Raw genomic sequence first — 256,762 nt, 5'->3', positions numbered from 1 at the left:
TGAATCTATGTCTCAAGTATTATATGAATACTTAAATCTACCTGTAATTACTTTTTTATGTCAATTTAAGTAATACAAAAAGCACAATACAAAGCACAATACATCTGATATGTTTTGTTTGTTTCTAAATTCTATGCCATTGTCACGGCTGGGTGCAGCTGGGGCCGCAGCCTGCACCAAGCAGCCTGACATGAGGGCTCTAATCAGGGATTAGACATCCATGGTCAGGGCCCTGTTAAAATGAACTTTTTGGCAACATACGCTGTGCATTAACGTGCACCAAGTGACTTGTAATCAACTGGTGTTAATAAATGAGAAACTTTTCATCCTTTTAACCTCTATTGTGCCATGCCCCTTTCTGCCAGCTAACATCAGATTGGAGTGGTTTTAATACAGTGCTTTTGTGTAGAGACAGAGTTGTTATATTAAACTCCACAGTTTTACCTTAATAAATCCCTTGGCTGCAGTAAGATCCAGTGGTGGTGCAGGCACAGCACTGGACCCTCACAGGGGAGAATGTGGTGGCGGACCACCTCACGCAGGATTACATTGTCCATCTGGATGGCCGTGGGCAGGCCGAGCGGGTCAACAAACCAGGGCAGCATTCACAAACCGATCAATGAGGACCAGGACCAACGTTGGAAAGACCCTTTGGTTGTAATGTTTTTGCTGTTTGGTCTCACGTTTGGCAGTGGGTGTGTTGGTGTAGGCGCTGCTTTTGGGTGGAGGCTTTGTTTATATTTCCCTCACTTCTCTTTTCTTATATTTGGCATGACCCTACAATTACACAAGACCTTGATTTGCCTTCTCTCTCCATTGTGGGAAGGAGATACTTGTGAGGGGGTGGGGAGTGTGGGTTATAAATTCCTGGAGATAATTATATCCCTCACATTCTATAATGACTGTGCTCATAAAACAATTCAGACATAAAGGGAATTTTCTCTTAAAAAAATATCAATTGATCAATGGTTATGTGTCACAAATTTTATAAAGTAAAATGTACATAACTCCTTTTTCTTTATTGCATTTATCAGACATCCTTTTCCAGAGAGACTTACAAGGACTGTCCCCCTGGAGACACTCAAGGGTTACGTGTATTTCTCAGATGATAGTAAATGGGTTTGAACCTGTGACTTTGGGGTCTTCTGGTTCATAGGCAAGTGATTTAACACACTAGGCTACTTTCACTCAGATGCCCTTACCTAGAACAACTGGACAGACTGGACAGTGACAGATTACCTGGAGCAAGGGTCTTGCTCAGGGACAAAAAGTGGAGTGTGAACCTGTGACTTTGGTGTCTTCTGGTTGGCTGCTACCACCCCAACTCTGCATTAGCAAAAGTTTCTACAATGCCTTTGTTTATTTTGAATCACAATTGGATATTCATGTATTCAAATCTTAACAAAAATGTACTGTAAGAAAAATATATTTCTGTTCATCTAAGGCTTCATGCTTCAATACAAAAAAGACCTATATATTGTAACTAAACATTAAGCAGAGGTTACCTTGAGTAACATATTATATCTTTTCCAAAACCATAGGGGGATGTCAGAAAGGAAAATGTGACACTGTTGATCCTGCCCAATGTTACCTAGAAATATGACTTTTCATTTTAATCTGTCTCTCCCTCATACATACATACATACACATGTTGAAACAACATTGTTTTCACTGCATAAGCTCACTGCATAATCTACACCTTTGTTGCTGAGTATTTCATCTCATTTGACAAAATTTGTGGTTCCATTAGACAGGGCTGATATGCCATTTTGTTTGCTACATAACATATAACTCCCTCGGCTTCTTGTTAAACCAAACAATTAGTTTATCATTTCTGGGTTTTTTTTTTAAAAGGCACAAAAATGTATCAACATTATTTTTTCACTATACAGCCACCACATCACTTTCAAGTCACATATTACTTCTAACAAAACACAAAAGAAAAAAATAACTTAGCACTCAAAATATATTTTTACATTTTGTAACCATGCCAACTATGTGCGGTATTTTATACAAATTTAACATATACATGTGAAGCATCTGCATAAATTCAGTGCTACAGTACGCATAAATAAAGTCAGCTACAGTAGATCACATGCACATTATTAAGCTTTAAACAAGTAGACCCAGTTATAATGTGATTCTGGACAGTGATTACCTTTGTTGCGGATTGAATACTCACAAGATTTCACATGTTATAGTGGTCAGTACTGCTCAATGCAATACGATGCATTGAAAGATTTCAGTGGGTTGCTGGCAATCATAAGAGGACACTTATGTCCTCTAATAGAAAATTTGAATTTTAGCTAAAGCACATTTCATATTATGTTAAAAACCTGAATCCTGTGCATTTTTAGGGCTATGGGCAGATTGTCACTTGAACTGCTACACTTCATTTCTCTCCTCATCTTTGGTGCCCTCTGCCTTTGTTTCTATCTTCATTGTCTCTTTCTCCGGCCTGTTTTTCTGAATGTCCCGTGTCTTCCTGTCCACCGGTCTGCGCCCCGACGCGTTCAGAGAGCTCCTCCTTAGCAGCCGGTTCATCATGTCACGACAGGTCTTCCTGTACTGGTGCCGAAGCAGCGAGTAGACGAACGGGTCACAGGCGGCTTTGCTGTAGGCCAGACACTTGCACAGAACTCCCCAGTGGGGGCTTATGGAGCCTCCCACAAAGACCTGCACCACCCTGGTGGGACAGAAGCACACGTAAGCACAGGTCACAGGGAATAAAACTAACAGTGAGAAGCTTCTTTGCTCTCTGCATCGCGATCCTTCACCTGGTCACGACGTACGGTGTGAAACAGACAACAAAGGTCCCGATGAAGGTGCTGATCTTTCGTGTTGCCCTCTGCCTGCGTCTCCTCTGCTCATCCAGGCAGCGCTGCCTCACACTAAGGAACCACAGAAGACAAACCGGTCATGCAATCGTCCTTGTAAATATTGATATTTTAGATATTACAGGGATAATACAGAAGGATAAGATACTGCTCAATTTCTAAGTAACATCATCAGTTATATTTAGTTCTATGTGATATAACACAAGTTTACCTTTTAACTCCCTACAGGCAAATTCACTTGCAAAATGAAAGCAAACCAGTTATGGATCCATGAAAGGTTTCACAACGGATAGAGAAGATTTGTGCCCCCCCCCCAACCCCGTGCTCCTAACCCTGAAGGGCATCTGCAGGACATACCACACACCAACCATCTTGCTCTCATTTATTAGATCACAGGATTCTCTACCTCCTTTATGCTTGTGCCTCACCGGCAGGTTCCAGTCTCAAAAGTAAAAAAAGAAGTAAAAAAAAAAGTAAACTCATTTTCAGGGCTTCGGGTTTGAGGTTTTCTACCGCAACTTTTGCAATTAAACTCTTCAACTCTAAATACTCCAGACCAGACTCCTGTGTGCCTGTACTGACCACTTTTTTCAGATGTATTCTGCTAATGAACACATCTGATGAAACCAAAATCTATACCGTGCAGTATTCTGTAATTTTACAGAATTTCTACTGTCATGCTTCGTCTTGGCCACAGCACCATTTACACTAATCACAGCACCATTTACTCATTTCACGCTGAGGGCAACTTCTGGCACTGGGCTAGAGTTCGAATTGATCAGTTGTAAAAGTGGCACAAAGTGCAATGGCTAAAATTCACAATTTATAGTAAACAGTGCATTGCATAGGTTAAGGAAGCGGCCCCATAATCAGAAGGTTGCCGGTACGAATCCCGATCTGCCGAGGTGCCACTGAGCAAGGCACCGTCCCCACACACTGCTCACCGGGCGCATGTCATGGCTGCCCACTGCTCACCAAGGGTGATGGTTTAAAGCGGAGGACACATTTCATTGTATGTTGTGCTGCAGTCTTCACAATCACTTCACTTTCATTTATTTTTATCACACCATTCAGATTGATACCCAGCATTCTTAGAGGGGAAGTCTATGAAATAAGGTGCCTTTAAATTAGTCCGATTTGTTCAACAGGAAAAAGGTGCAGTCACGCTTTCAAGCTTTTAAAAACCATCCATATGAAATAATAATAATAAAGCATGTAACTAACGCTACTGACCACCACGCAGAATCAGTGAGATCTGGTCAATAAAAATCAGACTCCACAGGAATAAGCACATGAGTGGATTGTGATTCATTTAGAATGATCCAAATTAAGGATCCAGAGGATATGCAACACAGAAAGGAACTCTGCTGTCTTGTTTTTCTCCATCTAGAACAGCAGATCTCTCTCTCTCCACAGTTCTTGTAAAAAAAACCTAATAAAGCTGATGCCACTTGTTGCCATTTGAAGGATTATTGCTCCTATTATTTGTTACCTCGGGTGAATGTCCACCAGCAGCACCAGCGTCTGCATGGTGATCACGTCGATGCGTCTGCAGTGGGACCGCGCCACCTTCAGCACCTTCAGGTACGTGGCGCACAGCACCAGCAGCGACAGCAGGAAGGTGAGGCCGTGCAGCAGCAGCGTGTAGACCGCGTACCGCGACCGGACGCCGCGCAGCGTGCACGACGCGTACGCCGGCTGGTACCCGATCCACGCGTAGCACGACGCCACGGCGGGGAACGCCAGCGAGTGGATCCAGGCGTAGCCCAGCGCGGCCGCCGCGTCCCGGCGCCGGAGCCGGGAGTGGTAGCTCAGCGGGAAGACCACCGCGACCCACCGGTCCACGCTGAGCGCGGCCACGCTCAGCATGGAGTTGGCGGTGAGGAAGGTGTCCAGGAAGCCCGCGACGTGGCAGAAGGCGTGGCCGCCCGGGCGGCCGCGGGTGACGATGCCCGCCAGGGTGAGGGGCATGTTGGCCACGGTGAGCAGCAGGTTGCAGCAGGTGAGGTTGAGGACGAACAAGCCGGGCACCTGGCGGCGGATCTCCGCGCTGTACAGGAAGCACGTCAGCACCAGCACGTTGGACGGCAGCGACACCGCGATGGTCGCGGCCACCGAGAGCGCGGCGACCGTCTCCAGCGCCTGCATGACGCACCATGGCGCGTCCCGGAGCGCGCGTCCCGGCGGTATATAAGGTCCCCGCCGTGTCCCGTCCGCGCTTCCGTACAGTCTCGGCGTAATTCCATTACCATGACAACCAGTTGTCATAAATAGCTAATAGGGGAGAAAAAAAGTTTGATTGATCATTCGCTCGATGACCAACTACAGTATATTTACGACAGTCCGAAATGACGCGTTACTCCTGTCATCTATCCATCTATAAAATCTGCATCAGAAGAGTTTAGTAATGCACAGATGTTGGAGGTGATGGAGATGAAGCTCACAGACCTCGGTTCAGCAATTCATTTGATGACACACTGTGTTCTTTACATGAAATACATGGAAAAAATGCAGAAGTAAATGTAGCATTTGTAGCAAATGTAAATTTCCAGGAGCCATTTGAGTCCATTTTTGGAGCCATTTCAGTCTTATTTGCAATAAATGCAAGAATCAGGGTATGTTTAACCGTTCAGCAGTTAACAACTGTAATAAAACAATAATGAACTTTTTCTTTCACAATCTTTTACTATAAATTTTAGTTTAACCCATGAGCCGTTAACGGTATTCCTTTCAAGACAAAAATGTAAAAATCACTGTTACGTGATAATGTATTAGTAAAATAATGTATTCGTTTTTGCAGTGCAGTGTTTTCCTTGATATCAGTAGTAAGTGGGGTTTGAACCTGTGACTTTGTGGTCTTCTGGTTCAGAATGTTCCTTGCAGTCCACGTTGGCAGAGAATCTCTCATGGACACTCAACACCAGCTCATTGCCAAGACAACGGAATGGAGACTGAGAAGAGCCCACCTGCCCCATCCCGTCCTCACGATGTTCAGAGTAAATACAGCAGCCTGGGTTGGGAACTGCCCTCCTTCGAATGTCCCCCAAATCATTTCCTGCTGCATCATCTCTCCCTCCTGCCTTCCAGATAAAGGCTCAGTTGTATTTCCCTGTACACCGCCTGGACAGTTTAACTCACTAACCATCATTAACCCCATGTTCACCATCATTACTCCTCTTGGGACACTGGACACAAGGTGGGGACTCGCCCAGGGCGGGCGAATAGCATGTAAACTTAGGTCAAAGCCAGAACTTTGGAGGTGTGACGCCACGTCGCTGACCTCCATGCCACCGTGTGACCCTAGACAGTTTAAATGATGATGACAACTTAATTGATCTGACTGGTTGTAAACATACCTTTCAAAATTCACAACATTCTTGGTAATGAAGTCATATTTTCACCGAGATGTCCATGTCTACTTTACTCCCGTGTATAGACGTAATACGGGCTGGACAGAAATACTACCTGCTCAGCAGGCATGTGCACGACCTGTCACTGCACGGTATTTTACTACAGTACACTATCTATGGAGAATGGAAACAAAATGGAAATTGTGCAGGGAGGAGGAATTGTCTTGGCGTTTTAATTTAAGGAGGTTGGAACGAGGGCCGTACATCATGTGACCGCATGCCATTGTGCAAGGCCCTTTCGAGTTTTCGGTACAATTGAGATTTTTAATTAGCACAACTAAATGGATGGGTTCAATGGGAATGATGCAATTTTAATCACCTCATTTGAACAAAGTCATTCATTTTAAGCTATTTGCAGATAAGACTGGAAAATCTTGATGTCTCATTAATTACAAATTGATTTTCAGTATACTTTGGTCAAAAGAAGACTGCACCCTTTTGAAATGACATTTACATTTACAGCATTTATCAGACGTCCTTATGCAGAGCGACTTACAACCAGTAGTTACAGGGACAGTCCCCCCCTGGAGACACTCAGCAGGGTTCAGTGTTTTGCTCAGGGACACAATGATAGCAAGTGGGGTTTGAACCTGTGACTTTGTGGTCTTCTGGTTCATAGGAAGGTGTGTTTCCCACTAGGCTGCTAGGCTGCACTCTGTAACAGGCACACTGACAGGAAGAGGATTTATGGAATTTTGGATTTTGTGCATTTCACCATGATACTGAGTTATTAAGATCATGTCATATCATATGAATTCTGCCTGTTTTGCTCTGCTGCACTTGCCTTGGTGTAGATAATCTGTATACTTAAAATTAGTCCAAACACTAACTTAATGTGCAAAGTTAGTCTGCAGCAAACATGGTTGAGCTGAGATGACAGACCAGACTTATGGAAGACATTTTCAAACTTGATGAATAATGAAAATATCAGCACCATAGACAGCTCCCTGTAAATTACGTGGAATGAAATATGAAGAAAAAAGTGAAGTGATTGTCACATGTGATACACAGCAGCACAGCACACAGTGAAATTTGTCCTCTGCATTTATCCCATCACTCTTGGTGAGCAGTGGGCAGCCATGACAGGTGCCCGGGGAGCAGTGTGTGGGGACGGTGCTTTGCTCAGTGGCACCTCAGTGGCATCTTGGCGGATCAGGATTCGAACCAGCAACCTTCTGATTACGGGGCCGCTTCCTTAACCGCTAGCCAGCACTGCTGCCGTTGTTTAAAATGCTTTAAGACTATTTTTATAAGGTTTTCATTAATCATGTAAGCATCAAATACCACAAACAGTTATATGCAGCACATCTTAAACTCTATTTGTTACCTATGATATAATAATAAGAATAAAAATTTGTTACATTTTTGCTTCTTGCACCATTTCACATTCTGTCACTGTCAGTGACATCATGTCACTGTGTGTATCTACTTTGGGTGCAGGCCACAGTTTCCTTGGAAGGTCTCACAGAGGTGATGGCAGTAGAGAATGGGCTCAATGGTTAACCCATAGACTACACTAATGATCTTATAATATTACAGTCAGTCCACGAAATGCTACCAAATCAAACACAATTGTTGGTTTTAGATTTTTATATTTTCACAAATTAATTCTTAATGTGTATGAAGCCTTAACAGTTGTTCAAATGGTATTTTTTTACGCTTTCCCTCATTTCCACCTGCTATTTGGGATGCATTATGATCCGAAAATCATAAGCACCATAAGCGCCATTTAATGTTTTCTTAATGATGTAAAAACTGTGAGAGAACAGAGTAAAAAACTCAATTTCGACACACAAAAGCACTGTATTCAAACCACTCTCACTTGATGTTACCTGGCAGAAAGAGGCATGGCACAATTGGGGTTAAAAGGATGAACAGTTTCTAATTTATTAACACCAGTGAATTATTATTGCAATTACATATGAATATTGTAAGTAAAAGGGGTACGAATGTTACGGAGAAAACCAAGATGAAAAGAGAGAGAGAGGGAGAGAGCAGACTCGAAAACCGGAAAAGCAGGGAAAGAAAGTGACCCTTCCCCACATGTGAACAGATCTTTATACCCCTGGCCTACAGGAAGCTGTCACAGACCAATCAGAACCTGTTGTTTCTGACGTCACGCCCCTGGTGCCTCCCGTCTGGGGAAGACAAAGAGAGTAGGCGGTCCCGACGGCCGACACCTCACACGTTTGGCTCGGGGGAGGGCCGGCAATTTTTGCAATGCCGTTCGACAAAGGGCATGCGAAACGGAGGTGGTGAATCTCCATGCACAACAAAGGCACAGAAATGTCATGGCTCCGCGACGTCCCATCTCACAATGAAATTGATGTTTGGCCAAATTCTTTGAGACCAAAGGGGCCGGCTATTGTCTGTACGTTTCTTTAAGCATCTCAGTTAAGTACAGAAAATGCTGTTGCCTTTATTGAGTGGGAAGTTGGTGTTTTATAGACGTCTAGCGGAACACCAAGCAGATCACTTCATTCTGCTGCGCAGCTTTAAATATGTCTCCATGCACTTGCCGGTGATCAGAAGAGTGGCCATCCCGCTCTCCGCTGCAAGCTTGTTACGATAATCAGATTTTGTCCGTCTGCTTTGATGTACAGGCTACAGTAATGAGTGCACTACTGCAGACTGAGCAGAACAGATCTGTGTTTGAAGGTCCAGCTTTGAGAAGGCAGCGCGTGTTTGTGTGTCTGTTTGCATGTGCATCACAAGTTCATGGTTTCTGCTGTGCATGTGTGTCTTGCTTATGTTTATGTATGTTTGGGGGGGGGGGGTGGTGAAATGTAATGTTTAAATAATCCACAGTACGAAAGTATGTTGTGTGAGGTCTTCACCGTTGGCTCCTGTCATTAAAAAGATGTAAAATGTATTTAATGTTCATTTTCTGGGGTTCTTCAGCAAAAAGGGCAGAGTGCATCTTGCCAAAGATATGATTTTCTGCTCGGGAATCTGATGGTCTGTCTTTTGTTTCAGTGACTCACGCTTCTTGTGGCTCCGTCCCTGGATGAATTGTTCTCACTCGCTGCTATACAATATGTTCTACGGTCCATTTTCATCTGCCTCAGTTCTCACCCGCCAGGCTCATCCACACTGCCACGATCCATTTTACTGCCTGTCTGAGAGCAGTCCCTGTGGTGTAGAGGAAATAGAGAAAAAGTTGCACTCTCTGTTTAATCCAATGCTAATGAGCCTGGACGTCCATTATCTTCTGGCTTCTAACAAGCCAGCCAATTAAATGCCATTACAGAGCAGCAAATAACAAGCTGCACCCAGCAGCCTTGAATCTTCATGTTGTATTCCCCTTTGTTCTAGTACCTATTTTCACTTGTAAAATATTATATATCAAAAATAACATCAAAAAGTTATATAAAAAAAAATCAGAAAATGTAATTGAAAATTATTGACTTTATTGTTAACAACTGTCCATTGCATTGGACAGTCGTTACATAAATCAGATGCTGTGTAAAACCATGACAGTAAAATGCAACCATCCAGTGAGTCTTACCATTGATTTCATCATAATTTTCTTTAAATGTGTTAAATGTGCTATGAACTGGAGGGGGACATAAAATCACACAACAACACCCACTGCTGTGGTTTTTCAATTATCACCTTTAAAATCTAGAACATGGAAGTTAATAGTAGCTCAAACCCAGGTGCGTGTCACGACCGCGAGCTGACGGGGGAGAGAAGCGTAGAGGTGGGCCATGCTGGGAAAGGGGTTTGGCAGTGGCCAAAAACGGGAAATAAAGGGGAATCAACTTAAACAAACCCACAGGCATGTGGCGATTGGCAGAACTCAAAAATACACATTAAACATAAACAGGTCAAGTTCGTGCACAGAGTTCATGAAAATATCGGAGCTCCAGAAGGGGCGGAGTTCCACTCTTTTATCGGCTGTCTGGATTGGGCACAGGTGATAAGACCAGGTGCCGTCAATCCTGACAGTGCGGCTAACCTGAGCTCCTCTACCATAGGAATAGATGGAGCCACACCAGCCACATTTTACATATATTGAAACACGAGTTTCCCTGGTAACTAGTTATTTTTATAATGCTGTAATTAAGTAAAAACTATTTTTTAAGAATATTGATTAATAATTTACAAAAGAAATCAAATGTTTGATCTGAACCATGAAACTATTTTAAAATAGGATAAGTTGTCAATTAGAGAATTAAATTTGAAAGCAATGTTCCCAATACTGGTCCTTGTGGACTAAATCAAATCTAAATATTTGTTGGACAGAAGACAAAATTTTTCATTTCAGTCCTTCACTCATTTTGTCATGTTTTATGCATGCATGTCCATGCAGCATTTGTAGAAAATTCGGCAATCCACACAGTTTTCATTAATGATGCAATAGAGCAATCTGCACTAGACACTGGAGCTGCTGTTGAGTTTCATCATATTTTCAAAAGCCTGTCCGGTCCAACAAGATGTGTTACTCACTGATAAAGAAACGTATCGCGTACATGCTTTTTAACATTGAAAGTGACGTATGTGTGTGTGTATATGTGTGTATGTACATTTGAATTAACCTATTAATAGACCTTAGTGAGTCATTAGTGTGCACGGTGTATTTATTACTGTATGTCAGGTTTGATATAATGCCATTATATTGTAATGTAATGAAACAGAAAATAAAAAGTGTAAAAACTTTGTTAGCTGTCATTCTGCTCGCAGTGAAGTACAAGGAAGAACAATAAGTCTTTGTTCAATAGAAACAAGCCAAATTCACAGTTTTGACAGATTTTTAGGCTGGTTTTAATGACATTCCAGCACACCCACCTTTTTCCTTGCAGGGAAGACCATAAGCACGGCGCCACTTCAATAGGGCAACATCCCCCACCATGCCAAGCAGGACTGGAACGTGGGACATTCTCTGACATGCCTGTCCACCTACTGAAGGACATGGACCTTGGAGGCAAATAGTTCAGCAGGTAGTTACAAGTGATTTCTGGAGTTTGGATGAACATTCATCATTATGAGAATATGGCTCATTGCAATAATTGTTTGCAATATAAGTTTATTCTGTTACAGAATGGAAAAGGATAAAAAAAATGAAGTTCAGGAAAACAGCAATAATCTGCTCATGTTTACTGAGGAAGAAGAAATCTTTTTAGCAGAGGATGATAGAGAGCTGAAGTGTTTAGCATTTCATAATTATCAAGTATTCAAAAGAGGGAGTGAAAATCCTGTAGTTGGAATGTCGGGTTTCATAGTTCTGATAAAAATGCTTCTAAAGCTGACACAGAGTGAGAGACCAGTCAGTTCATCCGGAAACAATTCAACTCCTTGCTTGAACCCTTTTTATTCGCTCATGTTAATAAATCATCTAATAAAATGCTGCTTATGACAATAGTGGGCAAAGCAGTCATGAAGGTTAAGAGGAAATTGATTCATGAAGCATACTTTTCTCTTAAATGTTTTCTTTATTAGAGTTTTTCTTGTAGAAGTTAACAAAGTTTACACTGGTTTGCAGAACCGAACATTTGATGAAAAAGCCGTGTCCTTAGTTTGTAGCATCACCTAGTGGTTACAGAGTGAAGAGGGAATAAGAGAGAAGAATTGAACCCCCCTCTGATTTATCTACAGGTCTGCTGAGTTGAATTAAAAATTGTGAGTGAATACGTTGTGCACGTAATATCTATAAACACAGTATTCTCCTGCAAAATTGAATGGACTTATCCCCTTGGTGCTCAAAAGCCCGTAATGCATATAGCACAACCTGCCACACAACGTGTGCATGTTCTCCTATTCCCCAAGTATCTCATTTTTCTGTGAACCAGTCTCTGTCCCGTGATGAAGTTCTAGGGGCAGTGGTGGCCTAGTGGTTAAGGAAGCAGAAAGTTGCCGGTTCGAATCCCAAGGTGCCACTGAGCAAAGCACCGTCCCCACACACTGCTCCCCGGGTGTCTGTCATGGCTGCCCACTGCTCACCAAGGGTGATGGTTAAAAGCAGAGGACATATTTCATTGTGTCACCGTGTGCTCTGCTGCAGTGTCTCACAATGACAATCACTTCACTTTTGTATGTGGTGTCAGTACATCTGCACAATTATTCACTGTTAAGGGGAGGATTTTAAAGGCCCTTTTCCCGGTTAAATATAGATATTTAAAGATCTTTTTACATCTAGTCAAAAAACTGTTCAGTAAGAATACCTGGCAATCACGTGTCAGCCCCTCTTGCTGGCCGTACGGAATTTTATGTGTTTTATCCGATTTTTAAAAAGCCTTTAGAAAGTGTGAACCCACTGCCATTGTTCTTAAGCAGGTTGTGGCGACTGACAGTGAAACTCCATTCATGCACCTTCGTCAGGGGCAAAGACGACTTTCAAAAAAGGTGAAACCGGATGCTGCAATGCTAATCTGACCACCAGGGGGCGCAGCACGGGTGTGTCTCTCATCAGATTTCAGTAGCCCAGTCCCTCAGCACACATCCATTATGGGAGGCCAGATCACTGCTCTCTATCCCCTGAGAACCAAGTGGCTCTGGCAGCTGCCTTTTGTTCTCCGTGTCAGATTTAAGTTCAGCTTGTGCGCTGTGTCTTCATCATCTGGATCCGACATTAGAGCTGCAGGCGCTGCACAGGGGCCATCCTGGTTTGTTCTTTCCACAGAACCGGTGCTGCCACCCACAACGTGTTCCGCTCATTTAAACTAAAAGGGAAGGGTGGTAGTAGCCTAGTGGGTAACACACTCACCAGAAGACCCAGGTTTACATTTACATTTACAGCATTTATCAGACGACCTTATCCAGAGCGACTTACAGGGACAGTCCCCCCCCCGGAGCAATTTAGGGTTAAGTGTCTTGCTCAGGGACACAAAGGTAGTAAGTGGGATTTGAACCTGGGTCTTCTGGTTCATAGGTGATTGTTTTACCCACTAGGCTACTACAACCCTGGTTCAAACCTCACTTACTACCATTGTGTCCCTGAGCAAGACACTTAACCTTGAGTGTCTCCAGGGGGGACTGTCCCTGTAACTACTGATTGTAAATCGTTCTAGCTAAGGGGCATGGATGGTGGCCTAGAGGTTAAGGAAGCTGCCTTATAATCAAAAGGTTGCCGGTTCGAATCACAATCCACTGAGCAAAGCTCCGTCCCCACACACACGCCTGTCGTGGCTGCCCACTGCTCACTCAGGGTGCTGGGTTAAATGCAGAGGACAAATTTCACTGTGTGCACCGTGTGCTGTGCTGCTGTGTATTACATGTGACAATCTCTTTTCTTCACCAACACCAGCCGCCATCCTGCAACGTGCTCCTGCCCCCTTGTGGCCAAACCCTGCTACCACACGCGAATGATCCATGTTCCATGTTCATTATTTATGGATAATTGTAGAATTTTGTATAATTCTTCCTCTGTCCGGGACGAGGATAATCTACCACTGAAGCACTATTTTTTTGTCGGTTCGAGAGGCATGATGGGGAAGAGAGGACTGTAAATACAGCGTTTGCACGGCGCCACGGCTCCCAGCTGCGGGGTCTGCCACGCGGGGTCTGCGTGGGCGTGTTTACTGCCCGGCCCGGCGTGGCGTGACGTGGAGCGGCGCTGAGTAAGAACCGACAGACGGCTCCGCAGGTTCGAAGGCGCGACATGACCCCGGAGGAACGCAACATGGGAGCGTCAAGGACACCCACTGTGTTCTTCCCACGGAGGAGCTTCGCAAAAGTCTGCAGAAAACGAAGCGAGGGGTCCATTCAGTAAGTGGCGTGTCGTGGAATTCAGCATTTGGGGCGTTTTTTCCCTTTAAAGGGTCTCAGATTATTGATTTCATTAGACAAATAATATTACTGAATATTAGTCCAACTCTTTATGAGAGAGTTGTGACAGAGTTCTGGAGCAAAATTAGCCTGTTACAGAGAAAATGTCCACTTCACATATTTATTAGATCATCTCGAAATTATAGTGAAAGGGACATGAAGGTCTGACTTTTAACCCCCTTAACACTCCATGAATCTAAAAATCCATACCTAATCCATATTCCATACCTTAAATGTACTCAGAATACATTTAGAATACATTAAGTAGTTGTCTGAAGTTGCATACATTAGAATACATTAAGTAGTTGTCTGAAATGCATGTGTAAAAAAGCTGTGTCGCATCATTTGTTTCCTGGTTTCCTTATGCAGTTATTCTGGTTGATGACTTTCTTAATTATTAGTACATATGCATCATTATATGCGCTTGAAAATGGCATCTTGTAAAATATAACACTGACGAAATACTGAATGCTTAGTTTTTGTTGTATTGCGAATTGCATTCTGATAATGAATTCTGTTCAGCAAACAAGCCTACTGGCCAGTGGATCTTAACTGGGCCCAATTTTTAACCTGGCCTAAATCTAACAGAGCTGGCATTTCACATGCCGAGGAAAAGAGGCCCCCTCCGTTCTCCCCCCAAAAAAGGTCAGCACTTTGGACATACATTCCTGGTCACCTCATGTTTGCGAATGTCACGAAGAGCGTTTTCAGATCAACTCTAAACCATTTTGGAATTTCTGTTGCTGGTGATACGGCAACAGTGTCAACAGATATGTTGCAGACTAAGAGGTAACATCTACATTTACGGCGTGTTCGTTAGTGCTTTGTATTCCGTACCTGATCTTCATACCTGTGTGGCTAGACTTAAATTGACATCTGCTGTTCAACAGTGTCACCTAAAAGTGTAAAGCCCAAAATGCAATGTATGGCTCCTGGTATGCCATAGTCTTTGTGTGTATTATTGTGTACAATTTGAAAATTAAAACTATGTTTGCAGTATGTGTTAATAGAAATAGTGCTTTGGGGAGTTAGGTAGGTTATTGTCTCGTTGGGCAATAATCTGCAGAATATTTGAGAGCGCACCATAAAACAAAAGAAAAACAAAGCATTTTTTAAAATAGTCACAGAAGAGATGAAGTTTCAGGGAAATCGAACGCGTGCGGATGTAAAGCCGTTCCAAAGCGATTAGGAGGTGAGCTCTCAACCCCTCCTCCCTGCAGCTCAGGCTCCAGCGGCGGGTCCGTCGAGACTGCGGCTCTCAGACAGGCAGCCCGGCTTCGAGCGTCCAGCGCCCGCTTGGCCCACTTCAGGCGGAGCCCCAGAGACATGGCCGCTTCCACCGAGGGCGGCCTGGCAGCGGAGAACCCTTCCGAGCTGTCCAGTCATATCACAGCGCCCGGCATTCTGAAGATATTCGGCAATGAAATCTGCGAGGGAGCCAACTACAAGAGTGTTCTGGCCACGACCTACTCCTGTGCCAAGGCGCTTCTGAAAGAGGCCCTGGAGAGGTGAGCTCTGCCAGTAACATAATGACCGAAGTCTAAAATGAAGAGCACATGATGCCATTTTTTCATCATTGTAACAATGGAGGTAAACAGTTAGCTTTGCCTCTGCGTTCACTTGAAGCCATGCAAGAATTATGGTATTGGCTAAGATTTTATTAAACAACTAACGAGGATATTTACCCATCAGATGATCTCAGGTTTGAACTCCACTGACTACCTCTGAGCAAGGCACTGAACATTCCAGGAATCATACAATCAGTGAAATATTCCATACCTATAAATGTACTCAGAATACATATTAAGTAGTTGTCTGAAATGCATGTGTAAAAAAGCTGCCTCGTATCATTAGTTTCCTGCTTTCCTGTGCAGTTATTCTGGTTGATGACTTTCTTAATTATGTACATATGCATCATTATATGTGCATGAAAATGCCTTTTTATAAACTACGGACAAAATACTGAATGCAGTTTGAACCCCACTGACTACCTCTGAGCAAGGCACTGAACCTATGTAAATATAATATTAAAAATATATAATATACAGTACTGGCCAAAAGTTTGGACACACCTTCTCATTCAATGAGATTTCTTTATTTTCATGACCATTTACATTGGTAGATTCTCACTGAAGGCATCAAAACTATGAATGAACACATGTGGAGTTATGTAGTTAACAAAAAGTGGAGACCTGGCCTCCACAGTCACCGAACCTGAACCCAATCCAGATGGTTTGGGGTGAGCTGGACCGCAGAGTGAAGGCAAAGGGACCAACAAGTGCTAAACACCTCTGGGAACTCCTTCAAGACTGTTGGAAAACCATTTCAGGTGACGACCTCTTGAAGCTCATCGAGAGAATGCCAAGAGTGTGCAAAGCAGTAATCAGAGCAAAGAAACTAGAATATAAAACATGTTTTCAGTTATTTCACCTTTTTTGTTAAGTACATAACTCCACATGTGTTCATTCATAGTTTTGATGCCTTCAGTGAGAATCTACCAACGTAAATGGTCATGAAAATAAAGAAAACACATTGAATGAGAAGGTGTCTCCAAACGTTTGGTCTGTACTGTATATGTATGTATATATTTATATACATGTATGTGTGTGTGTGTGTGTGTGTGTGTGTGTGTGTGTGTGTGTATTTATTTATTTATTTATTCACTTAGGTACTCCCTCAGCAAGACTGAAGCTGATGATTACGTCCTCTGTGATGTCATTGGCTGTGTTGGGGAGAGCCAGTGGAAGACTGAGTGCCTTCGGGTGGTAGGTGACAATGAGAAACCCCTCCTGCTCCAGTCTCTCTGGAAACCCAAGGAAGGCTATGCCAGGCGCTTTGAGATCCATAGGCGGGCCAGTGTGGAGGAGAAGATCTCCAGAGAGAAGGACACTGTCACTGCAGGTAGAAAGTTCGAGCAAAATGTCACCTCATTTAAAGTTACAGTATGATCTCAGACCAGCATTCATCACATTCATCACATTTTGGGGGGAATAAAATGTGAATGTTAAGGCTGCTGTATCAATTCAATATTGACACAAAATTCCTCTATGGATTATATACAACTATTAATAATATGTACAATAATGATTTTCCTACCATAAAATCTACATATAGTCTTCCACGGATACATGTTATTGCATGATGTTGGTATGTAATTACTGAAAGCCATTTGTTATTGCATTTGAAATGTCAAATTCTGTCACAGGCCTCAACGCCCAGGCACGGAAGCTGCAGAAGACACGTTCGCGAGGCAAGTCGGTGCTGCTGGAGATTGCTACGAGGGAGAGAGGGAGGGCGGATGTGGGGTCTGCCCTTTGGAGGAGCCGCAGCGAGGCAGATGTCACCTCCGATGGACCTGGAGAGAGGGGGAAGGCATGGGGGTCCCATTTGGGAGAGGGGCTAGGAGAAGGGATGGAGAACAAAGCCAGACCCTGTCTCAGCAGCAGGGGGCCGAAGAAATCTTCCACGCAGTTCTCCATTCACCCACCCACAGACTTCCCCTACCTTCTGCTCCTGCTGGGCTATAGCCACAGCCAGGTAGATGAAATCGTACCTTCCTCACATCCCCCTTTTACCTTCAGCTTTCTGTGTCTCTCTCTCAACTGTGCAGACTGGTAACAGCTCTGTGCAATTGATGGTTTTAATCATATAAAAAAAATATATATATATATATAGTGATGTGAAAAAATGTTTGCCAACCTCTCTGATTTCTTACTTTTTCCATGTTAGTCACATTAAATGTTTCAGATCATCAAATAAAATATAATATTATTCAAAGACAAAAAAGGATTTTATTATTATGGGAGGAAAGAAATTCCAAACCTACACGTGACAAAGTGATTGCCCCCTAAGCCTAATAACTGTTTGGCCCACCCTTATTAGCAACAACTGCAATCAAGCGTTTGCAATAAGTAATCTTTGCAGAATTGTTGTATTTAAGCCACATTGGCTGAATTGTAAGGTTTTCAAGGTCATGCCACAGCATCTCGATAGGATTCAGGTCAGGACTTTGACTAGGTCACACCAAAGTCTTCATTCTGTTTTTCTTCAGCCAATCAGAGGTGGACTTGCTGGTGTGTTTTGGATCATTGTCCTGCTGCAGAACCCAAGTCCGTTTCAACTGTAGGTCATAAACAGATGGCCAGATATTCTCCTTCAGGATTTTTTGGTAGTCAGCTGAATTCAAAGTCTTCCAGGACCTGAAGCAGCAGAACAGCCCCAGACCATCACACTACCTCCACCATATTTTACTGTTCATACGATGTTCTTTTTCTGAAATGCGATGTTAATTTTGCACCAGATGTAATGGGGATCATCAATATGTTTTTTGGCAAAATTGAGACAAGCCTTAATGTTCATTTTGCTCAGCAAAATTTTTTGCCTTGGCCATTTTTGTACAGTCTCATTCTTATGGTGGAGTCATGAATCCTGACTTTAACTGAGGCTTTTAAATGTGACGTGTGTATAGACACACACACAATATACACTGCATTAATTGTGTATGTGTTGCACATGTCAGTGACTCGCCTCTTTATTGGATGAGACGATTTTCCTGTATTGTTTTTGTAACAATGGAAAGAGAAAGTTGCAAACTCCCTGTGAAACAACTGTGCCGCGTGCCAAACTATGCAGATGAAAACAGCAGCAGGAAGTGTTGTGTCCAGACTCACGGCCCAACGGGGTGGGCTCACTTCCTGACAGCTTCAGTCTCGCTTTCACACACGGGCACATACATAGTACGTCCGTTTTCCATAGACACAACGCCAAACGTTAATCCTACTGATGTCTGCATTGAGGGACTGCAACTCCTTAGAACACTAATCCTATTCAGTTGAGCCCCAAATTCCTTCGGGCTCTTAGCGTGGCAATAAAAAGAGCCATTGTGCCCAGCAGTCCCGGCACCAACTCAGATCACTGGCAATATCTCACAATTTCTCAGCTCTACACAAATAACCTTCTGAATAACCCAATGTATAATTAATCATATGTTATTAATATTCTCCACTTTTCTTGTTTTAGGACTTTATTATATATCCCATTCATGAAGGACAACATGTGTTTGGATGCCCCACTAGTGCCTTTGACCATGAGGAAGAGGAGAACTTCTTGGTTGACTTCAGCCTCTGGGCTCCAGACATTCTGCCCCAGCACTGTGTGCTGCGTCGCGTGGAGAGCAGCCCAGATCAGGGAATGGAGACTGTGGTCCTGCTGGGACCCTTAGGAAGCGCCCATGTCAAGAGGAATGGAGTCCGCTTGAGCGAGGAGGCCCAGCTGTGGCCTGGAGACCTTGTAGGCCTGGGGGAGCACTACCTGCTCATGTATAAAGACCCCATGGCTTCAGAGGCCCTTTGGCCCTCCAGTCTGGCTCCGCCCCTCTGTAACCTGCGCATACCTGGGTCCAGTGACTGGAAGCTCAGGGCTCCTGGAAAGGTGGCGCCGAGCCTGAGAGACACTGAAGGCAGAGAACTCACCTTGGTCTTCAGTCCTGAGGAGGAGCAGGGTGTCCTCAAGGAGATTTTCTCAGCAGCAGAGCAGAATGGCACAGTCCACAGTCTCACTACCAGCCTCGCGCTGGGCTTGTGCCTCCAGCAGTACAGTCGCCAATCAAACCCCGACAACCTCCGCCGACTCCTGCTGCTTATTGCCCAGGAGGTGCAGACAGCCACATGGGTAAACTTCTGTACCGTGCTTTCATTATACGACTGTTCCTGTTGTTCCTTCCGATTTCTGTATAACTCGTACTATCACAGGTTTTCTGCTTTTCCACAGGAAAGTGCCAAGAATCTCACCGCAGTTCAGCCTGAGATGTGAGAGTTGTCGTTTCTCCAAATCGTTGTCTGTGACATTGCGCTGTGACATTGCGCTGTGACCTGACTCAGGGTTGACGTGTGTGACTTTACTGTCCCAGTGTCAGTCAAGATGATGGAGAGGAGCGTCCAGAGAAGAGGCAGCCCATGGCCATAGACGAGCTGATTGTGCTTCTGCGTCCACTGGCGATCTGGATGGCCAACGCACTGGAGCTCCTTCACTTCATCCAGCTGGAGCTGCCACTGCTTCTGCAAGAGAGTCCGCCACAGGGCGAAGAAGAGGATGACCACGAAGAACAAATAGGTCATTTTTTTTCATGTCCCCTTGTATTATGACAGATTAGCATGTGGTATCTTTCTTCTGCTCAGTACTTGTGACAGGCACGGCTCTAATGTTCCTTCTGACCACAGCCCAGCTCGAAATGCACTTAGATGCAGTACGTTCAGCCAGTGAGAAGGCCATGACCGTCCTGGAAGAGGTCATTATGTTTACATTCCAGCAGTGTGTATTCTACCTCACCAAGGTCAGTGTTTTTTACACACCTGCTACACATGGCACCCGTATGCACTAGAGATCACACAGTTCGAGCTTGAAAGGTCCCACTTTTAAAGCGAATGCAAAAGGAGAACCATTTCAGACAGCTATGAATACGAAAGAAGTATAAAAAAAAAAACAAGCAGCTTCAGCATAACAGTAGCACTGTGTCTTTTCATGCTGATAAAAACGGTCAGGCCTTGACGGATGGAAACGCTGATTCTCCATGACAGAATCTCTGGTGGAGATAGGCCACAGGTTATGTAGATTGTGTGATGGTTTGGCATCTGTTTCCTGCAGAGGAAGGAAGTGGTGTGGTCAGAGATGGAGTGAGACATTTCCAATGGAAACATTCACAGCCACTGCTAACTGGGGTCCGCATCAGTGGACAGTAGCTGGTTTGATTCCTGTTGACCATGTAATGACTGCAGTAAAAAAGGTCTTTTGTGCAAGTGTAGTGTTATGACAGTGGTCCCTAGGGGTCCTACATGCAATAGGACATGTGATGGCAATAAAAATGTGCTTTTTAACATGTAAAAACCAGGAGCCCTACAAATAAAACATTGAAAGGCATTGTTTTCATGCCATCGTATCTGGCAGTGACGGATGCATCTGCTGGGAAAAATTATGGTGTTTGGTTGGTTCTTGATTCCCAGTGGAGGCAATGTACACACAGACACTGATCACCCAGATGGGTCTCTGCACTACAATAATAAAAGAGCTGAAAGTGCTGAAAGATATCCTGGAACTGTGTTACAGTAACTTACAGCATTACTGCGAGTGTGGGTAACACACTGACCTATGAACCAGAAGACCACAAAGTCACAGGTTCAAACACCACTTACTACTATTGTGTCCCTGAGCAAGACACTTAACCCTGATTGTCTCTAGGGGGACTGTCCCTGTAACTACTGATTGTAAGGCGCTCTGGATAAGGGCATCAGCTTAATGCCATAAATGTAAATGTAATTATATTAAAGCCTTTTTCAGTGCATGTGGGAGCTGCAGGCACGGATTGGGGGTGTAAGCAGCTGTCAGTGATCTCAACAAAGTTGTCATTGTGCTGACCTGGCATGGCAAACATAGAGGCCTTCTAGATGTAGAAGGACATGGGAGTGAGTTAACCAAGTCCGTGCATATGGGGCAAAGGGGGTCATTCTCTGACCCCCCCCCCAACATCTCCTGGGGAAAATATCATGTTTCATTTGTCTGTTAAAGTAGATCCATAACATTGTCAACCTGCACTCACATTCGCGCTGTCCAAGAAGATTTCAGTGGAGGTAAATGGCTGGATCTTTTCTGGATGTTACAGTCATGGGTTCTTCAGGTCATTTAGATGGTCTGGTGAGATGGTCTGAAAGTGAAGACACTCCGGAGTATCTAACAAAGATTTCCTTGCCACGTTCAGTGTGATAGGAGCTCTGACCTCAAAATCCATGCACTATTTGATGTTGGCAACCACAGCACACCAATGGCAAAAATGCAACAACAACGATTATACAGAATAAGGCCGCTCAACTACCACAGATCTTTTCCGGACACCCGATGTCCCCGAACAGCAGCATGCGTAACATCCTCAGAGGTGTCAAAGGTGCCAGCGACTCCAGACTCCTCTGCATTCCATGATGCCAACTCTGTTCAGAGCAAATTTCAAATGATCTGTGCCTGCATTCTCTTAAGACTCATTTTATGGCACAGAATGTTGCCCTGAAATTCATTGTAGGTCTGTCTGTCTCTTCTAGACTCTGTACCATCTGCTCTCTGGCATGTTGGACAGTCACCCATTCTGTGAAAATGGCCACCTGCAGGTTCCAGAAGAGGTGAACCGCCTCCTCACTGTTTTCAAGAGGACCATGGAATTCCTTGGGGACTCCCAAGTGCACTGGGAATTCACCTCTCAGCTGTTTTCCTACCTATTTTTCTTTGTAAATGCCCTGCTGTTCAACATGCTTATGGAAAAAGGTATGTAAAACGCGGGGAAATTGCTTCTGTCTGTGAAGGTCATCTCTTAATAATGACCTTTTTCTCTGTATCTCTACAAGGTTCTGGGGGTGGCTATTACCAGTGGTCTCATGGAGTTCAGATCAGAGCTAATCTAGACACGTTGATGGACTGGATTCATGAAGCTGGTCTGGGAGAGCTGGCATTGGAGTGCCTGAGCAAACTGTCCACGGCAGTCAATTTAATTGCCACACCAAAAGATCATCTGCTGCAGGTCGGCTTCTACTCATAATCTTCATTTGCACTACAAATCAAGAGGTTGTACACACCAACTAAGTTATGGCTCTTGCATTTTTAACATTATGGTACAAAACTGAAGACACAGGACTATGAAATAACATGTGTGGGGTTATGTAATAAAAAAACAGCAAACAAGGCAACATTTGGACATGTGCATCTCTCCAAATCAGGGAGCCTTTGCTGTGATTGCAGCATTTCATACTCTTGGCTGCTCTTGGTTTCTGACAACGGGGATGGTTTCCAACAGTCCTGAAGGTTTATGTTGAACACTTTCTTATCATTCATTCATGTTAATGAGCATCTCATGTAGAATTCTATCTAATCTTTATATGAGATGGGTGATGCTGTATATACTGATGGTGTATCCCTGTTTCATAGTTAATAACCAGCTGTTTTCTTGCATTGAATTAATAATACCAAATTAGAAAGGTATTCAAGGCAATAAAGGTGACTGGGTCAAGCTTTACTCCATTTACACCTTCTTGATTAGAAGCACTCCCAATAGATTTTTTGTTGTGTTATCAGAGAGAAGGTCGTGACCTCATGAAAAAAAACTATAAAAAAATTGTATACTTCTGCTTCCATTGTACATTGCGTAATTCTTAAAGAGTCTGTCTGTATTGTTTACATCAACCTTTGCATGGCTGCTTATGATGATGACCTTACCTAAGTATGTTACATGGGGCCGTGGTGGCCTAGCGGTTAAGGAAGCGGCCCCGTAATCATAAGGTTGCCACTGAGCAAAGCACCGTCCCCACACACTGCTCCCCGGGCGCCTGTCATGGCTGCCCACTGCTCACCAAGGGTGATGGTTAAAAGCAGAGGACTCCTTTTGTTGTGTCACCGTGTGCAGCGCTGCAGTGTTTCACAATGACGATCACTTCACTTTCAATATTCCTAATTTTTTCCAGTAAATTCCACATGTTGTATACTTCCTCGGGTTATATTAGGTTTTTTATTCACTTTTGCACTGTCTTTAGGAGTGAACAGGGTTACATTTCACAATTCATGTTATATGTGTATGAATGGTCATAGAATTGGTGACTTTACACATGCTCATGTATTTCTCATTCTGTGTCCTTTATGTTGCTGAGCCCCCCGTGTTATATTTGCACGTATGTGTTGCTTGTTCTCACAGGACAGCTGGAGCTCTTTGCGGAAGAGATTCCCCCAGCTGAACCCGGCCCAGTTGCACCATATACTACGTGGGTACAGCCTCAGCAGGACCTGCCCTCCAGCCTGGACTCCTACAGCTGAAGACACCAGCGCTGCCCTCAGGACTGGTCAGGCGTTTAATCCTGTCAGTATTTCATTGGATATATTCGACGGTTCTCATGATGTTCATTCATTTCTCTCCAGTTGACATCCTGGAAAGCTTAGATCACCATCCTCCGCTAATTCTGCCCAGCACTGGTTTTGTTCTGGAGCTGAGGAGGCCTGTTTGCGACCCCATCCTTCTCGCGCAGGTCCAGCTGCTTCAGGAGGTTCTAAACCACCCCACCCCTGTGAACCAGCAGGTGATGCCTCCACCTTCCTTTCTAAAATCCCAGTGTAAAGTGCATCTGTACTGAATTCAACCCAATTTCTGCCAAGCCATGCGCCGCAGTTCCCGTGGAGGCCAAGGTCACCAAGAGAACCCCTCTCCCAATGGCCCAGCTAGAGCTTGGACCAGAACTGGTCTGGCCCTGTCTCACTGACCCTCAAGATGAAACCACTGCGAGTGCTGAGATGAGCTCTGGCGAGAAGGAACATCTTCTCAGCCTACCAGACAGCAGAGGGTACAACGAGCAGACTGACCAACAGACTGAGCGGCATCATGACTACACTTGTACGTGCAGTGATGGTCAGGGGGGCTTTTTTTCACATGAACTGTACACACACTACCAGTCAAAGGTTTGGACGCACCTACTCTGTGGCGGTTATGGAGACTACAATGGAGCCATTTTGAAGAATCTAAAGCATGAAACATATTGAGTCGCCTCTTTTTACATTCATGGCTGCTTTGTTCCCCTGTTGTCATCATTGATGAGATGCTAATTAACATGAGTGAATGATAAGAAAGGGTTCAGCATGAACCTTCAGGACTGGTGGAACCCATCTCCTGCCATCACAGCACAAAGCTCCCTGCTTTGGAGAGACCTAAATGTTCGAGTTTTTTATTACATAACCTCGCATGTGACCTCACATTTCATTTTCAAAAAATGCAAGACTTATAAATGAGAAGGTGCGTCCAGACCTGTGACTGGTGGTGTATTCGGTCAGAATTTCATACTCTGCACTGCAGCCTTTTTACGGATGCTGTACTGCAGGAGGATCGGAAGGAGAATGTGTGTGTTTTTGCACTTCCAGGTAACAACACACCGCCTGAGGAAGAGGAGGGAAGAGATGTTACAGAGCACTTTTCAGTAGATCTGGAGAGGGGACCATGTGGGTTTGGCTTATCGCTTATGGATGGCTCAGTGAGTTCTTAAATACCGAACATCACAGACCATAAACACAATTTGATTTAATGAACAGAATCATCAAAATTGTCCATGCGATTTCCATGCGAGGGTGCCCGTATGGCTCCACACCTCCAAGGTTGTAGGTTCAAACTTGGGCTTAGAATTTTGCATGTGTGGCGTTGGCATGCTCTGCCATGGGCACGGGTTGGCTCTGGGTTCTCTGGTTTCCTGTTGTCACCTACAGTCACACACACTAGGTGAATTGGTGACTATAAATTTGTCCATAGGTGTGAGTGAGTGGTGGATGAACGCTGTGTGTGAGCATGCCCCACACCTGGTGATGTTCTGGTGTGTGTTCTGGAAGTGAGCAGGTGGGTGTCAGATGCCAGAGCATCATGAAGCAGCATTCAGTAATCAGTAATGAATAAAAGTGAAAGTGATTGTGTCAAAATGCAGAACAGCATTTAACCATCACCCTTGGTGAGCAGTGGGCAGCCATGACAGGTGACCAGGGAGCTTTGCTCAGTGGCACCGTGGCAGATCGGCATTCGAACCGGCAACCTTCTGATTACGGGGCCGCTTCCTTAACCGGCAGATTAATTTTATGTGAATTATTAGCTACAATTTTCTCTGCTGTGTTTAGTTGCGATTTTACTGAAAACAAAACAAACAGGAGATAGATGATGCTTGTGCCTTTTTTTTTCTTTAAGGGGAATCAAACACAAATGACTGGAATCTACATAAAGTCCGTCCTCCCAGAATCCCCTGCTGCACAGAGCAGGGGTCTTTTTCCAGGTGACCACATCCTGGAAGTGAATGGGGTCAGTCTGGCAGGGATGGACTGCCACATGTGAGTACAGCCATACAGGTCAAACAGAAGACGGACCCGTGCAAATAATCCAGGCTCTCGTGTGTTTTTTTTTTTTATATATCTTTAATCCACTAATCAGTCGACATTAATGTCTGTCACCATCTAGAATGTGACTCCTCCGATCAGTGGCATATTCCTACTTTAGGGTTATTTGTATCTGTCGGCAGAATAAAGTGAAATCTTTTTTTTTGTCTTAGAGGGAAAGAGGTCATCCAGGGGTCAGGAGACAGGGTGAAGCTGCTTGTCACCAGGACAACATGGGGGCAAATTACTGAAGATAGCAGCTTGTGACAAACTCCAAAATGACTACAGTGATTGCCTGCACTTATTTTATATGTATGCATAATTTGTTTTACTTCAAAATCTGAATTGTGTTTTCAAATGCATTGCTCCCCGGATGTCAGTATTACTTTTTGGACTCAAGGTTTAAAAATCTGAATCCTCTTTGGGAGAGGAGTTTTGCATATGTGTTTATGTACAATTCATTAAAATAAAGTCTGATTTGTGTTTAAAATGAATCTGATCTTTTTTTTAGTATGACTTAAACATAACACCTCATAGGGCAGTGTTGTGGTCATTCAATATCAAATGAAATGTGCCCAATTATATTTGAAATTAATTTCCTGATGGGATTTTTTTAAGTGGCCAATATTGATTTGTTAGTGCACGTGCCCTCCACAATCTTGTCTGAGTAAAAAGCTGAGTAATTGGATCATGCTTCCATACTTATAATAATACATTATTAGGCAAATGCATGTATATAGAAAATAAATTGATTACAGTAGATTAATTATATCATCAAATATGGAGTCCTTCTGGGTGAGCCAGTCAACCCGTATATTCGACACAATGCGGATTTTTTATTTCTAATCTGGAAATGGCAATTATTGGTTGGTCCTGCTTTCAAAACCTTTGAGCAACACTGACCTTTTTATTCACTCTTTGCTAAAAATGGAGAAAAAAATATATTTAGTAGAGCCTTCTTCAAACCGAAGCAGACAAACCACTGAAGATGCTACAGTGACGGCAACAACACAGTCCGGCGGAGGGAGCAAAATAAAAAAAAACCTCCCGGTCCAGCAGGTGGCGGTAACGCGTCTCCAGGCCTCGACTCACGCGAGAACAAATCCACGAAGGAGAACGCCGGACCAAAACAACAAAGCGGGCGGCTTCGGGTCCGACGGCGCGGTACTACGCGGCGTTAGTAGCGGAGGGCGTGTCGGGTTCGTCCTCCACTGGATGCCGCTCCGGTGCGATAATCGATAGGTGGTCCAATATGACGCCGGATAGCCGCGCGTCGCGGTCGCTTTAAAGTCCCCCACTTGTCCCGTCCTCGCCATGCCAGGAATAGTCGCGTTCGGGCGACGCTGGGGCATCGCCAGCGACGACCTCGTGTTCCCTGGAGCCTTCGAGCTGCTCATCCGCGTGCTGTGGTGCGTATGGGGAGGAAGCCGGTCCCGTTTGTTCGTGAGTCCGTGCGACGGTGACACATTTTTTTTTCCTGGTTTTAGGTGGATTGGGACCCTGGCGCTGTACATCATCCACAAGGGTCACTTCGAGTGTCCCGGCGGGGCAGTGCTGCACCGGTACCTGGTGGTTCTGTTGGTCCTGCTGGGCGTCATCATATTGTCGCTGTGCGCCATCGTTTATGTCAGTGCTCAGGGTAAGTGCTGCCCCTCGCCACCCAGACGCAGGGCATCCGCTGGCATCAGTCGCTTCAGTGTGTTGCTCTTGTGCGTAAGGGACCATCATGAACTCCGGGCCACGCCGCTCGGTGCCTGCTCTGGTGTACCTCCGGGCCCTGCTCTACGTGCCGGAGTTCGTGTTGGCCTGCCTCGGCGCCGTGTGGGTTAATGAAGAGAGCGGGGGCTGTGACAGGGCGGCCGTTGCCGCCGTCCTCGGAGCCGTCATTTCCAGGTCAGTGGGAATTTTGTGTCATTTATGGAACACCGTTGCCGGTTTATATCATTTTTAATTTATTATTATTTTTTTTAAATCTCTCCTTTGCAGCTGGATCATCTTCATCTCCATGGCCATAGGGGTGGTGGTCGTGTTCGACCCGCTTGGCAGCCAGCGTCAAGGTGCGACTGTGGGGACCGGGCGTGTCCTGCGTGACATGGAGAGCAGCGAGTCTGAGCAGTTCCTGCAGAGGGCACGCTCCCTGGCAGCGCGGGTGTGGGAGTGTCGGCTCCGCCTCCTCTGCTGCTGCCTGCCGCCCGATGACAACCACCGAGCCGCCTTCAGCAACATCGGCCAGCTCTTCAGCAGTTTCTTCTCGGTCTGCACCAATGCAGCAGCAGCCATGTCATTTACTCATAACTTATAACAAAGTAACAGGAACTATACGAACATGGGGGCTTTGTGTGTGGTGGCTTTTAGGACACTGATCTGGTGGTTAGTGACATTGCGGCGGGACTCGCCCTACTCCACCAGGAGCAGGACAAGATGGAGCAAACCCGCACCCCAGAGGAGGTCCAAACCGACATCAACTATTCTACAGTGAGTAGAGGACACATGTTAACATCACATTTTTAGATGGCCCCATTGCTCACCCTGACTGATAACCGTGGTCTGCTGTTTACATTGATAGAAGCTAGAATGACAGGAATTTGAAGTACAAACGGATCTATTGTAAATTAATGTACATTTGCAGAAATGCAGTGTCATTTAATAATTCCATCTAGTGTGGCTTCTGGGTCTTTTGTCCCTTTCTCCTTAAACTACATCTCAGTATACGTTTGTAATATAAATGTATGTGTGTGTATGTATGTACAGTACAGGCCAAACGTTTGGACACCTTCTCATTCAGTGTGTTTATTTTAATGACCATTTTCATTGGTAGATTCTCACTGAAGGCATCAAAACTATGAATGAACACATGTAGATTTATGTACTTAATAAAAAGTGGAGACCTGGCCTGCACAGTCACCAGTACTGTGGGTAAGCTGGACCGCAGAGTGAAGGCAAAGGGGCCAACAAGTGCTAAACATCTCTGGGAACTCCTTCAAGACTGTTGGAAAACCATTTCAGGTGACGACCTCTTGAAGCTCATCGAGAGAATGCCAAGAGTGTGCAAAGCAGTAATCAGAGCAAAGGGTGGATATTTTGAAGAAACTAGAATATAAAACATGTTTTCAGTTATTTCACCACTTTTTGTTAAGAACGTAACTCCACTTGTGTTCATTCATAGTTTTGATGCCTTCAGTGAGAATCTACCAATGAAAATGGTCATGAAAATAAAGAAAACACATTGAATGAGAAGATATCCAAACATTTAGCCTGTACTGTGTGTGTATATATTTATATACACACACATATATGTATGTGTGTATAAAACACATCTGTGCTTTAATACATGCTACTGCTTTCTGTGTAACAGCTGCTGGGCATTTGTCTTTAATGTACCCCAGCTTTACTGTGCTCTGGGTAAAACCTGCTTGTGTGTTATTGTTGTGAACAGGACGATCTGGATGTGGCGCTGGAGAGTGCCACCCACTGGATGCGGTTTGCTGAAGCGGCTTATGGGTGGCCCTTGTACGTGTACTCCCACCCATTCACTGGGCCGTGCCGACTCACTGCTGACTGGTATGTGCAACACCACACCCACTGTCTTAGGATGCAGTAAGCACAGGATGTACCCAATCTGCTGCAGGGAGACATTTACACCAACCAGCCACAAAACCCAGTCACAGTGCAGTGATCTTTACATGCGGTGGATATAAAAATGGCTCAGGAAGCACAGCTGGTAATGGGGCTCCGAGGTTTTACTGCACAGGGCTGCACAAGCATAGAAATATCTTTCTTTTAAGATATTTCCAGAAACGTCTCAGTGAGATGAAGCAATAATATCCATGCCTTGTATGACATCAGTCAACCTTTGGACTGAGTGAGCTGATCTGCTGTTCCAGCTGTGGCAGCCGGGGGGAGCAGTATGATATGGTGGGAGGGGAGAACATGGGTTGCCACTTCACCTCCATCCTCCAGACCACTGGCCTGCAGTACAGAGACTTCATCCACATCAGCTATCACAACCAGGTAACAATGTTTTCATTCACACACATTCATTTAACCTCTGCTACTCATTATTTTATATAGATAAACCATACTACCATTGTGTCCCTGAGCAAGACACTTAACCCATGTCTCTAAAATTACTGATTGGGTTCACATTGTAAGTCGCTCTGGATAAGGGCATCTGCCAAATGCCTTAAATGTAAATTTAACCAAAAACTTATTTCACTTAAAATTTTTTTTTTTTTTTTAAGATATATGAGATCCCATTTTATATTGCTCTGGATCATAAGAAGGAGGCCGTGCTGGTGGCTGTGAGAGGCACCCTGTCACTGAAGGTAATCCTTTAGGCTCTAACAAGGGTCAGAAATGCCCACACATAAATCGTATTCATCTTATGTTGTTCAACTGACTGTATGTGCACAGGATGTGTTAACAGACCTGTCTGCTGAGTGTGAGAATCTTCCCATTGAGGGGGTGTCAGGTGCCTGCTACGCCCACAAGGTGTGTCTCTTTTGTTGTTGATTCAAACATGTGGAAAGTGTGGCCTTCACTGTATCACTACTATTACTTCATCACCAAAAACCTGACAAACTCAAGAACAATACACTTCCAACCTTATGCACCTGATAACATACTGACCATTTTGCATCCTACATGTTTTACTCTTCTCTTATAGAGATCTCTGCAGTATTTTAGTTTTAGTTAGTATGGTTAAGTTTAGTGTGTGTGTGTGTGTGTGTATGTATGTATGTATATATATATATATATATATATATATATATATATTATTTTATGAATGTGTCAAACATTATTTCAATACACTGTATACTGTGTATATGTCCTTTAACCAGCATCCTCTGTCCCCCAGGGCATGTGTCAGGCTGCTGGCTACCTCTACAGAAGGCTGGTTAATGATGGGATTTTGAGTCAGGCCTTCTCCATCGCACCTGTAAGGTTGATGTTCTGCTGTTTGTGTCTGGTTATCTGTCCCGTGATGGTGTTTTCTGAACCTTCGTCTGTTTCTGTACACTGTGAGAGGTTTAGTTTGGGTTCTGTGTGTTCTTCTGCAGGAGTATAGGCTGGTGATCGTCGGGCACAGTCTGGGTGCCGGCACTGCGTCGCTGCTGGCCGCCCTGCTGCGCAGCACCTACCCGACGCTGCAGTGCTATGCGTTCTCACCACCAGGGGGCCTTATGAGGTAAAGGAATGATCGTCTTCCTGCTAAGCGTCTCTCCGCCGGTCGCCGCTCATGATGACCTGTTTTCATGTGTCTGCAGTAAAGCACTGGCGGAGTACTCCAGGCAGTTTGTGGTGTCTGTGGTGCTGGGGAAGGACCTGGTTCCCAGGTGAGGGGGGGGCTTGGTTTTCCTTAATTGAAATATGCTTCATTATGTTGTGCCGTATGACTCAGTTACAGTATAGTGATAATGGGGATCATTTATTAATAGATGTAAATTTTGTTTGAAGAAAAGAGCTGTAAACATTAATAACAGCAGTAAAAATTTTACCTACAGTTACTGGGGTACATTTTAAAATGTGTCTATCACAGGTGTGTTGTAATGTGTGCATGAGTTAGATTTCATCCCAGATTTATGTTAATTATGTAAATGTGCATTTAATGTTATACAATAAAAGTGTAGAATGCTGATATAATTTATGAATTAATGTTTATGAATTAACTAATAAATTGAATTTGATTATTTCCCTCTGTTGATAGACTAAGTATACCAAACATGGAAGACCTGAAACGGAGGATACTAAAGATAGTTTCAAACTGCAATAAACCCAAGGTAACGGACATCATAGAAGAATGCTAGCGCATCTGAGAATGTGTTTCATATCCCATGATAGACCAAGGAGCTCTGGATTCTCTGATTGAGTTAAAAATGAAGACAGAACTATTTAAATGCCAGAAAAAGTTATTAGAACCGGAACGCCTGTTAATTAATAAGAATTTAATAGAGCTGTGCTGTATTCTGAAATGGAAGTTCTAAAATCAGACTCCACAAAGAAATGAAAATGCTTGTAATGCTTTTTTTAAAAAAAATATCTATTAACGTTATTTCTTTTCCTGTCTCGACTGGTGCTTCCAGTACCGGATCTTGCTGCAGGGCTGCTGGTATGAGATGTTTGGGGGTGTGCCAGATGACTCTCCAACTGAGCTGGATATCCCGCGTGAGGAAGAGCTGAGCCGGCCGCTGCTCGGCGGGGACAGCCTGCTACATCATTCCCCCTCCTATCACAGTCTGACCTCTGACCCTGACTTTTCACCATCACCCACACATCAGACACATTTGCCACTTTACCTGCCTGGCAGGATCATCTACATCACAGAGGACGGACCACCTCGGAGGTGAGCTACAGACACGTTCACATGACATGGATAAAGGCTGAGAATGGTAGGAGCCTAGTGCTTAACACACTCGCTTATGAACCAGACAACCCCACTTACTAATATTGTGTCCCTGAGCAAGACACTTTAACCCTGAGTGTTTCCACGGGGACTGTCCCTGTCATTACGGATTGTAAGTCTGTCTACATAAATGTAAAAGACACCTTCCCTTGTTTGAACAGGTCCTGTTGGTCCCAGGCGAGCTACCGCTCGGAGTGGGCTAATGAGATGGCGTTCCGAAGTGTTCTGATCAGCCCACGGATGCTGGCGGACCACATGCCAGATGTGGTGCATAGGGCACTGCAGGGCCTGGAAAGAGAGACACAGAACCCCCTCTGCCCAAGTGCTCAGAGCAACAGTCACCTCAATGTCATCTGATAACAATGAGTCTTAATGAACTCTGACCTGTCAGCGGCTTCCATGTCACCTGTGTGTAAATGTTCTGTCACTTCGGCAGCAACAGACTGGAAAAAAAACGACACAACAAATATTTTTTGTAAGAATTTGTAATCATGTTATGCTCCATTATTACCATTCAGTCCTTTTTTTTTAAGGTTTGCGTGTTATAATGGACCATAGGGGTCATGGTTGGTCTAGTCTGTGTGGTATATATGTGTGTGTGTGTGTGTGTGTATATATGAATATGAGAATCAGGGCCTTCATTTTCCTGTGTTTTCATTCTGGATGGTTGAGTGTGCAGTAAGATGCATGGCTTTTTTCAGGAGCAAAGTAATTTATCAACTAATTTAACCACAGCATGCAGTTTACAGATGAAGACGTGTCACCATTGATTTTTTGCCACAGCCATTAAATTTACATTATAACCGTGGTGTGCATGTGTACTGTGCATCTGTGTAGTGTGTGTTCATGAGTATACACAAACCATTCAAGCTCATTAAAAATTCCTACCTATTATAGAGTAGGTTTCTTAATTAGGATCAGGTATTCATAAACAGGCATGTGGAATAGAAATATCAGGTGAATCTCCAGGATTGGGAATTCAGCCCCTGACTTTACATGTGATCTAAAAGAAATTCCGGTTCAGTAGAGCTGGTCACCTTCTTTCATCACACCTTGGTCCAGTTCTGATGATGATATCTCCATTTACTCACCACTTCCAGTGGTGGACGGTAACTCATATAAACATTACACAAAAGTTCCCTTTCTGCTTATAAATTGATTAAAAAAAAAAAAACATAACTGTAATTCTTCTGAATTGAAAGTGAAATGATTGTCATTGTGAAACCCACCACCTTGGTGGGCAGCCAGACAGGCGCCCGGGGAGCATTGAGTGGGGACGGTGCTTTGCTCAGTGGCACCTCGGTGGCTCTGGATTCGGGGATCTTCTGATTATGGGTCCGCTTCCTTACCTGCGGGGCCACCACTGCCCCTTTATTTAAAAAAAAATTTATAGTCACTGGACTGGCTAGTTCGTGTTTATTTATGGTTCCTTTTCACTTTTACCTTCAGAGTCTCTATTTTCAACTCGTCAACATTTCTTCTATGGAAGAATATATTGATCATTTTAGTCTTAATTTAGTCTTGTTTGATTACGTAGATACGTAGTGAATTTTGTACCAGCGGTATTTGAGGTGAGGTGCCCAAATAACAGCTGACAATAAGAATAAAAGGCCTTCCAAACAATCCGTGAATACACCATTAGAAACCAACCGCTGAATAGACACCTGGAATGAATAAGTGAAGACATTATAATCTCCGCGTGACATTTGATATAATCTCGGATTACGCCCCGCCCCCTCCCTTCCTCTTGGCGACGTGACGTCACGACGTGACGCCCGCCCGCAGCTCTACGCGGGGCGTAGAAGACGCGGAGAGAAACTCCAGTGGGGAAGGAAGTGGTGCGAAGCGCCGCGCCGCGCAGGGTCCCCGGACACTTGTGGCGCCGCAACTTTCTTTCTGTCCGCGGAACTCGCCGTCCGGCGGGAGGTGGGCGTCCGACTGACGGAGCCGCAGCTCTCGCTCCCCGAGGGAGAGGACGAAAGTGGAGACATGGAGCTGGAGGACGGAGTTCTTTACCAGGACGACCCGGGCAGCTCGGCGATGATGTCGGAGCGGGTCTCCGGCCTGGCCAGCTCCATCTACCGCGAGTTCGAGCGGCTCATCGGGAAGTACGACCAGGACGTGGTGAAGGAGCTGATGCCGCTGGTGGTGGCGGTGCTGGAGAACCTGGACGCGGTGTACGCCGAGAAGCAGGAGCAGGAGGTGGAGCTGGAGCTGCTGAAGGAGGACAACGAGCAGCTGGTCACCCAGTACGAGCGGGAGAAGGCGCTGAGGAAGGGCGTCGAGGAGGTGCGTCCTGCCCCCGCCGCGCTAGGCCACTCGCCCCACTTTCCCCGCACTTCGCCGCGCTCCGGAGACCCGATAAACCCCGGCGCGCTAGCGGGACTATTTTTAGTCCCCGTGTTAGTACAGGAGCGGCGCTCCGGTCTAATCCCGTTATCTGCTGTCGCCTCGCGTTACTGTGTGAACAAAAAGTGACCAAAAGTGTGAACCGAAGTGACCAAAAGTCGCCTGAGATCCAAGTGAAAGTCCGAACAGGCGCTTAGACGCACGTCGCTGCAGGTGAAGACTGGGAGCGGCCCTCTGCTAATCACTGCTCCTACTACACGTCCCGAAACATTACTCAACTTTTACGTCTTGCATAGGCTGGGGTTTTGTTAACACAGCAGGTTGTGACCGTAGTGTTTTGGACGCTGGAAAGTGGCTAAAAATAAGTGTGCTGGTCACCGTCACCGACCTTCAACATGATGGTACTAGTTACTGTTCACATGGACATGATGGTACTAGTTATTGTTGACATGTACATGATGGTCCCAGTTGCCTTTGGCAATGATTGTACTAGTTACTGTTCACATGGACATTATGGTCCCTGTTGCCATTGACATGATGCTACCGGCTATTGTTGACATGTACATGATTGTACCAGTTGCTGTTGACATGACTGTACTAGTTACTGGTGAGATGGACATGATGGTACCGGTTGCCATTGACATGTACATGATGGTACTAGTTACTGTTGACATGGACATGATGGTACCGGTTGCCGTCGACATGATGGTACTAGTTAATGGTGAGATGGACATGATGGTACCGGTTGCCATTGACATGTACATGATTGTACCGGTTGCCGTTGACATGGACATGATTGCCGTTGACATGGACATGATGGTACCGGTTGCCGTTGACATGGACATGATGGTACCGGTTGCCGTTGACATGGACATGATGGTACTAGTTACTGTTGACATGGACATGATGGTACCGGTTGCCGTTGACATGGACATGATGGTACTAGTTACTGTTGACATGGACATGATGGTACCGGTTGCCGTTGACATGGACATGATGGTACTAGTTACTGTTGACATGGACATGATGGTACCGGTTGCCATTGACATGTACATGATGGTACTAGTTACTGTTGACATGGACATGAGGGTACCGGTTGCCGTCGACATGATGGTACTAGTTACTGGTGAGATGGACATGATGGTACCGGTTGCCATTGACATGTACATGATGGTACTAGTTACTGGTGAGATGGACATGATGGTACTCGTTACTGGTGAGATGGACATGATGGTACTAGTTACTGTTGACATGGACATGATGGTACCGGTTGCCGTCGACATGATTGTACTCGTTACTGGTGACATGGACATGATGGTACTACTTACTGTTGACATGGACATGATGGTACCGGTTGCCGTTGACATGGACATGATGGTACTAGTTACTGTTGACATGGACATGATGGTACCGGTTGCCGTTGACATGGACATGATGGTACTAGTTACTGTTGACATGGACATGATGGTACCGGTTGCCATTGACATGTACATGATGGTACTAGTTACTGTTGACATGGACATGAGGGTACCGGTTGCCGTCGACATGATGGTACTAGTTACTGGTGAGATGGACATGATGGTACCGGTTGCCATTGACATGTACATGATGGTACTAGTTACTGGTGAGATGGACATGATGGTACTCGTTACTGGTGAGATGGACATGATGGTACTAGTTACTGTTGACATGGACATGATGGTACCGGTTGCCGTCGACATGATTGTACTCGTTACTGGTGACATGGACATGATGGTACTACTTACTGTTGACATGGACATGATGGTACCGGTTGCCGTTGACATGGACATGATGGTACTAGTTACTGTTGACATGGACATGATGGTACCGGTTGCCGTTGACATGGACATGATGGTACTAGTTACTGTTGACATGGACATGATGGTACCGGTTGCCATTGACATGTACATGATGGTACTAGTTACTGTTGACATGGACATGAGGGTACCGGTTGCCGTCGACATGATGGTACTAGTTACTGGTGAGATGGACATGATGGTACCGGTTGCCATTGACATGTACATGATGGTACTAGTTACTGGTGAGATGGACATGATGGTACTCGTTACTGGTGAGATGGACATGATGGTACTAGTTACTGTTGACATGTGCATGATGGTACCGGTTGCCGTCGACGTGACTGTACTAGTTATTGCTGACGTGATTGCATCTAGGTTGGCATTTCTGAAGGATAAATCTGTTGTGTTTTACTTTGTCTTCTACGTTTGGATATAAAAATCGATGGAATGTTTAATTGTCAACACACAGTGTACAATTCATGTGGTGTGATCCGTTTTCACACTTCTCATCATCTGGCTGTCAAGGGCTTTGTCCTTAAAATGGTCTGGATGTTGAGATGTTTTAGGATGATAATCCTGACGAGAGGCATCCAAAGATGTGTTGTTGATGTTTTATACACTATATTGAATAATGTTTTAAAAAATCGTTTCTGCCACAGGTAAATATATAAAAGTGCATGAAAAATCCTCCATCCTTATGATGGATTGGAAAAGGCAGAGAATCCAGCAGCAGTTTAAATATTGTGTTTCTGTGTGTCTGCAGTAGCACAGATGTACAAAGCTGCCTGATACTTTACAGGAGGTTTGTCAATGATGGAATCTTATATCCATAATCCAAACAGAAAAGAGGATAATTCAATCCTCAGTTCTTGTCACAACAAGTAAAATATTTAAGCACAGAATTTGACCACAGATGAGCCCGCTGTGGGCAGTGCACACACACACATACACACACACACACACACACACACACATATACCCATATACACACACACACACACTCATACACACCCATACACACACACACCGCTGGATGTGTTCACATGTTCACAGGCAGCACGAGTACTTTACAGACTAAAATGCAGGAAGAGGAACACTGCGGCTGTCACGTGAACACCGCGTCACGGTGACTCATTGCGAATCGGTGATTTATTGAATGATATGGGCCGCTGTCTGCATCGGCATCCTGCTCTTCCACGATTCATAAAGCACCACCGGTTTTCCTTCTTACCGACCGGATGCTTGACCCAATCGCGCTCTCTCTCTCTCTCTCTCTCTCTCTGTGTGTGTCTCGCTCACCTGCTACGTGTGGAATGTGATGCAGCAGGTTGTCACTGCTCTGGGATTATTTCATTTAATGGCCATCACCCTCATGCCTTGTCCCTACTTTTTTTTTTCTTTGTAATTCCATTGTCGTTCTTAACGTACCATTAAATAATAAATATGGGCATTACATTGGCAGTACAGTGCAGCATCAAACCTACAGACTGGGACGGGGAACACATTTTTTTACTGGGTGGTAGTAGCCTTGTGAGTAACACACTCGCCTATGAACCAGTAGACCACAAAGTCACAGCTTAAAGCCCACTTACTACCATTGTGTCCTACCCGAGTTACTTCCTGAGTGTCTCCAGAGGGGACTGTCCCTGTAACTACTGATTGTAAGTCGCTCTGCATAAGGACGTCTGATAAATGCTGTTAAATGTAAATGGACAGCCCAATAAATTGCTATCAAACTAGACTAGTTATTTATTCAGTCATTAGTTTTGGTGATGTTGCACCTTTTTTGCTATGCGAGAGTTAGAGAAGAGTCAAAGTGCACAGTTCATGGAATGGAGAGCTGATATGCAGACAGTATGTGAGCGAGATGGAGAAGGCACACTGTGTTAAATGACTGTGTGATACTCTGCAGACAGCAGTTTCATGTGTATTGAATGCAACCGCGGCAGAACTTTGTACTTGTAGTAGGTGTCACTGCAGAGTGACTGTTAGTGCAGGGTGTTGGTGGTTGAGTCTCATGACACTCATGCCTGTCCCGGGGCGAACAATTTAACCCTCTAAGAGCTTTTTTCTCCATTTAAGTCTTAATTTGCTCAAGCTAATTAATGTCCAAGTGACGATGTACAACATCAGTATCGCACCTTGTTCTTACCTGTCCTCCTGGACAACCTGGACAACTGTGAAGTCTTATAAAGTTGTTTCTGTATTGTACATCCAAACTAGCCAAGAACAAATAATACAGAGGTCCTCATCCGGATTTGGTTGTGGTTCGTCTTGAAGGATTTTAATTAGTTTGGACTAAAGCTGGACAGAACAGTGAAGGCAAGGCAAGACTGCATGGTTTGGCAGTCGTGAGAGAAAACTGATCATCCGGTCATGTTGGTGGAAGAACACCCAGTCTGTTGTTCCCTGAATAACCCTGACCCTGATTTTTATCAGGCCCCGTATAGACATATAGTGTGAGCTGTGACTGGACATATGTGACCGCTAGTGCCGACCAGCTTGTAGCCGCCTTTTCTCAGTTTGTTACATGCACATAGGAAGGGGCAGGACAGGAAGTAGCTGGAAAGAAAAGTGCTTCCTGTCTTTCTGTCTGGGAGATTTTCTTAATCATAAGATCAGGAAAAAGTAGAAATGTCTTACCCTGTGGTTTTTATTTAGCCCATACATCACTTATGGCTACCTGCAGTAGATGTGTCACCTTCTGGTCACGTTCCACCTTCAGTTGTGGCCACTGCCTGCAAAGGGGAAGGACCACCAACAATCTTTTATGGCAGAGGAAGCTCCATATCGCCATCCCTGTATAGCGAGACTTTAATCAACAAGTGCTGTTCAACAGAGGCCATCAGCTGAGTTACATTCCACAACAAGCTTTATTAAGGTGCAAAGAACCTTTCATTTAAAAAAACAAAAGTAAAAAAAATTGGAGAAGTTGTAGATTTAGTCCAGTAGACATGGTTTTATTTTTATTTTTTTCTTACCCACGGCCACCTGGAACCAGACATGTTGCGTGTGAAGTACATTTACATTTACGGCATTTGACAGACGCCCTTATCCAGAGCAACTTACAACGTGCTTTCAAGTTACCATCGATGAAGAGATCAATTCCGGTTCACTAGGACCCCAACTATGAATACATCTATTTTATTCACTAGTAAAATGTCGGGCTGGACATCACACTCACAACTCCCTGGTTCAAAGTATGCGAATACAGCAGGAACATTCCCAGTGAGTTGATGACGTCTTGTGATTTCTGATGACTTGATCAGCAGTTCGGCTGTGAAATTGGCCAGCGGTTGCTTGCTGTACATTGCGTTCACGTGGGGCGATGCCCAGCTATCGCTGCTCCAGCTCTGCTTTAGCGCTGCAGGCTGCATCATGGGTGAATCTGGGCCCTGCGGGCTGCAGTGTGTTGAGTGCGGAGTGCATGAAGCGCTGGCGTTGGCTGCTGGAGGTGCAGGCGAGAGCTCATCAGTGCAGCACTACAGAGGCTTCTGTGTCTGGCGCACAATGAGCCGATTATTGGAGGACCCGTTAGCGTTGCCTCTCAGACTCGATAGAGCGCAGTCATATGAGATCTGGGGTCTGGGCCATGTGACACACACACACACACACACACACACACACACACAATGCATACATGCACACAGATTAATACTCCTGTGTATTTGCCTTTTGTGAATAATAAAATGTGTTCGTAATTGCATGTTAAAAAATACAGTTTTTTGGTGTTCTCTACCCCCCCCCCCCCCCCCCACCTCCCATTACTTTATATGTTTTAACATTTACACATATATAACAAATAAAAAACTAATGAAATCATATTAGTAAATCATATAAGTAAAAATAGGAGCTGCTAGACAACTATATATAAGAAAAATATTCTTACAATTCTATTTATCTATTCTTTCTTCTCATCAGATTCACTCAAATAAAACTTCAGAACTAATTTATTTTCCCTTTCATTTTGACTACATTGTCCTGAAAAGGACATCCAGGAACTGGTAGTGGAAATATCTGTGTCAAGCAGAGACACTTTGTCATCGTGGCCTGATTTGCAGCTTTTTCTTCCAGCAGCAACACATTTGTCTATTTAAACAGAATAATAGAACAGTAGTGGAGTGGCCAGCACAATTGACCTGACTTGACCTGGACGGTCTGTGGACAGAACTGAAGCAACCTGTCAGAGAAAGAAGCTCCAGAAACCGGACATCACTTCTGTTAGGAGGACTGGGCACTACAGTTGCACTTTTAGTTGTTTTTTTTTTTTGCCGGCCTGTCTTAATTTTAGTTTTAGTCATTTTAGTCTAGTCAAGTTTCAGTCGACTAAATGTCTCAGCATTCTAGTCAGAATTATCTATGAATATTTTAGTCTAGTTTTTGTCAACAAGAACTGATTCAAAGAAATGTTATTTGAATGTATTTTTTTAGTAATGCATTTCTGTTTAATCCAGACAATATAGTTCAAGTTGAGCTTTTGTTATTTTAGCTTCATACAAGTTATAAAGTGCACATGTTCACTACAAGTACCATTGTATCTGCTAGGTACAAGTACCTAGTAGAACAGACAAGAACAACATTTTCTTTCAGTCAAACCCATCTCATTGTTAAAATCAAGGTTATATTATTTTACCTTATATAGACTCAAGAATTCCAGACACAGACGACGCTCTGATGTTTTTTTAAGCACGCAATCAGTTTCTTTTCCACTTCATTGTAAAGAAAGTGTGTCAAAAGATCGTTTCAACATTTTCTCCCAGCCACATGCTCATCCATCATGTGTATCCTGAAATCAAATTAAAGCTGCAATTGCGGAAGTGACGTCATCAGTGTGACTGGGTGGGAGATACAGATTTAACAATGTCTCATCTCGTTTTCATCAACGAAAATGAAGAGACATCTTAGTATCAACAATATTACATGATGTATTTCGTTATAGTCATTCTTACATGACCAACATTTACATCTTGTCTTATCCTCATCAAGTTAAAAAGGTTCTTTGACGTAGATAATTCATTGATAAAAACAACACTAGTTGCAATTATTTTTCTTTTGTCCCAGAAAGTGCTAAGATCTAAAATCATAGGATTTGGCCAAGGATACTGAACATCCTCTAGAGTTTTATTCTTTTCTATGTTTTTTTTTTTTTTTTAAGCAATTTGTCTTTTTTTTTATTTGGCCTTATGGCCTCTGGGTTTGTTTTCTGGGTGCGGCCCTTCAGTTCAGTTAGATGAACTGGTGATCCCAGGTGTGGTGGGCCTGCTGCCCTATCCTGGGGTCATTTTTATTTCCTGTACTGAAGACTCATTTACAGTCTCTTCAGATGGGCTATTTATCACAAAGCACTTTTATTTTTATTTTTTTACTGCAATACACACTTATTCTGTTCAAATAATTTTATTGATGTTTATTGTGTGTGTGTGTGTGTGTGGTCGGGGCAACCCAGGGCACAATCCAAGTTTAGACCAGGGCTGCGAGGCTGATTTTGCCACATTAAAGCCATCACTGTACCCAAGTACGGGTTCAGGTGGCCTGCAAGAGTGCTGCAGGGCTTAAGCGTCACACTGAAGATCTGCTGATAAAACACATCTCTTGTGATAATGATTGTGTTTAATGACACTTCAAAGTAACCAAGTTTGGATTGACTGTGTTTGGATTGACTGTGTATTAAGAGAATTGCCGGTTTCATTGTGCGTGTGTGTGAGCACGCACTTATTTGTCTCTCTGTTTAGTGTTTAAAGAATAATGCCTATGACAGAGCCCTGGTACTCATGCAGATGTGTAGTTAGTGGGTTATTGTGTGTCATCAGAGATATATTGAATATGAAGACTCCCAGGACCAGGAGCGGAAGGACCTGCAGAGTCGGGTGTTGCTGTTGGAGGCCCAGAGTCGACAGACAGAGATGAAGACCAAGAACTATGTTGACCAGAGTGAGTATTGACCAATAAGCAATGCTCAACAACCAGAAATAGTCACTGTATATAACCTTTTTATTTTATTTTATTTGTCACGTACACAGACATACACAGAATGATATGCAGTGAAATGCTTGTGCGACTGCTATTGACCTCAATATTGCAAATATTGCAAAAAAGCCAGTCCATGAGCCAGTTATGGAATCTGTGGAATCACAAGACAATAGAGGTTGACTGCACCACTTTTAATTGTCATTTACGTGGTGGAGCAAGGTGTTCACAACCCATGTCTGTGGGAACTAAAGTGGGTTATAAAAATGTTGTTCTTGCAGAGGAAAAATAGAGATCATTTCTAATGATTCATCTTCTCCCCAAAGCACTAAAAATAAAACTAAAGTGAATCTGAAACTGTGACCCATAAAGCACAATACCGACCGAATTGTGGGTTTGTTTAATCAATGCACCCCTAGTTAGGCAGTTTTTTTTTTTTTTTTTATATTGTTTTTGCACTTCACAACATCATCAATGTATGAAAGCACACTGAACTGGCAGATGATTACTGGTGCAGAAGTCTTTACTGGGTCAGATTGCCTATTTACCTATCAAATTGGAGCTTTTGTTCCAATTGAAATTGATTCAGACTATTAATGGATTATTAGCATCCATGTAAATATGCCTAATCACAATAAGACTCAATTTCTATGTAATGAGTCTTTTTCAGACTAGCACCCAGCTATTGGGAGGATTTAGACTTGGTAGTACGGTACTGATCCTGTATTATGGTCTGTACGGAGTATTCAGTCGACCCGACTGTGTCTACTTTAACTCGACATGGACATTATCTTAATATTTCCTTAGCAGGTAGAATTGATCAGGTGGGGTGTCTCTGTAGTTCGTCAACATAACAGAGAACCAATTATAGTCAACATAATAGGGAATCAGTGAAAATGTCATTTACAAATGCTTGTTTCCTCCATTTTTACCTCCAAATACTCTGTTTTTGCTGTACTGAGGACACCTTGTGGTCTTGCTTTGTAACTACATAAATAATCATACTTTCCACTCAGCCCATGTGTTTCCATCATATTTTATTATTTACTTTGAATCTTTGGACATGAAGTAAGTCCCTTTGGCTTTTGACTCAATAAATATGGTACAAAAAGGTATGCTGGAAATTGTTTCTGGTGGCCAGAATGTGGTGGTGTTGTAGCCTTCACCAACTTCACCAACTTTTTTTTTCTCATCAGTTGGGCGGCTGGAGGAGCGGGAGGCAGAACTCCGGAAGGAGTACAATGCTCTGCACCAGAGGCACACAGAGGTGGGCACAGAAAAAAGGGTTCAGGACTGAGCGTTTGTTCATTTTCATTTCATAATTCATCAGCTAATGCTAACATGACAGCGTTTTTAGTATTACTAGTGGTAGCTCACTCATCTATGAAGCAGAAGGCCACAAAGTGACAAGTTCGAACCACACTTACTACCATTGTGTCCCTGAGCAAGACACTGGAACCTTGAGTGTCTCCAGGGGCACTGTCCCTGTCACTACTGATTGTAAGTTGCTGTGGATAAATGCCTTAAATGTTAATATAAGCAAATAAGCAAACCAATGTGACAGTTCCATTATTAAGATTTTCCATTTTCATCAGTAGGGTCACCATTATTATTAAATAAATTGTATTGCCATCCCTTCTGGTGATCGGTGTTCAGCACAACAGAACTGGTATCTGAGAGTAGAGCAGAACCTGGAGTGAGTTCTGTTTTTATAACAATTGCATGGAGTTTGTGTGGGTGTAGAATTGTAATTGACCTGGTCATATGGTGTTAAGATGTGGATAGGGCGTTGACATCCCAGCTGGCCATTTCTAGTGGTCCATTGTTTTACTGGCACTGCAGTGTCACTGTTCTGAGTGTAGCTCAGACGTCATTGTTCGGTTCTGCTTCCAGATGATTCACAGCTACATGGAGCACCTGGAGCGAACCAAACTGCAACAGCATGGGGGTGCTGAGCCGACAGAGTCCACCCCGCTGTCTAAAGTACGGTGAGTCCCCATGCACTTTCACATTATATTCACATTATTCACATTTTAATGTGAATGAGCAATCAGCAAGCGATGAGAACAGAAAAACTGGAAACGTTTGTGGGGAGAGACTGTTTATATCCAGTTTATATGGGGGGAGAGACTGAGGAGCAGGAGGTGTACAGAAAACAGGAGAAGAAGAAAGTAATGCGCGAACATTACATAATCCTCTCCATTCTTTGCTGCTGAGGCTTACAGTTACCTGCAGCTGGGTTGGTCAACAGGTAAATGCTCTTTGTCGTTTTTCTCTGAAGTCCTTAAAGAGCTGTTTTAGCTCCATACATGTCAATAACAATGAAGATTGATATCTTAGATTAAAGGATTTGAAGGTGTGATGCAATAGACTATCTCATTTTTTAATACACACCTTTCAAAGAAGCTTAATTCAAATGTAATTAATATTTGCAGAGTTAATATGCTTGATTGTTCTATTTGGCTGTGTTTGACACACGGTTGTGGTATTAAGGGAATTAGTCACAGGCAGAGAAACTGGGTCAGGCAGAGAGATGAGGATGTGGTGGTGTAGAGATGAAAGACTGAGGATGAGGAATGGAAGTGGAGTCCGTCACTGTTCAGCTGAAGAAAATCTGCTCTCAGCTCTGATGAACTTCAGCTCTGCCCTACTGCAGCACAGATATCCAGATTTGTGTGTGTGTGTGTGTGTATACACTAGAGAGAAAGAGCAGGGGATTGCATCAGTTGGCTAAGAGGATTATTCTGAAGTAGTAAAAAAAAAGACTGATTAGTCCCCACTCCTTTCAAAATATTTCTTTTCTTTCTTAGTATATTTCACTCTACCTTGGTTTGTATGCGGTGGTCAGTATCTACTGAAATAGGACAAACCGGAGGGCAGGTTCTTGCATCCAAAGCTCACAAAAAGTCATGGGGAAGTAAGCCTAACCTATCTGATTTACAGTAATTATTTAATGGGACTGAAACCATCAGACATGGCTGTGTGCAGCTCTATAAGGTTGTGTAGTGTACAGCTCTGGACATCTACACTGTGGCGTAGCGGTTAAGGAAGCGGCCCCGTAATCAGAAGGTTGCCGGTTCGAATCGCGATCTGCCAAGGTGCCATTGAGGTGCCACTGAGCAAAGCTCCGTCCCCACACACTGCTCCCCTGGCGCCTCCCATGGCTGCCCACTGCTCACCAAGGGAGATGGGATAAATGCAGAGGACAAATTTCACTGTGTGCACCACTGTGTATCACATGTGACAATCACTACACACTTTAATCTGGTTTTAAACAAAATATGGTTCTTAATGTATGTTTTGTGAATGCTACAGTTTGAAACAGAACACTTACATCCCTTCACTGTTATTCAGGAGGATTAACAGAACAAGCTTTTTTTAGTACCATACCAACTTGATTTATAAAGCACTTTATTAATCTGAGAGTGAAAAACATATCTAAAATAAAATCGGTTGTAGAAAAAACAAGATAAAAACACAATCACATAAAAACATTAAGTCAACATCTTACAGTGTGTCGAAAGCCAAAGAGAATAGATGGGTTTTTATTGATTTTATTATTATTTTTGATCGAGAGTGAGGATCCCTGTCATGTTTTCATGTGCTGGTTAAAAGAGGCACAACAGCATTTTGCACCCTTTGAAGCTGGGCAGTGAAGTGAAGTGATTTGTCATTGTGAAACACTGCAGCACAGCACACGGTGAAACAACGAAATGTGTCCTCTGCTTTTAACCATCACCCTTGGTGAACAGTGGGCAGCCATGACCGGCGCCCGGGGAGCAGTGTGTGGGGACCGTGGGATTCGAACCGGCAACCTTACTGATTACGGGGCCAATTCCGTAACCGCTAGGCCACCACTGCACCACTTTCAATTCATAACAATTAAAAATCCCCAAATAGATTTCCATTCAACCTACATTTTATATTTTATAATAAAAGTTTTCCATTAAAACCTTTCGAGCTAGAGCACCTTACTGTCTGATATCTGCATGTTCACTGGTTAATTGATTGCTTGGTTAATTGATCTTGTCTATCCTCCATGGCTTTCTATATTAACCACTGAAGCGTTATTTTGAATGCCACTGAAAGCGAGAGAGAGAGAGAGAGAGAGAGGTGAAAAGGGCCAGCAACGAGAGGGAGGGCTGGAGCGAATGAGGGAGAGAGACACTGCTCCACCACCCCACCCCCCACCCCCCCATCCCTGTGCTACTGCGTGTTGATGAGCGCCCACGTCACGGCTCCGCTCGGCTGTGGCGGCGCACACTCACACGCTGCCCCGCTCGCCTCCGGTGCCGATGGGAGCATCGTAGCGCTGCTACTGCGGCCATGAGCCCAGGTTGCATGCTGCTGTTTGTGTTCGGCTTTGTTGGGGGAGCGGTGGTCATAAATTCGGCCGTGCTGGTGTCCCTGTCCGTCCTGCTGCTGGTGCACTACTCTGTCTCGTCTGGCCTGCCTGCCATCACACTGCCCCGGACCAGCAGGTACGACCGCGGTTTCCTCTCCTCTCTCTCTTTTTTTTTTTTATTTAGCTTGTCGTCTGTATTTTGTGTCCTGCTTGCTCCATCTCTCTGTTTTCTCTTCCAGTTTCCTGTGGCTTCTTGTCTTCTGGTTTGTAGAGGCTGTGCCTGACTGTGGGTTTGGTAGCAATGGTGGAAGTGAAATTGTGTGTGTGTGTGTGTGTGTGTGTGTGTGTGTGTGTGTGTGTGTGTGTGTGTGTGTGTGTGTGTGTGTGTGTGTGTGTGTGTGTGTGTGCACGGGCAGCAGGGGGTGGTTGTAGCCATGGTGCCAGCGTGTCTATAGGGACGTGTTCTCTATTGTTGTTGGGCTTATTTTGTCTGTCTAATGCAGCCCTTTTTACTGCCGCACACCCGTCTGTGCAGCACGGGCTTCAGTAGAATATAACATTTGTCCGCAGACAAATTTGGGAAGTTGTCGGACATCTCGTGGTGGGCGTGTCTATGTGCATCGCAGAATACCCAGAGTTTTTCTATATCAAATAAATGTGCAAACTGTAATGACAAACAACAGAGTACAGGTGGCGTTTCAGAGGACATGTCACAGTAATGAGAAGTGTTTTGCTTTGGTTTGTATAAAATGTCTGTGATTCCTACGAAGAGGTTTGCTAACCTCGTCTGGCTGATGTCAACTGGGTTGAAGAATAATTTAGAATAAAGCATTAATATCCTTTATTATCATATTCGAACACATTGAATATTAGTCTATAAAAATTGTATTGTTATAAAAAGTAGAAATTCTGTTAATTTAATTTTTGTGGCTGTAAGCTGCACATTATTGTGATATTTTGGACTGCTATGTGACCTGCACTGTGTTTACTTACACCTGTTTGTCATGACCAGCATTAATATGAATTTTTTTAAATAGTTCTATGATGTCAGTGTAGAACGCACGCCTGTGACTTTTGTGCCCTAGAACAACGTTTTTTTTTTATTTCCGTTGTTTGTTATGTATTGTTTCTGAGGTCTGCTCTGATTGGTTGGTTAGTAGCCCATACAGTACGTGCAGCAGGCTGGACTCCTCATCTGCTCGTTCCAGTTAGTGAAACATGGTGTGATTTTCATTGATTTTTATATAATTCTGTGGTTTACCTTTTTATACTACATTTGGTAGGTAGGTCAAATAAATATTATTTATGGCTAAAAGGGTTAACATTTGCATTACAAACGTATGTTTTAAAAACACAAGGGGTCTGGGGATCTCATCTTGGTACCTAATGGCAGTGAGGCTACCTGTGGCAGGCACATGGAGGGCTGTGTGGCACCCCAAAGAAATGCCACCCCACACCCTTACTGTCCCACTGCCAAACCGAGAATGTTGCAGACAGCAGAATGTTCTCCAGGATGTCTCCAGACTCTGTCATGTCTGTCCAATGTGCTCAGTGAGAACATGCTTTCATCTGTGAAGAGCACAGGGCACCAGTGGCGAATTTGCCAATCTCGATGTTCTCTGGCAAATGTAAGCACAGCTCCCACCTTCTTGCCACAGCTCGCATTGATGTGCCATCCTGGATGAGCTGCACTACCTGAGCCACTTGTGTGGGTTGTGAGACTAGAGTGAAAGCACTGCCAGCATTCACAAGTGACCAAAACATCAGCCAGAAGCATAGGAAGTGAGAAGTGGTCTGTGGTCACCACCTGCAGAACTACGCCTTTATTGGGGACGTCTTGCTAATTACCTATAATTTCCACTTGTTGTCTATTCCATTAGCAGATATAAGATTTGTAGATATAATTAATGTATAAGATATTATATTGAATATTGTTGTACATTATTTGATTTTATTGTAAATTGTGGTCATAGTTTGACTGTCTTCTGTTGCTTGACATGAAGGCCATTTAATCCTTTTTTTTTTTTATTATGGCAAAGAATATCCAGATTGTAATAGTATGGTATCTGCAGTCACAATCATTGATTTAGGTTCTGTGGGATCTTGATGAGGTCATCAGCAGGGGTATGGTTCCTTCCTGGAGCTGCTTATTCACCAGATATGAAGGTCACACGGTCGTGTGCAGGATTGCTGGATAGCTGCTCTCAGCATGAAGCAGCAGGACTTCTGTCATTGATTAAATTGATTTGATTTTGTTAAGGATGAGCGTCTCTCTGCTGCTAGAAGATCTGTTGCCGGCCTTTTATTGCCACTTATTTACTTGCCTTGTTACCGTCTTGTTTATCCTCACAGGAAGGAGCGCCCGGGTTCTTTTGGGATTTTTCCCCTGCCAGAGGCTGAGGCCCATGATGTTCAGAGAGAATTGGAGGAAACTCCGGGAGCAGAAGCCTGGAGATACAACAACCTGAGCCATCCTCGCTCAAACACCAGCCTCAAGGTAAGGTGAACCTAAACTGCTTCTCATAATCGAACCTTGGGGGAAAGCTGGCCTCAGCAGGGGATGGCAGTAGCACATGGGAAGACTGCAAGATGGTTCCTTTGTGGAACACAGTGTGTTAAAGGCCCTAAACAGGGCCGGGGGACCCTGGCTCTTATGTGCCCAGCATTTCTAAACAGGCCTGGCGTTTAATAGCGCTAATCTGGATTCAAGCTGTACCTTGAACTAAGAGGCCATAGAAACTGTGGCACTGATCTAGGATCTATGTGTGTACAGCACCCCTTTCCTGTCAGCGTCACCCTTGGAAACAGTTCCAGAAAGCAGCGTCATGAATATTCATGATGATTTAAGCATTCATTTGTTACCAACACTCACAGAGGCCTCAGCTGAATAATGCTAATGGGAATATTTTTCAGGTAAATAATACATGGTTTTTAAATAGTGGGCCAATAATGCTACAGTTTTACCAAATTACTACCAGTATTGCAATAATGCGTTATTAATATGCAAGCTGACCTTTTCTTTAAAAAAAAAAGAGAGAGCGTACACCAGTTATTATTCACATGTCCCAGTATTGATCTGCTGTACCCCAATAAAATGTGAAATTGTAATATTGATTTGTTTCTTTACTGTTTAAGTAAACGGAGGTAGCATTCATGCTCTCCTCTGCAGGTTTGTACTTACATAGTGGGCTTCGTGCTGCGGACTGAGTTGTGATGCATTTAATCAGAAGCTGGATTTCTCATCCTCTGTCAGTTTGACCTACATGCGCATGGCCAGAGGACGATGCTATTTTTAGCTCTTCGTAGATTCATAGATCACCGTCCATGTAAAATGCATACGATTTGAGCCGTTTTCTATTATTTGGGAGAGGGAGGATATACTGCATGGGATCTGTAACCCACATACAGCCAACGGGAAAGATGAGAACCTCTGCATGGTCAGGGGGTGGGATGCTGCAGACCAGTTGGTTATACTCTGCTTTTGTTATTGTCAACTCCCGGCCCACAGCAGAGGAACAGGCGCTCAGTGTCTGTTCTGACTCAGCGTTTCTGTGTTAGTCAGATGGCGTATTCTCCCTTCTCCTTTTACACTTTCTGGATGGGGTTCTACTGTTTCTACAATAGTTAAATTGCGTGAAGCAATGTTGTGCTACATAATAATAATAATAATAATAATAAAGATTAAAATAGTATTTTAATTTTTTTAATTACCGTTTTCTTGGGACCTCTTGAGAGCAGGTTATCAACAGTCGACAGTAACAGTTGTCCTAGCAACACCAGTCTTTGTGCGTATGTTTCTGTCATGATCGTTATTTAAGGCCTGAGGATTACCACAGCATCGCCTTTATTTTGACGTTGAAAACTAAAAAATAACACGCAGTTGTAATGTCCACCAGTTTCATTTGCATGAAATTTTCAATTGGAGATAATTGACACCAAAACCTTCCCATGTTTCCTATATCCTAAAGCAAAAAGTGGGTTGTAACACCAAACTCACGCCACAGTAAATAGAGCATATTTGTTTCATTGAAGCAGGTGTCTCCCAAAAGCGCCATCATTGTGGGTAAAATAATCTATTTACATTTGAGCAAAAAGTGTCATGTCCAAATGATTCCTACCCTTCACAAACTCTAATAGTCTCTGGGAAAGTCCAAGGGTAGCAGACAAAAACATTAATGCTTTGAAGTGGTGGCCTAGTGGGTGCTGGTTCTAATCCCGAACTGCCAAAGCACCGTCCCCACACACTGCTCCCCGGGAGCCTTTCATGTCTTCCCACTGCTCACTAAGGGTGATTGGTTGAAAGGACGTGTGCTTCAAAATCCCTTCACTTTCACTTTTTTCCTTACCTGAATGGTCCTGATAGAGTCCTGAATGAACTGAGTCCTGATCTTAGGATGCTAGATACTAAAGATCAGGGTGTCTGCAAGGAGACCCTCCAACCTGAAAGAGTTGTGAAGACAAGCAAAAAGCTGATTGCTGTAATAGCAATAAAGGGTTTTCTATTGATTATTGAGAGGAGTATGAATAATTTTGGACATGACACTTTTTGCTGTACAAGTTTTTTGCCCCACAATAATGCCTCTTACATCATCTTATTATCCTCTGGGAGATGCCTGTGTTATTTAGGGTCAAAAAACTTTTGCTTTCAGGATGAGCTCGCTGATTCAAGTCAAGATGGATCCAAATCAGCCACTCCTGTGTCCACCTCTGCCTCGGACGTTGTCATGGCATCGGTGGACACACCCCAAACAGAGGAGGGGGACGGCCTGAACAAGAACCTGGATAGCAGCAGCAGCAAGAAGCCAGACAACAGGAAGAACATTGGCATGGCGGAGACTCCTTTCTCAGAGACGCCCCCTTCTGGTGAGTCTGGGCATGTACCATGTTTCCCCACTCTACATATTCACCTCTTTATATTTTAGGTTTGACACAAAGCTAAAGTGTAATCTCTGGCCAGTCATTGCCCCTATTCAGTAAAACCGTCAGCAGAAAATACATAACAGTTCACTACAGTTCAACATTTGAAATGTTGCAATAGCTCTGTGTAGTGAATTAGAGCTCATGGTATCACGTCATGCAATTACCTAGATCCGAGAACAACCGTTGATTTGATGTAAAGCTTGGAACTGTTTGTCACAGTACATTTGAGTAAAATTAGTCCATGTTTCAGCTGAGTCGGGTGTAAATGTGGAAAAATCTGAAGTACAGGCCATCATCGAGTCCACACCTGAACTGGACATGGACCTGAGTGACTGCAATCGAGAAAGGTATTCAGAAGCGAGCGGTTTCTGATGTGTACAAACCAGGCCTGACTCAGAAACAGGCGACCTAGTTGTTTCGTAAATCGTTCCTGGTCTTTCCAGCAGCACTCCGACCAAAGGAATAGAGAACCTTGCATTCGACCGCAACACCGAGTCGCTTTTTGAGGAGCTGTCCTCCGCTGGCACCGACCTCATAGGGGATGTGGATGAAGGGGCGGACTTGCTGGGTAAGAACACGGATTACAGAATCGCTCTCTGTGTGTGACGACCTAATAGCATTACCCCACACACTAGTCATCAACACCATCGCTTGAAATTAATTTCCCATTATGTGTAGCAGGGGTTGTGGGAAATTAGGATGGTCCATCCTCTCAGCGATGGACCATCGAAGTTATGTGGCATGGACTGGTGAAAGTGACACACTCTTTATCTCAAGCCAGGGGGGAATAGTTGCGAAGTGATGAGAGATGGAGCTGCCGGTCCTTCAAATCATCAAAACGTCACATCTGCGTATTATGTTTGTTCCCAAGGTGCATAATTGACTGTTTTTGGTTTGCACTTGTTCAGCACCTTTATGTGAAAGTGATGACCCTGCACCAGTCCCAGTGTTGCCAGCATTACTCCACTCTATACTTCAGTCCCCCCTCTACTTCCCAATTAACGCTCATCCGTTGAATCTGACCAGCTTTTTTTCTACCTGTTCCCTCATTCTTGTTCTGGATATTGTTCCCACCTCAGAGGAGTATTCTGGTGGGTATAGTACATGTCTTATGGTCTCCTTCTCTCTCTAGATGGCAGATTATTTCTGTTACTGTGAATATTGCATAGAGTGATCCTCTTAAAAAAGGAAAGTTTCCCCTCGGTTTTCCAGACAAGGATTCTTGTGTGTCAGTATTTTTTGTGTTTTTATGATTAGGATCCTTAAGTAGAGACAATCACATAAATATGGTAACTCACGGTTCTAAGATCTTATAAGGGTCATATGTAAATGACACCCAAATATCATTTACATATTTACATTTTCATTATGATTTTCATTTAGCAAATGGTTTATGCCTGTTTTTGTGGGTGTTTTCATTTCTTTCCAAATCTTCTCTCTGCCCTTGCTTGCATGGCTTTTTACAGACCTTAATTTTTTCGGTAAGCCATTATAACGCATTATTCCTTGTAATTACTCATTTTATTGGAAGTGCAAACGTAATAATTTTTTTTTATATTTACATGTACAGTTTTTCCTGTGCAATAAAGCAAACACGATTTATAACATTTTAATGGCCTCAACAGCAAACCACTGGTGAAATGCATCCATGTATTTTTCACAGTGAAGTGGCTCAGCAGTAGCAGTGGAAATGACAGTGAAATCAAATTGTGTTACAGGAATGGGCCGTGAAGTGGAACATCTGATCCAAGAGAATACGCATCTGCTGGAGACAAAGTAAGACGTTGTTCACTACTACACCTCCAAGAAATGAGTACATCTCTTTCACGAAGCCTGTTTTCTGTTGACCTGAAGTATATTTTAATACCAGGGTTCCCACAGGTCAGGGCATTTCCAGATAGGGATAGGGAATTTGATAATTACCTGACTTTGCACCCAAATTATTAGGGAATCCATTTTGTTAATTTCATATAGTGTAGCAGCCAAAACCTGATGTGTATTTACGCATCTTTGAGTGTTTGTTATTTTTGCTCAAAACCACTTCTGCTCTAAAAATATGCAACATTCTACAATATGAGGATTTTGTATGTTTCCTTCAACACACCAAGCTGCCTATAGTCTCCCTTTCATCCGAAGTATGGGATGACCATGCCTCTGTGTGCCCAGCTGCATGCCCACAGGGGGAGGGTCCACACCCCAATAAAACCACCCGTTACAGCCATCTCTCCTTCAGTTCTTACACTCTTCACCTCGCTAAGGACACCTTTTACGCCTATAAAAATTTAGTTTAGCTATTGCTAACTGTTTTGGATCTGACTAGGTTCTGAACAGGTTTTACAAAATGTTTGACAGACAACAGCTTCTGTTTTTCCATGGAGTGCTAATTTTGGAGAAATTCCTCAGCAATGTCCGCTGATGTGGCCTTCTGCTCTCCGACTCTACTGCGCCTTTCCAGGCTGAGTATGAAGGAGGTGCTGCTCCAGAGGGACGCACCTGGAGGAGGACCCACTTAAACTGGACTTCGACAAGCTCGAGTCTTCTGATGTGGAGGGCATGCAGGCTGCTCCGCCAACCCCTGGTGCAGCAGGGGTTTGTCAGGATGATGAGGAGACATCCTTCATCGCCCTGTTTCGATCCCTCCCCTCCAAGCTCTGTCATTTCTCCTCTGCAGAGCTGGAGGAGATTTATCGTTCTCAGTTTGGTGACTCTGCTGCAGACCTGCCAGGTGATGAGCTTATCTCACTCGGGCAGCACGCTGCCTCCAGAGAGGCATCAGCGAGGTCAGAATCGCATCAGATTATATTCTCTGAGCCTTCTGCTGCTCAGCGGTCTTGCTTGGACTGGGCACGGCTATCTGCCAAAGTGCTTGAGTTCTTTGGCTTTTGAGCTGATCTCCCTTTCTCTGCCATCTTTTGCGACAGATGTTGAGAGACGTCTTCATCTGCTCTGCCCAGTGTGAGCATTGAAAGTGAAGTGATTGTCATTGTGATACGCAGCACAGCACACGGTGACATGGTGATTACAGGGCCACTTCCTTAACCGGTAGGCCACCACTGCCCCCGTGTGTCCTTGTGTTGTCATTGCAGGCATATGTGCTCCATACTCCGGCTTTGCGCTCATGTGAGCAGCGGCGGTTTGTCTGCTTTGCGAAGCCAGCTCGAGTACAGCCTCTGTCAAAGCAGCATCTGCCGCATTGGACTGTGGAGACCATCTCCTTAGCTTATAATTGCAGGGGAATGCTCCCACCAGAGGGGCATGGCCACATACTTTCCTGCGTTTTTATCGCCTGGAGATGGTGGGGAGATGGTGACAACAGGTGGTTTTAATGGGTGTTCTCCTGCATATAGGTGTGAATAAAGGTGTCTTCAGCTGGGCACTCAGAGGCATGGTTATCCCATACTTCTTGTGTTGTACCTCGTTCCTCTTCCTCAGGGAACAGTGGTTGTATGTATAACCTGATGTTTTGAATTCTACAACTGTATTCCACTTTAAATGGCCTTTTCTGCCTAGCACCCAAACGTTATATTGGACAGTTCTATATACAGGAGGTCATGGAAATTCTGCCTTTTGGTCAGGGACATGTCAGGGAATTTTAGATCCAACTTAGTGGGAACCCTGTAATATGTAGATCTAAACTGAGTCACCGGATCTTTTGTGCTAATTTCAGTGTAAATCATATGCATCCATTGTCATTTTTGCTGTTCTGGTGATGAGACGTGTTGTGTGGCACAGAAATGCATTGAACGTGGTGAAAAACGACCTAATTGCCCGTGTGGATGAGCTGGTGTGTGAACGCGAGGCTCTGCAGGGGGAGCTGGAGCTGATGAAGCAGGGCAGAGAAAAGCTGGAGGAACGCAACCGGGAACTGGAGGAAGAGCTCAGAAAGTGAGTCAGCACTCGTACAACTTTACTTTACTTTACTTTATTTGGCAGACGCTTTTATCCAAAGCGACTTACAAAATACTCCTATTACTACATGCACACACACACATATATATTACACACACACACACACACACACACACACACACATACATACATACATACATACATACATGTATATACACACACACACACACACACACACAAAAAAAAATATCACACCAAATTGTTATCTGTCGCTGGCCTGTTTGCTTGTGTAGCATCATAAACATATGCCTGAATTTCACAAGTTAAATTTGAGTAATAAGAAATAATATTATTTAAAATTTTGGTGCTTAATTTTTTTCCACTATGAATTTATTGGATTTGGCAATTATACACTGGAAATTATATTTAGATGCAAAATATTCAGATTCAAAGAAAGTTGAGGGGGTGCGATAATAGGAAGGGGCAAATGGCTTAAAACGGCAGTGAAAGCTGCTATCATTTTCTATGTAATCGTTCATTATGGGAAAGTATTTTTGGATGAGTTTTTTGTCATATTGCCCAGCCCTACGTTTAGGTAATTTTAACCAAAACTGGCAGAAACCTGGTACGGTGAAAATGACTTTAATGATCTGCACCCAAATTGTTTGCTTTTGTGTCTCTGGTACTTTGATCATTTTGCAAATTGTTGTCTGTCCCTCTCTCACACATTTCTTTGCAGAGCACGCACTGAGGCAGACGAGTCAAAGCAAAATGTGAAGGAAGAGGAAGATGTGAGATCACCACCCCCCTTTAAATGCGCTAATAATTTGAAATACTGAAAATTGTTTGTATTATAGTTCCGTATAACATTTATAGTTGCATTATGTACCTTATACATGATTGTGTGTGTGTGTGTGTGTGTGTGTGTGTGTGTGATTTGGACAGAGTGATGTCCCCACAGCTCAGAGGAAGCGATTTACTCGTGTGGAGATGGCTCGTGTGCTGATGGAGCGCAACCAGTACAAAGAGAGGCTGATGGAGCTGCAAGAGGCTGTCAGGTGGACGGAAATGATCAGGTTGGTGGTCGTATCCAGTGTTCTCAGGATTTCATATTCACACAGACCATGCATACGTTGTTAATTCGCTGAGACTATATGTTTATGGTCTATGAACAATTTAATATGTGGCTGATAAAATTTTTCAATAAAAGGAGAGGGTTTACCTTCATGGGTGTTTTGTTCACTTTTGTCATCATCAAAAGCCACTTGATGAGATGCTCATTAACATGAGTTTATTACATAACCTCATGTGTTGTGTGTTCAGTTTTATTTTATAATGTAAAAAATGAGTAGGTGCATCTGGTTGTGTACATATATTTGTGAGTCATTATGATTTTCTCCAGTAAAATGAGAAAAAAATTATGCCAGACTTATCAAAAAATGTCCCCCTTCATATAGAGCATCAAGGGAGAACCCAACATTGAATGAAAAAAAGAAGTCCAGCATATGGCAGTTGTAAGTACCACATTGAAAACTAGAAATAATTTTTAGGGGTGCCAACATTTTATATTAACTTTTACTTTACTTTTTTTTTAATCTCCAGGATGTAAGTAAAACTTTGTTTTGAAATGCGTTATTGGAATAATAATGTTTAAAAAAAACAGCTATCTTGGGAATGATCTTTGTTTTAAAATACTATTTTACAGATTTTATTTTTTTTCGCAACTCTAAATGACTAAATTATCCCATTATAAGGGTAGTCTGAAAAATAATGAAATTAACTCAATAGTTGTTTGTTGTGGAGTTTTAGCTTTGCTCATAATCTTGCCAATTGTGTCCAGATATCACTTTTGACCAGAATGTCCCTGTTAGAGTGCGTTAGTCTGAGATTAGTGTTCATTTGTATAAAATGAAGCTCAGTCCCAGCCCAGCTGATCTCTGGAGGGAACCTTGTGGTGTGGTTGATGTGCATCTGGGAACATTTGTTGAGGTTGATTCTCTCTCCTGTTGTGTGTTCTCCTGTGTCCACTCCTTACCTGGCCTTATGTTACCCTGTGCATTTACAGAAGGTGTGTTGAGGGAGGGGGGGTTGATATGGCTGTTTTGGTGATTGTCAGTAATATGTTAAATTTAGCTTATTTCACAGTTTTATGTGACTATAACCTGTCATACTAACCAATAGGATATAAAATTTAAGTTTAGGAGTGGCCTAGTGATCAACCAGCAATGACTGCAATGTCGTAAGAACCCTTTGTCACTCTATGGGGACTGCCTAGAGGTTTTTCTCAAGTTAATGAACATAAATTGAAATGTTGATTTATATAAAATATCTTGGTAATTTTTCAATGAAGTATTATTGCGCATGATTAAACTCAGATGGTGTTAGGTGAAGACCCTTTTGTCAAATAAGACAATGGTGCTAATTCTGACACTTTGTCTCAGAAATCAGCATGTGCTAATGTGAGTTGCCTCATTCTGAGCACCTTCTGCTTAATTTGATATTTTTTTAAAGATACATATTCATTCCTCCTACTTTTAAATGACTTGTAAGTTAGTTTCCTAAAGGTGGTTTAAACCACTGTGCCTAAGCAGCTGATGGTCATCTGTCATCAAGGCTATATAAAAATGTCACACAGCCTGTAAACCTCCAGCAAAAAAACATATGTATTGTTGTTATGATGATGAGAATATTAATAAAAGGGTTGATTGTCGCAGGGCTGAAGCATGTAGGGGATTTTGAAGCTCTGTATTAGGGAAGTGGTGTGGTTATTAATGAGGTGCTGCATGGGGAGTGGCATGTCCTGTTTCGGGGAGGATCCTCTGTGTTTCTTTTGACCCCTAACATTTGACCTTTGACCACTAATCTGATCCTGCTGCTTACGTCTGCATCCCTAGCGTTCTGTCTTGTGTTTGTCTGTTTTCTCCTTCCTTCCCTCGTCTCCAGTTTCAGCCGCCTCTTCAGTTCATCCTCGGGTGCTGCCGCCAAGAAGCCAGAGGCTCCAGTCAACGTGAAGTACAATGCACCCACCTCGCATATCGTGCCCTCAGTCAAAAAGAGGAGCAGCACCCTGTCACAGCTGCCCAGTGACAAGTCTAAGGCGTTTGACTTCCTCAATGAGGAGTGAGTTTTTTTTTTTATTATTATTATTATTTTAAATAAATATGCATCTTAGAGACGAGTAGTACAGCCGACACATCTTCCGTTCTGTCCATGTTCATCTGGTCCAAGAACAACTGTTCTCTGTTGGTTTGTTTGAATGTTTAATTTAAGGTAAATTGTAAAGTAATCAACTGTGTCTACAAATTTTTACAGACTTTAAAGCTTAACATTTTCATCAATATATAAATATATTTCAGGGCAGAACCTGCGTCAATCATGTCCCGTCGGGAGCAAAAGAGGGCGCACTACCAGCAGGTGAAAGCCCATGTGCAGAAGGAGGATGGCAGGGTGCAGGCATACGGCTGGAGCCTTCCACAAAAACACAAGGTACAACCTACACAACACATTTTTCCTTTTGATTTAAACTGATTTAATCACGTTAGCGCAGTGGTTCATGGGAGTTATGAATCCGCCTTACCATTTTTCAGTTCATCTCCTGCAGATCTACTGAACTAAGATGGTTGTAAGGTGGTTAGTCCTCCGGTGTAGTATTTTATAGTGCTGCACGATTAATCTAATCGCAATCGTAATCGCGATGTCAGTCTGTGCGATTACATGAACGCAAAAAGATGCGATTTAAATTATTAGTACATGGATTGGATCGGATATGTTGCCGATCCATTCTCATTCTCTCAAAGTTGGCGAGCTGACTGAAGTCTCACGTCTCACATCTCAGTCGGATGTGACGTGTTTGGTCACATGACTTTCGATTCGGAGACATAAGGGTAGACGGCGCATGACGAGCTGCATCGTACGTCAACGTCGCCGCCATATTGCGAGAGGCTCTGCAGTGGCGTGAAGCATATACATGTCTATGGAGAGAAGTGCAAAAAATGCCTCACTCTTGTGCTGCTTGGGGCTGTACAAACCGCTGTACGCTCCAAACCAGATCCCGGTGGATTACATTTCATAGGTAAAGCGGAACAATTGTTTTGAATATATTTGGCCATTATAAAATCCCGTTTTATAAGTCTTAACCTTAGCTAAGCTAGGCTAAGCTAGCGAAGCTATGCATTCCTGTGTTCAAGTCAGCCTCCAAACAACGTTTTGGCTAAACGTAGGCATTACCTATTTAGACTGTTCTTAGCTGTTTAGTTAACTTTTTTCAAACTTTGAAGGTTTCCTAAAGAAATTCATCTCAGTTTACAAATCTTAACCTTAGCTAAGCTAGCAAAGCTATGCATCCCTGTGTTCAAGTCAGCCTCCAAACAATGTTTTGGTTAAACGTAAGAACTATAATACGGGATTTTATAAAGGCCAAATATAATCAAAACAGTTGTTTAGCCTTACCAGGGTTTGTCGTTCGACAGTAATGTAAAGAGTTTTTTGTGTTTTTTTTTTTTGTTTGTTTTTTTTTGTGATTATTTTATATTTGTAGAATATTGTATTTTGAAAGCACTGGGCATTTCAGGTTGTTATAAGTAGTTTGTATGTTTCACTTTGAAATTAAACATTTCACTATTAGTTTGCGACTTTTCATTGATATACAAGCAAGTGTCCTTTATCATATTGCAATCGCATATCGCAATATTGATCTCAATAATCGCAGTATGTCTTTTTCATCAAATGATCCACAGCCCTAGCATTTTATTTTAATAGATTTTATTATTTAATGTATACATTGGCTATTTTTTTACATCACCATAAGAAGCCTTGAAGCCTTATAATATCAGAGTCAGAGTTAAATGTCATGCATGCATGACAGTGGAAAGCATTAATTTTCAGGTGGCCAGTGGTGGGCAGACTGACGGCAAAATGAAGAATTTACCTGTGCCCGTCTACCTCAGACCCCTGGATGAGAAAGATACTTCAACGAAGGTAGGAAGTGTGGTGAATGAGTTTCTGGGGAAAAATAAATATTATGAAGTAAATCCACCGTGTGTGTGTGTGTGTGTGTGTGTGTGTGTGTGTGTGTGTGTGTGTGTGTGTAGCTTTGGTGCGCTGCAGGAGTAAACCTCTCCGGTGGCAGAACACGTGATGGGGGCTGTATTGTGGGAGCGAGTGTGTTCTACAAAGACTCGGCACAGAGTGGAGCTACCAGCCCCCAACACCACACCGGCTCTCAGAGCAGCCTGGAGCGGCTGGAGCAGGAGCTGAAGGTACTGCATTGTAAAATTATAATGTAATAATTATAGAAAAATGTATTATTATATGTACATTTAACCATTGATTTTTTTTGTTAAATTTGAACCTTTTATGACAATCTAAAGATTACTATTCATCACATTTACCTTGACATGCATCCTATGCAGATATCGATCGAATAATGAATTGTTATCGGTAACAGTGTGTCAAAGAAACCGATCTATGTAGATAAATTGTAAGTTATTAAACATCTCCCAGTTAAAGTGCGCTGTGCTCTGAAACCCGTTATTGCGTTCCTTCACTAATTGTCATTTTACATGATGTAATGTAGTTTATTGCATATTTTGTAATGTCCTTTGTTAGATCATTCAAATGTGGTTGTTACATGTAGGACCAGGAGAAGGAGCTGCAACAGCAGGACGAACTCTCCAGTTTAGTGTGGATCTGCACCAGCACCCAGTCCTCCACCAAGGTCATTGTCATTGATGCCAACCAGCCTGGGAATATTCTGGAAAATTTCTTGGTCTGCAACTCCCATGTTCTCTGCATTGCCAGTGTGCCAGGTGAGAGTGCAAGAGAAGCATAACCTAAGCCCAACACTCTCCTTATTCCACAGTTCATCTTTTCTAGAAACCAGTCAGGGCTTGTGTGTAGTGACTTTAATGAGCTGTTACTTCATCTCAGTTTGAAGTGAGTGACTAAACATCTGAACAGGTGCAAGAGAGACAGACTATCCTGCAGGAGATGAGCCACACCAAGAGGCAGGACCAGGAGAGGCAACATCTCAAGTGGGAGCAGGAGAAAATGGTCGAAAGGCTGGGACCTCAAGGAATGCTCTGGACGACATCACCGTGGTGAGCTGCTCGGCTGAAGGAGCCGTTGCCATCCCCCAAACTGCTGTGCAGGCCAGACCTGACAAAGGTATTGCACTTTATGTCTGTACGTGTGATAGAGATTCAAAGGAGACTAAACTTTATGCTTAGAAACGTTTTACTACATACAGGTTGAGTTCTGAAATGGAAATTTGATTTAGTGGAGAACTGCATCAGAACTCACTCTCTGGTTGTGTCTGCAGAAAGGGGCGTGTCTGCAGAGGAGGCCATGGAAGCCACAGAAAACAGCATGTCTGCTGACGGAGCCGAGTTCCCCCAGCCTGGTGTTTACACAGAGCACGAGTTCACCGACCCCCTGGGTGTGCAGCACACAGCAGAGACGCCGTCCAGCTACACACAGAGGTGCTCTAACGTTTCTCTTAATTCTTCGTGCACTTGCCCCTTGTGTGAAATCTCCCACAGACAAAATGTAATAAAGAGTAATACAGTTCTAAAAATACAAAATATATATTTAAAAAAGCAATCTACATATCTACAGATGATAGAAAGAAAGGTTTATAAGGTGCTCCTGTATACAGGTGTCTGTAAATAAAAAGTCAAATTGATGTGATCAGTTAGAGAAGAGCTTTAAAACTACAGAGCCATATTATGTATAATTTGAGTGAAATTGTGCGACTACATGAGAAGAGGCTGTTGATATTCTGCTTACACTGATCTGGTTTAACTTGCGTGTGTTTGTGTGAGTTTGTCTTGCATTTATTGCTTTATGTGTGTGGTCACCCTTCTTTACAGGGAGAGTGATTTGGTGAAGGACGGAGTCTGTCCTGCCCCTCAGGAGCAGGACCTCATGAGGGAGGAGGCAAATAAGATGAACAGCGTCCTGCCCACCATGTGGCTGGGAGCCCAGAATGGCTGGTGAGTGGTACTCCCCTGCTTGATTTAAAGAGTTCTGCTCATCAGTGCTGTGGAGTTGAGCAGCATGCTTGTGTTCCAGTGTTTATGTCCACTCCTCAGTCGCTCAGTGGAGGAGGTGTCTTCACTCCATCAGTCTGAAGGACTCTGTACTGGGCATTGTGTGAGTAATATTTATTTTGTTCTGGTGTTTAGTGGTGGATCATATCACAGATATTCTGTCATCATTTGTTTATTAAAAACACATTCTGAAAACTGACAGTATCTTAATATCTCACCATATACAGCAATTATTTTAAGTTGTGTTTACATGCATCTTTCTGATTTCTCATGCAGTCATGTAAAGGGTCGTGTCCTTGTTGCGCTGGCTGATGGAACTCTAGCCATCTTTCACAGAGGAGAAGGTATAGAACAATTCACTGAGCTTAAGCTTTATCCTATAAAGGTGACACAAACCTATAAGAACCAACCAACCTAGTAGCCTAGTGGGTAACACACTCGCCTATGAACCAAAGACCCAGGTTCAAATCCCGCTTACTACCATTTTGTCCCTGAGCAAGACACTTAACCCTAAGTTGCTCCCGGGGGACTGTCCCTGTAAATACTGATTGTAAGTCGCTCTGGATAAGGGCGTCTGATAAATGCCGTAAATGTAAAACCAAAGACCCCATGTGTCTTCTTCTCCAGATGGCCAGTGGGATCTGACTAACTACCATCTGCTGGACTTGGGTCGACCACACCACTCCATCCGCTGCATGACTGTTGTTCACGACAAGGTGTGGTGTGGCTACAGGAACAAGATCTATGTGGTGTTACCAAAGGCCATGAGGGTGGAGGTGCGTTGTTATCATTGTGTAAATGTGAAGTAATGAAAACTGATTAGTGTACAGTCGTAGGAGTACAGTCAATGAGACAAATACCGGTTCTCTGTTTCAGTGTTTTTAGATCTTTTTGTCAGTGGTTTCTGTGGTGTATTAAAGTTTAATTACAGGCATATTTAATGGCATTTATTGAAAATTACATCAAGTTTATGCAAAAAGTCAATATTTGCAGTGCTATGATCAGTGCTTGTAGTTTGTCAGAATTTGTGGGTTTTTGTTTGTCCACCCGCATCTTGAAGATTGACCAAGTTCTCAGTTGGGTTAAGGTCCATGGAGTTTCCTGGCCATGGACCCATAATTTCACTATTTTGTCCCCCGAGCCACTTAGTTCTCACTTTGAACTTATGGCACGGTACCATTCTTTATTCATGGCTGTGTTCTTTGGCTTGATGAGAAACAGCTCCCACACATGAATGTTCTCAGGATGGTAGCGCTCACTTTTTCTTTTCCGGACAATCATTTTCCACCCCCAAACAATTGGACGTGGGCTTCATCAGAGGAAACTACTTTACCCCGGTCCTCAGCAGTCCAATCCCTGTACTTTTTGTGGAATATCAGCATGTCCTTGATGATTTTCTTGGAGAGACGTGGCTTCTTTGCTGCCCTTCTTGACACCAGGTCATCCTGGTAAGTCGGCACTAAGCAGGCTCTGCACTGGTGGCACCCTGATCCCACAGTGGTCCTGCCGCTTGCTGGACTTTCTTGGGCGCCCTGAAGCCTTCTTCACGGCACTTGAACATCTCTCCTTGAAGTTTTTGATTATCTGATAAACGGTTGATTTTGGTGCAATCCCTGCCAGTGAAGCCCTTTTATGCAACGCAATGATGACCTCACAAGTTTCCTTGCAGGTAACCATGGTTAACAGAGGAAGAACAATGATTTCAAGCATCACCCTCCTTTTAAAGCATCCAGTCTGCTATTCTAACTCAATCAGCATGACAGAATGATCTCCAGCCTTGTTCTCCTCAACACTCTCACTTGTGTAAACAAGAGGATCACTGAAATGATCTCAGCAGGTGGCAGGGCTGAAATCCCGTGTTTTCATGCCAAAGAGGGACTTTGCAGTACATCTGATTACTCTTCATAACATTCTGGAGTACATGCAAATTGCCATAATACCAGTATTTGTGTCTCTCTCAAAACGTTTGGCCACGACTGTAGCTGTAGGGTAGAGCATGATCATGCTGTTTTTGTTGTAATTTTTTTCAACACCACCCTCTGCAGCGGTCTTTTGATGCACACCCACGGAAGGAGAGCCAGGTGCGCCAGCTGGCCTGGGAGGGAGATGGCATCTGGGTTTCCATTCGACTGGACTCCACCCTCCGGCTTTTCCATGCCCACACCTACCAGCACCTGCAAGACGTGGACATCGAGCCCTATGTCAGCAAGATGCTTGGTACATACTGGGATTCATTTGATTATTTATTTAAATCTTCAAGCCAATCAGAATCAGAAGTGACCGTGTGTGTGTGTGTGTGTGTGTGTGTGTGTGTGTGTGTGTGTGTGTGTGTGTGCGCACAGGCACTGGTAAATTGGGCTTCTCCTTCGTGAGGATCACAGCTCTGATGGTTTCCTGCAATCGTCTTTGGGTCGGCACTGGGAATGGGGTCGTCATCTCCATCCCCTTGACTGAGAGTAAGCTGCCTGCCTCTCAAGATCGAGACCTTTACGATGTGCCCTGCATAAATTATAAAAAAAAAACTGATCACAATTCATTGATTCATTGCTGAAATAGTTTGAAGATATGAGTTGTTCTTTATTATCTCTGGGCCAGTACATTAATTCATAATAATGATTCAACTTAACAGAAATCAGTTTACCTCACACCTCACAGATAGGGTTTTATTATGGCCTAGTGATTCTTCCTTGTGTTGTGGAATGCACTGAAATATTTTCTTCCCATCTGAAACTTGAAGCAAGGAACGTCACCTCTGGTGCAGGAACGCGACCAGGCAACACGATCCGTGTCTACGGAGATGAAAACAGTGAGAAGGTTACAGCCGGAACCTTCATTCCCTTCTGCTCCATGGCCCATGCCCAGCTCAGTTTCCATGGACACAGGGACGCTGTGAAGTTTTTCGCAGCTGTTCCAGGTAAAGGCTTTCTCTCCCATTTCCGCAGTTTATGCTGAAGATTTTAATTGAAGATTAACAAAAGTTCGAATCCCAAACCTCCAAGGTGGCACTGAGCAAAATACTGTCCCCACACACTGCTCCCCGGGCGCCTTTCAGAACTACAGTGGGGCAGGGGTGGCCTAGCGGGTAAGGAAGTGGACCCGTAATCAAAAGGTTGCCAGTTCAGATCTCGAACCGCCAAGGTGCCACTGAGCAAAGCACCGTCCCCACACACTGCTCCCCGGGCACTTTGTGTCACTGTGTGCTGGCTGTGTATCACAATGACAATCACTTCAATTCACTTAGACACTTGACATGGTCAAGGATATTTTCTTGTCTGTCTCTAAAATATGATTTGCACTGGCAGGTCATATGGTCCCCACATCAGTGGCTGCAGGGGAGCTAGGAAGCGATAAGGCTCCATCCACAGAAGGCCCAATACAGGAGCTAGGGCGGTCCAACCTGGTTATTAGTGGGGGAGAGGGCTATATCGACTTCAGGATTGGTGAGTTTGTGTTTGGCAATACAAAAATCACTGAATTTTTTTCCTTTAAATGATGAACTAAAAATTTCCCTCGAAGTGCAGAAGGCTAAGATTTCAAATGTTTTCTGGTCTTCAATAAATCTGTTCTCTAAAAATCATGTTTTTTTGGTAAATTTTTTTTGTTTACCGTTCAACGTATTGAGATCCTTTGACCTCTCTTACCCTCAGTTTTTGACTGTTTGCTATTAGCAGATTTACTGGCTATGATTTTTCCTCTCCGCTGCATTAAGGGGTGTGATTTGAGTCAGATTAAAATAGAAGCAGTCAAAACTAATTCAGAGTAATAAAAAATTAAAATTTCCCTTATTAACTTATCAGTTTCATCTGGATTTATTCTGATTCGGTGTATTCTGATTCTATTTATACATACCAAATGTGATATAAATAAACCAACTTAATACTTTCTCTCTCTGAAGGTGATGAAGGTGGTGAAGTGGAGGGTGAACATGCGCTGCAGCTGCAGCCTTTACTGGCCAAAGCTGAACGCAGTCACCTTATCGTGTGGCAGGTCATGATGACTGAAGAGTGACCTGAGTGTTGACCCCCTCCCCTAACACACAAGCCTCATTACCACAGGATGCAAACCTCACAGGAAACCAGTCCACCCAGTCCGCATGATTTCCTTTCTTCTTATTTTAGGAGTTTTAAATATTTTAAGCATTAACAGAGCTGCATCTAAAAACCTTGATATTTTGTTTTCTGCATTTGTGACCTTTTGTGTTCTGATATGTTTTAAGAAAGAGGTCATTTCCGGTGGCGTCACAGCTATAAAAACACATAGCCTGACATGCTCAGGACTGTCTGTAGAGCCGTCTGTTATCAGCCATCTGTTAATGGCAGGACAATCATCATCATCATCATCATCATCATCATTTTCGCCTCCCCGCCCTCACACGTGTTTCTCGGATTACAGCTGATCAGAGAGGACGACCATCCTGTGTGTTTCTCCAGACAGGGAATGTATGGGGTTTTTTTTTGTTTTGTTTTGAACTTTCTCTCTCTCTCTCTCTCTCTCTTTTTTTTTTTTTTTTTAAAAACACACAGCCCAAGCACTTTAAAATGTGAGCTGTTGGACTGACAGACTGAAGCTCTGAGTGCCTCTTGGCCAAACCTGCACTGGTGTCTGGCTTCAGTCTTCCTCCTCCTCAAGACACTTCATACGAAAATGAAAAAAAGCCTTAGTTGTAAATGAACAATGCTTAAAACTCTTCACGAATACTAAATGATGAATGGCGAAAGTATTTATTTTTTATATGAAAGTGCTACACTTACCAAAGCAGATAGTGATATTTAGCAATGTAAAATCTTTCAAATAAATAAATAATGCAGCCAGGATTGTTAAGGCTCCTGGTCACATATGTTTTGATATGATGATCATAATGTCTTTATTTCAGTTCTGTGGAGGAATGAGTAGTTGCTCTTTACTATTTTGTCCTGTATTTGTACTTGCTAACCTATTCTGCGGCGTTGACCTTCATGCTCCTGGAACGGTAACTTGTTGTAATGACCGATTGATTATGTGTCACACTGACCGGCCTGTTATGTAGTGCTGCGACTGGGTGCAGATTTTCTTCACGTCTGCCCCAGCACTGTCGACTCGTCCTTCATATCACAATTTAGCCTACTCAGTATTTATTTCAATGAACGAATTTCAGAATGTAACTTTGTACACTTGTGTGTGTTTGTGTGGGTGTGCGAGCGATTGAGTGTGTTGGATTGTTTTTATTGTTCTGAACAATTGATAACAGGCTGACACTTGTCAGTAGGACTTTCAGCGGTCGACTGGAAGGATGTACTTCTCTTCAGCTATGCACTATTTTATAGGTTGAGCAGATGGACAGGACGGCTCTGTCTGGTAGTGGTCGTCCCAGAAACATGTACACTTGCACCCCTGCAGCGCCTTACAGTTTTTAGGAAATAATAAATTTGTGCTCTGGGCACTTGTGTTTGTGTGTCTTTTGAATTATTATTTGATATGCATATGAACACGAGGCAAAATGTTTTGAAATGGATTGACATAAATTTATGACATTCCACTAAACCAGGAATTAGTGTCCGGATGGAGAGTCCTCCCGTCAACCAGTTGTTAAAATAAATACCAGCCAGAGCTGATTAAAAAGACAGGCTTTTACTGCTACGTCCGGGGTATGTGTGTTTCATTTATCTGGGGACAAGACTCAGCAGGATGCATGGTGGAGTCAGCATGTTCTTCCATGTTGGCTACTGTTTGTACAGTATAACATAACATCTGAATAACATCCAAATACGATAACGATAAAAATACGATTGCTGATAAAATAAAGCACAGCAAGACAATAGTAGCATAAAAAGTTGGTGGGGTTCACACCAGTAAATAAATTCTGATCCTGCCTGTATTAATACAAGACAAATTAATTAGAATGAATTTAGCTCCTTGCATGCATCCTATAGAAACGCAAGGCGAGATTATTTATAAAGCACATCCATGCGAAATTTCCTCTTCTTTGCGAACCAAACTGTGCACATATCCTTGTCGCAACTAATCAGGAGCCAAACTAAATTCAATTATTTACGTGGGTCGTAGGGTCAACGACGTGTGCCATGGGACCCTGTGACGTCACAAGTAGTATTGCCGCAATAAAATCGTAGGGTACTTATGGGTCGGTCAAGTTCAAAATTGTCTTATTGTTAAGTTTATTTAAACGTTTCCTTCAGCGTTATTGAGCATAAAGCCTCGTTCGTTTGATTGTGAGACATATCACACACAAAGAAAATCACATTGTCTTTGAGGTATGTCACTGCTGCGAGAATTGTTCCGATTTAAACTTTTAGAGCCTCTATTTCCAGCTCTCCATCTTTTCGGCTCCGGTAGTTATCTGGCTGTTAATTAAGTTAGCTAGTTAAGTTTGTTGTTTAATCGTACGATAGACCGATTTTTACATTCCGATTTGTCACCAAACTCCAGTCCGGTAGATGGCGCCCACATCTCGAAAACTACGGAGGACGAGGAGAAGGAAGAGAGGAACGGAGCGCTGGCCGGTGAGAAGTAGACGGGGTCAATGTGGACCAGGTCGTATGATCGTGTTCGTCTCTTTTCACTTCGACAGTCGACTCTTTAGCGTGAGGACGGTGGGCCTCTCCCACGTCCGCGCCCGGTGTGCAGCGCCACCCCGCGTCACCGATGTCGCCCTGCGGGGACTAACGGAGTTCCGCTCCTGCTTTAGCTCTGCTCTGCCTGACGTGTGGGAAGGGTTCTTAAATTTAACAACGTTTCTCATTAACACTGTTCTGCGGTATATGGCGGGAGTACAAATCCCATTGCAGGTTGGAATGAGAAGTGCTCTATGAGAGTAGTGTTTAGTTTTATTAAATATATTTTATGTGTATATATACAGTACTGACCAAAAGTCTGGACACACCTTCTCATTCAATGTGTTTTCTTTATTTTCGTGACTATTTACGTTGGTAGATTCTCACTGAAGGCATCAAAACTGAATGAACACATGTGGAGTTAAGTATTTCAGTGAAATAACTGAAAAGATGTTTTATATTCTAGTTTCTTCAAAATAGAAATTGCTTTGCACACTCTTGGCATTCTCTCGATGAGCTTCAAGAGGTCGTCACCTGAAATGCTTTTCCAACAGTCTTGAAGGAGTTCCCAGAGGTGTTTAGCACTTGTTGGCCACTTTGCCTTCACTCCAGCTCACCCCAAACCATCTGGATTGGGTTCAGGTCTGGTGACTCCACTTTTGTTAAGTACATAACTCCACATGTGTTCATTCATACGTTTGATTATTTTTGTTGCCTTCAGTGAGAATCTACCAATGGTCGTGAAAATAAAGAAACACATTGAATGAGAAGGTGTGTCCAAACTTTTGGCCTGTGCTGTGTGTGTGTGTGTGTGTGTGTGTGTGTTTAAACATCACTTATTTACAACCATCTCTCCAATGCAGGTGGGTAAGCTAGGAGTTAAAGAGAATGAGTGGAAGGAGGAGAGGGAAGCCCAACCGCGGAGGTGGAAGATTCAACAAGCCAAGAGGAGGTGGAGGTGGTGGTGGAGGTAGGAAAGGAGCGATAAGTGACTGGGGAGATGGAGACGATTTCAGTCTAAATCTGGGCCCTACTCGGCCCCATGGACCACCACCCTCAAGGAGTCGAGGACGGGGGTCGAGGGGGACTAGCAGAGGTGGCAGCCAAGGGACACGTGGACGAAGAAGTCCCCGACAGGATGAGAAAGGGCCGGAACGGGGCAGGCCTAGCCACACTTTCCTGCCCCTGCAGAAAATCCACATGACTTCTAAGAACCAGCTTCAGGTCACAGAATTACTGAGAGAACTGCAGACCCAAGAGTTCAACGACCCTGACAGGTATGTGTGTGTGTATGTTAATTATAATATATAATAATAATACTCCAATGACCCTCTACTTTGCCATCTTCATCAAAAACACTCAAACTAGTCCATCGTGAATTCTGCACTGCTGCAATACACCTGAGTCCAGGCTGGCGGGTTGGATGCATGTTAGGAGCGTTACTGGAAAATGGAGTCTCTCGCTATTCTGTTGTGTGTCTTCACTTCGACTTTTAAGCTATGCTGGCTTTTGTGTACTGAGAGTCTATCAATAATCGTTTTATGTATCAGTGGTCAGTATTGAAGATTCCATTTATTTATTTATTTTCAGTGAGACAGGCTCTGATTGTGATGAGGAAGAAGAGGAGTTCGATGAACTGGATCCCCGCGAGGAAGGTCAGTTCTGGAGTACGCGTGACGATGGTGTGGAGTTTGCTGAGACGGGAGCATGTGAGGAGGAGCCCCGGAGACGCTCTCCAGAGCCTGTGGCCACCCTCTTTGCCTTGGGGACGCTCTGCAGGTACCTGCTGATGACAGTACAGGCCAGAGGTTTTACTGTTGAAATGAAAATGCTGCTCTACAAGTAAACATTATAAATATTTTCAACAAATGTATGTGGCTGAATGCTGAACTGTATGTCTAATTTAATGCATGTGAACATTTAAACAAAACAACTTTTTTTTGGCCCATATCATTCACATTCATTAATTCTGCCCATATAATTAATATGATATATATATGTGTGTGTGTGTGTGGGCATACCTAATATATGATTTACATTTAAGGCATTTATCAGACACCCTTATCCAGGGTGACTTATAGTAGTTACAGGGACAGTCCCCCTGGAGACACTCAAGGTTAAGTGTCTTGCTCAGGGACACAATGGTAGTAAGTGGGATTTGAACCTGTGACTTTGTGGTCTTCTGGTTCATTGGCGAGTGTGTTACCCACTAGGCCACTCCCACCCCTGGTGGAATAATAACCAATAGTTTGAGACTTGAGGCTAAATAGTACAGACTGTAAAGTATGCGTGTTTTCCTTGGCAGGTACGGCTTTGACCGCGAGCGCAGCCATCTTGTGTTGGAGACGGGTTCAGGTGATGTTGGAGAAACCTTGGAGCTCCTCCTCTACCAGTTGTTTTCAGAGCGTTACGGAGACAAGGCACTGGCCCCCACAGTGGTCCCGTCCCCCGTCCCAGGCGACTGCGCATCACTCCGCCAGGAGGAAGCACTGGCCCTCACCGCCATTTATGGTGAGCGCTTCTGCCAGCGAATCACAGACCGCGTATGGACCATAGATCTCCAGCTGGACTGGCTGCTTTCAGCGGGTAAGAGGACGAACTCCAAGCCCAAGCAGACGTCCTCAGCCACACAGGTGTGTAAGTTTTACCTGAAAGGCTCAGGGTGCAAATTTGGGTCTCGGTGCCGGTTTAAGCATCAGCTGCCAGGGGAAGACAAAGTTCCCCCTGACCTTCAAGGGCCAAGTCAGCCAGGCTTCAGCAGCACCGAGGCGCTCGTCTACCAGCTCGAGGTTCGCTTCCCATCTGGCAGCCTTTACCCTTTCCAGCCCCCACTGGTGGCCTTCAGCACCAATGACCCATCCCTTCCAGGGGCGGGGCGTCTCACCCTGACCGAATTCCTCTTTGGATTATCACTAAGTGCCGCACAGGAAGGCGAGCCAGTAATTTATACCTTACTCTCCGCGCTGGAAGAGGAGCATCAATCCAGAGAGCTTCTTGCTGCCACCCATCACAAGTACAGCGTCCCGCCTTGTGTCACCACGATGAGCAGGAGCAGGAATGGCCGAAGCACCTCAGAATCAACTTTGCCGAATGCACCTAAGGCAACAAACACCTCAGCCACCAACTGCAACGTCAGGGAGAAGCGAAATGAAGGTAGAGATCAGAATTCAGGCCTAGACACTGCATCAAACTCCTCCATTTTTCTCTGTCCCCCCGACCCTCTTAATATGCGTTGTACATGTACATGGCTATCAGTGGACATCACGAAAGTGGTCTTTGTCCCCTACTACCAACCTAAACAACATTATCAAACATTCTGGTGATAAACATTCTGGTGATAAGGGCCCGGTGGCCCTTTTGTCATTGATGTGGAAACTGCTCCTGTACAGATTGAGGTGCAGAGTAAAGATCATGTTCGGCAAGGCAACTGATGGGATCTGTAGTTTGTGTGTTACCAGTGCTTCATTTACATTTAAGGCATTTGGCAGACACCCTTATCCAGAGCGACTTACAACGTGCTTTCAAGTTACCATCGATGAAGTGAACAGACCCCCAACTATGAATACAACCTTTTTATTCACTCCGTTGTAGATTCTGTACACAAGTTCGACAATATGAATGTTACAACTATTATCTAAATATTCTCTAAAGAGGAAGGTCTTGAGCTGCCGTTTGAAGGTGCTCAGTGACTGAGCTGTTCTGACCTCGAGGGGAAGTTCATTCCACCACCGAGGGGCCAAGACGGAGAAGAGTCTAGATGAATGTTTTCCTTTTACCTTCAGAGATGGAGGGACCAGGCGAGCAGTACTGGAGGCTCGGAGTATACGAGGTGCAGTGCGAGGTGTTATAAGGGCTGTGAGGTAGGATGGTGCTACTCCATGTTTGGCTTTGTAGGCCAGCATCAGTATTTTGAATCTGATGCGTGCAGCTACTGGGAGCCAGTGGAGGGAACGTAGCAGAGGGGTGGTGTGGGAGAATTTGGGAAGGTTGAAAATCAGTCGTGCTGCTGCATTTTGTATGAGTTCGGATGTAAAGGTCGGATGGTACTTCGAGGTAGACCAGCTAGAAGGGAGTTGAAGTTATCCACTCGTCATATCCAGTCATAACGCCGGGCCATAATAATAGATCCATATAAAGTGACCTCACAGGATGTGAGACCTCACAGGATGTGACCTACGTGCATTTGTCTGTCTCAGCTGCCACAGCGTTTCAGGAGGATCTGGAGGAAGATGATCAGGAGGAGGAGGAACTAAAGGATGTGGGAGGAGAGGAGGCTTTTCAAGTGGAAACTGAGAGTTATGTGACCCAGAGAAAAAAAATGGTTAGAAACGAGGTGAAGACTGAAGAGGTTCAACAGGCAAACAAGAAGTTGCGCAAAGAGTTCAGGAGCAAGCTGGTAAACACAGATCTGTACACACATACACACACATTTTATATCATCCAGATAATAAACATATTTTCTGCCTCAGTCTTCTAGGCATTATGTATCTATGCAGCACCAGAGGCAGAAACTACCAGTTTGGGAAGAGAAGCAGAACATACTGCAGAGTCTGCAGGAGAACCAGGTTCTTGTGGTGAGCGGCATGACTGGGTGAGTGCCTCTCTCTCTCTCTCTCTCTCTCTCTTTCTCTCGACGCACACACACATGCTCATATACATGGTCTGATGAGATATAAAAGTACTTGAATAAACGTTTTTTGTGTGTGTGTGTGTGTTTGTTTCTGCAGCTGTGGTAAAACCACTCAGATTCCACAGTTCATTCTGGATGAATCTTTGACTAACCAGTCATTTGGGGGCGTGGCCAACATAATCTGCACGCAGCCACGGCGCATCTCAGCCATCTCTGTCGCCACACGCGTTGCACAGGAGCGTGCAGAACGCCTGGGCCATTCCACAGGCTACCAGATCCGGCTGGAAATGGTCCGGGTGAGCCGGAAAGCCTGATGACAGTTCCCAGAATGCAGTGCACTGGCTCTGAATTCCATGGTTCTTATATGAACATGCATTTTGTGTGTGTTTTGTCTTTTCAGTCACTTAGTACCCGTTTAATGTTCTGTACTACTGGGGTTCTGCTAAGGCGTCTGGAAGGTGACACAGAACTCAAGGGTGTCACACACGTCATTGTGGACGAAGTGCATGAACGCACTCAGGAGAGGTGATCTCAGATCCCACACAGTCACTCTGCTCATCTTGTAAACTTTGCACACGTAACACACATTGTCCATAGGCTCCTACTGCAAAGCAAGTCATCACAGCTATCCGATGCAGCATGTTGGAGTCACTTATGTGCACATGATTATCAATTATCTGGCTAGTTTTTCATGGAAAATGGTTTCATTTTGAGAAATCTGCATGGAGTGTATTAATTTGCACCTATCTTCCCACTCTGATCCACCTCTAAGCTTTTCTTCAAATACTTGTGTTACTTTTCATCACTGACACTCGAGTTTTGAATGGAGGCGTCATGATTCTGTGATCTCGCGGATCTCCAGGATCGTGCATCATTGTGAGATCACTTTCTCCCCCTCTGTTTTTCCTCAGTGACTTCCTGTTACTGGTTCTGCGGGATCTCATCGCACAGCGGCCTGATCTGAAAGTCATCCTGATGAGTGCCACGCTCAATGCTGAGCTTTTCTCCCAGTACTATTACAACTGCCCCACCATCCACATACCAGGTGAACTGCCCCAGCTTAATGCCATCTTAACCAGCCTGTTATGATGTTCCACACAGTGCATGAATGGTATTGATAGTGTACCATTTTCATGCTCAAGCTGTACTACATCGGCTCTTCTTTGTTTAGGGAGAACATTCCCTGTAGACCAGTTTTTTCTTGAGGACGCTATTGCAAAAACAAGGTGAGAACTGATATACCCACTCAGTTGAGGTGTGTGTGTGTGTGCTTGCTTATGTTATGTGTGTACTCAGGTATGTTTTGGAAGACTGCAGTCCTTACCGCCGTTCAGTGAAATCAAACGAACAGCCCAGCAGCAAAGGACAACCACAAAAGAGACAGGACCTTGCTGAAGACGTGACTGATTACGGCTGGTCCTTCAGCTCTTTCGTGAGAAAAGATTCTGTCAGCGACTCTGTGACGGACCAGAAACTGAGCTTCCAGGACCTCACTGTCCGTTACAGCGGTAAAAAAAAATGTCCAAGTTTCTTGTTACATTGTACTCTGGATCTGGTCCTGTCCTTGTTGACTTTCCATAATGCTTTGCTGCACCACTTTTTTATTTTTTGCAAATTTCAGAATGCTTAAGGCCTGCGTTGTTAAAATCTGAGAATGTTCTTCACCAGATTATTCGAAGTCAGTTGTGAAGACCCTATCTGCTCTTGATTTCGAGAAGATCAATTTTGACCTGCTGGAGAATGTTTTGGAGTGGATTTTAGAGGGAGACCACAACTACCCTCCAGGTGCTTCTACAAATATGTAATATTAGCTACCTTTTAATTCTGTTAGGAGATGTGTACTCCCCTTCATTATAACTATGCGTGTCATATTTATTTTGTGTTTGTGTATGCTCAGGTGCTGTGCTGGTCTTCTTGCCTGGCCTGGCGGAGATTAAGCAGCTGTATGAACAACTTCAGTCCAACAGGATGTTCAACAACAGAACAGCAAAAAGGTACAGACCTGCACATGTGTGTGGTTGATTTTGGGTTTGGTTATGTACGTTTGGTTTCTGTGTGTGTGTTGTAGGTGTGCGGTTTATCCGCTACATTCATCTCTGTCCAATGAGGACCAGCAGGCTGTCTTTACCCGCCCACCAGAAGGTGTTACTAAGATCATCATCTCCACAAACATTGCTGAGACCTCGGTTACCATTGACGATGTGGTTTATGTCATCGACTCGGGCAGAATGAAGGAGAAGAGGTGACATGCTTTTGTGTGTGATGTATTTTCATTGCAAAAATAGCAAATAAGTTCAATAAATGTTTTAAAGTGTTATTCATCAAAAATAAAGATGTAGACAGTTTATGCATTTATGTTGTAGGTATGATGCCAGCCGTAGTATGGAGAGTTTGGAGGACGTGTGGGTGTCTCGGGCAAACGCCCTGCAGAGGAAGGGACGAGCGGGACGCGTGGCTTCAGGGGTTTGCTTCCACTTGTTCACCAGCCATTGCTTCACACACCATCTCGCTCAGCAGCAGCTGCCGGAGATCCTGCGAGCCCCACTGGAGCAGCTCTGCCTCAGGTACCCAGTCATGGCTTTACAGCCAATCACATACTACTCAGATAATTAATCTCATCATGATGGAATTTATGATTTGCCTGGTGGGGCACTGGCCCATCACTTGCTCTCCTTTATTTTTGGTCACTTCAGTGCATTTATCTAAATATATTTATTACCCATGAAACCCACATACATCTTGGCTTTGAAAAAATTTGCGGAAAACAAAACAGGCCATACTTTTTCGGGTGACCAGCTTGACCTCTCACTATCAGACACACCCCTTCCATGGCTGTCTGCAGAACCCCTATTCAGTCACGCCATCTGACAACTGCGGCTTTACTCTCACCGCATCCTGTGTGCCTCGGATACTTGCACACTAAGCAGCTGCTTGACCAAGTCCCGGTGGCATTCGAGCACTGCAGCAGATTTTCTTTTTGTGGTCTCCTTCAGTGGGGGACCTTCTTGACCATCCCCCTCCCTGTGGTGCAATCTCCACCTGAGCTAACCAAGCGGTGGACAGGGCTGGAGTAGCCTGGACCGCAGCTACGCCCACAGACAAATGCTGCTGATTTAGATGGGGAAAAGGTCATCTCTGCTATATAATGTACAGGTATACAGTGAGACAAGAGGATGTGGCTCCACACAGAAGAAATAGGAAGTATATTAATAGAATATAATACAAACACTATTTAGAATGTCAATGTATCTTTACTTGATTGAGTTTTTCTGCTTGCCCCATAGGTGTAGGGGTGGGCTCTCATCCCCTCGTTTTACTATAAAGTGAAGTGATTGTCACATGTGATAAACGGTGCACCCAGTGAAATTTGTCCTCTGCATTTAACCCATAACCCTTTTGTGAGCAGTGGGCAGCCATGACAGGTGTCCGGGGAGCAGTGTGTGGGGACGGTGCTTTGCTCAGTGGCACCTTGGCAGATCATGATTCGAACCAGCAACCTTCTGATTAGGGGGCCGCTTCCTTAACTGCTAGTCCACCACTGCCACTTGACTCTCCAATCCATCATTTGTCCCAAAGTTTCCATTGTTCTTCAGTAGATCTGCAGGCTTTTTACCCGCCTCCCATCATCAACATGCTCTGCCCTGTACATGCCCCGTGGGTTTACATGAACAGGACTGGACCTTTTTAGGAGAAGCGGCCATCTCTTTTGATTGCTTTGCTAACCCCTCAATGGGTAAAGCTGTATCCAAGCAGAGGTCGTCCCACTGGCTTATACAGTCAATTTCAATGGCTTATGTGGGCAGGAAGCATCAGCCCCCTTTCCCTGAGAGGGTGCAGGGATGGTGGTGTCCTGGCTGCTGTTTAGGGGAGTGTCTGTGACTGATGTTCTACCGCCTGGATGTGACAGCTCCTACTGTGGCACGCAGTCCTGGGCATGTCTCATTGATAGTGTGTTTTCTTATGCTCTGTTTATCCATACTGAGATGTCGAGTGAGTTGTCCAAAAGAGAACGAAACGTTACGGTTGTAAGCCCAGTTTTCTGAGGAAGATGAGAGAGACATTTCAGCAGAATGCCCTGCTAGCTTTCAACGAGGAAGAGCTGAGATCTCCATACAATACAACCGTATTCATCATATACATGGTTCACAGCTTCATCTGAATTGATTAATATTAATGCCTAGTTTGGTTACATTTACATTTACAGCATTTATCAGACGCCCTTATCCAGAGCAACTTACAATCAGTAGTTACAGGGACAGTCTCCCTGGAGCAAGTGGTTAAGTGTCTTGCTCAGGGACACAATGGTAGTAAGTGGGATTCGAACCCGGGTCTTCTGGTTCATAGGCGAGTGTGTTACCCACTAGGCTACTACCACCCAAATCAGGTTGACCTGATTTGGTGGAGTCTGTCCTGGGTTTTCCAACCTAGACATTGCAAAACCTCAAATAGTTTTTTAGTTCATCATTAATTCACAAAACATTATCAGAACAAGACTTTTATATTGGTCAGACTTGGCATTCATGGTGTCTTTATCTCATTATCTCTGTCTCAGATTCCTTTTTTAGTAAAATGGATCTTGACTCCGATGTTCATGGTCATGAACAACACGTTGTTTTCTCAGAGTGAAGGTGCTGGATACTTTCGCAGAGCGTCCGCTGGACTCTGTTTTCTTGCGTCTGATCGAACCACCATCTGAGGTCAGCCTGACTGCAGCGCGGGACCGTTTATGCGCCCTGGGTGCTCTCACCAGCGATGAGATCCTGACGCCCCTGGGCTGGCATCTGGCCTGCCTGCCAGTGGATGTTCGCATTGGCAAACTCATGCTGTTGGGTGCCATCTTCCGCTGTCTGGACCCTGCACTCACCATTGCGGCCAGCCTTGCCTTCAAATCCCCATTTGTAAGAAATTACATGTAATAAATAAATGAAACTTGTAGTTGGACCTCCTGAATATGTTGTCCATCACATGTTCTCCTGTCTATAAGGTTTCTCCATGGGATAAAAGGCAGGAGGCCAACGAGAGCAAGCTGAGATTCTCTGTGGCCAACAGTGACCATCTGGCCCTCATGCAGGCCTATAAGGTACTGATAATCATGCTTAGGTCATCATGTGAAATTCCTGTCACCCAGAGCAATGGAGGAAATAAATTTTGTTGAGTCACTCATGTTACACATTTTCATTGATTTTGCACATTGATCCAACATTACACCTTGTGTAGGGCTGGTGCACTGCTGCAAAGAATGGAGCCAAGGCTGGATATCATTACTGCAGGGAGAATTTTCTGTCCTCAAGGGGCCTTCAGGTAACCATTACTTTCTCTCTCCTGACTTGCTCGTCTCAAAATGCGTGCCCGTCTGAAGTGTATGTATGTGTGTGTTTGTGTACAACAGGAAATTGCCTGTCTGAAGAGGCAGTTTGCAGAGCTCTTGTCTGATATTGGTTTTGTCAAAGAGGGCCTGAAGTCCAGAGTCATAGAGAGGATGAGCTCTAAAGGAACTGATGGGGTTCAAGAGGCCACAGGACATGAGGTATCCAAATAATGCAGTTTTATTGTGACAACATATTATACATTTCTTTAATCTGCTCTTTTCTGGTTTCCAGGCGAACTTGAATGCTGATAACATAAAGCTGATGTCAGCCTTGCTGTGTGCTGCTCTCTATCCCAACGTTGTGCAGGTTAGTCTGACCAGCCTTGATCTTAAAGTTTCCTTCCACTGTCCCTAGCTCTAACAGTTTTCATGACCATTTACATTGGTAGATTCTCACTGAAGGCATCAAAACTATGAATGAACACATGTGGAGTTATGTACTTAACAAAAAAAAGGTGAAATAACTGAAAACATGTTTTATATTCTAGTTTCTTCAAAATAGCCGCCCTTTACTCTGATTACTGCTTTGCACACTCTTGGCATTCTCTCGATGAGCTTCAAGAGGTCTGAAATGGTTTTCCAACAGTCTTGAAGGAGTTCCCAGAGGTGTTTAGCACTTGTTGGCCCCTTTGCCTTCACTCTGCGGTCCAGCTCGATTGGGTTCAGGTCCGGTGTCTCCACTTTTTGTTAAGTACATAACTCCACATGTGTTTATTCATAGTTTTGATGCCTTCAGTGAGAATATACCAATGTAAATGGTGATGAAAATGAAGAAAACACATTGAATTAGAAGGTGTGTCCAAACTTTTGGCCTGTACTGTATGTGTGTGTGTGTGTGTGTGTGTGTGTGTGTGTGTGTGTGTGAGGGTGAGGCTGATGGGGAAGTTTTGTCCCTCTAGTTCATAAACATTAACCATCCAGATCATCAAAGTTACAGACAAATGGACGTGCTTTGCAACAGCAAGTATATTGAAGCCCTGAAATTTACAGTGGATGTTAAAAAGCCCCCAGACATCTTGAAATGGCAGCTTTTGTAATGTGCAGGGAGAATTTGTGGAACGAATATTGCCATTTACTGCAGCATTAACGGCTTACTGTTGCTAAAGTCAGACTGATCATCTTTCATCTTCAAATATGAACTAATAGGTCCTATTCATTCCCCAGAGATTTTATATACTTTCCTATGCGATTGAGGTCTGGATTTGTGCATGTACAATGTACATTTGATTGTACATTAGAGTGTGTGTGTGTGTGTGTGTGTGTGTGTGTGTGTGTGTGTAGGTCAGATCTCCACAGAGTAAATATAAACACACAAGTAAAGGAGCCATGAAGATGCAGCCCAAAGCTTCAGAGCTCCACTTCATCACCAAGAACGACGGGGCAGTCCACATCCACCCATCATCGGTCAATTTCACGGTAAAGAAAACACATTAACTTTCACCATGAAACACCTGAGGTGGTGCTACACACCTTATCTCCTGTACGAGACTGAAGTTCACTAGATCATTTAGTTTAGAGTTTATTATTGTGTTTTTACTGAAGTTCATCTGTTTCCTGTGATCCAGCTGTTGGCATAATCATTCAGGCAGACCTTGAATACGGTTAAAGGTCAAATGATCATTATCTCATAGTTCTGCAGATCCCATGGTCATGGCTGCCCACTGCTCACCAAGGGTGATGGTTACATGCACATTTCACTGTGTGCACCGTGTGCTGTGCTGCTGTGTATCACAATGACAATCACTTCACTTTACGTTACATGTGAGGGTGACTAAATGAGACTCTTACAAACTCTTACAATAAATAAAACTAACAAGAACAACGCAAAGAATTCCAGGATGCCTTTTCATTGGTTGTTGTGCTGCATTTTACCCAGATACAATACTGCTATTTTCTGATTGGCTATTGTGTAGGTCCTTTCTTGTTTTTGATTGGCTGGTAAGATAACGGCACTAGGACCCAGAGGCGAGGCGCTACTGTGCCACGGTCTGAGAAATTTTGAGCGCTGCAGCATATAAGCCTACAATAAAATAGTGGGAATGCCCACGCCATTTCCTTTCAGTTCAGACAGATTTTTTTCCATGTTTTTTTTCCAGTAACAGGTGAGATTTTGCAGCGAAGAAAAATACTTGGGTAATAATGTACTCGAGAAAGTAAAAATTACCTATTTAAAAGACAAATTACTCACAAAAGTGTAATTCGTTACTTTCCACCTCTGGTTTTGACAGGTACGCCATTATGACAGTCCATACCTGGTTTACCATGAGAAGGTCCGCACAAGTCGCATATTCATCCGAGACTGCAGCATGGTGTCTGTGTATCCCATGGTACTTTTTGGAGGCGGACAGGTCAACGTGAAACTGCAGCGTGGGGAGTTCATAGTTTCCCTTGATGATGGGTGGATACGGTTCGCTGCAGCTTCACACCAGGTCTGCATTTTGGGCCATATGAATATTTACATATGACTGTAACGGTTGTTTGATAAATATTTGTCATTCAAACAATTAAAAAAAGATTACATTTCATGTGTGTAGGTGGCAGAGTTGGTTAAAGAGCTGCGATGGGAGCTGGACCAACTTCTAGAGGAGAAAATCAAAAGCCCCAGCATGGACCTGATCTCTTGCCCAAGGGGCTCCCGCATTATAGACACTATAGTATCACTGATATCTACCCAGTGATACAGCACACAAAGCAATAAAAGCAGCGTTCACCCGATCACTCTCTCTCTCTCTCTCTCTCTCATGCACACTTCACATTCATGTCTTAAGGAAAATCTCTGAAAGCTTATTGAAAAGTTCTGATTTTCTAGAAATTCGGTGACTGACTTATGTACCTGTAGACAGTGATTTGGTGATGTGTGTGTGTGTGTGTGTATATATATTTTTTATTATAATGCTAATAGCACTCAACCCTAGCATGAACAACTACACTGCAGCTACATTAGACAGAGACACAATTTTTTTATAATCCCTTTAAAATGGGTGCAGGAGAATTCATTTGTACCAGGTGCAGGTTGCCTACACCTCAGATAATGAAATGTTAATCTACATTTTCCAACTTTGTGGTAGTGTATGCTTGGTTGTTTTCTCCACCTTGAGGAGAAAAATGGTTGTTTTCAAATTTCCTTGTGAATATGCACAAGTTCTATAACAAGAGTCCATAATGGATCTTGTGTTGATTATTGCTGAAAATGAAACATTAAATCGTTTTGCCCTAATATGAAGGGCTCATTTCAATGCAGTTGTACAAGTCACAGCTGTGACGTTTGGTTCATAATCATATAATAATAAACTCCCCCCTCAGAAAAGCTTCTTGTACTTTGAATTATTTTATTGTACTACATCATATGATTAGCAAATTTGTCCATGTCAGCAGTCACATGATTGATGTACAAAGTGGAAGTGTGTTCTGTGTGAGGTCATCCTGTTCACTGTGTTTGAAATTTTGGGAGTGGCAGGACCACTAAAGCCTTTGCTGATGGTTCATTGGCTGAGAAACAGGATGTGTCAGGTATGTGTGTATGATCTTAGATGACGGTGAAGGTAAATCGAGTGGTGTGTGAGTAATCATCTTCAGGCTTCAGCAGAACTGGAGGAAAATGGGCCTGCAAAGAAAGAGAAATTTCAGAGTTTGGAAAATATTTTTTTGCACGACTGTGGTGCAAAAAAATATTAATTTGTTAAAATATTATATTATTGCTAAAAATAATACAAATTGATCATGCAAGCATTTGGAGCAGCTAGCCACACTCCTACACAGAGCTGGCTCAATGCTTGTGAATCACAGACTTGTCATAGGACAAATGATTTAAGAAAATACCAAAATACTGTGCATAATCATCAAAAATAACCACATATAAATAACGTCTAAATATGACATGCCGTGATGCCAAAAGTAAATTAATTTTCTATATTCAATCTGAAAACAGGTGCAAAGATAATTAGTGGAGAGAATAGAAACATGATTATAAAGATAATACACATAATAAGCATCAAGGCATGTGTGCTAATTATCTGAAAGAATCTAACAGGAGGTTTGGAAAAGTGTGGGCACCCTGTGTCTTCCCTCAGCTATTTTTTACTGCTACTCACCTGGTTGACAGCATCTGGCCAGTTCTGGGTCTCCAGGCAAAAGGCACTGTGTTTGGGGTATGAAGCTCCACCCTTTCCACGCAGGCTTCCGTCCAGAAAATTTGATGTGTAGAACTGAACACCAGGTTGGGTGGTGCTGACCTCCAGAACACGCCCACTCAAGGGGTGCACGACTCTATGGACAGAGTTGAGGGTAAATTTGTCTCGCAGAAACCTGGAGGAAGACATCATCATCCCATTTGACTCACCTGGCACAGAGTTGCTCCTGGGGTGGACGTCCTCGTTCCCACAAGCAAAAATTGTGGTCAAAACCTGGTCCTGCAATGTCTTTCAGCCGAGGACCAATCACAACAGGTGCTCTGAGGTCAAAGGGCGTGTTTTCCACGGACCTGACCTCACCTGCAGAAAGAAAAGAAAAGAAAAAGGTGTGAATGCTGATATGCTTAATTCAGGGCTCCAGATTACTTTACCTGTAGGGATCATCGTGTCATCCACTGGCAGGTACGCCTGTGCTGGAATGGTCACTTCATGATCGTAAATGTCTGGTTTTCCCTGGAGTCAAAGTAGGAATATTTGATTTGAATCAATTTGTGTGAGTTTGTATAAGTGTGCGCAGCATTTTTAAGGCTTGTACCTGTCCTCCAAGGTTAAAGTATGAATGGTTGGTGAGGTTGACAGGTGTAGTTTGGTCAGTCTGGGCTCTGTAATGGACACTCAGTGTATTTTTGCTCAGAGTGTATGTGACAGTTGTCCGTAGGTTTCCAGGGTAACCTTCCTCCCCATCTGGACTGTAGTAACTAAATCTGACTCCATTCTCCACACTCTCACCTGTCCACAGAGCCTACAATGCATGCACACACACACACATAAACATCAGATACATGTGCACTGGTTTGGGATCTTCATTTATGGTGTAGTAGTTACAGTGTACCTTACTAAAGCCTCTTATTCCACCATGCAGAGCATTAGGCCCATTATTCACAGCGAGCTGATACTGCTGCCCGCCGATCACAAATCGGCCCCTAGCTATCCGGTTAGCTACCCGACCCACCACAGCACCAAAATAACGAGGGTTTGTCAAGTAACCTGCAGAAAGCAGAGGATATGAAACACTAAAAAAACATGCAAAAAACAGCAGGTTGTAGCAAAATATGGATTTTTCCAGAAAAACTAAGCAAAACATGTATTTATTTTAATGGAAAATCTTGATGCTGGCCGAGCTCATGCTTCATTGCATATTTTTTATGTGACCACCCTTTATGGGACATTAATAGTTGCCACATTTAATGGTGTCTTTTCTACCAATTACTAAAAATGTGCATTCAAGATTAGTCTCAGTAGTTTAATTGAATACTAAATTTTCACAAACACAAGACTTAGTTTTTCCTTAGAAAATTTCCTTTTCTAAGATGTGAGAGTGTGTAGTACTCCTTGCGTTCAGTTCATTGTGCTGCTGTATTTTGAACAGTCATATTTAATCTTGAACTCTCAAATAAATATATTACAATTAATAGTAGATGGGGTATAATGAGGTTGTTTTGGCGTCATATTTGATCGGGGGGAAATCTGCACTTCGACCCAGTTCTAAAGTTTGACCAAAGTGTACTTTGCCCATCTTTGCATGCTGGTTGTGGAGTTTAAACTGCCTTTTACTATCAGCAATTAAACTGAATATGCTGGAGAACTGTTACCATTATAAAAAGGTTTATTTTCTTTTATAAGAACATTATTTAATAATATGCAATGAAATATCATTGGCCAAAATGTATTTTTGTTTACCCACCGTCGCTGGGTTGTGACCTGGATCAGAACCTGTACGCACCTACACAAGAAAACACGACTCATATAACTTACTCTCTAAGTCATCAAAGCCGAGAACGATGTCTGCATACTGGCCATGGTGATCTGGAGCTTTAATGGCGGTTATGATGCAGCCAAGGGAGATGATCTCCACCCGGACAACGGCGCTGCTCAGAGTCCATTTCTCCACCGGGCACCTCTCGGGCACAAGCCCGAACTCCTCCCGTGTGACTTCGGTCATAGTGCCACCCTCGCTAAACGCAGGACCGTTCCGACGAGTCGCTTCCCCTCCGCCTACCACGTGATGTGTGTTTGGGTGTTGCGTCATCAAAACGCGACGGACTAGTTTTGAAGTCCTGAGCGCGGGCAGAGTAAACAGTCGTCACATCTGTCTTAAATGGGTCATACGGTTCAACTGTATAATTATCATATATCATGAACTGCTTAAAACACATATGCAGATAGATAGATAGATAGATAGATAGATAGATAGATAGATAGATAGATAGATTTATATACATATACATTATGTGTTTGACTGTAGCCTATGTGGGTTACTGTATGTGTGAAGCAGAGTATAAATAGCTCAGCTCCAGATTAGCTGGGCCTCTGAGGGTCTTTCGTTGCACCGCAGCCTTGTTTTTATTTTTAGTAACTGGGTTTTCCTCCCTGCGCCGCTCATCCCAGTGGATTAAGCACTGGGTCACTCTACAGAAACGGACTTGTAAAGTGCATCGCTGCAGCTCGCACTGCAGAGAAACGTGCGACAATTATAATGTGGGGGGGGGGCATTACGTCCAGCAACACTTCAGATGTTAACCTAGGCAGCTACAAAAAAGTACGAAGTAATTTAATTAAGACGTACTGTCGGTAATTTGTCTTTACATCCCTGATCAAAGCAGTGCCGCTTTCAGCACTGGTGTTGTTGCCATGTCCTTTAGAATTCCTTAAATGTAAATCTAATATGTCGCCTTGTTTCCCCCTCTAAAGTCACATATAGTTTCGTTTATATAACTTATACAAGCAAATGTAATAGTAGTATGTAGTTACATATTTGGGTATATGCAAAACCCACTTGTGGTGTTCGTGTGCGTGGTAGCCTTGATTTGGCTTTGCATCATTCGCTCGTTAAATAAATCCTAGGGCGTTAGGACCCCGCGGAAGTAGCGGCTCCGCGGACTGCCGCCCACCCACGGGCCGGTGTGGAGGGGAGCAGCAGTGCCCCGCGCGGCGTCGCGCTGGAGAGCTGAAGCGGAGCAAGATGGCGGAAGACAGCGGTCCGAGGAGCCGGAGTCACCCGGGCAAGGGCTTCGCTCGCCCGCTCCCGGAGGAAGGTGAGCGTCGCCGGGCTGCGGACGCCCGCGTTAGCTCGCCTCCTCCCGCCGTTTCTTCTTCTTCTTCTTCTTCTTCTTCTTCTTCTTCTTCTTCTGGCGAACTTAGCGAGCGCGCGCACTTCACGCCGAGTCGCGTCAAACTTACCGGCGGGAGCGCGCACCGCTACGACCTCCTTGCTAGGATTGTTTGTCACTATTGGCCTCCGTTGAAAATGTTTCAGGGGGGAAACGTCACTTTCCCGTCCGTCGCCCGCACCGTTACACCGCTCGGCCCGTTCCGCGGCGCTGACGCGGCTTTAATTGTATTTTTAAAAACGCTATTATTAGCCAGGTAACCGGTTAAGCGGGCGCGCTCGTGCCGTCCGCCGCCTGGCCGCCGGTGAAAAGTGTGCTCGGGTTTGCGCGGTTGCGTAACGCGAGAAAAGTTCCACTCGACCCCCGGACCGCGGGTTCAGGCCACGGTTCGGGGTCAAGACGCATGTGTTCGCGTTCAGAAACACTCGGAGGAGGAAAATCTTCCGACAAATTCCGCAAGTGCCGGAGGCGTCTCTTTAAAATGCCGTCTGACGGGATAAAGAGAATCTGTTCCGACCAAATGCACCCTTCTGATCCTCCTGATTGGGATCTGGATTTCCCAGTCCAGTCCAGCCCGGATTTGAGTTCAGGGTTAAATGGTTGGACAGAAAGCGGCGTAAGAAGTGTTTGTTGAAATCAGACCGAACAATCTTCAAATAACACACATCCATATTGTTCATATGCAAAATAAATTTAAAAAGATCTCTATGCAAGTGCATAGCTGTAGGGAAAGTGTTTCAGATGCCAATTCAGCAATGTTGTCTCCTCAAAGTCAAAGTAAACTTCAAGATTCAAGAGATTTTTTCAGTACAGTACAACTGTATACAGTGTATTGAAATACTGTTTTACACAGACCCCCCCCCATTGTGCAATTCTGAGTGTGTGTGTGTGTGTGTATATGTGTGTGTGTGTGAATATACTTAAATATCTATACAGACTATAAAATACTAAACTTTCTGTAAGTGAAGTGATTGTCATTGTGAAACACTGCAGCACAGCACACGGTGACACAATGAATTGTGTCCTCTGCTTTTAACATCACCCTTGGTGAGCAGTGGGCAGCCATGACAGGCGCCCGGGGAGCAGTGTGTGGGGACGGTGCTTTGCTTCGTGGCACCAGTCGCCGGCTCGGGTTTCAAACCGGCAACCTTCTGAGCCGCTTCCTTAACCACTAGGCCACCACTGCACACTTAACAACATTGTGTAAGATGCAGTGGACTGGTTCAGGTATATGTGGAATATTTCAAACAAGACACCCGTGCAGAATGAGCAGAGTGTTGGAAAGTGCTTGAGGTGTATTGTGTTGAGTTTATCAGTCTTTTGGTGATGGCAGCGAGATGAGAGCGCTGACTTTGTCATCTCTGCTATAGACTGTGCACAAGAACAAACAAACAAGCACACAGAATATATACTTTATACAAACTTTAAACTACAGTACAAAATATAACTTTCCAAAAAAGAAAGTCAGGTTATGTGTTGTATTATGTCTTTTCCTTCCTCCCCATAGAGTTAGTTGGGCTGTTCTAATTGGCCGAGGGTGATGATGTCTCTGACGCTGCATCTCCATTACCGTGATTTCATTGTTTAGTCACAAGGTGACATGACCTGTTGCTGCTGAATGACATTCCTTTGGTTTTCTCCGGACGAGTTAAATATAAAGAGATCATCTGTGGTATCTTCACAGTACTACATTTAAGGTTGCGCTGTTCTGTGAGAATGTTGCCGCTGGTACGGTACGACCTCTGATGTGTTTTGGTGTCCTTGACTTGTGAAGCTGTGCAAATAGAGAATCTTGGCTTCTTTAATGAACTTTTGTACAAGAGGGAGGAATTATTTTCTTCTGTAGATCAAGGGAAAAAAATCCACAACATTGTGACGGACAAAGTGAATTTAATGGCACTTGGCAGTGGGCTCATCAGGATGATGACCATGACCAAGTCATGACCATGGTGCAATGGAAGACGGTTTCTGATGAATCACACCCTCCTTTACTTCGAAGAAATGTCTGTGTGTCTGCTTCACTTCACTTAAGAGCCAAATGGCACAAGAATTCACTATGGCAGGAAGGTGATTTTTCTGGAGGCAGTGTTCTTCTGGGAAATCTTGGGACCTTTGACATGTACCTCCATCTTCATGGAGTCTAGCGGGTAAGGAAACAGACCCGTTATTGGAAGGTTGCCGGTTCGAATCCAGAACTGCCAAGGTGCCACTGAGCCAAGCACCGTCCCCACACACTGCTCTTCGTGTGCCTGTCATGGCTGCCCACTGCTCACCAAGGGTGATGGTTAAAAGCAGAGGACACATTTCATTGTCATGTGTGCTGTGCTGCAGTGTTTCACAATGACAATCACTTCACTTTCACTAATGCGCCCTGTCACAATGGAAAAAATGGTTCAAGAAGAGTTGACTTCGCCACCAAATTCTTTAGATTTCAATCTAATCAAACATCTGTGTGTTGGAAAAAACACCTCCTCGCAATGTACAGGACTTAATGGATCTTCTGCTGGTATCAGATACCACAGAAGATACCTTCAGAACTCTAGTGACCTAACCAGTGATATGTAGTTGGTAATAACACTATAAGAAAATAAGACATTTTCACAAATCACGTATAGGTGTACGCTTGTGTATAGCTGGTTCTCTACATGACCACAATGTCACATGTATCATGGCCTTTCAAAGGGTAAAATGCCCCTTCTTCAGATGAGGTGCTTATCGCGGCTTGTGGGTAAAGTGCAGGGGTTAGGAAGGAGGTAATGGTGTGCCGGGAATAGAAAGTGACTGCATTAAAAGCCTATTGAAGACTTTAGAAAGTTTGAGCGTACATATGTGCACATGTTGCCGTGGCAACACATGATGACCTTTGGGCTGTCACACACAATTCCTCTGTCTGTACAGATGTTCGGGGTGTAGAAGATGTGCCCATGTTAAGACCAGTTCATGTCCGCAAGACCCTTCTGGATGGGGAAGCGCCTATAGCTGAAGAGGAGGTGTTGGACGAGGGGGAGGAGCTCAAGCGGGCGGAGGAGGCGCCTCAGCCTGAGATGGCGCGGCCGGTGCAGATTGTTGTAGCTAAAGAGGATGACCATGCCTTTGAGCTCGACGCTGCGGCACTCGAGGGGATTCTGATGCAGGAACACGTTCGGGACCTCAACGTTGTCGTGCTCTCCGTGGCTGGAGCCTTCCGGAAGGGAAAGTCGTTTTTGCTGGACTTCATGCTGCGTTACATGCACAACCAGGTCAGCCATCAACTCTTCACAAACCACCCTCATGCGTCCTGAGACTCCTCCTCCCTGTGCTCATCTCTGTCTGTCTCCCTCTTCCTCGTCCTCTAGTCCCCTAGCTCCTGGATGGGGGGCGATGACGACCCTTTGACTGGGTTTACGTGGAGGGGAGGTTGTGAGAGGGAGACCACGGGCATTCAGGTGTGGAGTGAAGTGTTTGTGGTGGAGAAGAAAGATGGCAGTAAGGTATGTTCAGCTGCATCCCTACCCTGCTTGTATTTGTCTTGCTAACTTCTTTGAAGGCCATTTGAATAACCAAATGTGTGTGTGTGTGTGTGTGTGTTTGTGTGTGTGTGTGTGTGTGTTGTAGGTGGCTGTTCTGCTGGTGGACACCCAGGGAGCCTTTGACAGTCAGTCTACTATAAAAGATTGTGCGACTGTGTTTGCCCTCAGCACAATGACCAGCTCTGTACAGGTGTGTGTATAACAGATATACAGAGTTTCGTATTTCCATTTTACTTTTCTATTCATGTAAGTTACTTTTTAATACTCCTGAATCGAGGCAGCATGATTCCTCATCACCGCCCTCTACAATTGCAGCCGTTTCTTCCGGGAGCGATTGCCTGAGAAGGAAGAACTTGTAGTCATAATCACAATTATATTGCCCACAATAACTGAAAAAAAACTTGCATAGTTGTCAGACAATAATGTAAAACGGAGTTGATTTAAACCCTGTCAGCCATGAGTGTGTTAATTATGTGCCCGTTATGAGTAATCTGCACCTCGCTTGGGATTTATTGTCATTTTGCTGGTATGAAAGGTGACATGGGCCTTCCCACGGGTGCTGACTGGTTAGAACCTGTCGCTGGGCGTGTACGAGATGGCAGCGCTATTAATCACCCTCATATAATCTCATTGAACAGGCTACGTTGATTCTGTTTCAGGTCTATAATCTCTCCCAGAATATTCAGGAGGATGACCTGCAGCATCTTCAGGTAAAAGCTTCATGCTCACATGCTACCTTGGTGCAGTGTGCAGCCATGTAAGCCCATTCCTGTGGTTTTTACACATCGTTGTACTCTCTTGCCTGTAGCTCTTTACTGAATATGGCCGTCTAGCCATGGAGCAGATCTTTGAGAAGCCCTTTCAGGTACACGGACACAGACATCCTTACAGTTCCACAGTCCAGCATCGTTGTGTTGAAATATTCATGTTCTCTTTCCCCTCTTTTCAAACAGAAACTAGTGTTCTTGATCAGAGACTGGTGCTATCCATATGAACATGTTTATGGGCTGCAGGGAGGGAACCGTTTCCTGGAGAAGCGCTTACAGGTGAGTTCCGTTCAGAGCTCTCGTAAATGTCAACATTAAGAGAACTTTACATACCTGTGGAATTTATTTTCGCAAGAGAGATGGATGGTCAGTTTTTTGGATTTGGCATCCTCTTGGTGTTGAGTAATGAATGAAAAAAAAAAAAAAAAGCCTCCCAGAGTTGTTAAATCGGCAATCACAGAGGACCTGATGTCCATGCCCACACGTCAATGTCTGTTATCTCTGATAATCTGCAGGTTTTCTTTTCCAAAATAGAACAGTCTGGGTTCGTTACGTTCTTTAGTGTTTGGTGATGATTTCAGGTTTTGTGGGTTTGTAGGTGAAGCAGAATCAGCATGAAGAGCTGCAGAATGTGAGGAAGCACATACACTCCTGCTTCTCTTCCATTGGCTGCTTCCTTCTGCCCCACCCTGGTTTGAAGGTGGCTACCAACCCAAACTTTGATGGCCGACTGAAAGGTCAGACCTGACAACAAACACATGCATTTATTCATGCAGTTATTGTCTTCAGAAAATGCATTGACTGGTTATTAATGTTCCTGCAAAAGCCTAATTTTACGTAGACAAGAAAACCTTTTTCGGTAAATCGGCTGCTTAATAACTCTGGATATTGGAGTTGTATAAGTTATATATGCAAAAGATGCCAGGAAGGCAAGGAATGGCTTTGAATTGCTGAATGAGAACATGACACAACAGCTTGAATGGAATTGTTGCCGATGATAACCTCTGCCGTGTGCCTGCGGTCTCTGATGTGCAGACATTGATAACGAGTTCAAACGAGAGCTGCAGAATCTGGTGCCTCTGCTCCTGGCTCCAGAGAACCTGGTGGAGAAGGAGATAAATGGGGCCAAAGTCACGTGCCGAGACCTGCTGGAGTATTTCAAGGTAACGCTTCCATCAAAGTTCTCCTAGCTGACACAAGACATGAGCATGATAATGCGGTGACCACTGGGTTATGTGGATAATTATATATATATATTATGTTACTTTGGCTAATGTTTTTCAAATGTGGAACAGATGATTGTTTTGTCTATTTAATAATAAGGCTATATTGTTCTCTTGAAAAAGCTTTAAAAGTCTACACATCTTTTTGTTTACATATGAACCATTTTCAGTTTTCACTTTTCAAAGTGTGAAAAGAATTACATTAATATCATAATTATCAGCGTTCACTGAAATACATCCATGGAGGAGTCAGTACACTATTTTATGGTAGATGGTAGAGATGCTTGATTTAAAATATAACCATATTTAGGAGATGGGGGGAAAAAAACATTATAATCTGACCTTACCTGACCTTTTTTTTTTTTTTTTAATCTTTATGGGACGCACAGTGGCATGGGGGTTAGTGTTGTGTCCTCATCCCTCCAAGGTTGTGTGTTGTAATTTGATCTCTGGCATTGTGTGTGTGTGTGTGTGTGTGTGTGTGTGTGTGTGTGTGTGTGTGTGTGTGTGGAGTTTTGCATGCTGTCCGTGTGTTGTGGTGGGTTTCCTCCAGGTTTTATTTTTCTGCTGCCATCTAAAGGAATACACATTAAGTGGATGGGTGACTCTAATTTGCCCATAGGTGTGTGTGCACCCTGTCCTGGATGGGGGATTTGAAATAGGTTTAATATTCTTGATATTTTTCATGTTGGGAGGTGTGAATCGGTGCTGGTACATCATTAACACTATCCGTATGATCAAGCTGTGTTTCGGCTGTACTCAAAGAATCATCGCATGACTGAAAAATTGTCTCAAAAATCACAGTGTATGCACAACTTTTTTTTTTCTTTATTGTACCAAGTTCTGTTGCTTAATATTTCTGCAGAAAGTAAATTTGTTTTTGAGGCTAACTCTATATTACAATAAAAACCAACTAAAACTGGACTTTCTCATCTTCAGGCTTACATCAAGATATACCAGGGGGAAGAGCTGCCCCATCCTAAATCCATGCTGCAGGTGTGACCTACACATGCGCACACACACACACACACACACACACACACACACACACACACACACACATACATATGTATGCATGTGCTTATCTTCGTGTTTTGCACAGGCAACTGCTGAAGCAAACAACCTCACAGCTGTGGCTGGAGCAAAAGACTCGTATGGTAAAGCCATGGAGCAGGTGAGGAGCACAGCCAGGGCTTCAGGGTATGACCTGGGAGGAAATGATTGAGCCTGCTATTGATATTGTAAAGTTTATAGTAGAAAGTAGTCTGTGGCTCTGGAGAGGGTTTTGCAATTAGTCCAGTTCAGGGAGACGTAGCCTAGATACTGAAAATAACTGGAGGCCACAGTTTTGAGTGAAATAAAATATGCTGCGTTCACTGCTATATATTATGAATTTTTAATGACTACTGTAGCTATGCTCAAATGAATCACACTGTAAAACTAGTTTATTTTTTATAGTCATTGCCATTTTTGTTTTATCTGTTTAATTCATTATTTAAGATGTTGTTTGTGTGGCAGGTCTGTGGAGGGGACAAGCCCTACATAGCTCCCATGGACCTTCAGCGTCAGCATGAGCAGCTGAAGGAAACATCAATTCAACAGTTTCGTTCTGTAAAGAAGATGGGAGGGACTGAGTTCAGTCAGCGCTACCAAGAGCAACTGGAGGCAGAGCTTGATGAACTTCATGCAAACTTCCTCAAGCACAATGACAGCAAGAACATTTTCTATGCAGCTCGAACCCCAGCCACGTTGTTTGCAGTCATGTTTGTCGCTTACATGGTCTCAACAATCACTGGATTCATTGGCATATCCATAATCGCTGCCCTGGCCAACCTGGTGATGGGCGTGTCTCTGATGTCGCTGTGTGTCTGGGCTTATGTCAGATATTCCGGTGAATACAGAGAAGTGGGTGTAGCCATTGACCTTACTGCTGAAGCATTGTGGGAACAGGTAATCTGCTAATAGTGCACTTCACAGGAACCCTCTGTTGATGTACAGGTTTTAGACACACATTTTGGGAATTAATAATCAAGTGTAATGTTCAGTTGCTCAACGCACCCCGGGCACCTGTCATGGCTGCCCACTGCTCACTAATGTGATGGGTTAAATGGAGATGACACACTACAACACAAAATGAAATGTATCACAATCACTTCACCTTCACTTTATAAGGTGGAATGATATTCAGTGTGGATATCATGAGCTCAGTTTGTTTTTTCTTCAGGCTCTGTCTCTATGGTCATTTGTAGTGTTTGGTTTTTCCCTGGACTCATGCTTGCTTCTTTCTCCGTCTCTCGCTGTAGGTGCTGAAGCCGCTGACCGAGCAGTACATGGAAGATAACATCAGACAGACTGTAGTGAACTCAATCAGAGCCAGTCTCACTGACCCAGCCACATCGAAGTCAACCAAATTAAAAAAGAACTGATGTCCAACCCAAGCACAACCCACAAAACCTGTCCTCTCACCAGTCCGTGTTGTCATGGAAAGAGAATTGCTGGCACACAGAACCTTTTTTTTTTTTTTTTTTTTTCTCCATTTTGTTCAAATGTGTTCATCCTTTAGTTGAACTAAAACCAAAGTTTTCACCTGATTGCTGGAAATTTGCTATCTGGACTTCCATTTCTCAACTGTCTGAGATGTTTCTGAGAGTAACAACATTTACGGATCTGTTAAGACTGTTTTGAGGGCTGGCGTCTCTTGTACTTTTTTGCCTTCATCCATAAAGCTGCCTTTGTGTCCGAAGATGTGATGAGAAGAAGAAAAATCCATCCCGAATGCCATTGTTTTGATGCCATATATTCTGCACACTCGTACTTCTAAAGTCAATCTCCATCCAGATGTGTTCCGAGTTGATTTGTATCTCTGCTTCTCAGTCTTGTTCATGGAGTCTTCACTCTAACCTGCTACATTCATTATTACCATGATTGAGCCCGAGTAGAGTTGGAATGATAAGCTGCTGCAGATGGTCCTCTAGAAATAAGACTGAGAAGCACTCCGAGGACAAGGCGTGTATACGAATGAAAGAATTAGTTTTTGCAACGCCTGGTAATTTGGGAGGTTAGGTTGAACTGTTGTGATTTGCCTTTTCTGTAGTTCTTTCTCGGCACCCATCAGAACCCCATTAAAGTGTCAGCGTGTCGGTGACCAGGTTCATCTGTCTGCCTTTTAAGGTTACGTCCAGTAATTTATAAAAAAAAAAACAATTAAAGGTTGATATTTAAGTAATAAACTTTGTTTAATGCATTAAGAATGCATAATAGAATGGATATACAGAACAGCACTTAATGAACTATTGTTAATTATAGAAGTATTTTATAAATTTGTCTTGGTTTGTACAGTCACAGAATCTCAGGAGGCTTTTTTTTTTTTTTTTTTTTTTTTTTTTTTGCTTTATCCCTTTGTCTGGTTTAATAAAAATAAATACTGGAACTCAATTGAAATGTAGAACTGGCCTTGTCGGGCATACACTTCATTTTGTCTAAAGGTTGTGAAATGTTATTTTTTTTCCAGCCAACTTAACAAGCACTTGTTTGATGGGAAATGCCCACCTTGTGGGGGATTTGCAATCACTTTTATAGAGAAAAGGGGTGGGGGTCCAGATTAGGGTGTGTCTGAATGCCAAGTGTGTATTTCACCACTCCCAGGCCTGGAGTTGTTAGGGAGACCGCCTTTTAAAACATTTACAACAATAGAGAGCCGCTTGCCGTTACAGGCTACACGGTTATTCCGCCAGACGCTCTGAATGAAACAAGGTAAGATCATGAGATGTTTTTTTTTTCTTTCTTTCTGATATCTGATGTGAATGCAGTACAGTGTGTTTAAAATAAACAGATCTCTCTGCACATCGTGCTTGTCTGTGCAGCTGTGATTTCTTTTAATGTCAGAGGTTCACCGTGACAAGTCATGACCTCCCCACCTTACTTCAGGCTGCCCAGCAGCTTCCATCTATGGCTTGAAGATCTTCTCAACACACATATATCAACCAGTGACCCTCGTCTACAAGCAAATCATCCCCAAAGACAGGAGTATGGTGTCCATCGAGATGGAAAATCTTGTGTCAACTCAAGTAAACCTGAAAGAAATTCACGTATTGTTTCTGGTAAGTACAGTATGGAGGAACTTCAGGACGTTCTGGCTGACTTGGAGATGTTCAGGATGGAAGCACGGTGCAGTCAGAGAGCAGGGGATGAGCTGGGATGCCACCTAATCAAAGGTTCTGCACAACAAACTGACACGAGGCCATCAGATGCAACCGGCCAGCCTCTGTCAAGAGAACCAGTTGACCTGCTTGCCTCAGTGGCCCATCCACAAGTCTTACAGTCAGACAAGTGTGCATTTCTTGATGAGCTTCTGGCCTCTGAGAGAAACTACAAGGACTTCTGCAAACTATTGGAAAAAAAGGAGCAGCAGAAAAGGCTGAAAAATCATCAGATCATTGAACTGATGCTGAAACAACAGGAAGCAGAGGGGGTTGAACATCTGCTAAAACTAAGAGAAATGCAAAATCAAATGTTGGTAGATCATCTCAAAGTTAAAGAGCAAAAAGAGAAACTCCTTATGAGATCTGCCTGGGGCTCTGAGGCAACTGTGGTAAAGGTTCTTCCCCCCAGGAACAGTGATCTTGCCAGCCAGCTTCGAGCCCTGGTCGCGAAATATGAAAGGATGAAGAAACGTGCTGCCGAAGCCAAGAAACAACTGCAGCTGGAGCTCGGGGAGAAGGAGCAGATTCAGGGAAGGCTGAAGAACATCATGGCCGAGAACAAGGAGATAAGGAACAAACAAGAACTTTTGAAAGAACAAAATGAAAATGTGCAAAGAGAGCTTGCAACATGTAGGACAAAATTACAGACCATGGAGGAAGATCTCAGCAAGGTGAGTGTGGTGAAACAGACTTTAGAAGACCAAGTGGCAGAGATGACTGGTGAGATGAGATGTGTGACTGGGCTGCTCCGTACCACCCAGAGAGAGAGGAAGAGGATTGTGGCTCAGTCTGCACCTTCTCAAGAACAGGAAAAGAAAACCTATGCAGAGGTTATCAAAGAGCTGCAGAACACAGTGGCCAGGGTGCTAGAAGAATGTGAGGAACGTGATGTGAAGAAGCAGTCCTTGCTAGATGCCATGGACATAATGAAGAAGAGACTGAAATGCTTCTACAGCCTGGAACAGGAGCACAAGGCTTGTGCTGAGAGGGAGCTGGTGTTACATAAAGAGTCGGAGGCTCTCATCAAATTGGTCTCTGACCTGAGAAATGAGAAACGTGCACTTGAGGAGAACCTGGAGGTCACACAGCGGGAGCAGGCAGGGGTCAAGACACGCTGCCAGAAGGAGAAGAAGAAGCTCATGGCAGCGCTGACTGTGCTGGAGAGAGAAAGACACGTGTTGCTGGCTGAGGCGGAACATCTACGCGAGGACTACCTCACCCTCAGCGATCGCATCGCTCAGAGGATGACCCTCCATGGGCGCACCGTCAGAGATGAGCCAATGAACATCTCAGACATTACAGCGTATCCCGGGTCAGGGGCCAGATCCACCCAGGAGGAGCTCAGCTCACGCCACACACCGAGTGAGGATGGTAAGCGTGAGCTGACGTCAGTTATTAGAACAAAATGGGCATTTAGCGTTTGGCCAAGTAAGAAATGTATTTTGTGTTCTTCTCTGTGCAGTGATCATGCAGATAAGGAAGAAACTACAACAAGAAGAAGATGAACTGAATTCCAGAAGACTTTGATTGTGTTGTGCTCAGTCCTTTGGAAGCTCAGACTTCTGAAAGGGTTTTCTGAATTAGTCAGTTGAGAAGTTTTGTCTAAAAATAAAAGCATGTTTTTTTTTTTTAATCTAAGAATAAAAGTATGATGGATTCCCATGCTTGACAAAGTTTTCCATCAAACTATTGTTTTATTAGGTTCAGGGGGTCATTAACAACCTAATGGGGCAGTGGTGGCCTAGTGGTTAAGGAAGCGGCCCCGTAATCAGAAGGTTCCTGGTTCGAATCCAGATCTGCCAAGGTACCACTGAGGTGCCACTGAGCAAAGCACCGTCCCCTGTCATGGCTGCCCACTGCTCACTCAGGGTGATGGGTTAAATGCAGAGGACAAATTTCACTGTGTGCACTGTGTGCTGTGCTGCTGTGTATCACGTGTGACAATCACTTCACTTTCACTAATGATGCAAGTGGCACAGAAGATTGGCTGATAACATTCCATTCGATTCGGGCAGCTCAAGGAACATGGCGAACTCTTGAATTAAAAGGACGCCTTCTATATTGCACAATAAACGCTGTTACCCACCCACCACATCCATTAACTACATTTAAACATTCCTGGGGTTTTCTACATTTTTCACATTTGCCACCATTTGTCTACAGCAGGGGGTGCTGTTGCATGTCATATCTTCTCAGGCATTTAAATGAATAAAGTGAAGTGATTGTGATACACTGCAGCACAGCACACGGTGACACAACAAAATGTGTCCTCTGCTTTTATTTTAACCATCACCCTTGGTGAGCAGTGTGGTACTTTCCTCAGCGGCACCTTGGGATTGGAACCGGCGACCTTCTCATTACAGGGCCGCTTCCTTAACCGCTAGGTCGCCACTGCCCAATAGATGTGCTCATATACCAGTCATGTCATATTCCTTTATAAAAGCTGATTAGACAAGTAAACTTCAGGTTGTATCTAGTCACACCTCCTCCACAAGTGATATGAATTCAATCAGATGTCACCATGTGTACTCAGAATACAGGGCTTCAGATTTCAGAAGATCCCACCTTTCTTTCAGTATTTATTAGTAACAAATATTATTTGTTTTCTTTATTTTTATACCTACTTATTTTTTCATTTTCAACATTCCCCCCTGAAATTAAGTTGCATATAAAAAACCCTCAAATATAACATGATATTGTGCAAATTCACAAATTATTGACTCTAACTCCAGATATTTTATTTTCAAGAAATAAAAAAATAAGTAAAAAAAAGGATAAAATGACAAAACAGCAAGGACGAGGACTGCAGTTCCCAATGACTTCTGCCATGAAACAATTAATGTAAAAACAGAATTATCAGGATATAAAATTAATTCATACTAGGCTCTTTGCTACAATATACAGCATGTTGTTGTCATTATTTGTCATTATTTGTCATTGGAATTCAACGTGAGACACTTGTTCTGTCGAGGCTTGTGCCTGACACGCCAAAGGTCAAAGGGCGTCACTGCCCACAGGTCACACTTCCACAATAGCCTGTTCCCAGCCACTGAGAGAGCTGAGGACATTAAGGCGAGATGGAAATACCACATCCACCCTTTTCCTCAGGCACCCCCCTCCCCCCACTGGGTAAATGAGGGGTGAGATTTATCTTCCACGAGGCTTCAGAAAACCTGAACAAAAGCCAAGTGACGCTGACCACCAGCCGTTGTCCGCAGAGGATTGGCTCATCCTGCTTTGAACGCTGTGGTGTTAAAATAACTGGAGGACTCTACACTAACTGTAGAGTTTCCTATTAGCCTGCTTAACACGTGTATTAAAATAACAAAAGAACAGAGCTTCCTGAGGTAAGTAAAGCAGTAGGGTTACATTTTGAATTGGAAAGATCTTATTACACACTAAGCATACTGGGTCCTCCCTATCATATAAATAAAAACGTTTGTGTATGTGTGTGAATATGGGGATGCTACAGTCCTGGTACATTTTGTACATTTTTCCTTTGTTTGTGAACCTGATACTGGTTTAAACATTACTTTTTAAGACACCACAGTTGTTTGCGAGCGTAACGCGATAGTCTTTGAATTAAATCTTTTCTTCTACATTCTGCACAGTGCCCTGGTTTAAAAACGCCCTGCGGTGTTGTGGCCGTGCTGTGAAGCTCAGTTGTCGTCTGGCTGTTCGCTATGTTGCTTAGTCTGAAATTGCAACACATGAAAGCCAGCATGAGCTGACTTGTCTGTGACACATGCAGGTCCCATCTCATGATCACACACACACCTTCTCCAACGTCTCATTCTAGAGTTAATATAGAGCTGCATTGCTACCTGTACTTACTGAATCCTTCAATAAAACAACTGGTTATGGTTGTTCTCAAGATATTAGATTTTGATTTCTATTATCACATATTTTAAATAATGATAAGATCAATTGTCCTAGTCTTCCATGGCATTCTGATTTGCTGAGAGTAATTTCATTGGGTGGTTCATAATGGAAGATAAATGTAAATGTAATGTAATCAAGATTTAAAATTAAAATTAAAAAAGTTGTGGCCAAAGGTTTTGACAATGACACAAATACTGTTTTTCACAAAGTTTTGAAAAGCTTTTATTGACAATGACATCAAGGATTGTGGATAGAGTCAATATTTGCAGTGTTGACCCCTCTGCAATTCGCCCGGTATGCTGTCAATCAACTTCTGGGTCAAATCCTGAATGATGGTGTCCCCGGGCACCTTTCATGGCTGCCCACTGCACACCAAGGGTGATGGGTTAAATGCAGAGGGCACATTTTTTCAGAAAAACAACCACTCTACTTTCACTTCACTTAAGTTCTCTCGGATCGGGATTCGAACCGGCAACCTTCTGATTACAGGGCCGCTTTTTTAACCACTAGTCCACCACTGCCCCGAAAATATGAAAATTGGCATAATAAAAACAGAAAACTGGAAAACGTTTGGCCACGACTGTGCACATTCTGAAGTCTTTTCAGAGTGCCTCCCTCTCCTCGGCCTGACGTAGCCTCAGTTCCCGTGCGTTCCGTGCAAATGGCAGCTGTAAATAACGTCCACGCCTCTGAGATGGTGAGGGAGCCGGCAGGGTAATCAAAAGTCCCGTCTGTAAAATGTAAATAATCCTGCCTGCTGATGTCCAGGCCGCAGACATCACTAATGATCACCCACTGCAATCTCTCATCTGCCGGCTGCAAATTGCCCCTAATTGGACTATTCTTGGTTGAGTCAGCATCCCACCTCCTTTAAAGTCCACCCTGACTAATTGTTTGAAAGCCCTCCCAGGGAAACGATACTGATCCCAGTTCAGATAAACTGCAGGATGAGAGAGAAGGAAAAACTAAAAAAAAAATTCACAATCATTTTGCAACTCCTTCCGCTGCGCAGTGTACACAATGAAGACCAGGCTGTTGGCATGGAGAGGCAACATTTCCTCTGTCGTTTCCTGAACTTTAGAAAAAGGGGGTCAGAAGAAAATGATGCATGATGGTTTCTACAGCAAACAAAATACAGAAATGTTCTCAGGAACGCCATTCTGCAGATGGAGGGGACGGTGTTTTCACCCTTTTAAATCCACAGGCAATATAACACTAAGTCTGTATAAAGGCAAACACCTGATGATGACCAGATGACCTGTGCGGATCCCATCGCCTTCACTCATCGAAGCCACACTGAAAGAAAAGCAACCGCTGCCTTCCTCCCAGAAGTATTTTACTCTTCCTCTCTTCTCACACAGACACAGCCAACACCACATGGATGGAGGGTAGAGACGCGCCCTTTGGGATGATCATCCTTTCATCCGGGACAGATGGACCACTAACATTTTATCAGCACAAGTAAAAACGAACCGGGTTGCGCCAAGCTCGGCTGGAAGGCCAGATGGTTTCGTTTACCTACGCCTCTGTTCCTGCGACTCTGTAATTGGATTAATAAGCCAAGAAATACAGCGGCCGAGTCCTTCCCAAACATCGGCCCGTCCGCCGAGATTCTTTACAGATTCTTACTCATGACCCTTAGAGCATCATTGCGACCTCTGCAGTTCCCACGGAACAGTCCAGAATGTACATGAGGAAGTAGAAGCGAGGTCCGAGTGCCACTGAGCTGCTGATTTAACCTGCAGGAAAGGGTGATAAAATGAATGGAAAAAACAGAAAGAGAGGGAAAAACAGAAAGAGAGGGAAAAACATCACGTGAGGGCGAGAGAAGCTGAGAAAAATGACAATGAAAATAATGGGGCCTTATGAAGGTCCTGTTTTCTCTTTTCTCACTGCTTAGTGTCAGCGAGTGGGAAAATTGCCTGTCCAGAACCCCCAGCTCACATACACTTTTACAAATTCATAAACGAGTGACTACTTTACAAACCATTGTAATTACATTCAATTTATTTTAATGAAGTGTAGACGGGCAAAACAGCGAACTAGCCCCACTTTCACTGAATGATCATGTTCTTGTGAAATTTCATTTGTTTCCCATCGGATATAAACACAAGGACTAGGCACAGACTGAAACAATAATTGAGGGCAGGAATCCGACTCCATCCTGGGCCACCCTGTTCACACAGACCACCAGGCTAACCATGGGCGTCATTTTTAATTTGAAAAGTGCTGGAGACCCAAGAAGACTGCATGTGACCCTTCTGTCATTAGGACAGCACATAGAAAAGCACAAGCATCCTGCAGGTCTCTCTTTTTTTTTTAAATTCTCTCCTTCTATGGGTGCTCATCTTTATCTTCTGACCACTCATTTTGCTGAAGAAATATATTATCACTGTTCGGCAGATTGATGGTTGGCAGTCGCAAGTCGAAGAATCTTGAATTCCAAGGCATCCCAAGAAATAATTTACAATAATTTACACTGACATCCAAGTATGTTTTCTGCTGGTGAATGGCTCTGAATATGACGACATGATACAACTGGCCATGAACGAAGGCACTCGCAGATTTGCAACCTGCTTAAAAAAATGACAACACAGTACACAGTTTAAAACAAGCTCCGACAAGTTTAGGTTAGAGCTGATATCATCTTTCTCCAGTTTCAGTGACCCACTTCTGCTTGTTTGCGCTGTCCTACATTAAGTTCAACAGGTTTTACTTTCTGAAACACCTGTTGAGGACGGGCTGTTTGTACAGAAAACAGAAGCTGTAATAAAACAAGGGGGCTGACAGCCTCATCCGCAGGCCTGTAATCTGAATGCTGAGGCCTGTCCTGCTCATTTCATCATTACTCATATGAAGGACACGAGCTCAACTGCTTCAGCAAAATCAAAAAAGTGCCATCCTGGCTCGAAAATAGAATGGGCGAGATTCTTTCCTCAATATACATCTGAAAAAGTGTCCAGACATGAGAGGGAATACCAGTAAATTTTTTACCAGTAAACGTTTTTTTAATGTGCAGACAGGTTATACACATGTATGTAAGTTACCCACCTTAAATGTGAAAAATTAATCAAAAGGAGGAGACCTCATCAATGACTTAATTGAAATGATAATAATAGCTGTATCAAAAAGTGCCCTTGAAAAAGGCGATTTTCTTACATTTATATCAATACTGTAATACTGATGCTGAATCTGATGCTGAAAATGAACTCAAAAATGAACTGCTGTGCCTCACCCAGTACCAGCTTGGGACAAGACATACTAGATTTGCAAAGCAATTGATTTCAGACTGGCCTTCATGTCCATCTCAGTGCGAATGTCCTGCATACCTCATCGCACCATTAAACTCTTACCCCGTCACCCTTTAACACTGTTACCTAACCCCTTCCTAACATCCCACCATGATCCTAAGACATGCAAAAGCTGAGAAACGATGGATGGGGTGGAAGAATGTGATTTAGTGATATTATATAACAGAAGTGAAATGGTGAGTGTCGGACCTGCAGTGCTGGAGACCTTCACCGTCCAAGAGCAACAAAACACTTCGGAGGAAAACAGAAGAAAAAAAATCATCAGTATTCCGACGTCCTGTCTTCCTGTGACTCTTGGAGAAGGCGCTGCAAGTGTTCAGTCCAACCCTTGATCTCAGTCGCAACGTGGGACCTTTTTTTTCCCTCTTCTGCCCCCTTCGCCATGTTGAACACCACACAGAGATGGGAACGCGTTGTGTTGTTTCCTGCCTGTGTTGTTTTTTTTTAACTCAGCGAGAAGCCAGACATCTGCATGATATAACATCACACGGTTCCTGACCCCGCTCGAGTTCACCCCTCGCTCAGGTGTAATATGGAGATACTGATCCAGGGGGCTTTTACCTGAATCTTCACGTCCTGTTTGGCTCTTTGACTGTTCATTTTGGGGGGAGGGTTGTGGTTTGCTGAACAACAGGACGTGACTGCAGTGCTTCTTGACATCTTTGTCCAGACTTGTGGGGCTTTGATGGAGACTTAGTCATCCAAAGGCCTGCTCATGCCCTGAGGTAATACCCCCCGCCTGCCCCCAGCACCTGTCTGTGCCGCCACCATCTCACCTGTCTCTTACCCAAACAAAAACGGGGCTCGGAGCCATCTACAGCAATGCCTTCAAATCCCACAGACAACAACAAGACAAAAGCCTCATCTGTGCGTGGAGGAACCGGATATATTCACACACCGGGCCACAGTGCCTCTTAAAACCACTTCTCCGTCAGCAGAACAATACAGCGATGGCAGCACCTCCCACGTACAGAGGGATCGGGACAAGGCTGTGTGTGTGTGTGTGTGTGTGTGTGTGTGTGCGCGTTTGGGGGGGCTAGAGCGCCTTTTTGTGGCCTCAGCTGACTGCCGTGTGTGGGTGTGTCTGGAATTCCATTACACTGTTTTCCTTTCCACTGAAGGTGGAAAAAAATGGCGGTTATGAATCTGTTTTGGATACAGCCGCTTTAATTACTCTGCAAAAACACGGCCAAACAAAGAAAGTCCAAAGATGAACAACGATTTGTGTTGTGATGAGACCGCCCTTTCGCTTGATCAATATTTGTTCAGTTTTACTACACTTCTACTGTATGAAATATATTATCATAATGACTGATCAGAGGTAAGATATTGATTCATGTTAATATAAAACAGAAAAGCACACCCCCTCAGTGATTAGAAAAAGGACAAAACATTCATCTGAGAGAAAATGTGTACGCAGTCTATATTGTACTGTGCAAAAGTTTTAAGCCTCACCCTCACTTCTTCATATTCACTTCTTATTTGTAACGCAGGCTAACAGCCTGTAAGATGTCAGTAATGAACTGACATCTTGGTCTTTCGAAGTGATTTTTTAGTTTGAATTTACGTACGGAGCAGGAGACACAGGGTATGAAAAAACATGGAACAGCTGTAAAATGCAATATATTTGTAGAATTTTTTTTTTTACAATAAATTGATGTGTACAATAACAACTGTAATCTGTTTTTAAGATTCTTACAAATAACTTTTTTTTATTATGACTAAATTATGGAAGATATAACTCATTACGTTGGCTTTTAAGTTGCCTTTGTTCTCACCCACCTGTCTTGCTTCAACCCATGTATGCTGTGTGTGCATTTTCATGTATTAAAACCCTCACATTTACATCATGTTGAGCGTCGCTCCTCACCCATTACATCGAGAACCTAAACAATAACATATTCTTTGACTGAACAGCTCACAGTAACTACATTGTCAGTCTTATCCATAAAAAAATACAGGGCAGGAAGAATTTCCCTTGTGCAATAAATTTATTTTTGAAAAACACATTGCAAAAAAAACCCCACTTGCCCCTACACTCTCTGTAAATGATTAGATTACATATTTAATATATAATGTAATCATATATAAAGAAGAAAATGAAAAGATTTTTGCAACGTTTGTTTAACATGTGTTTAATATTAAATTATCATGACCCTTAATGTAATCCATGGATGCACTGAAATTCATGTCTATAAAATGTAATATATCAAAGTAAGGCTTTAATTATTAATCTCCACCAAAAAATACTGCCTCTGTTGGGGTCATCAGTTTCTTCACCCTCCCTTCTTTCCCCAGCCTCCTCCCTCTTCTTTCTCTCTCCCTCCCCTTCACTGTCTGCTGCTCCTCCCAGCAGCTGTGGAGCAGCGCCGGCCTCCTCACTCCTGGACAAGCCTCCACTCACACACACAGAACATACAGACAGACAGACAGACACACACACAGACAGGCACACAAACGGAGCGATGCACTGCGGGACTAACAGGGCCAGCGTCTGAATTCACACCTCCACGCGCCAGCCGGGAGATGCCCGGCGCCTCTCTGCTGCTCTGCTGGTGATCCCTCTCCCGCGCTGGACAGCACCATGAGTCAGAAGAGGAGGAGGTCCAGCACGTTGTTCAGCTGGCAGAGGTCCCTGGCCATCCTGGCCCCGTGGAGGAGAGGTAAGGTCCCTCTCCACCGACTGTCATTAGTCTGGCTGTTCTCCTCCCCGCCTTGTCCTCCTGCTGCTCTGCTTGCAAGGGTGTAATCTTAAAGGCTTTGAAGATGCAGGGTGTTCGTATGTTTTTCTGGATGGGCTCATATCACTGCACTTCTGCCCGGGAACTGTAATTATCCTGAGCTCCAAACCTCATCTGAAAACACACACACACACACACACACTCACAGCTTTGAGCAGGATGCTTAACTGGGAAGAGATTTATGAAGTGGTAAGCCACTGATATATGAAGTCATTTAACACTATCATATCCTTTTAAAACATGGTATGTCTCAGAAATTTTAAAATGTTTTTTTATTTTGGAGGCAGAGCTCACAAACGATGCTAGCGGAGCTGTTCTCAATTAAAACAAAAAAGCTTAATTAAATTCTCTGCGTTCATATGGGTGTGTGCTTTTTTTTACTTGCCATGTGTTTGGTGAGTGATAAAAAGCCAACAAATGGCCTTTTTTGGTGTGGTCTCATTGTAAAATATCTGCACACAACCACAAACCCATTTTGGGTAAAAGGCTTCAGAGGTCCTGTCACGTTTTATTTGACACATTTAAACAGAAATCATCTTTTTATGATATGGAATGACATACAATGACATACAATTATTTTTGATTGACAGTCAATAATGTCAGTTATTTGCTAGTAGATATAAATAAGCCGAAGTCAATTGTGGCTGCACAACACTGAAAACTATTTTGAATGAGAAACATTCATTTGCTGGCATGGGTGTGTGCATCAGACGTGCTTGGGTGGCTTCTGTTGTAAAATGCACCATGGTTGTAGTTCACATTGGCAGTTCTCACAAACTTTATTTTGTACATGACGTTACATTATGGTAATTTAGAAAACACTTTCATTCATGCTTGAGGACAATGGAAGTTAAAAGCTTTTCCAAATGTGTCAAATTTTACATTTTGTGAAGTTTGAAAGGAGCATGTATAAGCCATTTAGTTTGGATCCCTTGCTCAACCGATCTTAAACGAACTCTTCACGACAGACAATTAATTGCCGTTTGCCCTCAAGGAACAGACGAATAGCGAGAAGAAGCACAGTATGTGTCAGTGGGTGTGTAATCAGATCTGGAGGCTTGACAGTTAGTAGAATACATCAGTGAGTACAGCATTGAGGACATGTCGCACGTTTTCCTGGAACACTGGAAACGGCTGGAGGCAGAGAGAACCATCCCTGCCCTGGAATGACTCATCCCTGGCAGAACGTGGAGCAGCGGCCCGATATGAAGAATCTGATTTACGGCCAGATTTACACATGCACGCCTCCATCTCTGAGTCATAAGATGAAACAGGTGGAGTGGCGAAGGGTGGAATTCTTCACAGGTAGCATCAGGGCTTTCAGCCAGCAGCTCAGCTCAGACATCAACTTTTTCATGGGCTTTTCCAGAAGACGTTCTGGTCAAATATCATCTGTGAAAGTCAGTCAAGAGCTTTCTGAAAGTGTAGTGATTGTGACACGCTGCAGCACAGCATGCGGTCCACACAGTGAAATGTGTCCTCTGCATTTAAACCATCACCCTTGGTGAGCAGTGGGCAGCCATAACAGGCGCCCGGGGAGCAGTGTGTGGGGACGGTGCTTTGCACAGTGGCACAACCTATTGATTCCTTACCCGATAGGTCACCACTGCCACTCTCAAACTGCAGTACATGCTTAATTACCAGTTCAAGAAAAACTGTACAATTCTTAGATAATTGGCCTTAATGATTTACTTAAAAATACCTTTAAATGTACTTTTCATTGAATGTCTGAGCATATTCCCTTTAGACGAGAAGTGGAATCGGGTTCTGCCATTTCCAGTTGAAGTCCCTCTGATAAGCATGGTGGGGGTGGGTGTAAGCAGAAGCGCCTTGAGGAGATGGGGCCAGAGTTAGCGCTCCTTCGCATTCTTCTCTTATCCTAATGGCGTCAGATAGGACAGAGCCAGGGCCCCCGTCAGCCTCCGCTGATAAAGAGGTTCTGGTAATTCTCCTTAGAACACGGCGAGAGAAATCGAGAGAAGGTAGTCCAGAGCCTGGTGTGTGTATATGTGCACGCGTGGGTTGGGACGGAGGGGGGGTGTATAATGGACGTGCTAGGGGATGTTTTAGAGAGGTGCAAGGCTACGATTCACACCTCATCAGAAGCAACGTCTGGAATACGTCACGTTGGCTGGAGATCAGCTTCCTCTCAGGTTTCCTTTCATCACGCGTCTGTGGAGTGATGAAAACCCCAGCAAATGTTTCCTGTCCCAGAGGTGAATGTGTATCTGCCCCAGGGTATTAAGCCAGTGCCTTGCATCTTTTTCCTTGATTGGTTGTCACTTTAAGTGCTTTGCAGTCTGCTGCAGACATTGATGAAAAATTTGGGACCATTAGCATTAACCTTATCTGGGATGCTGTGACATCACAAGTCTGGCTTCCCTAAGCCCCCTGAATGTCTCTAAGGTCTCATCTTTTCCACATTATATATGTATATATATTATTAAGTATTCTTAAATAAGGCGTAGATTTGTCAACAGCTTATCATAAATTGTTGACCAGGACGTTCTCCATTGTGGGCTGTTAGACCAGGGCCATTAATATAAAAGACACCCTGGCAGTCCGTTTTGATAGGACAGAGATTACTGGCTCAGAGCACTTGGCCCCGTGGTCGGTCGGGCCACCCAAAGAGTCAGACGTTCTCGCTGACTTCCCCGCCGTTCAAACAGCACGTCTGCAGCGACCTGTTTACGACCCTTCCACCCGGGGTCCTCCGGCCAGCTGAGAAGACAGAGCAGCCAGACTCCTTAGGCTTTGACCCGAGCACCCCGCCTATATGAACAGTAGAGGGGTCATCCATAAATCCGACCTGGTTTTGCGGTTATGAAAACTGTGGGTTTGTGGGTGAAAAAAAGTTCTCTCTCTCCCCCATACTGCCTCTCATTCCATGATTACACTGGTGAAAATGATGTAATGCTGACCGTGGCGGCGTCTGTTTTCCAGGGATGACACCGGCTGGTGTGTGATAGCACTCATTACAGGGCTGCGAGAGAAACAGACGTCAGCGTGTGATTAGTGTCCAAGACCAATTACTAGCATTTGCTCGTACCGATGACTCTTTGCAGGAGCCGCGGTAAACAAGCTTGCTTCCATCAAACGCAGCATTCCTTACTCTCCGGCCTTATGGTTTTCATTAATTTCGTGTTTTAATGGCCCCCACATTTGTCATTGAAAAAGAATGGCAGACATGTTCAGTCACAGAGTTCAAGACTGCGTGGCAGACATCAAACCCATTCATTTCAAACTCATTTTAACAATGCCAGATGGAAGGGAACAAACAATTGTTCTTTCTTTACAATAGCGAGAGACAATAATAACAACTCCATCATCTTTTTTGACCCAGTATAATCCATAAACTGAAGTAGTGATAATAATGTAATACATTAACAGAATCTAAAAAAAATCCTAGCCTGATTAAGCAGCTCTGTGTGTAAAGAGGAAGTTGGAGGAGTAAAAGCCGAAGGTAGGCTGGATCAAAGGGCAGGAGATGCTGTCTGCATGGCTGCTGACCTGCTTATTGCTTTGTTTGTGTATTCAGCACATACCTCCAATGTCTTTATACCCCTGGCTCCTGGGCACTTGGGTCCTGAGCATGATTCACATTCCAGCTTTCTGGGGCGCTGGCCCAAGGCTCTGTTGATGCACCACACTGAGAGCCGAGTCTCTGGGCTGTTAATTGAAAATCAGAAGGGGGTGCAAAATTCATTCTCTGTGGTGATTGGTGGTAAGAATGCCCTGGCATCAGCAATTCTGTGCTCTCTAACACTGGATGTTGATTGTAATAGTTTCAGAGGAAAGGTCAAAAAGACCTCTGACAAGCTGACATTGCACAATGTCACAGAGCAATGGAATCTGCTAGTGTGCCCATACGCAACAAAAATATATTTCTCAATATACTATGTGACAATATATTTTGTGTATATTCATATATTGTGAATTGTACATAGTAATATATGTTGATATATTCTATAATAATATATTTTATATGTTAGCAATATATAAATATATGAAATAGGATATATGACAATATATGAAAAAACTGCAATTATTGTGGTTTTCATATATTGAATAAATACATTTTTATACTATTTAATACATTATTATATATACTGAAAATGTCCTACATTAAATGAGATTATATATTGATTATAGTTTCTCATATATTGAAATATATTTACTAATGTATTGCAACATAAATTCTAGTATGCAACAATATATGTTTGTTTCGTAAGGGTGATATTCTGCAGCACTCACCTTTTTAGCAGATAAACGCTCAGTGGTGAGTGGCCTTGACATGATTAGTCTAATTAGAGGATTATCAGGCTTATTTTAGCATCACACAAGAGCATTCACTTGCATTGTCTTCTCAATGTATCGCTGATTACAGAAGTTTTCATGAACATTTCCTTCACATTTCTTCGTGTATACATTAAAATTTTTGGTCTTTGTCATTTACATTTAGGTCAGTGTCCCACTTTTCTGCTTTAAATTAATTTGAGTGGAATCCTGATTTTGCGTCATTGTGACTGTTTTAATGTGACGTGTGATGTTTAATGTGACGTAGGGATGGTAGTAGCCTAGTGGGTAACACACTCACCTATGACCCAGAAGACCCAGGTTTAAATCCCACTTACTACCAATTACTTGGAGACACTTGCTCCAGGGGGACTGCCCCTGTCACTACTGATTGTAAGTTGCTCTGGATAAGGGCGTCTGATAAATGCTGTAAATGTGTTTAGGCCTAAAATTATCACAACAAATTGTAGAGGCAATGGCAAATTGAAAATTTTTGTCCATGTTAACCCTGAATACATTCATCACCCGTTAAATGAAGTTTATGGTCCTTTGCAGTTGTATTAATCATCATGTGTCATTGCGCAAAATTATAGTTTTGTTCTTTGCAGGACTAATTTTTGCCATGAGCCCAGATTTTTTCACTTTGGCCTGAACCTGACTATTTTTTAACACAAGTGTCTGCTCTTCCACTTGAGTGAAGAATGTGTGTACTTTTGTCACCTCTGGGATCTTCCTGCATCCTGCTGATCTATTCAACCATTTTACTTGAACATGTCACCTGAGTGTGTAAAACATATGGGGTATTAGACTATTGAATGACAAGTTTCTCTTCACTTGAGAGACAATGTGAATTTTGTAGTGTCTCCTGGCAAGTATGAACACAGCACTGAGGGAGTGGGACATACTAACTGCTGCCGGTTTCCAGTTTTCTGCCTGATAACAGGAAATGCATTCCATGACACAGTGTTTCATGAGGTGCTGTTTTCGGGTGCGTTTGGAACATTTTTACACAATGACACACAGAAGAATGTTGCGAAATGTGGTTTCCATTAGAACAGGTACATACCAAAAGGGCCAGTCATCAAAGATTTCATCAGTGCATTTATCAAATTACATTAAATCAAACGTTTATATGTTATGTTTCATATAGACATTATAGACAAATCAGGTTATGTTTCAATATGTGTCAAATAAAGGCAAAAGACAAACGCCCAGTCACATTGCTTATTCCAGCAAGGAAGTGTCAGCTATGTCAGCTGCACTCTATACAATAGGGCAGACATATCTGCAGCGTAGTTCTCACTGACATTCCACAGACTGTAGTAAGGAGCTATGAGAAAGGACTTAGGAAACACTTCCATTGTTTTGAATGGGAAGAGGGCTCAGAGCCAAAAGGCCATTTTCATGACCTGCAATGCTATCATTGTTTTCCCAGAGCCAATTCCAAACACAGCTATCACGTTTTTTACTTTTAGGAAAAGATACGGGTGGATAATTAATACAATTATTACAACATTAAAACAATTAACAATTATTCATATACAATGTACATTAAGTATCTAATCAATTAATGAAACGTACTGATGTAATGTTACAGGTGGCACTGAACCCTCTTTTTCCAGTTTTTGTTTTACAAAACCAACAATATGTGCTACATGGCTTTTACAATACTGGGAGCACAATACCATATATTCTATTTATGTTCTTTTTCAAGAAGCATGTTAAAGAGTATTTTAGTCTCAGAATGACAATTTTGTTGACAGGCAGGTTGTATCAGTGAGCTTCAGAGTCAGAAAGATGAGACGTCACATATGACTGCACCTTATTATAAGCATTAACCAGACCCACAGATCAAAGACAGCGGCTCAGAGAAGGACAGGGCAGCAGAAGGTGTTCCATCCAGTCAAAAGTTTGGATAGACCCAATCTATGGCAGTTATGGAGACTAAGATGGAGCCATTATGAAGAATCCAATGAAAGAAGTTGTAGCAGGAGAAGATGAAGCATGTTTGATGAATCTGTTTTTCAGACTATCCTCTTTTTACCGTGGTAGTAGCCTAGTGGGTAACACACTCGCCTATGCTGAACCAGAAGACCCAGGTTCAAGTCCCACTTACTACCATTGTGTCCCTGAGCAAGACACTTAACCCTAAATTGCTCCAGGGGGACTGTCCCTGTAACTACTGATTGTAAGTCGCTCTGGATAAGGCGTCTGATAAATGCCGTAAATGTAAATGTTTTACCGCTTCATGAGATGCTCATTAACATGAGTGAATAATAAGTAAGTGTTCCACGGTGTTCTTGACTGTTGCCATCACAGTAAAAGCTCCCTGCTTTGAAGAGACTGAAATGTTCAACTGAAATGTTTGCCTTGTTTGCTATTTTTCATGACTCCTGTGTCTTCAATTTTGTTCTATAATGTAAAAAAATTCAAGACCCAAAAATTAGTAGGTGTGTCCAAACTTTTGACTGGTGGTGAATATATGTGCAGCATTGTATAGTATAAAAATATTCTGATCTATAATAAATGGCCTACAGTGTAGAATTAAATTACATTCAGTTTGAGGTGTCATTTAGACAACCACACATACAGATGTTTGTGAATGCAATTGCAGTAGGTTTAACTTGAACATCTTCATGTGCTTTCTTTTCTTTTGCTTTTGAAGGGAAAGGAGACATGGTGCTGGAAAATGACGTTGTGCTTACAAAGATGAAGCTCTTTAACAACTACCATGAGAAACTTCTAAATCCTGAAGACTCCATCTCCACCATCTCCTTGTCTGTATCAGAACAGGAGGCACCAGAGCCTTCCAAAGCTGGAGAAGTGCACTCCATAAGCAGTGCTACACCCTCAGCAGAACCACGGGCCTTGACAGAGTCCAAATCTGACTACCTGTGTAACATATTCTCAGACTCTCAGCTCCCCAGGCTTTACAAGTTTGAGTCAGAGGACTCGGGAGTTGAACTGCCCAGTGGGGCAAACTCACCCTCCACCCCAACAGGATCAGAGCAGAGCTTTGTTGTTCACAGTCGGGAGTCTTCCTGTGACTCTGGAAACCTCAGTTCATCTATTGCTGCGTCAGACCCTCTCCTACGACTTGGCAAAGAGTGCCAAAGTGTGAAAACAGAAGAACTAGTGTCTGACGATGTACCAGATCACTGTGCCACCGCAACTGAGAATGAAGCTGAGAGGGCAAATTGGAATTCAATAGAAGAGAGTTCAGATTTGAGAAAGGCTGAAGATGGTTCCTTGAAGAACTCCTCTGATGACATTAAGAGTGAGTCAGAGCATCCAGTAGAGAACGCGCAGGATACAAGAGAAGCAAATGAATCACTACCGAGCAGTCATGGTCCAGAGGAATCGCACGAAGACACAACGCAACCCCTGCGGAAGAGCACAACAAGCGACAGCTTGGATGAGTACATGGAGCAGTGCTGCAGGTTAAGCGAGGTAAGGACAGTTTTACTGGAGTTTCCCACCCACTCATGAATCCACTGAGCTAGAGCCAGGGGTGTAGCACAAAAGTCTGATCCTTGTACATAAGCACTCTCAGTTGAACCCATTCCTTTCAATCCGAGATTTATTTTAGGCTTTGATGGCCCCCCATCCACTTGGCCCCTGGCTAATCATCCCCCTTTGTCCCCTACCTACAATGCCCATGGCTAGAGCCTTTCCCAGCAATGTAGAGCCTTTCCCAGCAGGAACAACTCCAGTTTGAAAAACTGCACCATTAGTCACCACTTCACCTTACAGCAGCATGTCTTTGTCAGGCTAGCATTGGAGATTACACAATGACAATGTTTCACGCAGCTTTGCAACTGAACTACATGAAGAGACATCATACAATTCAAGAGTTAATTGCATCTTGGCAAAAAACAGTTTAAAGTCATATATTTCAAGCCCATATATGTGTTTAACGTAAAGTCATTAATTTCTCGGTTTTTAAGTAGATAACATCTGTCTTTAAATTAACTCAATTCTTTTCAAGATACAGGAAATCCCCACACGATGTTTCTCATATAATAACAGGTCCCCTCACTGTTTTATGGCGAGATGAGAACCATCATAAAAAGCCACCACACACTTTCACAATGAAAGCGTGTGTCTTTCCCTTTTAAGAAGGACAAAAAGAGCTCTCTGCTCTCTCAGTGGCTCTGATGAAAAGATGGGGTTGACTCCAGCAAAGGCGCACCTGACAGCTGCTCCTGCTGCCAGGCTGAAGGCTGTGCAGGAGATCTCACCGTCCCAGCCCTCGCTCTGCTGATTTTCATAAGACAGCCACCGCATCAGGAGAAATGGACCTGTTTGACGGTGTCTTGTCTTTGGCTCTCCTGTTTTAATTGGTGATAGTAATCAAAGACAAACTGTGTTTAAGACGTGAGGTCATACTGTCTGTATTATGTTCAGACTCTTTTCTGTGTCATGTAAATGGTAAGGCGATTATGATGAATTTGTGGCAGGCAGGCACGACAAATGAAATGGGGGGACTAATTAAAACAGAAATTCCCTGTTAGCTTTATTACCATAATGCACACATTTTTTATTACGATAATGCACACCTTTTATGTTACAACAATTGAGGGCAGCATTAGGCAAGATTTTAGCTCCTGAGCTCCCCTTATGGTTGATAGGAGTATTTCAATGTTGGTCAATTATAAATCAAGCATTGAGCACCTTTTCATGAACAGCACTTTTTGTTGACAATTTGAGATGAGACTGAGGCAGGATTGCTTTTGGCGTCGGGATGAAAGCAGTGATATTTGTAAGGTATCGTTTCAGTACAGGAAGAAGTGGCCTATGAGGAAGCAGTGGTGGGTACTGGATGTTAATGAAAAGCATTCGCATTTTTCTGCCAACTGAATGTCACCATTGGGGGGTAGGCAGTGAGAGTTGTGCATCCTTGGAAAGGTTCAAATGTGATGATCGGCATTTTTATTAGCCTTCAGTTGGCATTTGATGAATATGGTTATGATTATGAAAACAACTCTTGGAAACTGTGGAACACCAAATACTGTGCTAAACAGTTTTCATGTGAGGCTTGGCCTGGTTCTTTAAAGTTTCTTAATTTGAAGCTGTTATTTCGAGGTTAAATCTCAAACAGTGCTACCTTTCAGTGTTTTAATTGTGTAAAGCAGTTTAATTCCGTAGAGTAGCTCAAAGTGGACCATGAATGTCATGATTGGAAGGCTGTGTTTGCCATATAGTAAATGAAAGAGTATTGTATTGTTTCTAGATGTCTCATGGCACATGTTCTTCTTCATAAGGAGCACGTGTGAGAATGTGTGTGTGTAGATGGCAGGAATGACCGTGTGCAGAGAACATCTTGGCTGCAGATCTCTCTCCTCTGGAACCCGGACAGGGCGGCCTACCTGTACCCATCAGGCAGGTGTCAGATAGCCCACATTATTCACATACTTATTCAGATAAAGCCCCTTTGATAGCAGCGGACCTCTTACGGGCACCGAAGGGGGGCGTTTTTTCTTCTGGAGAGGGGTGGGGGGCTCAGGCTCTCCACAGCCTGGTGCTGACAGGCGGAGGGGCGGTAAACCTCTGCCTCATCATCACTTATCACCAGAGCTAATAAGCTAAGCTAATTCGCCTGGCTACTAAAGGGAGTACTGTGGTCAGAGGAAGGGGACGCTGGAAGAGGCTATGAAGATTTTTTTTCTTCCCCCATCTGTCCACTTCAAAAATGAAAACATCAAAGGCCGGCGCTCCGTCCTTCCCTCCCTCTCCCCATCTCACTCGGCTTTCCTTCCCCTCGCCTCTATGTTAATCTGATTTTGAAGGCTTTTGCAGCTGTGCAGTAAATGCAGAGCGCGGCCTGATACATATTTACGTGCTCTTATGAGAGTGTGTGTGTGTGTGTGTGTGTGTGTGTGTGTGTGTGTGTGCGTGCGTGTTCGTGAGGATTTTTATGCATGCTTTTATAAGTACTGTAACAGCATAATTTGTTTGTTCACTGTGTTAAAATCTAAACTTTTCACAAACAGAAACAATCCAAAATACTTTATGATGTTTATACTGCGTGATCTCACTCCCTAACAAGAAGACACACACACACACACCGAGTTCACTCCCAACCACAGGACATTCAAAGCATATTTGTGTGCCAGATGATAGATGTGAAATGTGGTGCCAGAACAGAATGAATCCGGGGGAGGGCACACAGTAACACAGAACCCCCCCCTTCTTAATCACCCAGGTTCGTCAAATTCCAGTTTAGGGGCAAGAACATTCATGTCAGGGGCTGAGAAATTAGTGCTGTTTTTTCCAAAAATAAAACTCCCTTAACACACACAAACCCACACCTTTTCTGCCCGAATAGGTCATAGACTGATGCATCGTCCCACCTAAAGCTCACTGAGGTCCCCCATGCCTCAGAATACATGATCCCTAACAAGTAAACCCAGCATCAGAGGTCAACATGAGCTACATATTACTCCGCCCTGCACAGTTACAAGGGAGTTTTACTATTATTTCTGCATTAGGGCCTCTGTTGGGTTTTAATGGTGTGTGTGTGATGTATGAACATCTCAGAGGTTGGACCAGCCTGACCTACAGAGTATAAAATCTCTGAGTCTAACACCCTTTCTTCCATGTGTATCTGTTCATCATGCTCTATTCATCAGATGCGTTGGATTTGCACCTCACATATGGTCTTGATTCCACACAAATACCATCATTTCAAGCAAAGTATTCCCACAACCTCTACAGAGTAGGGTATTGATGAACTTTAGAAATGTATTATCACACTTTGATTCACTTTGTGTTGTGCATTTAAAATTGAGAAAATAAACAAATTGTCATTAGAAAAAGGACACCGCAGGATTATCAGGAGAAGCTGTGTGTGAATCTGGTTAGAGCATGAGAGAGGAGGAAGGAAGGCTTTTTCAGACCTCTCTTCCTGTCATAGAAGCCAATTGGGAATCCAGGAGGGCAAAACCCTAGATTTAAAAGGTACACTCTGCACAGGGCAAACCTTTAATGAACATTTTACATTCAATTGCATTGGAAAACTGCAGTACATTTTAATAAATGTGTTGTTGACATGTCAGGGGTTCCTGAACATTAATTGGAATAGGAATAATGTGCTGGAATACACTTTTCACCGTGGTAACTCTGCTGTACTTTGTTTCTATGTGGAGTCTGTATGTTTCAGTATCAGTTTACCTCCAACCATCCAATGGCACCAATAAAGTGAATGTTATACTGTCATACCGTTGGAAGACTTTTCGGATGCAGTTGTGCAGTTGTCAGGGTACTTCTCCTTATCTCTCCTTATCTTTACGATGTGCGGTAGAAAGGGGCTGCATGAAAGGCAAAGCTGATGGTGGCGTTATCAGCGGCGCAGCTAACCACCAAGGACAAGCGTGAGAATAAAGCAGCACCAGCAACGCCGAGGGCACCAGTTGACCGTGCTCTTCACACGTTCCTCACACTTGAACGGCGTCGGCTTTATTCAGGCCCTGTAGAATGTAAGTTGAGTCAAGAATGTGCTCAAGGCCAGAGAACCCTGCGAGAAACCTTGGAAGGGTCCCATTTGCAGCCAGAGGAAACAAGTGATGTCAGTGTGCGGTGTTCTGTGCTCTGTTATGATTTTATCCTCCATTGTTTTGTTCCGAGCTTCCATTAGAAAAAAATCTCAGATCTCTAGCCGATTTCGGATGTGAGTGACGCAGAGAAAGGAACAGCCCCCTCCACCTGCGCTCACTTCCTGCCTTTGTTCGCAGCTGTAAAGGAATGTTGAGGATTGTGTCAATATTTAGGCGGCGGTTCCCGAAGCGTCTTTCTGACAATGCGAACATCTGGACTTTCAGAGGCTGCGGCCGAGGGATAAATGAATTCAACTAACAGACAAATAAACCACCGGACACCTGAGCTCGCAGGCTTAAATAACTTCAGCTGTCAATCATTACCATGCAGGACGTGCAGAAGATCCACCTGGACGTTAGTGGACATCACAGTGGATCTGAGCTCCTGTGGGTAACTTCTGCATGCTTTTTTTGTGCCAGGAGAAGCAGAGCCAGGCAAACCCCATGGGCTCAGGGCTGGGTTACCTGGAGCACATCTGCCAGCTGATCGAGAAGATCGGCCAACTGCAGGAGCACAACCTGAAACTCCAGAGACAGATCTGCAGCCTGCACAAAGAAAGCAGGACCGCCAAAACTATGAAGGTAGGATGAGCTGGACCAGACATCTTTATTCTTATTGTAACACCAATAATGATTCGGACACCTCAATCGATCATCTATTCGTTTCTATGCGGATTAGTCTTCCAAATGATCTGAAATCATGAATTATTTTCATCCAGCTGGCAGGTTGTTACCCCCTGCTGCAGGTTCAGGGTTCAGAGTTCAGAGTTCAGACCAGGTCGGTCAGGCCAAATGGCGGGTGTTTTATAAACACCTCCACCCGAGAGATGCTCCCCGACCCCCATCGAAGTCCAAACTCACCCGAGAAGCTCAGGCCCACCACATTTGTTTTCATTTGTGTGCTTGTAGGCGTCCGCAGGAACACGGGGTTTTTGCACCGAGGAACGTGACTGAGCGGATATAAAGTGTAAATATAAAGGTTTCCTCTACTACAGTCCATAAAACACGAGAAAAACATTCCACCCAAAATCCAAATCCCACGTTACGGGGTTAATCTTAGAACGGAATGAAAAGGCTGTTTGTGTGGCTCCATTTTTCCTCCTGAAATTGTTCACATTCTACTGAGTTAACAACGTGTGACCTCTAAAAGCAGGGCTGAAACGATGTATCCTGATGTGTCCTGATGTCCCCATTCCGCTCAGGAAGAATAACTTGCCTGTGAATGTTATCTAGAGAACCCAGCGAGAACTGCGTCATGCGTTCTTTACAGCTCCTTTCCCTCTCGGTTAAGGTCCCAGGTCCTAAAATGTCAAATGGGACCTGTCCTTAGCTTCTTTTTCCTCGGTGCTTGCAATTGGTGAAGTGTCACTGTGGTTCTTTTTTTACTCCAAGGGTTGAATGTCTTTAACTTTAAAAAAATAAAACAATTTTAAAAAGTGGCCTTGTCAGATCAGGGGCCAGAAAATCTTTCCAGGACATAGTCAGTGAGCCCAGCAGGACACAGCATTTGAAACTTCAAAGGACAGAGGGGGAATAGAGAAAGAGGGGGACAAGAAGAGGGACAAGAATGTCCCCATGGGCATTTGCCAAACACAAACTGCTAACACTTTCACAGTTTTAAATTGCTGGTCAGAAATTGGAGAGGGGGAACTACCCACCGCGCCCTTTTTGCTGAGTCTTGTTATTTCTTTAATGATGTTTTTATAAACCTATAAACAAAGTTTAAAATGGGGGCGGGGTGGTATTGATGATCGGCAGCTCTCACACACACTCTAATTCCTCATTCTGAACACCACATGTGCAAAGGCTTCAGCCCACAGTCATCCAAAAATGGACCAAAACTACCCAAACTGTCACCACTACTTAAAGGTCCCCTATCACAAAAATGTCACTTAGTGAGATTATTTATCATTAATACAAGTTCCCCTGGCCTGTCTATGGTCCTGCAGAGCTAGAAATGGTGTGTGTATACAGTTTTTCCACGAAAGCAAGAACATTTACACTTACACTGGGTGGTAGTAGCCTAGTGGGTAACACACTCGCCTATGAACCAGAAGACCCAGGTTCAAATCCCACTTACTACCATTGTGTCCCTGAGCAAGACACTTAACCCTAAGTTGCTCCAGGGGGGACTGTCTTTGTAACTACTGATTGTAAGTTGCTCTGGATAAGGGTGTCTGATAAATGCTCTAAATCTAAATGTAAATGTAGATTAGAGAGCTACACAAAAACAGCATACAAACCAATGACATTTGAAATGTCTATTTGATTATCTGATAATGTACCATGTGCACCCAACATTATAGCCAGTGCAACTCAAACACCATATACTCCTAGTTAGAGAAAATTAATACCCCCGAACCAGACCTTCAAGGACTCCTCCACTTGCAACTTATTTAGAAAGGTCAGATTCCAATGAAGACTGGATTCTGGGAAAATCAAACCAAAATGTACCTTGACAGATAGGTGCAGCAATATATGTTTTATAACAGAAGTTTCCGATTAGGTGGTGTACATATGTGTGTGTGTGTGTGTGTGTGTGTGTGTGTGTGTGTGTGTGTGTGTGTGTGAAAAAGTGATATATACACATCTGCCTAATCGTACCAACATTTCATGGCCTAATTACAGATTGATGAAAATGCTGATTCTAAGAACCAATTGCACATTTCTGCTTAATAATTTCAACATTATCCTCTTCACTTGATCTTAATATTATGAATTTTTGGGCCGTGTGTGTGTGCGTGCATGTGTGTGTATGTGTGTGCGCTGTACTACTCTGGGGCAGTCTTGCAGAATAGACTCATATTTCAGTGAAAGTGGGCTGTTGCCACATCTTCGCCCCCCACAGCTGTAACGCCCGAGGATGATGACACAGATCATCATCTGTGTTTCGACAGGTGTTTATCCCTCCATCTATGAAATGTTGTCTTAAATTCCCAGAGTTCTTCTGGGTTACTAAGAAAAACAGTGAGAAACAGCAGAAGAAGTCCACTGAGTGTAAAACTATAGTTCCTTTAATGCTAATTCTCTGATAAAAGCTACAAATCTGTCTCTTTGTGGGTGGGGAGGGGGGCACCTTGTAAATGTGGAACAGATGGATTGTTACGCTGACAAATATGTGCTGTTTGGAGGACAATTTATGACCTAGGTCATGATGGCAAAAGTAACATAGTATAATATAATTTTTACTTAAAAAGTTAACAGTAACGTTTTCTTGTACAATATATATATAAAAAAAGTATTTTAATTAAAAAAAAATCCATATGGCCATCATTCATTTATGGTAAGACATCTGCAGTTTTAAATAGTTGTCTCTGAATTTTGGAGAGGAGGAACTACCCACTACGCTCCCTTTGTGTTGAGTGTTATTTTTTGTCAACCAGAACTTAAGTGATGTTTTTATTAAAAAAATGGGAAGAGCCCATAGTTATGATTGACACCTGTCAATGCATAATATGCACAAGGTTGTTTTAACCCACAATCATCCAAAATTGTGCCGAAACAAAAACAAAATTACTGATACTGCCACCACTACTTAATTTAATTCTTCAATATCTGTTTTTCCCATCTTCTACATTAACATTGAACATTAACATTGTTTTTGTTTAAATGTGTTATATGCAATATAATCTATTGCTGAATGCAAAAAGTTGTTCATACAACAGCTTTTCAATCCATCCATCGCTCTCGCTCCTTTTCAGGACTTCTTCCTTCAGCACTGCAGCTGCGGAGCGTCTGGTGCAGCATTTCAGGAGCTCAAGAGACATTCCCGCAGTGACTACCCCAGCATGACCGTGTCCAGCGGCACCCTGTCTGACCTGGGCACAATCCCCGAGGCCAACCCTGTCAGGGGAGGCAGGAGAGGTCAGTCAGGTAACCTTCTTCCAGATGAAATGAAGTTGTTGGTGCAGATTTTGGTCAGAATGATGATGTGTTAATGCTCCAGGGTTTACAGGCCTGTCCGCCCTGACTTCTACATTAGCAGAACCCACAGAACCTCAGAACCCCATTAGTGATGCAACAGCCCAGACAGATGTGCTTAACTCTCTTTAAGATACATTTTTTTAATATTCTAAAAAATTGTACCTGTTTGTGCGGTTAAATAGCACATCTGCTGCTCTGACGAGAGCCTCGTAAATGGAAGCCTTTTCAGGCACGTTGGCCGTAGGTTTTCGTTCTTGCAGTAATGAGTATTTTCATGTGGGACTCATTAAGTGGGTTTAACTAAATGTTTCTCTAGCGTCCATCCGCAGGCGCAGATTAATACGGCAGAATGTGGCGAGTTTTCCTGTCATTTGACCTCCGAAATTTCGTCACCCAACTCCGCAGTCTCATATTGAAACACATGCGGGAACACCCTGGTGACCTGCGCACCACACACACACACACACACACACACACACATTTATATAAAGAGAGGCCACTGAGCACCCGTGACCTGGGTCATCGCTGCTCTGTTGTTTTTGGATTGGCTCGTGTTGCAGCAGGTGATTGGATGACAGAGGGATATTCCTCAGGCCGGGGGTGGCCGGGGGTCAGCTGAATTATTCAGAGACGGGAATTTCTGGCGCAGGAAATTCATAGCATCGTTCAGGAATTTTCAGCCCCTCCCGTGACTAAGAAACTGGAGGAGTGAAAAAGGCGCGCACACTGGCACACACACACACACACACACAGAGAGAGGGAGTGCTGTAGTGTAGCTGTGTGTGCGGCATTTGCAATATCTCTTTTAGTGGGTGGATGGGAATGCCGTGTGTGTAGCCTGTGTGGGAATTGTTCCTGGTATAAGTTGGCAGTGTGGCGCAGTAATTAAGCACCATGGAGAGGTGTAAGCTGGCCAGGATGGAAATACACGCGTTGGGCCGGTGCGGCTGAGAAAGTGTTGTTGTCATTGTGATGCACAGCAAGCACAGCACGTGGTGCACACAACAAAATGCAAAATGTGTCCTCTGCATTTAACCCATCATCTTGTGAGCAGTGAGAGTGTGACCGGAGCTCATGTGTTTTGGCGCAGATGGAGAGACAGCCTGGCAACCCACGGCCCCAGTTTTGAGGCGGGGCCTGAACAGGCAGAGCTACACAGAAGGGGAGGCACGTTACCTGAGCGGCAGCACGGAAGTCCTCTGTGCCCCACACAGAAGGGTGAGTCCATGGGGAAATTTTCTCATTACCTTAATAAAAAAAAAAAACTGTAAATAACCATGCTGGACTGTACTGGACATTCACACCAGTGCTCATTTCTTATGATTACGGTGATGACACAGAGTCGACCTGGTTGAAATTTTTACATTCTAGATTTATGGCAGAAAGTAGACGACATTATCCAGAGGGATGTATAGTCAGTAGTTACAGGGACAGTCCCCCTGGAGACACTCAGGTTTAAGTGTCTTGCTCAGGGACACAATGGTAGTAAGTGGGGTTTGAACCTGTGAATTTGTCACTACCACTACCACTTTTATTACATTTGCTTTCCACCATCCGGCAGCAGTTGGTCATGTGATGTAAACAACATGGTTCATATCAGACTGCTGCATTGGCATAAAGTGCTGATAAAGCCTTTTTGTCCTGTTAGTTTGGCGAGAGTCAGACATGGGGCCGAGTGAAGGATCTGGTGAAGAAGACCAAGCTGAGGAACCAGACCAGGCTGGGTTTAATGTCAAGCTCCCTCAAGAATTCCTGCCCTCAGCTTTATCGGTAAGTTCAGATCCACAGTCATTTCATTGCCAAGCTGTGATGTCACAATGTGTGAGACTGTTTTAGGCTTGGATGAAAATGTTGGATGCAAATTTTGAGTACTTTACCAGTAGTTTTCATTTTAACATCGTCATCCTCATTTACTCCATATGAATGTTACTGCTATTATTCAGCTCACACCTTCTAAACCATCACAGCTTTCATGGAGATATTGTTCTTTAGTATACAAACCTTTCTGATGCATAATACCAATCGTGATTAAAAGTTTGAGCCAAACCATCAGTCTACTATATCTACTAGTATGACCAGGAGAATGTTTTCCTCTTTATACAGCAGAGCTGTTTTTTCCCTTTGGCTGTGATCAGAGGAAGAATTGGCCTCTTTCTTTGCAGAGTTTGGAATTTAGTGGGAGATGCTGGACTTATGGTAGAACAGCTATTTATCATCCCACTCAACCTGCTGTACTGGAGAAGTTCATGCTATCTCTAACACACACAGCCTGGCACAAAGTCAGATGAAAAGTGAGGGATTGTGTGTCAGGTTTGAGGCATGCTGGGATGCTAGGAGGAGTAAGGGAATCTGATTAAGTTTGGCAGCTGAATGAGCCAAAAAAAAAAGCCTTGGGGGTCAACCAACAGTCAGGAGAGGTCGTCTCATTCCTGAAGTTTACCTCATCTGTGCGGCATGAAAAACAAATATCTTGCTGTCTTCAGGCCTGACCTGGGGCCAGTGGACCTGCCCAGAAGAGACAGGAATTCCATGATTGCGATTGGCCATCGGACTAAGATGGACTTCTGGACACACTGACCACTAAACAGGTGATGGTCGCTCATTCTTTACTCCTTACTGATGAAAAAAATACACTATTTGATGGATTTTTTTAAATACTTAATTAATACTATAGCCTACTGAGTACTGTCAAGGGCCACCATGTTCTATGGATGCAAGCAAGTGCTTCCTCCTTAAACAAGAAAAAGTTAAATCCTCATATTATACATAAACATCTTCCTGAAGTTCACTGCATAGTCTATATGTTTTTGGATGCTTGACAATGTCTTAAGGAATCTGCAAAAAAAAAGACCATTGAAGAGTTTGCTCGGCATACTGACGTGTAGCATCACAGCTGCTCTGTCAGATCATGTTTCCTGTCATACCTCTGCATGCAGTGGTGCAACTGGACTGACAGTTCTGCCGGCTTTCTGTTTCAGACTGGACATTGCGCAGATGCCCCGGATGTTGAAACCGTTCCTGGAAAAGGAGGAGTATTGTGAGGTTGTACAGAGCCTGGCGGATGAAAACGAGGAGCGTAAAAGGAGGAATGAATAATGTGATGAATAAGAGGACAGGGCGAAAACAAAATAAATAATTAGCAAGATATTTTCAGTATCAGCATGTTGATGTAAACTTTATTTCATAAGCATTAAAATACCATATTTATGAATTTGGTAGATTTCATATTAATCTACATGCATAAAGTTTAATCCGGTGTTTTTAAATAATGGCAGAACATTTCTCAGTCATAAAACACAAATGTGAATCATACACACATTTTATTATTATTAATATGGTTATTATTATTGTGTGTGCATATATATATATATATATATGCGCACACACAAAATATTTCTGCTAACTCTATGCATGCATGAGCATGTAAATGTGTGTGTATGTGCATGTGTGTGTGTTTAAATATGTACATGTGGGCCGATTTAGAAATCAACTTTTGACTGTACAGTACTGCCATGGTCTTCGAGCCGGATGGGGCGGTTAAACTGATATGTATGCTATGGGAGCAAGGAGGAATTGTTAAATAAACAAACTGAAAGACAGCCTAAAAGACAAATCAAATGCCTTGGGAACAAATTTTATGGTGTTTACACAAATGGCAAAATGGTGTCTTCGAAAAGTACATGACTTGTACTGTAGCAATGTCTGTACTCTACCGATACCTGTGTATGATCTGTTGTGTTTATTAGTGTCTACAAGAACAATAACAAATTGGGGGGGAAAACACCCACTGAATTGCTGTGTGTGTAAGAGAGCTTGTATTCCTGTGTGTGTTTGTGTGTTGGATATGTGGTTATCCTGTGTATTTTAATATACAAATCATGGGCTATTATGCATATTGCATTTTTATTCAAGAATGTTATTTTTCGAAAATAAATATCATATTTCTAAAAATGTTGCTCTGGCTGTATTATCTTGACATATGATTTAGTGTTTTCAGTCGCACAAGGCCAACAAAATCCCAACTAATATAACTAAATTTCACAATATTTGAAATATTTCAGAAAGCAAGTCGAAAAACTTCTTGTAAATGTTTCAGCTCCTCACAATACTGTACTCCTCACACTTACTTACACACATTGTTAAATTCTAAGCAATTCAGTGTAATTTAATTTGCTAGAATATAATGGTGGTAGGTGGTAGTAGCCTAGTAGGTAACTAGCCTACTACCAGAAGACCCAGGTTCAAACCTCACTTACTACCATTGTGTTGCTGAGCAAGACACTTAACCCTGAGTGTCTCCAGGGGGGGGCTGTCCCTGTAACTACTGATCGTAAGTAGCTCTGGATAAGGGCGTCTGATAAATGCTGTAAATGTAAATGTTATGGTAACATCTGTCATACATCCTAGAAGCTACATACTAGTAAATGGTGACAAATATGAAAATATGATATTTGATATTGAGTCCTACACCAGCTTTAGCAAATATGTAGAAATAACTTACTTGTCTCTTGGTAGCATCGCCATGCTCTGGACACTATGCTGGCAGACACAGCAAACCTTCTGGTTACAGCTTTCATTGATGTGCCGTACCGGATGAGCTGCACTACCTGAGCCACTTGCATGGGTTGTAGACTCCGTCGCATGCTACCATTAGAATGAAAGCACCGCCAGCATTCAAAAGTGACCAAAACATCAGCCAGAAAGCATAGGAACTGAGAAGTGGTCTGTGGTCACCACTAGAGGGGTGAACCTTCACTGGTCTCACGATTCGACTATGATTATCAGTGTCTCCATCCCGACACATGCCATAAATTTTCTACATGGTCACATGATGTTTTCAAATACTAGAGTTAAGGTCTTATTCACTTGTGTTGACAATTTTTATTTTTTGTTGTTAATTAGCATAACTTAAATATACATTCATTTATTTATGTTGTTTAATGTAAATGTGACAAATGTATCTAAAAGATACATTGACTTGAGGATTTCATTTCAATTATGTTAAAACCAGTCAACCTACTGCTAATATTGTCAAATATAAAACCACAATGAAAAAGGGGTGGTTTTATACTCTTGTCAACGTGGTAAAAAAATTTTAATTCATACATATTCTTATATATAACACCACCAGCATGGCAGGAGTCTTGACACGCACTCACACATGTAGTAAAAACTATTAATATGAACATATTTAAAACTGTAAGAAAATCCCCATTTTTACAATCACACCCTGGCACACACCCATACACTTATTCAGTTTCAGAAAGTACACTTGTATATAGCAGCAGCGCCTCTTCCTGGTTATATGTGGTAATGTTCACTGCATGCTCAGATGCCCATGAGGCCTTCAGGTTGTGTGGTCTGTTCAGAACCAGTTGAGCAGTATGAGTATAAAAATACACACACCATGACTTATTATAGTAATATCTAGATCCAAACCCCATGTTGTCATTTTATGGTCTTTTTTCCTTTTTTTATTATTATGCGGGCAACAAAGGACAGTATATAGAATTTATAAAGTGTGTTAATTTTCCACTTCAGCATCCTCTGCTTGACTGACCCTTGTAAAAGCCCATTGAGACATACTGTATGTGATTTTGGGCTATATAAGAAATAAATGTTGTTGTTGTTGTTGTTGTAAAATTGTGAGGATAAAAGCATGCACTCTACTTAAGAGTATTTCAATGGAACATTGGAACCTAAAGAATGAGATATTTCAGGATTGCAGTAGAGAAGCTTGATTAAACTCCGGTGCTCTGAACTCATTTTCCAGACTGGTATAAAACAAGCCCTGTGACCCAGATTCTCCAATCCCAGTTTTCAACAACCTTAATGAATATAGCGAAAGTGAAGTCATTGTGAAACACTGCAGCACAGCACACGGTGACACAACAAAGTGTGTCCTCTGCTTTTAACCATCACCCTTGGTGAGCAGCGGGCAGCCATGACAGGCGCCCGGGGAGCAGTGTGTGGGGACGGTGCTTTGCTCAGTGGCACCTTGGCAGTTTGGGATTCAAACCGACAACCTTATGGGTCTGTTTCCTTACCCACTAGGCCAAGAAAACCCAACAATCAGAATTCTATCAATCACTGATCACTACAGATTTGGATAAAGAAGTGGTCTACAAGAACTGTACCCATTGCAGGATCTTCATGTATCTAGCAGACACTATTAGCTTAATGGCTCAGCTGGACAACACCTGGATAATAATTCTCTTGTCTATGACTAAAGAAAATATTTCTTCTTGGAATCTGGGTCAAACATATTTTTGCTTTACAACCCTCCCGGGACCGTGGACCTGAAGTAGAAGCAGTAAATCAGTAGATTTCTGTTCCCTGATATCTTTTGAATAAAAAACACTGTTTTATAATGTATTTTATGAGACTTTTGCCTCCAAGCTGTTGGAATCCACAGATTATGCCAACACTTTTGATTTAACATAAAACGGTTACAAAATCATGCCTGGACCAACATGCTCAAACCCTCACAAACTCTTTTTTTTAAATGAGTCAACGTTTCTAATGAGTCCAGTATTTCTGATGAGGATGTTCCATGCTCGGATGGAGCTGCTGGAACAGTGCATGGAGGCGCCCGGGGAGCAGTGAGTGTGGTGCCTTGCTAAAGGCTACCACAGTGGCAACAGGTTCGAGTTCTAATTTGTTATTTGCATTACAGCACTACACCAGACCCCAGAGGTCACTAATAACACTAATAATAACACTAATGACTGTGAAAGTGCATCATTACAGTGTTTGCCTTTGCCCTCATCAGTACCCTGTCCTGACTGTAGTCTGACCTTAGTTTGGTGTGTTTGTACCTTTGTGTGCCTGCTTTTTGTGCAACGTGCACTCAGCATCTTAGCCTCTAGTCTGTCGTTTGCCATTGTTAAGGGCTACATCCCCACTTCCAAGTTCTGCTGAACTTCATGCAGCGTGACAATCAGGACATTTCCATGCATGGATGAATCCAAGACCAAGGCAACCTCAAACAACCACAAAAATTAACAATCTGTGTAAAAACACATCTTTTTATATTTTATTTAAAATATTTTCAAAATACAAAAGATTAACTTCACAGCCTGAGTCACTGTCATGGGAACTACTGAGCCACACGTCTTATCAGTACAAACTGAATAAGGCTTCTGGAAATGTAAGGCATTTGATGAGAAATGCAGATCTGTCTGATTGTGACATCACAATGAGAATAATCCTCATAAGAAACAGACAAATCCAACATCCTTTAATGAAGAAAAAAGAAAGGGTTCTGAGTGGAATCTTATGACAGCATTTTATAAAACAAAAAACATCTCTTTACATTTTCCCCCTTTTTTCACCTCTTATCACTTAACTGTCCTGCTCGCAATAACTTGCAAATACTGTAAGGACTCCCTGGTGATTCATGCTAATTTGCCATGGTTGAGAGAGAGATAAATGTCTGTATCTCAGAAGTCCCTGTCCCACCCTGACAGCTCATCTGGAGGTTCCTCCAGCTCAGGAGGGAAAGTGTCAAAGTAGCTGTGATCCAGAGGACCTGTCAGCTGGAATAAAATTCACATTACTCCTTGAGACATTTATTATCATCCACACTCATACAACTCAGACCATAGTGTACAACTGAGGTTATGGAGTACCTTTATAACTATAGCGGTCTGAAACACACACCCACCTCTCTTCTCAGGGGGGAATCCAGCTTGCGCTGTCTTAGGCCTTCCCAGTTAAAGCCTTGGAACCACCTCATAAATTACCACAAGGGAGAAAAAAGTCAATACACATGCTGCATGACTGGGCCTGTTTCATGAAATAAAGTGAAAAAATTGACGAGGATTTTCTTTGGTGGAGTGACAATGGGACATGACTTTTTGTCCCTACTGACAGCCATGGTGTATAAAGACTTATCAGTGGGTGTAGATACAGAGGGCTTCAACATTATGATGCCAACAGCATTATTAAAACTGACATCAAAAGGGAAGAACTGTAGAGTTTTGGGGCACAAATGACTTGTTTTTATATGGAAATAACAGATGCAATTTGCATACATGCCTATTAGGTGGCATCATAAACACTGTTGAGAGAGACAGAGTGTTACACTTACTTGTGCTTCTTTATGTCTATGATTCCATTCTTCTTGTTGCCCAGTCTCTCAGCAGGATTCAACCTGGTGTAATAATACCATCAGGGGGGCTGATACACACACACACACACACACACACACATATGTTCCTTTATTTAAAAAAAAACAGAATGACACGATGACTTAACACTACAGCAACACTCGGCTGCCTGGTTGACACTTTCACAGACCTCATGCACTTTCTGCAGCTGTGTGAAACAAACGTGTCTCACTGTTCTCCAGATTTGGGATTCACCATAATAATAAAAACACACCTTCCAAGCAGAAGCACAACTAATGATCATATTTGTCAAAAAGATTTGTTTAAAATGTATGGATACGTGGGAGCAGTGAGTGGTAGGACTGCTTAAAAGTGGTGAAGACAGATAAGGACATACTTGCAAAGTCTCCTGATCAGGTTCTCTGGATGTTTGCTAATCCTCTTGGGAATGTCCACCTTCTCAATGCCATGGAGCACCATGGTATAAATCTTTATAGGGTCAGACCCAGTAAATGGTGGGCTGGTAAAGAGACAGTTAGCTGAGTTGCGTTTGGCGAAGAGAACCCTGTGTGGAGACGGGCCTCAGACAGATACAGCTGGAATTTGCAATGTTTGGAAGTCTGTTGCACAATAACTTGTTGTGGTGATGCCAACTTTTTGCTTTAGAACTAAATTTGTGGTGAAATTGTTCTGGTTAATTTAATTAACTCCACACAGGGACTGACGGTATACAGTAAAAAACAAAAAAGGCATACGGCATCATGTTAGCATGTACGTCAGTACCTGCCAGTGAGAAGCTCAAAGACGAGGATGCCCAGAGACCAGCAGTCAGCACCGAAGTCGTGACCTTTGTTCATGATAACTTCAGGGGCCACATACTCAGGCGTGCCGCAGAACGTCCAGGTCTTCTTTCCTAGTCCAATCTTCTTAGCAAATCCAAAGTCTGCCTAGATGAGACGGATTGACATTCGGTATGTGATAAATGCGATGGAAAGACCAGTGTGATTTCACCATCTTACCATCTTCACATAACCCTCTGCATCCAGCAGCAGATTCTCTGGCTTCAGGTCTCTGTACACAATGCCCTTTCCGTGCAAGTAATCAAAGGCTTCAAGAACACAACCGATACAGAAGCGGGCGGTGGATTCCTCAAAGAAACTCCTAGAACACAGCATCAATCATCATCGTTTCAAAATGATTGACCCTTAATAATATATAATTTCAGGTTTATTCATCGTTATATGGTTTAAAGATTATCTAATTAAAAACTGTCAACTGTACTGTAATAGGTTCATACAATATACACTACCAGTATAAAGTTTGGATTTTGCCTTGTTTGCATTGTTTGTGTATTTATTACAAAACCTTATGTGTGTTCCTGTTCCATAGTTCTGTGCCTTCAGTTTTGTTTCATAGTTTAAAAAATGCAAGACCAATTAATGAGTTGGCGCGTCCAAACTTTTGACTGGTAGTGTAGGTCCACGAAGGGTCAGAGAGTCAATCTCTGCATAAATATTGTATAAACTGTATAAACGCTGCTTAAATATAAAGAAGCTGGTTAAGACACAGAGCAATTTAAGAGGCATCATGTACTGTGAATTGTAGTGTGGAGGGAAATGGACGTACACTCACATGTCCCTCAGCACGCTCCACAGCTCTCCTCCAAGACAGACTTCCAGTAGCATGTACACAAACTTAGCATCCCGGTACGTTCGATACAGTCTATAATGCACAGAGAAAAGAACATCTGAACACATGCAGCAATTAAGTGACCCTAAAAAACCTGATATGAAGAACTGATGTGAAAGGCAATGGGAGGTTTCAACGAAGAGCCATAGTTTGTAATGTAATAATAAAAGAAGAAAGCCTTGTTTGCTAATATCAGAACAAGAAAATTCACTTGCTAGTTATCTGAATCTTTATTAATACATAACATACTTAAATAATAATTTGGTTCTAAAAGAAATTTAATATCAAGACCACCCAACCTAGCAACACTGCAGGGTTTGACAGAATGGCCTTTTATGGGAGTTGTGTTGTTACTGTTTTTTTTTTATACATCCAATTCTTAAGGCCTGGTTGATCACGCTGAATCTGGTCTCTTTGTCCTTTAATGTCACACAGTCAACAGAAGTGCAGCGATATGCTAACATTTCTGCAGGCATCGCCTTGGTAACCAGCAAGGGAGAAGGTCAACTCAGCAGCACCCAGTTTCTCACAGTCTCTCAAGTTTCACCCAGGTTTCACCCATTAAGCATGACATTTGTCTCACCAACTCTGCTAATTGTGGGAATCCCACGATTTTATATTAAACGACTACTCAATATATTTTAGGACAGCTCCTGCCTCTGACCTGATGATGAATCTGCAGTTACTCTGCTGAAGAATGTCCTTTTCTGAGTATATGTGCTCCTGTTGCCTGGTGTCCACAATATGCTTCTTTTTGATGCACTTCAGAGCAAAAGTCATGTCCTCGTCCCTAAACTTAACCTATAATAGAGCAAAGAGCAAGAACCAGAAACTGTCTTTGTTCCACCAACACACTGACACACTGAGCAATTCAATTAAACAATCTCTGTTGAGCTCTTAACCTCCTTAAACACATGCATGCACTGAAAGTGAGTGATTGTGATAACTACCACCCTTAGTAAGCAGTGGGCAGCCATGAAATCCACCCAGAGAGCACTGTGTACAGGCACAGTCACTCTGTTGACCTGTCGACCTGAATGGCACTGAATGCTGTGGGCATCGCTCACCAGCTCTACCCGACCAAACCCGCCCATGCCCAGGGTAGCGATTATCTGCAGGTGCTGGAAAGGGGCGTCGATCCGCAGGTGTGAAAGTTTCTCCCTCAGGCGCCTCTCCTCCACAGCAGCCGGGCTGGAATCGAAGAGAGGAGACTGGGGCCTGGTAAGAACAAGGGGAGGATGCGCTGTGCTTAATAACAGCAGTTTTGGGTAGATTACTTAAGAAATGTAATGCAATGCTGGTTGTAAATCACATGACTGAAACACAACAATTTTACAAAATAGTAATCTTTTATAATCTAAATTATCATGTAATCTGATTATATGTTAGAATATGTACCATACTGTCCCAAATATAAGACAAACATAAGATTAATGAAGACAAAATCAAGATCAATTTAAACACTCATCGCAAAATCTAATATAGGCCACCATATACTAATATTGCTTTTTCAGATTTTTTAAAAAACCCTGAAATCATATTAGTCCCAAAGCCCGTCCTCTATCCAGAACGTGCTGTGCAGGTATTTAAAAAAATGCAGTCATAATGGAATACAAGGTGGTATATAAAAGAACTTTGTAGGATGTACAAATACAGAACCCGTGGACACAGTGCTTGGTCCTGTGAATGTTCTCAGTGTCCTGGGTGTCGGGACTCACGCTGCGTTCCTCCTCTTGTCGCACAGAGACAGCTGCTCCACATACTCCTGCAGGTAGGCCTGCAGCTCCTCGTATGTTCCCACCATCTGGTTAAAGTTACTGGGGAGGACCAGGAAGAGAGCAAAACCCAGTCAAGGACAGCATGGACCACCATCAGCCTACCTTCATGATAATTGCAAGTGTGTGTGTGTGTGTGTGTGTACAATTCTCACTCTCTATCCACCACAAGGCACTGTGTGTCGTTTTCATTAGCGATGATGTTAGCCGAGCGGACGTCCTCGCTGTAGAGGGAAACGGGCAGCATTCAGTGGCGGCTGCATCGCCTCATTGTTTGTCTGACAGCTGAGCTCTGTTCTGCTCAGAAAACTGGCATTCCAGCAGCCACCCCCACCCACAGATGTATGGAGAGCAGACTGTGGCATATTTTCCACACTGTATTTGTACTCAGCACATGTGATTGTCAGTAAGTCTCTACCTTATCAGTGCTTTCTCCCCAAAATAATCACCCACTCCAAGGGTCTTAATTTCTTGGGGGTCCGCAAATCCTTCTAGAGTCTGAGTCACAGAGACCTAAAGAGAAAACGCATCAAACACTACTTTACTACAGAAAAAAATCAGCCCGTGAACATGTTAACACACACCGCACTACAGAGGATTAAAAACACCACCCATTTACATTTACAGCATTTATCAGACGCCCTTATCCAGAGCGACTTACAATCAGTAGTTAAGTTAAGTGTCTTGCTCTGGGACACAATGGTAGTAAGTGGGATTTGAACCTGGGTCTTCTGGTTCATAGGCGAGTGTGTTACCCACTAGGCTACTACCACCCAAGCTCCATGACCCACACATGTCCACCACATTCAGTCAAAAGGAACACAAATGGATGAACGTACCTCTCCTTTAGCTATAATGAAAAACGTGTTGCCCTCTTCTCCCTCGCGAATGATGTAATCTCCTTTATCAAAATAATCCTTGAATAGACACAAGAGAATCTGCTTAATAATAAGTAAGGTCAATGGCTTCCTCGGGATTTACATGAATAAAGCAAGATAAAACAAGACAGAAACACAATATGAGTCCAAAAAGCTGGTTAGTTTCATATAACTACCATGAGTATCTATTTATGCAAATCCTGAGTATGCCCTTGACCTGATACTAGAGAACAAGTCCCATGATTGTTACATTATATAATACAGGGTGGGCCATTTATATGGATACACCTTAATAAAATGGAATGGTTGGTGATATTAACGTCCTGTTTGTGGCACATTAGTATATGTGAGGGGGCAAACTTTTCAAGATGGGTGGTGACCATAGTGGCCATTTTGAAGTCGGTCATCTTGGATCCAATAGGAAGAGGGTCATGTGACACATCAAATTTATTGGTAATTTCACAAGAAAAAAATGGTTTTAACATAACTTTATTCTTTCATGAGTTATTTACAAGTTTCTGACCACTTATAAAATGTGTTCAATGTCACCAACCATTCCCATTTTATTAAGGTGTATCCATATAAATGGCCCACCCTGTAGTTCCACTGCAAAGGTGATTTATTAATTTATTTTTCAGTTTAGTAAGAATTACCACGTCCAGACAGTCCACAATTTTTGCCAATTTCTCCTCTGGCAGATTCTTCAGGAGAGACACACTAGAGGACAGGAACAGTAGAACACAACAGTAGAAAGGAACAACTTGAACACAGACGTCCATGTGAATGCAGTAGATGTGATTTTCACTGTTAGTTCACGTTCATTCAGAACAGGATTTTTTTATGCATTGCCTACAAGTAGTCACTTGTGTTTCATTAATCAAAATACGATTTTATTTACTGTGAAGTTCAGTCTGGCAATGCGTGTGCACTTACCTGCGGAGAAAGCTGAAATACTCTTCCTGCCGGGCCTGTGTAGACCTCATCATGATGCTTTGGAAGGTCTGCCGGTCCAGAGCCCAGATCACTGACTGGGTCACAGCTGGATAAAGAAACACAGAAACATCATACAAGTCGTACAATGACAGGACAGGCCACGCCAGGACAGGCTACTAGAGTTTCTGCCGTTATCTCTACAAAGTTCAGGTTGGGTTTCCAATGCTGACCTTCAACGCTTCACTCACTGAGACCATGCATCACAGTCGCAAGCTCCAATTTGGCTCTTTTCATATGAAGTTCACCAATTAAACAAATAGAATTATAACGGGGACATCTTAAAGGCACTCTTTTGCTCGTTCATCAGAATGCTTACATAAACACACTGAAAATCTGCATGTTGGTTCAGGTAGCAGATGTGGTCCGGAGATGATTATAATAGTCAATGTCATTTGTAATTTCTGCTGACCTTAGTAGGTACATTACATACTGGGAAAAGTAAAGAAACCAAGAAGGAAGTTCGGAGATGGTGGGACCTTGTGCTGCATTCAAACTTATTGACGTATTGAGAGGAAGGGGTTTAAATAGCCCAGAATGAGAAAGCTCCTCAATGGGTTCCTCCTATTGGCTCCTATTATTTGTACAGACCAGTTACGCACATAAATGCCAAATAACTGGCTGTGGTCAGGGTGGTAGTAGCCTAGTGGGTAACACACTCACCTATGAACCAGAAGACCTGGGTTCGAATCCCACTTACTACCATTGTGTCCCTGAGCAAGACACTTAACCCTAAGTTGCTCCAGGGAGACTGTCCCTGAAACTACTGATTGTAAGTCGCTCTGGATAAGGGCGTCTGATAAATGCTGTAAATGTAAATGTAAATGGTCATGACCATAATACCATACTAGGTCATAAACACACTGAAAATCTGCATGTTGGTTCAGGTAGCAGATGTGGTCCGGAGATGATTATAATAGTCAATGTCATTTGTAATTTCTGCTGACCTTAGTAGGTACATTACATACTGGGAAAAGTAAAGAAACCAAGAAGGAAGTTCGGAGATGGTGGGACCTTGTGCTGCATTCAAACTTATTGACGTATTGAGAGGAAGGGGTTTAAATAGCCCAGAATGAGAAAGCTCCTCAATGGGTTCCTCCTATTGGCTCCTATTATTTGTACAGACCAGTTACGCACATAAATGCCAAATAACTGGCTGTGGTCAGGGTGGTAGTAGCCTAGTGGGTAACACACTCACCTATGAACCAGAAGACCTGGGTTCGAATCCCACTTACTACCATTGTGTCCCTGAGCAAGACACTTAACCCTAAGTTGCTCCAGGGAGACTGTCCCTGAAACTACTGATTGTAAGTCGCTCTGGATAAGGGCGTCTGATAAATGCTGTAAATGTAAATGTAAATGGTCATGACCATAATACCATACTAGGTCATAAACACACTGAAAATCTGCATGTTGGTTCAGGTAGCAGATGTGGTCCGGAGATGATTATAATAGTCAATGTCATTTGTAATTTCTGCTGACCTTAGTAGGTACATTACATACTGGGAAAAGTAAAGAAACCAAGAAGGAAGTTCGGAGATGGTGGGACCTTGTGCTGCATTCAAACTTATTGACGTATTGAGAGGAAGGGGTTTAAATAGCCCAGAATGAGAAAGCTCCTCAATGGGTTCCTCCTATTGGCTCCTACCATGTTCATAGAAACATCATAAAAGTTCCTCTTTTGGTAAACCTAAAAGCTGAACTAATGGAACAACCCCACACAGGTTATACATGCTGCACAAAAAGCCACACAATCCCTTACCCACACATCCAAACTCACTCTCTCACCCTTAACTGTGGCGGTCCTCCTGCAGTTGTAGAGGATGGCCAACTCCCCAAAGGCTGTCCCAGGACGCATCTGTCCTAGGAGCTTTGCATTTTGAATGACCTCCAGGAGGCCATCTACAGAAACATGCACAAGTAGCCATGAAAACAATCACACATTCAGCATGGACACTCATACAAGAGGAGGGCTGTTGGCTTGCGTGTTCAAATCCCGTAACATCAAGGTGCCACTGAGGTCCCTTTGAGCAGGGAACCATCCTACACATCACCTCCCCGGGCGTCTTGCATGGCTGCCCACTGTTCACTAAGGGCCATTGGTTAAGTGCAGAGGAAACCTTTTGTTGTGTGTCACCGTGTGCTGTGCTGTGTATCACAGTGTCAAAACAAAACAATGACTTTCAAGGTTTGGGTTCACTTAGAATCCCTGAGTCCCTAATCTTACATAATCTTACACAAATACCCTTTTAATATTTCAGTGCAGTTAAAAACTGGAAACTGCACATTTCAGTACTGTAAGAAGGGAATGATGCTGCAATGTCCATCTCTGTTTAGAAATGTGGTTTGGGGTATTTGACTGGCCAGAAGACCACAAAGTCACAGGTTCAAACCTCACTTACTACCATTGTGTCCCTGAGCAAGACACTTAACCCTGAGCTGTTCTGGGAGGACTGGAAGTCTGATTACGTGTCAGTCACTCTAAATCAGAGGATTGTCGAAAATATCACCTTGTGTGTAAGGTGCTTCAGACATCTGCTGATGGCATTTGGTGCCATTGTTAAATATTTCTCGAAGACACGTTGGACACTGTAAGGTTCTTACAGGTGAGTGTGTGGGGTTCTGAAGCAGTGTTGAGGGTTTTGGGGACAGCGGGAACCAGGTCTCAGCTGTAAGGAGGTGTGATGGAGAAAAGGAAGCGAGGACCTGCTAAGACATAGAGGAAGTTCCCAGGCTCCCCCTCCTGAATGACCAGCTGCTCGGCCGCGTAGACACGCTCGTACATGCAGTCCACCATCTCCCGCAGGTGCTGCGCCTCCAGCCTCTTCAGGAAGTCGTTGTTCATCAGCGCTTCGTTAATCAGCTTCTTGGTGCTGCGAGACAGAGTGACACGAGGCTTGAGACGTGAGGACGCTGCGGTGATGTGTGTGTAACTCCACTGGTTGCATTTCAGACAGCATATGTATGTGTGTGTGTGTGTGTGTGTGTGTGTGTGTATGTCAGTAATCAGAAGCCCGTCGCATGTGTGTGTACACGCTGGCCCAGCCCACGTCCAGTCACATCCGCCCTCTTAGGCCCTTAAACCGGAGCGGCCTGATTAGCACATCACACGGCATCACGTCTTGCGCATGCATTACCGGCCGGATCATGTGGTCTGCCTCTGAATGGCTAATTCATGAAAATCCGTAACGATCCACCTATACAGATGAGATCAGCGCGGTGTGTTATGCTAATGTTATGCCACTTTTAAGCCCCATCACCATGGGAGATGCTACGAAACATCAGGTCACAGCAACGTCTTCCTGCCTCCTTTCTCTGGAAGAGTCACTTTTCCAAACATCATGGTGTTTCTTCTTCTTCTTCTTCTCCCTGACTGAGCATGTCTCCTTATTATTCCTTCTGAATTCCACATCCTATTGTCCCTCTGACCCGCACCGGCTACCTGGATTTTACTCAATATTCCGTCCATTGTTTTTAAATCAACATGAACAGTCAGTTAACATTTGACCACCCACAAGCTAAAGATGATGTCACTACCACCAGATGACATCACACATTCCCACAGCATTACTGGATCCTAAGTACACCTATATGGCAACAGCTGACAAAGTACTGTTCAGAGATTTTTCTGTTCCATGCAAATATTACCTCATTTTTTATGCATACAAAGATGGAGTGGACAACAGTATTATTTGTACAGACCAGTTACGCACATAAATGCCAAATAACTGGCTGTGGTCAGGGTGGTAGTAGCCTAGTGGGTAACACACTCACCTATGAACCAGAAGACCTGGGTTCGAATCCCACTTACTACCATTGTGTCCCTGAGCAAGACACTTAACCCTAAGTTGCTCCAGGGGGGGACTGTCCCTGAAACTACTGATTGTAAGTCGCTCTGGATAAGGGCGTCTGATAAATGCTGTAAATGTAAATGTAAATGTATATGGTCATGACCATAATACCATACTAGGTTATAAACTCTGGTTATTTGGGAATATGTCTCTCCATATTGGGCCCATGATACCTAGTACATTCCTGGTTGTGGGGCAGTGGTGGCCTAGCGGTTAAGGAAGTGGCCACACTGCTCCCCGGGCGTCTGTCATGGCAGCCCTCTGCTTACCAAGGGTGATGGTTAAAAGCAGAGGACACATTTCGTTGTGTCACCGTGTGCTGTGCTGCAGTGTTTCACAATCACTTCACTTTTAAGTGTGTTTTTAAAGATGAGAGAAGCCATTTATCCTCTGCCCCATCTCAGCACACGTACAAGACACAAGTCTTATTTATTAAAGTAACTCCCACACAGTAACTATAGGGGGAGGGAGCAAGATGTTATGTAGTGCTACTTTGAACGTAAATTTGATAAATAGATTGTAACGCTGCGTAGAATGAAGATCCAGATGCCTGACTGTTTACCTTGATTCTTTACGAATGCGCACTCTCTCTATAGACCCACGCCATGCCCTCTGCTGGTTGGAGCAAAAGTGTCTGGATGTGGGCTCGGCGGACACCCCTTCTTTGGCCTTAAGGCGCCGATGCACCATCACAGCGACTTGCTGGAAGCGGGTGGAGCCCTGGTTGATGACACTGAGGAGACGACGGCTGTGGTGGGAAGAAAGTTTGAGTGGCGGGGGGCGGCCCAGGCCATTGTAGCCAATGGCGTCCTGCAGTTTGTCTATCTGGGAGACCTTGGCCTCCAGCTCCCTCTGAAGCAGCTGCAGCTGTTGCCGTTGGTCCCGCAGCTCCTGCTCACGCTGCGCCAGTTCCTTCTCCAGGTAAGCGATGCGCTGCTTCAGTTGCTGAGGCTCCGCCTCCTGGCCCGGATGCCACATCTCGGGGGGCTCCTTTGGGGCCACAGGGCCAAGACCGCTCACTTCCAACCGGGAGCCTTTGATCAAACCATTGCCCATGGCCTCAGGGCGACCGGGCACCATAGGAACAGCAACTCCTCAACCAATCTGCATAGAGCAGACATTGCATACATACAGTAAACCCCATACTGCAGACATCGGTACATCAATCTATTTATTCATATTGTTTTGCACAAGAATGGACGAAGGGCATCGTTTATATTATGTACATTAAAAGTTCTCTTCATTATACATTTAATATTCACATTTGAAAAAGAACGTTGCACCTGCAAATTGATTCATTATTTTATAAGTGAATGAACTTTTGTGATGTGATGTGTGCAAACTGAAACATGTTGTAATTAAATGCAGCACAGAACAGAGAGATGAATGTTTAATACGCTGATTTGTGGAGAATAAGCGAGACAGCATACAGCTGGGAAAGACAAGTCTTCTGCATTTCCACGCCCCGAACTCAGGAAGGATCAAGCAGACAAACAAGCAAAAAAACAAGCCGCGAAACTTACCGTATCCGAGCTTCCTGCAAACCTTCCCTTCAGCGCGGAAAACCGCACCTGCTGCGCGTCCATCGGCGGAATCACACGAACGCTGCCGCTCCGCTGCAGGACCGGCTGCCGGTGACGCGCCGCCGCTGGCGCCCTCTAGCGGCCAAGACGGGAATCGCGCATAATCAGCGACGGGAATGGGAAAAAAACAGTAACCAGTGCAAAAATAAATCCTCCGTCGAAGAACGCTTTCAGTGGCCGTTTTATATATATACACACACACACACACACACACACACACAACCAGTTTGTTTAATGTGTTTCTTCTCATTACAGTGCTACTTTAAACTTAGCTGTCTAATTTATGTTTATGAGTAAATTGAGTAAAAATCTTATTATAATGCTACTGACAGCAGGTTTGTTTGGTTTATGCACATTACGACAACGCTAAAACATTGGGTGTTGCAGATTACGTCAATATTTGTGAGGCAGAGATTTATTTGGTTTTTTTTTTCGTGTAACAATTTTTTTAATTACACAAATATTATAATTTTTGTAGAAAAAGGTAAATATAACAAGAAGACAAATTTAGAACTCAGTTTAATTTTGAAAAAAGTATGTAACATTGACTCCTAAGAAATGAACTTTTACATCTCAGACCAGTGCTCTTTTACACTGTAATCATTTCAAAATATTAACATTGTTACAACCAGAGGAGAACACAGAAACAAAAGATTGTGAAAAGACAAAAAAACACTACAATGATATTGGTAATAGATTTCAGTCCCAGGAAACTATATAGAGAAAATGACTGTCTGTTGAAAGTGAATGAATATTGAAAATTTACAATGTCATGCAAATTAAATATTAATTAAACATTCAATAACTTTGCTGTAATAAATGCCCTTGTCAGTGTTCTCTGGTCTGCAAAAAATACAAAATATCACAATAAAATACATCTTTATCTCCACCCAACATCATACAGATCAACTGATCACTAATGATAGACTCCACTATGCTGGATTACATAGGTTGCCCAAACATGAATATATTTACAAATCAAGATAATGAAATTATCATAATGAATTTTCAGAATGCATAATGCGTACTGGCATCAAAGTTCTGTGCAGAGAAAATGTCGATCGCCTTTAAATCTACTGCTCTCATCATGACTTCTGAACAGTTAAACATTTAGGAATCATGATTCAAGAATTTAAAATACCCTAGACCAATCAGAAGACCGCATGAAATTTTGCACCTAAAAAGTCTATTTACATTTATTTCTTGTTGCAAATTGTATCGAAAAAGTCCAGCCCATGTTCAGCATGAAATTGACTCATACACAGTTTTTCTTTTTTCCCTGCATTCCAGGGAAATGCATATCAAAATGTACAAACATCTCACAAAAAGGATAAAACACTGTTACCAATGTGCAAAGTCAGTCAAAATTCAGCAATGCAACGCACCCTAAAGTTGAAGTGAATGCCATGCCATGAGGTGAACCACAATAAATAAATAAATACATTTCATAAATAAAAATCTCTCTCTCTGAAGATGCGCTGTGTTTAGGGTTGGACTCAACTCGAGTATGAGGCTTTATTGTCATCTGTGATTTTTCTTTATGTATGAATGTAGTGTGTATTCACCTACCAATGGCTAAATGAGAAGAATTTAGATTGTTTGTTGCTTAAAATAATGTTTTAAGCTGCATAAACTAACATATTTCAAGCCTTTTGAGGTCATTAAAAACCAAGTCAACTCCTGGGTCATAGAGAGCATGCAAAAAAAAAAGTTTTTTAAAGGACAGTTACAATACTGTCATTGGCAATTAATTAAACATGCAATGATCATAATAAGCATGATGCATACTGCTTTGTAAGAATTACAAAACATATTTGTTAATAATCAGTGATGATGTTTTATGAAAGTAGCCTAATATGCAGTGATTATTCAGCTGCTTTGACCCCCTTGATATATTTTGACGACCTTATTAAAATGAGCAGGTCCACATGTAGGATCTGGATGACCTGAAATGATGATGATGATGATGATGATGATGCTGTAACCTGTCATAAGTGAACTTTCTTTCTATGCAGCTCTTATTTTCAGGGCATCAGAAATGCTCATCATGCTTTATAGAGAGCACCTGTAGGATTCTAGACTGAAAAACTTGTACACGATTATGTTTATAATGTGCTTGACTGTGAAGTTGGTTCGAAAACAGGAGTCACGAGGACATCAGGAATGCATTATGCTTTCAGGTTAAAAAAAGAAAGAAAAAGAAAGAAAGGAACATCAGATTAAAGGTATCAAATCAAAAATTGTGAGATAACATATAGCTGCTGACAGGCCTGGTGATGCTACATATGGCTTTGGATATTTTTGAAATGTATTAACCCCCACCGAGGTCAGCATCAACAAATAACACTCTGGATAACCATATACTGGGGTTTCCAGATGTTTCCACACTTAGGAGCAGCACGCAGTTTTAAATGCCTCAGTAATAAGTCAACCTCATCTTCAAATAAAAACAGTGAACAGTACATACAATATATAAATATATCTATATATATATAAGAACATTTGATTGAAAAAGTCCAGTATGCTGGACTCGTATGACTGGTATAGTGTTGCAATGGCTGTATGATTGCATTAGAAATTAGCTGCCCACCATGACCATGCTGTAATAAAGTAGAACTTTGAAGTAAGGATTTTCAGCACAACTTGCTATTTTACAGTTGGGTTGTAAATGTTTAACCTACCGATAAAATCACACACTGATAAAGGAAGATTATGTGTGTGTGTGTGTGTGTGTGTGTGTGTGTGTGTATATATATATATATATATATATATATGTGGTATTGGGAAGTGGTTGCGTGAAATCTAATGTCAGGAATCATTATAAACCAAAAAACTTGGAGCTTCTGTCTGATGCCGACGGAGACACCCCCCCAGACAGTCGGCTAGTTCTGTGAGCTGCTCTGAATTAAAGGATCACAGTTATTGGTGTCTCATAAAAATGCAGTTACATACAGTTCTTCACATAGTGAATAAAATTAAAAAGAAGAATTAAATATTAAACTCAGTAAAGCGCATCTCTGTCTTCGTGGCTTTGACAGGGTTTGATAAAGTGGTAAAGGTGTTGGAAAACCTTTTCTACATCTTTATCTTTCGTGCAGCCTGCTCAGTCTCGTCCCCTGGTGGAGCTGACCTGCACTCTCTCTCTCTCACTCTCTCTCTCTCTTTCTGCTCGGCCTGCTGGGAAATCCACGGAATAGAGACCACAGGAGCGAATCACAAACTCAAAGATTATTTCCAAAATTCTTCAAGTTTCCTCCGGCAGTTGTACTTCAAATATGAACCAAGGACCAAACTTGTCTCTGGGAGTCTTACTTCTTCGCCAGCTGGAAAGGATTCTGACCCTTTCATTGACAAAAAGGAGGGAAAAGCAATGTTTAGCTGACCTGGGAACACATTGTCCAGCTATCAGCAAATAGCCATGATTATGTTGCCTGACCATCTAAAAGCCAATTACAAGGCTGCAGCAAAAGAAAAATAAAACGTATTAATTTAATAGTGCCATATTTCTTGTGTATTCAGTTATGAAATCAGATGGGTCAAAAGAACATCATAACTGTTAATACACTTAATATACATTTAATGTGCTAAATATGAAATATGCTTGAAGCCGAGTTAAATAAATAAATACTAAATGTATACTATAATGAGAACTTTATGTTTGTACATAGGGGTTGACCTGTCAGCATTTTAAACCACTATAGTATACAAAGAGGTCAGTGGAGACTGAAAAATATTTTCACACTGACATGAAGACCTCATCAGCTAAATTTGGCTTTTGACGTGTGCCTAATAACATGAGTAAACACCTAATAAATGTAACACCTCACAGGAAAGTCTATTAAAGTAATAATTAGTATAAAGTATATTACAGAAAAATAGCACTTCCTGTGAAAGCTAGATTTTCCCCTCAAAAATTGAGGTACAAGCAACTAATAATGGCTTGATTGCTTTAATGATCATTGTAGTTAATACTGATTTCAGGTCAGTGAGACAGACACACATTAATTGATGAGGTACTGAAGCCTGGTGCGGGTTTTATTATGTCTTTACAGGCCGAGTGTAGCGATAGACAGAGCGTCTGAACAACAAGCAGCAACACCGGAAACACACTCCAGTCAAGTGACATTGTAAAACACTGGTTTAGCTTAATTAAAAAAAACAAGAAAGATAAGAACACAACACAAAACCAAGTATAAAAACAATGAGCAATGGCAGTCCAATGTACTGTATCTCTGCTACACATACTTCAGATTAAATACAGATGCTGAATGGTGGATGGAGCAGCTTGACTGAACATGAGCAGCAGTAATTTAAAAAGTAACAAAAATTGTCTGCTGTTTAAGAAAGAATAAAAATGCTGAATATTAATTAATATGTAGAGTCTAGCAAAAATATGTACACTTTAAAAAGAGGAAAAAGTGGGCAATGCAGCAAGTGAACAGACACAATGGAAGAAATAATATTCCACTAATATTCTTCATGTTAAAATGAGTAAAACAAACTTAATTTACAAAGCTTTAAGAAGATGTTTTCTGAGATACAGTACATTTTTAAAGTTAGCCTTGGAACGAAGACTTTTTATGGAATAACTCCCCAAACACACATTTCAGACATAAGTCATAAAAGCTGCCTTAGTGCAAGTGGTGAAAAACGTTTCTGATATTAGTTAGCTGGGCTGCTTATAGGAAAGGCTGACTGAATTGTTAGGCCATGTACATCAGTGGCTCAGAGTCCCGGTCCTGAGGACCCCATCAAGAATGGTTTTGCCCCTTACAAGCCTGACCCCTTCTGACAGGGTGTCCTCCAGAAACAGGACAGAAAACCACTGGTTTAAGTCCAGTGGCCAGAACATTTTAATGACTGATTCTGGGTCAGTGCTTTCTGGTTGAGTTTGAAATTAATACATTAATTTGAATCTCCTGACTGATTCTCCTTACACTTCATTCCAGCCCCACAATTCAGTGCAGCATGGTCTCATATACATAACAACACAACGTCCTGATACAATAAGTTAATAAGGCAATATCAGTTCTCATTATGCACAAATATCATGCATATGCAGCAACAGTATATATATAAAAAAAAGAAATAATTCACTGGTATAGAATCCATTACATAAACAATATAGCCATAATAAAAATAAACAATCTGTACAAAAAATGCCTATATTTTTCTTCTTTTTTTGCATTAATTTGAATCAGTAAGAGAGCAATTACAAAAGTACAAAAATAAATATTCTATGTACAATCCACACAAAGCATTCCAGAGTTAATGTCACTGCAAAACAAAAAGTCAAACAAAAATAGGTTAATTGTAGCAGAACAAATTGGGCTTGTTTCAGTCTGAGCTGGCATGCAGTCCAGTGTTTTTAATGGGGGAGGTAAAAATACACATTTCTCAAAGAATGTTGAATATTTTGCGGTGTCTTTACTTACTTTATTCCAACAGCCTGATACTGGAAGACCATCGTCACCCTAAAAAGAAGCAAGAAGATGGTTCAAGAATGATTTATTTAATAAAATTTTATTAATTCATCTCAACGTAAGTTGGTATGTATATAAAGCACATATTCATTCACTGATATGTTCCAAATTAATCTCTGAAAAAGGAGCCACTCACGGAGCAGAGTGCAATGTATCTTGAGTTAATGAGTTAATGTTTGCAAAAAGCTATATAAGCATACAAAGCATCTGCCACAATATTTTTTTGGATCACAAAGCTAAGTGTTAGTTATGTAATATCCTTAATATCCTCAATGCAGTACTGTTATTATCCTCATTTACAGTGGATGGCACTCAATAATAAATAATCTTCATATTAGAGTTACAATAGACTCCTGTGCAAACTAGTTAAATAGGCAGACTCTACTTAATCTTAATGCCAGTCTAGAATTGGCTCTAGAATTAATAAACAAAATATACAAATATGCACTAATTAATCTATGCAATATATGCATCCAGGGGAATTAACAGGGAAATTAATGTTCTCAGAGTTGAACATGCATCTGCCTGTAATCCAGAGCGCACACACATAATGAAAAAGTAAAATGTGAGGGTTAGTAGTAGGGATGTAACGGCAATAACAGGTCAAGGGCATGGTATTGAAAATGTAATATTTTTTTAAATATAAACTTTTATTTTTCATAGGTTCAGCAATTAAATGCATTTGATATTGAATATGTTTGATATTTGCATTCAATCTTTTAATGATCAGTGCTGATGATCAGGTAAAAGAATTGGGGCATATATAAGAAGAATATGTATTTAAAGGCTTTTAATGGGATTTTTGTGGAAAAATGTTTTGAGGTGGTGTTGAGTACTCTGTAGTAATTTCATTTGTAGTGTAATTTACTTGGCTGTGAATTTGGGGACCCTTCACTTGGGGGACCTTTTCACTTTCTTCCCAGCTCTGTGGCAGCCTGGACATGTGTCTAGTCCCTACTGTTCAAATAATACAGTACAATGTTCTCCAAAAAGAGATTCTAGAACAATACTGAAATAAAATTGTAATAATCAATGCACATACTGACAACATTGAAATCAATTTTTAATGTGACATTGAGCACTTCAATATATTGTTACATCCCTAGTTAGTTTTATATTATGCTCACATGCCTCTAGACCAATCATCTGTGAGATGTGAGGATAACAGAACAACAAGTGCAGCACAGGACTGATCTGGACTGATCTGGTCATATGTTTTGCCTGATGGTGGTCAGGCTTGTTGCCAGGTTAGACATGCCAGCAGCCTGAGAAGCAGAGAGAGGGGCATCATACCACAGGACAAGGGGCATCCAGCCCGTCCAGGCCTGGCAAGCCTGGTTCACCTTTTTCCCCTTTAAATCCGCGGAAACCCTGTTCATGAGATCAACCATGTATGTCAACGTCCGACTGTAGGAGGAACAGCAGACTTTCTTCAAGCCTGCAGTCACCTGCCCGGAGGGCCATGCAGGACAGCTGAATGGGGACAGACTGGCACTAGGTCATGCCGGTCTCCTTGGGAATTACGAAACTGAGGGACACGTTTACACGCCGCTACCTGACTAGCCTGATGGAGACAGCAGTTCCTTGTGCCAGCCAGTCTACTTCCTGTAGAAAAAATCTCCCGTTGGTCGTTCTGGCCTCTGGTCTGAGGTGACACAGGCCCTTAAACCAGAACAACCTAAACAGAATCATTAGTGAGAATAGAACCCGAGACAAGAGGAAGTAAGCATCGTAGCATGTGGCATTTCCACTAAACCTGTGGCTTTCTGAATAATAGGATATTGGCTAATAGGGGTGTGTATTGCAAGGATCTCACGATACGATATATTTCATGGTCCGCAGGTCACAATACAATTATATCACGATATATTGTGATACTGTACATACTATGATATTTTACAGTTCACTGAAAATGTAAAAACAGAGCTGAAATACAAGATGCTGTGATCGATCTGTCATGCTTTGCGATTTCCCTCTGCCTGAAATGTCAAGCAGTAATTCAAAGCACCCAGCTGTACAGCGCCATCTAGAGCTGCAGTTGAGAATCAGCATGCAACTACAACCTGCTGGAGTGGAGATTGTAACTGCATGCTGATTCACAACTGCTGATCTCTGATCTCTGTATCTCTGTTTTCTCTCGAGAAAACGCTCGACAGCACCACATGGTACACATTTGTTAACAAAATAGCAATATTTGATGCGCCTGTATCAATACAATATCACCACGTAAAATATCGTGATATATTGCTGTGTCAATATTTTCGAACACCCCTATTGGCTAATGCTACATTTCAGCCCACCGCAGACTTTCCTTCCTTTTGCCTCAAAGCTGCACGTTGAATGAGGACATACCAATGGACACGGGGCATCTAATCCCGGGGCTCCTTGGTCTCCCTTATCCCCTTTGGCCCCCCTGTTGCCTCTCTTGCCCCTCTCCCCCTGCAAATAACAGTGCATTAAAACACAGGCTTTAGACCTCCTGATTCACCAGCACAAAACACAAATATATAAGTGTATTTAATGGGAATTTGACCTAAGATTTAAATGGAAACAGCAGGAATGGAATTGTTTGATGCTACTGGAAAATAGACCATCAGCAGATGTTATTAGGAATATGGGAATAAGGGAAGGAGGAAAAATAGCCAATGGTATTGGTGTGCGGATTCTAATTGACTCTTTTTTTCCTTTTTAAGTCTATTTTAAGTTTAAATGACATATGACAATTCTTTTCGTTTCAGGTTATGTTAATTGATTTTTATGTTTAGGCAGCATTTCAGCAGTATTTAGATGCATTTTCAGATTTACATTTACATTTACAGCATTTACATTCAGGGACACAATGGTAGTAAGTGGGATTTGAACCTGGGTCTTCTGGTTCATAGGTGAGTGTGTTACCCACTAGGCTACTACCACCCACCTGATTTATTTCTGAATAAACTGAATAATTTCACTTTTCCTGCCTTGTGGTGTATTTACATTTTTGCCATTTATCCGATACCTTTATCCAGAGGAAAACCAGTAGTTACAAGGTCAGTCCTCCTAGAGTCACTCAGGGTTAAGTGTCTTATTCAGGGACACAATGGTTCCTGCATTTTGAAGGTGTGAATTTGTGGTCATCTGCTTCATAAGCGAGTGTCTAACACACTAGGCTATTACCTTAGTTTCATCTTAATGTATCCATTCTGTTACTGACTAAATTCAAGAATTCCTTATATGTTGGGCAATGAAATTACAGTTTAATTAATGCTGATCAAGATCAAGACCAGTGCTGATATGTGGTGGTACAGCAGCACTTGGATATTTGTGCATGTTTCTAATTATGTCATATTTAAATTAGTTTATAACTGAGAATTATTGTCCATGATGAAAAAAAAAAAATAAATAATAAAAAAAATATATATATATATATATATATATATATATATATATATATATATATATATATATATATATATATATATATATATATATATATATAATTTTTTTTTTACATTTAAATACTCCATTCACCAAGTCCAGAGGCTTTGAAGGGATTAATGAACGTTTAACTGGAGGGAACTAATTTAAATTAAACAGACCTTTGGTAATGTTCAATATTCTCACAGTGTCCCAAATCAACCCTCAATGAATAAACCAGAAAAGGTTCTCGTTCCAACAAAACAGTGAGACTGAGCAGAAACAGTGGGGGTTCTCTCTTGTTAAGGGGCTTCAAGAACAAACTATTAAACTCAAATATTACACTACAAATATTGTACTACACACTGGTTAATGTTACATACCACAGTAAATACATTTTTACTCATTTCTTACATGAAAAGACAGAGAAGAGGTCATAGTCATATTTTTCGACAGCTTCATATCTTATCATGCTAAAAAATTCTGTACTCATCTGTAATAAAGTTCATGTAAATGTAATGAAGACCATAATGCAATGCCTGCTCATGATCAGTACCACTGTTTTGTAGGACGTCACTGTGAGAACAGAGGCCGAGGAGATTAAAGGGAATCTGAGGAGGTGGGAGCGAGTCAGTGGAGGAGAAGAGGAGCGGTGCAGGAGAGGAGGAGGATGAGGAGGAGGAGGAGGTTTATTAACCCGGGCTACAACATTAGAGTGCAGGAGGACCATGAGGAGGCCAAAGGGTGTGTGAGAGAGGGACAGAGAGGGCAACCCAGAACAAACGAGCCACGGGAAACAGTGCAGGGTGGAGGGGAGGAAAAGGGGACAGGAAGACCTGTGGAAAAAAAAGAGAAAGAGAGAAGGAGACAAGAGGACGACAAGAGTAAACACAGCACCGTGTCCTGGTGTTCCTCTCAGCACCCTCAAATGGAGTGTTACCTTTGTAAAGGAATAAACTGTGTCTAAATTTCATTAGTCCATCATCTACTGCATGTAGATGATTATCTGTTCAGAGAAATATTTACCCAAGTTAAAAATGCTACAACCATGAGGTGAAGGATGTACTGTGGCCCAGTTGAAGGTGCTGAGGCAGAACGATGACATGTCCTGACTTTCAAGGTGGGACTCAGTCAGAGCATTAAGTGGTTAATAGGTAGTTAAAGAAAGGAAGGGGGAAACGAACTTCAGACCATCCGAATAAAGGAGTAATAAAGAAGCCTACAATATATATTTATTATTAAAGCATTATTTTGCAGGACCTCTACAACCAGTATAAATCAGAAAGAACACTAGTTTGGCAAAATACATTTGAATGAAACAGTACAACAAAACACTGAAGTATTAAAAGCCCTTTTATGTAGCTATGCCATTTAGTGATTGGTTTAATATTTAATGCTGAATAAAGTGCAGAATATTAACATCACAAATGGGTAGGTTCATTTCATCTGATCAGCAGAACTGCCGTGTCTAGAATTCAAGTGGTGCTCAATGACATGGGCTTCACCAGGCTTCAAAGAAAACACTTCCTGCCCATCAAAGTGATTTGAATGCATCTTTTGAGAGGAAGGAAGGCACTCAGGCCTGTTGGGTTGCCGCTTCATTCAAATTACTTACCAAATAGGTGGTAAAAAGCCACTGCAAAACAGAGACTAGCAAAAACGTTGAAGCTACACAACTCTCTTGGCTTCTAGAACCCTTGGAAGACTTTTAGAAGACACACGGGACAGAAAAAGATGCAGCTGCACATTTATAATGAAACATTAAATCTATATCAATGTCTCACAGTAAATCTACACCAGAGAGCATTAATAGGCACGTGTAATCAAAATATTTCAAAATGATACAGGAATGACTTAAACAGGCACAAAGGATGAAGCATTGCCACTTGGTCCACCAAGTGCCAACATGTCTACTAGATTGTTCTCCTTATATTTACCACAGTACTTCACCTCATTTTGAAATGTGACAGAAGGTCACACCTGCTACTCATAGGCAACTAATGCCATACAGACACGTTTTTTACCTGACTCTTAAATTTAAAAGTCAAATTTCAAGTGCTGCGGTTAAGGGAAAAGCCTGAAAACCCAGATTTCCTTGGTGGACCAAGCTAGGCATTTTCCAGCATGTTGCAGCACTTTGATCACAACACTTGATCTCCATGAAATCATCTTACCCGATTGCCTTTTAAGCCTGGTGGTCCTACCATTCCCTTTTGAACAGAAATGAGAAAAAGTAAATGACATCAGCCGGAGCTTTATGAGTTACAACACAGCAAAAGAACAACATCATCCAGGTATGCAATAGAGGTGTGAACCTTCACTCGTCTCACCATTCGATTACAATTATCAATGCCTCGATATCGATCACGATGCATCCCATATATTTTCTATGTGGTCTGTACTCAGTATGCACTCCTTTGATTCCACAAATGCCCGAAAGTCCGTTCTCCATTCCCACTTTGTGCGTGTGTTTCGAAGTGGCATAAAGAACAAAGCCCGCATGCAGCGGTTAAAGTTCAAAGTTCAACAAATGGCCGCTATGTGAGAACAAGGCCGCGCCACGCAGCATGAAACTCTGTACTCAGATCAGGACGCCATGGACACTTTCGGCACTGTTGCCACCAGAAAATAACCAAGAAACGTCATTATAATATAATCTGCCCTGCATCGATGCAATGTCGTCCACATCTGCATCGTGATGCATCGATTATACGATTAATTGTAACAGCGTCTACAATATATATATATATATATATATTTTTATGAGTCACATGTCTATCGTACATTATGTCAACAAGCATCAAAAAAGTTAAACAGTTGCTAAAATGCCAAAACCTACAGGGATGCCTTGAGGTCCAATTGGTCCTGGTACTCCCATATCTCCTTTTTCAGCCTAAAATAATAAAAAAGGAAAAACCCCATTACCCCAGCCGATCAAGGCATCCAGTAGCACCAACAAAATTTACCACCACCAAAAAAAACAATTACCAACAACGCAGGTTGTATTTGAGAACATGAACGTTACTAATAATAATGTTAATTCTTACTCGTTCTCCCTTTGGTCCTGCAGGTCCAGGCGTCCCTGCTGGTCCTATGAGACCCTTAGAAAAGCAGAAAGAAAAGTGTTAACAAGTAAGAGGTCCTGATCAAATGCATCTCAACAGGGAAAGAAAAGGATTCAAATAAGAAGATCAGCAAGCTTTCTATCTTCAGATTCCTGTTTCACTCCAATTCAAACAAGAAAATGAATGAATCCTTTCAGATATTTCAGCTTCACATTCAATTTAGAAAGTCGCAGATGGAACAGAGAAACAGGTAACTTTTTTTTTGCAAAAGCTTGCTGCTCAAATTCATTATAGAGGAAATCCAACGAACGAGTGAAGTTCTGCAGTTGTCCTGCTGTTGTTCAGGGCAGAATACGGTGGATGCCCTGGACACGTTCTCATGGCTCAGCCATTCTCCTGTATTTTAATGCATCTCAGCCATAGTGTAACAACAAGGACATGCAGCGGCATCCCAGCATGCTCTTCTGCAATGGTTAAAGTTCAGCATCACTGCTGACATATTTCCACCAAGGGAGAGGCTAGTTCAGAGACCTGCAGGGATTTCTTTAAACACACACCTCTGATTGACTGATTGATAAATTCATTAATTGACTAGATCCATCCAAGTCCAAACCAGCCTCTCTCATGTATCATAAAATGACAACCTGAGATACAAAGAACAAACATACAGACAGACAGACAGACAGACAGACGGACAACACAGCAAGGCAAAGCAAGCTGCAGGGGGTGGGAGAAATGCAAATGTGATGGGTAGGACAGGAATAAAAAAGAGAGAAGATAGATAAGGGGATGAGGGTTACGGAAGTCGCGCCACTCACCACTGGACCGGGCCTGCCGTCTAAACCGTGAGCCCCCTGGACAGCAGGTAAAGAGTTAGAGAGCCGGGGGAGGGATGACGGAAAGAGGTGGTGGATGTGAGGGAGGGGAGAGGAGTTGGAGGAGGGAGTGAGTAAAGCGGTGTGGCACAAGAACAACATCAAAAACACTACAGCTCATTATGAAAGGGTGATGGTGAAGTGACACAAAGAAAAAGAAAACAGTAACTCCTTTTAGAACGAAAGGGATTCCACAAAACCACAAAGAGACTTCCTCAGAAGTAATCTTGTCCTACCTGGAGACTCACTTTCATACACTGACCTGCTGTGGATAATTTGTTTGTAGCAATATGGAAATATATATGTGATTCCCATCTTGAATTATTTTCAGCCTAAAAGGAGTCACTGTGTCATTGACGATTGGACTAACATCTAAAAGTAACTAAAAGTTGCTTGATGACACAAAAAGGGAAAAAAAAGTATCCCAGTGGTTCCTATTCCTGATTCACCAACATGCTGTTTACCATCGTCCACAGAACATGCAATCCTTCTATTGAAATCTGTATAAAAAATAATGGAATTTGGTCCAAAGTACAAACACTACATAAAAAAATGATTTGTGTAACTCCATCAACAAAAGAAAATATTTCAAAATACTGCTCATTGATTGATGATGTATACCCTGCATGCACAAACCCAACACATTATTGCATGTTATCCTCTAAATTTCACATGTGCTTTTACTCATTGTGAATGGAGGAGAATATCTGTTTTCTGTCCATGCATGTGTGCATTTATCATCTGTTTCTGCATGCATCATGTATACATTATTAGACAAAAATCATTATGATGTTGATTGCACGCCTTATAATATTTTTATGAAGTCCTCTTATGATTTTGATAAATCCTGTATTACGTTCGCCTCAGCAAAATATATACTTTGTATGATGTTATTTACGGAATGTTTTTGTGCCTCCGCTTCAGACTGAAGACTGAAAAGACTGCAAACAGAAGAAAACATTCTGTTCCCTTATCTATCAGGACAAATAACAGGGCACTATAAAATGAAAACAGAGGCATGAGTCTCTGAGCCTTTTTGCTGGTTTGCTGAGAGTGGATCCCGAATGCATTTGTGTCTATAATAAACTTTTCTGTATTGCTCATTCGTCTCACGATTGTTTATCCATAAATGGACATACCAAACAATGTACCTATCAACATAATCCTGCATATGTGCATGCAAGTGAGTGTGTGTGTGTGTGTGTGTATGTGTGTATGTGTGCATGTGTGTGTGTGTGTGTGTGTGTGCTTGAAGACTAACTGGAAGTCCAAGATGACCCCTGTCCCCCTTTTCGCCTTTTTGACCAGTAGCGCCTTTCTCTCCTCGCAGGCCAATCCCAGGTTCTCCCTGTCAGTCACATGATCATAAGTACCATGTAAACAATTCCATTAGTTGAAATATAATTAATTCAGACATTTCTGAACCTCTCACCTTTGGCCCTGACAGTCCTTGGGGTCCCTGTGGGTGAGATTATGGTCAGACAGGATTGACTTGCACTAATTGTCATGACAACAGAAACACTGTGTCAGGTCAGGTAGAATTTAGTGCCAAAAGATCTCCTCAGTACCTCAATATGCTAATATTAGCTGCTATACTCACCATAGGGCCAACTGGCCCTTGAGGCCCTGGAGGTCCTGGGGGCCCATAGATCTATGATTACAAATATAGCAATTTAACATTTTTATTCCATACATATATAGAAAACTGTTGGGAAAATGTTCTCATCTGGAATCCTATCTTTATTGTAGTTTGCTTGATAATCAAATGCATAACAACAGATTTAAAGGTCACCTATTATAAAACATATTTTGCTATTATGTAGGTCCCCTAATACTATATTTGATGTCTCTTTCCAAAATTCATGATGCAGAATTTCAGCCACTCTTAGCCAGATTTACATTTACATTTATGGCATTTAGAAGACGCCCTTTTCCAGAGCAACTTACAATCAGTAGCTACAGGGACAGTCCCCCTGGAGACACTCAGGGTTAAGTGTCTTGCTCAGGGACACAATCATAGTATGTTTAAATCTGGGTCTTCTGGTTCTTAGACGAATGTCTTACTGACTAGGCTACTATCACCTTAGGAGTAGAGTGACCTATAGAAGTTGAGAGAGCATTCAGGGGAATTATGTCACCAACCACAATATTTGGTGCAAATAGGTTGTGTCAGCGTTTTTCCAGAAAAAAATTTATTAGCCTACTGGTTCTTCAGAGACTTCAGTGACGGAACTAAACAATACATTTGTACTCATTTTTACATACAATCACCGATCAACTGCAAGTCTTCACATGTTTTGAAGCCATGATGGTCGGTAGAGTTCCTTTTTTCGGGGAGGGGTGGAAAATTCTCTGGGTTGGACAAAGCTTAAGAAAGGGGAGGTAACCTTTCCCCTTATGACGACATAAGGGGACAAATTCCAGATCCGACCGTCTGAACTGATGCTCTCTGAACGGCGAAGCTGAATGGCCAAAGCACTACACCTATTGAAATTTCTATAGTAGGGGACCTTTAATATCCATGTATTAATTATAGGTGGAAAAAAGTAAAAGTGAAAGGATGGATAGGTGATGGAAGAACATTTACCAAGTCTGAAGGTCCTCCCTTCTCTCCTGATTCTCCTTTTTGACCCTGCAGAAATAAAGGCACAATAGATATGTTTAATTGGCTGGAACGGTTTATACCTTATCTCTAACAAACTAACAAACCCAACAACCTTATTTGCAGCCACATTTTATTCCATCTAATTTTATCAAATAGAAATCACTCTGCCTAGTCTGCACTGGGGTTCAGCGCCCACTATGTGGGCCACCATTCCCTACCATAGCGCCTGGTAATCCAATGGGACCTGGAAGTCCCGCAACACCCTTTTCACCCGTAGGGCCATCTAAACCCTACAGAATTGGAAGGGAATGGGTTAAGTGATGTTGATTTGGGGGTATTTAGGTTAGTCAGTTAAAATCACTCTTGGCCAATTCAAACATTATGTTTTGTGGTTTTTGTCACTGTCTGGTTTGGAATTGAGTGTTAGTGAAAAGCATTAATAGAATAACTTCTTAAGGATGCAAGCGAGCACACAAGAAACTGGCAGAAATCCAACCAGTTCCTTAATAAACATGACGAATATTATATATTGCTCTTCTTCAAGATTGTTAAAATTATGAAAAAAGAACATCATGCATTCTGCCACTCTCTGCTTTAACTATTACACAGTTTGGAGTGTCAAAGAAAATGGTTCACAAAACCATAAGAAATCATATTTTGTATGTCAGCCAACATGCATATCAGATGATTTATTAATTATAATAGACATATAAGAGTGAGATGCTGGATTAAGAAGGCAGGGAAATATCCTTCTGTAACCTGTGCTTCTTTAAGTACTCACAGCAGGTCCTGAGGGTCCCATGTCACCCTTATCTCCTTTAGGACCCGACAGGCCAGTATGTCCACCCTCTCCTCTTGGACCTTCAGGACCAGCAGGACCAATAGGCCCCTGTTCACCAGGCTTTCCTCTTGGACCCTGACACAGACATATATTGTGAGGAGGACAATGGATGATCCAATGGTTATGGTGGATGTGATGCTGGGTATGAAATGATTGCAACAGAATGAATGTAATACTGATGATGGGGTTGATGGAACTGATGGAACTATCTACCTTTTCACCGTCAAGACCTGGAGGCCCAGGAAGTCCAACTTCACCCTAATAAATAGGTAATGATAAGAGATTATGAGTTAAAAGTACACTATAAGAGATCTTAGATGGAACACACTATATAGATGTGCTATTGTTACAAAAGATCAACCACCTTAGCACCTGGTTGACCAGGAGATCCTGGTGGGCCAGGTAATCCAGGGGGACCCTACAGTATGAGAATAAATTGTAGACATGAAACATATCATCATTGCAAAATACCGCACAAAGGTACATGATCAGTTTAATTCAGTAAACTACTTACCATTAAGGGAACATTGCGTATATACTGAAACAAATTCACATATATGAAACATAAGTTGGTACACATACACAACATATCATAAGAAGGTATATTTCTCATGATAATTGATACATATTTCGGCATAAATATTACTGGGTCATATGCTCACATTTTCATCGTTGAGGATTTCTGCTTTACCCGGCTCTCCGGTTGGACCAGGGGGTCCCTGTGCCCAAGAGAACATGGTCATGAGCAAACACAGCAAAAAATATTTGATCGGTTAAGAGCTGATGTCACTGATTGAACTGCCTGTGAAGGTCAGCCACTCACCTGAAGTCCAGCTGGACCCTCAGGTCCTGAGTCTCCCTGCAGAGATTGACGCAACAGCAGGTATTATTGCCATATACCGATAATGATGCAACATGATCACAATTCACCTGAAATCTGTGCAGTAGATACATAGTAATTATGAAGTTGTACTATTCATACATTTCTATATATTATTAAATTAGATAAACTGTTTATTCACTCATGGGCCACTCTAAAATGATAAAACCACACATTCATTTGGCATATGCTTTTGACAGGTAGTGACACAGATTAAATGATAATGTAAACGCTCACCTTGATTCCTTGATCACCTTTGTCACCCTAAAATGGTACAATCAGAGTTAATATTTCCATAATACACTGCAATAAGCAACAAGACTTAATTATGAAAACCCTTCGCAGCAACAAAGACAAATGGAAATGCTATGACATGAAAGGTACTGGAGGCAAACGATCAAATTTACAGCAAAGTGGGAATAAATCTTTTATAATCTCTTCATAATCTCTGTTCTCTGTTGGGAATACCTTGGGTCCAATTATGCCTGGCAGACCTGGAAGTCCCGGCTCCCCTTTATTGCCAGATCCTCCAACACTGGGTTCCCCCTTTTCTCCCTGTATGAAAGAGATAAAGAGGGTTGAAAAACTTTTTTGCCTGAAGCCATTTCTCTAAGTCTATAAAGTAACAAGTTGTCATGAATGAAATTTGGATGCATACTCACTGTACACAGCAACAAAAGCACTTTAACTACATACAAACATGTCTACAATCAACCTATAAACCTGGACATTATCACCCACAAACCAACAAAAATGTAACACTGAGCAGTTAAACGATGAGGGACAAGCAACAAGTGTTAATGTCAAAGATGAAAACATCTTTAATGAGGACAGACTTCTGTGACTCACATGGGACGGTGAAGTTGTTGGTCTGAATTTTAGGAAATGATGTACACTATGAAACCCACACTTATTAGTTCCACAGACCTACACAATGCTAACAAATGCAGTGCAAACCAAAGCCTACCCTGTATCCTCGTTTCCCAGGGATACCAGGAATACCAGCCTGGCCCTTCCCAGCGGATAGAAAAGCGTTATTAAAGCAACAAGATACGGTAACAGGATACAATCACTTTAATCCTGCCAGGAAGAGTTTTTACCTTTTGTCCTGGAAAACCAGGATCTCCCTACCCATGGCCAGAAAGGTCAGAGGTCATGAGTGATACAGAGATACAAAATACAAAAAAAAAGAAAAAAAAACAAGACAAATACAAGACAGAATTAATGAAAAGTTTCTTCCAAACTCAGAAACCCCCCACAAGGATCTGAAGACATGTTGAACACACAGCACTGCACCACTGTCAACACCAATATATTTTGCTGTGGTTTTTGCAATCATTGCTATGTAATTTACAATCATCGGTGCTTTCATGCATTTACCACATAAACTGTTTGGACAATTGAAAAGGGGACTGTTTAGACACCCCATAAACCACCCTGACCCCCTTACTTCTGATCAGTAGTTGTGTAAGACAGTATTTAGAGAGAGGGGCATGTTGGCGCCCTCCTTGGCAGCACAGCAGATCCTCACCAAGGCCTCCAGCAAAGAGCTGGTATAAATAGTAAAAGACCATGTGATAAGATATTTAATTCATCTTTTCTGCTGGCTTGGATTAACCAGACAAGCAACCACAGCTGAGAAGGGGGACATGGGGCGTTGGCTTGAGCCTGTGACTGCTCACCAGATCCGTCAGCAGTCTGTGTGTGCATGTATCATATGCACCAATCAGATATGATACACAGCACATAGCGTTTCAACAAACCATGCAAATGACACACACCCTCATGCCTCAGCAATTACAACATAATAAGTCTATCATTTCAAAATTAGCACACACATGCTACAAAAAAGCCCTTGGGACACTGACATGCTTGGACTGGAAAAAGAGGTTAACTATTTATCAACAGTTTCTGAATAATCTTGGCTCCATGTTCACATCTGGCACTCATTGATCCCCATTGTAATTTGCTTCATACTGTACCAAGCGTATTACGTTTAAGGCATTTATGGCATTTGTATAAAAAAAAAAATGCACAGGACTAATCCACATTTTTGACCCATTGTTGACATATACTGCTAATGAAAACCCCACTAAATCCAATTCAAAAATATGTAAAATCAATGATTTCCAGTAACATTAAATGATGACCAAATTCATGGCTTATGGCTGTTTTGTGAGAAACAAGGAGCAGTCTAAATCACAAGCTCTAAACTGTTAATGGTGCTAATCAAATGATTAATGCAGGCCCGCTGAAAAAAATCAGGTTCATGGGAGGGGGTCCTACACACACTTCAGTGAGTTATGGGGCACACAGGGCAAACCATGTGATTAATGGTGGAGGGAGGGTCATCTCTGTTTAACTACCTTTCCTCCTTGCTTTCCGGGCATTCCTGGTATTCCGCGTTCACCCTAAGAAAGAACAAGCATCATTCCCACAAACTATGCTGCCCAGTAGTGAGCAGAGAAAGTGAGCCTACGTGCAGACCACAACAACAGACACACACACACACACATAGTCCATATCCAGCAGTGCAGGTCCTCCACACATGAGAAGTTCTGGTCTAAAGACCAGGTCTAAAAAACAATACAAGGGCTCAGTGTCTGTGGGCACACGTACTCCGGCTCCAAAAGAGCAGCAGGTGGCAAAGCCAGACTTGGCACTGTCTGCTCATGTCAGCTGGCAGTGGCTCTTTGTGCCCTCTTTCTCTCTCTGAGGGTCTTATTTAAGAGAGTGACAGGTGCTGCGGTGGACAGAGGTCAAGCAACCAGACACAGGACTCCCTCACTGACCCTCTCTGTGTGAGTGTGTATGCGTGAGTGTGTATGTTCGGACTGTAGCTGGCACCGCCAGAAAGGCAGTGCTTGTGTGGGATAGTATGTCAACGCTTCCAGGAAGATGAAAGGCACAAGTCTCTTCCCCACCCCACCGAGGGATCATGGGATATGCTGACAGCCCAGGAAGTCTAAAGGAGACTTTTAGGGCCCTGGACACCTCAACTCTGAGCACCGTGACTAGGAACCTTTGATCTTCCTTTTATTGTAAGCGTCTTCCTTCATCCCCTCATTCCCTTCATAAATGTACTAATAAGGTGCTAGAGACGCCATGCACATTGGCTCCTGCATGGCGAACCAGGCATGTTAGAGCAGTATGTGTGCAACAGATTTGTTCCAGTTCAGTTTATTAAAATGTGCCAGTTTCTACCTATTTGCATATGTCTAGAATGGGTTTGTATCAGACAGGAAGGTGGTAGTAGCCGAGTGGGTAACACACCTATGAACCAGAAGGGCACAGAAGTCACAGGTTCAAACCCCACTTACTACATTGTGTCCCTGAGCAAGACACTTAACCCTGAGTGTCTCCAGGGGGGACTGTCCCTGTAACTACTGATTATAAATCTGTGTATGATTACAGACTAAATGTAGGAAAGCGTTGCAATTGAATGAGCTGCATTTTAAAGCCAGAGGTTACAGATCTGCGTCATTGTCATTATAAATCAGCACAGGCAACTCTGTTCCCACGCCAAGTCCACGGCTACACAGGAACTCTGCTGGTAAACGGACCGTGGCTCGTTGAGTTTTACTCCTGCTCTCAGTCCAGATGGATGCTTGGAAGAGACCTCAAAACAAAATGTGTCCACTAGGGGGCGACAGGAAGGAAGCTGTGGAATCAGTGATGGATAAAACAGCCATTCGCCTCCTGCTTTTGTATGTGTGTGCTCTGTCCATCATTTTATGAATGAGTGGGAGCTGACTGTTTAACAGCCTGTAAATAAAGGGTTAGTTCAATCGGCCCATTTTGCCTCTAAATGCCAAATACGGAAGAGAATGAAGACACTGGGTCATGCATGTGAGATATCACCACAAACAGGCTGACACTGAAAAATTATAATCATGCCCCTTTTCACATGTTTCAGAATACTAATATCAGATAAACACAAGGTTTCACAAGGGAAATATCCTCACAGTTTTACATGGTGAGTTGGTGCACTGTGGCTATGGGTCAATTACATTGTTAATGTTTTATACCAATTTGTCTGATCCACAGATGTTATTAACATGACCATGAAAGCCCAGATGCCACACAACATGCCCACACCCTGACCCAGAGTGGATACCTTCTCTCCTTTCACCCCAAAAGGCCCAAGTTTCCCTTCCTCTCCCTACAGAAGAGATGGATACAGACATTTTCAGGAGATCTTTTGCCACATTTCCAGAATAACAAACAGACAGAAATAATTTCCTTAATGCAATGCAATCATTTAGGAGCAGGATGTCAGAAAGAAGCTTCAAGGCCTGCTTTTTGACTTGAACTCTGGTGGAGGTCACACGGAAGTCCCTCGCCCACAGCATCGTCAAAGAGGACCTGAGAGGGACCGGTCACCACACAGTAAAGCTAGCACATGTCTCCACATGTCACCCAGAAAGAGCTGTAGTTTAAATCAAGATATTACTCTAACCAATGAGGGTCAAGAGCACGTGAAGGAGAAATTAATATTCCAGGGTTCTTTAACTCACATTCCTGGTTCTGTTGATTTTCCATCTTTCAACTACCTGTGAATCTAGTGTAAAGCCCCAGTAAACAGTAACTACTGGGGATCATTGAAAACGATGCCTGGAAATTAGGTTTCAGTTGAAGAACTTCCATTAAAATCACAGAAGAAATCAGAGCAAACAGAAGAAAAAATAATTGATGTTTAGCTCTTTTCTTGCTTTGCAATGATGAACAATCCAGTCTAGTGTGTTGATTTTCCTAATATATCCAGAGACATTATCTGTGTGTTCAGAGTTAATTTGAGATTTATTGTGCAGTGAAAAAAAAGAACGAAAAAATGAAAGAACGTTCACCAAATATCACAAAACTACTGTATTCTGACCACCATGACAATTAACCAGCAAACCACTAATAACAAGGAAAACATTCATGCACTGGAGACTCAGCCACCCCAACATACTTGGATCTTACCTTCACCCACTGAAACAAGGAACAATCCAAACCAAAAAAGCTCCATTAAGAATAAATGCTCCATAATCATGTCAGGTTTCAACTAGTATAGGAGTATATCTTGAAATAAAAGCAAGAAATGTTCCATCATATAAATCAGACTATATTAAGATCTAGAGCCTTAAAATATCAATTTCCAACAACCATAATCAATCTAAAAACTCAAGACAATGATTAAATAGCACAACATAAGATACTAGCAGGTAAAGCAATTCACTTCAGTCTTGGCATAAAGTCAGACAACAGAAAAAAGAAGCGGAAGGCTGCAATGAACCATGTCTTCCCAAAGGAGGAACATCCCATTTGTTCCATGGCTGATTTCACATGGACCTGGCTGTATTGTGCATGTGACTACAGACATTTACTGAGATCACTTCTGTTCTCTTTGTGATGCATGGCACAGATAACAGATTAAAGCACAGACTCATTTGCATTTACATTCTGAAATTCAAAATCAGAATACTGTGATACATAGTGATACATTCAGCAAATTGTCAAATTAAGTCTGAGCCCTCTAACTGATGACTGAAGCAATGCACTAAATGTAATGAGCTGAGTGGGTTCTGTGTTCCATTGATGTTCCTACTATCTGGAGGAGACTCTTCAAGTTGGAAGAGTAAATGCTTCTGCATCGTGATCAACCTTTCATCAGTTACTCATAGAGGGGATGTCAGTAGCCACCAGACCCCTTACAGGTGTGTAGTGGCCCCTATATTGTCATGAGATTGTGACTGTGTCATGTGACTGTCCACTGTCCAGTGGCCTGATCCATGGCTATACATATGTTCCAGTACACCTCAACACAATTGTGTGTGTGTGTGTAAATGTAAGTATGGATTTATTGATGCATGTGATTGTGTCGTCCAGAAAAAAAAAAAAAAATGGTTCTTACCCTGAACACATTTCAAATACAAAAATCTTAAAAAGGCCTTAAACCCCAGAAGTCACTGGCACCCATCTTGGTACCCAGAGGAGAAAGACAACTGACTGGGCAGAACAGGTGGATTATACAGCCTTCTAAATTTAAAAGGTCAAAGGTCATTTACCTTGGGGCCTTCAGGTCCATGTGGACCAGCTTCACCACGATCTCCCTGAGAGAATAAGAGCAAGAGAAACACACAGAGAGAATTTTGGAAATGAATAAACAGTGACAATTCACAAACAAGAACAATTCACAAATTTTATTCCCAAAACAACACAGACTTTTTAACTACCCTAATGAAAAGCTAAAAATCCCACTCTGGATTAATAATTATGAAATTGACCACTGAATCTCATCCATCAGATAATTTTCCCTTTATAACACTTATGAATAAGTTTGGGAAAAAAATCAAATGTTAATTCCAGCAAAATGCAGTGTCATCAGATGAAATACACCAAATTGATCACACCTACCTTCTGACCTGGTATGCCTGGTTCTCCCTGAAATGACAGAAACAAAAGTTTTTATAAACAAATAGCCACAACATTTCTTTCACACACTATATACGTCGATTTTCCTCCTGCTGCTGGAAGTAAAACACAGATGTGTTTTCCTCACCATCAGTCTATCTGGATACAGCCTGCTTACATCGAGGTATTCCTTTGTGGCTATCCGAGGGGTTGAAAAGAGGTGAGCCAGCGGCCCGTGGTGACAGGAACCAGGTTGGAACTGAGTGTGCCACCACCCCTACTATCCAGACACGTCGTGCAACACAATTAACATTCCCCAGTCTAAATAATCCGTGATAATTAATGTACCGGGGGGAAATATGAACTAAAGCCATGCCGTCCCTGCCCAGACCCGAGAGCAATAGACCTGCCTAGGGGTTTGGGGTATGTAGACCATCCAGAGAAACTCTAGAAGGTCTGTTAAGATTTTGGGATAATCAAGATTATCTGACATAAACTGTTTTTCAGTATCAGATGTTCTTTAACCATAAAGTACAAAATTACCTTTGTTCCTGGTAACATCTGAGAAAACAAAACAGAGGAAATATCTTCAATTATTACTTTTCTTTATTACCAATTAAGTAGAGTATTAACCAGAGAATACGGTGACCAGGATTTGAGATTAAGTAAGACTAAAAACATATTTGGTTCTGTAATGCCACAAGGGTGCAAAATGGAGGAGAACATTTTAAGGAAAGAGTGATGTTTTCACAAAAAAAAATGGCCAAAACACAAAATGAAATGAAAGCATGCACCATGTAACATGTACCATCCATTGGCATAGGAATTTTTTTTCAAGACCATGAATGAAAGATGACACCACTTTTAGGACAATAAAGCCTATTTTCTGGTCAATATGCAATCTTAGTAGAAAAGATTAAAGGCATTTAGAGTTGTATTTTTAGACTCACCTTTGAGTCCTTGCCAGGTTTGCCAGGTTCTCCTGGTTTGCCCTTGAGTAGGATTAGCATCAACAAGGTCATTAGTAGAATATGGTCACACACTATAGCAAACAATGCAGCATTTTCAAGTGTAATGTCTGTACACCACATCATTTTTATATTTGTGTGGCCTTTTTACCGGAGGGCCAGAGGCGCCATGGAGGCCTGGGGGCCCCGGAGGGCCAGGAGGTCCTGGGGGGCCCTGTGCTCCTGGTTCACCCTGCTAACAAAGAGAACATTACAATCTGAGAAAGATCTGACAACAACTCGAAATACACTAACACAAGAGAGAACAGAAGTCAGTTGTAGTCATGCTAGCCAAGGTTAATGCTAGTCAGCCATTGCCAGACAGAAGTATGGTACAGGGTTATGGGTATCAGGGTTTTTCTCTCTGGTATGGAGTACCATGTTTGGAAGACATGCTTTGCACTAAAAAACCTCAACAGAAGCCTTTGAATGACTTTTGTCACCATGTTCATAGTTCTTAAAAAGCCTTGCAACACTGGAGACTAAACATAAATAATTTCTCATGAAAAGCTTCAAAAAATTCCAGAAACCCAGAGGGTGAGATGCTTGGATTGATTTTACTTAGGATTTCATTATTTATCAATTAATATTTTATTCCTCGCATCATTCTGTTACAAAAAAATATTTCTGGGATCAATTATTTAACGTTTATCGTATTAATATTATATCTTATTACAATTCGGTCTTATTATATATTTTATTGTAATGATTTTATCCATTTCAAACTCTTGGTTTATGATCCTGGATGTGTTTAGATTAAATGAACACATTCCTCCGTGCTGACCCAGGGACAGTGCAGAAATTGTTCCGTAAACCAAACCAAGTCTTAAGTCTGTGACAGTGTGTGCCATTGTCTCCCAACATGGTACTCCCTGCTGGCACCGAGACGGCGCACACCTGGAGAAATAAGATGGCAGCAGGCGGATGCCAATGGGAGTTGACCTGTGCCAAGACAATCTTTTTCTTTTAATTCCCATGCAGACAAACGCCTCTTCTCTGAGCTGAAGTCTGGTGCAGATGTGTGGCTTTTGTCATTTTTAGATGCCAGAAACTAACTGTGCCCTTTCGTTCAGCATCATTTTTTGACTGACAGGTTCATATTGAGTGATTTGAATAAATTCTGTACTGATGGTGTTTCTGGGGAGGTTCTTTACTCAGTCGGGCTTTCAAACCACTTCATTTTGTCTGAGTGCGGATGGCCAGCAACTGGACTTCATCTTAACTTTCTGTCAGGTTGGTAATAATGTTTGCTCAGTCCTTCCATTAGAACCTTCACAGTGTATATATGACCTAATGAAGACATTCTCGTCCTGAAGAGATGGAGGAACAGGGCGGTGCACACACGGTTAGGGTTCAGGGATCACGGTGTTGTTGAAAGCACCAGGCCGTCACAGGGAAAGATGAATGTTTGTCAGCTGTTCTGAGCACAGCTGCTCTCCCTGGTCAGCGAGCCCCCTTTATATGTCCCCATGTCATACCAGGATTCAGCCCAATTTTGAACTGGTTTCGCTCGTTTTGTGAAATAACAGCAGAACAGCAATATCTGGGTGAAAAGTCTAGAAAGTTTTTGTCATTTTTAAAATCCTACAATGTATTCATTGTTATTCAAAATGTGACTGACTTATTTGACCCTCCTCTACAACTATACACAAGGACATTAACGATGATTGATTGGGGTCAAACGACAAAAATTTATGGCACTATTATCCCATGATTTGGCATCTAATCCCAGAATTAAGTACTGATGATGGGCACTACAAAGCAAAGCAAAGTATATACGGTGAGCTCCATACGAAGCTCAGGGTTGGTAGTGAGGACTAGCACTGGCACAGCTGGCACACTTCAGTTGGCATCTGCGGACACAGGCAAGTGCAGAGAGAGGTACCTTGATGCGCTTTAGGATTAGAGGGCTTATTGCAGGCATGTTGCGAACGGTGATGGGCAACATCTGCTGGAGGCACAATCAACAGGTGGGCGGCGGTGTGTAAAAGTCACGGGGGGCAAAGTTCGCCAGGAGGCCACAGGAAGGAAAAAAACAAGGGAGGAGAAAGGGAGCGAAGGCGGGAGAGGGAAAAAAGGGGAGAGAGAAAACAAGAATGAAAAGCAGGGAAATGGCAAAGCATGTAGTGAGAGAGAGAGAGAGAGAGAGAGAGGGAGCAAATCCAGGGAGGAAAGCTAAGAAAGGGAAAGAGAGAAAGTGAATTGGGGGAGACGTGGGGGTTCGAGAGCTCATGGCACCATAAATTCTTAATTCTAAATGGATTCTTAATGACTAAAATGGAGCAGGATTCATGAAAGCATAACAGAAACAATCAATTTTCTTTGCAAAAATGCCTGGTGGAAAGGACTCCTGGGAGTCCTGGTATCATCACTTTGATGTTTACAGTCTGTAAACACTGTTTACAGTCACACGGTCACATGACCAGCTGGTGCTGAATGGCATTGCTTAGGAACAGCTGGATCATATATGAACTACTTCATCACAGAAGATAAATCTAAATTTTATGAGTCAAACTGTGGTATCATCACAATAATCCACTCCAGGTGTTGCTATACCCTCACATATCAGCACTGTTGTGAGGATCTACTGAACACCTGAGCTCATAGATCATCAGTGATGAGATATTACAGTCAAGCACCACCTAAGGTGTGTAAATGCTTAAATTGGCATTCAATATCCATCATCACCTCACAGGTCTACTTTATAAACATACCTCTCATTGACTGTGATATGTCATGTAAACATGCTACTAGACAAAAAGACAGTCTTCAGAACAGTCTGCATGATTAGACTGGTCGTAGTACCTTTTTGTGAGATGCTTTCATGAACATGCATTAAGGCCTGATCTAGAAGTGCTGCACATTTAGTGTTGTCCCTGTTTTTAAAAAATTACATTCACAGTGAACACTAAATGATCTAGAATACACTAATACACTAATACACTTTGGCTCTTGCTGCTCAATTTGAGAGCCTCCGGAATTATTAAATATCTGTGAACTCTCTCCCACGGCACCAGGTATAACTGTTTTATTTTTTTAAAGGTCAGTCTTGCCGCAAAGAGAAAGAGTTTTGGCCGCACACTTACTGTGGCCTGTCCGCTGGTACAGGTTTGAACAATACGTCGCTTCTGCGGACACCACCAACAGCGGAGGCACAGACAGACAGGGTTAGAACACACACACCTTCCCAGCTGAGTCTCCCATAGAAATACTACAGTTTCAACCCAGCACACCACCATTTTCTACCATGTCTAGAGTTCTGCATTTGGAGAGCCAATATAAGCCAATACAAGTCCAGAAACCATTATGCTGACACAACACTGGAGGCAAAAATCTGGAGGCAAGCAGAAACTATAGACATTAGGCAGGGATGCACTTAAGACTTAATAAGAAACAGGTGTTCCTATAAAACCCATTCAAACGTAGTATCCTTTATGCCATACGGTGCACAATGTTCAGCCAACAGAGTAGTAATCTGCTGTCAAACAAACTTGAAAAAGCTTTTAACGGTAACCAGTTCTATCTCAAAAGGACTACCCAAAGGACTGGTTAATGTCAAAAGTAAACAAGTCGAGAATATTTTAAGCACATTTAGCTGATGGATTTGACAGGAGAGGCTGATCAGCTGACCCACAGTTATCAAGCATGTAACAGAGCAGTGACATCTTATGTACGAGTGAGCGGAATTTGCTGGTGGAGGTGGTCAGAAATCCCAGGACTGGGCTGGACAGGTGGACACTCTACTCTGTTACTCGACAGCCTGATAGCAGCAGGAGGCGGAGCGATGCCTTCATGGGTTTTTTTTTAATCAGAGGAGCAGGAGTCTCAGCTACAAACTCAGTTCTCTTTGAGGCACGACTGGATCACACACTGTTCAGGGCTGGTTTAAAGGGACAAGCAGTGGGGGCAGGATGGGACCCACAAACCTTTAACAGCACGGCCTGACTGGAGCGCAATGCAGCCAGGCTTTTCAGTTGGAGGCCCTACACACAACCCATCACACATAGACACACATACTTTTATATGCAATGATTTATAAATAGTAAATAGTAAATATGTGACTGCCAAAATCTTGGCAGACTTTTCTAATTAACCTCCTAAAGCCAAAATTGTTTTAGATATTTGAATTATTACATCTATGGATTAGATCAAATGGATTTTCCAAAATCTATTCAAATACCATCAAGGAAATACATACATTTTGCTCTTCGATGCTGCTTCAACATATAATGCGCCCTAAATGATTCATATTCTTTCTTTTCTTGCTGGGAGAAGGTTCATTTTATAATTTTTTAAACCAGCATTCTCAATCTGAAGGGAACCTCCTGAAAAGTGTCAAGATAGACGTAGATTCTTCCAAACCACACTCTTAATGACTGGTTCAGGGAGTTCCGGTGGATAAAATTATGTTTAAATTGGACAGAGCATCTCCAGGAGTCCTTGAAACACTTTAGGCACATACGAATCTGTTTCCCCTTCAGTGTGCCCAGACTGCATTTCACAGGGCCTCACGCATACAGATACATAATCACACACACACACACTCATGGATATACACACACCTGAACACACACAGACATACTCAAATGCACACCACTGGGAGAAACATACTGATGGAAAGCATCATTCAGCATATGCACTTTTTACCATTTTTCTTAAGATGTCAATATTCTATCATGTTCAAACATCATTTTTACACATTTGCAACATTCATCATTAAAAACACAAGTACAGAATTCAGTTTATGTCTTACCCTGTGAGTGTAGTCACCACACACGCCCTACAAGTGAACATTAATGTAATAAAAAAAAAGATCAGTCAGCTGTTGTAGTGTGACATGATGATAAATTATTTTGTTGATTTATTCTGTTGGGTGAGTTTTTGGTGTTCTGACCTTTTCACCCTTTGGCCCTGGTTCACCCTACAACATAGTAATAGACATTACTTAAGACATTAGATAATAAAAATCCATAATCAATTAAAAGAAACAGTTCACAGACAAAACAAAGCCAAAATTATAAGGACAAAAGAGCAGCTAACTTACTGGAACTCCTTTAGGACCACGTGGACCCTGAATAAAGAAACATAAATTAAACACAATCAGCAGATGTTCAGCAAGCCCATCATAGCCAGTTTGCTATAAGCTCCAACAGAAACGTCTGGCCCACTCGACCTTTGACAAATGGATCAAATAAATAACCGGAATCCTTTTTCACGCCCCACTTGTCTCCCATTCATCCTTACCAAGTCATTAGGAATAAAAACTCCAAAATGAGCAAAAGAAAACATGAAGATCAACGATGAGTCAATGCCAAATCACGCGCCGTCCATCTTACGCCACAAACCACAAACGCAGATGACCGTGCTTTAGGGAGTATTAATAAGTTCTGGGTGGAGGGGAGGTGGGTCAGCCTTCACAGAACTGGGAAGACCTGCAGAGCAGCAGCCACCAGTCAGCATGAGGAAGCTGCAAAAACTTCGTAACGTGTACTCATCCAAAAAGCAAATCCACTTACTTGACATCATTATACAGAGGCAGGGGGTATTTGAGAAGCAATTTATCGATAAAAGGATTAAATCAAAATTCCATGTGAGTTGTGGGTTGTGTGTCAATGGGCCACTGAGGGAAAGGTGACCCTCGTTAATCTTCACGGTTCTTCTGAGGATCCCACTTTCCCCTCTTCCCACTGTCAGCTTTGTTTAAGACTGTTCATCTTCTGCTGATGGTTTAAGAGGAACCAGGTTGACATTTCTCAACCCTCATGGGTGCAGCTGGAGGTTCCACCCACAGTGCAGAGAAGTGAACTCTCAGCAGTGCTCTGACCGTGAACACGAGAGAGGTTCATTAAGGGACTTGTAAAGCCTTTCAGAGATCTTGTTTTCTTCATAAATAGCCAAGCTTTTGATACCTGACCCTGGGCTGATGAAAGGTGAGGGACCTACTCAAGATCTTAATGAAGCTGCTCCTCAGGTCAGACGGCCCATCATTGGCCCAGACGTCCCACTGGTAAGCCATTACTGTGACCATAACTCACAGTCTGCCACTGTTTTCACAATGAATCTGAGGAGCTGAGAAAACACGGCCGACCAACACAGGCAGAGAGTTTTATGAATGCTGATGTGCTCCTTAAGACCTTCAAGGCAGCCCTGTGTCCCAAAGTGTCTCTGGGTGTACTTTAATGGAAGTGGTAGGGGCCATGAATTTAGAGTAACAACATCTCATTTTATCTGACGAATAGATGTGAAATTCTGCTGGGATAAAATTTTTACAATGAGTTGAAATACACTTTTATTTACCATTTTTTTTCTGGTCCTGTCTAATGTAAGTTGTTTAAATGGAATACTGAGCTGTTAATATTGAAGTCTACAGTACAGGGCTCAACTAGTTATAAAACCAACTGGTAAATTATACGTTGTTAAATACTTTATACAAAATATTGTGTTTGGTGCTATCCACTAAGAATTATTTTTTTGATGACTCCAAATTTTAGATTAAACCACTGTTTCATATGGCTAATATACAGGCTAATAACACTTCATATGTCTAATAACATTTCTTTTTATTGCTTTTCTGATTGACGTATGGGATTTTTTACATTTTAAAATATTTAAAACTTACCGCATCACCCTTCTGCCCATTTTGCCCCTGAATGAAGAGAACAGCATGATCACATGTGGCAGAACGATTACAAACGTGTGTGCAGCACCACTAGTACACCGGCAGTAATCTAACAGCCCTGGAATTGGTTTACGATATGGAAACGTACAATCAACACTTTCTTATATAATAACGATAATTATTGTTTTTAAAAATAATTACCCCTAATCATTATTAGCTAAATTATCCTCCTCATCACCATAATGACCATCATTATAAATTATGCTTGACCAGTCTCAACACAGACTCTGTGCTCAAAAAAATTCTCAAATCACTCAAACAAGTTCATGCTCATGGGTGGTGGGGTACTCACTGCTTTCCCATCCAGTCCAATTGGGCCCTGGGGAGGGGAGAATATGAGAAAGTTACCAGAAAATGCAGAAAAGGCCTGCGTTGTGATCTGAAATACACCCTAATTCTCCTGCAAGGTAATGTAAATCAGCCATGTTCATATCCATACAATATTCATTCAAATAGCAGGGCCAGTGTTAAAAAACATGAACATACAAATCTATTTAATAGTATTATTAAATATAGAAAAAAAGTGTTGCTACTAAAAATCATTCTAATGAATATAATAAAAACTAGTGCTGGGAAACCTCTAATACTTCCACTAGCGCAAGTGGAGGTGAATAAACCTGGACAATTCTAAATTCCAGGCAGACACAATGTCTCCTGTCATCCAAGTTATATGTATGTGTATTCAGAGACAGATGTTCAAAATAAAACAATGTTAATTTGATGATAATGCCCGACACTAATAAAAACATGTATGGAAAAACAGTATATCTGATATATAATAAAAAATGTGCATCATCAGTTTAATCCCCCTCAGAGATACACTACACATATACCCTGTACAGGAATGTATGTCAAGTGTTCATCATCACCCTAGTCCATTATATATGCTTTTAGAGTTTCACAAATATCTGTACACTCCACACAAACTTCAAGGTTAAGTGGTGAAAGACATACCGGGAAGCCTGGAAATCCTCGGGTTCCTGGCTGCCCCTAAAGCAAGAAAAATAAACAAGTTGAGAGAAATATATCATGCCTTAGGAAACTGTGAGGGCAGAAGCCTTGCTTTTGCTTGGGTGGGTTTGGGTTGGAACTGGGGTTTACAGATTGAATGTGAGAACAAACCACCCCAAAAAGAACAAATCACAGGAGGGAAATGTTGATGAAGCCTGGCAAGAAGGGAGGAACAAAGAACAATACCCCAACTGATCCGAAGAGCTTTGAATGACAGAGATTATGAGAAATGACCATCAGAGCAACAATGACTTTTACAGCCACAACATCCGAGGACTTTAACGTGAATTTAAACCTGTGCCAAGGTATGACTTGACGTATGGTCTGTCATACCTTCAAATATTTTAAACCACAGCCTTTCATAAATTATTAATGTAATCTTTCTGGTTTTCTGTTATGATCCCATCACATTTATGGTAAGTCTAATAATTTTTTTAAATAATAATTTAGATTCTATAACCCCATGATATTGACCGAACCATCATAAGAGCACCAAAATCAGACTTGTTGAAGCATCACTACACCACCTTCCTATCGGTTGAGGAAAACATCCGGAATCATCCTGAACATCATTGCTAGTGGCCTCAAGGTTAACTAGCGGTTAAGGAAGCGGCCCCGTAATCAGAAGGTTGCCGGTTCGAATCCCGATCTGCCAAGGTGCCACTGAGGTGCCACCGTCCCCACACACTGCTCCCCGGGCGCCTGTCATGGCTGCCCACTGCTCACACAGGGTGATGGGTTAAATGTAGAGGACAAATTTCACTGTGTGCACCGTGTGCTGTGTATCACATTTGACAATCAATTCACTTTCCTCTTCTTCTTCTTCTAACTCTCCAAGGAACCAGAGACCTCAGAGTCTCAGGTTTTACACTTTTCTACCTGGGTGTCTATCCCTGTACCCAATGACTCTGGATAATGAAAACATGCGGAGAAACAGTGAGGGAAGCTAATGAAGGAGGCACATAGATCACATGACTCTGCCTTAGGAAGTTACAGGAAGCCAAACATCTCTTCTGTCCTCGGGGGAACCTCCACGTCTAGAGCCCTCCCGGATGGACCAACCAGAAAACATCCCTGCGGTTTCACTCCGTAGTTGGCCCTCTCCATTCTCCTGACAAGCAAGGCCAGGACGTTAGAGCAACCAACTCATTCAATGTGTTCAGACGAGTCTTAAAACCTACTTCGGTTAATCACACAGAATGCAGATACATATCAAAATCTCTCTACTGAAGGTTTATATATTACCATCACCACAGACTCTAAAAATACGCACATAATAGGGAACAACATAATATGTCTTAACTGTCAGTTTTCTACCACATATCCTCCACTGGGAGATAAACAGTTGTACAGCATGTACAGCATGTTATATTGGCTGCAGTTCCTCTCATCATTTGTGAGAATCTTGGCGTGAACCACCCCAACCCCACCGTGGCTGCTTTAAGAATTCACTTCCGTCACCCCCTTCACCGCCCCTCGGTAAATCACCAAGAGATCACTACTGTCCCTCCTGGGCGAGGTCAAGATTCCCCTGCTGACCTCTCTATTAGGGCCGAACCTGTCAACCCCCACCTGTTGCTACAGATCACTGTTAAAGTCACCCCCCACCCCAACACACACACTCATGCAGTGGCAAGGACAAACTAAGGCTTTGCACATCTACACACAAATCTATGGCTCTGCCATGCTCCAACAAAACACTTTTAATGTCTGATTCTCACAAGATTAGAATTACAAGTATGTACAAACATACACGCACACACAATTCATTTCCAGTGGCCGTATTGCAGCTACTGCTGCATGCAACTAGAGAATGGGCCTCCTCCACCCAAACACAGCAAGGGAACGTACCGGAACCCATCACAGGTCAATCACAGAAAAATGCAAAGAATAAGAAGGAAGGAGTGGAACGGAAGGCAGTGCCAGGGAACGGAAGAGGGAGTGGGTGAGGGCAGAGCTGCCATTGCGGCTACAAGCCTCATTTCTCTTCTCATTTTCAGAAACAAGAGGAATTGATCAAAAGGATGTCAGCCTCGTGCTCCACCTGTTTTTATTTCTGCTCGACTTACTGCTCTGATTTACTGTTTTAGTGCATTTGAGTTGGTTTAAAACTGAAAATGAGCTCTGACGAGCAAAATTACAGGGTCACTAAAATTCCTCTCACAGCGGCTTGATGAGATCTTTTGATAAGTTTCAAAAATGTAAAACAGAACGTATTATATATGCTGATTTATTTCTGTTTAATTATAAAAACCAGAGCATTGCAATCTTTGGTGAATTTTTGGCTTGAGTAAAAGCGAGAGAAACACCACCAGTCAACAGATGGAGCAGTCATGACAGAAGAAGAAAAGGAGCGTTAATGGAGAAGGTGAAGACACTTACAGGAGGTCCTCGTGGGCCAATGATAGACAGACCTGGCTCCCCGGGCGCTCCCTATGGACAGATAAAGGGCAAAGGAAGAAAATGAGAGAAGAAACAACCGTGAAAGAACAGAAATTAGGCTATCTACTTCACGGCTAAAACTGACCCTAACCTAGAGGACTGCAGCCAGACATTCACAACCAACCAACAGGCAGAACCGGACAAATTCATATGCACATTAAATATACCTCACTGTCCAAAACAGTGTCCAGTCCTCACAGAACACATGGATATCAGAAGAGGAATACAGCAGGTTACAAATCTAGAGGGAACGTTAGAAAATTCCATAAAGTTCTCATTCTCCAGAGAAAATATTACTGTATTGGGACTCTGTGACGACTCTCAATATTTAAACAAAAACACGGGTCTTTTTGTCTTTACATGTGGCTTAGTCTTAAAATGTTTGCCAACATTTGCCTACACCATTAAAGTCAGACTTTCAAGCTCAATTACGTCCGAGGGTAACAAAACCCGAGCAAGATTTCCTAAATTCCAGCTGGAGCCATACACTATGACTGCCCCACAAAGAGGCTAAGTGCTGGACAAACAAGAAATAAAATGTCCTTCCAGCATCAGATCCCAGGTCAGGCTGGTGGTCAGCTCCCCACAGGCACAACCACAGAAGAAGGTCTATAACCAGACGCGGCAGGTCTCAGGTTTCTGGCACTTTCCTTAATAATCTCACTCGGTTGCCGAAACTCCATCAGTGAGGCCAGGTTTACATGGTTTTTGATGTCCATTAAATGCCCAGGTGTCCCTTCCAAACAGAGACCCCTGGGGGGTCTGTCTTCAAGATGCCTGTGGTTTGCCCTCTCTCTTTAGCTACTGCAGGAACCGGTGAATGGACGTTTGGAGGACCAAACCCACGTCTCCTTGGTGCTAGACTTTCATACTGAGTAGGTCATTTTATACAAACTGTGCATCGCAATGAATCCGTATGGTTCCCCATGTTTATATAGGTTGCAGAAACACACCCTGCTAAATAAAGTCCAAACTAGTGCACTGACCACACACTTCAGCGGTCAGAACTACCATTAGCTGCGCTGTCAGTGCTGATCGGGGATTTGGGGCTCTTCAGGAGGCTCTACTTGCATCTGCCTCTCGCATGGAAAATGACTCCAGAAGTACTGGTGGAGCTGTGGTTTCCTCAAAAGTCTTCGGAGGACTCCATGTACCATCTGACCGAAAGAGCTACAGTGGGGCTCAACCACGGGGGGGGAATTAATACATTAATATCATTTTGTCAAGTTCTTACCCACACTATTGTCCAAAAAGTTGTAAGTGACTGGTTGTGTAAGTGTAATTTAACAACATAATGTGAAAACAGTCTCTTGCTCTTGTTTTAAGCATGTGTAATGCTTAAGATAAAATGTCCATTGCTTCTCTAGACGCATCAAAGTTATTTTAGCAACTTGTCTGTTGCCTAGAGACACAATGGAACTTTCAATTCAACGTTACACATCACAGACAAGGACCTAAATAATTTCTACAAATTGTGTTATGGTTTTTGCTTAGCACCACTGACCCTTAAAGGAACTGAGGTAGCCCTGGGATTTCTATATGAAAAAAAAAACAGATTTCTGACATTTGAATTAAAATCATTCAGTGCCAGGCAGAAAGAAGATCACTGCATTTTTTATTCCCTCCATAAAGAGGTGCTCCATTTAGTACTCAACCAATCACTAAAATGTACCCACTGTCAAGGTCTACAAACCCCCAAAATACCCCACAAAGTGCATTCCGTTCTGGAATTGGGAAATGGCGTGGAGATCACCCAGCCACTGGTCTCCATACGTTCCTTGTGGTCTGGCATTGCGTTTCTCCTTCAGAGGTTGCTTTAATGAAGATCTATGGCCAAGATCTGCTGCTCCATCATGCTCTCTCAGCAGGAAGACCTGGTCCATACCGCACGTAAAGAACATGGAGAGAGCCGCGTTCTCCTGAAACACTATGGGAAATGCAAGGAGGCCTGACAGATTTGTTTTGGAGCAGTGTCCCTCAAAGAGTTCCAAAAAGCCCCATGCATTCATCCACATCACTACCCGCAGACTCTGGTGGTCACATTAGTGCTCTCCTGTTTTCACTTCACCATTAGGGGTTCCCAGAACACCACACACAGAACAATGCTTAAGTGGCTTGGCTGCTACGTTATTCCCACATTATAACAAAAGCCACAGCATTTTTTTCTCTATTTCTGTATCTCCACCTTCCTTGAGGTCTGACACATCACAAATCACTCCGCATTTGAAGATAAGCTACCCTCCCACCCCAATACAAACGTGTGAAGCTTTTTATTCTAACAGTAACAGAGCAGCAGTTATTTCTACTGCACTGAGACCAAATAGGGGCCAAGCAGGAGAGCTGTTTCTTCTCAGTCTGACATATAACCAGGCCAACCAGACCAAAACAACGCCATGATGGGGATCATTTAATTTGTTCATTCATTGAGTGTTGGGTACAGCTAACCTTCCATAACGTTGGGCTTTAGAAGGTGCAGACAATCGTTTTTTTGTTTTTTTTATAGGGATTTATGAGAAATCAGCTCAGGTCATTCAACCATTGTCGGAAGCAGCACAGCGAATCTGATCCTTAGAGGTCTTTCCTCCTGCCAGTATAAATGAACTCAGCCTGGACCATATCCCCTGTCACACATCGAGCAGCCGAGATACCTTCATCTCCCCTCAATTCCAATGGGCAGAAATGAACAACAATGCAACAAGTATCCTAACCCAGCCTAATGCAGCCTAACCTACTGCACAGCCAACACACTTACCTTCTCCCCTACGCGTCCCTTTAAGCCCTGGGTCAGTCACAGCAGACACAGTCACATGCATAGTGAAGTGAAGGAGAGAGACAGAGAGAGGGAAACGGGGTTAGACAGGTCCACAGAGGATACACACACATACGCACACACATGCAGCTGCCTCACAGGAGGGTTCAGAGTTCAGAGGTCATGGGGAAGGGGGTGTGGTCTGCTGCTGGACTGGATAGCTACTGGAAATAATCTGTAACTCTCCTGTAATGCGAACTTGCTTGAACACACACCTGGACACACATCATGTGCTTAGAGGGTCTCACAGTGGGAGAATAAATAGCTTTTTTAAGCAATTCTGAACTGAAGACACTAGGGTCTCTGGAGGGATCATCTAGAGAAGGACTAAGAGAGACAACCAGGTAATCGAGAACCCATGAGTCCGCCATATAAATCTGGCCATGGTGTAGAGATTTTAATCAGAACTACTGGACCACCCAGAGAGCAAATATGAGCAGTAGTACCAAAACTTTGAAACCTGAAATTACTTCTTCCTGTTTTGCTTTATTCCTGTGCTAAAACTACATTTTCCTTCACTGCTGAAAAATTTCACACTGACATATTTTCAAAGAAAAAGAAATTGCTTTAATTTTAAAATAGTTCTTCATTATTAATATTTTTAATGATATATAGTTTATGTCCTATCACATCCTTGTGGGCAGACGACTGTTGGGCCGTGTCTTCGGGGTTATCATATTTGTAATCCACTCACCATTCTTCCAGGAAGCCCCATTGATCCTTTGTCACCCTAATGATCAATGCAGAGTCAGAAGAAGAGTTGTCAACAACGGCGCTGACAAAATGCGTCTGTTATAAAAACTACGGCCTGCAGCTTAACTTTACAAACATTCTTTTCACACACAAATCGTGACTTTGTGCAGTCATGGTTTTTTTAATTAATAGATTCATAATGTTCACAAAGTTAAGCTGACCAAAGAGAGGCTTCTTTAGTCCGTCAAGCACAGAACGATTGCATTACCGATGCAGTCATGCCAAAGACTACGAAATCTACAAAAACTACACAGAAAGAGCAAGAGAAATCATTAGAGTCATTCCATTATTGAGCCAAATGCATTTACATCTTATGTGTCACAACCTCTAAGTCCTTCCTTCATATTTCTTCACATCTAAATATTTGATTGAAGTTGCAAACATTTTTTTTTTTACAATGTTATAACTAGATTTTTACAATGGATGCCCATACAGTGGAAACCAACGATATCCAACCTAGCAGCGGAGAAAATGGCATTAATCTGGGTAAAATGTAGGTTCCCTGTGGGAGGTATACTTATGCTTTTACAACATTACTCCTAATGGGGGATGAAGATTACATGTCTTGGTGGGGCGCTGTGTTATGCGGAAGGGACCGTTTTACAACCCAAGCCCACCACTGCTCTGAACTGTCTCTGCGCTAATAAAAATCAGGTCATTAGCCAAATGAATAATTTTTATGAGCCTGATCATGAAGTGCTTCTCTACAGGCGTCTCTCTCAGTAGCGGCCATAAACTCAGGCAGACAGAAATGACTTGCAGTGTGGAGCTGCTCATTCCTGAGGTGTGGTTTTATGGGCATAACTAACTGGGATGCCTTGGTGGGAAAGGAGCGGTGACAGATTTTGACAGCTCAACTGGCTGATGGGACAAGGACTAAAACCCATAACAACATCTGCTGAGGCACCGGATCACAGGGCGGCGCCATAACTGTGACAGTCTGTCCAGGGGTTTTTATGAGCGGCTATCTTTTGCTGATACTGGATTCTATATCATGATCTATATTTATACAACGATACAAAGATAATGCTGCTGGTCTTCACCTAACCTACACTACCAGTCAAATGTGTGGAGACACCAACTCTATGGCGGATATGATTCTATAAAATCTAAAACAGTAAACATATTTCATCAGTCAGACTCTACCTTCATGGGCGCTTTTCACAATATATCTCACAAGCAACGTGAGATCAACATTAACACAAAGTTCTCAACACAAGAACACTTTCAGGACTGCTGGAAAACCATCTCCACTGTCTAACTTAATGTGGCAAAGAGGGTAAAATAATGTCCTTACAGTGAGGTTCACTGCATTAAAGCATAGTTCTTCACTTTTGAAGCATAGTTCTTCACTTTTGTTCTACAAGGTGAAAAACACAAGCAAAATTGTGTACAAAAATGTGTCCTATGAATGCGTCCTCTGAGGTGGAGCAAAATTGATATTTATATCTGTATTGCTAAATAAAAATAACTGCACTGTCAGCACTGGAGATGCTAAACAATAGAAGAAGTTCCTATGGTACTACAGATTTTCATGCTACTTAGCAAGCAAACCTTTGGAATTAGGGGGTTAAGTACGCTCTTGCAGATGTGCTACTGCGCTTCATACATCCAGAACTGCTCTCTGGGGACGCTCTGTGCTGACGCCCTGTCCAGGGTGCTGACGCACTGTGATGAGCGTCTATCTGTTGCTTTGTCATGGGACTGAGGCTCACAGCAGCGGCAGACATACGGTTCAAGGAAGAGGTTCTTTGACCTTTTCCAGTCTTCCGTTAGGCCACTTAAATTCCATATTTTCAATCCATGCAGTCCAGTCTCTCTACACTACCATACTAACCTCTCTACACTTCAGACTAACCTCTATCTTCATGACTGATTGACACACTACTGTCATCATCATAAGCAGCTTCATTTTTTGTGTTTGTGTCTTCATCTTAGTGTTCAGTTTTGTTCTGCAATGTAAAAATATTCACAGTAAGAACGAAAGACCCGTAGATGCGTTGAAACTTTGACTGTTAACTGTATAAACTGATCTGTCTGTCTATATGTTGTGTGCATGGAAATAAAGTTAAGGGGGGAAAAAAACTTAAATGACAAGAATAAACTGGCCACTGTGGGCTGTGGGACAGAAAGAATGCTTTCACTTCATAAAAAAAGACATGTATGCATTTGTATATTTTAAAACACAACGTCCGGCTTTGCACTCCACTGTCAGGAAACTCTTGTCTGGACTTGTCTACAGTCCAAACCCACACCCTTCAATTTTTCAGACACTTTTGATTTCATTTCCAGCCGCAATCGATCACATTCCTTGGCAGGGAAAACATCCTCACTTTGACCAAACCTGTCAACTAATTCCACAAAGCCATTACTTTTCCCGACTCCCTTCTTTCTGATTCCATTTCACGAGCCCACACTGTCAAGGCTGAGGGGGATTGCAGGGGTGGAACTGGCAGCCGAGGTCAGAGTTCACATCCTAGCTGGGCTCCTGTTAGCATGCAGTGATGGAGGCCAGATGTGTCTGGGCCTTTGTTAGTAGCTTTAGAGGTCCAGCAGTAGCTTGCGTTACATCAGAATGTCCAGCAGAGCCTTGGAGAACATTTAGGGACTTTCTGTACTGGTAAGCTTGGATGTTCATAATGGAATCACTCGATTACAAAATGACACCTCTCTGATTGGTTCTTTTTTTGTTCTGCCATCAAAGTAAAAATGCCTTTTTGTCAACAAGTGACAGTTTAAAGAAAATGTTCTCAAAGAATCTACTTAAAGTGCCTGATCTGAAACTAAACTGAATTTCAACAGTCTGAATTATTCTCAGACGATTCCAGTTTGACGGCTCTGGAGCCAGTTATATCCGGCTTGAAGGATGCTGGTTAATCCCAATAAATACACGGTTTCCCATGAGAGGCACTTCAGCTAAAAGATGTTTCTGATGGAAAAGGAGCAAACAGGAAGGCATGCGGAGAGATGGACATACACACGCACATACATGCTGACACACGTACACACACACGGTGCAGAGGGAAAGACAGACATGAGTTCACAGGAGAGTTACCGGAAAGCCCGCTCTTCCAGGAGGACCCTGAAAAAAGGGAGGAGAGAAAATAAAAAACGAGTAAAAGGGAGTGTGAATTTGTCAACATCATAGAGATAAAGGGACACATCATACACATACACACACACACACACACACACACGTGCACACACTGAGCCGAGCCATAATAAAATGTATATTTCACTTTTTCTCTTTTTTAAACAAGTATTATCAAGCATAGAATCTGTGAACTGATTCTGGAAAAGTATGCAGGCAACACGCATACACCTTATTTGATATCATATCTGGTAACTATACTGTACGTCATGGTGCTTTATGCTGGTAAATATGGGGTCATTATTTTAGTCGACACTTTGCATGTCTTCTTCTTCACCCTCTTCCTCACGCAGCAGCTGAAAGGCCTGCTTTAAATGCGCGGACATGCAGGCCGCATTCTCTGCACAGCGCTGATGGCTTCCAGACGTCAGAGACCCGTCTGAAGCACAAAGCCTGGCCGCTAACTGTACGAGCGAGAGAATGCGAGAGCGGTGACCTTTCATCATCGCAGAGATATGAAACTTCTCCTGCAGCGAACAGTGACATGCAAATCAGACGTAAACTTCTGACCTTCCACAGGTCAGCGCAGACTAACAGGCTGCTATCCAATCAGATCGGAGCTGCTGGTCATTGAGATGCAAGAGTAGCTGCCAAAAAATGGCAAAAGTGTGCATGTGTGTGTGTGTGCATGTGTGTGTTATTTTTGGACTGCTGTTGAAATAGGGAACTCATTTATCCTGTTGTTGCTCTGGGATTTTGCTGCTACTGGGAGACATAAACATGCTGCTGGTCAAGCAGACACACAGCGCTGCTGACCGCTGGCAAACGGTCCATCAGAGGCTGAAGGTCAGAATGCAGGGGATAAATCACACCTCTGATAAGCTTGTGTCTGTGTGTATTATTTGTGGTGATGTGTGTATGTCTGTCTGTGTGTGTGTGTGCGTGTGTGTATATGTCTGTCTATGTGTGTGTGTGTGTGTGCATATTTGTGGTAATGTCTCATGCAGGAAAATTACAGGTGTGGTTCCTAATCCTCCATAAAAATTGTATGATTTCCAGTAAGAAAAAAGTATACTGATGAAATACACTTCACTGTATTTTAAGAATGTCTGAGTGTGTGTGTGTGTGTGTTACAGGTACAGGTGTTCCATGTGAGGAGGCCTCAGCAAGACGTTGACTCCAGAAGCAACCGTTTGTTATGATTGCACAGTAGCGACACACATGTGGCTCTCATTTGGAGAGAAGAGAAGAGAAGAGAAGAGAAGAGAAGAGAAGAGAAGAGAAGAGAAGAGAAGAGAAGAGAACTGAACTGAACTGAACTGAAGAAAAGATAACAGAAGAGATAAGAAGAGAATAGCTGCTGTAGGATAGCAGGACTCTGCCTGAGGGGTTATTTCATATGAGGATGAGGGACAACTCTTCCATGTCAATCTCTCAGTCCTGGTACAGGAAGGCCTGTAAACATCATAATCACCATAGTGATGGTAGATTTGAGGTTTTATTAGAAGGTGCTAATTAATGGCCATTACTGTTCATTCGTCGGCTCATGGCAGGTTGGCAGGAACGTCATTAGGTTCTTCCCTTTCAACCCCACCATGGCTCCGGTGTCCCTATAATTGTTCCAGTCTGTACAAGACGTGCCTGGCCATGGGGGAAAGGCTAAAGGTCCCACCCCATCAGCAGCGACCCATGAGGAGTGACAGACTATTATGCATAAATAAAAAAATAAGAGCAGTTTCGGGCGCCGGGCTGCGCAGGAAAAGGCCAATTTTCAAGGGCGGCTGCAGCGCTGCGCTCACACGCGCTTAATTTTGTTATCGTAAGTGCCTTGTGTCAACACGGAACCGGGATAATTTATAACCACTTTGCCCCCGTATCCCCCTCCTTGGCTGCCCGATCAGGGTTAGGCCGCTACACTGAAAGACAAGAGGAGGTCATCAATCAAGAAAAATCAGCCGCCGAAAACAAACTGGGTAAGAGGGGGTCAGCGCCTGCACGAGAGAACATCCGTCTTGAACGTGCACCCGCTCGGACCCAAGGTGGATGGCCCACTGATTTATTCTGTCTTTCTCACTCAACTCGTTTCATTTACTGGGAACAGGCACCTCTGACCAATCAGCGCTGTGCTCAAGTTGCGCCCAGTGTTTGTTTTTGCTGCAGGTAATCCAGTGTAGATTTTTACGTTCATCAATTTTCTTGTGTATCTAATCAGTCCAATATTTAATGTTTGTGTGTGTGTGTGTCTGTGTGTGTGTGCGTGCTTTTTCTTATAGAGGGTGAGATGTACCGTGGCCCTGAGAGGTCAACGTGCTACAATCACAACTTAACAGAAATGTGTAACAGTAGCAAAAAGCATAAGAAGATTTCCAGATGAGGCATGAAAAGTGCTAAATATGAGCTAAATCGTATCTGTTTGGTTTGTCCTTTATAATTGTCCTTTATGAGTGTTCTTGCCAAAAAATAAAGGTCAAAAAGTAAAATTTCAATAAAAGTGGTGTCCACAAAGATGGTGAAAATGCACACGACACCACAATACTCACAATAATTGTTCTCTGCCACCTTTGACGGAAAATGTGAGTCTTGTGTATACATGTAGAGTATGTATCTATGTGCTGTGCTGTGCGTGTGTTTGTGTGTGTGTGTGTGTGTGTGTGACTGCTCTTGCTTGATTAATCACTGCCAGTGGCCGCAGCAGGAGTGTCTCCTTCACCCTGTCGATGTGGGACGCAGCTGTTGCCTAATTTTAACATCCACCCGTCCTCATGCCAACGTCCTTTCCTCACGCACGATGCAACAGCACAAACCACATTCAACAGACATGTTTCCTGTCGTCTCCATTGTCCATGGAAGATGCGCCAAAACCTATTCAAACATTTCAATTTGAAATGTTTCTGAAATACAGAAATACATCTCTGTACCACTTCTGTACCAGAACTGCATGCTGGTACATACAGACCACACCACTGTTCTTATGTACCATGCATGAATTTAAAGGAACTTGCTGGCTGAATGGAAATTTGAGATGATTTTGCTGCTCGAACAGTTGCTTTTACTGAATTACAGACAATTGTCATAAAATGAAAAACCTCATGTGATATACAACACCCTGTCCCAGCATCCAAAGCTTCCAAAGGTTCTTCCTGATGGGTCCAGGAAGACACTTAACTATCGATTAATCCTGAGCACATCATTCCTCATCTTTAGCTAAGGCTGAAAACTAAGCTAAGGATAAAACTTTTGCAGCATCTTGCAAAAGACAAAAATATACAGTCTTCCAATTTGGAAAACATCTGAAGCCCTACCTCGCTTCCCCTCACAACTTACACTTGGGAAGGTTCATGTCAGGGGCATGCTCTGCACATTTCACAATGTCTGCAATGATAAAGTCCTTCCATTTCCTGCTCCTCAGCCCCATTTCTGAAACAGAGGACTATTTATTCCCTGCATCCTCAGTGCACTGACCGGCTCTACAAGTACGAGGTTCATTTTCTGTGGACTGGAAATAATCCACTAGAGAAAGGGAAAGTCCCCCTGAAGCACTATGGGCCATACGCTCTAATCAAGTTCACTTTTCAACAAGCACGGCAGCCACTTCAGACTGTGGCTACTAGGACTAGGAGAACTTTCCAGAAGTCAGTTCCAAATGAGATTCTCTACGGGTTTACAGACACAAGCCATGGTTGCTCTGGTTTCTATCGTCCTACTGGTTCTAAAGTGTGAAACTTTGCAAATGAACAGGCTGAGAGCCAGAAAAAAGAATGAACAAGGCAAAAAGCACACCATGCACCCAACCTCAAATATGTGATGCCAAAATATGATGGATGGATGGATGGATGGATGGATGGATGGATGGATGGATGGATGGATGGATGGATGGATGGATGGATGGATGGATGGATGGATGGATGGATGGATGGATGGATAGAAATGGGGTTACTTTACCACATCTTGCTCACACAGAGGTACTTACAGGAGGTCCTGCAAAAAAAAAGAGACAGAATATAAATGAACAGGAATGATGCCCAGCAATGTGCTACAGAACTTTTATGAGTTTACAATTGGAACAGTTACAATCAGAAGCAGTGAGAGAAGGTTTTGGAAGCGGTTTATAGGGTTTTTGTTAACTACAGGCACCAAACAGGTCTATAGGTTTCCCACAGAGTGTTGAGACCAAACTCCATCTACTCTCCAGATGAACTCAGTGACAGTCTGCATGGTTATTAATCTTCCACAAAAAAACTAGTGTTCTCAGCACACAAACTGAAAAGATTTGTTCTTAAGGTTCATCCTTCTGAGAGCCGCTCCCACGCATCCTGTGAGGTTTTGCTCTCCTGGCCGCCAAGTTAATGAGAATTAGGAGAGACCCAATGCCAGAACAGACAATACGGCCCACACAGGAGATTTCCACCCAGTGTTATGACGTGTTTATACCACAGAGAAACACACACCACACCCAGAACACAAAAACACTTTAGCACTTGTGGTGATGCAAAGCATGATTCATTATTACCCAAAATCACATCAGCCATATCCCCGGTTTCCTACTCAAACCAACAGACCATTGACTGAACACAGTGCATTATGGGGCAGGTTCAGAAGCACTCACCACAAAATGAAAAACCAAGGCATGATGGAGGTCTTCTATAGAGACGTCTTATCAGGCCTCATCTTAGAGCCTCATCAGCCATAAGACACAATGTACATTAACACTGTAATCCAACCCTGGCTCAAATGCATATTAGGGTCCCACTTTAGACCGTCCAGCAATTTCACTATGGCTGTAATGGATGTCCACTGCATCCTTAAGGCATCTAATAAAGACAGGAGTGACAGTACCACCTTTGTGTCAGAAACGTAATCCAGGCCTACAGTCGCATTACAGTTTGGCCAAGGGGCGAAATTAAAACCTTTTTTATCTAAAACATATGTATGAGGTAGTACAGTATAGCTCGGGTATCTTTCCTGGACAGGGACATGCTCACACACAGGGCCTCATGTTTCCGAGCCGTGATCTCCCCGTTCAACGTGGGTGCGCACCGACGCTAATCAGAGAAGACTGGCGCAGCAGACAAAATGAGTCCAAGAGGGAAAAGACGGGGGCTGTGAGGGGACAGTTTTAGCCCCTGCAAAAACAGCCAACGGGAACACTAACAAATCACTTCCTCGCATGTCACCTCCAATCAGAATACTGCTGGTCCACAGCTTGGCCGCCTCATTGCTGTGTGAATGTAATGAATTCCATTTTTTAATATTTCCAGTTTTAAAATATTTCAAAATAGTGAAATGAAACCTGCTATTTAAACTTCGTTGAAACACAAAAGAAACACTGGTGGCATTAAGTCTTTTGTCATTTGGTATTACGTCTTTTGTCTTTTGTCATTTCGCCATGTAAAAATAGTATATAATAGTATGTTGTATATATCAGTATATAGTATATTGCTTACTATCTAGCAACTATGAGTATAAAATAAACCGGCAACTCAGGTCTTCACATATTTTGTCATATTATACACATAATAAAGTCATTCTTCATAAGTGTTAGCAAAACTGATGCTAATTTAGAGATTTGCTAATGCCAGAGTTTTGGAAAATCTCACTGGCAAGAGACATTATTTCCCACAAACTACCTCAATAGACTTTTTGTTCAAAAGAGCAAACGCTTCACCTCACACGTGACAACAGGAAAAGCAAAGGCTGTTTTGCCACGAACTTTGACATCAGGTGCCAGGAAAGTTGCTGCATGGGACAAGGTCTGTTCCTAAAGCAGTGTGTCACTGTGACTCATCTCTGGAGGAAAGGGCGAGTCTACAGAGGAGGGAAGCGGGGTACAGAGGTGCCTCTTAAATTACAGCTAATGATGTCTGGACACATGCGGAAAAGCATCACGGCCGGGGGAAGAACGCTGAAATATACAGGATGGTGGAGACACACAGTGGTCACTATGACATGCACAAACACCATGAATCTGACAACCAACAATAACTCAACAAGGCATAACTGCTGTCACGGTCACGCCAGTGACATGCAACCTCCCTCCCCTCTTTCCTGTTTTGTGGAACTCGTGTTTTTCCAGTATTCGGAGGAAGCATCTTTCTCATCTTGGCTGCTGAGACAGCAGGCACTATTTCAGTCCAGGATAAAAGCAACTGTCAGAATGAAAGCGAAGCCAACAACACACGTACTCTCAATACACACGCTGTATATGTCTGCGCATAATGGCCATAATGAACGCCCACACTCACAAATGTTCATGCCGATGCCAGGACTAACAACATCATTTTAGCCAGCGTCTCAGTCTGTTTCACCTCAACAAACACCGACACACACACCATATAATCAGTCATAACCTAACAAACCAGCTCATGTGATAACCAGCCAATGGAAAACAGTAAATCTAGGAATAACAAACAGAAAAAAACCAAAATGTTCTCAAAATGAAAGAAAACACTAATGGATTACAGCCTATGGGGCAATTCTTCTCACTGGTCCACCAGCACTCATTGCATGTGTGTGTGTGTTCAGGACATACGAGGTCTGCACTCATCCCTCTAAAATGCAGGTTCTATGTGTCCCCAAATGCAAGCTTATCTCTGTCATCTCTGTGTGTGACTACCGATGGCTCGACATGAAAGTGGAAGACCCGTAAGCGGCATAATCCTGGAGATGCAGTGGACGTTTCACGGGGCTCATTTTGGTGTGTGAGCTGGTGGGGTGTGGATGTCCGAGCCTCTTGTGAGCGAAAGGCGAAACCCCCGGCGCTCTGTGGCCAGCAGGCCGGCATGTGGAAGTGTGTGCTCAGATTCCTGACGCATTCTGGGCTCGCAAACACTTCCTGTGGCTCAAGCGGCTGACATCTATAGACAACCTTGATCCAAAGGCACTCTGGTCCTCAAATAGAAGTTGTCTGGTGTCCTTCAGTCGGCTCCTCTGCTGAAACAGCATGCGTCAGTACGCGCTTGGGTGTGCGTATAAAGAGTGCAGAAATGTCCATTACTCCTCACACGCAACTCATGCTATACACCTCAGATATGGAGGTGAGCTGAAGTACTGGTCTGTATCAGACTGCCTGGCTCATGCAAGTGTTAGCATATGGCCAGGCACCTGTTGCCCCAGCTTCATGCAGGCCCCTCCCACAGCTTGCTCAGCAGAAACACATAACCCAGTTTAGCCAGCACGCAGCATCAGTTTTCCCCGGAGAGTCCCATGTGACGTGTCTGAATATGGATGTAATGGACGTCCATAATAAGTTATTAGTTGGTCCATGTGCAACACTGAAAAAGAGACGGAAATCAACCCCTCATGGATTGGCTCCATTTGGTCTCCCGGATAGTGTTCTCATTCGGTACTCTAAAGGCATCTTGAGAACCCCTCATTTTGGTCCTGAACAATGTTTTAATTGGGATAATAATAAGCATGTGCCATAATAATCTGAGAGCTTTGCTCAGCAGCGCCTCACCTTTGACGGTTCGGGACTCGAATCGGCTACCTTCTGATTACGGGTCCATTTCCTTACCCTTACAGGTAACTTGTGATTTATCTTTCTGTTAAATCCCGAAGGTGCCAATAAGGTCCCTTGAGCAAAGCCTCATCCCCACGCACTGCTCCCCGGGCGCCTCTCATGGCTGCCCACTGCTCCCTGCTCACATCTTCAAAACCACCTTTTTTGACAATAGTTCTACCGGTAAAAATGGCATATAATCTTACCCCAGCATTCCATAATGCCCTTGAGATGTTCTTCTAAATAATGCCCCCTGGGGCAGAAAGGAAACCCTACACACAATCTTTGTGGAACGTTCAGAGAGGACTTCTAGGGGACTTTGAGGGGACATTATTTTGTATGTTGGGTGACTGGGTTTGGCTTGCATTATCGTGCAGAAATCTGATTGTACAGGTAAGATTGCCTGTTGTTGTAAAAAGCATGCTTTTTAAACTCTACTGCGATATTGAAAGAGAAGTTCAAGAACTCTGATACACTCATCTACTCTACCTCTTGCCAACCCTGATAATACTGCGGTAAAAGAGAGACTAAGTGTATGTAAGTACAACAACAGAGCATGTGAGCGTCTCATTTATCTCTGCAAACAAGAACAATAGGAGTATTTGACAGTATTTGAATGTGCATTGAACTTCTGCACTCAGTCCACTGGCAGAGAGACATGCCATGTGATCTGCTAAAGTCATTGGGCAACATTTCACACCTTTTCACAAGCCTGATATATAACCTTGTCACATATAAAATTGCTCAGTTTCCAAATAAAAGTGCAGATGAGCAGCCATTCCAGAAGTGAAAGGTTCTCTCCTTGATCCTCTTCACGCACCCCATATCCAGAGAGAGCCAATAAACCATGAAAAAAAGCCCTATCGAGTTCTCACTTCTGATCAGGCACACACACACACACACACACATGCACATATACTGCTGTTGCTGTTGGTGTTGGCTTGTAAAAACAAGGGGAACGGAGCGTTGTGGAGCCAACTTCTTTCTCTCTGAGTTAAATATTTATTCATAGAGCTGGGCAATGTAACAATAAAATATCATATCAACTTATCAAATCCTTTTTGCAGCATTAAGACAAATTTCCTAACTTGATATATGTTGTTGATTATCTCCAGTCCAGTCCAAAAGCCATCATGTTGCGTCACAGAGACCTAATGTACAGGTTCTACAACAGCCACCGTACAGTAGATAAAAGCAGATAAAAGAGGGCACCTGAAGATGTTCGCCACTACTCAAACTAGAGAAGGTCACCACAGGTGAACTGAGCGATCAGAGGATCAGGTGGGATGAATTTCACTATAGTTCCCCTCTCTGTCTCTCTCTCTCTCACACACACGCACACACACACACACACACACACAGATGGAATGCATGAATGAAGCTAAATTGGAGCGCACCTATTACGAACTTCAAGCCAAGGCACAGCTTCACTGAGACACAAAAAATTTTCCCAAACACCCCCACCTCGCCCCGCCCCCCTCTTTCTCAAAAGAGGCAGGCTACTAAGCCCGAGATTAAATAATGACACAGTGCTTCTTACGGCTGGTCTGGACAAAGCGAGCATTGTGCTGGTGCCAGAAAAGCCACGATTAACCTGACTTTACTATTATTCTGTGTAATTGCTCTCCAGAGAAAGAGCAAGGAGGGAGGGAGAGATGCATACATTAAAAAAAATGGCAACCGCTCCCTGGGTTGGGACAGAAGAAGAAGGCCTCTGGCATGGGTCCGTTTGGCTGAGAAGCCATTTGGAAGAGCTGTATCAGTCCTTACATGGGTTTCATGCCTCAGACTTTCCCCTCATTAGAGTCAGGATGTGAAACAGACGCTCCAGACCAGACCCCGTCAGGCCCACTTCACAACATTCTGCGTGTTTGTGCCGGTAAAGGGACAAATTTGCTCGGGCATCAAACGGAGAGGTGCTCAGCAAAGGAACACGAGAAAAATTAAAAACGAGGCCCAAGAGTTCATAACCCGTTCCAGAGATCCGAGAGGAGAGAATGAGGTGACAAAGAGGAAAGCAGAGGAGACAAAATGAGGAGGAAGAGGAGGACAGAACAGGAGACTAAAAAGGAAGTACTAAAGGGAAGTCTAGGTGTTAATATTGACTCGACATCCAGAACTGCAATTTTAGTTTGAAATAGATCATCTACAGATGCGAGGAAGTAATTCACCACCCACTGTCATGCACAGAAACTGCCAAGTGAGTGATTGTGTGAGTCTGTCAATTTAATAAATACTTTACCTTATTAAATGTGTCAGTTAAATAAAGTTAATACTTTAAATATCAGACATAATAGGATGAAATTTTCTAGCAGCACAGTCACGCTCACTCTCTCTCTCTCTCCTACAAACACACACACACACACACACACACACTGGCTTAGTCTGGAACTAGTCTAGTGACTTTTCTACCCCTAAATTTTGCCCATAAGAATGTAAAAAAACAAGAGCCATCTCACACATCTGCAGAAAGCAGGACGCTGTGCTTTTCCTAAACTACACACGTTCGTCCCCGCGGGGAATCCCTGCGCCACAGTCCTGTTGACTCAAGACAAATGGCGGCCTGGCACAGGTTAGAACAACAGTTTATCAGCGGATGGCCTCAGCGCTCCCCCGCTTGCGCGCGGCCGTTTGGATGTTTTACACCCTCCTCCGTGACAATTCTAATGACGTCACACAAGACCCCTTCCCTAACTTTTCACCTTCCAGATGATACAGGCTTCCCTCTTGATTGGCTTATTGAGCAGTAGGACACAGAATACATTCATCATTCCATAGCAAATAAACTTCAGTTCATCATGACCATCATTTGATAGAAAGAATGATTTAAAAAGGAACAATTTGTCCTCCTAACAACCCTGCCACGTTTCTGGATACTGGCTGTGTGAAAGGTCAGATGTGTTTGGGGGTCCTGAGGGGTGGGGCTCCAGCCCTCTGCTTCCGACTAGTAGGCATGACAAGTTTGTCACTTGCCTTTAAAAGTGAAACAGAGCAGAAGCAGGAAAACAAACACGTACACCCCAACCCCAATGGAACCCCGCGGTGCGAGCGCTTATGCGACCCCAGCGCACGCTTTGTGCTCTAGCTGATGGAGAAATGAGGTGTGATGAGGGCCCTCAGGCTTCGGGTTTCCAGGAGGGACCGGGGTGGGGGGCGCCGTGCCAGGGGGGGCTAGGAAACAGAAGCTGGAAAAACAGATTTCGGTGGCATGGCCCAAATGAATGCGGAGCAGCACAATTGCTTTAGCATGTGTGCGTGCGAGAGAAACAGAGGCCTGTCGCTTGGCCGCGGACCAATCCGCGCGCACACGTATACGCACATGCACGTACACACACATGGTTTTGTGTTAAGCGAAGCTATCGAATGAGCCGTGCCTGCTGGCTGATCGGGAAAGCAGACCGGGGCGAAATAAACTTCACACGCGGGCGTAGGCCGGGTGACGAGCACCCTGCAGTCTGCCTCCGAGCCCGGCAGTGAGAAAACGGGGGGACCCACCGTCATCAGGCCCTAATCTACTGTCGTATTACAGGGCCCATAAATGCCTCGCAGATTTATATGCCGCTGGGACCCGCGGCACTGATACAAATCGCAGCGGTGGAAGGTTTTAGAGCGGCTGGAATGTCTACTGTTCTCCGGAGCACCCCAGCTCCCGGCACCGAGCCTCCTGGAGAAGGTCGGACGCAGACGAAACTCATAATTTGAAAATATGAGGCCGAAAGCTCTTAATCCCGTCTACGAGACGTACTCCGATTGGCCAGACTGGCACAATGTGTCCCTGTCCAAACCGCTCACTGACAAATGTTCCCCAATCCTCTCAGAGGACGTTTCAATACCGTAAACCGTAGCTCCAGTTTCACAGAGTACACACTCATGTTTTGGTTCTCCGAGCAGAAACGTAGCGCCCGGGCGTGTTTAGGGAAACTGATGTGAAATCCACATGCGCTCCCGAGGAAACCGAGGCGACTCAAAGCGAAACCAAACGGCGCTTAATCCTGCTTGAAAACCTTCATAAACGGAGGCAGGTTTGAGAAGCACTTGATGGTAAAGTTTGGCATGCGAACAAACGGCTCCCACGAGATCCACACTCAGAGCCGCACTTAACCTCCCCTCAAAAAGAAGGGTATTCGCCATCGGGAGGAGTTCGCTTTCACCCCCTCAGTCCAGCAAATGAAAATAATCAGCCATCTGATGAGAGGTGACAGTAGGAACGGTGAAAGTTCGCGAGAGGAATATTAGGTGAACACAGCGGTATGTGACATGATATTTACCATATTTATGGTACATATCATGATCATGCAAGTTAGCTGACAATTGTCATACATACAATTCCGATGAACAATTTAACTGGCTTCTTTTTTTCTGGGACAGGAGGGACCACGGCTGATGATTCTTCCTTATATTTGGTCTCTTCGAATTTTCACCACATCTCCCCTTTTCCGTCATCTGGATTCGGTCAGATCTTAAGATCTTAAGTAACTAGCCAGTCATGATGGGTGGAGAGAGAAATGAACAAGCCCAAATAACAAATCACACAACTGCTCAACAGTTGCACAACTCTCAGCTCAGTGAGAATCAAGACGTCATAAAAGACACATTCACTAAAATATGAAGATAGACTGTATGTTGGTTGCCATGGTATCATGCCATAGATTTGAATTATCCTATACCTCGCTGTTTTGGTATGAACGGATGCATGCTAAAGTTTCGCTTTTTCATTCTCTAGAGAGCTTCAAGAGGTCGTCACGTGAAATGGTTTTCCAACAGTCTTGAAGGAGTTCCCAGAGGTGTTTAGCACTTGTTGGCCCCTTTGCCTTCACTCTGCAGTCCAGCTCACCCCAAACCATCTCGACTGGGTTCGGGTCCGGTGACTGTGGAGTCCAGGTCTCCACTTTTTGTTAAGTACATAACTCCACATGTGTTCATTCATAGTTTTGATGCGTTCAGTGAGAATCTACCAACGTAAATGGTCATGAAAATAAAGAAAACACATTGAATGAGAAGGTGTGTTCAAACTTTTGGCCTGTACTGTATATAGACATAAATGATTCATTATGAAGACAAAATATCTTGACTTGCTGTTGCATCTACTCCACTCTGTTGGGCTTTGTGTGAACAGCTCATATCTCATCAGATGGCTGGTCTTTTTTTATTTTAACCACAGCGCTGAAGTAAATCAGATACAGATTCATGCAGGATCCACTGGTGTGTAGTCCTTGCTAGCTATACATCAGCTAGTTCCAATGAGGCATGTTGATTGGCTGTGAATAATGCTGGAAATGATATCTGGCTGTACATATCTCCCTGTCATGTGTTAGTGCTTAAGCCTGCACACCCGCCTCCAACACAGCACAGAATAGCGGATAAAACCGCAGAGCTCATGCTGACATGATTTTGGATGCTGAAATCAGCAGGATGAAAGTGGGATTATGTTGTGTTTGCTGGGTTGGATCTGCATTTCCATGGCAACCATTGACGATTAGGTTTAAGACAATCAAGTAGCTGCTCAAAAGTCCGTCTGAATGTCTGTCTCTCCCCAGATGCCCCTGCCGTGCTCTCAGCTGCACGCTCCAGCAGTCCTCTCCTCCTTTTTCTCATCTTTCATCCTTTCATTCGCATTTCTTCCCCTCTCTATGTCCACCTCTCCCTTCTCAGGGGTCACTTTATACCTCCATCTGACCCCCCTCCTCACCGAAATGCTCCATGTCTCACTTTTTTCTCTCTGTCTCATACACTCAACAGGCAGCCTACATGCTCAGCCAAGCAGGTCGGGCTGCTGTGGCGCTCTGTGCCAGCAGCGGCCCTGGATACGGTTCTCGTGGCGGACACTGAGGAGGAGGAAGAAGAGGATGAAAAGCCGCATTCCTAAGGAGTCGCCGTAGGTCCCCGCGCTCACAGCTCGGCTACACTTACAGGCAGGACACGGTGAGAGCATTCCCCTCATACCAGCCCCTCCTACCTCCCCAGAACGGCGTCCCGAGATCACACGCACACTGAGAAGAGGACAGAACATCGACATTTCTTTACTATTATCGAGCATCATTCTGTTCATGTTTTCTTTTTGTGATTGTCATCATGTGTCCTCTTCATATTATATTCATATTCATATTACACTTCAAATTATTATATAAATAATTATGTGATTATGCATATTTATGCTGTTTATGGTTCATGAATGGCATGTAAAATCCAGCTATCTTGAGCTCACTCTCTAAAACATCCAGCTTCACTCAGACTTTCTTCTAATGAGGCCAAAATACTGAGGCGTGAATCCGTTTAAACACACAAACAGACGTTTTGCTGCTTCTGTTGCAGCTTCAGACCCCTGAATCGCACAGAAGTCTGGAGGAGCCTCCAGTGGCATCCACCTGAATCTAATAAACAGAGCAGCAATGCCTGTGTGTGTGTGTGTGTGTGTGTGTGTGTGTGTGTCTGTGTGTGTGTCACACTCCATCTGTTGGGGGACCTTATACAGATCACAGTGTGCATCCCCATGTTCACCTCTTCGCCTTTCAGATCAATCGAGCCGAACTAATAACCAACTGCTCCAAGCAGCAGTGTGTTTCTGTGTGTATGTGTGTGCATGTTGTGTGTGTTGTGTGTGTTTATCAAAAGTATGTAGCCCACAGCAGTGGTCTTTTCTCATTCCCAGTGTGATCTGTGGATGCTTTCCTATGGGCCTCACATCCTAGCTTGTCTGCACACACACACACACACACACACACACACACACACGCACGCACACACACGCACACACACACACACACACATGCACACACACGCACACACACGCACACACACAGTTAAACTCCTCTAGCAGCAGTATTAGGATCAGTCATCGAGTTCATGTTCCACAGTGAGCTCCTACTGATGGATAACAAACACAGATACCCAAAACAGAACCACAAAGAAACATCTGCTCTTGGTCTCAAAGCCTGTGCACACACACACACACACACTCACACACACTGCACTGTCAGTATACAAATCTCTGATGTAAAGCCCTCCACTGGGGGGTCTGCTGTCCTGTACATGTGTTTACATGTATAACATGTAATGCGTGTGTGTGTGTGTGTGTGTGTGTGTGTGTGTCTCAGTACAAATCCGATGCACACACAAATGCAGGTAATTTCTTTTGCCCTCCAACTGTGATGGGAGATAACAGGGCAGCTCTGAGTAAATAATGTCGGCCATTAGTCCCTTTCTTCCCCCTCATTAGTCCTGAAAAGTGTCCTCTGATTGGCTAAAGACACGAGGGTCACTTCTCCTGTACAGATCTAAGAGCTGGGATGCTGGTTTGTGTATGTGTGTGTGTGTACAAAGGAAGAAACTGTTGTGAGAGGCCCATTCACACAGATACACATCTGCCTGACAACCAGATGAGAGCTGAGGGTCCGCACTGTAAATAACCTTGTTTATCTTGGGGACATCAAACAAATGCTTTAACAGCAAGATGAAGGAACCAACTGGCAGCATGTGTGTGAGTGAGCGAGTGTCTGTTGGGTTATCCTCGTCACCTCCCCCACCACACACACACACATACACACACTCTCCTATTTCACAGCTGGGAAAGTTGCTCCTGGGAGCTGGTTCGAATTGTAGGCGCACATCAAACACCTGCAGAGTGACACAGCATTAGTGCCGACCTCTGACCTCCACAATGGGGGGCACTCATCCGACAAGCAGTAGCAAGACGACACCTTCGGATGATGAGTGCACTTACCAAAACTTGCAGAAATATGTACATGTACGTGTAATGAGAATTGCCACCACGGGGGTGGCAACTCACCGACGTTACAAGAGGAACAAAAAAAGACCGTTTCTCTCTTTAAATGGATCTTTAATGCCTATTTAACTGTAGAGTGTTCATTTGATCTCCATCGTGCCAAAATGTCATTTAAGACACTGATCATTTGAATGTTTTTAGACTAAATCTGTGGCAGGTACTGGCAGCAACGTGGTAATATTTAAATTACAAGGTAAGTTGATGGAGGGGCGTGCAGCATTTTAGTGCAGATTTATGTCCTTGTCGGTTTACTGCTTTGTAACATCTGAGCAGGTCTGAGTCTAGAAGCAGATCATTAACAGCCCTGCAGAACGCTGGTTTCAAACGGGTCGAGCTGGCACCTCCTTTACACGTCCCCTCCACTACTCTCCTCCACCTGGTCACAATCACCCTTGAGCACGCGTCAGTTTCTGGAAAAGAAAGCCGCTCGGGCCTCGTGCAAATCTGTGGAAATACTCACGCTCCTGTTGACTCACTGTTCCGAGTGCGGCCAAAGAGACAGACGGACGCCTAAACTGCAGGGACCGGGAGGTCAGAGACGTTACAGCGAGCAGGTCGAACACCCACCACAAAAATACCTGACCACAGGCCCTGATAATGACAGGCGTCACTTTCTTACCCTCTCTTATTTCTCCAGCTTCAAGGTTCTTCTTTCGTCTCAGACTAAGCTTCTCCTCGCTCCCCTTTCATCTCCTCCCTGTCTCCATACCACAGAAATCAGTGCGAATTCTCCTGTTTGATTATGAGGGGTCTAGGGTAGCATCCAGCACTCCTGCTAAAGGCATCAAACTCCTTAGCGCAGCATTAACGTCAACCCCCGAGGATCTGCGGAACCTCTTTGCGAGGCAATAAATACATTCAGAAAATATTTTTCAAACGCCACGCGGCACCGAGCTGAACCGTGGGAGTCTCGTCGTTCTACGGAGCTTCCAGGAATCCGAGGTTCTCTGGACTCTTCATCCACGTCAAAATAACAACAAAGACCCCATTGAGGGATGACAGTTAGATTGTTTCCCTTTAGGAACTTTCATGAAAGGACAAGTAAGAGGTTCTGAATACAAGAGAGAAAAAAGGGGGAATTGCGGAAATTCTCTTTTGTGTGTCAGAATCAACCGGAGAGCAAATTCAGCCTGTTTACTCAACTCAAAGGAGACGGAAGACGAGAAAAGCCAATTGAGAGGCAGGCACAAAGCCAGGCGCTTAGGCAGACTCTTGATATCTTACTCAGGTCTGCATGAGAAGCCTGCAGATACGTTCCAGCAATACAGAACGTGAGGGTCATTTTTTAAAAGTCAAGCTCTAATGTTGAGACCGGATGGTTTTTACAAACATTGTAATTGCAATACGGACTGTAGTTGTTCTCTACGTAGATCTGGTAGCGCAATTTACCCTAATTTATTTACAATAGAAACTCGTTTAAAACTAAGAAATCTTTTAAATAATTTGAAATAGAACCTCTGTTTTCAGATTTTGCAAGGTATTTCCTGCACATTTCCCTCAGATGCTCCATCGGCTTGACCTGTAAAGAAATAAACGTTCCTTGTCTTGTTCTTCAGTAGTATGGTATGGCAGATGGATCTGCTGAAAGAAAGCACTGCATGCAAGGAATCTCATGTAGGTGGTCTACAACAAGGTAGGCGTGGCAAGGTGTCAAAACAACCCAAAGCGTGTGCATCATATCTCTTCACCAGGTAAATGACGCATGCTCCATAAGATCTAAAAGGAGCCCAACCATCCCATGTTAATGCTGACTTTGGATCTCCTCTGGAAGGTACTAACCACCAGGAAGTCCTGGTATATGGATGAAGTCTCCCATTCACTACATTTTTCCTACATTGTTTTAATGTCATCAACACATGCAGTACTTATGGAGAACTTACAGTACAGTACATAAGAAATAAGCCGATAATCTCTTCTCACTCAAGACATCATCACAAGGCGGTCATGTTACAGGCACGCCGCTTTTAAGGCTGGATCACTTTCAGAGAATCTGCTAAAATCCTGAAGGTACAGAGATAAGCAACATTACAGCCCTTTGTTAGAACATCAGTTTTGGATGAAATCACATGAACTGCCGTCCACTGGGCATTTCCTTTAATCCACTCCTCCACTTTTCTCTTTCTCATTTGCTCTTTTGGCAGGACCTAAGGATGTTTCTTTCATCTACTCTTATAAAAATACAGCAAGGCCTGAGAAGGCTTCTGTAGCAAAAGTAAAAGAAGAAGTCCAATGACCAGAAGAGGTTCTGTGAACGACACTCAGTGAAGACATGATTGACTCTGACTGTTACAGAAAAGACTTCAAGGCCTCGGGTCTGTCAGTGCACAAAGTGGCGGTGGTTGTGATGGGGTCAAGTGTCGAAGGTTGTAGTGAACCTCAGGAGCTCCATAAGCCTGTAATAGAACCCTTAGCCTTAAAAAAAACACAACCAGCTGCACCTGCCCATGGTGGTGGTCTGGTGGAAGTCTGGTAGTCTCGCTTCAGAGGCGCTTGTGTGGTGAGGCAACTCTAAACCGTCCCCTGCTGAAGAGCAGGGGGAAGTGGGCGCTGAGAGAGACCCTGTTGTGCCGCTTATCTGATGGGCAGCTGAGCGGTCAGAAAGAAAAGCCATTAGCTCACACAGACAGGTCTGCTACAGATATCCAGCATTCGCTCTGCGAAACAGAGAAGGAATCTTCAGCGTGGAAGAGTAGATGTATTTGATGCTATTTTATACACTTCACCGGCATTACTCTCAAATTTGGTATTTTTTCTTTTCATCTGTTCAAATGTGCCTAATATCAGATTCTGCTGTTAACTAGTTATGGTTCTGAACTGACCTGCATGCATGGAAGAACGTCACATATGTCACGAGGCACAATGTCACACAAAAGGAGAATTCCAGAGGAGCGTAGCAATGCATGTTTGGGTATGGAAGCAAGCACATTTTTAAGAAGGCAAGGTTGAGGAAAAAGAAAACATAATAATTATGACCTTTTGAGGGAGCATTACTGGTAGCTTGTTCTGTAGAGTTAATCATGATATGCAGGACATACCTCAAAAACACCACAAGCGACCACAAAGGCTGACAAATGTCAGTCATGAGTGTTGTAAGTCACATCAGCTAGGTTGCATAGTGAAAAATCAGACCTGTATCAGATATAGGACCACAACTAAAAAGTTCTGATTTAATGCAGTTCTGTTCACACTATCATGAAATGTCTGACCCGAGTCAGCTCAAGGCAATAAATAGGAATTAATTCACTTCTGCCAAATACATTAAATATATATATTTTTAATGTAAAAGGCGCCCTTTAAAAGCCGCAATGCAAAGTAAAACAGCGCACATACTTAATGAAAAATGTAATGACTGAAAAAGTAAGGAAAGCCTGGGCAGAACTTTGATCCTCTGTGAATTTGCAGTCATATGAAAAGGCCATTGAAGTTTGGCATTTAAGCGAAGCCCCAAGGCCGAATTCATGACAGCGTGGTACACGGAGTCACTGGCAACAAAAGGCCCTGCAAAGTTCCACATCTGTTTAAGTCCTCAGAGACAGGGTGCAGACGCCAGGACATCATGAGGACCAAGAGGGAAACTTCCATCCTTTACCTACTTTATGCCTGACTTCTTCTCAAACCTTTTACTTGTGGTAGTACAGCAGGCATGTAGAGTACGTTCTGAGTAACTGAAGACCAGAATTAGCTGAAATAAAACCAGTACCAGAGAATGGGATGGCAGATTTTCTCCAAAAGGGATGACATTCTCCTGTCACTCACCACCTCCCCATGGTCCAGAGGGTTTCCTAGAACAGACCTTTCCCTCTGGATCAGCCAGTTCAGACTCATTCTGTTCCTAAGACCTCAGCCTTCACAGCAGGTACAGCTTCTATGCTCTTTATTGTGGGTTGTGTTATGAGTCAAGTTCTGTTATTCAGATGAAAGTCAAAGTACCTGTAGCTCTTCACAGCCTCAATGTGAAGTCCCTGGATGCACACATGAAATGTATCCTCTGCATTTAACCATCACCCTTAGTGAGCAGTGGGCAGCCATGAAAGGGATTTGAGGATTGGGATTTGAACCCGCAACCCTTCGGGTACGAGCACCCCGTACTTCAGACAACCCTGCCGGACACACAGCCCTGTTGGTGTTGACAGTTTTGTGACAGTTTTGTGCTAGACATCTTAACTTATCTCACTTGTAGATTTGGCAGAATTGTGCCTAATGGTCCACAGGAGAAAAAAAGAACTCAGGTTGTGTTATCCAGGAGGACCAACCCTTCACCATGATGCTGAGCAGATGGTCTGTCTTTCCAGTTCAGAGAGAAGCACTAATTCCTGCCACTAATGGCTCTTAATAAGGCACAGAGCCCGAAAACCCTTCATTTGCGCTGCAAAGACATTACAATAACAAGAGGTCTCCGGAAAACACTCTAAAGAGCATCCTGATGGCTGTCAGTTTTCGAACAACACTGCGGCCTCTCCAGCTGGAGCGCTGCCTTGAGGGGAAATACAGCCAACTCGTTTTTGGCCATATTCTCGCCAAGTTTGTAATTAGCACAGCGCTCCATGAGTTGAAGCGTGGCCTTTTCCAACATAGCTACTGGTACGACTCGAACAGTGCAGTGGCCGTGCAGGTTGGCCTGCAGGAAAAAAATAACCTCCATCAGTAATGAAAATGTTTTTTACTCATATTCAGTAAAGTGTGTTGTCACTGGCACTGAGCCCGGAGCTGCTGGAATAGGAATCGGTCCCCAAAGGACAGAGAGTGACCCCTGCCAACAGGAAGTAGATCCACACACAAAGCTCTTTACAGACTATATCAAGGCCCATGCTTAAGGGGATGAGTTCAGAGACCCCACACAAATTACACATGTTCAAATGTTCACACACACACACGTATTTCCAAAATACACATGCATACACACCATGCAAAAGTGCAACATAACATGAGAAACATTAGAAACTGAGCTTCTTAGCCCAAACAGAAGAAACCACCAGAGCCTTAAGAAACCTTCTGAGAAAGATCAGTTCTCACCTAGACAAACACAGCAAGAGCAGAGAGAGAAATGAGCGATAATGTCAACCCCTCTGCACCTGCAGCGATTCTGTTCTAGACTGTACACAGGGTCGAGATGTAAAGGAATGCTGTGTATACAAAAAATGAATGATTTGTATCCAAAAAAAAAGGAATTAATTCAGTACATGTTACATTTCACGTTATATATGAATTATTTGATTTTAATAAAATAAGATAATGCATCTGCTGCAACAAAAAAAAAAAAACGTACATCTGTGCTCGAATGCAAATATGGATGAAAATAAAAGAATATTCAAGTTGACATTTTATACATGTTCTAGGCCAATTGTCACATGTACAGGGATGTCTCATATCTGTCCTATATTACACCTGTCCCACACAGAAACTGTAATTTCTAAAATAAAACTGTCTGGCTAGGCTGATTAACGAAGATCAGCATAATGTGTAAATAATATTTATAATAAAAAAACATCCCTCTTGTTTGTTACATGCAGCAGTCAGGGCCTGTAATTACAAATGCTATGTAATTATATGGTTGGTTGAGGTGTCTGCATCTGCATCTTCAATTGGCATAAAGAACAAAATGTTAATTTGAACTTTCAAAGTCTGATTATAAGTACAGCAGATCAAGCTGTATGATTAGCAGGCAAACACGTCACCTACTTTGAAACCAGTAGTGGTGGGGCAGTTAAGTAAGCGGCCCCGTAATCAGAAGGTTGCCGGTTTGAATCCCGAACTGCCAAGGTGCCACTGAGGTGCCACTGAACAAAGCACCGTCCCCACACACTGCTCCCCGGGCGCCTGTCATAGCTGCCCACTGCTCACTCAGGGTGATGGGTTAAAAGGAGAGGACAAATTTCACTGTGTACACCATGTGCCGTGCTGCTGTGTATCACATGTGACAATCACTTTACTTAAACACTTAAACTTAAACTTAAACTGAGTTGATAATATGAGAATTGATTAGGCATTTTTACTTTTTAAACATTTTAATAGAAAGGTAGACCAGTAATCAGATACAGACAGGAGATACAAATTAATAGAAGCGATTATAAGAATAATTTCTTTATTCTTTTTTATTCTTTTTGTTCCAGTGCAGTTGAGATTATATATTAATATATTTAAGTACCTCATTTTTCAAAAGATGGACTGATTAACAGAAACATGGTCAAAGGCTACTATTTGCACACACTTTTACACAATGTACACGCCATGTGTAGACCTCAGCACCAACCACAAACACACACACACACACACACACACACACACACAAACACACAATCTCTCAGCACGACCTATCATGAAACGTGCCTTGCCAAGGACACAAAACGATCTGTGTTGAATTTACACTTGATATCCTATCTGAGATTAGTTTAGACTGGGGGGGCCTATTGTATTGGTTTGGTTTTTGTGGGCAGATTTTTTGGAGCGCATCTGGAAAAGTGTTCAGCTTTACTCTGCACATCTGAGATTGAAATTGTAGCTTAGATGTTTGTGTTTGTTGGTCGCAGCCCAAGAAAAATGACAAGCTCAGAGCTCAGGGCCAGCCTGCGAGGGTTCTCCGTTCTTCACAAACACAAATGTGCCTGTGAAAGAATGTTCCCTCGAGCCGCAGTCCACACATTTTTAACCCAAACTGAGGCAACGTGCTGAGTCAGACAGACATCCACAGGAGGCTCAAACCCTGCGAGGCTTCAGTCGTGAAAGTGCAACACTCAAATACTCATTTGTCTGATACTGTTATAATCACATCAGCACATTTGGTGACTCGCTTACATTTAGTGTTAGTGTGAAATGAAAAAAATGTCTGTGCAGGAATGTTTGCCAGAGGGATGCTTTTGCTGTGCTATACTATGATTGCTCAGTGTTGCCAAATCTGGTAGATTTGACTACTTTTAATTTTTGGGAAAAGTAGGTAAACCGGAATACATTTATTTCACAATGACAAATCTGGCAACAACAAGACTGACTTTAAATCATCCAGAGCAAGGAAGTGTGTTGTGTGAGAGCTGCCAGTCATTGCCATATGCTCCTCACATTTTAAAATAAAAAAATATATATTTTATTCTGGAAATGCGGTCAGTTTCTCATAACTTAAATACAGATAACTAGCAAGCCGATCTTTTTAGATTTTTTTTCGGTAAATTCTTAATGTCAACATGCCCCATGGTCTACAATCTTATAATGTAGATGAAATGTACAGCTATAATCCACTCATGTGACACTCTCAATGAAGAAAAAAACATTATTTACTAGTTCAGCCCTGTTTTAGGTACTATGTGGTCACATGGGTAAATTTATAACAGTTTAGGAATTATTTTCTACCTCTCACATATGCAGATTTTTTTATTACAATGTACACATCATGGTCATGTAGTGCCTTTCTTCATATATCACGTCATTTTAATTAAACATTAAATATAATGTGCTACGATAATATGTTAATAATATCAATAAAAATATTTATATTAAATCATGTTAATAAAATCATAATATTGTACACAAATTAAATGACTTTTAGCCATATTATATGCTCCTTACATGGTGCTCTTTTTGTAGGTTGATATGATGACGAAGATTATTAAAAATGTATTTAAAAGTGCTGCTATTAAAATGATCATCAGTCAGGGAAATAGGCATCTGCTCATTTAAATCCAGATCACGCTATAAATTTGTTTGACGGTTGCCATGTCCTGTTTTTTCCCATCGTTTTGCCTACTTTGCACATTTTTTCAATTTAGAGTGAAATTCCAATGTTCATTCAAGACTTGACCCTTGTGATTTCTCAATTGCACAGTATTCACTTTTCCCAAAAGACTCTGGTGCCAGACCATGGCCTGGCCACCTATCATTTGCTGCTTTTTCATTAAAACTTTGGCAAGCGTAATTTTGCAGGGGAGCTCAATTGAGAAAGGCTTAAATTACTACTGCTATGTCACCTCCACATCATGCATTTATTATTTAAAAACCTTTTTCTTTTGCCAAACACACAGGAATGGTGGTACATTCCCCAAAATTATCCATGCAGCCTGCATAGAGGTAACACAACACTAAGAAAACATGGCTTCCTACGGTCTATAAAGCACTGATATGAGTTTAATCAGACAAACTAGAATGATGTGGTCAAAGGGGGGTCTGATCTGATGCTGACGGGACTGGAAAAGATCCCGTGGCATGAAGAGAGTCCCCTGATTTGACACCATCCTGCTGTGCAGACAGACGGGGGTGGACGGGCCTGCAGTTTTGTCCGGAAGGAGGGATTAAGACCTGGGTGTGAAAGTTCTGCAAACAAGATGGTAACAGGTTTAGGATGTGGAACATTGACAGAAGGGGGAAGGAGGTCGGAGGAGGGATGGGCCGTGGGATCAAGTGGCAGCAGCCTCTCTGGTCAACACCAGCTCTTATGAGGAAAACAGATGGCCGGTTTCTCTCAATTGTGAGCGTCTGGTCAGGGTTGGCCACCTGATGAAATGGCTGTTTTATTTCAACAGTCTTCATGTTGCTCTGTTTGTCGATCATTCCATCATCCTTCGCATTACTCTATCATGTTGCGAAAAAGGGGGGATAGGTGTGACTGAACACTGGAATGGTGATCACTTGATAGTTTAGGCTACTCAGATTTAAGCCTCAATTTGAGGTTGCTGACGGTTGCTGACCACAATTCACAGTTGATCGGCATGTGTGGAAATGGTCAAAGACACTGTAAAAAAAGGTATCTAGCACAGGAAAGGCACGGGGACCTCCGAGTAGCCACAGGAAATGACGAGTCTTATGGATTCAGATCTTGTGCATCACCCTGTATCTGTATCTTTGGGCCTCATCCACACACAAGCACTTTTATCTAAAATGTGCGTTTGGCTTTCCAAATAAACTCCACACGGGAGCTTTTTCAGAACTGTTATCATCCACACAGAGACTCCCTGTAAGTGGCGCTGTAACTCCCCACTCGCACCCAAAGTGCTGTCCTTGTTTGGCGTCTAGTTGTTCTCCTCGGCGGGTTAAACACTTCATTGTTCATTTCTTGTAGTTCCTTTAGGAGGAACACGTTCTCCACCATCGTTGTACGTATGAGGTGTTAACCGTTATATTTCAGGTTGGTGGTTTCACAATAAAAGCCTCCACATGGATACGTGGAAAAGAGAAATTCCGCCGTTCTGGGTTCCCGTGAAACACCATCTCCGTGTGGACGCAAGGCCAGACTGGACAGAAATGTTCCCATTATAGAGAAACACATTCTCGGGTCCTCGGACTCACCCCACACCCCTCCAAGACCCCCCCCTCCCAGCTGGATGAGCAGGACTCGCTGTTCAGACCCGGCTGTAGGTGAGACAGTCTCCCCCACCCCCTGTCCCTCTATTTAAGGACGCGTACTGGCAGCTGCCGCCTAGTAAGATGATCGTGGGCAAAGAAAGGTGATCTGCCAGGCCCTCTTCCTGTCACCAGAGACGTCAAGGTGAACACGGTGGGCTCCTTAAATAACCCGCCATGCAAGTCCCGATCCCGACCCCGCCAAACAGCTCTCCGTCACGACCTCCTGTTTACAAGTGCAGCGCACACTATTAAAGTGCGGCGGCTCGCTGTCAGGGCTCTCTGATGCTCGCCTTTAATGTTCTGGCTTCAATGCAGTTCTCAGTACCGAAGCTTTTCATTTGTTTACAAGCCTGTATCGCCAAACGATGCTGGTCCCGTCCCGTCCCGCCCCGTCCCGTTCACATTTACACTTCCAGCATTTGCCAGAGGTTCTTATCCAGATCAACTTACATAAGAGCTTTCAAATATTCATGATTGAAATCCCTCATTTGGTTCACTTTTCATCTGTAAATGCCATTTGCTTTTAGTCTAACGGTATCTACTGCATTTTAAAGAAGAAGTATGAATAAAGCGGACAAGACATCCAGTCCACTTCTTCTCTTAACACATGTGATGGCGCAGAACACACACACACATACAGTCGGGTCCGTCCCCAGAGATGGACAGCGTGATCCATTCTCAGAGTGCCCGGGATGCCGGCTGCCCGCAGCGGGCCGAGTCTCAGCAGAGCTAAACGCTGGTGCCACTCTGACAAGCAGCTGCGTTGTTACGCCACCCTGCCAGTGCTGAGCCCCCCATGCCCTGCGCGCCAGCGCCGTCCCACCACCTTCCCCGCACCGCAGACATCAGCCACTTCTTGGGGCGTGCCGAGTGAATCCAACCTCTCCCAAGACACAAGATGAAGTTGAGAGTACTTTAAACTTGTTACAACATTCCAACTAATTCTTCATGTGTGGATTTTAATTATGAAAACTAATAAAACCATCTGTACCATCTTTAGATTTGAGTACTCACAGCATATATATTTTTTTACTTTTGTCTGTAAATATTGGGGTTACTCAAAGTTGGTTTTTAAGCATTTTAAGTACCATTTTTTATTTTATTTTTCAGTGAACATGAACTGCTGGCTCACTCTGCAGGTCGGGTACTTTAAGCAATGTGGTGCATGGCGAGCTGTTTAAATGTGTGACGTTCCGTGGCACAGACGCTGCTGGACACTAAAAGGAAGTCGGGGGGGTGGGCAGCTATGCCAGGCATGCCAGCTTGCAGTTCTTTGCTCTTGAGTTATATGCGCACACACAAACCCACCGCTCGGAACGGAGACAGGTAAGGCCTTCATGGACGTTTACTTTTCCTACATCCCACAGGCTCTTTCTGTTTTTAAGATTGATTTATTTTCTTCCACAATCCTGCAGACCAAACACAGCTGGGTCGTGGCACCCAGTCCACCCGTATGGGCATCCTGTGACAAAAATCCCATTTGGTCTCAAGACACTTCCAAATCCCAGTCTGGGGTTAACTGGGATGAAACGAGTTACAGACTGTACTTTCTGTATGTGAGGTCATCAGTGTGTCAGACCCCTTACACACATTGTGCTAAATTAATCACATAATGGAAGTAACAGAGAGCATTAGGTCTCTTTTTCAGTTTGCTAAAGAAAGGTTTTATTCCCATTTCATAAAAAAAGACTGAGATCATGACATTTATACTGCTATCCTAAATGCACTTCTCAGTCTGCAGAAGTTCTAATAATGGACAGCACTTACTTCACTGTGAGGTTGTGAGCTTTGAAGGCTACAGGACCACACACACACACACACACACACACACACACACAGCACCCTTCTCTCTTGACAACAACTGTTACTGCGGCTAAACCATATGAACAGTGGACAGCGACCCAAAACTGATAATGCGTCAAGATTAAAACTGGCTCCAACTTCAGACTCTTCAGACTCTTAAGGCTGATTGAGTTGCAGTGCTGGACAGATCACTCTGTTCAATGGGTGTGAAACTTAACTCATAGACCATCAGGCCCTGAGAGAAAATGATTCTTGATCTGGACAGGCCCAGAAACACAAATATGCAGAAACCTTAAACACGATAAAAATACATTATTTGTGGGATTTAAAAAGTTTATGAAACTGTCCTGTAGGGGGTGCTGCAACGATTAAGCCATGTTTTTATCATTTACAGTACAGATGCAAGGAGAAGTAAGACCAGGTGCAGACATCTGCAGATGCACCCAGAGCCAGTCGTATGATTGACAGGCCGGTTGATCTGAACACCGCATTTGCTCTCGAGTACAGCTGTGGGTTATTTCTGGAGCCTCATTTCCTTTTTCTCTCCTCCACGTTTTTTTGCCAGCTGTGCCGAGTAAACAATTCATTTGTCTTCTTCCTTTGAAAGTGACAGTTGCGTGATAGATGTCTCGATTAAAACAATGCTGGGAGGATGGGGGCACCGAGGTGGTCGGTGGTCGAGAGCCCTGGACTCTCTTACTGTCTGTAAACAGCGGCTTTCCTCTCAGCTTCGGTGGCGGGGCGGCGCAGTAAACTTTACTTCCAGCTTTTCTCCCCTGTAATGACCTGGGGCACTTCACACACAACAGGGAAATAATAGGCCCTTCAACAGACACACTTAAACACACACATGCACAGTAGGGCCAACCTTTTCCCAGTCCGGTTTTATACAATTCACATATAGGTGAGGGTACAAATGCCTATAAATATGAACAGAGACCAATCACTCATCTAAAGAGACTATGACTCACGCAGGAAGTGAAATGTTTAAGTCACATTTCTCTCCAGCTATTTTTAGAACGTCCTGCTGAGGGGACAATCCCTCTCACATGCCACGCCTGGAATAAAGCCTGTCCTTGAAGTGAATTGCACACACAGTAATGTAAACTATAACTCAGTGGTACTGAGTTAAACAGGCTTAGAGCCTGGAACATTTCATCTATACACACACACACATCTCATCAGCCACTGGATTAAAGCCACCGAGATATGAGGTGAAGAACGTTGAATGTCTGGTTAGAACGGTACCTGTCGGTGGCTGGAAAAACAAGAAGCCATCGAGGATTTGGTGTTTAGAGGCAGGAAAAGCCTTTAAAGGAAGTATAAGGATCTGCATGATCAAATTTTGATGACTGAGATTCTTAAGGTAGTCCTAAAAAGCCGATTGTGTGGAGTGTTCCACGTACGCGGTGGTTAAAACACTGCTGGTGCTGGCAGGGTGATACTGATGTAAACCAACCAAAACCCATCCATGGTACCGAAGATTTGTAACTGTCTTGTCCATTAATGTAGATTTGGAGCCATATAGAAGTAGTCAAGGCCTCTACTTCATATATAGTGACACTAAGAAAATCCCTCTACTGCTAAGCATGACTGATCATTTTCAAAGAGGGACCTCTGTGCTCCAAAAAGGGGCTCCGGGGGCCACAGATGAACTTCCTACGTCCTGCCACCTGGAACTGAAAATAAATAAAGGAATGGGAGCCATCTGAACACTGAGTGCCAAGGTGATTGACTGGTGGCAGGTGGGTGGGGCGATGCTGTGTGTTTATATAAATATAACTTGAGTATATGAAAAAGGTTAAGAGACCAATCCACTTTTTTTGGTATTTCTACAGCAACAGTCCATGTGTAAAATTGTCAACACCTTCAACATGATGAGAAGGACTGCATGATCTCCAGGGACAGGATGTAACACACTGTTGATCTGATCGTTTAATCAGCAGCTCATCGTGGTGAAGAGGGTGTTGAAACTGAACATATAATGGGCATGGGCACAACCGTTTTATTTATTTATTTTTTACAAGCTTTCCTTTGGTCATTTGCATATACCATGCAATAATAAATACAATCGGAAAATCTAAAATCCCCAACACCAAACTGTAAACTGTGAACTACAGTCAAGTGCTGAAAGGTTAATGACAAATTTTGGAGACGGATGCCAGGACATTTGGGTTTTTGGCAATGAATCTCAAAAGCAATGACAAAGTCGACACAGACACACACACACACACACACACATCCTCTGGGAGTGCTTGTCTGAAGCAGCTCCCACAGCTGGCAGAGGGAGGGCTGAGGAGGATCAGTGGGGGCCACTTTTAATGGGACCCTTCACAGGACGAATGAAGACACTTCGCTGCTTGACTGGCCACTTAGGTGTGTGTGTCACCATCACCTTCGTCTCATTCCCACAGGGGGGAGGGTGAACACACACACAAACACACACTCTTTAACGCACACACACACACACACACACACACATACACACCCACACAACATTGTAATTACTTAATGACTCACACCTGGAAAAAAAGTTGTGTTTTTGGAGGCGGGGCTACGCAGAGAAGCAGATGGGCTCTTCCCAACTTCAGGGAGAGATAAGAAGCGGCGCTCGTGTGTGATGACGTGTAGTGCGACATTTATGTGGCCGTGGCACGGCCGTGGTGGCCCGCTGAAAATGTGAGTTGGGTTCCGCTGTTATTCCAGACTCTTTAGCTGCCTGTTACATTAACCAGATGTGCAGCGCTGCAGAAAACCCCCACAAAATGGACAATTTTTCAGAAACATCGGTGATGAGACTTTTTGTCTGTTGCCCTCCCCACTTGTGACTCAGTAATGACGCGCAGCATCGGTGCATTTCAATACCCAGGACCATGTAACTGGGGTTAGAGGCTCAGGACGCCTACCTGGTGGGCAGAGGCAGTCGCGGGGCGCGTCCCTGGACTCTCGGATCTTGGGCAGCCGAGCGGCGAGTTTCTGCACAGGGAGCGGAAGGGTTCGGTCAGGCACAACACAAAATGGACACAGCGTGGCAGTATACACTTCAATTATGGTCAACACAAAAACACAACACAACAATGACAGTATGAACCGTCACTGATGGGTATTTCAACTGTGTGCATACGAAAATAATTCACACATAAGCCTCTTAACCCCATATATTTGTGATCTCCAGTTGATGTCAGATCGTCACTCACCATAGGGGTGACGGTTCAGATCAAATTCTCAGCTTTACGAGTTATAGCGTGTGACCTCTATCCTCTGGCACTGACAGGCGCCGCAATGCCTCATACTCCAGACCAATCGGCGTTTTGAACCAGCCCCTGCTGGAGGGTGATGCTGTGCCCACCCGTTATTCAATTGGAAGATTTGGGGATAAATCATCCGAAGGCTCTCGAGAGATTATGTAAACCATGAATGGCCGCTGGATTTATTTTGTTGATCCTGGCAGGACACAGTCCCAGCTGGTAAAGTCTTTACTCCACTCTTCACCGGACTCTTACAAGCATTTTTTTATTGTTGTTTATTCCATTACATACTGAGTAGGCATGGAAGAAAATCAGAAGTGCTAATGAAGATTATGAGTTTATTAACATCTGCATTCATTCAGCAGCTCCTGCACTCACTTCACACTCGCATAAATTGGTCACGAATATATAATATTTTTGCAACTATATAAAACATGTGTGTACCCATTATAAATGAATGTATAAATGATTCCCTTTGTAAGGATTCAATACCTTTGTATGTGTTAAAAAATGCATTTTGCTTATGCACATGGAATGCTTTAAGAAAGTCAAATATTTATTACCATACTGTGATATAAATATTTATGACGTCACCTACTTTGAAAACCACAGTAAATCCTAATTACAAATCCTATAAGATACAATTTTAATTAACTTTCCCCCGATACTTATATTATTGAATCGTTTGGCAGTGAAGGTTTGGATGATAATCATGCCCGACCATCTTCAAGAGATTAATAGTAGGTAGAAAAACTGCATACTGATCTAAATATAACAATTTAATTAAAATCCCGACACCGCAGAGAGTTCGTTAGCAGGAATACAATGAGACAGATCTCAATCCTCTCTATTTAGGAAACCGGGGAGGTGGGGGAGAGCAACAGGTTGCAGGTTATGGGGCTTGTTGATGGGGCGGGGGGGTGTCATTCTCACCCTGGTGCCCCTCCGCTTTAATGGTAACCCGACGCCCGTGGTTTTGATCTGGTTTTAACATTCTATTTTAAAAGGATGAGAAAACCTTCAGCAATTCCACTGTGTGATTACGGCGCGGGCCCCTGCATGGCGGAGGGGCCGTGGAGCATTCCCCCCCCCCCCCCGCATTCCCTCTGCCACCCGCTCCGCCTCCAGGGGACGCTGGTGTGGTGAGCTTTCTGCCAAATTCTACAGTGGCTCTCTGTAAGGAGCTTCAGCTCCAAACGTGTCACCCTGGCAGAAATAAAAAATGAAAACTGCAGCAACCTGCACCAGAAGAGCCGCCCACCCGCCCGGACGCCCCCCTCCACGCGCTGCATACGTAATCCTGCGCCGGAGAACCCTCACAGGACCATCGGATGGAAACTAACTGGATTCACACCACACAGCTTCCTGACTTCTGGGGCGTCGGGGTCCATACAACAAGACTGATGGGATACGTTGGGGGGGGGCTGTTGGGTCCTGTCAAGTCAATGCTCTCTTAGGAAAAAATATATGAGAGGTGACCTCCGGTGACCTCTAAATTGTGCTTAAAACCACAGAGTCAGAGCAGGGCCTGAGTGTCAGTCCGCTGAGGGGACGAGGCCGAGCGGGAACGTTTCTCACATTTCTCAACGCGCCGGGACGGAGCAGACCACGTTGCGGTTAATTGCTAATGCGAAGCAGGCGACGTCTGAGGTGAGATAATGAAGTGTTCAGCCGCACGACTGGCGCAGGGGAGGGTGATGGAGCCTCCTCGTCCCCCCGCCTCGCTCAAAAGCAGGAGCTGTTATTAATTATTTCAGAATATAGAAAATGAAGAACAGGGACTTTTTGAAGTGATGTTGATGCTGAGGATGCTTTTAGCTGCCAAATTTCCCCCATGAAACATAAGTGTCACCTCAACGATGGATACGAACACAAGACAAGAGGCACTGGAAGATTTCCTTTGATCTTTTACGTGGAGACGCACGGAACCTCTTTCTTTCTCGTGCCCTGGACCCTGGTGAGGTGGAATCAGGAGAAGACAGCCACACTGCTGACAGTTCTGGGGAAAGTGAGAGTTGGTCGGGTAAACATGGGAGAGAAAGAAAAACAGGAACCCTGGGGGGCTACGGCGGGGGGGTGGCTTGTTGGGATAGCTGCGGAAGTCGTCAGTGAAGCGGTGACAGAGGGGACCCCGGGGTCCCACTCTTCCAGAGCTCTCCTCTTATCTCTCCGTGAAACCGCAGGACATCAAGTGCTTCTCCTAAACCACCTTCTGTGCCACAATCCTCACCACAAGGAACCACATTCCGGAACATCCCGGAAAGTGCAGTTTTTTTTTTTTACTTCAACTGAATGATCATGCATATTAATGTTTGTCCTGCAGCAAAATTGTCCCAACGAAAAAGTTAAAAGGATGAGACCTGCCAGTGTCCAGAAAAACCGACCACAAACCGAGTAATTATTTAAAAAAACATTCCTATAAATACTTCTACATAGAGTAACTATCTTTTTGGAAATATGTGGGGTATCAGGGTCACAGCAATGTTGAAGACAGCACAACCAGTACAAGTCAACCCTATAGCTAGTAAAACCAGGGACTAGAGTTTTAAATATTAATACTAAACTAAATGTATATCCTTCTTCATTTGCAAAGCTGAGCTGGCTCTGAGACCAACAATTTCCTAAGGAACAAAAATATTACATTTTAAGCTGGAAATGACCAAAAAAATGTAAAAATCATTCTTGTTAGATTTTTTTCAACTTGTCAACAGGTGGATCACGGGAAATATCGCCAATAAGCGTCATCACCTAATATTAATAACCTAATCGAACTCAGGTCCGAAAGGATGGAAGGAGAAGCCAGGTTCATGTTGCTCACCTCGTCTAAAATGTGGTCCAGGCGGCGGACGATCGCGGGTTCCACCCAGGCGCCGAGCTGCTGCTGCTGCTGCTGCTGCTGCTGCTCCAGACTCGACACCCGCGACTGCAGCTCGGACACCCGCAGGTGAACCAGCGCGCAGACGCCCAGCGCCAGCAGGGCCAGCAGCGCCGCGCCGGCCGGCCAGACGCGCTCCTTGGCGGGATGCTGCGCGCAGCACGTCGCCGCTTTCCACTTCTGCTCTTCCTCCATCGTCGGACGGGGATCGGGTCGAACGTTCTATTCCGGCGCGGGAGCGCGGCTCTCTCTCATCGGGGGGGGGGGGGGTCCCGGGGACAGAGGTTCTCAGTCGGACGCGCGGCCGGGTTCCTGGTTCCGAGCGCGCGTCGCCGCGGGGATCATGAGCTGCTGTGGAGGACCTGCAGGAGGAGGTGAAGTCCGTGCTGCACCGGCCGATTCCCCTACACTGACTGTCCAGCCCCGGCTGGGCCACTACTGTGAAACCCGACACACACACGCACACACACACACACACACACACACACACACACAGGCACACGCAGGCTCCTCCTTTACGTTTGTTCGGGTGGATGGTGGGGCGGGTTCGTGACTGACCCCGGCTTGGAAGGGATATTTATAGGGGCTTCAGGCCCCGATATGAAGGGCTCGTCACTGACTCACATTGTGGATGGCAACAGATGATGAAGGTGCATGCTCCTCACTTAGAGTCAACTTTTACCTTCACCTTTTCCACCAGAAGAAATTGCTGTCAGCAGCACATACCACGGAAAGGCTTTACAAACAAAAAACCTCAGATAAAGCAGCATGTGAGTCACCAAGGAAAAGATTTCCTGGGTCAGGGGTCACATTAGGGCATTAAGGGTGGCCAGTGTTGCAGAAAAATCCCCCGCAAACAAGCTGCCCTCGGGTGGCAGAACTTCCTGTAGAGCCTCTGGGCAGAATAAGAAGGACGCAGCAGGATGGGATGAGATGAAGAGCATCAACGAGGCAACCGGAACTCAGTAAAGCCCCCAGATCACATTCATGCATCCGATGGGACCCACAAGATGGGTTCAGAATTGTCATGCACCCTGGTCTCTGGCTTCCATATTTTACTGCATGTCCAAAAGTGTTATCGGTGAATATGTTGGGTGTGACCCCCAGGGGCCGCCGGGAGCCATGCGCCTAATTACGGAGCGCTAGTTGATCACCGCTCAGCATAATCTGGCCTGATCACTCAGGGCTCCATAAAGAGAGACAGGCAGCCGCTGGACAACGGGCACGTACGGGTTGGCCATTAAGAGCTTGTTTCCTCCCTCAGCCCCCGGACGTGACATCAGGTTGCTTTTCTATAGCAAGTTCTCCACATCTTTTTAAAAATAATGCATTAATTGCACTATTTTACTTTAAAGCATTAATAAAATGTCATAAATGCTGTTCAACACTTTCAAAGGAATAAAAAACTTTCCTAAAACTACCAAAAGTTCATGTTTAGCTCTTCTTCACGGGCAGATAAAGTCCTGGATTAACTCTCAGACCACCACCCCATGTCATTCACCCAGATATGTTGGCTGTAAGTTCCTCGGAACCCCGCTTCTTCAGCAGAATTATAGCCCAGAACCTATAAGCGATTAGTTCAAACTGAACGCCCATGCGACCATGCATGGTGTTTAATGGCAAGCAAGGGATAGTTCCATGTGTCCTCATCTGTTACAGGACCAGAAATTAGGAATTGCTGTTGGATGCTACCGCGATCAAGACACTTGGTGGCCTAGTGGTAAAGGAAGCGGCTCCGTAATCAGAAGGTTGCCGGTTCGAATCTCGATCCACCGAGGTGCCACTGAGCAAAGCACCATCCCCACACACTGCTCCCCAGGTGGTCTACCACCATAGCTGCCCACTGTCACCAAGGGTGATGGTTAAATACAGCGGACGCATTTCGTTGTGTCACCGTGTACTGTGCTGCAGTGTTTCACAATGACAATCACTTCACTTTCACTTAAGCCTGCTGCTCCAGGGTAACTACTGATTTCAAGACACCCTGGTAAAGAGTGTCAACTGAAAAAGTCACATCGGATTAAAAGAAAAGCGCATCTTTCCGACCGGCATTCATCATTTTTTAAAATCTGATTAAACTTGGATTGGGATCAAAAGCTCTCTTGCAAGGGTTCTTCCAGGAACAAGTGTTGAGAACCAGTGTTGTTGGTGGCTCCTTCTGGGACCCTTCATCAAATCAGGCTACTTCAGTAACTTTTGGAAGGGGAGAAATAGGGTTCATCAGTGCCTCCCGCCTTTCTGAGGACAAAAGGACAACTGTCCCCAATGCGCAGGCTGGATGAACGCTCTGGCACCATGGACAATACCTGACATAGTCAAAATGAACCGGACTGGCGTATGTGTTTATCTGTGTGTGTGCGTGTGTGTGTGTGTGTGTGTGTGTGTGTGTGTGTGTGTGTGTGTGTGCGTGTGTGTAAGCATTCCCCCTGCCTGCCAAACAAGCAGAGTAACTGAGCATGTCCATGCCACACGGGTCGAGCATACACTCGCAGGGTGAGGCAGGTATCCAGCCAGAGTGCATGCTGGGAAATGGCTCATCATGTTAAAGAGAGATTCATTTCTGTCAGCTCACAGCATTATTTCCTGTATTGGCTTGGTTTCCTGGTGACTCTGTAAACAGTTAAGCACTTCGGAAATTCTGTGTGTGTGTGTGTGTGTGTGTATAAATGTAAGTGCGCATGTGTGTTTGTTCTTTTTTATCAGAGCATCTGTCCATAAGCAAATCGGAAGATGGCACGGAGTCTGCTTGTGATTCAGTGATTAATGAGCTGGTAATGAGCGCCGTGTCATCAGATGAACTTTGTGTTTGGACGGTAAAATGACGGCGCTTTCTTATTAGCTCTTGGGGCTTCGCTCTAATTTTAGTCGCCCGCTTTACCCCCGTGCTGTTGCCCCGGCAGCGGCGCTGAGATCACAGCGAGATTACTGAGCAGCTGACCAGAAAATGGTGGCGTGGAAATGGTGTCCAGATGCTGCGGCTCACAATGGCCTCAGCCGAGGAGATGAAGCCGGTTACCGCGCCTCCTCCTCACCTGGCCCGCTTTTTACTGACCGTTTTCAGCAGACGGACATCGTTCTGTCACTTTAATGATATTCGTCGAATTCGGTCCGTGAATATTTAGTGAAACGGTCCAGATCGGGTCTCTCAGAATAAAACTTATTTTTGCACCACCGCCGGGATCCCAGAGACAGCTGGCATAATGATATAATTACAGGGTCTTACAGCGCCGTGTTCATTAAAATCTGGAAAAAGGTCCCGGGGCGAACCTCTGCAGGCCCAGCGCGTCTTCAGATGTGGTGGATAGTAAAAGGGGCATCCCTCAGTCCGACTACAGTCGGGAAACTCTCAATTAGCCTTCTGAGGATGTCCTGCGGGAGCGGCGGTGACGGGCGCCGAGTTCAGACGCCCCGGTGGTTTTCGGTGTGTGCTCAGGCACCAACATATCCTGCCGTTGGAGCGGGGACCTGGGCTCAGTTGCCACAGACAACAAACAAACGGTGCCGTCACCAACGAGCACAACGTGAAGAACTGGGTGCATCATGCGCGTCAAAACCAAATGGTTCTATTTGGAGATGCATTTTGGGAGACATTTACTGTACGTCTGTTTATCTAGACAGCATATGGACATTTCTGCAGCATAATTAGACCGTTATGCATGGTTTACTTGAGAAAGACATGGCACCTGGATACACACAGAACTTAGGTCCTGTAAAATAAAAGCAAAATGCCATTCATGTGAATAAATGTAAATGATAAAGAGTGGTTTGAGGTACAAATGAGTTTGAGGTGTTGACTTGTCCTCCAAATTCGACCAATGTAGGTACACCCTCACATTTTGCAGGACTTGCGGGATCTGCTATTGCTAGATACCACAGCAGGCCTAGTGGTCTAGTGGAATCATAATCTTGAACAGTCAGGCCTAATCAATGATTGGTGGGTGATCATAATTTTGGCTGGTTGGTGTGAATGCTGTTTATAGGCATGTCTTATATGGCTCAGGAAGACATGGCCCTGTATCTATAGACTCTTGTCTGAGCTCCAACCCCACATCTGCAAACCTTTGCTGATATAAAATCATGAATGTATGTCCAGCGGATTGGGACTTGCAGTGTTTCTGAACGCACATTTAGCCGAAAATGCTTTACATGCTTTGCACAGTGCGCCTGATTAGATAAGGATGACGAAGGGCGGCCACCCATGCTGCTCTGCAGTAGCACACAACACAACACCAGGCCGTTCGGCCGTAATCAGGAGCACATTAACAACGGCGTCTCTGAGCAGACGGGGGCAGGTCGGCCCCCCGAGACCAGTTCTGCACTTATTTACTCTGGCTGCACATTTGCAGGGCGGGGCACGTGCTCTGCTGGGTCCTTCTCTATTAACGTTCCCTGTTTTTGAAGAACATGGAAATCCATGACACAGATTAGTCCGCTAAACCAATTGCAGCCGTGGACCGAGTCACCTCAAAGGTTGACCCGGTGATTGAGAAATCAGAGGGTTCGCATACGTCTCCCTGGCCTTTGAAGCTCATTTCAGGGAGACATTTCTTTGATTAGCTCTGCGCTCTTTAATGATGACCTTTATAAGGAGTGACATGCCGGCGCAACGGCGGCAAAAGGCCATACAGACGGCGCAACCACATGCACCGGAGAACGCTCGCGTTCACATTCTCAGGGGTTTTACTGCACGTTACCGCTTTATGTTGAATCTGGGGGAGTTTCGCTAAGTTCTACAGCAGGTGGCCACGAGAGACGTTCTCATAAGATCTGTCCACACCCAGGGATAATTGTCACCGATATTTCACATGTGTGCCTGCAGAAAACCCCTGCAGCCGGCAGCACATGTGCATTTAATATAAAGCCCATGGACTGAAGCAGCGCCGTTGTCTGTGCGTTTGATGTACGGTTGTTAACGTTAATGATTAATCTGGAATCCTTAACGGCTTATGATGGTTTTAAAAGTAAATTAATCATCAGCACTGACCCCAGCCTCCTTTCATTATTCCATTGCTCATTTGTTCTCTTTAGTTGCAACTGCTGAAAAGCAAGACAAATGAAGGCACAGAAGAGATGTTCCCTGCTGTCCTTATTGCCATATTTAGTCATCTAATTATAATCTATATTATAATGTGTCTGTGTGTGTGTATGATTTTTTTATCTAAATATGGCATTAAGGACACCAGGGGACATCTCTATATATATAATCATGCCAGCTGTATAACATAACAGACAATGTAAAAGGTTTGAAATATTATATTGTCTTATACATTGTCTGTCATGTTATACAGTTGGCTTGAATTGAATATGATTGAAAAAAAACACCTTTTCTCTGTGGGTTCATGCTGCATGCATGAATTCTAGATGCTGCATGTGATGCACTGAAAGGAAAGCCATGACCTTCCACAAAAAAACAAACATATATATATATATATATATACACACACACACACACACACACACACACACACACGTACACAGCAGTGGGAAAGAACATTGGGAGAATCCTGCAGAAGACACTCTGAGCAACAGACCCTCCAGATGATCTTTTGATCTCTCCACCCCATCATTTTTATCTGCTGCTCCACCACATCAGTGGCCTGCCAAGTCTTTTAAATATTAAAATTACTACTCCCCATCCTGCTTCGCCATATCATTACGTGGTGGCCGTGTCACGCGGTGCACCCAGCAGGCCTGTTTAATGAGGGAGAGCCCGTCTGCACCCATCCTCCCCATCCAGTACCACCGCCACAGCTGGTCAGCTGACTGTTGGAGTGAGCTGGACAGGGTCATCCAGTAGGATTTTGCTTTATCCAGCTGACGATGAAGCTTCCGGAATGTGGCTAACATTGTCTGTGTGTGTGTATGTGTGTGTGCACATGACCATTTGCCATATGCAAAGCCCAAATGTGTATATATGAACATGGTTGCGCCTGTGTGTTTTAGATACATGTGATTGTCTCTGTGCTTTTATACAATCTGTGTGTGCAGACAGCTGTTGTGCATACATGTGTAATTATATGTTTGATGAACATATGAGTGTGTGTGTATGTACGTGAATGTTTGTGTGTGTGTGTGTGTGTGTGTGTGTGTGTGTGTGTATATGAGGTGGTTTGTCCTCTCCTCGGGGCTCTTGTGGTCATGCGGTTCTCTCACACTCCCAGAATTAGCCCTGCGCTCCACCCTCCAACATTTTCTTCTGCATATTAAAGTATTGCTGACATGCACATCAAATTAAATTACAAGCCTCCAGCTCTTACGGACAGATCATTTAGGAGCAAAAAAAAAAAAATCTCGATGAGTGAATACACCTGCCACCTCTCCGGGCAAATATCTGCACAGAATTCTGCTGGGACCGGCAGTGACTGAGGGGTTCAGTAGATGTGGCCTCAGCACAACCAGGAGCCCAGCAGGCATCTGGATTTCATTTAATAATGACGCATAATAAAGGCCACATCATCAGACCGCTGGAAGCTGTTGGTCTAAAATAAGGAATGCGCTCATGCTGCCTGTAGCAAACGCAGGTTAAGCACCTAATACTCCTGCAGAATTACGTCCGGTGACGGCAACCGCCGGGCAGCAGCGTGTTTTTGTGTCTATTATGGAGAAATGATGACTGTGCCAATAAAGGCCATGGTTCCCACCCGGAGGGGGATCTGAGTTCATCCTCACATTAACCCCAGCAACCTCTCTTTGGGTTCCAGGTCCTGGTGGGGGTGAGGTTAAGCGTGCAGAATGACAGATGAAAAACACACACACACACACACACACACACACCTGGGGGCAGATAAAGCACAGTGTGTGCACACAGATGTGAGGATAGGAGGCGACAGCCGCATGGGTGACGAGAGAAAAAAAACAACCAGGCCGCTGGGAGAGAGGAGGAATGGCGGCGGTGCCCGCGCCCCATTACGGGACTCGGTTTATTTGAGCGGAGGCGTTTGAGCGATTGCTCATTTGCACAGCTGTGCTTTTCTGAGCCCCAACATCTCAGTTTGGTGGTGGATGTTTCACCTGAGCTTTGACTGGCCTCTGGCACTGTTGATTTTAGGGCTAATTTACCAGCGGCACTGCTGCAGATCTCCCTGACTTGGGGTGCTGACGACTTATGTTGGAGGAAGTTTAGGAAAGAGGGAATCCAGCTTTTCCACATTGTACTTCAACATAGGAAAACATATTTATTCACACTTACAACCTTTTAATATAAAAATAAAGCAAATGCAAATAAATGCACATAATAAAAAAATGCACAAAAGCTTATCAGAATAAAAGTTACATTTTATTGATATAATGACAATGAAGTCAAAACAATAAATATTAATATATTTTTAACAGTATGCAAATTATTATATTGTAATCAATGTACAAAGAAATTAGTGTAATTGAATGTAACACTCCAACACTGTTCCAGAAAAGGTGCTCAGGTTATTTTCATTTATGCTTTATTATTTTCATTAATGGCATTTATCAGACATCCTTATCCAGAGCGACTTACAACCAGTAGTTACAGGGACAGTCCCCCTGGAGACACTCAGGGTTAAGTGTCTTGTTCAGGGACTCAATGGTAGTAAGTGGGGTTTGAACCTGTGACTTTGGGGTTTGAACCTGTGACCAGCCCTACTGCTGGATGTCCAGTACCATGACAACAAAATGTTCCCGTTTCCTACACTGAGGACCTGGGGCGAGTTCTCAGCAGCCCTGATGATTTAAGCCAAAAGAGCTGACTTGGCACCTATTAGCATAGGACCTGCAACTCCAGCAGCTGCTGCTTGGCCACCACATAAAAAACTTTGGATTGCAATTAAGGTTTTACTTTAGCCTGTTGCAGAGCAGCTTTCTGACTGCAGAACAACATGATTGAATTGTGTGTGTAAATGTGCCGTTTTGTTGTTGGGCAGGTCTCCAGGACTGTCAGCGCTGTATCCTTCTGTTAAATCTGCATGTGTGTAGTACACACAAATCTGTGCCAACACACAGTTGCTTTTTTTATAGAACTGAGCGACACAGCAGAGGTTCAGCAGACCATGTACTTTCAAATCCTGGATGACACAAAATGTGAACTCTGTGTGTGTGTGTGTGTGTGTGTGTGTGTGCTGGTTTCCTTCAACCTGCTGGTGTTGAAACTCCCTGAGCGGTGCAGCTGGAGACAGGTGTAGCAGACAACTCCATCCTGCCTCACTTCCGACACTAAATTCCATCATCCATGATGTTTCCTGGTGAGGGCTTTACTCCTGCCCACTGTCCTCCAAGAAAAAGACGGAAGATTTAAAGGTGAAACTATGCAGTCCACTCACATCAACAAGCGCATCCCTCCCGCATCATAAAACATCCAACTAGGAATTGGGAGAAAAAAGAAATGCATTTTTATGAAGCACATTTCCACTTCTACAGTCCAGATGCATCAGAGGCACCATGTAAACGTCTGAAAGAGCAGCAGGAGACTGTTCAGTAGGTAATTTAAGCAGAATGCCCTTTACCAACTACCGTGTTTCCAGATATAGCTTGCCAACAGTTTCCTGCACCAAAACCAAGCAAAACAGGCAAATCTATATTTAATAAGTGTGACCAGAACCGAGCTTGAGAAAAGCCGGACACCTCATCGCAAGCATGAATGAATGTTTAATCAGCTCAGACAATTTTTAAAACCCGGCCAGAAGCAACTTACAGGTCTAAAAAAAAAAAAAAGAGGACATGTCTGGTCATCCTAATAATAACCAGCATGACAATGATGGGCACAATGCTCTGTTACATGTCACCTATATTGACTAATAATTTCTTAGCATAAAAAAAAATTAATAAGGTTAATTATTCACTATAACTTCTTTTTAATGAACATTGTAGAAATAGTCAACAAACATTACAAAAAGTGACACATTAATACATTTAACCTTGTATTTTTCATGCTTTAAAAAATGGTTAAGACAAAACTTCCTGAAATCATTCTTCTTTGCATCATCCGCCATTATTGTTGGCACAATACCACCATGAGGGCTAGCAGTTAAGGAAGCGGCCCCATAATTGGAAGGTTGCAGGTTCGAAACCCCACCTGCCAAGGTGCCACTGAGGTGCCACTGAGCAAAGCACCGTCCCCACACACTGCTCCCTCATCACCAAGGGTGATGGTTGAAAGCAGAGGATTAATTTTGTTGTAGTGTTTCACAATAACAGTCACTTCACTTTCATGAGCTACCATGAACATTTGCAATAATTCTGGTGAAAATAACAAATATTATTGGTGAAAACAGGTAACACTGACTAATAAAAAAAAAGAGAGAGATGCCCCACCACCACCTCCTCAGGCATTTTTTTCCAGAGAGGATATTTCCACCTGGAGTCACAACCCTTTCTGGAACTCGCCGCTTTTTCCTGGACGAGGCCTTTAACTTCCCTCAGGCTGTGAAATCAATTCTGGGCCATGATGCAATGCACAAGTTTCACAATGCAATTTCAGTCCTGAGGTTTATTCCTTAACCTCCCAGATACGTTTTATAGCATCATGGTCCCTCAATGGCATTTCTAAGATATTCACACAAAAATCCGTTGCATTAAAGGAAATTGGTGACTAATAAAAATACCGCAGGTTACAGCCACTGTATTTTAACAGAGGATCACCCAGCGCATATTAACATTTGGGATTTGGATGAATTTCACTAAATTAAAAAAGGTCAGTGAGACTTGGAGTCGGTTAGGAGCTCATAAAAATGAGGAGTTTTAAAAATGTCTCGGAAAAGTAATGAGTACAGTTTGGAATCGTACGATCGTTTAGGCAGCCGACGTCTTCCACTTTCTCTGAATAAACTTTCCTTGAACTTTTGCTCAGACTGGCATGAAATTATTGTCTACTTCTCCATTTGCAAACATGCATGTACCGTGTGTTGCTGCATGGCATCATTGTCACACACTCTTACATCATGTGATGCATACAACTAACAATAATTGGACAAAACAGGAGACCAGGAGAAGGCACCAATGTCAGAATCAACACACAGCAACAGCAAGGTCGGGGTTAACGATATTATGTGCTTGTTCGTAGAAATTAAAGTAACTACATTTTTAGGTTTTGGTTTTGCTTTGTTTTTTCACCCCTCATGTCTGAGTCATTGTGTTCGGTGGCAAAGTTTTTAACTTGACCTTCATGGCATGAATGTCTGTATGAATGTCTGTTCTTGATTTATGCTGTTAGAAGTGCAAATGAAACTCTGCTGTAGAGGAAAGTGAAGTGCGTGGAAATCAATGTTCCACGAGTCTCATCTCAGAAGGACAGGGCAGGAAGCTTGCTGTCGGGCAGCGGTGTTTGATGGCTGCCTCCACAGAGGTCGAATAAAATTTTTTTTTTAAATAAAAATGGAAAAGAGGAAATACTTTGATGCTCTTCAAGAAAGCCTCCACCTCGCCAGTCTGGTCCATCTCCCGGGGCATCTCTCATTGGCTCTCCCAGTTTGGGGGCTTCCATGATGACTGGTGCTAAGTCTTCAGCAACACCCCACTCTGCACAACATGCGAGCCACTGTCCTCAAAACATCCACTTCGTTCCATTTCAGTTTCCTTAGATCACGGTATTTGTCACTGTAGTTAAAAAATATGCCCTTTTGCACATCATGATGATGCACTAGCACCCCTACAGTGACACCTACTTTGATGGGGGGGGTCACTCTCTGAATTACTCTTTCCCAAACTTTTCCCTGTGTTCACAGAGGTCCTTCCTTTAGGCGTGCCTTTTGTAGAGGTCTATTAAAAGTCGCTTGAGATGCTGTTTGTTCCTTTGGGCTATATTAAAGAAGATGTGTTGCTGTTCTGTGTACTGAGTGTGGAATTATAGGTCGGTAATATCCTGTATTCAAAGAAGCAATTTGTAGATAATGAGTATGTTTTTAACAGGGTATAATCACAGAAGAGATAACCCCTCACCCTGTCTGAAAAAAAAAGGGGCTGAAACGTCTTGACGGCCTCACGCTGGCTCTGTTTGTCTTTCTTTAAGGAACAAGGCGATTTTCACAGCCACTTTCTCCTCACAGACACATTTGTCCCCAAGTCGTGTTTGAAACCCAGGACTTTATATATATATATTTTTCCCAGCCATGGGGTGGCTGATTAGAGGGTCAAGGAATAGGGGGGGGAGATTCTTCTTTTAAAGCCCAAGGATCATAATTGAAGCAGCACATGTTTTAAATAAACAGGTCAAAGACAAAATTGTCTTTTAAGATGTCATGACCATTCCAATTCACCTTCGCTAGCACCTGTCCCTTGATAACTCCTGCGTTCCTCGTGTTTTCTCTTTTTGGGGGGGTTTTAAGTTCTTTTCCATGCTGCTAGCGTGATGATACATTAAGAGGGTCAGCAGACAAGCCGCAATCATTTGATTCACAGTAATGTGGCATACGTCCCAGACACGTCTCCACCGTCCACCACACCAGACAACATCCCACCCATACTAAGCAAACATGGCCTTTTGCTGAAAAGAGCAATGGTTCCCAGTCGAGCGAGAGGTCACGGGCGCCGGGGGACATGTTTTAGCCATTAGGGACGGAGAGAGGATAGTTAATTGCCAGCCTGCAGCCACGCAGAGCGAACTGTCAGCTGAGAAAACAGCCAAACTCCTCTCATAATCAGAGCAATTTACGAGGCTAATCACAATTCTCCGAGAAACAAATTAGACTGGCAGGGATCAGTGAGAAAAACGTCCAGAAAACCACACGATCTCGCGCCCCATTCATCCAGGCCGGCGCTTCACTTCACCTCAGACACGCCACCGCTGCAGCAGAACAAATCCAGTTTAGATGTTTCAAATCTGCTCTGATTGTGTTCAATCATCTGTTCAGATTTATTGCATGGATTTTATTAGTCACACTCATTAGCAGGTGTAAACTGAACACTGACTGGACCTGAATACGGATTTCGGTTTTCTCTTTCGATATCGTGTCACATTGTTAACGGACAACTTGCCACTGAATGATGGATCAGAGGTGACTTAATGATTGTTGCCACAGCCATCAATAAGCATTAACATTGTCTAAACATATAATCTATATTACTAAACTATAAAAAAATATTTAAAGATTATGTTGGTATATTTGCATTATGCAAAAAGTAAATGTTCATCGTGAATGATTTTAAAGATGAAAAACTGTTAATGGAAAGTTGATGGTAAGTTATGTTTTCTCTCTAGAATTATTACAACTTAATCTATTTTAATTAAAGTTGTTTCAAATTTCATCATCTAATGCTTCATTTTTGGAAATCAGTTAATTAACTTCATGTTTTTTAAACTGAACCGTGTGAACAAGAAGTTACCTTATAGTTTTGGAATTTTTTTAAGGATACTTTTGGATCTGTTATAATGTTCTTATATGGTAACTTGAATTTTTGTTGAGCTACAATAACTGATGAAGAAATTGGGTTGATGGAGATTTTATGGAGCAGCTGGCTGCTTTTACTGTCACTTTTCTCTTTAATGAGTCCAATTAAAAGGCTTTGCTGTCATTTCCTCTTGATCAGATGCTGGGCCAAGTCCCTGAAGCATTCTGCTTTGCAGGTTGCAGCTGTTTACAGTGTTTGTAGGCCATGCTGGGAGTGTTGCGACGAGTGGACTGAGAGCAACATATTAAATGTAGTAAATTCCCCTGTAAAACCAGCCCTGATGAGAGCGTTACAATTAACACTTTCTTCCCTTCATGCCCCTCAGTCACACCGTAACACAGGTGCTGCCAGAGCCTAAGCCTGGCGTTCAGGAGGAAGTCTGAAAGAAAATTAGACTGGCAATCTGCCAATCATGTTTCATGGATTTTGAAGAATCTAATCGAAAAACACATTTTTTTCCTTTGACTGCATGCTTTATTCACTACTGTAATCATCAAAAGCCGCTTGATGAGATGCTCATAACATGAGTGAATGATAAGAAAGTGTTCACCATAAACCTTCCGGACTGCAGGAAACAGTGCCCGTTGTCTAAATTGAGGTGGTGAAGAGAAGTTTGAAATGGTCCAATCAAAGTAAAAGCTCCCTGGTTTAATGTCTTTTTTGCTACATTTTTTTTGTTTATTACATAACCTCATGTGTGTTATGTCATAGTCATGTCTCTTCAGGTTTTTTAGTGTAGTCAAGTTTAGTCTCAACTGAAGGTCTGAGAATTACTTAAAGTCTCTTCTTTTAAGTAATGCCATCATCCCTATCAATCTATTACAAGTACCTAGTAGAGCAGTCAAACCAATTTCATAATTTAATAAAGGTTATCTTATTATTATATTATTGTTACCTTTTAGACTCAAGAATACTCTACATCCATTCCAGACATGGAAGACCATCTGATTAATTCCCTTTTTTTCGATCACACATTCGGTTTTCTTTTCCACTCCATCGCAAAGTGTGTCCACAGATCACTTAGTCATTTTCTCCCAGCTACGAGCTAAACCACCACAAGTATTCTGAAATCTAATTAATGGTTTATTTGCATATTGAAAAAAAATGAAATCATCTGTGGAAACAAATGAGAGACAGAAACAGTGACGTGATTAAATGGGTGGTAGTAGCCTAGTGGGTAACACACTCGCCTCTGAACCAGAAAACCCAGGTTCAAATCCCACTTACTACCATTGTGTCCCTGAGCAAGACACTTAACCCTAAGTTGCTCCAGGGAGACTGTCCCTGTAACTACTGATTGTAAGTCGCTCTGGATAAGGGCGTCTGATAAATGCTGTAAATGTAAATGTAAATGACAGCAAATAACGTCTCATCTGGTCTGATGCAACAAAAATTAAGAGACTTTTTAAGTCTTGTTTTTATCTTTTAAACCATGTTTATTTAGTCTTGTTTTTTTATTCAACAATATTACATGAAATATTTTGTTACAGCTATAGTCACATGATCATCATATATATAACCTCATCACATCAAAAATGTTAGTTGATGAAGATATTTCATCATAAATTTTCATCATAAATCCTCCTTATCACTTGCCCTGTTTAGTGGCATAGTTTTTTCCTTACAGTTTTATTGTCTTGTCCTAGTTTTGCGTTGTGTTGTATCTGTACTCCAGAAAATACCATGGCTTGGCTGACAGTAAAACTCCTTGAACGTTTCAGCCGTGGTGATGCAGGGTTGCGGTCTCATGTGTCGCTGGCATAATCAGGGGCAGCTCTGGTAACTTCATAGGAGCTTCCACGCAGTCCTGAGACAGACAAAAGGAAAAGTGCCTCCCTGTTCACAGATATCAGCATTCATTGACAAACCAGTAATAGTCGGTCTCTGCCAATTCCAGCTTAGTGTAACCAGACCAAGATTTTACAATCACCCTTTCTAGTCACAAAATCCTAAACGCGTCTCATGTGTCCCAGCACAAAAAATAAATAAATTGGCTGCAACAAGAAAGGAATTTGCTGCTGCATGATGCAACATGTGGTCAGGTTTTTCAGACTCTAGGATACAACAGTCTTCAGATAAAGCTGTGCTGCTCCTCTCGTGCTTTATCAATTCTGCATTTTACTACAAATTACTACAATAAGTATTTGCAAGTATTGTGGAACCATTCATTCTTCTTATAACCAGGACCAACCGATCAATTATTTTGTAAAACATTTTCCCCCATTTGGAGGTGCAGAAAAGCCCGAAGAGCTGTAGCCTTGAGATAGTATTTATAATAAGAATGCATGGGACAGAGTACGTGATTTGAGACACTGTGTCTGTGCCATTGAGACACATCCCCTTCCTGAGTTTCCCAACGTGTGACCATGAAGAATCCTTGAACTGCATCATTTTATCAGAACCTTTTATAGCACATTTAAAAACACATTTTTTGTGTAGGCCACAAAAAAAAAACCGCATTAGAAAAAAACATGAATATTGCCTGCCTGTGTTGGGAGAAACTTGCTTGGTCATTTGTAATCATTTGAAAATGTTCCAAAATATTTCCAAATCATTTTCACATTATTTCCCATCTTCCACATCTGAAGCCCTTAATGCTGTGGTTAGTATTTAAACATTAAAGCAACCAGGCAGCTACTGATAAGAGCATGGAACCCTGGACAGATGTTTCTTATCCTTGCTCACCTGGACCACATTTTGGAAGAGCTACATAAAGTTCTAATTTGGTTTGATCACTATACATTTGCATAAAATAAAAATTTCTAACTTTAAAGCCAATTCTGTCCCTCAAAGAAATACATGTTTAATGAAAAAGCTATTTGCAGTGTTTTTTATTTGAAATCTTATTTTGTTAAATGTTTTCCATCTGCACCAAACCATTTTACATCATCTGTGGTTAAATCTGACTAGAAAATTTTTGAACAACGAGGTGAGACTGAACGTTCCCTCTGCTGAAGCTCATGGTACTGTGTGGAAGGCAGAGTATAAGACCCAGACTCCACACCGGCTGGCCGGCCAACAGTGCTGGGTGGGAGATCACATCTACAGGGTCAGCTGTTGGGTTCAGCTTCTCAAGGCTATAAAGGAAGAATGTAGTCATTTCTCCAGAAAAACTCACACCGGACTCACAGGAGCCAAGTGGGTGGGACACGGTGCAGGGGGACATTTGGAGGTCAGAAAAAGTGCTAGGACCCCAGTGCAGAACTCTCCAAACCAGGGAACCTGAATGGGCCATGCCAGATCTGCCTTAAATCACCTGGGTTCAGATCAATGACACCACAGGAGGAAAAGTCCACTGCATCCTCCTCTGTGGAAATAAGCAAATTCCACTGGGAAAACCTTCAAAAAGGAGATCAGTAGAAAGAGCCTGTTAAATGAAGGAATTTTTCCAAAAAAATTAAATCACTGAAGGTCAGTGGGTGTGGAGGAATAGTTTAGCCCCTCGAGTGGGTTAAACAACAGGATCAATAATGTGGAGGATAGAACAGTTTTCCAGCCCTATAATAAAAAACCAAATCTGAAAATACAATTGAGATGTTAAGACCAGCACATTCTTTTTTTTTATTCTTATTTTTTGGCTGTTCCAGAAGGTTTTTAGGGTGGAGAGTAAACTAGAGTAAATAGACAGGCTACACCCATTCCAAGAAGGAAAACAGTGCTGCAGTTTTGTCATGGTCTAAAATTAATAAACTATACAGATCTAAAGAAGTGAAGTACTGAGTTTGGAAGGAAAAAAGCACATTGATCCATACCCGCTAGGCCACCACTGTCTCTGGAGTCCAACCTGATTTAGCTTTCTTTCTTCAGAAAGAAGGAGCAGCTGTTGACACTGACTGGGTTGCAGGGCATGGCAGGAAAAACCAAAAAAAACTACTAAACACGGACCCGGATCACCCTGACAAGTCAGGTTCTGACGTGGGCCCCCTTTAAATTATTATTATGTGGAAATTGTTCTGTATTTAATTGAAGGTGGAAATAAATTTAGATGAGTTTAATTTACCAGGTTTTCGGTCTCTCGGTACTGCAGGCTTCTGTAGACCACTGTACAAATGCCCCCTTCTCTCTCCTGGGACTCGTTCTGCTCCTGTTTTTCATTTCATTCACTTCATTTAACAACTTAACTGAGCTAATTAATTGCTTGCTTGGCTCACCACTCTACAGAAAATGAGCTCCCGGTGAAAACCTTTCCCCCCTTGTTTGCCCCACCAGGACCACACCAGTAGCAGGGAGAACGTGGGGCTAATCAGGTGGCATGTGTCTTGGTTTTCTTCGATGAATGCGTGCACGCGTGCGCACACACACACTCACACACACACTCACCACAGCAGCCTCAAGGAGAGGGTGGTTCCGTTCAATGAACACCAATGGGCAGCTAATTGAAGCCACAGCGCACGTTTCTTTCCAAACCCGCTGGGCCCAAACATTGTCATTACGTCCACATACATATTCAGTCATGTTGACTCAGGTGCCCGATGTTCCACAGACTGCTGCTGATGTTTGTGGGTGCCAGAGCTTCCTTCATTCTGGGTTTTTTATTTAATTTTTTTTTAGGTCCTATTTTCCCAGATTGATGAGTGACTGTAATTAACCTCTCATTCCGCCTGCAAACAAACAAATTAATTCTGTACGTTATTCTCATATATTAATGTCTGAGCCGCTCTTCAAATCCAGGGGGGTGGGATTTTTCTCACAGTCATTCCTGTGAGCTCAGATACTTTAAGTCTCTTGGTTGCACCCGGGCGGCACTGAAAAAGGCCGTATGAAGCGTGTCCTGCTGCTGACCCAGCAAATGATGTTTCCAGTGCTGCTGGGATAACTGGAATTAAAGCAGAACACTGCAGAGGTCAGAAGATGATTTTTGTGTTTAGAATTGATATATTGATTTTATTCTTCCTTTCAGGACTGAAATGGATCTAAATGCTGCTGAATCTGAAACCGCACCAGTCCCCAGTGGGATTGTGACAGATTGACCCTGGCTGGAGAGTAGATGCAGGTGACAGTTCACAGGCTGATGTCTGACAGAGACGTAAACACTCCGCGGCTGTTGCATTGTGGGTAATTATCAAGGGTCTGAGAGGGCCTGCTGCATGTTTTCATTACGGAGTTGAAAGGGGGGCGGTTCCTAATGAGCATCCATCAGTTCAGACAGTGTTTTCACTCCCATCAAAGAGTTGCAGCATGGAGAAAAGTACAGTTACAGAAGAAAAGAAAGAAAGAACAAAAATGTACAATTATTTTGATGTGCTATATCAGTTACATCAAACTGTAGAAACACTGCAGACCTGACAGCATTGGACATTGTAATCACTTTGTATGTCCACAAAAAGACGACCCCCGACCCATGAACTGGTAGGAAGTGAACCCTTGACATCTGTGGTGTTGTAAATAGAACATGGTCACCACCCTCCCTTTGTACTCCATTCATAGTTGTCATGTACATTTCTACGAGGGCGTCCATTGGACAGAAGGACAGATGGGTCAACGAGACCCCTGAAATACTGGACATGACGCACTTGAAAACAATATAATCTGAGTTTACACACAGCATACGAGCAAACAATGGTATTTCCGTGTCCCCCTGTTGATATCAGGGATATCCTGGTGATACAGATACAGCAACCTGTTACTTGACCAGACAAAATGTCTCCTTTAGGCAAAACAAATTCAAACGACTTTAATGCCGACTGAGGTGAAGAGGAGCCAGATCCAGGGACCTGATGGGTCCTTCTTCTCATTGTGTTACTTCCTCACCCCCCCCACCACCACCATGCCATTGCACACGTCCATGAGCTAAACATCCACTAGTTACCTGTATGCCCGACCATTCGCTGGAGGGGCTTTGAAACGATCCGTCACAGGCGCGTTCACGTCATGAATGCTGGCTCATGGTTGCCCTTTGAAGTGCTTCGTTTTGTAAACTCCACGCCCCTAATGTTCCAAAGGCCTTAAAATTACGGCGATAACAGATGACTTCTCCATCGTTTTCACCAAACTGCATCATTAGCGGGGTAATCACTCGGTTGTTAGTGTAAATCAAGCTTTTTTTTTTAATACCTGGTGTGTAATTTTTTTTTAGCTCAAATTGCCGTTCCTCAAAAGAAAACATGCATTTTTTCAGACATAAATCTTGTGTTACAAAGGTGCAGTGAGTGCTCAGAGTTCCAACCATAGCTTGTTTACATTACAAATGGGACATTTCAATAAAAGCGTCATTTTAATTCTCCAGAAGGTTAAAATCTCCTATCTGAAGGGCCACATTAGTCTGAGTTGCGTTCTACGCAGTCATTAGAAACCTCAAGCTCTACCATTCTTTTCATCCCACTTGCAAAGTCCAAGTCTTAATTATTTTCCATTTATGGTACAGTGCGCCTCGGGGCATATGGGGAAAGCATTATGGCTAATGTCTCCCTGTAATGACCGCGCTGGCCTGTGTTCCCGCTTTAGTAATTATCTGGCGTTTGGTATCCAGCTTTTCTCGGTCTTCCTGAGTAATCATTGGTGGATTGGGTTCCTAGGGTGGGACATCAAAGAGGGGGCACCCTGCTGGCTTGATGAGACGGGTCGCCTGTCTGGATAATCTGCAACCTTGGACTGTCCAGATGGATTCTGCACCATCTCTCAGGCCTGGGGTGGCAGAACGACAGGAGTGCTCCAGGAAACCCAGCATGCAGAAGGACACTCAGTAAATAAATTCTGATTATTCACAATGTGTTCTGTGAATATAACAGACCTCAGTAAATTACCAGGCATATTTCACTCATGCAGTGAGTTTCTTATTCAAATACTAGTTTTACCACTAAGTTTAATGTGAACTTAACGTTTATGGATTAATACTAGAGCTGTCAATCAGTTAAAATATTCACAATTTTGGAAAATAATTAATTACAATTAATTGTAAAGACAAAAAAATTTCAGACATTAGACATGCACGAGGAGAAAAAAAAGATGTGGTGTTAACATTACAAAATTAATTGCAATGATTGGTCATCTTTATGTAAAAATGAACACCTAAACAAAAAAAGGACAAAAGTCCTATGAACCCAGTCAAATGAAAATAAGCTAAAGGGGGGGGGGGAGGTTACATAATGATTCCATGCCTTTGTATATTAGCTCAATTTATGTTAAATCCAAGGGTTTTCTGATTTCTGTAGTTTGCTTCAATATTTTATATTGGAAGATTGTTCAAATATATATATCATTGTCAGTAAAGAATGCTTCTGTTGCTGCTAATACAATAAAAGACCTTCCAAGGAAAAACATCACAAGAGATTGAACAAAATGTCTTAATGTTAATTCGTTATTATGCATATTGTTGTTTAAGTTGTTTAACGTGTTTAATTGCACTGGTATTTCTGTTCCGGTAAAAGGACCTGAAGAGCGTCTTTAGGGACCTTCTGAGTCATGATCTTTGTGTGTTTTTTGGAAGCTTCTATGTGTATATTATGATTTCATGATGCTAATGCAAAAGTACAACAGGACACATAATGACTTTGGCTGTAACCTTGAAATTGTAATATTAGCTAACATGTCCTACAGTACAAACCACATTCTCAACTAAACAAGCCAACAACGGGCCATCAAATTTCCCTGCAGGGGAAGCATCACAGGAAACCAAAAAATGCATCCTGTCTTCCTGGCTTCCCCTCTACCCCCATCCCTCTGCATCCACAGTCGTCTAGCTGGAAAAAGGGCAGAACATGCAGGGAAATACAGGGCTGCTGACTCTCAGTGTCATCCTACCACTGGTTCCCTGATGACAGAGCAGACCAGACGCTCCAGAGAGAACACAAGTCCAGAGGTAGACAGTTTCACCCTGAGGCTCCACGAACAGAAAGACAATTGTTACACACACACACACACACACACACACACACACATATATATATATAAATGCACACCCACAGGTACACACAGTGACCTGGGAGCATGGGAAAGAGAGAAAAGAGAAAGGTTTAAGGAGCACATGGATTCAATGACATGTGAAACACTAGGAGGGATCGGGCTCTCCAACACAAATAAACAAGCACGCCTTGATCACAGCGGTGTGGAAAACGTTTATAACACTGATCTTTCACTCGGGCCAAACAGATGAGACAGACAAGTCATTTTTTCACGTGAAGACCCATGTTTTCCTAACTTTAGAGTAACACTTAAATAAAGAGTAACTTAAAATGAAGTACATCACCTAAGAGTTTGTGTGATGCGTTGATTGACAATGACTTCTGCTTCTTAAGTGAAGTGATTGACATTGTGAAACACATCGCAGCACATGGTGCACACAATGAAATATGTGCTCTGCATTTAACCATCACCCTTGGTGAGCAGTGAGTGGCCATGAAAGGCCCCGGTGAGATGTGTTTGTTGGGATGGTACTATGCTCAGAGCACCTTGGCAGTTCGGAAGGTTGCCGGTTTTAATCCCGATTACAAGTGAGCTTCCTTAAATCGCTAGGCCACCACTGCCCCATAAAACACAGCAACAATGAATTTACGTAATTGCCGCACCAATCTGGCCTGGAATGTCATACGAGAAATTATGGGGGGGCTGCGAAAATGAAAGGTGGCCCATAATGGTCTACGCTAAATTAATGTGAGGTTAATGTGCGCAGTAAATTTGGGGTCTGTCTTGTCAGGGACATCTCTTTTTTTTTCCCCCCATTCTTTTTTCCATGATGGATAAAGCAACCCACCCGAGCACACGGCTACTGTAGACAACCATGAAGCTCATATCCGGCACGTTAATGATGTAACAGAATCTCCCAGAACGAAATGCAGTGCAGCGATATGGAACAGCTCATAAAACCCCTAACTAATGGCCATCTGAAGGTAAATGGCCTTTTCCTCTCCCTCGCCAACGGATGTTTCGTGAGTAGCGTCCACTCGGATCTCACTGAGAGGACGCAGCACCCATCCAGACCTTTTCCTCCTCCTCGGCGCTCTCCATCAACCGCAGCTGCCGTCTGACAGGTTTATGCGGCGCAGATTCCATATCAGCCTTCATCCTGCCGCCCACATCACTGACCTCACTGGCTTCTTATGAGGGAGGTGAGGGAAAGGCAGGGATGGGGGATGTGGAAGCGGAAACACACAGGTACACAGTGGTGAAAAAAAAAAACGACGACTTAGAAAAACACGCCAGACAACAGTCTGACTATTTCTTCTGTTATTATATTCATATTCTTTCTTGTTCTAGAATGATGTATATAGTTCAAACTCTGCTTTCTGATTGGCAGGCAGGGAGTGACAAAATCTCACAATATCACTACTCTAACGCAAGCCATTATTATTCTATTATTATTATTATTGTGCAAACACCATAAATAATGTGATCTGCCTGGGCAAGATGTCCCACTTAAAAAGACAAGAGAGGTCTGTAATTTTCATCATAGCTACACTTCAGGGCAAAAAAAAAAAATAATTTTTTTAAATAATTTATTTTATAATGGTGCAATGAGTATTTAGCACCTACAACGCAGCAAAAAATACAGTCCCTCACTGACCAGTTACTTCTTTAAGAATCATTTATATCCTTCACTCGTTACCTGTATTAATGGCACCTTGGTCAGATCTACAATAGGCAAGCAGCTTGGTGAGAAGAGATCGACTGTTGGAGCAATTTTTGGAAAATGGGATCACTGAGAATCTCCCTCGACCTGGGGCTCCATGCATGATCTCACCTCGTGGGGTACAAATGAGCTTGAGAACAGTGTGGAAACAGCCCAGAACATGGGAGGACTAGTTAATTACCTGAAAAGTGCTGGGACCACTGTAACAAAGGTTACTATTAGAAACACACCAAGTAAATCAAACCTGCAGCACTCGAAAGGTTCTGGTGTGGACTAGTCAGTCTCCAGACCTCAATCCAATAGACAATCTGTGCCCAGCAAACAGCCCCAAAAACAGCTCTTCAGAAGATCTGCATGAAAGAATGGGCCAAATTACCAGCTACAGTGTGTGGAGACCTGGTGAAGACCTACAGGAAACGTTTCACCTCTGTCACTGCCAACCAAGGTTACATTACAAATTATTGAGGTGAACTTTTTAAATTCTTTAAAAATCATACAATGTAATTTCCTGGATTTTCTTTTACATTCGGTCTCTCGCAGTATGATGAAAATTACAGACCTCTCATCTTTTTAAGTGGGACAACTTGCACAGTCAATGGCTGCCAAAAAACTTTTTTGCCCCTCTGTATAAATCTCAGTAATGGTGTAACAGGTGAAAAAGGCAAAAGAACAGACATTTTCACAGACACGACAGCACATATCATCTCAAATGACTTGATAATCATTCCTGGTTTAAATCCCCAGGATCCATTTTTTTTTTGTCCTCCTCCCCATACTTTGACTCCACCCTTCCGAACCTGTGAACCCCATCACGGTGAGAGATGTCCCTCACTTCCTGTGCTCATCATCACATCTCAGACAGCAGGATTTGGACATCTGGAGCTATTCTGTCCTTCCGCTCTGACTTCCTTTCTGTATTAAGCCCCCACAGCGAGTAAAATGCTGACCCTGGTAGCTGTTCATTCTCTTAGATTTTTTAAAATTCTATAGAATGGATGATTAATAGAAATGGTGATTTGACTTGAATAAGATGTCTTTCAAACTGTCAGACAGCTGTAGTTTGTCCCAGTGTAGCATGTACATTTATGAGAAGATATTAAACATGTTTAATCTGCCATATGTGAGGACAGAACATTTGACTGTTTTTTCTGAGGTACCTGTGATGACACAATTTCAAGAAGAAATAGGAGAACTAGGAGAATGCACATTTTTATGAAACAAATGGTGAAGGCCTTCCAGAGTCAAAGGTCAAGCTAAAACAGAATAAAAGAGCTGTCCGGGCATCAACACTGGTGACAAACCTCATCAGCTGGAAGTGATGGCGAAGATATATAACAGTGTGCAATGCAGTGCATGTACTGTGTGTAGCATTTTTTGTGTGTTCACTGGTCATGTGTGAAACTTTTTTTGTGCTTGTATCTTTAAATGAATCAGTGTGTGTGTGTGTGTGTGTGTGTGTGTGTGTGTGTGTGTGTATGGGGGGGGGTCTTTATACCTGATTCCTTTAGCAGCTGCTGCACTGGAGAATCCACTCTGGATGCTGCTGCGTTTCATCTGCTTTCTCCCTTATCCTCTGTTATGACGCATACACTCACTCACACACACTCAGTTACAAACACATTCAGGCTCAATTATGCCTGTGCGTCCACACATGCTAGTAATGCATAAACCAATTTGCAAAAATAAAACAATTCACTTATAAAATCCGACATGTTTACCATGATCTGACACCTGTACACAACAAAATATTGCAATTCCAAGGTGAAATGTTAATGTTAATGAAAACCTAATAAAATGTTATATTATACATGTGAGCATGTAGCTTTAGTTGAGTAGTCAATTAGAGTGTTGCAAGTGTTACTAGTGTCTCTGACTGAGCCCTGACCCCAACCCTCCCTCTGACACTACTTGACCCTCCTTGACCTCCTTGTCTTCAGATTTGAGGAATTGAGAGCTTTGTGGCTGCCCAGTCTGTAAGTGTCAGACCTTGATAGTCCTGATGGAACTGAACCATTGGTTCTTTGAGTGTTGAAGGTTGCTGACCCTGGTTCTAAACCAAGTCAATTCCAAATTACCTTAATCTTTTGGATGGCTCTGTATAAGTGAAAGTGAAGTGATTGTCATTGTGAAACACTGCCGCACAGCACACGGTGACACAACAAAACGTGTCCTCTGCTTTTCACTTGGTGAGCAGTGGGCAGCCATGACAGGCGCCGTTGCTCAGTGGCACCTCAGCAGCTCGGACTCGATCCGCTTCCTTAACATCTTGGCCACCACTGCCCCATTGCATACTGTACAGATATATTTTCATTTAAAGCAGAGGTTGTCTGGTTGTTTCCTTGTTTGGTGAGGGCAGGCACAAAGGGAGGGGGGGGGGGCACAAAGAGCTTTAGCCTATTAAAAAGCCATAGGTCTCTTCTGCTAGGACATTAGTCAGCAGAACCTGGATGCATTTGGAATCGCCCCTCATTAGCAAACCAGTACCCCAGTGAAGTTGTGTACGTACACACGGAACACTGACGATAGTAAAATAAAATCGTCTGGTTTCAGTTACGCTGCAATTGCGGTCACATGCAGAGCAGACGGCATTTCTGTTCATTATTACAACCAACCAATGAGACAAGCGCCCGCGGCCACGGGCACCATATGTTTACACGCAAACAGAAGACGCGGGCTGTTGTTTCCTCCCGCTGACAGCTGCTTACAACTGCACCAGTGAAAATGCCATGTTTCATTTCGGAGTCGGAAAAAAGGCATTAAAAGACACTTTTTAATTAAAGTTTAAACTGTAGACTAACTAACAGCGGACTAACTAATTGAGACATTCATGTGCCACATGAATAGTTTACAGTACTATTGAGTTGGACGTCTGCCACGTCTTTTCGGGAAGAATTGTCAAGACAAAAAGGAACTGGATGCATTTGCTCCCATCACATCTCTTCTCTTTCCCTCTGAGCTTTCAGAAACTTCTAGGACTTCAGCATGGGCCCATTGTGTGAGGTCTACATTCAACCCCCCACCCCCCATTTTCCTAAATATGTCAGTCACTTTTGACCCCAGAGGGACTAATGTGAGGCTAAATGTTTGACAGGCACGACCAGAACCCAACCCAGGGTCGTGTTTGGACTGCTAATTTTAGCACTCGTGCCATCTAAAGACATTAAGCCGGCACAGACTAGTTTGAAACGTTGCTCAAAAAAAAAAAAAAAAAAAAAAAAAAAAATCACACTCCTAAAACCGATCTGGACCCCACCCCAGCGATGATGAGCAGCATCCCGTCTGAAGCTATGATTTGTTTTACACGCTGCTTTTTTAAATCACGGGATCCTATAGGAACAGGAATGTTTTATCTGGCCAGCAAAGTGCAGGACCAGTTCTGGCCACACCAAAAACAAGAGCGAACATCGTTGCAAACATAGTTGCACAACGTTGTGCAGAATGCTATGATTACTGTTCTATGACTGTTTATATGAGCACTATGCATTTGTAAAGAAAACTTTTTCTCATAGCCACAGACACCTTGCACAACTATTAAACAGCTATATAACAGGTCTGCCTGTAATCTCCTTGTTTATATTCCACAAATGATTCCGAAAATAACAGTTCATAAAAATAATAAAAAAATAAGTAAATAAATAAAAACACCTGATGAAGTACAGAACAGCACTTGGTTTCATGTTTTGGTTGTGTTGTAGGCTACACAGTTGTTCTTCAATGTCTGTGACGCCTCCCTGTGGAATTATAATAGCATGTTTGTGTGAATATGATCATATTGAAAAGTGTTTTTTTTTTTTTAATACAACTGCATGAGTCCCTTAAAAGATCCCTGCATCACTGCGTATCACTGCGTATTCAACTCAATCTCCTTGAGCCAGTGTTTTCCAGGAAAACACTGTGGATTCTTGCAGCTTTTGAACTTTGCGAAAATTGCACCATCCTGGTGCTCAGTTACTACAGGCTTTAAAAACAGACACAACTTCTGAAAGGCACTGACCCAATGGCTAGGCCTTCAATTGTGAAGAGCGCCACACAGCTGCCCATCCAGCTCTTCATATGCTGGGCAGATGTTGAGGTGAGAAAACCAGGAGAGTTTTATAGCCAATTCAGTATTATTTGCATTCGAGTCGGAACTTTTATTGGATGTTGCCGGAGGAGCACCCTGGTCCAGCTTGGGTCGTTGCTGCACCTGCATTTGTTGCAAGTGAAGACACATGGAGCTTCAAAGAACAAGCATTATGGGACCTGTTGGCTACAGGGCAGTAGCTGGAGGGCAGCGAGGGGCTTTTGACTGCTGCATAAACTTGATTCTGACATGCCCACAGCGGTGTACTGGACACCTTGTTCTTGGTGTCTGAACAGAAATGACTGTTCAGGAGGGGAGGTGTGGGTCCAGATGGCTGGCGGTCGCCTCTGACTTTTCTGCAAGGTTGTAAATTGGAACAGAGATTCAGACTCAAGCTGTGTACGTGTGTAATTCTGAGACGAGTTTAAATCATCGTTTGGACCCTCCTACATTTTCAGTTTTAATACAGTGTGGCTTGCTAGGGTAAGACGCTGTGCGTAAATTATCTGGGAAGATTGTTCTTCGACGAGAACGTTAGAATACATGGCTCATACATGGATAAATTAAGTTGTTTTTTTTTTTTAATTCAAGAAAAACCACACCCTGGAAGATAAGAGACTTAAGTGACTATAGAAGGGATGGAGGTGGAAGGCCAGGACCAAATTGCACAGAACGCACAGAATTTTACTAAACAATGAATTGCTTTGATGCATAAAACACTACAACTACAATCATCTTATTTCTTCAACTTAAGAATAATACAGACAACCAGTCACGATATTGCAGGCTATATTTAATAGGCTTTTTAGGGGTTAAGGAGAGGCCAGGGGAAAATGAGTTATTCTTGCTGACAGGAAGGCCGCAACTGCTAAAATAACCACACTTTGCATGTTAAAGGAACTGTCGGAAAACACAGGTTGCAGAAGAAAACCATTGCCTGGTCTGTTAAATTTCTGATTTATACAAATGGCAGGGCCGTTTCCATGAAATCGTGCCACGCAGGAACCTAGGAACCAGTATCCAGACACCAAAACTTGTTTTACATGAAAGAGATTTACACACACGGGTGACAAAAGTCCAAGGTATTTCAACCTGGGCATATGCCCAATTTTTGTCATTATGGCTAAAAGGCCAGCAATAATAAAGCTGTTTTCTCCTAATCAATCTTAGTATAGGTGTTTTTGAGCACAACTAATTTCTATTTCAGTATTCTGTTTGGTACCACAGACCAGACCTTGGGTTCTGTGAAACAGAAAACATGGAAGATCATCTTGTGCGAGCACAAAACCAACAATTCACATCTCACTGATTACCAGGCACCAATCTGGAGCGCTGGTGCTGGTCTTTTGAACACCTATAGAGGAAGACATTATTTGCTACTGTGTTCAGTCTCAATGAAAAGAGAAGGCATGAAATCAGGGATGAGACACTCATCTCTAAATCACATGCCAGGCAGCACTCTCACGTACTCGGCAGGCACCAATCAGATTTACGGTTGGTACGAATCCCCAACACTAGCCCTGACATGCGTAATCCCGCATACCTGCTGATGTCTGTTATTACAATGTGATTTATCAGCCCCACACATCTAAAATACACACAGAGACCCAACTCCAAAAGGATAATAGCTTTAACAGATCACTGCTACCGCTCCGGACCTTCAGATCATATTCACCCCCCATAATTATGATGCAATTCAGGCAACATGTCAGCCTTAAAGATAAATATGGTTATTAATCTTTATATGTAAATATAATATAATATAAAATTACTAGACAATACTAAAGTGAATATTTATTAATTAAAATGCATGCAAGTCCTATTATTGGTAGTATGCAAGATGTTTTGCACAATACTGCCACCTTTGGTGTTAATAAAATGACCACATCCTTCAGTGAAACGGTAATCCAAAGAGCTCATTTTACATTTTTACTAGTCTTCTAGTTAGTTTGCTAACCACTGCTCCTATAGCAATGTTACTCGCAAACTATTACAATTCCAATAATTCATCAGAACAATCCCAGCAGCACTTACAGTACTTATGATCATTCATTTAGTTTAATGCTGAAATAAACTTCTGCTCATTTTTGATCCACATAGAGCTTTTCATAGAGACCAATTCAATTCAGAGCATGTTATGAGCAGAATATCAAATATCATTTGATAAGTAACCCCAACAGAACGTATGTGAATTAGCAAATACTGTATTTCTCTTTGGTACAATGCCTAAAGATAAAAAGGTAATGTGCGTGTACAAAGTATATGGTTATTAAACCTTTCCTTGATTAATTTTCTAGTGTGCTTATCATCTTTATTCAGCCCTTTAATGAAAGACAGCAGGTCATATGTTGAAGTTTAAAACCCCCTGAACAATTCACACCAACACTTTTTATAAAGGCAAAATCTCAATGTCAGGATTCATTAAAACAGGTTTTTCCTGCACCTCCACCTTCAGGAGGTTCTAAGCAGTGGCATCTAATCTGATTCTAATATCCCGGAATTGAAGGTGTGATAAGTGTGATTATTTACCTTGAACCTGTGATTATTTACCTGAACCTTAACTTTTTTAAATATCCAGAGATACCACTGAAACATTTATTGCTCTTTTGTCATGAAATTACTTTTCTGGCATCAGCACAAAGTTTTCATCTCAAGAAGCTGACAGCAAGTTCAGTTACAGGTGCAGGGACATGTATAAATCTTGATTTATTTCACTGGATCTGCTTTAAGGATCATAGGAAAACCAATGATCCTTCTGAAATTGACCTTTACTACATACTTTCCTCAATAATAAATTTAATCAGAGCACATTTAGTGTTAGTAGTAAAGTCTTTTTTTTTTTTTTTTTTTTTTATTTCTTGTCTAAAAATAATTCACTGAATAAAATATCATAGACGAGTGTGTTCGTTCATCTTGTGGTTCTTCAACATCTGATTAAGCTACCACTCAAAGGTTTCAGACATGGACCCATATTTGAGTCTTTTTTTTTTTTTTTTTTTACATTGTAGAACACAGAAGACTCAAACATGAATTGTGAAATAACACACATGTGTGCGATTTCACAATTCAAGCAATTGTGGTGACGCAATTTCACACTCGCGGCTCGTCTCAATCACCTTAAGAGCTCCTGTGTTGAACACTTGCAGATTTTCATTTATTCGTGTAAATCTCATGAAGATGCTTATGATGAAAGCAGTCACAAAGGCAAAGAGAGAATCAGTTTCTCTCCAAAACTAAATGACATTCTTAAAAAAAAAAAAAAAAATGCACAAAATGTTTCTGATCATCAAAAACATTTAACTATTAGTCAAAGATAACACAAGTAAACACAAAATGCAGTTTTTAAATGATGGTTTTTATTATTTAGGGAGAAAAAAAAAAAAAAATCCGAACCTACATGGCCCTGTGTGAAAAAGTAATTGCCCCCTGAACCTAATAACTGGTCGGCAATAACTGCAATGAAGCGTTTGCCATAACTTGCAATGAGTCTTTTACAGCACTCTGGAGGAATTATGGCCCACTCATCTTTGCAGAATTGTTGCAATTCAGCTTTATTTGAGGGTTTTCTAGCATGAACCGCCTTTTTAAGGTCATGCCACAACATCTCAATAGGATTCAGGTCAGGACTTTGACTGGGCCACTCCAAAGTCTTGATTTTGTTTTTCTTCAGCCATTCAGAGATGGATTTGCTGGTGTGTTTTGGGCCATTGTCCTGCTGCAGCACCCAAGATCGCTTCAGCTTGAGTTGACAAACAGATGGCCGGACATTCACCTTCAGGATTTTTTGGTAGACAGTAGAATTCATGGTTCCATCTATCACAGCAAGCCTTCCAGGTCCTGAAGCAGCAAAACAACCCCAGACCAATCACACTATCACCACCATATTTTACTGTTGGTATGATGTTCTTTTTCTGAAATGCTGTGTTACTTTTACGCCAGATGTAACGGGACACGCACCTTCCAAAAAGTTCAACTTGTCTCATCAGTCCACAAGGTATTTTCCCCAAAAGTCTTGGCAATCATTGAGATGTTTTTTAGCAAAATTGAGACGAGCCTTAATGTTCTTTTTGCTTAAAAGTGGTTTGCGCCTTGGAAATCTGCCATGCAGGTTGTTTTTGCCCAGTCTCTTTCTTAAGGTGGAGTCATAAACACTGACCTTAATTGAGGCAAGTGAGGCCTGCAGTTCTTTAGATGTTGTCCTGGGGTCTTTTGTGGCCTCTCGGATGAGTTGTCTCTGCGCTCTTGGGGTAATTTTGGTCGGCCAGCCACTCCTGGGAAGGTTCACCACTGTTCCACGTTTTTACCATTTGTGGATAATGGCTCTCACTGTGGTTCGCTGGAGTCCCAAAGCTTTAGAAATGGCTTTATAACCTTTACCAGACTGATAGATCTCAATTACTTTTGTTCTCATTTGTTCCTGAATCTCTTTGGATCTTGGCATGATGTCTAGCTTTTGAGGTGCTTTTGGTCTACTTCTCTGTGTCAGGTAGCTCCTATTTAAGTGATTTCTTGATTGAAACTGGTGTGGCAATAATCAGGCCTGGGGGTGACTACAGAAATTCAACTCAGGTGTGATAAACCACAGTTAAGTAAGGGGGGAAATCACTTTTTCCACACAGTTTTTTTTCCTCCCTTAATAACGTAAACCTTCATTTAAAAACTGCATTTTGTGTTCAATTATGTTATCTTTGACTAATAGTTAACATGTTTTGATGAGCAGAACATTTAAGTGTGACAAACCTGCAAAAGAATAAGAAATCAGGAAGGGGGCAAATAGTTTTTCCACACCACTGTATATGAGATATTAGCAAACTCTCAACATGCATGAACCAATGAGGTGGCGGCTGATGCTGGCAGCAACCACTCCAGTACAGGAAAAACAAGCAAAATGTAAAATCATGTCATACAAGGAAAAGCCTGGTCCTGGAGGGCACTTATTCTGCACATTTTTAGTTTGAATCACATGAGGTGGAACATAAAAAGCTCAGTGCAGGGTTTGTGCCCCTCTAGGGTCACGACCCCTGATCTAGACTCTTATGGGCTTTGATGTACTTTTCATATGACTGGTGGAATGAACAACCCCTCAATGTCCAAACAGCTCAATATCATCAAATGACAGGTAGAAACCTACCAGTTTGTTTGTGTCGCACACATGCACTTTTTTAGTATGTAACTTTGTCTAATCCGCAGAAACATTATTTCATTTCACTATGTACTGTAACACATATAGAGCTGAAATGACAAAGTTCAGGTTCAATAATATGAGCTGCAGAAACTTCCACTCACAATCATGTGACCAAGGTGGTACAATTTGTAGTCAATTGAAGTTTCAATTCACAAAACTTTAAGTGCAAAGTGTTGGAATCAGTAAAATTAAGTATTTCACACACACCACAAGTCAAGCCTACAAGTAAGAGGCACTTTTTCTTCCCACTTGACAACATACATTGTAGTCTGCCAACCAACATGAGAGGCTAAACCATCTCAGGAGTTGATCCTTACGCAAATGCATCATTATTTGTTTTTATGAACGCTGTAAAGTGCCAGTTTGGGATGTACACCACGGCATTGTAAATAGATGTCAGTTCACATCTTGTAAAATAAAATGATTTAGGGATTTGAGGGCAGTAGAATAAATAGTCTTTTTTAAATGCTTCTGCAGCTGGGCTGTAGTTTTTTTATAGAGCAAAATACAGCAATCCACAACTTAACTGGATATCTGTGTGTGTGTGTATATATATATATTTTTATTCCTCTCTCTCTCTCTCGTGGAAACCACAGCACAAGTTTTTGAATGACTTTAATGTACTGTCAGAAAATATCATGAGTCAATACAGGGACCAGATAGATACAAATAAAATTGGCAGAATTAGGAGACAGTTTCATATTAGTGTCTTTCATTGTCAAAATAGTAACTTTTTAAATGACTGGCCTATTTTTAGGTATCAAGGTAATCAGACAAAATTCGGTTGACACCATGAGAAAAAGAATTCAAGGAAATTTCAAATTGTGATCTGTTGAAATTAATACTGTTGATTAATATTTATTTTGAAAATAGCATTATTTATAAATATCATTTATCAATAAAAATTATCCAAATAACAGACAAGCATCCATTTCCTATATAGAACAAAACAAAAAACACAAACAAAATCTCAATAAACTTAACAGAACCATACAGAGCACTAGGAAATTTCTAAGGAATACTTCACTTACATGGAGAAAGAAGAAGCCATGGGAAGGAATATTTCAGAGAAATGGGTAGTAGTGTTCATGCAAGAAATTCACAAATGTCGGACACCAGGCTAGTCAAGGAGCCTGATTCGGATGATGCAGGCACAAATGCTTGACGAGGGGCCTGGCTTGTGGTGAGAAGGTTGCTGAGGGTGAACGAGGGGAGAGAGATTGCAGGTGACACCAATGACTTCATTACTGGCACCTGCAAGAGAGCAGGTTAATACAGACGTCTCATTTAAGGGCAAAATAAACTTAAAAAATGAAGAAATGTGAAATTACCAACCATTCCCTACTTCACACTCCTTTGATTAGCCTTATTTATTTCACAGGTTGAAGGATGAATACAGTGAAACAAAAAAGCCATGGATATATACAGGGTGGCCATTTATATGGATACACCTTAATAAAATGGGAATGGTTGGTGATATGGTGAGGGGGGCAAACTTTTCAAGATGGGTGGTGACCATAATGGCCATTTTGAAGTTGGCCATTGGATCCAACTTCTGTTTTTTCAATAGGAAGAGGGTCATGTGACACATCAAATTTATTGGTAATTTCACAAGAAAACATAACGTAAGGTAACTTTATTCTTTCATGAGTTATTTACTGACCACTTATAAGTTTCTGACCACTTATAAAATGTGTTCAATGTCACCAACCATTCCCATTTTATTAAGGTGTATCCATATAAATGGCCCACCCTGTACAACACAATCAGATCATTAGTTTATACAGAATTATTTCTTGATGAGCATTTGATGCCATTTATTTTTCACTGCAGAACCTCAGCATCCCATAATTTCTTTTTAATTCAGCTTTACAAAGAGTTCATTTCATATGCAGGCAAGTCCATTGCGTTAATGATTTGTGTGAAATTATATTAGGTAAAAACAAATAAAGGGGTATTAGGAGATTTCTGAAGGTTACCTCTGGTGTGGCATCTGGTCTTTTGTGAGCAAGATGCACTGTGAGAAACAGGAAGGAAGGCTGAGAGAAGGAAATGTCTCTGTTTTTCTCATCCCTCCATCAGCAGAGATATTCACACCATCCTCCCAGGACATGTCTTCAATGCCAGGCATGCAACACATGAAGGCTCGTCAAAGTGGCCAGGGCGGAGCTAAATGTTCTGCCCTTTGCACCAATCAGCTGTCTTTCTGTCTCCTGGGCCTTGGTGGCCATTGGGTGCTGCTTGAATGATCGTAGCTGTACTAGTGTTTTGTAGCTGATAGCGCACGTTCTGTTTCTACTGTGCTTGTTTTGTGTTCTACTAAAAACTTTATATAAACCCCAATTTATTTAGTTTAACGCTAAACACGGAAAGCGATTAATACGAGAGGTAGTCACAGTGTAAGTGTGTCTAATGTGTCTTGTCTGGTTCTTATTGATTCAGAGGTGATCTGGTGAGTGAGCAGGAAGAGCTGGACCATGAGTGATGTCGGATGTGGAGGGGTGTGTGCATGTGTGTGTGTGTGTGTGTGTGTGTGTGTGTGTGTGTGTGTGTGTGTGTGTGTGTGCGTGTGTGTGTGCATGCTGTGGCTACTTCTCCGGCTGACAGAGGGCTCCTCTTGTGGCCTGTCTCTTTTATCCTGCTGCTCCGGGTTGACCAGGGACCACTCCACAGACCATGTATCATTTCAAACGGAACAGGGTGCCTTTGATGTGAGAACGTCCGCTGAAATGTTAGCCTGAGCCATAATTATAGTACAGGGACGGATGAGGCACAACTTAGACATGGAACACCTCGCTTCCTCACACACACCCAATACAAGGCAAGTCTTGATGCAGGAAATGTCAAAGATAGTTTGCAGAATCTAGTAATTTAGTCTCAACTAAAAGACTATTTATTTAACTATAGTAAGGCAGGTGAGTAGAATTCCTTAAATCAACAGAGATAATCACACAGAAACTGTCATAACTTAAGCTTCTTTCCTCCTTGTCTCTCTGTGGAGACTCCTTTTACAGATGTGAGAGACGCATACACATACATAAAGTCATACACACTAAGACCGCAGTGGCAAAAGCTATTTAACAGTGTGTGCATGCGCACATGCTGACTATGGTTACCACTATGGTGTTGTGCAAGGATGAGATCAGTCCACAGACATGGAGATATTCAAGTTTTCTTTACATTCACTGAAAAAGCCAAATTTAGCCACATGCACTCTCCATTTGTTTTATCATCTGTGAGCAGCACCACAGAAAACCACACACACACACACACAAATGTGGCCCCAGACCTTTTCTGTCTCTTGTCACTCACCTCAGAGCTGAAAGACGTGTGGGTGTGTCTTTTGCCAGGTGAGTCAGCAGGTACAGGTGGCTCTCCTTCACTCCACAACCAGTGTACTGTGAGTCTGTGTTGCCATGCCTACAGCTATACAGTGCGGTCACTCTGTGACCTTGGATGTATTTGCAGCATTGTGATTATATGAGACTTGCACTGCATGCAAATAATGTTTAAATTCATCACAAGTACTGCTGGGGGTTAGGGATGTGCTGACCTGAGTTTTGTTGATACGTTTTAATAAAGCTGAGTGTATGCAAGTTTGCAGGTAAAAGATACTGTACTCAGGTTTTGTGTGTGTGTGTGTGTGTGTGTGTGTGTGTGTGTGTGTGTGTGTGTGTATATATATATATATATATATCATTGGCACAGTGCGGTTTGTGCTTTTATTTACATAATGTATCATTACAGATCAAACAGCCAAAGGTTTTCACATGAGATGACCCTGTGTGATGGAATAAACTCTGACTTTTGACCTATTGTGGTTTTAGCAAAAGCCATTCCAGCCCAAGGTAGCATGGACTTCTGTGCAGGAATGGAGTGATTATGAAAGAGAGGACAGGTGCTTGAGCTTCTGACACGCAGCTGTAGCTGTACATCACTTGAAATCAGGATATGGATGGAGACGCATAAAGAAAGACTAAAAATGATTAAAAATCAACCGGATGTTTACCAAGCACTGATCATTTTGTGAGCTTACAGTTGTGGGTTATTGTCACATATCAGCACATTTAAAGAATCAATATAAGCATAATGGTGTAGTGTAAATGGGTACAAAGCCACATATTTCTTGCTAATACTCTTTTGTACTATCAAGCAAACAGCAGGGTTTGGTGCGGCAAGAGTCTCAAGCCCTTTTTTAATTCAGGTTAGCCATAGAACATGCAAAGCATTTGTTCTGTGACTAAGCTCTTTTTTAATTAATACAGTGCATTACATAAGAAAGAGTGTCATTTTATCAAGAAACAATTTCATTCATGTATTAGAAGAACTGGAATTAAGGTGACCAAATCATGAAGGTTATTCTGTTTCACTGGCATGGACATCAAAGCTGTGTTAAGGGCCTGTTCTGTGAAAGCATTCTCTTGGGATTAGTGCTCCCACAAATGCAAAACACAAACAGATAGACACACAGCTCAAGAAAGGTTTATGCAACACAGCCTAATTTGGAGGTGAGAAGAGGTTTGAAAACGAACAATTGGTCACTTTCATTAAGAACATGTATAAATAGTGTAAAGTGGGGTTGTTGGAAATGATACACGTTTACCCATGAAAACAAAAAAATCTTTTGAACTATGATGGGTTCAGTTTAGTGAAAAGTGATGGACTGAAAATGTTTAAAAATGCAGGTGAACCTTGAAAACAAGGTGTTCTGTATCAGGTTGTAATTAGTAGATGGGTGTGGCTGAGAGAACAAAAGGCACTTCGTTGGTAACAGCAGTTTGGAACAGGCAGAGTTCATGGGAATCAGAATGAGATCTTTGTGGCAATTTTGGAAAAGAAAAGGCAGGTCTCATGCCATAGGTGTTTCATCTAGTAAGATATTAAGGTAGGGTGATGTTTACTATGATTGTGTTTTAAAAGGATTTTGTTATGAGAAATTTGTGGGAAAACTAACTTTCTCTTTTAGATTTGCATTGCTTTTCCTCATTGTCGCATGTGATTCAAGAGTGGAAGCAGGTAAAAACAAATTGTAAAGTGTTTCTGTTTGTTCCTTCCCCATTTCAAAAAGCCCCTAATATGCTTTCTTAAACAGGTCCTATTTTTGTATATGACTCTGAGGCACAGCTTGACAACTCTTATGTGACTGTGCCACCTGCTGCAAAAACTGATGAATATGTTGCCTCTGGTGTTTCTGAAAGCAGTTCTCAACCCTCTTCTGCTGGATCCAAAAGTTATCCAATAACCCAAACCAGTAATGGAGTAGGCATTTATGATCACAAAGAGGAACTGAGCAAACCTTTTGTTTCCATTTCTAATGTAGATACTCAACCTGTTCATTATACAGCTGTTTTACAAGTTGGTATTAAAACATTATCTCATGCTGTTGGCAGTGAGAGACAGAGTGATAACACCGAAAGACTATTTCCCTCCATTACAAGTACATCTCAGCAGATTCCTGCTTCCCAGTCTGTAAGCGACAACCGCATCAGTTCTCCAATGCCTGGCCAACCGTCTTCACACCCTTCAAACCTTATCCAGAGCAGTCCTGTATCATTTGGTGCTAAATGGTTAACAATTCGTGGTCAACAGCCATCCAGCCAATTACCGTCTACTATGGGTGGGTCCCAGCAGCTTCCTGCGTCTCAGCCAGTGAGTGGAAGCAGTACAACATTGCATAGCCAACAAGCTCCACTTGGTGCCCAGCAACCAAGCCTCAGCCAGCTAGACTCTGGCCTGAGTGGATCCCAGCAATTTCCTGCATCCCAGTCTGTGAGTGGTAGCAGTACAACATTGCATAGCCAACAAGCTCCACTTGGTGCCCAGCAACCAAGCCTCAGCCAGCTAGACTCTGGCCTGAGTGGATCCCAGCAATTTCCTGCATCCCAGTCTGTGAGTGGTAGCAGTACAACATTGCTTGGCCAACAGTCGCCACTTTGTGCCAAGCAACCTACCTTCAGCCAGATAACGCCTACTGTGGGTGGGTCACAGCAGCTTCCTGCATTTCCGCCAGTGAGTGGAAGCAGTACAACATTGCTTAGTCTACAAGCCCCACTTGGTGCCCAGCAACCAAACCTTAACCAAGTAGCCTCTAGCCTGAGTGGATCCCAGCAGTTTCCTGCATCCCAGTCTGTGAGTGGTAGCAGTACAACATTGTTTGGCCAACAATCTGCAGTTGGTGCCCAGCAACCAAGCCTCAGCCAGTTAACGTCTACTCTGGGTGGATCCCAGCAGTTTCCTGCATCCCAGTCTGTGAGTGGCAGCAGCTTCAGTTCTCCAATGCCTAGCCAACAGACTTCGAACCTTATCCAGAGCAGTCCTGTATCTTCTGGTGCTAAGTGGTTAACAATTAGGGGTCAAGAGCCATCCAGCCAGGTAACGTCTACTCTGGGTGGGTCCCAGCAGCTTCCTGCATCTCAGCCAGTGAGTGGAAGCAGTGCAACATTGCTTAACCTACAAGCCCCACTTGGTGCCCAGCAACCAAGCCTCAGCCAACTACCCTCAGGCCTGAGTGGATCCCAGCAGTTTCCTGCATCCCAGTCTGTGAGTGGCAGCAGTACAACATTGTTTGGCCAACAGTCTGCAGTTGGTGCCCAGCAACCAAGCCTCAGCCAGTTAACATCTACTCTGGGTGGATCCCAGCAGTTTCCTGCATCTCAGCCAGTGAGTGGAAGCAGTGCAACATTGTTTGGCCAACAGTCTCCACTTAGTGCCCAGCAACCAAACCTCGGCCAACTACCCTCAGGCCTGAGTGGATCGCAGCAGTTTCCTGCATCTCAGCCAGTAAGCAGTAGCACTAGAACATTGTTTGGCCAACAGTCTGCAGTTGGTGCCCAACAACCAAGCCTCAGCCAGTTAACGTCTACTCTGGGTGGGTCCCAGCAGTTTCCTGCATCCCAGTCTGTGAGTGGCAGCAGCTTCAGTTCTCCAATGCCTAGCCAACAGACTTCGAACCTTATCCAGAGCAGTCCTGTATCTTCTGGTGCTAAGTGGTTAACAATTAGGGGTCAAGAGCCATCCAGCCAGGTAACGTCTACTCTGGGTGGGTCCCAGCAGCTTCCTGCATCTCAGCCAGTGAGTGGAAGCAGTACAACATTGCTTAACCTTCAAGCCGCACTTGGTGCCCAGCAACCAAGCCTCAGCCAACTACCCTCAGGCCTGAGTGGATCCCAGCAATTTCCTGCATCTCAGCCGGTAAGCAGTAGCAGTACAACATTGTTTGGCCAACAGTCTGCAGTTGGTGCCCAGCAACCAAGCCTCAGCCAACTACCCTCAGGCCTGAGTGGATCCCAGCAGTTTCCTGCATCCCAGTCTGTGAGTGGCAGCAGTACAACATTGTTTGGCCAACAGTCTGCAGTTGGTGCCCAACAACCAAGCCTCAGCCAGTTAACGTCTACTCTGGGTGGGTCCCAGCAGTTTCCTGCATCCCAGTCTGTGAGTGGCAGCAGCTTCAGTTCTCCAATGCCTAGCCAACAGACTTCGAACCTTATCCAGAGCAGTCCTGTATCTTCTGGTGCTAAGTGGTTAACAATTAGGGGTCAAGAGCCATCCAGCCAGTTAACGTCTACTCTGGGTGGGTCCCAGCAGCTTCCTGCATCTCAGCCAGTGAGTGGAAGCAGTGCAACATTGCTTGGCCAACAGTCTGCAGTTGGTGCCCAGCAACCTACCTTCAGCCAGGTAACCTCTAGCCTGAGTGGATCCCAGCAGCTTCCTGCATCTCAGCCAGTGAGTGGAAGCAGTGCAACATTGTTTGGCCAACAGTCTGCAGTTGGTGCCCAGCAACCAAGCCTCAGCCAGTTAACATCTACTCTAGGTGGGTCCCAGCAGCTTCCTGCATCTCAGCCAGTGAGTGGAAGCAGTGCAACATTGCTTGGCCAACAGTCTGCAGTTGGTGCCCAGCAACCTACCTTCAGCCAGGAAACCTCTAGCCTGAGTGGATCCCAGCAATTTCCTGCATCTCAGCCAGTGAGTGGAAGCAGTGCAGCATTGCTTAACCTACAAGCCCCACTTGGTGCCCAGCAACCAAGCCTCAGCCAACTACCCTCAGGCCTGAGTGGATCCCAGCAGTTTCCTGCATCCCAGTCTGTGAGTGGCAGCAGTACAACATTGTTTGGCCAACAATCTGCAGTTGGTGCCCAGCAACCAAGCCTCAGCCAGTTAACGTCTACTCTGGGTGGATCCCAGCAGTTTCCTGCATCTCAGCCAGTGAGTGGAAGCAGTGCAACATTGTTTGGCCAACAGTCTCCACTTAGTGCCCAGCAACCAAGCCTCGGCCAACTACCCTCAGGCCTGAGTGGATCGCAGCAGTTTCCTGCATCTCAGCCAGTAAGCAGTAGCACTAGAACATTGTTTGGCCAACAGTCTGCAGTTGGTGCCCAGCAACCTACCTTCAGCCAGGTAACCTCTAGCCTGAGTGGATCCCAGCAATTTCCTGCATCTCAGCTAGTGAGTGGCAGCAGTACAACATTGTTTGGCCAACAGTCTGCAGTTGGTGCCCAGCAACCAAGCCTCAGCCAGTTAACGTCTGCTCTGGGTGGATCCCAGCAGCTTCCTGCATCCCAGTCTGTGAGTGGCAGCAGCTTCAGTTCTCCAATGCCTAGCCAACAGACTTCGAACCTTATCCAGAGCAGTCCTGTATCATCTGGTGCTAAGTGGTTAACAATTAGGGGTCAAGAGCCATCCAGCCAGTTAACGTCTACTCTGGGTGGGTCCCAACAGCTTCCTGCATCTCAGCCAGTGAGTGGAAGCAGTACAACATTGCTTAACCTTCAAGCTGCACTTGGTGCCCAGCAACCAAGCCTCAGCCAACTACCCTCAGGCCTGAGTGGATCCCAGCAGTTTCCTGCATCTCAGCCAGTGAGTGGAAGCAGTGCAACATTGCTTGGCCAACAGTCTGCAGTTGGTGCCCAGCAACCTACCTTCAGCCAGGAAACCTCTAGCCTGAGTGGATCCCAGCAATTTCCTGCATCTCAGCCAGTGAGTGGAAGCAGTGCAGCATTGCTTAACCTACAAGCCCCACTTGGTGCCCAGCAACCAAGCCTCAGCCAACTACCCTCAGGCCTGAGTGGATCCCAGCAGTTTCCTGCATCCCAGTCTGTGAGTGGCAGCAGTACAACATTGTTTGGCCAACAGTCTGCAGTTGGTGGCCAGCAACCAAGCCTCAGCCAGTTAACGTCTACTCTGGGTGGATCCCAGCAGTTTCCTGCATCTCAACCTGTTGGTAGCACTATAAACACCGCTGTGGCTAAGCCAACTTACTTCACCCTTAGCTCATCTGGCCCTATTCAATTTATATCATATGGCCACAAGGATTCTGTAGTTCAGAGACTCTCTGAAGGTGGACAAGGTATGTATTTATTATTATTTTTTGTTTACATAATGTGTCTGCATATAAAACCGCTTTAATATTTTCTTCCTCTTTACAGTGAAGTCTCCCAGCTGTGTTTCACAAAGTTAAATGTAGGTAACTGAATTTAACGAATATAAAGTAAATTGAGCTAAATTGAGCTTTTTTTCTTTCCCCCTTCCATCTTAGGTCCCCCCCCCCACCCCCCCCCCCCCCCCCCAAGAATAAAAGATTATTTAAATCTCAATTTGTCTCTCTCAATTTCATTCTAATTCTGGCTGCTGTTCCTGTCCAGTCAAGGACTGAAATTTATTTGAATTACTGGGCTTTCTTACCCTCCTTTTTCTGAGGATTTGACTCGTTTAGATTTTCAAGCCACACCTAAAGTTTCTGTGTGGCCATCGATTACTTTATCCACTAAACATGGACCGACCTATGCACGTAAGCATATGGTATAAAGTGCAAACAGGACAAGGAAAGGTGTTAGGTGTAATGTCTAAGAAACCTAACTAGTATTCACACTGTGCGCTCAACTTGACAGCCATTGAGAAAAGGGATTGTATTTTCAACCCAGTAAAATGTACTTTACGCAATCCATATGTAGGGGGGGGGGGTGCATAATTTTATTAGATGCCTGGCATGAAGTCTGCTGTGGTTCCTGAGCAAAACTGAGCTGGGTTCTCTATATTTATCCAATATTGTTTACATCAGTGGTTGCAACTGCCTTCAAAGCAGGCATATGAGACATCCACATGCCAAGGAGGCCTTCGAAATCCTATACATGTGACACGTTGTTGGGTAGACTGTCCATCAAAGTGGAAGGCCAGCAAAACTTTTTTTTTTTTTTTTTTTTTTTTTTTTTTTTTTTAAATAAATTGCCAAAAATGGTATGCACTGCTTATACCCATTTAGACACCAATAGTAAATTAAAACAAGAAGTGTGACCACCATATATACTATGTAAACCATTATATATATATATATATATATATATACATTTCACTCTTATGATGGTTATCTATTACTCATACATGGATTACCATCATATTATATATTATAATATCATGTAATTTCATCACAATATTTGCCACTACATTTTTTGAAAGGGGTATTTATGCATTTGAAAACTAGCTGAAGTATTTCTCAAAACATCCATATTGTGAAGGCAGCTGTATATGCCTTCTGCCTCATTCTCTCCAGCAGGTTCTTTTGCCAGTCTGAAGTTGTCTCACTGTGGAAACAGTAATTTACGACAGTGACTCTTTTTCCAGATGGATGCTCCATTGAGGCAGGAAGTCATTCTGCTCGTGTTCCCAGCCTGTGTCTACCGAACACACACATGTGCACAATTGCGTACCCTTGTTCAGGTATCTAGTAGGAGATGTTGACATCTAACTTCAAATTGCTCTAATTTAAAAGCACGCCTGGAAAACTCTTTATTTGCTTCAATGAAGCCTGTAGAATATGTGTGTGTGTGTGTGTGTGTGGTCTTGTGGCTCACTTCTAAATCTACAATGCATCATTTTATTAACTGTCTCATGAAGACATTCTTACTGTTTTATTTATAAGATGCT

The 256,762-nt window shown here is 43.1% G+C and overlaps 10 protein-coding genes across 55 annotated transcripts; 6 read left to right on the top strand and 4 right to left on the bottom strand.

Moving 5' to 3' along the window:
- Positions 1-2,006: 2,006 nt before the first annotated feature.
- Positions 2,007-5,061, bottom strand: LOC114795989 (G-protein coupled receptor 26-like). The gene is made up of 3 exons (XM_028989761.1): positions 4,330-5,061; positions 2,778-2,891; positions 2,007-2,686 (listed from the first exon to the last, which is right to left on the bottom strand). The coding sequence occupies exons 1-3, from the start codon at positions 4,983-4,985 to the stop codon at positions 2,386-2,388; spliced, it is 1,071 nt and encodes a 356-aa protein (XP_028845594.1). The 5' UTR covers positions 4,986-5,061; the 3' UTR covers positions 2,007-2,385.
- Positions 5,062-13,671: 8,610 nt separating this feature from the next.
- Positions 13,672-26,323, top strand: LOC114795827 (ras-associating and dilute domain-containing protein-like). Of its 4 annotated transcripts, none has more exons than XR_003750554.1 (16): positions 13,672-13,954; positions 15,235-15,522; positions 16,683-16,915; positions 17,220-17,551; positions 19,034-19,684; positions 19,784-19,821; positions 19,923-20,125; positions 20,233-20,345; positions 22,099-22,318; positions 22,399-22,571; positions 23,736-23,880; positions 23,957-24,114; positions 24,191-24,425; positions 24,947-25,024; positions 25,752-25,891; positions 26,110-26,242. XR_003750554.1 is itself a non-coding variant. In XM_028989496.1 (16 exons), the coding sequence occupies exons 1-16, from the start codon at positions 13,848-13,850 to the stop codon at positions 26,201-26,203; spliced, it is 3,240 nt and encodes a 1,079-aa protein (XP_028845329.1). In that variant the 5' UTR covers positions 13,672-13,847; the 3' UTR covers positions 26,204-26,323. The 4 variants fall into 4 exon arrangements, 3 of the variants coding, with proteins under 3 accessions (XP_028845329.1, XP_028845328.1, XP_028845330.1); XM_028989496.1 differs by having other exon boundaries at positions 24,947-25,056; positions 26,110-26,323; XM_028989495.1 differs by having other exon boundaries at positions 24,191-24,440; positions 24,947-25,056; positions 26,110-26,323.
- A 712-nt stretch (positions 26,324-27,035) lies between these two features.
- Positions 27,036-33,147, top strand: daglb (diacylglycerol lipase, beta). Its single transcript, XM_028989523.1, has 15 exons — positions 27,036-27,345; positions 27,424-27,575; positions 27,655-27,829; positions 27,923-28,190; positions 28,292-28,411; positions 29,373-29,497; positions 29,821-29,947; positions 30,178-30,261; positions 30,350-30,427; positions 30,795-30,875; positions 30,997-31,124; positions 31,204-31,272; positions 31,644-31,716; positions 32,020-32,279; positions 32,501-33,147. The coding sequence occupies exons 1-15, from the start codon at positions 27,251-27,253 to the stop codon at positions 32,694-32,696; spliced, it is 2,031 nt and encodes a 676-aa protein (XP_028845356.1). The 5' UTR covers positions 27,036-27,250; the 3' UTR covers positions 32,697-33,147.
- A 974-nt stretch (positions 33,148-34,121) lies between these two features.
- On the top strand, positions 34,122-68,057 carry spag9b (sperm associated antigen 9b). 13 transcript variants are annotated; one of them, XM_028988781.1, is made up of 32 exons: positions 34,122-34,628; positions 42,319-42,439; positions 43,672-43,742; positions 44,369-44,463; positions 49,173-49,317; positions 51,470-51,683; positions 51,991-52,087; positions 52,187-52,308; positions 52,820-52,831; positions 53,207-53,221; positions 53,459-53,516; positions 55,473-55,625; positions 56,329-56,380; positions 56,535-56,665; positions 57,047-57,103; positions 57,655-57,657; positions 58,533-58,709; positions 58,946-59,075; positions 60,474-60,566; positions 60,680-60,847; positions 61,225-61,396; positions 61,548-61,754; positions 61,909-62,068; positions 62,459-62,581; positions 62,661-62,741; positions 62,915-62,982; positions 63,266-63,414; positions 64,684-64,855; positions 64,981-65,094; positions 65,376-65,552; positions 65,941-66,078; positions 66,534-68,057. In XM_028988781.1, exons 1-32 carry the CDS (start codon positions 34,329-34,331, stop codon positions 66,644-66,646), a joined length of 3,888 nt encoding a protein of 1,295 aa, XP_028844614.1. In that variant the 5' UTR covers positions 34,122-34,328; the 3' UTR covers positions 66,647-68,057. The 13 variants fall into 13 exon arrangements, with proteins under 13 accessions (XP_028844614.1, XP_028844611.1, XP_028844612.1 ...); XM_028988778.1 differs by having other exon boundaries at positions 52,184-52,308; XM_028988779.1 differs by lacking the exon at positions 57,655-57,657 and adding an exon at positions 57,192-57,194 and having other exon boundaries at positions 52,184-52,308.
- A 1,040-nt stretch (positions 68,058-69,097) lies between these two features.
- dhx57 (DEAH (Asp-Glu-Ala-Asp/His) box polypeptide 57) lies at positions 69,098-81,899 on the top strand. 3 transcript variants are annotated; one of them, XM_028988636.1, is made up of 23 exons: positions 69,098-69,135; positions 70,050-70,463; positions 70,777-70,965; positions 71,492-72,339; positions 73,383-73,582; positions 73,656-73,777; positions 73,914-74,112; positions 74,217-74,341; positions 74,728-74,861; positions 74,988-75,042; positions 75,113-75,324; positions 75,485-75,601; positions 75,714-75,810; positions 75,885-76,058; positions 76,180-76,380; positions 78,438-78,714; positions 78,801-78,896; positions 79,034-79,117; positions 79,206-79,343; positions 79,417-79,491; positions 80,466-80,600; positions 81,413-81,613; positions 81,719-81,899. In XM_028988636.1, exons 2-23 carry the CDS (start codon positions 70,075-70,077, stop codon positions 81,860-81,862), a joined length of 4,212 nt encoding a protein of 1,403 aa, XP_028844469.1. In that variant the 5' UTR covers positions 69,098-69,135; positions 70,050-70,074; the 3' UTR covers positions 81,863-81,899. The 3 variants fall into 3 exon arrangements, with proteins under 3 accessions (XP_028844469.1, XP_028844468.1, XP_028844467.1); XM_028988635.1 differs by having other exon boundaries at positions 69,099-69,166; XM_028988634.1 differs by having other exon boundaries at positions 69,107-69,420.
- Positions 81,900-82,488: 589 nt separating this feature from the next.
- galm (galactose mutarotase) lies at positions 82,489-85,539 on the bottom strand. Its single transcript, XM_028988633.1, has 7 exons — positions 85,130-85,539; positions 84,207-84,361; positions 83,910-84,116; positions 83,746-83,827; positions 83,524-83,674; positions 83,276-83,450; positions 82,489-82,788 (listed from the first exon to the last, which is right to left on the bottom strand). Exons 1-7 carry the CDS (start codon positions 85,401-85,403, stop codon positions 82,711-82,713), a joined length of 1,122 nt encoding a protein of 373 aa, XP_028844466.1. The 5' UTR covers positions 85,404-85,539; the 3' UTR covers positions 82,489-82,710.
- A 716-nt stretch (positions 85,540-86,255) lies between these two features.
- atl2 (atlastin GTPase 2) lies at positions 86,256-95,243 on the top strand. Its single transcript, XM_028988631.1, has 13 exons — positions 86,256-86,409; positions 89,383-89,723; positions 89,820-89,954; positions 90,079-90,183; positions 90,653-90,703; positions 90,802-90,858; positions 90,947-91,039; positions 91,359-91,497; positions 91,796-91,923; positions 92,923-92,979; positions 93,086-93,157; positions 93,502-93,933; positions 94,287-95,243. Exons 1-13 carry the CDS (start codon positions 86,337-86,339, stop codon positions 94,407-94,409), a joined length of 1,806 nt encoding a protein of 601 aa, XP_028844464.1. The 5' UTR covers positions 86,256-86,336; the 3' UTR covers positions 94,410-95,243.
- Positions 95,244-105,749: 10,506 nt separating this feature from the next.
- On the top strand, positions 105,750-125,889 carry LOC114796132 (uncharacterized). 2 transcript variants are annotated; one of them, XM_028990047.1, is made up of 8 exons: positions 105,750-106,041; positions 113,081-113,865; positions 118,431-118,592; positions 121,712-121,874; positions 123,025-123,152; positions 123,583-123,704; positions 124,418-124,522; positions 124,913-125,889. In XM_028990047.1, exons 1-7 carry the CDS (start codon positions 105,963-105,965, stop codon positions 124,509-124,511), a joined length of 1,533 nt encoding a protein of 510 aa, XP_028845880.1. In that variant the 5' UTR covers positions 105,750-105,962; the 3' UTR covers positions 124,512-124,522; positions 124,913-125,889. The 2 variants fall into 2 exon arrangements, with proteins under 2 accessions (XP_028845880.1, XP_028845879.1); XM_028990046.1 differs by having other exon boundaries at positions 121,712-121,883.
- Positions 125,890-128,948: 3,059 nt separating this feature from the next.
- Positions 128,949-140,857, bottom strand: prkg2l (protein kinase cGMP-dependent 2, like). 4 transcript variants are annotated; one of them, XM_028988933.1, is made up of 19 exons: positions 140,752-140,857; positions 139,791-140,332; positions 138,084-138,250; positions 137,166-137,279; positions 135,321-135,426; positions 135,041-135,104; positions 134,349-134,426; positions 133,928-134,022; positions 133,665-133,733; positions 133,453-133,551; positions 132,802-132,952; positions 132,399-132,535; positions 131,678-131,767; positions 131,065-131,206; positions 130,829-130,992; positions 130,443-130,565; positions 130,027-130,089; positions 129,601-129,667; positions 128,949-129,472 (listed from the first exon to the last, which is right to left on the bottom strand). In XM_028988933.1, the coding sequence occupies exons 2-19, from the start codon at positions 140,306-140,308 to the stop codon at positions 129,377-129,379; spliced, it is 2,343 nt and encodes a 780-aa protein (XP_028844766.1). In that variant the 5' UTR covers positions 140,309-140,332; positions 140,752-140,857; the 3' UTR covers positions 128,949-129,376. The 4 variants fall into 4 exon arrangements, 2 of the variants coding, with proteins under 2 accessions (XP_028844766.1, XP_028844767.1); XR_003750528.1 differs by lacking the exon at positions 128,949-129,472 and having other exon boundaries at positions 129,598-129,667; positions 130,027-130,115; XR_003750527.1 differs by lacking the exon at positions 128,949-129,472 and having other exon boundaries at positions 129,612-129,667; positions 130,027-130,319.
- A 457-nt stretch (positions 140,858-141,314) lies between these two features.
- col13a1 (collagen, type XIII, alpha 1) lies at positions 141,315-215,007 on the bottom strand. Of its 25 annotated transcripts, none has more exons than XM_028988257.1 (43): positions 214,622-215,007; positions 211,462-211,531; positions 186,115-186,122; positions 182,109-182,135; positions 178,995-179,030; positions 178,244-178,270; positions 175,432-175,482; positions 172,993-173,028; positions 172,331-172,357; positions 171,979-172,005; positions 170,404-170,430; positions 170,254-170,280; positions 170,113-170,139; positions 169,286-169,342; positions 165,472-165,555; positions 165,303-165,344; positions 164,896-164,913; positions 164,356-164,382; positions 164,007-164,051; positions 162,074-162,118; positions 160,323-160,367; positions 159,057-159,083; positions 158,924-158,968; positions 158,425-158,511; positions 158,194-158,220; positions 157,900-157,935; positions 157,739-157,795; positions 157,591-157,614; positions 157,441-157,494; positions 157,290-157,334; positions 157,017-157,151; positions 156,454-156,525; positions 156,218-156,262; positions 155,231-155,281; positions 155,063-155,089; positions 154,892-154,978; positions 153,574-153,609; positions 152,738-152,791; positions 152,530-152,583; positions 151,865-151,900; positions 148,647-148,733; positions 146,247-146,285; positions 141,315-144,152 (listed from the first exon to the last, which is right to left on the bottom strand). In XM_028988257.1, the coding sequence occupies exons 1-43, from the start codon at positions 214,871-214,873 to the stop codon at positions 144,120-144,122; spliced, it is 2,163 nt and encodes a 720-aa protein (XP_028844090.1). In that variant the 5' UTR covers positions 214,874-215,007; the 3' UTR covers positions 141,315-144,119. The 25 variants fall into 25 exon arrangements, 24 of the variants coding, with proteins under 24 accessions (XP_028844090.1, XP_028844091.1, XP_028844092.1 ...); XM_028988258.1 differs by having other exon boundaries at positions 165,472-165,552; XM_028988259.1 differs by lacking the exon at positions 169,286-169,342 and adding an exon at positions 168,446-168,487.
- Positions 215,008-256,762: the final 41,755 nt, after the last annotated feature.

This window comes from Denticeps clupeoides, chromosome 8 (assembly GCF_900700375.1).
Source record: "Denticeps clupeoides chromosome 8, fDenClu1.1, whole genome shotgun sequence".
NCBI classification, from domain to species: domain Eukaryota; kingdom Metazoa; phylum Chordata; class Actinopteri; order Clupeiformes; family Denticipitidae; genus Denticeps; species Denticeps clupeoides.
This window is presented reverse-complemented; position numbering and strand designations above follow the sequence as displayed.

What these genes read in the sequence shown, in the direction of transcription:
- prkg2l (XM_028988933.1), bottom strand. Translation starts at nt 140,308, where the DNA reads ATGGTGCCCGGTCGCCCTGAGGCCATGGGCAATGGTTTGATCAAAGGC. An exon ending in TTGTGGACTGTCTGGACGTG is followed by an intron (nt 134,427 to 135,040) that starts GTAATTCTTACT and finishes TGTCTATTCAAG; the next exon opens with GATTATTTTGATAAAGGAGA. An exon ending in ATAGACATAAAGAAGCACAA is followed by an intron (nt 129,668 to 130,026) that starts GTAAGTGTAACA and finishes GTAATTTATGAG; the next exon opens with GTGGTTCCAAGGCTTTAACT.
- galm (XM_028988633.1), bottom strand. Translation starts at nt 85,403, where the DNA reads ATGACGCAACACCCAAACACACATCACGTGGTAGGCGGAGGGGAAGCG. An exon ending in ACTTTAACCTTGGAGGACAG is followed by an intron (nt 83,828 to 83,909) that starts GTACAAGCCTTA and finishes CTTTGACTCCAG; the next exon opens with GGAAAACCAGACATTTACGA. An exon ending in CAGGAGCAACTCTGTGCCAG is followed by an intron (nt 83,451 to 83,523) that starts GTGAGTCAAATG and finishes CTCTGTCCATAG; the next exon opens with AGTCGTGCACCCCTTGAGTG.
- daglb (XM_028989523.1), top strand. Translation starts at nt 27,251, where the DNA reads ATGCCAGGAATAGTCGCGTTCGGGCGACGCTGGGGCATCGCCAGCGAC. An exon ending in CGTTTATGTCAGTGCTCAGG is followed by an intron (nt 27,576 to 27,654) that starts GTAAGTGCTGCC and finishes CTTGTGCGTAAG; the next exon opens with GGACCATCATGAACTCCGGG. An exon ending in ACATCAGCTATCACAACCAG is followed by an intron (nt 29,948 to 30,177) that starts GTAACAATGTTT and finishes TTTTTTTTTAAG; the next exon opens with ATATATGAGATCCCATTTTA.
- col13a1 (XM_028988251.1), bottom strand. Translation starts at nt 214,873, where the DNA reads ATGGAGGAAGAGCAGAAGTGGAAAGCGGCGACGTGCTGCGCGCAGCAT. An exon ending in ATGGCGCCTCTGGCCCTCCG is followed by an intron (nt 165,345 to 165,471) that starts GTAAAAAGGCCA and finishes ATCCTACTCAAG; the next exon opens with GGCAAACCAGGAGAACCTGG. An exon ending in CAGGCATAATTGGACCCAAG is followed by an intron (nt 158,221 to 158,424) that starts GTATTCCCAACA and finishes GTACCATTTTAG; the next exon opens with GGTGACAAAGGTGATCAAGG.
- dhx57 (XM_028988636.1), top strand. Translation starts at nt 70,075, where the DNA reads ATGAGTGGAAGGAGGAGAGGGAAGCCCAACCGCGGAGGTGGAAGATTC. An exon ending in CCCCACCATCCACATACCAG is followed by an intron (nt 74,862 to 74,987) that starts GTGAACTGCCCC and finishes TTCTTTGTTTAG; the next exon opens with GGAGAACATTCCCTGTAGAC. An exon ending in GGCAGAATGAAGGAGAAGAG is followed by an intron (nt 76,059 to 76,179) that starts GTGACATGCTTT and finishes TTTATGTTGTAG; the next exon opens with GTATGATGCCAGCCGTAGTA.
- LOC114796132 (XM_028990046.1), top strand. Translation starts at nt 105,963, where the DNA reads ATGAGTCAGAAGAGGAGGAGGTCCAGCACGTTGTTCAGCTGGCAGAGG. An exon ending in CCTGGCCCCGTGGAGGAGAG is followed by an intron (nt 106,042 to 113,080) that starts GTAAGGTCCCTC and finishes TTGCTTTTGAAG; the next exon opens with GGAAAGGAGACATGGTGCTG. An exon ending in TCTGTGCCCCACACAGAAGG is followed by an intron (nt 123,153 to 123,582) that starts GTGAGTCCATGG and finishes TTGTCCTGTTAG; the next exon opens with TTTGGCGAGAGTCAGACATG.
- LOC114795989 (XM_028989761.1), bottom strand. Translation starts at nt 4,985, where the DNA reads ATGCAGGCGCTGGAGACGGTCGCCGCGCTCTCGGTGGCCGCGACCATC. An exon ending in CTGGTGGACATTCACCCGAG is followed by an intron (nt 2,892 to 4,329) that starts GTAACAAATAAT and finishes GTGGTTCCTTAG; the next exon opens with TGTGAGGCAGCGCTGCCTGG. An exon ending in ACACCGTACGTCGTGACCAG is followed by an intron (nt 2,687 to 2,777) that starts GTGAAGGATCGC and finishes CTGTCCCACCAG; the next exon opens with GGTGGTGCAGGTCTTTGTGG.
- spag9b (XM_028988778.1), top strand. Translation starts at nt 34,329, where the DNA reads ATGGAGCTGGAGGACGGAGTTCTTTACCAGGACGACCCGGGCAGCTCG. An exon ending in ACCCCGCTGTCTAAAGTACG is followed by an intron (nt 44,464 to 49,172) that starts GTGAGTCCCCAT and finishes TTATCCTCACAG; the next exon opens with GAAGGAGCGCCCGGGTTCTT. An exon ending in GACTCTGTACTGGGCATTGT is followed by an intron (nt 62,742 to 62,914) that starts GTGAGTAATATT and finishes TTTCTCATGCAG; the next exon opens with TCATGTAAAGGGTCGTGTCC.
- atl2 (XM_028988631.1), top strand. Translation starts at nt 86,337, where the DNA reads ATGGCGGAAGACAGCGGTCCGAGGAGCCGGAGTCACCCGGGCAAGGGC. An exon ending in AGAAGAAAGATGGCAGTAAG is followed by an intron (nt 89,955 to 90,078) that starts GTATGTTCAGCT and finishes TGTGTGTTGTAG; the next exon opens with GTGGCTGTTCTGCTGGTGGA. An exon ending in CTTTGATGGCCGACTGAAAG is followed by an intron (nt 91,498 to 91,795) that starts GTCAGACCTGAC and finishes TCTGATGTGCAG; the next exon opens with ACATTGATAACGAGTTCAAA.
- LOC114795827 (XM_028989495.1), top strand. Translation starts at nt 13,848, where the DNA reads ATGACCCCGGAGGAACGCAACATGGGAGCGTCAAGGACACCCACTGTG. An exon ending in ACCGCAGTTCAGCCTGAGAT is followed by an intron (nt 19,822 to 19,922) that starts GTGAGAGTTGTC and finishes TTACTGTCCCAG; the next exon opens with TGTCAGTCAAGATGATGGAG. An exon ending in TATCGCTTATGGATGGCTCA is followed by an intron (nt 25,057 to 25,751) that starts GTGAGTTCTTAA and finishes TTTTTCTTTAAG; the next exon opens with GGGAATCAAACACAAATGAC.